Source organism: Paramisgurnus dabryanus, chromosome 7, assembly GCF_030506205.2.
Source record: "Paramisgurnus dabryanus chromosome 7, PD_genome_1.1, whole genome shotgun sequence".
Taxonomy (NCBI): Eukaryota; Metazoa; Chordata; class Actinopteri; order Cypriniformes; family Cobitidae; genus Paramisgurnus; species Paramisgurnus dabryanus.
In genome coordinates this window covers 8,215,339-8,488,629 of record NC_133343.1, presented here as the reverse complement: position 1 = coordinate 8,488,629, position 273,291 = coordinate 8,215,339, and the positions used below count along the sequence as shown (strand labels likewise).

General features: G+C 37.9%; 8 protein-coding genes and 2 long non-coding RNA genes across 22 annotated transcripts in view; 3 read left to right on the top strand and 7 right to left on the bottom strand.

The window, feature by feature from the left end:
- The window catches only part of zswim2 (zinc finger, SWIM-type containing 2), a 5,079-nt gene extending 831 nt beyond the window's left edge, over positions 1-4,248 (bottom strand). The window contains exons 1-10 of the mRNA XM_065240336.2: positions 3,989-4,248; positions 3,840-3,916; positions 3,716-3,756; positions 3,393-3,618; positions 2,119-2,257; positions 1,467-1,579; positions 1,282-1,366; positions 1,107-1,186; positions 818-989; positions 1-447 (exon numbers count right to left, since the gene is read on the bottom strand). Of these exons, the coding sequence (XP_065096408.1) occupies positions 1-447; positions 818-989; positions 1,107-1,186; positions 1,282-1,366; positions 1,467-1,579; positions 2,119-2,257; positions 3,393-3,618; positions 3,716-3,756; positions 3,840-3,916; positions 3,989-4,138 (1,530 nt within the window). The 5' untranslated portion in view covers positions 4,139-4,248. The remainder of the gene's footprint in view (positions 448-817; positions 990-1,106; positions 1,187-1,281; positions 1,367-1,466; positions 1,580-2,118; positions 2,258-3,392; positions 3,619-3,715; positions 3,757-3,839; positions 3,917-3,988) is intronic.
- A 41,350-nt stretch (positions 4,249-45,598) lies between these two features.
- calcrlb (calcitonin receptor-like b) lies at positions 45,599-72,034 on the bottom strand. Its single transcript, XM_065240215.2, has 13 exons — positions 71,765-72,034; positions 63,769-63,867; positions 60,165-60,309; positions 54,927-55,040; positions 54,715-54,827; positions 53,166-53,257; positions 52,719-52,845; positions 52,315-52,468; positions 52,164-52,224; positions 49,943-50,009; positions 48,949-49,167; positions 48,736-48,777; positions 45,599-48,086 (listed from the first exon to the last, which is right to left on the bottom strand). The coding sequence occupies exons 2-13, from the start codon at positions 63,841-63,843 to the stop codon at positions 47,868-47,870; spliced, it is 1,428 nt and encodes a 475-aa protein (XP_065096287.1). The 5' UTR covers positions 63,844-63,867; positions 71,765-72,034; the 3' UTR covers positions 45,599-47,867.
- A 23,952-nt stretch (positions 72,035-95,986) lies between these two features.
- On the top strand, positions 95,987-170,527 carry gulp1b (GULP PTB domain containing engulfment adaptor 1b). 7 transcript variants are annotated; one of them, XM_065240218.1, is made up of 13 exons: positions 95,987-96,120; positions 128,057-128,140; positions 152,069-152,130; positions 152,674-152,745; positions 159,918-160,016; positions 160,654-160,791; positions 160,871-160,987; positions 162,896-162,982; positions 163,578-163,763; positions 164,593-164,722; positions 166,329-166,423; positions 166,993-167,003; positions 169,837-170,527. In XM_065240218.1, the coding sequence occupies exons 1-13, from the start codon at positions 96,066-96,068 to the stop codon at positions 169,856-169,858; spliced, it is 1,158 nt and encodes a 385-aa protein (XP_065096290.1). In that variant the 5' UTR covers positions 95,987-96,065; the 3' UTR covers positions 169,859-170,527. The 7 variants fall into 7 exon arrangements, with proteins under 7 accessions (XP_065096290.1, XP_065096288.1, XP_065096292.1 ...); XM_065240216.1 differs by having other exon boundaries at positions 166,993-167,020; XM_065240220.1 differs by lacking the exon at positions 163,578-163,763 and having other exon boundaries at positions 166,993-167,020.
- LOC141282401 (uncharacterized) lies at positions 131,859-132,563 on the bottom strand. Its single transcript, XR_012337019.1, has 2 exons — positions 132,522-132,563; positions 131,859-132,362 (listed from the first exon to the last, which is right to left on the bottom strand). It is a non-coding gene; the product is annotated as an uncharacterized lncRNA (long non-coding RNA).
- On the bottom strand, positions 137,428-140,632 carry LOC135717898 (uncharacterized). Of its 2 annotated transcripts, XR_010520452.2 has the most exons (4): positions 140,260-140,632; positions 139,452-139,491; positions 139,178-139,325; positions 137,428-138,457 (listed from the first exon to the last, which is right to left on the bottom strand). It is a non-coding gene; the product is annotated as an uncharacterized lncRNA (long non-coding RNA). The 2 variants fall into 2 exon arrangements; XR_012337018.1 differs by having other exon boundaries at positions 139,452-140,632.
- Positions 170,528-173,517: 2,990 nt separating the features above from the next.
- On the bottom strand, positions 173,518-202,224 carry col5a2b (collagen, type V, alpha 2b). The gene is made up of 54 exons (XM_065240223.2): positions 201,959-202,224; positions 193,672-193,884; positions 193,495-193,520; positions 191,672-191,704; positions 191,522-191,554; positions 191,337-191,390; positions 190,957-191,046; positions 190,677-190,754; positions 190,499-190,543; positions 190,354-190,407; positions 190,162-190,215; positions 189,965-190,018; positions 189,640-189,693; positions 189,448-189,501; positions 189,295-189,339; positions 189,156-189,209; positions 189,004-189,048; positions 187,887-187,940; positions 187,610-187,708; positions 187,489-187,533; positions 187,279-187,377; positions 186,757-186,810; positions 186,565-186,672; positions 186,424-186,477; positions 186,196-186,294; positions 185,861-185,914; positions 185,577-185,675; positions 185,386-185,439; positions 185,051-185,104; positions 184,900-184,953; positions 184,654-184,707; positions 184,522-184,566; positions 184,341-184,439; positions 184,016-184,123; positions 183,022-183,075; positions 182,826-182,879; positions 182,626-182,679; positions 182,494-182,547; positions 182,255-182,362; positions 182,047-182,100; positions 181,884-181,937; positions 181,591-181,752; positions 180,679-180,786; positions 180,359-180,466; positions 179,738-179,791; positions 179,535-179,642; positions 179,386-179,439; positions 179,197-179,304; positions 179,061-179,114; positions 178,874-178,981; positions 178,253-178,577; positions 174,470-174,657; positions 174,149-174,391; positions 173,518-174,069 (listed from the first exon to the last, which is right to left on the bottom strand). The coding sequence occupies exons 1-54, from the start codon at positions 202,047-202,049 to the stop codon at positions 173,923-173,925; spliced, it is 4,509 nt and encodes a 1,502-aa protein (XP_065096295.1). The 5' UTR covers positions 202,050-202,224; the 3' UTR covers positions 173,518-173,922.
- A 2,274-nt stretch (positions 202,225-204,498) lies between these two features.
- Positions 204,499-207,085, top strand: pjvk (pejvakin). 2 transcript variants are annotated; one of them, XM_065240338.1, is made up of 6 exons: positions 204,499-204,709; positions 205,447-205,642; positions 205,738-205,879; positions 206,218-206,335; positions 206,454-206,597; positions 206,775-207,085. In XM_065240338.1, the coding sequence occupies exons 1-6, from the start codon at positions 204,499-204,501 to the stop codon at positions 207,083-207,085; spliced, it is 1,122 nt and encodes a 373-aa protein (XP_065096410.1). The 2 variants fall into 2 exon arrangements, with proteins under 2 accessions (XP_065096410.1, XP_065096412.1); XM_065240340.1 differs by lacking the exon at positions 206,454-206,597.
- A 4,176-nt stretch (positions 207,086-211,261) lies between these two features.
- senp2 (SUMO specific peptidase 2) lies at positions 211,262-221,200 on the bottom strand. Of its 2 annotated transcripts, none has more exons than XM_065240225.2 (17): positions 220,884-221,200; positions 220,355-220,410; positions 220,136-220,242; positions 219,947-220,025; positions 219,600-219,684; positions 219,336-219,498; positions 219,111-219,217; positions 218,919-218,998; positions 218,753-218,810; positions 216,888-216,966; positions 216,623-216,772; positions 216,209-216,340; positions 215,793-215,999; positions 215,031-215,110; positions 214,486-214,570; positions 214,308-214,403; positions 211,262-212,601 (listed from the first exon to the last, which is right to left on the bottom strand). In XM_065240225.2, exons 1-17 carry the CDS (start codon positions 221,048-221,050, stop codon positions 212,536-212,538), a joined length of 1,797 nt encoding a protein of 598 aa, XP_065096297.1. In that variant the 5' UTR covers positions 221,051-221,200; the 3' UTR covers positions 211,262-212,535. The 2 variants fall into 2 exon arrangements, with proteins under 2 accessions (XP_065096297.1, XP_065096296.1); XM_065240224.2 differs by having other exon boundaries at positions 219,336-219,501; positions 220,884-221,199.
- Positions 221,201-222,459: 1,259 nt separating this feature from the next.
- Positions 222,460-225,135, bottom strand: c7h21orf58 (chromosome 7 C21orf58 homolog). The gene is made up of 9 exons (XM_065240341.1): positions 224,835-225,135; positions 224,678-224,735; positions 224,262-224,335; positions 223,830-224,003; positions 223,612-223,723; positions 223,388-223,515; positions 223,122-223,303; positions 222,862-222,908; positions 222,460-222,768 (listed from the first exon to the last, which is right to left on the bottom strand). The coding sequence occupies exons 1-8, from the start codon at positions 224,889-224,891 to the stop codon at positions 222,863-222,865; spliced, it is 831 nt and encodes a 276-aa protein (XP_065096413.1). The 5' UTR covers positions 224,892-225,135; the 3' UTR covers positions 222,460-222,768; position 222,862.
- Positions 225,136-225,877: 742 nt separating this feature from the next.
- Positions 225,878-273,049, top strand: pcnt (pericentrin). 4 transcript variants are annotated; one of them, XM_065240226.2, is made up of 55 exons: positions 225,879-226,109; positions 227,834-228,007; positions 229,281-229,463; positions 230,880-231,029; positions 232,664-232,756; positions 232,870-234,831; positions 237,359-237,547; positions 237,704-237,799; positions 237,890-238,033; positions 238,276-238,531; positions 238,629-238,708; positions 238,802-239,024; positions 239,120-239,220; positions 239,311-239,422; positions 239,511-239,757; positions 239,957-240,026; positions 240,183-240,399; positions 240,946-241,124; positions 241,277-241,698; positions 241,886-242,501; positions 243,999-244,208; positions 244,368-244,520; positions 246,626-246,772; positions 250,462-250,622; positions 250,842-251,023; positions 251,125-251,342; positions 252,537-252,699; positions 252,984-253,175; positions 253,396-253,422; positions 253,760-253,992; positions 254,240-254,356; positions 254,512-254,532; positions 254,905-255,141; positions 255,595-255,762; positions 256,662-256,814; positions 256,899-257,060; positions 257,913-258,908; positions 259,635-259,805; positions 260,474-260,968; positions 262,273-262,375; positions 262,496-262,668; positions 262,745-262,939; positions 263,101-263,271; positions 263,355-263,550; positions 263,622-263,844; positions 263,923-264,073; positions 264,751-265,449; positions 266,115-266,264; positions 266,417-266,575; positions 266,741-266,905; positions 269,786-270,012; positions 271,195-271,289; positions 271,403-271,550; positions 271,866-271,996; positions 272,703-273,049. In XM_065240226.2, the coding sequence occupies exons 1-55, from the start codon at positions 226,062-226,064 to the stop codon at positions 272,744-272,746; spliced, it is 12,798 nt and encodes a 4,265-aa protein (XP_065096298.1). In that variant the 5' UTR covers positions 225,879-226,061; the 3' UTR covers positions 272,747-273,049. The 4 variants fall into 4 exon arrangements, with proteins under 4 accessions (XP_065096299.1, XP_065096298.1, XP_065096300.1 ...); XM_065240227.2 differs by lacking the exon at positions 254,512-254,532 and having other exon boundaries at positions 225,878-226,109; XM_065240228.2 differs by lacking the exon at positions 253,396-253,422.
- Positions 273,050-273,291: the final 242 nt, after the last annotated feature.

Below are 273,291 nucleotides of genomic sequence, written 5' to 3'. Positions count from 1 at the left end.
GTAGGATGCTCTCCTTTGACCTGGTGCGGAAATGGCCTGCCCGAAAGATAAGCCCCTGTTAAGTGATCTTGGTTCAAGTTTCTTGATAGGCTTTCTGGGGTATGGTTCTACGTGCGAACTGTTAATGCAAAGGTCCTGGAATCCCTGTGTGAGTGATTTAACAGAGGAAGGACCTTCACACCCGGTCACACATGGCCTGGGTCTCACAGATCTCAACAGAGATGGAGCACCACCTTTCTGTACCTGTAAACCGATACCTGGGAGAAAGAAGTCCGTTGAGATCAGTTGTTGATCTTTGCACTTGTTCTGAACAACACCAGGTGGAGCCAGAGAGCTTTCTGTTTTGCCAGCTTTGACGTTCCATGTAAGTGGATTGTAGATGACGTGCCAGTCTAATGGGCAGCAGTTAGACTTCTGGATTAATGGATCAATGCAGCCAGTATGAAACTACAGGGTCAGGAAGAAAAACAAATATATAGGAATTGCGTAGTGTTAAATTGGTTGAAGCCAGAACTTTACATGAAATAGATTAATGGTGTCACAAACACATGCTTTGTCTGAATATCCACGAGATCACATTAACATGATATCAATAGAGTAATGAGGGATGGTGCAAAAAACTGTCACGGGACAAAGGTAAGGGATGGCTATATATAGAGACCTCAGGTAGCTGTTCAGGTGGGCAACTAAATGCTTACATAATAAATTACATAGGACGATGCTGAAATTAAAATCTTATAAGACCACAGCTCACAGATCAACAAGCTTGATGTATATCTTCAATCTTGAATGTGTTGAACAGGAGACATGACGTTACCTTATGTTTGCAGGGAAGAAATCTGATGTTTTGTCCCAGTTGAAATCTTGAAAGGCACATTCTGCACTGCACACCTGGATGAAGCAGTTTGGACTCTTTTCGAACCCTCACCATCGGCAAAGTCTTCATTACATGGTTTGGGACTAGATCACATGTCACATTGGACATGCTGCTGAAGTTATGTATATGAAGTTAAGATATAGTTAACACCCAAAAGCATTTTAGAATTAATAACTGGGTTAGATTAAAATAATTATATTGGAAACATGTTGTGATATAGACTGAAAACCTTTGTTCCATTGAGTGATTTGTGATTTTTTGTGTTCCTTCCGAGGCGACTGGAGCTGCTTGCCATGACTGACCTCTCTTCTGCACAAATATACATTGAATATATATGTATATAGAAAAAAATTGTGCAGTTATCAAAAGCACTTGTAAAACACAAACCTTATTCGGAAACTCACCTTTCGAACTATAAAGCAATGCTGTGGATGGGCGATTCTCTTAAAGCACTCCTCACACAGGTGAAAATAACTGCATTCTGTGCACCTGTTACCATAGGACACAAGGTGTTGTATCAGTCACAAAATTGAGCATAAAAATAAATCTTTACAGAATTATTTGTTTGTGCTGGTTGATCATTGTCTACTTGAAACACTTTCCGACGATAGGAACGACCCGGCAACCGTTACACACAACTCCCAGATGTTTGTCCAGACACTCTTTTTCATAATAGGTGCACAGTTCACCAGCGTTCTTCACCTGCATAAAATGTAATGCCCGAATGAACTGTAAGTTGCTTTCGATAAAAATGTCAACTGAGTGCATCAATGTAAATAGAAATGTGACAATAGTACTGGAATAACCTACAGTGCATCACAATGACATGTTTAAAGTCCCTATGTAGGGAAACCTACATGTGCAGCGTGAGTGCTTTACACAGTTAACATCAGCGCTTAAATATTCATCAGCTCACGTACGCATTGTGTAAAACCAAACTTAGCAGTTATGTGTCTGAAACTACTGAATGTAGCATCTATGTACATATATATATCTATGGTCCGAGGTAATGCAAAAGAGTGTGTGCGGGGACTATTTCGCATATTCATTTGTATGGCCCCAGCTGTGCGAATGAGTAGAGGTGGGGACTAATTAGCATATTCATAGATTCACGTATACTAAATAAGGGCAAGGATGTACAGTTACATTCAAGCTGTTTTAAAGCATGAAGAAATTACTTTAAGGTAAATGAAAATAAATGGAAAAAAATGACTACAGGGAGCCTTTAATAGTCTACATACCTGTTCAGTTAGGTCCTTAAAAGTGCCAAAGTCCTCCCTGCACAGTGGACATTTAATCATGCCGTGCGGGTTCATCTTTGTTTGGTGATCAGCCCATACTTTCATACAAGAAATGTGAATGTTGTTGCCACAGCTGAACCTGAATAATAATAATAACACATTACAATCCAACTGGTTATTGCAAAGAAATTTTATACCACGTCAGTGAGATTCACTATTAGTTTATACCCACTTACTGTAGGTGACGGGCTGGTTTGGACTACAGCCCTCTACTTCCCGGATATATGACCTCAAAAAAAAGGGGATGTGCACAGCAAAACGTATAAACACGGCTAAAACGCCAGGCGGATGCCAATTGCCAGCTTTTTTCAGCCGACAGAGCGCTTTGGATGCTGTGATACTTTTGCTTTGTTTATCAGTCGTTGTACGATGCGGCGGTTGTTTGTTTATCCGTCCCTGCACTGTAATTGGATGGCCGGGTGAGAAATGACATTGGCGAGCTAAGCTTTTCACCCAAAGTTGAAAACTTTTTTTTCACATGAAACATGAACACATGTCATATTGAGCACCGTAAACACAACCAAAGCTTCAAAAACACAGAAAAAATCCAATTGCATGCATTTATATGAACCCTGACTGTTTTTTATGGTCCAGGGTCACATATGTAGAATGTACAGCGCGTGCCTCCAGTTCCTTAAAAATGCGTGTTGCCATTGCATGTTTTTGTGGTGAATATAAAGGTGATACATAAATAAGATGTGAATACTGTAAAAAACGTGAATAAAGGGATTTGCATGTTTACATAATTTCCCCTGTTGGTCGTATTACTTTAGGTCTACATCACCCCCTTTAAACTGATCAAATTTTTATTTGGAATTACCTAAATTGGATCACATAAAGACTTTTCAGTCATCAATCTGGTTGCAGATTATTTAGTTGCATGTAAATGTAGCTTAGCTAATGTAAAGGTTTGAACACACATTGGGTTGCTTTAAATTATGTGTCTGCTGAATGCATAAATGTAATTCAGCTTTTAAAGTATAGAAAGGATCATTTTAACACTTTTATAAGTAAAAAAAAAAACATACCAATAATACTAATATCTCATTTTAACCCCTTATTTATGGGGTTATATAAAAATGATGATCATAAATGTAGCATCAATCCATTGGTTTTGTTTAATTTCTGCTATTTCTTGGTTGATACGTTACAGCAAAATGTACATATTTGGAAAGACATTTCCCACTTTATTTGAAAGAAGCAAGTTCACTTACTTGCAATAAGTCACAGGGAGTTTTTTTAGAAAAAGTTCTTCCTGGCAGATTGGACATATATCATCTTCCTCAATTGCTTTTGGTCTGAGCCCTCCCTCTTCCTCACTGGGTTGAGATGTTGATGTCTCTGAACGGCCCCTGTCATTATGGGATGTGGTTTTGGCCACATGAAGACCTTGCAACAGCTCTAGGATTTGTCTCTCTGCAAGACCGTACTGAAAACAGTCTGAACAGAACAAATTTAAAAACATGCACTGGTCACGTGTGAATTGCGTGTTTATGACAGTTTGTAGTCTTATGAAGTCTCACATTGGAATACTCACATTCGTGATCTCTTGGCAGCCGAAATTTACGCATTAAAATCCTATGATGAAGCGGGAAAATGGGGTAAGGTGACGGGTAAACATGCAAAATGTGTCTAATGTTCAACCCGAACCATATATTTACCAGCAAATGTGTGTGCATAGGTCTTTCTCTTTCTGAAAGGTGGGACAGGTACACGTGTGTGGATCACCCAAACAGACCTTAAATATTAAAATATATAAGTCAGACTCCTTCAAAAAACAATAACTCAAAGGCAAACCATGTAAGCTTACTTTGTACTTTTTCGACTCCCCATCCTCTTGCAGGAGAAATCCAATCGGTCCAAACTCTTTGAGGATGAAAATGGTGGTATTCAGGGCTCGATGTTGATGTGAGTTGACCAGGTCGCTCACTGCTTTCCTCCAAACTGTTTTCCGCAACATTATTTGTTCCGTTTAGCAAGAAAAGTGAACTTTGTTACATTTATAACGCAAATAAATACTTTACATAATTGAAAACTCAGAGAGCAATACTAGTTGGTGCTGAAACTTTCTAAACGTTGCTACTTTGTATTGGATGTTTCTATAGCAACAAGCAGCACGCTCACTGAAGGAAACCGCTTTAAATCACCACTAGATGGCACTACTAGATAACTCAAACCCTTATTTATGCATACACTGAAACGCAAGTTAAAGGAAGAAATGAAAAGAATTTACTTAACTTGCCATCCTAGATGTATATGTCATCTTCTTATTGGGGGTCATTTGCGAAGCTCAAAACACATCCAAAAGACAGTGGGTTAATATAATATGTCGTCTAAAGCGATACATTACATGTGTGAAAAATATTAAAATGAAAGCTTATTTAGCTGAAAGGTAAACAAGCAGATCCAAGCCTTAAATTCATTTGGCAGCCCGTCAATCTCTTGTCTCGTGACGAAACACGCATATGCAAACATGACAACATTTTAATATAAAGTTATTCGTTTTGTTTTGCTGAGGAAAGTAATTAATTTAGGCTACAGTTGGGATGACATTATGGTGAGCATTCAAAGTCCGCCAAGAGAACTGAAATGAGACGGTCCAGCCTTCGGAGGACCCATAATTTGCGTCACCTGCTGCACGCGCCCACCGCGCCTTTCAGCGGGACACAGCGTTTCTGACTTATGAAAATAAATATGGAACCAAAACAAATATTAATTTTACTTTGGAAAATATGAAAAGTTGATGTAGATTAAACTAACCCAACAGTATGTCAAATTAATCAACCTTAGAAATATATGCAACATAAACTGAATAATAGCCTATTAATACAAAACATAACTTATAATACTAAAACAGTGACAAAAAAACTTGTTTCTGCTAAATACACATTTTTATTTAATAAAGGTTTTATTTTTTTATATCCAGCCATTATATTCAGCCGTTACCACCCTGCTGAAAAACCAGCATCAAACCAGCATGGGAATTATGCTGGTCTATGCTGGTTTGATGCTGGTTTAGCTGGTGGTCACCAGCATAACAGCACCAAAACACAACACATGCTGGTCTTGCTGATATGACCAGAATGGGATGCTGGTGCTAGTGCTGGTTTAGCTGGTGCTGGTTTGGTGCTGGTTTAGCTGGTGTTCACAACATATGCTGGTCTTGCTGGTATGCTGGTTTTTCGATCAGGGAGGCGGCGTGCAATGAATCTTGGGATAGCCTAGGCTGTGAAGGATCCATTCGTTCTATCTTTAACAGCGTAGAGAACGCATTTTGAGGCTTCATTTTAAGCATACTTCGAATTGGGACGTCCTTACCTTAAGTCGCGCTACTGTGACGGAATCGGCTTTAGAACACATCCTTAGGGTGTGTTCCACTCCAATTTTAGACACGCACTCGCAAACTTCCCTAAACACTTCCCCTCAGGGAATCCCTGTCGCCATTTTGAAGTGCGTTCCACTTCGTCAAGTGAACGAGGGAGCAAGGGTCTGTCCATACAAACTTCATATGTACACTTCAGGCAGCTCCATATCCCACAATGCAACACGATTGTGACGTCACTTCAGCAACTCGCGCTTTGCACAGTTCAAATGATGAAGGGGGCGGTCTCCACTTTCCATGTGATCAAGGGCTAAGGGCGATCCATCTGAACCTACTTCAAGTGTTTCAGCAGTAGTGGGCACTCGTACAACGTAAGCAATGACGTACATCTGAGTGAACAAGACTGAGGGAAGTTAGTGAGGGAAGGTCATAAAAAAACGAACTGGAACGCAGGGTCACAAGGTCGAAGCCTTCGAATTGGGACACACAAGTGTTTATAAGTCGATCGACGTTACTTCAATGTTGTGACGTATTTGTGAGTGAAACAGAGGATGCGTCTGAAACCTAAGGGGGCGTGCACACCAAAGCTTTTACGCATGTGGCCGGTGCATGTTTTCAATTTTTTAATGGAATCGGAGAGTTTTTCTTTCAAACAGAAGTTGAAAGAAATTCAACTTTGGGTGAAAAGCTCTGCTTGTGAATGTCAGTTCTCACACAGCCGTCCAATCACAGTGGAGGAAGGGCAAGACAAATATCACAACAACCAACCAGCTCACAGCTCAAGTATCACAGCTACCAAAGCGCTAAACTGAAGAAAGCTGGCGCTTAGCTGATAAAAGGGATTTGGCGTCCTCCAGGCGTTTTGGGCCATGTTAAAAAGTTTTGGTGTTGAAGCCCCTTAAGGCGGCTAACTTGTTGCCTCGCTGCTTCATGTGGCAATGACTAAGGCGATGGCATTAAGGCAGCTTCGGAAAATGCATTCCGACAGCCTTCATAGGCGCCATAATGGAATTCTGTTTGAAATATAAACAAAGAGTGCCTTTGTGACAACTTGTCCTATATTTGAACACTGAAATGCAATCAAAAGGTGTAAAAAGTGAAAATAGACCTTTATTTACATTAAATTTGTGATCCAACCACTTTCTTGGCCCCATTTTTTTTACACACTTAACCAGGCTCGACCAATCACATTTCCTGCGCACACACACGCACGCATAGAATTGTGGGACAAGACGATAAAGGTATCTCAGGATTCGGGGAGGAAACATTGGATTTGGACGTGCCTTGATGCCTTCCTGCCTTGGAATGCTGCCTCCTAAGTCAGCATTTCAGAGATTTCAGACACAGCCAGAGTAAGGAAAATAGTGGGCCTGACTTTTGCTTTCCACTGTGCTTTGATTGGATATAGAAAAGTAGGCATTTCAATCAGAAATGGAACTGTCAGCAGACTGTCAGATGCTCCCGCCCAAGCTGTTAAACTGGCTTCATCAGCTGCCTGTTGCATAAAACTGCTTAAAGGAAAACAACACAGTTTTTCAATATTTTACTATGTTCTTACCTCAACTTAGACAAATTAATATACCTATCTTTTTTCAATACATGCACTTAATCTTTGAACAGCGCGTTGTGAATGTGTTAGCATTTAGCCTAGCCCCATTCATTCCTTAGGATCCAAAAAGGGATGAATTTAGAAGCCACTAAACATGGCGATTTTTTTAATTGGATAAAAATGAGAACTATATTGTATGGCAGAAGAGCACTCAGTTTGCAGGACTTCGACCTCGGTGCGCAGTAACATTATGGCTGTTTCTCAATATGCGTTCTTCAGCGATCTTGCATCCTCTTGTTCTCGTTCCATGTCATCATTAACCGTCGAAGTTCAATTCCAGTTCTCAAGAACACAAGTACAGAGGACGTATGAAAATACCCAGATGTGTTCTTGAAATCGAGGATGCATCGAGTGCAGAATTGCGCACTGAAATCGCGTTACGCCCCAGAAGTCACTGCGGCAAAACAATGGCGGAGTTCAGGTGACCAACAGGAAGATCGTACACATCTCAATTCTTACAAGTGTGTTCTGTGTTCTCGCGACCTTCTGAGTTCATTTTTCCGAGGTCGACCGGCAAGACCGATCTCCGTGAGAACGCAAGTACGTTCTTTGCGTTCTTGGAATTGAGAAACAGCGCATCACTCCTGACTACTCCTCTCGCTCAAACTTCCGTCAATATTACTGCACCTGAGGTCGAAGTGCTGCAAGCTAAGTGCTCTTCACATTAATTTTTTTTAAATAATGAAGCTCACAGATAAGTAAATTGTAAAAAATACCACAATATTCCGGAAAAATTACAGTTTTTCTTTTAAAGTTCATTTCGACTTTAAGGATTTTCATGCAACTGGACACTGAGAATGTTCGCCACAAGATGTCAAAAGCACATTTTAGATTTTTATTTATGAGGGCACATGAATAAAAAAATACCTTTAAATATAAATTGTTTATAACAAACACTGCAATAATACATTTAAAAAATAAGAATTGTCAGTTTTGATTTCATTGGAACTTTGAAATTTGGCTCCCCTCGTGATGTCAGAAGGGGATAATACCGCCACTTAAACTCCACTGCCATTTAGTGCAGAGATCAGCTTATTTGCATTTAAAGGACTCACCCAAAAATGGCACATTTTTACTTACACCTACAAAGTGGCAATTATTAACACGTTATAATAAATTATCTTTATGGTATTTTGGGCTGGAACTTCACATATGTTTTCTGGGGACACCAAAGATTTATTTAACATATAAAATCCTTACCTTAGTCGCGTCCGCATTCAGGATGAGAGCTTAGGCAGCCTACGGAGGCTACTCTGCTGCTGCTCTGTGCCCCCGCCCTCCGAATTTTTCATACGTCACTAAGAAAAGTGCGTACACTACGCTAATACTCTCTCCTGAATACAGAGGAGTCTAAGATGGCGGCGCTACCAGAAGGTATTTATTTTCGTTAATAAAGTTTTAAATATGGATATTTCTACAACAACACCGCGTGGATTACCCTCAGAAGACCTTTGTTTATCATCCTGGAGCCGTTTGGATTTATTTTGTGAAGGATGGACGCACTTTTTTTGGACTTGAAGGTCGTGGACCCCGTAACATTACATTTAATTAACTGAAAGATCTAAAACATTTTCTAAAATATCCGAAAATGTGTTTGTCTGAAAAACGATGGACATATGCAACTCGGACAGCTTGGGGGTGAGTAAATCATGGGTTTAATATCATTTTTGGCCGAACTATCCCTTTAAAGGCTTGGTCACTTTTGCATAGGAGGCAAAGGAGGTTGGGGTGTATTAAAGCTCTGCCCACAGAGGTAATTTCCACCACCTTTTAAACTAAGGGCAAGTCACACCAAAAAAAAAAAAAACAACAGTTCGAATGAGTAGACATATTGTTATCCATATTGTATTGTTTGATATTTATTTTTTAATTGTATAAAAGCAGATGTTGCATATGTTTATGTGTCTCCGCTACTTACAAACCAGCTTTATGGTTTTTAAATACGGTTTAAATAAATTAAAACTATTTAGACCTAAGTTACTTAGTCTACCCATTTAAATATTAAGATTATACAAATTAAATATGAATTCTTACATTTCTATTTCATTAATCAAAAAAATCGTAATTGGCTCTGGTCTGGGGGGGCAGTGCCCCCCGGCCCCCCCAACTGTCCCTGTGTTACAATATATGTATAAAACCATAGTGTAAGTTCTGTAAAATAAACTCTACATCATTGCACTTCAAAATGTCACACTGCTGTCCGATCACACTACCGAATCCGCCCCTATGTAAAGTAGATCATAATGGATTACATCATCTAAACATCTGTTGACCCATTGCACGCTTCATAATTCACGTATCACTTCATGCATTTCGTCTTGACAACGCCTGTTTTTATTGCCCGCGTCCGTGAGATTCTGATCACGTATCCCTTTCTGCCTTCATCATATGTTTGCACTTATATAACATGGGATCTATTATATAGAAAATTAAATTTGACGCGGGAAGCTCGAATGTGTGCATGTGCCAGAGAAAGAGGGAGACGCCAATAGCTAGTATTCGTGCTGTAAATACCCAATGGCTACAGGATCGAATGTTTTTGGCATGTGTAAATGGATCCACTTTGATCTTTCAATCACGACAAAGCCGGCCTGAAAACAGGCTGTTCCCGGATAAGCTGACAACTGTATTGAGATTTGAAACATCACATCTGGGGACCAGATCAGGCTAAATGGGTTGGTCTTTTACTGTATATCAATCAATCTTACTACAAGATATAAACATAGATTATGAACTAGGCGCGCAACGAACGGTCTCATAAGAAATAACAGTAAAGAGGATTGGTTAAAGACCGACTGTCCCCCCCCCAAAAAAAACACAGTGCTTGTGATTATAATTATTGTGGAGTTTTTCATCACCCCTTAAATAAACAGTGTTGACATCACACTAAAATTGTTTAGATGACTTCTTTAACTATGAGGATCTATATTGGAGTGGGCTGTATTTAAATGCCTGTTTGGATCTGCTTGAAGAAGCACAGTGTGCAGGGTTAAGTGTTGTGTGAAAAACTTAGTAAGGTTTTGGCCCGGAGAGACCCACAACTCCACCGCAGAGCTTTTATCAACTAAGAGCACTTTTGGCTCTGTTACTTTTGCAGTTTATTTACTGAACGTCACTTTTCTGAAGCAACAAATATAATTTCCACCACATGTTAAATTCTGCATTCTGTTTGATAAAATGATGCGGTGGAAATTTGTTAATGTTTATGTTTCTAAATACACACAAATAAATAATATTTTCACTATTTTTTTTATAATTTATTTAGATTAAGATTCTGTTCATGTGATATTTAACCCTTATGGTTTGTTGGTGCAATTTTTGGCCATTTTCGTTATTTTTTAGTCTTAATTTGGCCACAACTTTCTCTGTGTTTCAGCAATTGGAATGATTTTTGGTGACAAATCTTATATTTACACATATTTTAAGAAAATGCTTTGAAAATTTTCAAAAACGTAGCAATATACCTTGGACAAATTTACTACCCTTACGTGTTGTTAGCGGCCAAAAATGGCCACTAAATTAAACGGCTGTAAAAATGTATCGGATGAAATTTTTTTGCATAGATCTGTTAATCAACCTCAGTTCTGATCAAAACTACCAAATTTTTAGTTTTTGTATGCATTTTTAGTTTTTGTGCCGCATCAGATTTTATTTTTTTCTCCCTCATTTATTGTTTGTTTGTGGCCTTTTTTCCCCCATTGACTTCCATAAATGAGGGAGAAAATAATTTAATCTGATGCTGCACAAAAACAAAAAATGCATCAAGTCCCATGTTTTAACCAATCTTTGGCATGCCCAACACTGTGAAAAAGGTGAAAAAAATCCAATCCACAATCACTTTTTATATTGAAAATCAGTGATTTTGTGTTTTTTTTTCTCAAATCAGTGGCATCACTTATGATCTTGGAAATTAAAGAGTTAAAATCAGGAAATTTTTAGAAACATTTGGTAGTTTTGATCAGTACTGAGGTTGATTAACAGATTTATTCAAAAAAATTGAAAAAAATATTAATCCAATACATTTTTACAGCCGTTTAATTTAGTGGCCATTTTTGGCCGCCAACAACACGAAAGGGTAGTGAATTGGAACAAGGCACAAGGGTTAACTAAGTTTGGAAGGAGCAGCATGGTCATGTAATTCATACAATCAGCACAAAGAGGTCTGCACATTTAGCCGTGCCTCACCTCTGTATTCTTGGGGCTTAAAAGGTTCCATACAAAAAGCTTTTTTGGTTCCTAAAAGAACCATTCATTTCTTTCTTACATTTTTATAATCTTAAGAACTTTTTAAGAACCTTTTGTGAAAGAAAAAGGTAAAGTTCTTTGGTTGTTAAAGGTCAACATTTAGCCAAAAACTGTTCTTCTGTGGCATCGTGAGGCACCTTTATTTTTAAGAGTGTGTCCAGTGAGCATTTTTGCAGCAACTCTCCTTCACCCCATCACCTCACCCTCGACTGGTACCTTTTCAAGTTAAGAAAAAGGAAATACGTTGGGTTCGGGCTATAATTTTGAGCTCAGATTCCTCCCTTCCCTATTTGATTACATGTTCAAGATCACATTCTTTCTGATTCAATATTTTTTAAACCCTAGTTAGTGTGTAATTTTGCTATAATAGCATAAATAATACCTGTAAAATGATTAAGCTCAAGTGCCAGGCGATATATTTTCTTTAACAGAATTCGCCTTTTAAAGCCTACAGCGAATGGCCGGTTTGGACTACAGCCCTCTACTTCCTGCTTTAATGACGTCACTAGAACAGTTTTTTTGACTAAACTCCGCCCACAGGAATACGTCAGTCGTCAGCTAATGTAACGGCAAGCTAAGCTTCTATCGAATCACAACACACTAAACAAGCTAGACAATCAGAACTCTTTACGTATTTCTGAAGGAGGGACTTCATAGAACAAGGAAGACATCAGAACGTTTTTAGGACACCCTGCTGAAAAAACAGCATACCAGCAAGACCAGCATATGTTGTGTTTTGGTGCTGGTTTGCTAGTGAACACCAGCTAAACCAGCATCAAACCAGCATCAGCACCAGCATTAGCACCAGCTAAACCAGCAACAAACCAGCATTAGCACCAGCTAAACCAGCATTAGCACCAGCATCCCATGCTGGTCATACCAGCATATGTTGTGTTTTGGTGCTGGTATGCTGTGACCACCAGCTAAACCAGCATAGACCAGCATAATTCCCATGCTGGTCCATGCTGGTTTGATGCTGTTTTTTTCAGCAGGGGCAGTGAAAACAGCGGTATAGAGATAAGTAATTGTGTGTAAAATACCGTGTTTTTTTACACGTGAAGCATGAACACATGTTATATTGCACACTGCACACAATCAAAGCTTCAAAAACAAGGAAAGAACAGGACCTTTAAAGGGACACTTCGCATTTTCCAGCTCTCCTAGAGTTAAACATTTGATTCTTACCGTTTTGGAATCCATTCAGCTGATCTCTGGGTCTGGCGCTAGCACTTTTAGCATAGCTTAGCACATCTATTGAATCTGATTAGCATTGCACTAAAAATAACCAAAGAGTTTATGCAAAGTCGTGAAATGTTATAAGTCTTTGTCATCTCACTTCACTTGCACTGTTATTATAGTAACCAAGTTTCTAAATCAACAATTTGCTAAATTTACGATTCATTAATGAAAATATGAAAAATACAAATTGTGATTATCTTACATTATCATAGCTTGTAATAGTTGTACAGTAAGTAAAAAATAACAATCTGTTAAAATATGTCTAAAAACTTTAAACCACTGGTACGCAAAACTGACAGTAATTGAAGAAACACCTAGTATGATTCTACAAGTTTGCAAAACACAGTTCGATAAGATCTATACTAAAGTAGAATTAGCTATGAACCATACAAAATCACCCCACTACATGAATGGTACAAGGTTATGAGCAGAAAAAACATAGAAAGAAATGAAAGTGGAGGAATAAAAGAGAGCCACGGAAAGAGTTCAGGAAAAGAGTTAAGGAAAAGAGCTCTGATCCCTAAGTCCTGTTTGTGTCACTGTGCTGTAAGCGAACACTCTAAATCAATGCCTCTAACTCAATGTAATACAATTTTTTAACGCAGGCACGCAAACACGCACGCACGCACACACACACACACACACACACACACACACACACAGTTTGCAGTGTTCTTTGATTTACATTCATGAAGTTTACTAATAATAAACGATAAATTATTCATTACCCATAATAATCAAATCACAATTTGATTAACACAAAATAAATAAGACTATACATGAATATCAGCTGACGTCACTCACTTTTCTTCCGCCATTTTGAGGACCTGAAGTGGTCGCAAAAGAACTAGAAGCTATGCCTTCAATATGCTGTGAGCATCAAAATCGCTATTTTTACAACACTAAGAAGGCTCAACACAACATGATATTTTGCTCGAAGTAACGCCTGTGTCTCTACACGTGAACACAACTGACTTTGGATGATTTGGCATCCGCTCGCCGCCTTCTTCCCAGTCAAGATGTATCGATCTCCAATTGCGACGTAAGGAGGGAGGAGAGTATAGATTGATAGCTCCTAAAGCATAGTTCCATAAAAATGCACGGATAATTCGTTGTTTTGTCGCAAGTGAAAAACAATATTGACCTTCTAGTTGAAAAAGGAGCCTCATATGAGATTCATTCATTCCCCTTCGGAAATCGATTATTTACGTCTGTCAGAGATGACGAGCGGACAACATAACAGCCAAAGTCAGTTGAACAAAACCTTTATTTTTAGTAAACTCCGTGTACACAAACAATGTTCTCAATGCTCGCGTTCATGTGTAAAGATTGAGGTGATACTTCGAGCAAAGTTTCATGTTGTGTCGCGCCTTCTTATGTTGTAAAATAGCGGTAGTTCGGTAGCAGCGGACAGCGGCTGGAAGAACGCATCAGGGATCGAGTAGGCATCACACCCTAACCAAGATATATTTTTTAAAGTAGCGTTTCATTTCATGACAGTCGAGATGCTACATGTTGTCTTTCGTAGCCCTTTACTGTATCCGTAAGAATCATAGACAGTAAAAGATAAGAAATCCGTAAATCGTAGCAAGCTAGCCAATGCTTGTCAGTGGTTTGGTGGTACTTGGTAGGTCCTCAAGATGGCGGCATGACGTAAAAGGTCACATGACTGATTTCCATCTATAGTGCAGTTGATAACCCAGCATGCTTTGCGGCAGAGTTAACTTGTGCGAAAGGGTTAAAGGGATAGTTCACCCAAAAATAATAATTCTGTCATCATTTACTCACGCTCACGTGGTTATAAATCTGTATACATTTCTTTGTTCTGATGAACACAAAGGAAGATATTTTGAGGAATGTTTGTAAGTAAACCAATCAGAAGCCCCACTGACTTCTATAGTATTCTTGATGTCAATCGAGCTTCTGAAATCTACAGTACCAGCCTGATCTCACGAAATTCGCATATATTTTACGAGTTGACCAATTCGTATGAATTCATATGTAGTGAATCAAGAAAAAAACGTAAGATTCTCAGAAAAAAACAACAACAATGAAACCAAACCTCTAACCCCGCACCTAACCCCAACGTCACAGGGGTCAAGGCAAATCGTACAAAATCGAATATGAATGTGGTCGTATGAATTAGCCAACTCAAATTCTCGTGAGATAGCATTGAATCTACACAGGTTCGTAACAAGAAGTTATTTCATTTTTGGGTGAACTACATGAGTAGTGAATTGTTACTTTTGACCCTGAGAGCAGGGACGAAATTAACACAGGTGGGTCAAAAGTAACACCACAAAACAAGATAGATTTTTGTGTTACACTTGTTTTTATTAAATATACATGACTATGACCTCATTAATATGTAACTGCATGTAAGGAGGACGCAGAAACAGCAGGATTCATTTTGCAGATGTTTATTACAACAAACCAATCTAGCAAACAAATACAAGGGGTAATCCAAAGGCGATAAACAGGCAGAAGTTCATAAACAGGCAGTCAGAATAACACTCAGAATAAATGCTTGGTATGCAGGGTAAACTGGCAATACTTTGCGCTTGGTCTAGGCCAGCTTGAAGCTTAAGTAAGGCAATAGACCTTTCTCACAACTTCCGTATTTATGACCGGAAATACGCAATCGTCGCGGAAATCTACTTCCTCCGCAGTCAAGGCAATGTAAAAAGCCGTATCTGTTCCATCAATTCCCTGTTGATGGTGAAGTTAGACAGAAGTGTATTCAGGCTATCCGGCGAGACTTATAATGTGTCGTTTTAGTTAACAGTTCAGTAACAGTTAGACTCGCTCTCTACTTACCTAGAAATTTATGGACAAATTCTTCATGGAAAAAGTTTTCCTCCATTAGTCGTGTCACATCAGCAAATGTAATATTTGGCAAATCCGTTAACGAAGTTTTGTAGACTCTTTGATCCATTTTAAACTTGCCCGGGTTTATGTTTTTCTAATGTGTTGACGCTTGACAGGAACTCCGCTTACACGACGATTATGTATTTCCGGTTACTGTGAGAAAGGTCTATACAGGAAAGGTTCAGAGAAGCAGAGGGGTGCGCAATGTCAGTACTCCGGAGAGGGCTCCCTCTGGTGGCACGGCGGTATGGACGTTACACTGCAAACTTTTTTGTCATTTATCTTTGTAAAAATAATGAAATTACATTTTTATTTTAAATTTCAGTTTTATCAAATTTTTCAAAAACAACCAACAGTACAAACTTGAATTGTTGAGAATAAAAAAATTCAACAGTTTGAACACTATAATAATGAAATTAAATCAAATTAGATTAATATACATTTTCAACATATACAACAGTATTAGCAGCAGGACAAAAGTAACAAGTGTTATTTACTTTTTTGAAAAACTCAGAGAGGTCAAACTTCAGGATGTGTTAGAGAACTTAGGCCCTGTCCCAAATGGCACACTCTGGACTTGTGGTCCTCCTCAGAGTACACACTTTGATGACATCACGTAGTCCGGACTTAAGGGACCCTTGATGCGAGTCCACGTGGGTGCACCGAAGTCGTATTTTGGGACAGACTCGAGCGTCACACCGGAAATAGGTTGAGAAGTTGCCCATCAGTGTGAACTCCTCCCTTCCGTCGTCTGATTGGTCTGACTGCTCTTTCGCAAGGACTTCTGGGTTGGTAAAGTGCGCGAAGCTCGCATCAAGGGGGCAAAGGAGGCGCTGATGAGCACACTTCAAAGCGTAAAAATGACGGGACACCCTATGGACTCGTAGACTAAGCGAGCACGCGCAATTTAAGGCCACGAGACCGAAAGTCCACATGAAATGCGCCATTTGGGACAGGGCCTAAATAACCTTTAGATTGATCAGTATTGTAACACATGAAACGAGAAACACAACGTGTTTTAAGAAAAAAATGACAGCTTTTGGAATTTACTTATCATGGTTGAAAACACCTTTCTGGATCTACACACGGAAACAAAATGGTGAGTAAACGCAATACTTATCAGCTCTGTCAAGGATTTGTGTGTGTTAAAGATGCTGTCATAGTTTGGGATGCAAATGTTATCAGGGCTGGGAGAAAATCGCTTTGTTACTTTTGTCCCACGTTACTTTTGCCCCGGTTCTCCCCTACATGATATAGTGACCTCAATTTCACCCCAAAACAACCAAAACAAATGTATGTAAAATTTCGATATTTCCTATGTGGTATACAGCTTAAAAGCCTGTGGTCAAATTGACCCCAAAGAACACCGATGGTACAAAATGTGTACAGGACACTGAAAAAATATCATCATGTAATTTTTGGTTTAACGATTTGTCCTCATTACATTAGGAAAAGTCATGAAATCTGAAGCAAAAAAAATAATGATGTCAATCATGTTTTTACAGACTTTAAACATTAAAAAGGGTCAAAGTGACCCCAAAGATAATAGGAGGGTTAACCAAATTTAGGGAATGCTGTATGGTGTAACTCTAAATATGTTATCCAAGAAATTTTATGACCCTACGTCCGGTTATCTTCATGTTCCACCGGAGATATTCGACAAGGAAGGAAAATTGTGCAAACCAGCCCCTGTCTCCAACACTCAAGTGGTTATTGATAATATGTCTGATAAGCGCAGCCTGCCAAAACACATACAGGCCCTTATAATACAGTTTATCCTATAAAACAGCACAGTTTAGACTCAACTGTTGGTTACGCCCAAAAAAATGACCTTTCAAGGGCCGTGTTTATTTCTTTGTCTCCTCCTTACCTTTCGCTTCTTATGTGGTGCAATCTGTGTTTTTTCAGAGGAAGAAGCAGCACAGGAAGTTAAAAGGGTTAAGGGTTCATTCAGCACATGTTGCGGGGTCAGAACCCCATTCAGCACCAACAAAACCTTTTTCTGCTTGCTTTCTCCTGTGCTTTCATGCACACACACATTTTTAGAATGGTCTGGTCTATTTTAAATATTGGCAATGGTGCATAGAGAGGCTTTTTATTATCAATTGGTGACGGGATCATTAGATGAATGCTTTATGCAATTCAGCAATAAAATATTATTATTCAATGATTCTAAACAGCATTTAAGTTTTTACTTTTTTAAGGGAAACACTATTATTTTTCTTTCTTAACCTATTTAACTAACTTAAACCATCTCCTAAGTATTTAACTTTGATGTGCATGTCATCTTGCAACATAAACACCTGAGTTATGTTGTTGGTCCAGATGAGGTGCTTTTACTTTTCCAAGCGTTTGACGATTTTTGCTTGGTAAGCAATAAAACGGGTGAAAAATTTTATGACTTACAGGAAGGAGCGACCTGTGATATATATAGAGACAAAAAACCAACAGGCATGAGATGGGATTTCATGCCTTTACCACCCATAACAATGTAGTCACTGAGGTTTTTGTACAGATGAAGCTCACATTATTGTTAGAAAATGTAAATATTCAAAGTGCCACTGTATGGAAAATCAGGTTTTTACTTTTGTTTATATGTCTATGTTTTTATGTCTATGGATTGTTATGTCTATGGATTGTTTTTAATCCATAAATTGGAGACAGTCTCATTCCCAAGGTTTAAAATCGCCTTGGTTTCCATCGTCAATGTAGCATCTATTTACATATATCTATGATCCGAGGTGGTGCGAGAGAGTGGAGGCGGGGACATTTCCGCATATTCATAGATAAGCGTATACTAAATGAGGCAAGGGATGTAGAATGTAGAGTAACATTCAAGCTGTTTTAAGCATGAAGAAATTACTGTGACAGGTAAAACTTTTATATATATACTATCAGAGCTGATCCTGGCCTTCTCGGGGCCCTAAGCAACTTTGTGAGGGGGCCCTGTCATCGCGTTCATAAAAAACATTCACGGTCTCTGCTTAAATGTAACTATAAACAAAATGTTAACTAAAACACGTATTATCTTATAGCTGTACATTTTTGCCACAAGTACATTACTGTGACAGCTGGTCTGTGCAGCGCTGCATGAAGTTAAGAACAAGGGGGCCCCCTAGTGGTGCGGGGCCCTATGCAGCTCGCGTAGCCTGCGTATAGGGCGGATCGGTTACAGGGAGACTTTAAATGCGTATTATGTTTATTCCCAATCAAATACATTTTTGTGGCCTTAAGTTTAACTCTTTCACCGCCATTGACGAGATATCTCGTCAATTAAGAGAAAACGCTTCCCCGCCAATGAAGGAAATTTTCAGTCTTTCCGCAATACTGCTATTATCCACCAGGTGGATTCCGCAACTTATACAACCCGGAAGTAGCGCTTCTCGTGAAAGAGAAAGAACTCCGTGTATGTTTTAAAGATCGCTCTGCATCTGATCTCTATCAAAAGTCCTTTGCAAAAATTGAATTATCTCAGGTTTTTGCTCAAAATTGGGTGTTTTTGAAGAAACCTACCCATGTTTGAGAGGTGATTACAAGAGAACTAATGAAGGTAGGATGAAACGTTTTTTTTTTTTTTTTTGAAAGCAGAGGGTCTGTTCTTTCATCTGATATATTGTTTGTTTATATATTTAAAGAAGAACATTTTCTGGAAGGCATTAAACTTTTGTGAAAATAATAAAAAATGCTGGCGCTGGCTGGCAATTTTTTTTTAAAATGCTGGCGGGAAAAGAGTTAATCAGACAAAGTGTTGAGTGTTTTATTTTAGCATGGCAAAGCCCTTTTTCAAACGGGCACATGGTCCAAGCGTCACATTTATCAGGGATCTCAAGAAAACGCCTGCTCGTGTTAATGTTTGACGCATGTTGATGGATCTTCGAGCGCTCACGGGTCCATCTGGAATGCTTGCTTCCTGAATGTTCCCTCAAGAGCTGGGGAGTGTGTGAACAACCTTTTGAACAAACGCCCTTTGCAAGGTGCCATTTCGCCCAGAACAAACAAGAGAATGATATCAGTAAATCAAAGGAAACGGTTCAGCCCTACAGTGCTGCTCTTGAGTTTTCAATTGCCTGTTTTCATTTTCTTTGGCCTCTTTCGAATGAAGCAGCGATCTAATGTAGATACAGTACGTGCCCAAAGATCCACAGAGAGCAGCTGAATCAATATAGCCAACCTACAGCACCAGAGCAGCACGACAGGCCGGACTGAAAGTTGAGATTCGTCAGAGAGACGTTTTTGCAAAAATGAAATCAAGATGGAAATTTCCACCCCTCACTTAAGTCCATCTACTGTAAGAAAAAGCCTAAGGGTGGATTATCAACTCATCTTTTTATTCTCCTATTGTTTTGTGGACACAAATGTTTTTAATGGACTTCCACAGTTTATGCGATTCACAAAAGAGATAATGATTTGAATAAATGACTCAAAAACCGAATTGTTAAATTTATGATTACATAGTTGACTTTTGTACAGTTTAGACTATATGTGACCCTGTCTGTGAATACCAGACGGATTCACATATACGTATATTATATACTGTAGATATATAATAAATCCTACGTACTTAAGTTCATCACCCTCTTGACTGAATCAAATGTCCATTCACATAGCAAAATTGCTTACAAAGCTTTCTCAGAGATGCTTGTTCTTATCTGAGGAGGTGAGAGAGGAGGACAAGCGAGAACATCTGGACATTTGGCTCGGACACTTGGAGTCATCTGGCTCTTATCCATCCTCTGAGATCCCAGAGCAGAGCGCAGGCTCCGCTCGGGTCACGTAAACCCGGCAGCCACACGCCCACTCAACCACCCAGTGACACAAACCTCAGCCTGACTCACTGGCTATGTGTGGCTTCTGTACGTGATATTTCATTTCATTAATGGATTTGGCAGATGCTTTATCCAAAGGTACTTTCTGTGCATTCAGGGTATACATTTTATCAGTTTCCTTGGGGATCAAAGCCATGATCTTGACAGTACCTAAGCTACAGGAACATTACGGTGATATAGACCCTATTGTCTTGGTAGATCTGGGTTGGCAGAACATTGAAAGTTCAATTACACTATGGTAATGATCAGTTGTTGCATCACACGGCTTTAGGGACTGTTTTTAATTTTTCAAATACACATTTCAAATTGATTTGAATAAAAATGTCTACTAATTTCCTACACGTTTTCTAGCGAGCAATTTTCCATTTAAAAGCTTATTTGTGTCCATGGCATGAAATTCAGCTTTATTAGTGCCTTGAGCATGAATGTCTTCTTCGTGACACTCGCACGAATTTCTATAAATAGTTTCTCGTGTCGATGGCACAACTTACTTTTTCGTTTCATTTTATGTATTGTTTTCTCATAGTTTTTCCCTATTTTCTTACCATTGTCGCTTGGGGTTAGAATCACTTTCTGTTACATTTTTAGACATCCTAACCCAAACCCCAACTCTAACCCCAACTCCAGGCGAGAATTGTTTTAAAAATAGGAAAAAAACTATGAGAAAAAGTATATAAAATGAAACAAAAAAGAAAGTTGTGCCATGGACACGAGGAACTATTTATAGAAGCTTGTGCAAGTGTCACAAAAAAACATTCGTGAATTGTGAATTTCGTGCCATTGATACGAATAAATTTATACAATTTTGCGTGACTATAACACAACTTTCTGTGAGATCATGTTGTCTAGAAAGTAACCAAATTTAAGTTTATTTTGGCTAGAAGTGTTTTACTCATACCCGGACTATATCAGGTAGTTAAAGTGTAACTAAACCCCTGGTCAGAGCCTGACTCCACCCACTGGCAATATTTGAAAAATGCAAGAAAAGTGGGCAGATCCCAACGGAAATAGAGGGGACGAACTAAGTGTGTGGTGAGATCGTAACAAGGGCGTGGTGATCTTGAACCTGCTTACGTCACAAGTCATTTTTTGGACCCACCATCCAATAGGAAAATTCAACTGCAGTAGCCACCGTTTAAACTGAAGAGGGCAGCACTCAGACATTTTTACCATATATTGTGGTATTGAAACACTTTATATCCAAATGTCAAAAAACTTATTAAAATCAATGAACAACACTAATAAAGCTCCATTCTTACAGATCATTAACTTAAAAAAGTTGGTTTAGGGTTTAGTTACGCTTTAACCTAGATAGTTAAATGATGGATATTGCTTTCTGGGTTAATAGTGCCGCAGGATGACGTATTTTTGTTGGCCAACCCAGAAGTTAGCGGGACACTATTCTCTCATCAAAAACCCCATTCATTTTTCCCAAAGACTTCTGGATTATCGCAAATAATAACCTCTGTGTTTAACAAAGGTTTACGACACTTACACATTTTGTCCAACAAGATAATCTTCACAGATGAAGTTTTAGGAATTTGAAGTTTAAATGCGTTTATTAAAAATAAAAAGCTAACCTTAATGTGGGTTCTCACACCAGCCCCGTTTGAGGCATCAAATTCGCGTCTACGGCATCTAGTTTGCCGCTTGAACATTTTGAGTTTGCACACTTCATTCACGCATGAAAGCCACATGTGAAATTGTAGTCAAGGCATTCACAAGCAAATTTGCGTCACAGGAGGGGCTTCTGCGACTCTAATTGGTTAAAGCGGCGCGTTTTTCAGCCAAAGTTCACATTTTTCAACTTGTTTCGCGTGGCAATGCTCATTTCACGCCATTTGCGCGAATTAGATGTGCGAACTCGCGTCTATTGTGCCGCGCTAAATGCCTCATTCGCGCCGCGAGACTTCCAGACGCGCGTCAACACGTCTTCACATTGACTTAACATTGAAATCACTCACGCTTGACGCCTCTACCGCGGCTGGGGTGAACGCAGCATTACTAGATCGCGTCTACCGCATCTAGTTTGCCGCTTGAATAAATTGGAATGCATTCGCGTATCTAGAGCGAAGTAGACGCGTGGAAAAAGCAAGCATTTGACGCGTGGAAAAAGCAAGCATTTGACGCGTGGAAAAAGCAAGCATTTGACGCTTGGAAAAAGCAAGCATTTGACGCTTGGAAAAAGCAAGCATTTGACGCGTAGAAAAAGCAAGCATTTGACACGTGTCAGTGGCGAAATCTGCTTCTTGTGGGAAGGGCAAGTGCTTTGCAGTTGTCTGTTTGTAAGATGGCTGATGTTTATCGTGCATTCATCGAGTGTTTAAGAATTTCCCATCCACGGGGCCAACCAAAGCGATCCCATCAGCTTCTTCTTTCATTTTCACTGTGGTTTGTTGTTGTTTGAAGTCATGAACGCTAGTTGGTGCTACAGTATAATCGGTCCGCGGAAACTCATCCTATGAGAAATGTTCCGCGGTGCAAAAATAAGTGCGATTAAAATGCGTTAAAAATGTTTAACGCGTTATTTTTTGTGTAATTAATTAATCTTAAAGTCCCGGCCCTAATACATATACACATATATATATATATATATATATATATATATATACATATATATATATATATATACATATATATACATATATATATATATATATATATATATATATATATATATATATATATATATACATATATATACATATATATATATATATATATATATATATATATATATATATATATATATTGTGTTTCTGTTGTTTTTATACCACGTGAGGTGGTGGATCGGCGCAAATAGGTACCGGAACACAGACAGTCAAAACCCGCAAGGTCCCGGATCCTGTTCCGGCTCAAATTAATCCCTGCCCCCATCGCTTGAGAGCAGAGAATGCTGCCTATTTTCCAAGATTTTGATAATTTATTTTATTTACTTGCCGTTTTTTTCCATCATTCAAATTTGATTGAGTGTTTAATAAGACATTTTTCTGTGGTGTGACAAACTCAAAACACATTTAATAACTGACTTTACAGGGACTTTACAAAAAAAAACAATAGCACAAAATGTAAAGTTTAATCCTTATACTGCATCCTAACCAAGCCAATGTGCAGAACGTCCTTGTTGAGGCCACAGCTGGTTAGAACAAACAATAAAAAATTTCATCATTTTAACAATTTATTGAATAACTCCCAAAAAGATACAACGTTCGTGTCGAGATATACAACAAACTTCATTCAGAAAATGTGAGAAATATTAATACATCACTGTTATGCAATAGCTATGATTAATAGTGAAGCAAATTTGATATACAAAGAGTCAATGGTGTTTGAAGTTTATTGTGAAGAAACCAACAAACTTACGTATGAACCAAAAGCAATGTGCAAATGCAATATTGCAACGTGGGAGTCTAAGCTTTCAGCTGTTTAGTTCAGTACGGTTCAGCCAGTGTTTCTCGTTAAATAAATCAAAGTTAAATGTGCTGCGGATAACAATGGCTGGTTTGATGCCATAAAAGTGCAGCAAGAAATGGCATGTGGTAAACATGACTTCTTTTTGAGGATAAAAACTTGGTTCGGGTTCTCCCAATGCACCAAAGCATTTACATGTAATGTGACAGATGCTTTTATCCAAAGTGACTTACATTGCATTCAAACCATGTAATTCATCAGTTTGTCTGTTCCCTTGGACCAAACCCATGATTTTTGCATTGCTAGTGCAATACACTACCTGAGGCCCCTTCAGACATGGGATGGAAAGATTTAGGTCATCAAGTCCGTCTTCAGTCAAAACTCCACCCGTAGCCTTCTCCACCCGCACCCCGCCCCTCTCAACTGCCCTTCAGGGAGGTAAATAATTCTCGTTTCCCGGGGAAGTGAATATAGCAGTGGCTAAATCTGTTCAATCTCCGCCCGATTCCCAGGGCAGACTTTACGGCCCATCCACCATGGACTAAGCAACTCCACCAGGCCCTTCCTTGAGCCTTACCTACATTGACGGCAACCTTGCCTTCACCGTGCCACTGCTTGTGTGCGTGTGTTTGCGTGCAAGCTTATGTGTGTGTCTTTTCCCAGTTACCCTCCTTATCCTTCCTGACTCTCAGTGCCCTGAAGAAGGATACTTTCCCACCCTCCCAAGGGGTTCACCTTTTGCTGCGTGTTTTGACGCTGTGCGGTCTGACTTGTGGTTTTGTGACTACAAAACATTTAATATGCGGCTGTGAAATAAGCCCTGAACAAACGCCAGCTCCAAACATCTGTCTTCCGTTAAATGATAAAAACAAACAATGCTTCAGGGTTGTAAAATCTTACGTAATTTGATGACTTATCACCACTTAATGTCTTGAAGGAGTGGGCGGCGGACATTAATTCTATCGTCTTTACGGCAAAACCCAACTGTCAAGGGAGGATGTTTAAGTGTGGCGCTCTTCTCCAAAGGCGGTGTGGTAAATTCTCAGACAATGAGTAACGCTTTCGATTAATTACAGAGAAACCTTTAATAGCTGGAATAACGAGGGTTTTCCCGAAATGAACCAACAATAAATGTGTACGTGTGTGTGTGTGTGTGTGTGTGTGTGTGTGTGTGTGTGTGAAAGAGTGGAAAGAAGAGAAAATCAAAGACATAAATCTTTTTTTCACCTCCACATCTGTTTTTAAACGCCCGCACACAACGCTGGCCGTTTGTATGTCTGATTCGAAAAGGAGACACAATTTTATTTACGTCCGCAACGTTTGCCATAATCGATATGAAACTAACTCGGTTTGACCTAAAAAGGATGCATCAGGCCCTCGAATGAATCCGTTGGCTTTCTCTCCCTTCTTCTTTCCTGGTAAAAAAATGATTATGAGAGCTGCGCCGTATTTCGGTCTGTAACACAACAGCATCAGCCTCATCTCCCGGGACTCCGGACCTTCATTACGAAGGTCAGAGTTCATGGGCGGCCCTGTCTATAGCTGTGGTGTTTGGCTGGGGTTCCCGCTGACAGACAGGAAAGACTGTGATTTAACATTCCACCTTTTTCCCAGATAACGCCACGGCCCTGGTGGGGCTTCGCAAGCCCAGCGCAGAACAATCGCAGGAAACCGCAAATGATGAAAACGTGCTCTCTCTTAAAGCCATACCGCGGGTGTACCTATGAGAGAGAGAGAGAGAGCATGGGAGGGAGAGACAGAGAGAAGAGCAAAGAGGGACGAGTGGAGAAAATGAGAGCATAGAGAGAGGAAAAGCACACTCTCATCAGTGCTGAAGGGAGGTGCATTATGGGTATCTGACAGCATGTGCTTAAACCGTCCTGTTCTCTCACCGGGATGAGGACTTCCTGCTCTGAAGATTCCATTTCCTGTGCTGGCATTCAGGAGAATGAGGATACAGAGCACACCACATGTTACACGCTTTTGTATGGTTCCACGAAGAACCTTTCTGTTTCACAAAAGGATCTTTGTAGTAGATGAAGGTTCTTCAGATTATTAAAAGGTAAAAATATGGTTCTTTATGAAACCCAAAATGGTTCTATGAGGCTTCACTGTAAACAACCTTTTGTGTTACTTTTATTTTTAAGACTTTACGTGTGGGAATTAAACCTATGACCTTTGTGTTGCATACATAATGTTCTACCAAGAACATGTTACATGCTTTTGTATGGTTCCACGAAGAACCTTTCTGTTTCACAAAAGGATCTTTGTAGTAGATGAAGGTTCTTCAGATTATTAAAAGGTAAATAAATGGTTCTTTGGGAAACCCAAAATGGTTCTATGAGGCTTCACTGTGAACAACCTTTTGTGTTACTTCTATTTTTAAGACAATATGTGGGAATTAAATCTATGACCTTTGTGTTGCATACATAATGTTCTACCAAGTAACCTAAAGAACCAATAGCTATCCTATTTAGTTATACTCAGTGAGACTCATGTTTCTTGTTATTATTGTTCCCTACGCATAAGCACACAAGCAGCAAATACCTAAGAAGCCAAAAGAATTCCTGGAAAGAATAGAAAGTCTCACAAGGATTGGAAAGCTCCATCAGGAACTGATCAAGACCGAGGTTCTGTATGGTTCACACCAGTCATTTGGGTCTTTGAGTTGTACTCATCCTTGCGCCAGATGTGGCCGGTCCCTGGCAGTGGAATTTGGTCCATTGTTCTTCAGGCTCGGAATCCCATTCCTTTCCTGCGTCTGCTTTTCCAGATGTTTGTTTGGTTGGTACAGTTCAGTGGCATTACAGTATTTCGGTTGTTTGTGGTTTATTCCAATAAATGTCTCTCAGGACTTTCTCAGAGTTTAAAAATGTTGAATATACACTCAGTCTACTTTCTTGGTTACTAAAAAACAATTCCAACTTTGTTGGATTTGTTGGAAAAATTGTTGGGTCATATAAACATTTTTGGGTTAACGGCTGTGTCTGTCTATTTTCTACCCAATGCTGGGTTGAAAATAACCCAGGATTTTATAGAGTAGGCTATACACATTTCTGTCAATGTGCTTATGAGTGCTTTAAGCGGCTTAAGAGGTCTCTTTGTTTAAGTGTCTCACTGAAGAAAGTTTATATATCAGGATTATACAAGACAGGAGATATGGGTTTCCTGAAACATTTCACATACTCAAAGGAAATTAAAGCTAAATCCTCTCAGCAAAGAGTTTAATTGGTGAACAAGATCATTTGGAGAAAGGACAAGCGGGCACACAGTACTAGAAAAGGTATGATCAGAGCAATTCATGTACTGTAATGTTATTGTGACGGTGTAAATTGGAAGTTATTTATAAGCTTTTCACCATGTTTATAGCTGTGAAAAGCATTTACAAAAATACATTTTAGAAGAAATAGTGCACTGGTGACATAAGAAAAACAACTACAGTATTCTAAGGATTATTGTGAATGGATGCCACATGTCCCTGTTGACTTGGGAATATTTAAATGGAAAGATGACTGAATTGGTGATAGGTATAACAATTTTAAGCTCAGATCAGAAATACCAGTTATTTTATCGTAGACCTTGTAATTAACACAATGTAGCAACTACTATTAAGAACAGTGTCTGGTCCAAACTTTACTTCCGGTTTCTGTTTGTTTAAGGGTCTGACTAGTTGCTGAAACTGATCTCTTGAACAAATACCTCGTGAAAAATAACAAATGTTTTGGGTAATTAACGTGTTGTTTTTTTGCTTGTTATATAAATAAACTACTTTAAAAGGACTTTGTTGTTATTTATTGTTCGCAGAGTTTACCGGAAGTTACGTGATGAGCACGAAAGATGCGTGTTTATGTTGTTATTGCTGAAACTGTCTATAAGATCACACTGTGCGACATGGATCATTTAAATTGGGTACGACGAGCATGTAGACTGTATGATGATGACACAGAGGCTTCGATATCTGCATCACACATTAGCGCAACGTCACCACTCACCAGCATGCGCTAGTGGTAAAAAAAACAGTACGCAGGTCGTAGCAGCAAACACACTGTGCGTAGATTATGCTGAATTTCTAACACTGTCAGAAAACTATCGTAGGCTATCTCTGGACGCAAGACCAGGAAAACGTCTGTCTTTAAACCTTTCTATGACATAGGACCACCGATGAAGAGCCACGATCACAGAAATCGCGACGATTGTTTCACGATGCTAATCACATGTCTGGGACAGCCAAAAATTGTGCAGTGTATTCCAGGCTTAAGGGGGTGTGCACGCCAAAGCTTTTAAATGCGGCTGAAGCGCCAGGTGAACGCCAAATACCAGCTTTTTTTCAACCGACTGCCAGCTTTCTTCAACTGAGCGCTTTGGTTGCTGTGATACTTCTGCTTTGTTTATCAGTCATTGTACATTGCTTTGGTTTATTGCTGTGATATTTGTCCCGCCCCTCCTCCACTGTGATTGGACGGCCGAAAACTGACATTGACAAGCAGAGCTTTTCACTCAAAATTGAATATTTTTCAACTCTCTGCAGCTTTTGGCTTTTTTGAAAAACAGCGCTTCCACTGAAAACAATTGAAAACATATGCTGGTCGCCGGTGTTACAGCTTTGGTGCGCACGCCCCCTTAGATCATGAGACTGATTGCTGATTTACGTATTTGGAAGATGCTTTTATCAAAGCAACTTACAGCGCATACATTTTTTTATAGTTTATTCCCTGGGTTTGAACCCATGACCTTTTGCACTGCTAACGCGATGCTCAACTACTGAGCTATACACAATGAGCACGAATGACTTATAATGCTATATCTCAGTAAAGCAAACTAGAGAATCTTGATTTGCTTCTGAAATAAAAAATATATTGTAAATAAATGCATCTCAACTGCAGTCCTGAGGAACCACACTTCACATTTTAGATTCCCTTTTTTTGTAATCCACCTGATTTAAATCATCAGCTCCATAGCAGAGAGCATCATCATGAATACGAACTGGGTGTGTCGGCTACACGAGACATAAATCTGCAGAACCATAATTGAAAACAAATACACTTTTTAGGACACGTCTAGAATTTGACAAAATTCTCTTTGTTGGAATCTTATAAAACAAGAGCTGGTTTCAGAGGGAGTTGAAAATTATGGGCAACCCATCCGCAATCATCCCTTCACTAAATTTTAAGAGAGGTGGGTGTGATAAATTCACACATTTCCTGCCCCTTTTTTCAGAAGAGGAACCTAATTCAACTCAGATGGATCAAAGAAGAACGTACAGTATGAGACCTGAAGCTCCTAATGAAAAAAAAGACCTTTTGTGTCAATAAAAATTCTGATGTATTGCTTAATTTGTTTGCTTTGTATGATATTCAGTTTTTAAACTGTTAAAATCAAACCATTGGTAGAGAAGACACACATTTGTGTTGGAGTTTTGATACAGTTACTGTGATATAGCCTTGTGACAACTATGTGACAACTTACCCCTAAGACCAAATTCAAATCCCTTGTCAGTCTTACAGTATATATGCTTTTATGTTGCAATTGTGCTCAAAAGTTTACCCATCCCTTGCAAAATCTGCAAAATGTTTCACAAAACAGATGCACACATTTAAACACAGAACAACTGCATTTATGAAAAAAAAGTTCAAAAGTTTACATCCCCATGATTTTTAAAACTGTATGCTGTTACTTGGTTGATCAATGATTGTTTTTATGTTTTGTGATCCTTATTCATGAGTCTCTTGTTTGATCTCACTGGTCTTCAGAAAGCTCCTTCAGGTCCCGCCCCTTTTTTGCTTTTCCAGCATTTTCTGCATGTTTAACCCCTTTCCAACATTGACTATATGATGTTCAGATTCATTTTTTCAATCAAAGAGAAATGCAATATAATATACAAATATATTATCAGGTATTATCAATATATAATAAACTATATTATCAGTGGTGTATAAAGACCTTACATAATGAACTGTATTGTTTTTATTACTCCAGAATAAACAATTTTTTATCTACATACAGCGGGGTCCCCTCACATGGAAGTCACCGCCATGTTTCTACAGTAGCACTAACTGTTATACAGAGCGCGTTTTCGTTCCTACGTTGTCACAGACAACAAGCCAGAGTCCTGCACGGGTCCATTTTTAGAGACCCGCTCCTGCCCATACCCACAAAGTTCCAGTAGCGCCTCACTGCAGAACACGACATCCAGGGGGCGGAGTTGGATACAAATCCAGAGATCTCTTCCCACTGCATTTTGATTGGTCGGCAGTTTTACCACAAGACACGTCATACACGTGTTGTTGCGTTACCATTTCGGCATTGAGTCGTAACTTAATTAAGTTATTTTTTTGACAGAAAAAGTAGTGACTTTAAGGTGAAATGTAAGTGTTTTTGCTATAATATTTTGGAGTAAAACATTTCCAACACTATGAGTAATCTTATCACATGCAGTATAAATTATGCATAATTATTAACATATATATGGCAAGTTATTTAGAAATTAATAAATTGAATGTTTATCGTGTAGGGACTTTGAACTTGTTTTAACGCGTCTTTGCTTACAGCCATTAGGAAACGGGTTTCCTAAACATGGTTTACGTTTTTTTTAAATGTGCTAATAAATAATATCAAATAAATTTGTGTTTTTATGTCTAATAAGTGGGATAACGTACAGCCAAGCGTGTCGCAAATATATCCCTTCAGTGATATCACCCTGTCGGGAACGTCTCCCTTACATTAACTGTGATCATCACTTTCTAAATTATGAATCATTTTCGACTATATTATTAATCAAACGTAATTGCGGGCTGCAACAACGCAAATATACTGGTTCATTTGGCGGAACAAAGTATATAAAGTGGGAGGAGTTGGATCTAGATCCAACCCCGCCCCCTGGATTTCATGTTCTGCAGTGAGGACCAGATCCGACCCGTCACCCCTGATAATATCAAAATTAAATCCGCACCCGCCCAGACCCGTTAATATTTGGCCTGTTACCCGACCCGTACCCGCATAAATCCCACACGCTAAAATCAATGCAATTTGTTTTTTATCTCGTACCTCTCTCAACATCACAACCGCGTCATGAATGGGCAGATGAAACAGGCTACAGTGCGCTTTATTTTGCGCCATTCAAGTAGCTTACCATCGACTTCTAAGTATGGAACCTGATAACTATGCACAAATAAACCTATTAATGAAAAAAAGAACAAGAAATTATTTGAAGACGTTCCCAGTTATCAACGGCAAAACTTTGCAACTCCTGCAACGCTCGCTCCAGAGAAGTATTTACAAAGGTCGCACTGTCCCAGTGGTGGTGACGTGATGGGTCAAATGTCATATGTTGCACGTTTAATGGTAATTTAGACATACAAATATTGCACATATTTTCATTCGTGCTACTACCCGCCCGCAAGGAGTTAATTATCCGCCCGCATCCCCGACCGTGAATTTCAGGAATGCCACAATCCACCCGTTTAAGACACTTTAATGCGGGTATACGACCCGTTGCAGGACTCTGCAATGAGCTTCCGTAGCTTCTCTTTGCGTTTCGAAATTCAGGTTGGTTGCAGTGTGCAATCTCACCACTAGATGCCACTAAAAACCCACAATGGACATTAAAGAGCCAGGGGTACAAGAACTTTCGAACAGGATGATCTATGTAAATTACTAATATTTTGTTTTCACAGAAATAATTTTGGTGGCTTCTGAAGGGCATCGCTTAATAAAAAACAAAATAATAACAATTAACACAGATCATCTTGTACAAAAAATTACGTACAGCCGTATGTAAACTTAGGAGTTTAACTCTATGTCATTAAACAAATAAACATATATTTCAGGTGTATCTTTGCCCTTTTATCCTGAAGCAAATTTATAGATGGAATTAATCAAAGCAGCCATTAGACTGGGAAACATTTGTTATACAGCTGTTTTACATCAGGAAGGTTATAAAAGATGAAAGCTGTGCGACTGCTGTGATCCCTACAGCAAGGGTTCATGGGAAATATTCAGTGCTTTAGTGCACACACATTAATTAATCAATACGGAGGATTTAGCAGGAAACTCGAGCACTTCTAAATCCTCTTTACTGAACAATGAGGTGGATGCTTACTAATCAGTGTTCTTGAAAACATCACGGTTTGCCAGTAAGTACACACAATCAGAGGAAGATCATTTCTCTAATACTTTTTTGGCTGTCTGATTTATTTTTGATGCTTTAGATAAGGGGCATAAATTAGTAGTTTACTCTGGACCCCTCATCTTTTAAATGACTGAGGCTTCCACTGCACGTATGGACCTGTAACGTGTCCCTGAATTGTGCTAGAAATGCAAAAGTCATGGGTTCGATCACAGCGAACACAAATAATGATTCAAGAAATGTATAGATTGAATGCACTGTAAGTTGCTTTGGATAAAAGCATCTGCCAAATGCGTTAAAGCAGGGGTGTCAAACATACGGCCCGCGGGCCGAACTTGGCCCACCAAGGTGTCCAATCCGGCCCATGTGATGATTTATTATTAATATTAAATACATATTTTAAAATCCTTTTTGGCTGGACATGACAGTCTTTCTGCCATAACAAGCCGTGATGGCGACATGCGACGAACAGCAGTGGGTTCTAGTTCAGAAATGGTTAAAACGTTATTTACCATCCGAACCTCAACCAAAAATGACACCCCTGCGTTAAAGGATACTCTACCAAAAATTATCACATTAACTCAAACCCAAGCCATACAAGATACAAATGAGCACATTCTTTAAGAAAACACTCTGAGTTATATTAGAAAATGGCTTTCCAAGCTTTCTAACAGAAAAGATTTTGGGTTGGAGGACAAAAAAGTGCATGCATCCTTCACAGAAGTAATCCACATGCATCTAGTGGGTTAATAAGGGCTTTCTGAGGGTAATAGATGTGATTTTGTATGAAAACTATGCATATTTAAAACTTTCTAAACTATAATGACTAGCTTCTGGTAACTTCCAATGCACATTCCGTATGGGACCGGGTCTATATTTCAAATGGTAAGTCGGGTTCGGGTCAGTCCCAGTTTTATAATTTCAGGTACTTGGTCTGATAAACATTGTGGGCCCTATCTTGCACCCAGCACAATTGACTTTGTCAGTGACGCATGTATCATTTGTATTTTGCACCGGCGCACAGCGGGTTTTTCCCTACACAGACGCACGTCGGCAAACTAGGGAATGAACTTGCGCTCCCTGGGCGGTTCAGCGCAAAAAAGGAGGCGTGTTGCGGCGCAAACCATCCCTGATGCTATTTTCCAGTTTCAAAAAACAATTGCGCCACTGACCAAAAAAAAACTAGTCTAAAGTCAGTGGCGCGTTGCGCGTTGTTCATTATGCTATTTTAAGGGCGCATGCTTGACCATAATATATAGCGTGCACAACACGCACACACTTTGCTTATCTAATCTACACAGATGCAACAGTTATTTTTGCAAATCATAAATTGTTACACTAAAAAATATTAACACATGAGATAAGGAAAATCATTGTGGTGAGCATTTTGGTGATTTTTATTTATTGTGTGGCTGCGTAAAAAAATTCTCATGCCAATAACGATTAAAATATTTTCATAAGTTTGTTGTGTGGCTGTATTATGTTAATTTTATGTAAATAATAATTAAAATGTTTTCATAAGAAACCTTAATGTATATGAACTGGATTTGTAAGAGTACTTTGGGGTTGGACTGCTTGCGTTTCTTGGGTCCGATTTCAAAGCCCCCAAACCGCCTTCAACATTTTCAGCGGTGAGGGTGGACGCAGCGATGTCCTCTGCTGGCGTCAGGTCATGTGTGGAGGCAGATCCACCTCCCGTTACACGGCGTGCGCGATTTATGCTGGCAAGCTTGGGATTCCCCCGTCTCCTGACTTCATTGTAGCGCTTGGCGCAACGTCCTGGGGATGCCAGCTGATGAGACAATTGTGGCTCTTTCCTCTCACGCCTGTTTAACCTACGCTGATTTGGGTGGGTTTCTCCCATCCCCATACAAAACAACTTCTCTGTCTTTGACTGCTCTTACAAGAACGTGGGTCTCCTCGGCTGTGAACAACTCCTGGCGTGCGCCTGGTAAATCCGTCATAATAATAGCAACCCGCCATGGAGCTTGCGCACTTGCGTTTAAAGGGAATGTTGGATGACGTTCTGATTGGTTTATTTGAGGTTACGCCCAAACCACACCTATGAATAATGAACCTACTTCAGACCAACCCCTTATTGATTTGCGCCTGGTGCAAGAGTTATTTCTCCCGCCGGCAAAATAGCAACAGCGCCCAAGATCCGCCCACAAAGTCACTTGCACGTTGCGCTTCGCACTTGCGTTTCAGATCGTTAAAATAGGGCCCTTTGTGTAAAACACGAGTCGATGTGAGAACACACGGATGTGAGAATCAGTCCGTGCTAACGCGCTACAGCTAATTTAAGTTGCATTCAGACTAACAGCGACTAGCAGTAGCAGAGCGAAGTGATCTCATTGATTTAAATGGAAGCTTGGCAAATTCAGGTGACACGAGCGACAGTGACCTTTGGCGTCTGGATGGGACGTGTCCAGACATGCAACAAAGTTGAGAAAAGTTTAACTTTATGCAAATTATAAGCGACTTTCTGGAGCGACTACGAAACAGGGGAGTTCACGTCATCCAACTCTCTTCAGTTACTAGTGGACAGTACTCATTTGTTTATGACAACCAGATTTAGACACGCCTCCTAACAAACTCATTGAAAAAGACACAGTCACTTATAATCCCTTACGAAAAAGAAGTATACTTCAAGTTCATTTTATTAAGTATACTTAAGTTATGTTGGAGTATAGTTTTAAGTATACTTTATGTAGTAAGTGTACTAACATTTATGTTCTAGTAGTATACTTGTAAGTGTACTGCTTGCATACCGCTTGGGACTAAATTGGCCCACTTTTAGTATATAGAAGTATACTTTCAAGTGTACTATAAGTGTAAGAGTAGTCAACTTTAAGTGTACAACTAGTGCACAATTAGTTTTTCATTTGTACTGCAAGTGAACTCATGAGTATACTAGTAGTTTTCTAGACTTATACTTCAAGTGTGCATGCAAATGTTCTGTTAGTGTACTCTTAGTAAACTAGTAGGTTACTTATTGTGTGCTGCAGGTATACTTCCAAGTGTTCTTTTAATATACTTTCAGTTAACTAGTAGTTTACTAGTCATATACTGAAAGTGTACATGCAAGTGTTCTGTTAGTGTACTCTTAGTAAACTAGTAGGTTACTTATTGTGTGCTGCAGGTATACTTCCAAATGTTCTTTTAATATACTTTCACTTAACTAGTAGTTTACTAGTCATATACTGAAAGTGTACATGCAAGTGTTCTGTTAGTGTACTCTTAGTAAACTAGTAGGTTACTTATTGTATACTGCTTGTGTAACAAAGCACTTTGACACTGAGGATCCATCTGCAGGTTTTTATTAAACACACTCATATTCCAACAGGCAAGGTCAAACAACAGCAAACACAGCAATGTAAGGCAGGCAAATCTCGTAGTCATGAAACAGGCAAAAGGGTCAGGGCAGGCAACAAACATACAGTACTCATAAACCAGATCAAGATTAATAAATACAGATAGATAAGCAGGCAGGCAAACCGCTCAGCAATGACAGCCAGTACAAATCAAGACTTTGCACTGACTGAATGTTTCCAGAGAGTTTATATAGGCTGTCCAATGAGTTTCAGGTGGCAGACTAATCAGTCCAGGCATGCAGGATTATGGGAAATGGAGTCCAGAACGAAAGTTAATATTCAGGGGGTTCAGCCATATATATAGATATATATACAACCTCAAATCAGAAAAAGTTGGGACACTGTAGAAATTGTGAGTAAAAAAGGAATGGAATAATTTACAAATCTCATAAACTTATATTTTATTCACAATAGAATATAGATAACATATCAAATGTTGAAAGTGAGACATTTTGAAATGTCATGCCAAATATTGGCTCATTTTGGATTTTATGAGAGCTACACATTCCCAAAAAGTTGGGACAGGTAGCAATAAGAGTATAAAAGTTAAATGTAAATATAAGGAACAACTAAAGGACCAATTTGCAACTTAATTGGCAACATGATTGGGTATAAAAAGTGCGCTTGTGTCTCTCAGAAGTCAAGATGGGCAGAGATAGTCTATATTCTATTGTGAATAAAATATAAGTTTATGAGATTTGTAAATTATTCCATTCCTTTTTTACTCACAATTTCTACAGTGTCCCACTGTAGTGTCCCATTATATTTTTATATATATATATATATATATATATATATATATATATATATATATATATATATATATATATATATATAATTTTTGTATTTATTATTTTTGTTTGATTAGCTCACTGATAGCATACGAAAGATTTAGCTTCAAACTGAAAGTACAATTAAAAGGTACAAGTAAAAAAATTAATACACAGGAACATTGTATTGTACTTTAAGTGCAATATATTTATATTTATAGTATGATGTTTAGTTCACTTAAAGTAAAGTTGAGTAGTAAACTACTAGTTAACTAAAAGTATAGTAAAAGAAAACTTGCAAGTATACCTGCAGCACACAATTAGTAACTTACTAGTTTACTAAAAGTACACCAACAGAACACTTGCATGTACACTTTCAGTATGAGTACACTAGTTAACTAAAAGTACAGTAAAAGAATACTTGCAAGTATACCTGCAGCACAAAATTAATAACTTACTACTTTACTAACACTAAAGAGTCTCCATAAAGATAATATACATTTGTACACTACATATACTTTCAAAATTTACTTAAAATATACTGTTTCTAAAGGATGCTAAATGATGTATTTTATAAATATGCTGTCAGTGCATTATTATAATGATAACTTTAACAGATAACGTATACCTAAAATAAACTTTGAAAATAAGTTCAGATTAGTATACTTTAAAAAATTGCACAGAACTTTAACTCCAAGTATATTTTTTAAAGTATACTTTTAGAAAATATACTAAATTATAATTATTTTGAAATATGTTAAAAGTTTAATTGTAAGCAAATATGTTGTAAGCATACTTTCAATATATTCAAAGATGGTACATTTCTTTCTAAGTATATTTGTAATGTACTATTGCAAAGTTAAATATACTTGAAATACAATAATGTATATTTATTTTTCACCAGGGCTATTCATATGGCTTTTTGCAGCTTTCTTGATGTAGCTTTCGTTGTTGCATTTTTACTTTATACTTTTAAGTATATGTCAGTAAACAAGTATAGGCCAAATATACTTAGACATTTCGGTCAGTATAGGTCAAGTATACTTTAGTACAATTTAAGTATATTTCTGAGAAGTACCTAAAGTACATTTTAGAGAAGTACATAAAAAGTAAACTAAAAGTATACTTTCTTATTTTAAGTTTAAAAGAAGAATACTTATAGCACACTTCAGTAAACTTCTTTTTCGTAAGGGATATGAATGTACCTTCACTCATAAGTCTCAAGCGCACCTCTGGTTTCTATGGCAACTGACAAATGGCTTTTGTTTAAGAGCCCTATATGGCAAAAAAAATTTTTTTTTAAATATATTTCAAAATAAACAACAAATTGAAAAAAATTATATCTGTTTAAAAATATTTGTATATTTTGAAATATATATCAAAATATAAATATAATATAATATAATATTATATACTATATTATATAAAGCATTTATATTCACATTGCATTGGAAGAAAAACTTTGAATGTTACAACAGTTTTGAAAAGATTAAAGTTAAATATATTTTCAACTGCAAAATCTATGTTTTATACATACTTTTACATTTCATACAAACTTTGATATTTTGTTAAGGAAACATAAATTTTTTTTTTGCCAAATGCATAAAATTTGAAATGTATTTGTTGCCCCTGAAGTACATTTAGAAATATATGTTAATATATGAAGGTTGAAACTATATATATTTTCAAATTCAAAAATAAATGTAATAAAGCTTTACTTAAAATGTATTTGGCATATATTTAAAACATATTTTTGGCCAAAACATTTAAAAGGACCTTGTTTAAAGGCACTGTTCCAGTGATAATAATTACAACTTAGTACCTTTTTCTGTGCAGAGAAGCACATAGACAATTATATTTTCTTAAAAAAACACTGTCCTGCTAATAAAATCCCGAGGGAAACGTCTTTCCACAGCATAGACATCCCAACAGCAAAGGTCAGGGAATGTAGATCAGCTGATGGAACGGCGAGCCAAGATGTTTTGATTTTGACGCCTGTGGTGTTTGGCGATAAGCTCATGACTGTTGGCCGAGTGAGACCAGGTCTTTCTCGAAGTGCAGAAGACTTCTGCGAATGTCGGATGGGTGCAGGAGTTCACGTAGGACAAATATAGAAAAGGAAGTCATGCAGTTCTCTGCCAGAAGATTTGATTAAAGAGAGGACTTAAAGGACAAGTTCGGTATTTTAGACTTAAAGCCCTGTTTTCAGATTGTTTATGGTGAAATAGAATGGTTTTGACTGAAATTTCGACATTTGCGGCTGCCCTGAGAATTTTCGCGTGTTTGTGTTTCACCTCACACCTCTACAATGGGTTTAATGGTGCACTGGAACAATCCTTCCTAAAATGCATTAAACTTTCGTTTACAAAGACGTGAAACTCACCGAGTGGTCAGGGGTGTTCACTGGTATGCTCACACAAAAATCGCTCCAAAAGACGCATTCCAACAGGTTTTATCGTAGTTTTTACCAACTCCATTGACTTGTATTAGATGTGAGGTACGGTATTACTCTGCGCCGGGAACTTTGTTTCTATTCTTGCAATTGGCAATGGCGGATTAGCGCCACCACCTGGGCTGGAGTGTCTATTATTCAAGCTCTCAACGGAAGAATATACGGGTGTGAGGCGTTTGGAAAAATAGGTCCACAAGTTAACAACGAATGCTAAAACAGCTGTTGGAAAGCATCTTTTGCAGCGATTTTTGTGTGAGCATACCAGTGAACACCCCTGACCACTCGGTGAGTTTCACGTCTTTGTAAACGAAAGTTTAATGCATTTTAGAAAGGATTGTTCCAGTGCACCATTAAACCCATTGTAGAGGTGTGAGGGGAAACACAAACGCGAAAATTCTCAGGGCAGCCGCAAATGTCGAAATTTCAGTCAAAACCGTTCCATTTCACCATAAACAATCTGAAAACGGGGCTTTAAGTCTAAAATACCGAACTTGTCCTTTAAATGTGTGCTGAGAGTGATTACTGTACTAGTTTCTGCCTAGAAAGAGGATTTTATATATATTTTGATCATGACATAATAAATATGGCTACAAATAATTGTTTTCTCAGCTTTGGGCTGCTTTATGTCCATGATGTTGATCATTTTTACTTTTTTTTGCTGGTAACGCTTTATGATAAGGTTGTATTTGTTAACACTTAATGCAACCACACTGAAAATTGTTCTTTCAACAAAAATAATTAAGTAAATTGGAAAAAATAACTTTGTGTAAGGGGTTCAATTTATTATTATGTGTTTACTGAATGAAATAAGCATAATCATCCAGCTAACAAATATTATTTTGTTAACTGGACTTAGATATGCACGTTTTTGTCCAGGAGACCTTTCCGTGTGGTTAGCTTACTAAATTGCCCTTTAACCAACTTGTGTGTGGATAACTTTATGGATAGATGCTGGAATGGTGTTGGTACAGTTGTAAAGATTACTTAAGTCACTACTTTGTACTAAGTTTAAGTTGGCATTACTCAGTAAATTTAGTTAGCTGAACTACATCATCTTCTTATTAGTTTGATAAACATAAATATTTATGTTGTAACAACTTGTGATGTTAACGCAATTTTTTAAGTTGGGTGGACTTTGGACCTTGTTAGTTAAGTTAACTCAAAAATGTGTATGCGATAAGTTGATTTAAAATTTTAATTTTACTCAACTTTTTTACAGTGTTACAGTTAGGGCTGTCAAAAGATTAATCGCAATTAATCGCATACAAGACAAAAGTTTGTTTTTGCATAATATATTTGTGTGTGTATTGTGTTTAATTATTTTGTATTATAAATACAAAATGTATTATTTATATATAAATACACACAAACATGTATAAATGTAAGAATTAAAAAAAAAATTTTATTTATTTATTTATATATAATAAAATAAATCAAAATGTAAATAAAAATATATTATATAAATATTTCAGAACATCATTGACTCTTTTGCTGTGTTACCCGCAGTGCCGGCCGGTGACTTATTTATTGAGGGCGCACGATGCGAAGCTCATCACAACATGTATGTAGCCCGTCATGTGTGTGGTTCGTCATTTCAACGTGTTCGGAACGTCAAGTGACCTATGTCCATCACGTGTCATGTCAAAATAAGTGCCTGCTGCAGACGCGTCTAAAGGGTTTATGATAAAAAAAAGACACTCGTGTTTTCCAGATACTCGCATAATCTCATGCGTAATCAGAGATTACTGTTAAGGGAGTGTCTTGCATGTATTTTGTGAACGTAAGCGTCTCTTTTATCATAAATGGTTTCGATACGTGCTCAGCAAGCACTTATTTTGACCAAACACATGATGCACATGGTTCACATGACGCAACAAACACATATTTTGAAAACACGAGCAACACACATGACACTCCCGACTCATATTTTGAATTTGGGTTCCTCAGAAAAGCAGTCACAAGCTGCCACTGGTCGCTCATCGTTTGCATAAATTTCAACTTTTCTTAACTTTCTTGCATTGCTGGACACACCCATACGACTGCCAACAGTTACTTTTGCTTACACAAGCTTCCATCGAAATGAATGAGATCCCGTCGCTTTGCTAGTGCCTGTCACTGTCTGTCTGAATGGGGCGTAATTCATCTGTTGAGAGGATGGCTGATGACAACAAGAGCCCTTCCCACATTTGGAAGCAATGCCGAACAGTCATAAATGCTCAGATGTGACATAATAAACTGCAATATTCACAAAACAACATGTCTCACGTCTACAGACAAGAGCAGCAAGACATCATAGTGTCCGGCATGTGTGGCAGCACCAAATCTGTAGCTTCTTCCTGTGCTGATCCCATATGGCAGAGACACATGTCAGCTGTCTGCTGTTTACTTCTGCACTTTATTTTTCACTGTGTGTGTGTGTGTGTGTGTGTGTGTGTGTGTGTGTGTGTTCATATGTGTATTAGCAAGGAAGCAGAACTTCCTGTTGGATCAGTTACAGGTCCTTTTGTGAAGTGACCTCCAACCGTATCTTTAGCAATCTGCTGCATTTAACAGAATATTTTCAAGGAAATGCGCTCAGTCCTGTACTAACTGGAACAATGCCATCTTTGCTTAATATCTCTATCATGGTGACAGGACCATTACAGTACAAACATACACATTTCAGGGACAAATTCAGATGCTTTCAACACTATAAATGTGACCCTGGAGCACAAAACCAATGCTTTGGTAGGATAGGACAATATTTGGCCGAGATACAACTATTTGAAAATCTGGAATCTGACAAATATTGAGAAAGTGAGATCGCCTTTAAAGTGGTCCAAATGAAGCCTTTAGCAACACTTATTACATTTCATCATTTAATTTTATCGTAAATTTTACAAAATATCTTCATGGAACATGATCTTTACTTAATATCCTAATGATTATTGGCATAAAAATTGATAATTTTGACCTTTACAATGTATCGTACAATGCAACTTAAAGCTATATGTCTGCGGTTATATAAAAAAACCTTTAAAAATGGTATTTCATTGCTTCAACAACAGACAGAAACACAATCTTGTAAGATGTTTAAAATCTGTATTTATCTTTCAAGTGCTTATACTTCCACCAACTCGCAACTACAGTGACACAAACATATACTTTACAATAAAATTAAAAATAAACAAAGAATTACAATTTTTACAGAATTGAATGGTGGTAGTGGTACATCTGAGTAGTTGTCATTTTGACTCACAATAATCAGTTTGTAGAAAATATAATGACATTTCCACATTAACACATGATGATCCGGAAGCTCAAAGTTAAAGATGCCCTACTGAATGAATTGGTAATACACATGAGAACGTTTATAAATATATTTATATACAACACAAACATTCATAGCACACTTATTAATACGTATGAATATATTTACATCTCAAAATATGAATGTATATTTATCCAGCATGTGCACATAAACAACAGTGATGAAGCGACAAACGCATCTGTATGTTCCAGACATAGAGACACCGTGGAATGAGACCAAATCTGTGTTTGTAGATCTGTTCCCCCAAAGAAAAACTGTAAACTCATACTATATGAGCTCTACACCTATATGCAATAGATAAATTAAAAAATAAGAATGAACATCTTTCCATTCTGGCCCAGACTTAGTACTGGTCTGAACCAGGATAACTATGAATTGTTTAAACCCCTAATGAATAAGAACCCAAAGGCAGATATTTTTAAAAAGTGTTGTTTGGGGTTTTCTGGTTCCTATGGGAGTGAATGGTGACCGAGGTGGCCACCATCCACTCCCATGGTAGCCAGAAAACCCTTCAAGCTTCAAAGTGACCCAAAAGTGTTAAATAAATAACATCACTCGACTTGTGTCATATATTTTTAAATGCCATGAAGACATTTACTGTAGGGGCGGTTCACATATCGCGTATTTTGCGTGCTCAAGTTCATTATTTCAAATGTAGGTGCACGGTATGCATGCTCATAATGGAAGCAATGCGGTTGAGATGCACACAGTGTGACGCGCTCATTTTTTCCAGGTGCGTCCGTACTGCATTGAGTTAAAAACATTTCAACTTTCTAGAATGCCGCAAGCAGGTTTTAGGCGCGAAATGTGAACCACTCCTCTACTTTTTTGCTGTGGATATTATTGTTGGTTCAGTTGTTACAATAGTTCAGTACACTAAAAGAGAAGCAACACTTTTTTAAAAATCTGCACTTGGGTTCACATTTAGACTCCTAAGACATGAGGGTGAATAAAATATAATGATTTTTCATTTTTGGGTGAACTATCCCTTTAAGTGGGTTGACCAATGGTGCTTCCAAAAAGCCGATTTTGCACTAACAATCTCTCAAAATGAAGAGTTTGGTTCCAAAACGCAATAAATCCATTTTGACTAATTTCTGTAAAAAAATTTGTCTATACCAAGAAAGTGACAAGATGAAAACCATTATTTTCTGTTACAAACTTTCACATAGCATCTTTAGGTTATAATAACATAAAAAAATTCAAGTCCATGATTTGATTTTCAAAGATTTATGATAAAAACAGATTATTTTTGTACTTTATCATATTAAGAACACTGTCATTGCTGCTGTCATCCTTGTGACGTCTTCGCTAAACTTTTTTGACAGCGATAAGCTGTTTTGGTTCTGCTCGATTTTAGTTGACTTTGAGTAAAATAATGGAAAGTTTTTCATAAGATCCCCTGGGGTCAATGTGTTAGCATGACAGAAGCTTGATGCTGTCGTGTGAAAACAAGCAACAGCCGGCATTTTTCTGTCACCCGAGTGCCTCTCACGTAAATTATTCGATTTTGGTGGCTTACGTTTCTTCTCCGCCACAGAAAACCACCACAGGTTATCAATGCCATCAAAAGTATTATTTTGTTTTTGTTTGTTTGTTTGTTGATCACGAAGTATAAAGTAGATGAGGAAAACTAGGATTCCGTGTGTATTCAACGCTCCGCCATTGTTGTTTACAGTGCGTGGAATGGTGCGCTGTGATTGGTTAAAGGGATAGTTCGGCCAAAAACGATATTAAACCCATGATTTATTCACCCCCAAGCTGTCCAAGTTGCATATGTCCATCGTTTTTCAGACAAACACATTTTCGGATAGTTTAGAAAATATTTTAGATCTTTCAATTGATTAAATGTAATGTTACGGGGTCCACCCATAGTCCACGACCTTCAAGTCCAAAAAAGTGCGTCCATCCTTCACAAATTAAATCCAAACGGCTCCAGGATGATAAACAAAGGTCTTCTGAGGGTAATCCGTGCGGTGTTGTTGTAGAAATATCCATATATAAAATTTTATTAACGTAATTAACTACCTTCCAGTAGCGCCACCATCTTAGACTCCTCTGTATTCAGGAGAGAGTATTAGCGTAGTGTACGCACTTTTCTTAGTGATGTGTGACAAATTCGGAGGGCGGGGGCACAGAGCAGCAGCAGAGAAACCTCCGTACGCTGCGTAAGCTCTCATCCTGAATGCGGACGCTACTAAGATGGCGGCGCTACCGGAAGGTAGTTAATTACGTTAATAAAATTTTAAATATGGATATTTTTACAACAACACCGCGCGGATTACCCTCAGAAGACCTTTGTTTATCATCCTGGAGCCGTTTGGATTTAATTTGTGAAGGATGGACGCACTTTTTTTGGACTTGAAGGTCGTGGACTATGGCTGGACCCCGTAACATTACATTTAATCAACTGAAAGATCTAAAACATTTTATAAAATATCCGAAAATGTGTTTGTCTGAAAAACGATGGACATATGCAACTCGGACAGCTTGGGGGTGAGTAAATCATGGGTTTAATATCGTTTTTGGCCGAACTATCCCTTTAAGCGGAATTTAAAGCATTCTGCAGAGAAGGAGGACTGGCGTTTGTCACAGTTTGGAAAAAAGGGAGAAAAGAATAACTCGGCGGAAATCGGATTTTGATACAATACTGATTTTGGCGGTAACAATAAAGAAAAAAAGGCGTTTATTGCGTTTTGGAACCAAACTCTTCAAATACAACATAGGCCTTTTAGCAGAGACATTTATGTCGACAGTGAATCATTTGTAGTTTCTTTAAATCAAACACGTGCACACAAAATACACAGACAAACCTACACACACTGGTTTTCATTTTATATAGGGACATGCCATGGACGTTATGACTTTTATTCTGTACAAACTGTATATATGGCCCTGAGATTATATTATCTGAAAGCTGAATAAATGAGCTTTCCGTTGATGTATGGTTTGTTAGGATAGGACAATATGAGATACAACTATTTAAAAATCTGGAAACTTGGGGTGCAAGCTATCAAAATATTTAAAAAATCGTCTATAAAGTCCTTAGCAACACATATTACTAATGATAAATACATTTTTGATATATTTATGGTAGGAAATGTACAACATTTGTTATCTTTACTTAAAGGACAAGTTCGGTATTTTAGACTTAAAGCCCTGTTTTCAGATTGTTTATGATGAAATAGAACGGTTTTGACAGAAATTTCGACATTTGCGGCTGCCCTGAGAATTTTCGCGTGTTTGTGTTTCACCTCACACCTCTACAATGGGTTTAATGGTGCACTGGAACAATCCTTCCTAAAATGCATTAAACTTTCGTTTACAAAGACGTGAAACTCACCGAGTGGTCAGGGGTGTTCATTGGTATGCTCACACAAAAATCGCTCCAAAAGACGCATTCCAACAGGTTTTATCGTAGTTTTTTCCAACTCCATTGACTTGTATTAGTTGTGCTGTGAGGTACGGTATTACTCCGCGCCGGGAACTTTGTTTCTATTCTTGCAATTGGCAAAGGCGGCTTAGCGCCACCACCTGGGCTGGAGTCTTTATTATTCAAGCTCTAAGCGGAAGAATGTACGGGTGTGAGGCGTTTGGAAAAATAGGTCCACAAGTTAACAACAAATGCTAAAACAGCTGTTGGAAAGCATCTTTTGCAGCGATTTTTGTGTGAGCATATCAGTGAACACCCCTGACCACTCGGTGAGTTTCACGTCTTTGTAAACGAAAGTTTAATGCATTTTAGGAAGGATTGTTCCAGTGCACCATTAAACCCATTGTAGAGGTCTGAGCTGAAACACAAACACGCGAAAATTCTCAGGGCAGCCGTAAATGTAGAAATTTCAGTCAAAACCGTTCTATTTCACCATAAACAATCTGAAAACAGGGCTTTAAGTCTAAAATACCGAACTTGTCCTTTAATATCCTAATGATTTATGGCATAAAAATCAATCATTTGACCCATACAATGTATTTTTGGCTATTGCTACAAATATACCTGTGTTACTTATGACTGGTTTGTGGTCCAGGGTCACATATTTTATCCCCTTCACTTACCCGACCCCTTAACCAACATTAACTCTTACAGGAAACTTTCTGCTATTTAAAATTTTCAAAAGGTATCATTCTGGTAGATTTATAAGCTTTTTTCCTCATGGGGACCAAAAAACCACAAGGTTAAAAAATTACTGGTATACCTATCTAAGCAGGAACAACACTGTAGGGATTTCCAGGTACGCACGCACACACGCACGCACGCACGCACGCACGCACACACACACACACACACACACACATTCTGGTTTCCATGTTTTTTGGGGACATTCAATAGACGTAATGCATTTTATACCATACAAACTGTATATATTCTATTCCCTTCCCCTAACCCAAACTCTAACTCCAACCATCACAGAAAACTTTCTGATACTTCAGATTTTCAAGAAACATCATTCTGTTTGGTTTATAAGTTTGTTTCCTCATGGGGATCTAAAAATGTCCCCACCAGGTCACAAAAAAACCAGGGCTTAAAAACGAAAAAAATTATCAATCGTTTCACTCCGAGCAGAATCGATATTTTAACGTTTCCGTTTTTGCGTTCCTCATTGAACATTTACGTTCCGAAAACGGTTTACTTAGAAAAAATACCGGTTAATAACGTTATTTTAATTCAGGCTATACTTTAACAAATGCATGCATCCAGACTAATTTTCACACAAAAATAATAACATAACACATGATATAACTAAACTTCAACATTTCATTAATTGTTAAAACCACAAAAGAAATATCTGCATTCATTTTAAGTATAAACAGCTGAAAAAACGACCCGTTTTCAACCATGTCTTTTTCTGGTTGAAACCGCAGCATACTCTGCTGGATGTTTATGTTAAATGTGCCTCTGTAAGTTACCTCAGTGATTCCCGGCTACTGTACTTCTCCCCCACATCCTTCAATATTGCAGACAGACTTGTTAAGACAGCTTGTCGTAAGAAAAATAATAACGAAAAGGAATTTCTTGGTGGCAACCCATCTAAAAAGTTATAAGTCCCCTGGCTTTTTTGAGTTACAGTTTGCATCTTCATATTTCCAAGCAAGTTTTAACTTAAACATACCTCTGAACATTTGATGGGTAGCTTTGTGGTTATTTAAGACAAATGCTATCGGGCCGGAGACTCGATGACTGCTGCGCGGGCATTTCACTCACGCTATGTGTCAAAGTCACTCACGCTTGATGCGTCAAAGTCACGTGTTGTACTGTTCAAATCATGATTGGTCACTGATAAGTACAATATTAAAGAAAACGATAAAATAACGTTATTAACCGGTTAATGGTAATTTTAAATAAACGTTTCTGTTCAGAACGATTAAAATTGATTTTGTTTTCGTTTTCGTTTTTGTTCCTGTTAAAATTTCGTTCGTTTCCGGTTTTCGTTTTCGTTCCTTGAACCGGTTCAGAGCCCTGAAAAAAACTGGTATTCCTATCTTTGTTGGGACAATTGGTCCCCACAACGTGATAATTAACAAACACACAGAGAGAGAGAGAGAGAGAGAGAGAGAGAGAGAGAGAGAGAGAGAGAGAGAGAGAGAGAGAGAGAGAGAGAGAGAATCAAACAAATAACGAAATGAACTTTCATGAAGTGCAGGACAATGTCATCAGTATCTCCTGGAATCAGATCATGCCATCCATTGTTTGAAAACATGTTAACTAAACCAGCATAATCCATAGACTCCGGGTTGGCTTTGGTGCTTTATCCTTCCCTGTTCAAGCTGGAAGCCATTTTTTTTTTAGCAGTGGCACAGAAACCTGCGTCGATGTCCCTTAAACAACACAGAATCAGTCTGAGTGCCCCGAAGAATAAGGAATAAATTTAAAGTCTTGAGGCGAGAAATTCCTGCACAGAGCTCCACTGCAATCCGGGAGGAAAATGCTCACACGATTTTAATATTCCTTAGAAAAACAGTACTTTCTCCAGTGAAAAACATAAACTGATAATCCCATCCGTAAAAGGAGCTGTTTAATATCAGGAATGAGTGTAATGCTCCTCAATGTCCATGTAGACGGCAGAAATTCAGATGTATTTCTAGTAGGCTTAAGCTCCATTCAGTACACATGTCGGTTGTCCTCATCCATAAGGTCTCTCACATGTACAGGTTGTCTGATCTGAGAATGGTGGTCTCCAGATTGTGAAAGCTCTTGCCGTTCAGCGTGTCCATGTGGCTGTCAATGCTGTAACAACGATGAACTTCCGTCATGGAGGAAGCGGTGTAGGATGCAGAACGCAACGCATCCGTGTTCGCAAAAGTGCTGCCAAACTGGATTCTGTACTGGTTCCAATGCCTTCTTAACACACTTTGCACCTACAGGATAAATCAATGAATGTACATTCAAACATTAGGTATAACTACTTGAAATGACACTTAAAAGGGCAAATATTATGCAAAATTCACGTTTGGACATAAATGTGTGTCCAAAGCAGTCTCAAGCTGTTTTAAATCTCTTGTTAATGTGACATCACACTGATAAAGCCTGAAAATAGTCCCCTTGGTAACTTTCAATAGCAGAGGACTATTTTCGGGCACGGCGTAATATCATTGCGCCCTTCTGCAACCATGTTACGGCAGCAAAGTCCTTGATTATGAGAGTATAGTGCTTAGCCATATCTGCTTAGAAAATTGCAACTTTTAATTTTCTGTCAGCCTTAGTACACAATGTAACCACAGAAGAGTCAAGTTTTAAATAGGAAAAATATCTAAACTCTTTGATTATTTTTTAGCACGATGCTAATGGTCTAATCAGATTAAATGGATTGTGCTAAGCTATGCTAAAAGTGGTACCGCCAGACCCAGAGATCGGCTGAATGGATTCCAAAACTGTAAAAATCAAATGTTTCATTCTAGGGGAGCTGGAAAATGAGCATATTTTCAAAAAAAGTGGAGTGTCCCTTTAACCTAGATTTTACAGACATGGTCACATACTATGAAATAAAGTTGGTCAAGCATTACTTACCTCACTATTAAAAAAGCAAAATATAGTGGCTACCAAGAGGCCCTGTAGAAAACAAACAGAGCATTTAATTAAAAAAAATGTTTTCATAAAACTGAGATTAAATACTGTCCTTTTTTAAAAATTATTAATTGCTCTTATTTCCTGAAGATTATCAGTATGTAGCACCAATGTAGCATTGCAACATCGCACTGTAACTGCCTTCAACATCAATACCTGGTAATGCATCAGTATGTTTATCGTGTGCATAAATATCTCATAGGCAAGCCGTCCTTCGGGTTTGTATGGCAGAAGTAAATGCTGAATGCCCAGCAGAGGTACCAGGATGAGGGTGGCCCTCACAGCCCTCATGTACAGACTGGATTCTGCCTGATGGGTCACCTTCAGCTTGGTGATCAGCACTCTCACAATGTTTAAAAGGAAGAAGAGATTGATCTAAAGACAGCGGACAGAAATAAACAAGAGTAAAATCTATTAACGCCATACTACATTTATTATGAATCAAGATAAAAGGGATCAAATTCTTTATCAAATCAGTTATGCATTTACATTACATTTGACATTTTTTTTTCATTTAGCAGACACTTTTGTCCAAAGCGACTTGAGGTAAACAATAGAAGCAATTATGGCAACACAAGAACAGCAATACATAAGTGCACTGGAAATAGTCTCATCAAGTCCAACACATTATACACAGCCAAGGGTTTGTTAGTAATTTTTTTTAAATTCATTTCTGAATCAGCAATGATTAATTTGTTTCCTATAGATCTTATAAGGCCACCCCAGGTAACTCCCTAAAATCCCCATTAGGAGGATGGCCTGGCTCTGGTTCAGAACCATTTTTAATAACGCCCCATGATGTATGTTGCCTGGATGGATTTACAGCCAAAGCCCACAGTAATGAATACATATTCTATCTGAAAAAAGTACAGATAAAGTTACTAATACACAAAACCTGACTTCAGAAGTCTGTCCAAGTGTGTGCTCGATAATGAGTATTTTACTAATGACATCTGATCAGATGTGACCCGCACCCATACAACAAAGGAAAATAATAAATTGATTATAACGACTGCTTGGTTGTTGTTAAAGAGAGAAATTGGGAACACATTGCCGACGAATGATTGATTGAAAGATATTATTTGAAATATATTATAGAAACAAAGAGAAAGAGAGGTGCGAGTACAAAAAACACACCGAACAGACTTACCAACAGTGCTGCACAAATGGGCCCGTGGATAATGTAGAGCAGAGCCGTGTTTGAACTTATCCAACAGCTGCGGAGCAAAAGTTTAAAAAGTAGTTGGTCTTTCCCCGTGTTTATACAATACAAAGAAAAAATTCACTCTTGTTGGTTGGGGGGGCAATAGGGTGGCTAGTGTCTTATTTGGGGGGGCAATGGCCCCCTGCCCAACCCCTTGGAGGTGCCACTGTACAGCACTAAACACACATTACCTACTTTTGTCATTAAAGAGCACCTATTTCATCGCTAAAAACAACGCTATTTTGTGTATTTGGTATAATACTATGGGCCCTATCTTGCACCCAGCGCAATTGACTTTGTCAGTGACGCATGTATCATTCGTATTTTGCACCGGCGCACAGCGGGTTTTTCCCTCCACAGACGCACGTCGGCAAACTAGGGAATGAACTTGCGCTCCCTGGGCGGTTCAGCGCAAAAAAGAGGCGTGTTCCGGCGCAAACCATCCCTGATGCTATTTTGCAGTTTCAAAAAACAATTGCGCCACTGACCAGAAAAAAAAAGTTAAAAGTCAGTGGCGCGTTGCGCGTTGTTCATTATGCTATTTTAAGGGCGCATGCTTGACCATAATGTATAACGTGCACAACGCGCATACACGTTGCATCTAATCTACACAGATGCAACAGTTATTTTTGCAAATCATAAATTGTTACACTAAAAAATATTAATACACGAGATGAGGGGAATCATAGTGGTGAGCATTGTGGTGATAGTTTTTATTCATTGTGTGGCTGCGTTAAAAAATTCTCATGCAAATAACGATTAAAATATTTTCATAAGTTTGTTGTGTGGCTGTATTTTGTTTATTTTATGTAAATAATAATTAAAATGTTTTCATAAGAAACCTTAATGTATATGAACTTGATTTGTAAGAGTACTTTGGGGTTGGACCTTGCTTGCGTTTCTTGGGTCCGATTTCAAAGCCCCCAAACCCTTTCAGCGATGTCCTCTGCTGGCGTCTGTGTAGAGGCAGATCCACCTCCTGTTCGTTACACGGCGTGCCCGATTTATGCTGGCAAGCTTGGGATTCCCCCGTCTCCTGACATCATTGTAGCGCTTGGCGCAACGATGGGGATGCCAGCTGATGAGACTGTGGCTATTTCCTCACGCCTGTTTAACCTACGCTGATTTGGGCGGGTTTCTCCCATCCCCATACAAAACAACTTCTCTGTCTTTGACTGCTCTTACAAGAACGTCGGTCTCCTCGGCTGTGAACCCCTCCTGGCGTGCGCCTGGTAAATCCGTCATAATAATAGCAACTCCCCATGGAACTTGCGCCCTTGCGTTTAAAGGGAATGTTGGATAGCGTTCTGATTGGTTTATTTGACGTTACGCCCAAACCGCACCTATGAATAATGAACCTACTTCAGACCAACCCCTTATTGAGTTATTTCTCACGCCGGGAAAATAGCAACAGCGCCCAAGATCCGCCCACAAACTCACTTGCGCGTTGCGCTTCACACTTGCGTTTCAGATCGTTAAAATAGGGCCCTATGTGTTTGTGTGGTTTATGGTTAAAAAAACACAGTATTTTCCACATACCATACATTTTTGTAGCTCCAGATTTTACTCTCTTCCTGAAACGCATGGATTTGAAAAGCTCTGTGTCCCTGATTGGCCAGCTAATTTGTACGTTGTGATTGGGCGGAAACGTGACGCTCCTTACCATGTTTGAAAGATTTGTTTGCTAACAGGAGTAAACTTAGAGGCTGCGAGTCCCAAGCGGGACGAATTATGATAATGTCGTTCTTGTTTATGTCACCAATCCCAGGAAGTAAACTGTTGCCTACAATCCGTGTGTTTGTTGTAGTCCTAGAAAAGAGATTTACGTTTGAGACGATAACTCGCGTCATCGTTTACTTTGGGGTTTGTACCTTTTGCATATCGTTAACATCTACTAATACACACTTACACACCAAAGGGAATAAAAAAACGTGAATTGGACAATAGGTGCTCTTTAATAATATAGCTATGACTACTTTGATGCTCCTAATCTCTAAATGAAATATTAGTCTTTAATGATTTAAGAATTTATGAGACCAACCAGACAGTATCACAGATGTTTAGTGACATCACATATATGATTTTACAAACTGTTCACCAAAGTTGGGGTCCTAACAGTCAAACAATGCAAACTTTTTATTTCAGTTATATGTTTTCTGTTACTCACTTGTCATTGTAGTAATAACTCCTGGCTATTGCATGAATAAATGCTGGTATTAATGGGAAACCTGAAAAACATTCAAACGGATTTACAAATTAACATCGGTCAAACCGTTTATAACATTTGGAGCTTTGTAGAAGTATTTTAAGAGACGTACCCCATCCTAAAAGGTAATACCACATGAGATGCTGTTTCTCAGCAAAGACTGCCACTACAATGAGTGTGTGCAGGTAAATGCCTTCACACAACATCCAGAAGTAGTTACAGCCCAGAAGATAATGATGGATGAACACAGACACCTTACAGCTGACCTAAAAGAAAACACATATTCATATATAAACTAAAAATAAACCTTATTTACTTTCTACATAATGTATTGCTAGCATCTTTTTAACTGGCATCTTATACTTCATCTCTTTTCGCAGTTGATTTTGCAATGAAACTCACACTTTTTACCACGTTTTAAATTTTGGATTCAAGTTAGTTTCTGTTTGGATTACAAAGCACAAAAAATACATCCTATGAAAGGGAACAGAGTCTCTTAATGTTTTATATACTCACTGGGTTTGCTTTTGATACTTCTTGGTTGTTGGCAACACACGACAGATAGACGATAGTTATTATGGAGTTCAGCACAAAGGAAAAGAAGAGATTCTTATGGAGAGTTATCCTTTGGCAACTTAAGCTTCTGTATAAGGAAACAATATGATACGTCAGATGACAAAAACAGTATGATACGAGAGATATTGTAGTGTTAATACACAATAACCTGGTTTCACAGACAAGGCTTAGCTAAAGGCCTTAGTTAAATTAAGATGTTTAAGCATCATTTTTCTTAGAAAAGACGTTGCAGGTTTTTATCTTGAGACAAATCAATTGCGCTGGCATTTTTTAGATTTTAAGATCTGCCACTGCGAGATATTTTCAGTTGAGACAACATGTGTTTAACCTAGGACTAGCCTTAAGCCATATCTGTAAAACCGGGGGAATATATTTAACATGACTTACTTAAAATAGAAAAATATCCCGAGAGAAATGAACAAAGATATCAGGGACAATCCATGACCGATCATAGCCAAGTAGTAGAGATTAATTGTTGTCTAGAAATAAAAAAAGATAAAAAAGAAATAAATTACATATTACAGTACATTTTTAAAACTATATAAACATTAACTATTGGTTAAGAATTACATTGATATTAGACTCATTTTTTCTTATATTTGTACAATATGTGTGTAAAGTTCAATTTATACTTCTGCGTTGAGTGTACCGCATAGCCTACACATAGACACGCAGCCCAAAGTATAATAAACGTAAGCACCCCTTTGAACGCACAGCCTTGCAAAGCATAGTATATTTGACTTGTACGTGTAAGCAGACGTTTGACGCATGCGCATTGTGACAAAATGCAATGCATCTCCTGGGCTACATACTACATTCCTCTGTACGCGCATGTGCTACTACACGTAAAAAGTTTGTGTGGTTACAAAAATACAGTGCAAGCTCACTCTACTTATGACCTAGTTTGTGCCATGTGCGCTGTACGTGGACTAGGGCTGCAACAAACGATTATTTTGATAGTCGATTAACCTAGCGATTATTAGAACGATTAATCGACTAATCATTGATTATTTCAACGACTAATCAGTATGTTTTGAACGATTATTTAGCTTTTTCAATTAGTTTAATTATTATCACTATCCCGACTCCTCAACTCGATCAGGAAATTCTATGAAAAATAAATCATCACATCACTGTAATTATATTGGTAACACTTTATGAAAAGGGTCCATAAACCATAATGAACTGATCTAAATTTATTCTTACTTAAATATAAGGTAATGCTGAGTTAAGTCATGTACAAATCATAAACTAATGAGAGTCATCATTAACTAGAACAAGAATCATGACTCAACACATCAATTCATTGTTTATTAATACATTAACTAACAACTAAATAAAATGACATGTTGAACTTAATGATGACTCTTCGTTAGTTTATGATTAGTAACTTACATGCATTAACTCATCATTATTTTTTTATTTTTATTTTAGTTCAGGCTGAAGTAAAAATAAGTTCATTATGATTAATGAACCCTTATTTTAAAGTGTAACCATTATATTATAACTGTTAATATTATTACTATTAGCAGTACTGCATTCTCATTTATCTAATAGAAATTTACCGTAGTTAACGTAGCTCCAGCAGGGGAACACTTAAGTAACCTCCACCGGATCCACTTGCGCCAGGATATTTCCTCTTTAAACATTGTGCAAGGCAAGTTATGTCTTTTATGTATTAAATACGACAGCATTCTTGGTTTGAAGTTTTGTGAAACTTTCTTCTGATTTGCTTGCATTCCGCCATAATTTGCGCTGTGTTTTCATCTATCTTCTTCTATCGCAAATTTGTAAGGGTTGCATTACACTCTAGCGCTGCAGCGTCATACCGGTCAAATCACGACATTGCAGGCCCCTACATTAGGTTAAGTGAAATCAAACGACTACTAAAGATATTTGTCGACCAATTTGTCCAATTTTTTAAAGTAGATCTTACCTTCTTGTGATCATTAGATATTTTTGTACATCCCGTATAATTTGTCCATGTCCTGTTACTATCCGGGTGAACAAACCATTTACTTGAATTGGTGCAAATCTTTGTTGCCATTTCTGGAAAAAAAACACAATTTGGAAATTAGTAATAATTAGTAATACCAGTTACATTTATTCACTGAAAGTTTGAAATGTTTAAACGTGTGTTGTTCTTACCTGAGGTGTCAAAGTTATCATAATAGTCTGGACAGTGCTGGGCTGATGTATACCCTCGTTCTATTTCTTCCCAACACATCCACCCATCCCAGGTCCGTTTACACATGGAACCATCTGCAATGAAGCTATTTACAGTTAGGAGCAAACCAAGAGTCTTATCTTATACTTCAACTGTTGGATTTGGAGTCTTAGGCCACTCTCTAGTCTACAAAATAAAACAATTCTTGCATCACAATGCCCGGGTGATTCTCATGAAACCATTGAAACACCACGGCACTAATGATTTTAGCTATAAAATGTGTAATATAGTAATATTAAAAAGCATCAGAATTAACACAATACTGTGTTCTACCTTGCACAATGTGTGATTTCAACATAAGAATTTATAATTTGTCAATTTAATCTCATTTTCTGCTGAAATTCTCATTACCGCAATGTGTCCGGCTGTGTTTGAACATGCGTTATGTTGTAATTTAATCAAATTAACACAAAAATATTTAGAAAAAAAATAAATGGATGTTTTGCTAGACTACTTTAGATGACAGAAAAAATATTTACTGAATATTCATGTATAATAATAATGAAGAAAAATTAGGAAAATGATGTGTCCATGCCTGATGTTCTCATCCTCCGCAACACTTTTTGAGAACAGTTTAAGCACACATACAGAATTTTAATAAAGTTTGATTTTAAGTGACCAAGCACATGGACCAGTTACTTCAAGATGGCTACCAGGTAAGATCATTTTTTTACAGTTAATTTGAAATATTGTCTTGTCAGAATGCTTACACGACATTTTGATTATCATTACCGCAACAGATGCTTAGTAAATGTTAATTTAATTAATAGAAGCATAATACTTTGATTTTAAATGCATGTGCAGAATCTCCAAATTATGTTCTTTCAGGTTTGTCAGGTCATCTTGAAAATATGACAGTGTTGATGTTTTCTGACTGTTGCGGTAATGAGATTTTTTAGGACAAATTTTTTAAATTATGTTACAAAAAGTGTTAAATGATAAGTAAAAGTGTTTAAATTAATGTTCCCATTTACTCCAGACTTTGTTTTTCAATGTCTGGTGGGAAAAAAGTAAATTTAGGCAATTTTTACATTTTCATGCTTGACATTTTTAAAACCAAGTTTTTGTGAGAATCACCCGCCCATTGCCATTACCAAATCACCTCAACGCCCAATGTAAAACGGATTGTGCCAAGATCGTGTAGTCTCAACCTGGCATTACATTGCAATACACTACATTTTACATTTTTCAGCTACTGTTATTGTTAAGCATTACAAAGAATTGACACAGTACCGTAACGGTTATAAAAATCTGTTTGCAACCCCTGGCCAACTGAGATTTGAGTCTCACACACAGCCATAAGTCTTAAATCAATGGCCAGACAGCTAAAGCTTGTTGAAATGGGACACACCCCATAGATTAGTTCCATTCGATCGTCAGCTGTCAAGAGTCTTCCCACAAGTAGCTGGATGATGTGGCGTCACCTTCACCTGTGGTTCCGGCCCTATGTCCTCTAATGCTCCCTTAAATCATGTTGAATATAAACTGCCCTTTAGGGTGCAATTTTGCAATTGTCATGACTATAAACCTCAAACAATAACAAAGCCCTAAAAGTTTGTCTACTAAAACAAGAAAAAGTAAGTTTGTCAAGATAAAACATACTGCATGCTGAAACAGCCCTTGTATGTGTTTAATATGAATGTACAAAAATCAAGCCAGACTCAGAACTCAATGTTATGTCACGGTCACAAAAGACTTGTCATTCCCCTTACTTTCCAGGGTTCCCACACTTTAGTTTACTTCAAATTCAAAGACCTTTCAAGGACTTTCCAGGTCCAATACTCTCAAATTCAAGGACTAAATGTGGGGACACATTTCAAGTTAGAGCAAGGTTACATCGTGTTACCTTTTAAGATACATTGTTACAGTTCCCTTTCGCGGGAACTCGCTCTGAGTGACACTTTGGGGACGCCTCCAGGGGTAAGTGCCTCTGAATGTGTATATCCAATTCAACCAATGGTGAGGCTTAACAACAAAGACAGGGTGACGCGGGAGCCAGGAAGTATATCACTATCTGAAATATTGCCAGAGACGGCGTGGGAAGTATGGCAAGGAAGACGCAGCGTCTCGTTCCCTTCTCAGGACAACAGTTACATACGTAACCCGAGACGTTTTCATGTGTCAAACACAACTATGCAAAAAAGCATTTTGGTAAGAATCAACATTTGCATACAGAAGATATAAGCATTTAAAGCGAACAGTTTAGCACATGTGCTTATAAAGTCAAGAATTTTTATGATATTATCCTATCCTACACTACACAGGGAACAATATGGATTTTTTTGCATAAAATAGATTCATGCACTTTCAATGACCTGTATCTATGTAAGTATATTTTCAAAAACTTTCCAGGACCTTGAATTCCCCCCCCCCAGATTCACAAACTTTCAAGCATTTCAAGGACCCGTGGGAACCCTGACTTTCATACTCAAACTCTGACCTGCGAATACATATCAAATGAGGACGTGTGACCAATTGGATATTGACACGTCTTTTTCAGGAAAAAAGATGGAGGAATCATTTATAGTAGCCTTGTCAAACAATTCGAAAAATCTGGTTATTGTTGTTGTCTATATGTTTATGTCTATATGTCTATGCGGTGTTTTAAATATGTTTTAAGACAAGCCATGTGGAAATTCATCATTCAACAATATTGTTAGGTATTTTCCCCATAAAATTGGAGACAGTCTCATTCCCAAGGTTTAAAATCGCCTTGGTTTCCAACTGCCGAATGCAGCATCTATTTACATATATATCTATGGCCCAAAGTGGTGTGAAAGAGTGGAGGCAGGGACTACTTTGCACATTCATATCTAGGGTCCTAATGTATATATGTAATATATTCATAGAATGAGGTTTTTTAACAAGTTTTAGGAAGAGTCAAAACATAGTTGGAATATAAAACATCATCATACACACAATATAGTTATTTGGGCATTTTAAAGGAATAGTCTACCCTTTTGCCATATTAAACTATGTTATTACCTCAACTTAGATGAATTAATACATATCTATCTTTTTTCAATGCGTGCACTGTACAGCTCGTCGTGAATGTGTTAGCATTTAGCCTAGACCCATACATTCCTATGGTACCAAACAGGGAAGCAACCAAACACTTCCGTGTTTTCCCTATTTAAAGGCACACCGCAGAACTTTTTGGCCACTAGGGGGCACTAGACATGTATTTTTCATGCCTAGCGCCCCTAGAGGCCACAAGCGCCGCAGCACTGTCGCAAAGGAAAAGAACTGGCCAACCTTAAAACTAAACTAAAAACTAAACCTTTAAAACGCTAAACGATCAACATTTTGAGGCATCAGGGAGAAACGCAGTCATGTTACAACTGTCTGATGAGGAACTCGTGGCAGAAGCCATTTCTCAATCTGAAGGTTGCAGCCTCCAGATGTCGTATTTCTAAGCTGCATACGTCATCAATACTGTCTTATTTCAGAATATTAACAATTATAAAGTTGACTATTATACTTAGTTAATCGTACATTGTTGCAGTATGCTTATGACTTGCGAATGTAATGCTCAGTTTACCTTAATAAACCAGGCTTGATGACGTATTTTTTTGACCTCCGGAGGCTGCAGCCTTCCAATTGAGAAACGACCAGAAGTATTTCCTTGCCTTTTTCGAAACAAATATTTTGTTGCATCGTCCCTCTCTCCCTCGCCACCAGGATTTTCCGCAATGGCGCTCGTTTTTTCTCTCTTTGTGTGAAAATTGTCGCTCCAAATCCAAGTAAACCGATGTGTTTAGGTCTGCCCCTTTGTAATACGTCACGCGAGTGACAGCTGAATGCAGCAAATGAGGAAGAGAGAAGAGAGAAACACTCGGATCTGATTGGTGAATGAATAGGGTTTGGTTTAACACTGTGTGAGTTTGAGCAAGTTTGACTGCTATAGCATCCTGGATTGTAATGTAAATACATAGACAGTAAAAGAAAGGTAAAACCGTGAACACGTGAATGTAGTATCTGAAAACAGGGAACTATATGCAAGATAATCGCCGTCATTTATAAATATGATCGCATTTATGTACGAATCAAGATCGTGAGTTTATATAAAAAATTGCCTTAAAGGGGAATCGAACCCAGGTCGCCCGTGTCACAGGTCCGTGACACTTACACAGTGTCACATAATAGAAGATGCTCTCTACACTCCTGAAGTAGCCTTCAGCAAAATTCACGTAAAAAAAAATTGTGTTGAGGAAGTGGAGGAAGTGACGTATGGCGTAAAGCGGTCGAATTTTGTAATTTTTTTTGTGCTTTGGTTACTACCCGAAACCCTAAGTTTTAAAGTATGAGTAAAAGCGATACAGACCCTGTCAGGCTATGGTAGACATGTCATTCAACCTATTTAAAGTCGATGTACTATCACAAGGGTCTTGAAAATGTATTATGAAGGTTGAAAACCTACATGGTGTCGCTTTAAAGACTGTTACATGAGGAGTTATACCAGTAAGTATGGTGCCACAAAATAAAACTTTTTTTTGGTACTATAGGAATGAATGTGGCTAGACTAAATGTTAAAACATTCAGAACGCGCTGTACAGTGCACGCATTGAAAAAATATAGGTATGTATTAATTCGTCTAGGTTGAGGTAATAACATAGTTTAATATGGCAAAAGGGTAGACTAATCCTTTAAGAATAATTCTAAACCAATGTAATTATTAGTGGTGGCTAATGACTTCTTTTTCAAGGGCGCACAATGCAAAGCTCATACAAACATGTATTAGCTCGTCATGTGTGTGGCTCCTCATGTCAAAATATGTGTTCGGCGCGTCATGTGAACCTATGTGCATCATGCGTCATGTCAAAATACATGCCTGCTGCAGACGCTTTGAAGGGGTTTATGATAAAAGAGATGCTCGTGTTTGCTAGATACTCACTTAATGTCATGTGTAATCAAAGTTTAGTGGTAAGTTATTATCTTGCGAGTATTTTGTGAACGTGAGCGTCTCTTTTATCATAAACCCTTTTCGATGCGTGTGTAGCAGGCACGTATTTTGACATGATGCATATATGTTCACATGATGCACCAAACAAATATTTTGACATGACGAGCCAAACACGACACTCTGAACACATTGAATTTGCGCCCCTTCGGAAGAGTGTTTAACTTAAACAGAAACTATGGAAATACAAGTCTCTTACCTGTTCTGTTGTGATTGGTGTCTTTCATAATCCTCTGGTAACATTCAAACTGAGCAGTCAAAATATTGTGACGAGTAAAATCTATATCATGATGGGCCTTTTGCGCCGTACCTTCAGTGCTATTCTCTGAGAGGACCACCACAAACTGTTCAAAAGTATCAAGAAAATAAAACTGGATCAATAAACACATTAGCATCGCTTTATAACATTTTACAATATTTTAAACATGACAAATTTATTCATTTGGCAAATGCTTTTATCCAAAACAATTCACGGCATTCAGGTTATACATGCAGGTATTCCCTGGAATTCAAACCCATGACCTTAGCAGTGCTAACGCTATGATCTGCCAGTTGAGTTACACCATTACATAATTGCATAAATGGTGTTAATAAACGTGTCACATGTAAAACTTCTATAAGAGTGCACAATTACGAGAGCCTTTAAATAGCAGTCCCTCACCTCTGTCCCATGACAGTTTTTGCAGCATCCCTCCACCACCCCATCACCTCACTCTCATCTAGTTTCATTTATCCCAGTTAAAGAAGGGGGAAGTAATCTGGGTTAGGGCTAAAATTCCGAGTTTGGAGCCCTCCCCTCGGACAGCACGGCAAATATTATTTTTTTCTCATTCCCTATCGATTACATGTTAATGTGAACTCGTGAATTGTGCATACGATGGACATTTTACTATCCTGTGAAGCTACGAGAGCTGAGGAGCCACCAAATAAAAAGGTTAATACAATAAAAATGTCAGAAATTAAATTTTAAAGTGATTTATGCAAATACATTTTTCCTGATTTAATTGTACTTGTTAAACAACACATTATGTTAAATGGTCGCAGTTGTTCTCTTAAAGGTATAGCGGAGGATTTTCTCGAATTTTAGAAAAGAACCGCCTTCTCCACTTTTTAAAAAAATGCAATTGCGCAACACTCCTGATTGACAAAAAGGAGGACCAATAGTCTTGATGATCCACCCGGAAAAAGAAAATCCTCCGCAATACCTTTAACGTCATACAGTAGGTCAAAGGACATACGGGTCATACATGACAATGAAAACATATGGATACAGTATGTACGAAAATGTATTTATACTGCACCCAAAAATACTATATAAACATACAAATATACTGTTGAAACAATAAAGCAGAAGGTATTTCATCTAATCCCCTAACAGAGTACACAAATTTTGCTTCGAAATAACTTATTTTTTAATTGTTATTTACTGAGTGGAATTAATTAAACCTTTTCATAACAATTACTTAAAGCGAGAACACTTTACAATAAGGTTGTATTTGTTAACATTAGTAAATGTATAAGCTAACAAAAACTAACAATATCTACTCTGGGCCGGATCCGCTCCGGATCTGTGCCGAAGTCAGCAGCTCTGGCGCTGATCCGGTGCGGATCCGGCCCAGAGTCGTCTGCTGTCTGGGTATGTTTCCATCCCACTGCTTTTATGACATCAGAAACGAGATGCCAAATTTCTAAATAAAAATCCCTTAATTCGCAAAAAAGTTTTTATGCTTGCTTGAAGTGATTTTGTTTTGTGCGAAAAGGAGTTAATGCAAATAATTGGAGATGAAAACTCATATGCCAAAAAAATTCTGATGTAGCAAACATTAAACACACATGACTGATCGTCTGCTTCAGCTGATGACATGACCTGGCATGTTTTATGAAGCAACTGTAAAAGTTTAAAACAATGGGTACATGAGTGAGAAACGAATGCGAAGCTCGTCACAACATGTATTTAGCCCGTCATGTGTGTTGTTGTCATTTCAAAATATGTGTTTGGCACGTCATGTGAACCATGTGCATCATGCGTCTTATCAAAATAAGTTCCTGCTGTAGAAGCATCTAAAGGGTTTATGATACGTTCTGGCTCGCGTTTGCTAGATACTCGCTTAATCTCCTGTGTAATCAGAGTTTAGTGTTAAGTGAGTGTCTTGCAAGTATTTTGTAAACATGAGCGGCTCTTTTATCATAAACCGCCTCGATGTATGTGCAGGAGGCTTTGCGATTTGCAGGCCCCGACGTGCTTCCGTACAGAGCCCTTTAGGGGACATGGTGGTGGACAATATTTGGGATGAGAGGGAAAAAAATTTTAACAGCTTTTGCGTTCCCCCGAGAAGCTTTTTGCGTTCTCTCGCAAAACTTTTGCGTTCCCCGAGAAACTTTGCGTTCTCTCTCAAAATTTTTGCGTTCCCCGAGAAAACTTTTGCGTTCGTTCGCAAAAAGAGCCTATGTTTTCGCGAGAAACCACGGCGCTTCACAGCATCACCTGAGGCAGTTAATTGATGTCAGCTGTTTAGATATGATATATAACTACTGTTTTTAAGAGTTATAAAAAGTTTCTCGGGGGAACGCAAAAAGTTTCTCAGGGGAACACAAAAGTTTTGCGAGAGAACGCAAAAAGCTTCTTGGGAGAACGCAAAAGCTATAAAAAAATATCCCTCTCATCCCAAATATTATCCACCACCATGTCCCCTCGCGGTCTCCGTACTTCCGAGCAGATTCAGAAGCTCTTAACGCACAACGCACCACAGGAAAATCTGTTAAGATAATCGGTGCAACAATGAAGACGATCAAGACTCTACCTAGGATTGTTGTAATTTGTGTAACAAATTATGATATCTGAATATAAAAAAAAACATTTTCATTCACATATATGTCTCCATTTGTGCAAATCAATACACATTCATTTAAATTCTGAATTTCACATCTCAAGACATTTGAAAGTGATAAGCACGCAATGCATACTCGAAATGTGACCTCTGCATTTAACCCATCCCAGTGAGTAGGGAACACACGCACTGCAAGTTGTGAACACACACACACACACCCGGAGCAGTGGGCAGCTAAACCAGCATCCAGGGAGCAATTAGGGTAAAGTACCTTGCCCAAGGGCACCATAGTGGCAAGCCGCCAGCTGGTTACAAGCCCGACTCTCTAACCACTTGGGTACAACTGCCCCTCTTGTTCACAGATAAATGTCTATGAGTCTAATTTTAAACCATATAACAACTTTTGATTTTAAAAATATATCAGTAAATGAACTAATATTAATAAATGCTGTAGACGTATTGTTCATTGTTAGTTCATGTAATCTAGGGATGCACCATACTGGTATCGGGTATCGGCCTCGATACCACATTTTCTAAAGTACTCGTACTCGCTAAAAGTCCCCCGATACCTGGAATCGATACCACGGTCTGAGAAATGTCTATGTTTGAGCGGCGTGTAAGGGGTTAATGCCTCTTGTGTTGTCCAAAGAGGCAGAGTTTACAACAAACTGGAAAAATAGTCCTTTGTTTTTTTGTTAAATTATATGACTAAAGCTGTTACCTGTAAATTTAAATCATGTTTTTTTATTAAGTACTCGGTATCGGTATCGGCAAGTACTTAAATGCAAGTAGTCGTACTCGTACTCGTATTCCAAAAAGTGGTATCGGTGCATCCCTAATGTAATCTAATGCAGTAACTTGTAAACAAATGCAACCTTATTTTAAAATGTTACCCTAAAAACATATTGAAAAGCTCAAAAAGTTGTAAGTCTGATATAAATGTTGTACAATAACAAACACAAACAACTAAAATACCTCAGAGGTGGTGGACAGTAAGAAAAACGAGGTAATCCAACATCTAAACATGGTTCCTTTTCTTGGTCTTTTCATATCCAAATAAAATGAATGTTTCACCTGAAAGAAAGCAGATATAATATGAAGTATTATTGTACATATTAAGAACAATCGTGATGAATTAACAGATAAACAGATCTTTATAAAGAAAGCAAGGACCCTTAGCTTGCATTTATGTTACATTTCATCCAAAGCATTATAAAGCGCACATTTTATCAGTATGTGTTATGTTTGTTATGTTTTCTTGGGGATCAAACTCATGAATCTTTTGCACTGTTAATGCATTGCTCTATCAGTCTAGCTATATGGTTTAGGTTTACTTGTTTAGCCAACCTAATCCATCAGACTAGTGTTGTTTTCAGGAGGGTGTAACAGCATAATTTGGAGACAAGTGGAAAGAAATCAAAGCCTCTTTTTCAGATAAACCACAAATATTACATTGTTCGCTGTGGTTGTTTTGGCTCAAGAATAACATCATCAGTTTCAAAGCTGAGGAAGCGCTAATATAGCCACAATAAAGTTGTTGGTAAAAAAAAAGAAATCACTATTTTTACATGCTAATGTTTAATGACATCCTGGACTACAGACTTATTATTCACAGCCCCGGTTTATTCTTTTTATGGCGTTCCATGTGGAACCATCAGAGCATTCCAAAACATCTTTAACATCTGCCTCGATTCTGTTGTTATTTCCTTTTTAAATCAATACCTGTCGGTACCGACCATGGCCAAGGGCTGAAACGACATGTGATTCTTTTGTTCGGCCTCCAAACATTTCCTGCTTGGATGGGGACAGAAACCACATGACTAGACTCATGTGTGGAAAATTATCCATTTGGTTTTGTCTTTAGTCTGGGAATCAACATGCTTCCAAGTCAATTAATGTACATGTGCTTTTATTTATAACTTCCATTTGGATAGGAAATATTTTCTCAAAGCAAAATGTCAATAATGCTTTTGAAGAAATTTTAGGAGCAACTTATAATAATGTCACATTTTGGTTTATAAACAATACTAAATGTACTGTATATTAGAAAGAGTGGCTAAGCATTCTTAAAAATCTCATTTAATTCACACTATCCCAGTCTGAAGCATCACAAAGTTTAGGTTTGGACAGATTAAATGTTTGTAGACATGAAAGAGACACAGTGATGTCATACAGGGTTCCCAAAAAACTAGTTATGAATAGAGATGCACCAATCGACAGGTGAGAGACCGGCATTGGCCGATTTTATACCCAGACTGGTAAACGTCTGGTCAGTCTCATGACTATGAGACTGTTTATCCCCTTGGAGGTGTTACTCATAATCAGAAGCTAACTGGACCAAGCTAACATGCGAAATCATCCAGATCAGGGGTGTGTTTCTACTACGATGATGTAATTCACTGCTTGACTACCATACTACAAAGCATCATTGGAAAATTTATGATGTGTTCACAACTGCTCCCCAAATTTGTAGCAGTTTTTTCCTACTTCCATTGGTTACACCACATTGTTCTGGGTTTAGCAATATCAGAACTTAAAAATAATAAACTTAGGATCAGGGGATCACTTTGGTATTTTTCCTCTGTTGTTTTGTACATGTGATGCCCTTGTACATCATGCACTCTTAGAACGAATGTGTTAAAATCAACACATCTGCGTTGTCCCAGAATCCACCCATCTCTGTGTTATTATTGAAACAACACAAAATCAACACAAAATGACACATAATGTGTTAAAATTACACATAATGTGTTAAAAGCTTAATGCACAACATGAACACATCCTTTCTGTATATTGTTTACTTTGAACAAGAGTATTAGCTATTTAGGTTCACTCATCATACTTTGTTTCTAACCAAGTGAAGAGAAAAGTTCCAATCACAACTTAGTGAAACTTTTCCTAAAGTCTTCTTTTCCTTCCTGGTTTAAGGAAAACACCACATCACAGAACAATGCTGATACGGTAACTGGAGCTTTTTGGAGCGATTGACTATTTTTGTCAGACCCTATAGACCAGTGGTTCTGAAACTGGGGGCCGGGGACCCCAGGGGGGCCGTGAGATGGTGCCAGGGGGGCCCCAGTTTTATGACATTTTATAAAATAAGTAAATGTATCATGAATTCTGTGCAATTAAACCTAAAAAAAATAAGGCTTCTAACCAACAGCACTACTTTCTATCATTTAATATGTTTTGTTTAATTAAAAGTTGAGTTTTAGAACAGTTTTTTGTCATACATTTTCTTTGGGGGGGCCGCGAAGGAATGTGCCGTACACAAGGGGGGCCGTACGCTAAAAAAGTTTGAGAACCACTGCTATAGACAATCCCTACACTTTAATCAAATTGGCTGTGCAAGTCATTTCAGCCTACTATTTTTGTTATTTCTTTATTCTTCACACAATTCCAGCATCTATGGTTAATAACCATTGGTTATATTTATGGCGAAAACTGGTTCAATTTACAGTATAGACAAGTTGATCCACACACAGGTTGGGGGAGGGCAATTTGGTATTGACCTAAGTTGGATGTTTTTGGCCTGTGGGAGAAAACCCATGCGGACAGGGAAAACACGAAAACTCAACACAGAAAGACCACCTGACCTAGCCGGGGCATTGAACTGGGGATGTTCTTGCATTGAGGCAACAGTGCTACCCACTGTGTCGCTGAGTTTCAAATGAAGTCATAAAAACAAGTTGAAATTGCTTAACTTAATCTAATAAATTAAAGTGTAGTGAAAGTTTAAAATACTCTGCCTTATTGTGTGTCCAATGTTTCTCCTATGTTCTTCCCTATTCAGTTGCAATGCTGGGTACAGAACCGATTACCCCAAATGGTGTAAACCACTATTCATTAATTTTTCTTTTGTTTTAGGTCATCAGCAGTCATGTTATCATCAAACCTTGATAGAATTCCAATAATTCTACATTCTACAACATACAGCCATGGAAACAAAACTAGCCCTTAAAGGAACAATATATAGGATTTCACCACTAGGGGTCAAATTTTCATAACAATAACAAAGGCGAAGTTTAATGACGTTATGAAGGAGAGTGGAATGATACTTCCGCATTTGTTCACACGTGGTGCCAGTTTCTGCAAGCGGAAACCAAGGATTGCATGGATATTACTTCATTGATAGGTAGGGTGGCCATTCGTGCCAGTTCCGCCGGACACCTCCCGAACATGTTTTCGGGTTCGTTCTCCGGAAGTCGCGTTGGTCGACCACACACGTCATCAAGGTTTATTATTTCGGGTTTAATTTCAGAAAAACAACCGTTACATTTCAAGGTAAGAATGAAACAACAATGATTCTATGTCTTAAAAGAAATAAATCTTCATTTTCTAATGTATTTTAACTGAAATGTGAGAACCTCGATGACGTATGCGGTCGAGCAACGCGACTTCCGGAGAACGAACCCGAAAACATGTTCGGGACGTGTCCGGCGGAACTGGCACGAATGGCCACCCTATTGAAAGGTGACAAGGGACGAAACACACAATTGGTTTGTTGAGCTCATTAAGCCTTTAACTTCATAGACCAGTGCATCCAACCATGAGAAAAGGTATTTAAGGTGGCCTAATGAAAGTTGTTGTTCTCTTTGACTCTCCTTTGAAGAGTGGCAACATGGAGGCCTCAAAAAACTCTCAAATGACATGAAAACAAAGACTGTTCAACATTATATTTTAGGCGATGGCTATGAAAAGTAATCTCAGAGAAATAAGCTGCCAACGTCTACTGTGAGGAACATAGTGAGGAAATTGAAGACCACAGGCACAGTTCTTGTTAAGGCCAGAACTGGCAGGCCACGTAAAATATTGGAGAGGCAAAGGCGAAGAATGGTGAGAACGGTCAAAAACTGCCTACAGACCACCTCATCAAAAACCAACAACATCCACTTGAGGCAGATGGTGTCACTGTGAATCGTTCAACAATTTAGCGCACTTTGATGCGAACAAAGCCTTTTCTGCACACACACCACAAACAGAGTCGCTTGAGGTATGCAAACGCACATTTGGACAAGACAGGTGCTGTGGACTGATGAAACAAAAATTGAGTTATTTGGTCATAACAAGGGGCGTTAAGCATGGCGACAAAAGAACACAACTTTCCAAAAAAAAAAAAACACTTGCTACCCACAGTAAAATTTGGTGGAGGTTCCATCATGCTGTGGTGCTGTGTGGCCAGTGGCGTTACTGGGAATCTGGTTAAAGTTAGGGGTTGCATGGATTCCACTCAATTTGAGCAGATTCTTGAGAATAATGTTGAGGAATCAGTCACAAAGTTGAACATTTCAACAAGACAACGACCCAAAACACTGCTCAAAATCTACTCAGACATTTATGCAGAGAACCAAATTCATTCTGATATGTCCTGGAATGGCCATCCCAGTCCCCAGACTTGAATATCATTGAACATCTGTAGTGTGATTTAAAGTGGGCTGTCTATGCTCAGCAACCATCAAACTTAACTGAACTGGAGATGTTTTGTAAGGAGGGATGGTCCAAAGTACATTCATCCAGAATCCAGACACTCATTGCAGGCTATAGGAAATGTCTAGAGGCTGTTATTTCTCTACTAAATATTGATGTGATTTTGGCGACTTCCATGAAAACGGAAACACAATGTATGTAGATAAAAACGGCTCATTCTAAGGTAATAAAAACATAACATGTCTTTATAAACCAATAAAAAATATAGTTATGCATATTATACTTTATTTCTGATCCTCATAAAAGTTATGCACCTTTAGGATATAAGCTATGGTTCTAATCTACTGTGTGTTAACACTACATTTCTAAATCTAAAAATACTATTATTCTTTCTACACATTGTATAATAATTAGTTTACATACTATTTTGCCCAATCATGTAACTGCACATTTATATTACCACCAAGATAGCAGGGTGGACTATAGCAAACATGACAAAGTGCTATCAAAGCTTAGGAGGAGGAAGTAAACTGTAAGTCAATCCAAGCTATGAAATATTAGCACCAAATAACACCATGAGCCAAACATTCTCTAAATATTTGCATGTCACAATGTAAAAATGTTCATCTTCTTTAGAAACTCCAATAACAGACCTTGAAAGCCCTTATTGTAACTTTAAAAGTGTATAAAACAGCTATAAATCTTTCACCATTTAGGTGTTGACAGCAGGCATAAATCATTTGATAAATGCAATTCTAATAGGAATGTGAACGCAAACTGTTTTCCTGGGCACTGGAAGATTGGACTATTCCCAGTACTTGGTGGAAAAACAGAGGGAGATGATAACATTTTGCCCTTCCTGTAAAAACTGAAGGAGTGGATATAGATGTTACATTCCTAGAGACCTCCTCTCATACTCAAAATCTACCCTGCCCCATGTCTCTCTTTTTCTCCACATTTCTCCTCTCTTGTCACTCAATTTCTTTTTTTTAACAAATATTTGTACATGCTGAAGCAATTGTAGAATAGCTGCATACAGACAGATCTGAATGAAAATATAAAACATCTTTAAAGAAAAGAATTACAAAAGTACAGAGTAAAGTCAAAAAGTAACTTTCTTTCTTTCTGGGATGGTCGCAAAATGCCCCGGTTCAGATCTTAAATCAAGAAGCCCCTGTCAGCCACTGAGGGTTACAGTAGTTTAACTCATGTCTGTTTAGGGAACACCCATGGATATCACACTAAATGTTTCCACTCTTTACTCATTAAAATTTATCTTAAAGAGACATCGCAATGCTCAGTTGTATACTGAAATCAACAGATATGAGAAAACTCAACTAAACAGACATTTTGTATCATTCAGTAAAATAGCTATAATCTTAATTGTCTGTCCTGCATGTTTCAAAGTTTGTCACAGTTTGTTTTTCAAATGCACATTAAACTGTATCACACAAGCGGGATTTCTAGCTATGGTCCTGATCGCAGTCATAGTAATATTCACTACAAAAGCATTACTGGAAAAAAAATTCACGAAAACCAACACAACCAACATCAACATCTGACTGACTATACTTTTAAAAATTAAGGTTCTATGATCCTTACAAAGGTTCCTGACAAAGGCTATGATTCAATAAAGAACCTGTTGCACAAAAAACAATTGTTACAATGCAGTTAAATAGTTCTTCTATGCCATCGCTGTGGGGAAACCTTTGTAGTACCCTTATTTTTAACAGACACAAGATGAGTGCTCCCAATGCTGTTATACTAAATATCAGCACTCTTAAAACACACATACTGTAAAAAAAGAAGATCTCAACTTAAAAAGGTATGTTACCTGGTTGCCTTAAAATTTTGAGTTAATTCGACTAAAAATTATTAGTTGACACAACATATTGTGCAATACTTTTTTAAGTTGAACCAACAAATCTTTTTTACAGTGCATCAACCAAAGCTGAAAAGTAAAAAAAATGAATAAAAAATCTTCTGCAATATACGGCATATATTTACTATTCTACGTCTAATTTGGTAAAAATAATACCTGAACTTTAAAAATATTTTATATTGTATAAACCTCAAACATTTCATTTAATGTTTCATTTAAACCAGCTAAAGTCATCTTTTTTGTAATTTACAGTTTTCTGCATAAAATCATTGTACATAATGTAAAGAACAGTTGAAATTTTTCAACTATATTTTGTACACAGTAAAAAAGCAGCATTTTTGTCAAATCAACATATATTTTAATGCTAGTTTAGTTAACTAGTTTTAATAAGTTATTTCAACTATTCACAGGTCAAAACTTAAAATAGTATATTGAATTGACTTGCAAAACCAAGTTGTTTTAACTTCATGCTGATTTTTTACAGTGAACAACTTATATGTAGTTATAATTACTCATCTCTAGCCAAGATAAATAATAGTAAGTTGAAATAACTTGTAAATCTGAGTTAATTCAACAAAAAATTAAAGGCAGCAAAGATTTTTTACAGTAATATTGACAAAGTGAAATCAATGATTGACAAATTTCATAATTGAATTATAAGAATTTCGCCTGGATTTCATAAACAGAGTCAAATTTCACCAGAAATTTCTAAAACCTGCGTTCTTAAAGGGATAGTTCACCCCAAAATGAAAATTCTGTCATAATTTTCTCATCCTCATGTTGTTTTAAACCTGTATGAATTTATTTTTTTCTGATGAACACAAAATAAGATATTTTGATAAATGAGGGTTAGCACACAGCTAATTGTAACCTTTGACTTACATAGTAGGAAAAACAAATATGATGGAATTCAGGGGGTAGAGTCAACTGTGTGGTTACCATCATTTATCAAAATATCTTCTTCATCATTTATCACAATACTTCCATAATATTTGTTTTCCTACTGTGGAAGTCATTTATCAAAATATCTTCTTCATCATTTATCACAATACTTCCATAATATTTGTTTTCCTACTGTGGAAGTCAATTATCAAAATATCTTCTTTTGTGTTTATCAGAAAAACGAAATTCATACAGGTTTAGAACAACGTGAGGATGTGAAAATTATGATAGACTTGTGAACTATCCCTTTAATATGTACTTCTTCATTTATAGGTTTCAAATCAATATCAAGACATATATAAAAATACTCAATATTAACAGAGCTTTTTATTAACTTTTTTGTTCAGTTACAAGATATCTCTGTTACTGTCTATTAAAGTAGCAAAACTTTTTTGAAATGAAGAAAAAAAAATCAGTTTACTATTAAGTTCAAGCAATTCTGATTAGAAATAGCCCTAAATGTGTAACTGAATCATTTTAAAACGACGTTTTAAAATCCTCACTGATAAAAAGGCAAAATACACACGACTTATGTATAATGCGAAGTGATACAAAGCATTGTCTTAACACATAAACTGTGAGCTATGACATGGCAGCATGAAGTTTGCTCAAGCTTTTTAATTCATTGCGCAATGAGTAAAAAGAAAATCTCAGGAAAACAAAAGTTTGTCGTAAAATAAAACCGACAAGTTGACATGTGTTGAATAATGTCTTCCTTACCTCGTTTGCTCGGTTCTCCGCTGTGTAAAGTGTAGTGTATACTGAGAGATGTGTTGTAGGATGAGCTGCTGGGGCCCCTAGCAGAGCGGTGTGCGCGTGTGTGTGTGGGGGGGGGTTTCCTGTGACATCACACAACACATCTCATGTGAGTGTCCCGTTACATATCTACGGAGAGTTTTATAGTCCTCGCGTACACGATAAAGTCTTGTGGTGTGTTCGACTGCATGTAGCGCTGCGCACACCGACCGGCTTATGATATCAAAATACCGCGAGAGCGAATCGAAAACACACCTCTCGCGGTACGTGATGTCATACACCGATCGGTCTGCGCAAAACGCATCTTTTGATTAGAGTTGATAATCATTTTTGTTTTTATACAGGCTATCTAATCTTGTGTATATTAAAAATTATAATAAAACACGCGCACTGAGACTGCTGTATGTCAATTTACCATACATAATAGAAATAAGAAAGAACAAATATCATTTATTCCAGTGTAAAGATGAGAAAATAGCGTTGAAGGTAAAACTAAGGCATTTAAGGTCATGTTTTAAGCGTGATATTTCATCCAAAATATATTAGCCTGCATTGTAGGCTTTACATGGACTAAACTACTCCTGTAGCGCCTCCTGGTGTATGTATTTGCTTTAAGTGGTAAGTAACTCATTGCCATTGGGTAAAAACATTTGCGCAGCATTTGGTAAAAGATTCAGGCTAGTTTGGATTCCATAAGCTCAGCAGTAGAGGTCATGGGTTGTTTGAACATAGGGAACACACACACAAATGTATGCACTGTAAATTGCTTTGGATGAAAGAGTTTGCCAAATACATTCATTTAAATGCAATAAAGATATACTCAAGGGTTAATAATTAAAAATAGTAGTAAACAGACTTGTGCTTCATTATTAAAATAAAGAAGAAAGCAACATACAGAACAATACAATCTGACCCTCACAATAATTTAAAATGTACTGTAATTTAATGTCTAAATTAAATTTCATGCTCTGACAAAGCCATTTTAGTGAGATGTTTTAGCAAAATAATTATTTATGCAATTCACTTTAAAGGAAATAATTTCAATTTGGCCTTGGAAATATGCTTACTTAGTTTATTCATTATATCAAAATCATAAGCAGGAAAGGAATGTGCATTTAACACTTTCATGTTAGTGTAGATGTGATCAATATGAGATGTGGCAAGATTTAAGTGAATGTACTGTAATTTGTAGGTTGACTGATCTCTATTCTCCAGTTCACCGGTCACACTGACACATATGGAAAACTCATTTTGCTGTCAAAGAGCAGTGTTTGGATGAGATTTGTGATGAGATTGGATGAGTGTCTTCACCTTCTGTAGGTTGTTTTTAAATATTCCTTACCCTGTGATCTGTCCTTTCTTTCTGTCCTAAAGAGAAAATGGATGTCAGTGTTAGGTTGTGTTTAAAGGAATCGTTGAAAAAATATCTATTTATTCAACAAACTAATTTGATTATCCATTTGATGAAAATGGTAAGGACTTCTAATTTACTTGAGTGAAATATTCATAGTATATTCAAACATGGGTTACAAAGGACAAAAAGAGTGCAACTGCATTAAAATTCTGTTATTTTACCATTTATAGATGAAAACTACAGACCGTTTCATCGGGCGCACGTGCGGTGACCATAGACTGCAATTCATCGACTGGCCACTTGAGGCTGGCTCCAAGGGAGTCAATTCCCAAATACCCCCATAAAATGGCCAACTTTACAGTAGAAAATAAAATGTTTACAGCCTGGTACAAAAGTGTTTTTGAACTGTATAGCTAATTTTGCCCTTCGTGACAACTGTGAGGGGGGTGAATTTTTTTGTAACTCCGTTTAAATTATAATTAATTAAGCCACTGCTGTCACTAGAATTGAGCTAGGCGGGCGTGGTTTCAGCAACCAGCCACCTCAGCCATAGATATGTATAAAGGCTAGATGGCTCAAGGCGGAGTCAGCTGTGTCGTCACTTGGCGGCCATCTTAGGTCAGTGCTGCCATAGTGCTGCTACCTGCTGCTGTGGACGGAAGGTGAGTGACATACGCCAACTAAAATGCTCGTAACTTGCTGAATTCTTGACGGATTTACAAACGGTTTGGTGTATTACAAACCTTATTAACGTGGCTATGATTTGTGCTGATGCCGATGTTTAAATTGTAATTTTACACAAGTATGCAGTTAAATAGCCGCATCCCTGACGTTTATGACACACCAAGCCGTTTGAAAATCGGTTGAAAATTGAGCAAAATATAGTTATTTCAGCACTACATGCACAATAGACTTTAATGTTATAACTGGACGAGCGGTCCTGTCCTAAGATGGCCGCCGTGTGACGTCGTCGGGTCCCATTGGCTCTCAGCGCCGGTAAGCCATCTAGCCTTTATACATATCTATGACCTCAGCTTCACCCTTGTTCCCATAGATATGATGTCTATGCTTGTTCTGCCTCTTTAACCATTTTCGGTTTTCCTCGAGTGATTTGCGGTGACGCGCGGCCAAGATGGTGACGGCAGGCAACGCCTACTTTAAGCTTCAAAAACAATCTTCACAAACCAATGGGTGACGTTACGGACACTACGTCCATATTTTTTTACAGTCTATGGCGGTGACGCGATAAGCGTCTGGTCTGAACTTTACTTCCATTTTCTGTTTGTTTAATGGTCTGACTAGTTGCTGAAACTGAACTCTTAAACAAATACCTCGTAGAAAATAACAAAACCCATTCCTATGGAATCTACGTGTTGTTTATTTTGCTTGTTATATAAATAAACTACTTTAAAAGGACTTTGTTGTTATTTATTCTTTCCAGAGTTTACCGGAAGTTACGTGATGACCACGAAAGCGGCTTGTTTAAGTTGTTACTGCTGAAACCGTCTGAAAGCATATCAGGTATGCAAAACACATTTAATATAGCTAATTAGATGAGAGTTTGAGTTAAATTTGAGCACATAGTTTTTCAAAATGAGCAAATCTAGTTTCTTATTTATCCATTTTAACATTACATAACCTCTATAAATGCAGCTATACATCCATTTTTAATATATAAAAGTATTTTAAAGGTACCTTTAAACATATTGGTGCAATTTATTGTTTTGGGAGACATAAAATGTAGAAAATGAATCAAGGAGTAACCTGTTGTAATAGGCTACTGTGGACAGGGCAAATGTAGGGGACTCTACAGAGTTTAATTTTTAAAACTATTAATGCAGAAAATCCCACTATATTCATAACATTTCCCTAGCATTTGCACATTTGCAGGTTATTACCAAAAGATGGAAATCTTTTGGAATCCACCACCCCCCTGCCCAAATTTACTCTATGGACTTAGTCACCTGAGCCCTCTCTGAAGAAACATGCACTCCATCCATTATGAAAAGCTTACAGAAATGCCAATCATTCTGACAGACAGGTGGGCACTTCCACACCAGTTTGCATTCCAAATAGGACAGGATATGCAAATAAAACGTGAAAACAGCTGCTTTTATTTTTTTATTTTTATTTTAAATTTTGTGAGAATGCCAACAGTTTCCTCATAATATTTATGTTTTAAGCGCTGAATTCTCTTAATAATGGAGGTGGTTTGGATAAAAAAAAGTGTTAAACTTTTGTCATTGAAGGTCTAGCATTACATTCTTACAATGTTCATCTTGACATAAATAGAATCAAGGACCTGAGCCATATGGAATTTAAGGTCTTTTCAGTTAGGGTTGGGGTTAAAACATTGCTGGATAGTGGTCCTCCACATGATGGGTTTCTTATTAGGCAACCACCTAGCAAACCCCAATTAATGTAATATCAACAACCAACAAAGGACATATTCCACAAAAAAATATAAAAATCATATGCATACACATAATAATCACAAGGGGGAGCTAAAGAGTTTGAACCTAAAAGTAAACTACAATAGTAGCCTAGTGGTTAAAGAGTCAGGCCAGAGAGTTGCTGGTTTGAGTCTCACAGCCGTGTGTTGCAATGGTGACTGTGGTACCCTTAAGCAAATAACCTTACCCTATTTGCTCCCCTGTTTCTGGGATAGCTGCTCACTGCTCTAGGTGTGTGTTCACTACTCCTGGGATGAGTTAATTGCAGAGGTCACATTTTGGATATACATTGCATACTTGGCAAGCTTGGCACTTACACTTTTCACTTTCCAATGTTGTTCCTGGAGGTCACCTGCCCTGCATATTTTATTTCCAACCCTACTCCAACACCTGCCTAATTTTTTTGCAGCCCTGAAAAATTTATTTGGATGTTTAAGTGTGTTTGTTTGGGGTTGGAACTGAAATCTGCAGGACAGGTGTCCTCCAGGAACAGGGTTGGAGACCCTTGAACTAGATCATATTAATTATATAATGCAATATGGAGTGTAAAATTCTTAAATTATTGCATTTGTTACCCCTATTTTATGTAAGTACATCCTTGGGCAGATACCAACGTCTATCTTAAAATTTCTCATATTAGCTATATCAGCTTATTCACTAGAGTGCATTGTGTTTGTTCCACGTGTAAAGCTCCTATACTGTATGTCTGCTGAAAACATTGTTCTTGTAGGTTAGTTGAGCATTGCATTAATAGCGCAGAAGGTTGTGGGTTCAATCCAGGGAACATATTCACAAAATGTGCACTATATATTAAATGCAATGTAGTCACTTTAGATTCAAATGCATAATGATGGTAAAGTTAAATATTTATTCACGTCTACTTTTTAATTTACTTTATAAAAGCTAAATAAAACGACTGTGATGGATTTCCATTATCCAATGCACTGTAAAAAAAATTACAATGTTATTGCAGCTGGGTTGCCGGTAATTTACCGTAGATTTAAATGTATGTTATTTACTGGCAAGAGTTTGTTCAAAGTTAAATACATTTTAAATATTAACAAGTCTTTATCTTTACAGAATAAAACTATACAATAACAGCCTCATGCAAAGCATTCTGGGAACCAGAAATCATCATCAACCTTTTTCTGTTTTTTGCTTCAGATTTTGTTTCCCAGAACATTTTGCTTATGCTGTTTTTTTAGTTTTACTCTGTAAAGACAAAGACTTGTAAATGTTAAATGTTCATTCAACTTTGAACAAAATGTTTCCAGTAAATAACATACATTTAAATCTACGGTAAATTACCGGCAACCCAGCTGCAATTTCTAAGGATTTTTTTTACAGTGTGTAAAATGTGTTTCATGATGCAGAACCGAACTAATGATGTATAGTGCTGTACAGCAATCACTGTAAGCAAACCATTTATTCACCTTTTTGTAGTAATATTTTTGTTATAAAGTATTCATGTTCTCATTTAAAGTTTAGAATGAATTCAAATGGATTTCTCAATGCTATTTGCTTTCTGCTTTTCCCTCCTATATATCAATCCCTCTTTAAAAGGCCGCTGTTGTACCGGTCTTAACCATCTTGAGTTTGTCACCCTATTCCATCAAAAGAATTGGCTGTATTACATTAAAGAAATTGGACCAAGTCTCAACTGAGCTTTAACAAGTAGCTTTAACAAGTACAACTTGAGACTTGAATCATTATTAGCACTTTTTTCAAAAGTATTTTTTGGATAAATATTAAAAAACCATGCGCAAAATTAAATAAATATTTTAATATATATATATTGAGAGATTTTGTGTAGCATTATTCTGTTCACAGAGAAAAAGAGATTCAATATGTCATTCATGTGGTGAGTCATGGTGAACTTTCATCAAAAAAGAAACAACTCTTGCTCTGTGCAAGAAACAGCGGCATGCCTGCAAATATTTCTATGTCGATATGAGATGACAATCAAAACCTCAAACAAACCCAGAAATAGATCCTAGATCCAATACTCCAAAGTCTCTGGGTACAGTGCTTATTCTTAGGGTCCCGGGCGATCAGCACACAGTATCGGTACAGAGATTTGGCAGAATTAACCCATTAAATTCACTGCAGTGGATCATATTTATCATCATCACAGCATATAATAAGCAAATTAACTTTCTTTGTTGGGGTGTTAAATTAATTAAAATCCCAGACTATTGCATTCATAAAATATTTAGACCCTTCAATTTTGCAAAGATCCTGATAATACACTTGTTCAAATTAATTTTATTTCTCATTAATCTACACTCATTACCTCATAAGGATAAAGTAAAGCAACATTTGAAAAATGTATACATTTTTAGCCATACATAGAGATAAGCTGAATCAAACTGGAGACCAATGAAAACCCCAAAATCCTTTTTTTATCAGGGAAGAAGAAACATATGGAACTAAATTATTTGAGAACATTTGTTATTGTTGTTTTTTGAACCGTGTGTTGCTTGTCTATAGTATGTTCGAGCCGGGAGAGACATGGGCCACCTCTCACCATATGCCGCGGTCCCAGATGTTTATTGATGCTCTACGGCTGCCGTATTCACAGGATATGAAGCAGCTGTTGTCAGGCACAATCAGCAAAGCATGTCAAGTCTCTGCAAACCCAGAATGAACACCACCGATCTGTCCAGCAGCAAAAAGTCATTTTAATGACTTCCCGAAAGCGTCGGAAAAGAGCTGGGATTTAGAGAGGCTTTAAAGGATTGTGGTACAGGAGGCCGTGTACGATAAAGATCACTGATTTATTAAATGCTCCGTGGTCATGACAACAACATATGGTAACAGCAGATCAAGATTTCGATTTCCAGTTAAGTAATTTAAGTAAAAAATTGACACTTATTGTAAAGTGTTACCCTTATATTTTTCTTTAAATTAAATACATTAATGGCACACTGCAGAACATTTTGGCCACTAGAGGGTGCTAGACATGTATTTTTCACTTCTAGCGCCTCTAGAGGCCACCACAAGTACTGTTGCAAAGGAAAAGAAGAGAACTCTTTAGGTCACAAAGTGTGCCTTCCAGCATGTCATATGAATATAATTTCATGGGTTTTATTTTTTTCAAACGCCAAAAGATCGCGTAGCTCACGTTTACAAGACAGTTGTAACGGTGGTCGCTTGGTTAAAGTTTATATAAAAACATTGCCTTAAAGGGGAATCAAACCCGGATCGCCGTGTCCTATAGGTCCATACGGCGCCAAAATGTTGCATAATATAAAAATCTCTCTCTACACTCTCAAAGTAGCTTCCAGTAAAATTCACGTTAAAAAAAAAAGTGTTTGGGCGCCAGACAGGACTTATATATGCAAGCAATATAACATTACTTAATAGTCCAAAATCATGACGACCAAGTCAGCATCAGTCAGGAACCCCTCCTACTCCTTTAGTTCACACCAGCGAGCGAACGCTGGCCCAATATTGATCCTCGTCCTTCTTTTTATTCTGTCACTCTCCCGTTTTCTCTTTCTGGTCTCCTACGATAAAACCTTGGGTTTCTTTTTCTTAGTTGCTGCTTCAGCCATAACAAAAACATCAGGAAAATAAATAGTTGCGCATAGTTCGAATTTGAGGAAGTGACGTATGCTGTAAAGCAGATTTTTGTAGTTCTTTTTGTGGTCGGGTTACTACCCGAAACCCCAAGGTTCAGCATGGTTGAGAATTTTGTTGTATTGTTTGGGAAAATGTATATGTTTAAATACTATAGTTCTTTTTATTGTAAACTTTAGACATATTTCAGAGTTTTGCGTTTGTGCTTGGGGGGGTACGGCAAGCTTTGAGATTAGTGAAAGAGTGCAGCTTTACACTTTTTTATATTGTTTAAATTAATAAAAATAATTTTAGCCTTAAGTTACTTGGTCTACACATTAAAATATTAGGATTAGAAAAATAAAATGTGAATATGTGAATTCTCATATTTCTTTTTCATTAATTCACTAATTGGCTCTGGGGGGGTGCAATGGGGGGCAGTGCCCCCTGTCCCTTTAAACTTCACCTATATGTTTAGACAATATCGAAATCAATTTAATGGCACAAAATTTGTATTGTACATTCACAGTTGCTCTGTTTCAGCTACGTTTTGTAAAAGAAAAGCACAACAAATCAACCCAAGCAAGTCTGCACCAGCATGCATGTTTGAATTAAAATGTGAGGAAGAGAAAAATCTAATTTTCCTCTGAACAGCCCGGGATCGTTGCCCTGTCTTAGCTTCGTGTGTCAGGTGTTGACGCTAGCTGAAAGGATTTTGCATGAGAATCATCGCAACAAGAACCGTGGGCCATCACAATAAAACCTCTGGAGACGCCGACTGTCAGAAGTGCAGCTTGCTGGGTATTTTTATCCACTTTCCCCGTTCCATGAATAATGGAATTTGGTAAAGTGCACTCTTATATCACGTACCAGGCCACCTCTTATAGCAGAACTAACCATGGCAACGAGGCAAGGCACTTTGCATGTGCTCTGTTGATTATCATAATGAGAAAACACGGCACATTCGTAATCGGATGATTGGTTGTTGTCTCTTGCACCCAAATGAATTATTTATGAATGTGCATAGTGATGTCTCATGCTTCATTATGGGTTCTCCATCTTATTTGCCTAAACAGTGTCTCTTGTCACGGTGCATCAGTTACATGGTTTAAAATCATGGCGGCATGTAATTGGCAATAGCGGAAATGATTTGAAAATTAAGATTATTACTTTACACAATTAACTGTTTGTTCGTTTTTTCGTTTGTTTGTATTATGCTGTCTGTCATGAATGTAATAAATATCAAGGCGTCTAAAATAAACATATCCTTCATTTACAGCTGGGTTGTCTGGATTTTTCAGGCCAGCAGCTGTATTGTTCTATGCAGCAACAGGGGCTGCCTGTTGTAAATGGATTCATGAATATTCATGTTTTGGAGATAACTAGGCGGAATGGGATTTGGGTATCCGAAGGCATGTGCTACAGAATTGATCTGTCTATCAGAAAGACATGAGGTGACATACACACTGACTGTTGTAAAAACACAGGCTTTTGCTGTGCTGTCAACAGGAAAAGCCTCCAATCCTCCGCACACCGTGCGACTGGTAATACTTTCTCAGTCTGCGTAAAGACTGTGAGGGATTTTTGAAAGCGAGTTAGAGAAAGTGTCATATCGCAAATAGGACAAGAGAATAAACATGACACAAATGAATATATGGATTTGGACCACCTTTCTTTGGTTTTATGTGAGTGTGGGGGTGGTGTCAATATTGGGGAAATGTGATATTTTTCTTAATCTCGAAACCTGCTTCTCTTGTTTTATAAATAACACAGCTAACTTACTTGTGAGTCTACCTTGAAAATGTGTATTTTATTTTCCAAATCCTCAGTTTAGTGTTGGGTATGATATCTGATCTTATATCTTGTTTTTGCAATGTGACCAGTGAAGGACAACTGGTCATCAAAGATTACACCGAGGTCTCTTGCAGTTTTAGATGGAGCAATGGTTGTGTTGAATAGAGAGGGCATGTTGTACCTTGGGTTGTGCCGGGAATACAAGCAGCTCCATCTTTGCATGGTTCATCTGGAGGTGGTGTTTCTTCATCCAAGCTGAGATGTATTCTTAACAGGCTGTAGGATCATGTGGGTGAAATTAGAAGTAGATCGGGGTGTAGGAGAAGCCATGGGCCTGTATGATAGATGGAGTTTAGAGGGAGAAAAGGAGTGGTCCAAGCACTGATCCCTGAGGGACCCCACTTTATTTTACAGTATACGTGCACTTATACAGTGTATTAACAGTGTATACCCAACAAAATTCTGGTAAATCTATGTACTTAATATGGGTTAGGTTCAGGGTTAGGTTCACAACTAGTAATTACACAGTTACACAAAAAGTTGGTAGTTTTACTAGTAGTTTTATCTTTAAGAATGTTACAATAAATGCATAAACTATTCCAATACCAACTACATCAATATGAACACAACACTCGGTCTGCACCAATTAATTTAGAGATACATGTGAAAACTGACTATTTTTGCTATGGTTTGGCCTTCTGTTGACACTTTTGGAAAGATTCTGGATGATAATAATGTCACAGGAAATCAGTCACAGAAAGTTATATTTTGTGTTGGCTCTATACTCTCTGAAAAAAATGTAACAAGCTATCACAACAGTGGCACTCTTTTAAAAAGTAAACCTTTGTGCCAACATATTGGTACTTACTCTAATGTATCTGTACGTAAATGGTACATAGTAGGACCTTTAGAACGGGCACTTTCCCAGTGACAGCTTTTTTACCTTTTTACTGAGAGTGTACTTTTTGAATTTCCGAACTGCTCCGAGTGGCAAAACCTGAAATCATGGTCATAGCCAGCTATGAAGTCATCAAGTTTTCGAAATGACTAATTAAGGGAGGGTCACACTACACTTTTAATCCATTGACTTTCATTCATACTCATGCAAATGTGTCAGACGGAAAACGCAAGTTTGTGCCAAGATATTTTGCTGTGTAACAAAGTTCAAGTCTGGTGAACTCTGACTTGCAAAGTTTTTTAAGGGTACTAAGCTTGGTACAATTTTTGAACCACTTTTTTTTGACAGTATAGGACAGTAGCACAGCTGGGTCAATATTCAGGGCATTAAAGTCAGAACCAACCATCATGTTGTTCATGTCCCCCTCTAAGTGGTTTTCAGCTCAGCATGTAAAATTTTATTTTCTATCCCAACTCCAGATTCATACATGGATCATAAATTAAACAGAAGAAGAAGATTTGAATCAGGTTGTGTGGTTGGTCACTGTAGGGAATATTTTATGAATATGCATTTTGTTATAATTCTGTGTTAACATAACCAGTGAGTCCATTGTTCTGATTTGATTATTCCAACACAGACAAGAACAAAGATACTCGAGTTGAAATGTTGCTGCTTGTGAAGAGAGGAGAAAGTCAGTTAATCTGAGATGCTGTACTGAGGTTTATGGTTTGATTATGGTTTGATTGTAAGAGCAGCTGAGCCAAATGAATGCATCTAGGGTTAAAATTGTATCTTGAATTAGATTCTTCGTTCTGGCAGCTCGAGATGGACTGGCGCTGAAAACCGCCTGGGATCTACGCCAGCCCATCACAACCCACTGCAGATTATCCCCATTTATATGTATAACATATGAATATAATATTGTTGCCTTCTGCAGGGTTTGCCAAACTGGGGTTTGTGAACTCACGAATGGCAGGGGGTTTGTAAGTTGATAACAATTAATGAATTATATCTAAATTCAATTAATTCTAAAAACACAAATGTATTTTCTTTCTAACTGAAAATGTTGGTAATGGTTGTTATTTGTTTGGTATCACCCTGTGGCACTGTGTCGAGCTCATATGCCAATCTACAGGTCAAGTGTCATTCTTTTCGCCTCTCTTCTTGAGTGCAAGGCACTTGAACCTCTGCTTTCAGAAGTTCAAGAAGGATTTTCATGAACCGACGCACGAACGCTGTCATCAAGATGACAGTGAACAACTGGATAAAGGCTACAATTTAGAAGTGATTACTCAGAAGAATCTGATGTATAATTGTAGTTTCAGGGCAATGGGAATGAATGGCAAAAGGTTAACACTACAGCGCTGATGTGGAAACCTGTGAAATTGTTCGAATAATTAGACTCTTTCAGTACTTACATAGACACTTCCATTACAAACCACACAAAGTGTTGCTTTTTACAAAGCCTTTCAGTGCTACCAATTATGCCTGTATAGCTGGAGTCAAAAAAGAAAGTGAACCCAATAGTTTACTCAATGTTAGACCATATCACTGTGCACACATTTGATTCGAAAGAGTTTGGTTAACAGCACCTACTTCATTTTGTTTTACACTAAACTAAAAGGTGAGCTTTATATGAATAAAACAAAAGGGTCTTTGGTGGTATATCAGAAAGGGTTGGCATGAGCAACCCTTTGGTGCATCCATTGTGTTGATTCACACTGTAAAAAGTTGTATCAACTTTAAATTTTGAGTGACATTTGAAACAACTTAAATATTGTTACATTTTTTTTTAGGTGATTCCATTTGAAGTATTTTTTTATGTTTTTAATTTTTTACAGTGCAGATGGCTCCGCCCCAACTGTAAATAGGATTGAAACTTTTTTGTCAGCCAAACCCCCTTGACCATTTGCATATTTAACTTCAAAAATATTTATTTTTCATCTGTTTTAAAGTTTTTGTCTTTGTTTTATTTAAAATATGTAAAAAAAGTAAGTAACCTGGTTGCATTAAAGTTTTGATTTAATTCAACTTCAAAATGTTAGTGAACACATTTTTTATTTTTTTGTAAAAATAATATTTGTATTAAATTAACTAAATTGTACTAAATTAACTCAAAATTTTAAAAGGAAACCAGGTAACTTTTTTAAGTAAAAAAAAAACCTTTTTTTACATTGTGGTTTAGGTAAACATGATAAAGATCTGGGCACTACTGACCAGTGAAAAAAATAGTTGAGGTGCTCATGAATCCTGTTGGAAATGGTCATTATTTTTGCATATTATTTTATGTTTTTTATTTTTTTATAGTGCAGATGGCTCCGCCCCAACTGTAAATAGGATTCAAACTATTTTTGTCAGCCAAACCGCCTTGACCATTTGCATGTTTAACTTCAAAAATATTTATTTTTCATCTGTTTTAAAGATTTTGTCTTTGTTTTATTTAAAATATGTAAAAAAAAGTAAGTAACCTGGTTGCATTAAAGTTTTGATTTAATTCAACTTCAAAATGTTAGTAAACACATTTTTTATCAATAATTTTTTTTTTAAATAAGTAACCTGGTTGCATTAAAGTTTTGATTTAATTCAACTTCAAAATGTTAGTGAACACATTTTTTATTTTTTTGTAAAAATAATATTTGTATTAAATTAACTAAATTGTACTAAATTAACTCAAAATTTTAAAGGAAACCAGGTAACTTTTTTAAGTAAAAAAAAAAAACTTTTGCTACATTGTGGTTAGGTAAACATGATGAAGTTCTGGGCACTAGTGACCAGTGAAAAAATTTGTTGAGGTGCTCATGAATCCTGTTGGAAATGGTCATTATTTTTGCATATTTTAAAACGTTAGTAGTTCTAAAATTATATCTCACTAAAATCTTCTCAGAACCGGCACAGGGCAACTGCATAATCTTTCCTCGGGAGGGCTGTGATTGACAAGAAGGTTTATTGGTGAAGTGGATGCAGAGGCACTAAAGCAGTAACTTTTCAAATAAAGACGACTTGTTGTGTTTTCAATGATGTGAACTTGCAACCTAAATGATAATTGGCAGAAATCTATTCAGACTAAAACTTCAGTGGCACATAGGACTTTCTAAGACACATTTAAACCCCACTGTGTCGGATTGGATTCCCTGCGCAGTCTAAAAACACCACAATCAATGAGAAGCACCCACCTGCATAGACAGAAGCAATTTTGCCTTCTAATGGCCAGATCACACTGTCTGCATGGAGACATTATTGTTAGGCGACATGCCACATGCGAAGTTGGGTAAATGGGAAAAACGATTGCCAGACCATAAATCTGCCTAGAGACTACCTAGAGATCATTTCAAGTACACTGTGTGGACACCCAACCACGGTGGCACTTGTAGAGGTTTCAACATCGCAACAACCAATAATATTAACTTTTTACGTTTTATAATAAAAATAGACTAAAGGAAGTATTCAGGTGCATTTTTATTCTGATTCTGATTCTTGTCCTCATTGCCTAGTGATCAAATAAAAGGGTCAGTTTTTAATAAGAAATTTAATATGAGGAAAATAATTTCATATAACATTATATTTTTTTTTATTTGACATCAAACAATAATTGATGGATCTACTGTGGTACCGCTATTAAAACCCCTGTTTGAAAGGTTTACAGAAGTACCATTCGCATGACAGGAAAAAAAATCACACATAATGCATCAAAACAATTGGCAACAGGACTCAAGCCTCCTGCTGTAGATCTGAATGATGTACGTTTGCTTTTGGTTTTGTTAAACGGCTGGCGACAGTGCAATGCAATCATATGGTTTATTGTTCACATGTGAATCTGAGAGAGGAACAGGACAGAAGGATAAATTCTTATCACTCCGCGTTCAGCTTCACTGAACCCATCTGTTATCACCACAGGGTGAGAAGACGACAAACAGACATTTTTTGGGACTGTGGCACCAGGAGAAGAAGAAAGAGAGAGGAAAGAAAGAGAAATTATTTATAACTGTTGCATTCAGTCTGTGAGCCATTATGGCTCTTTCAAAACAATTGCTAAGTGATTTTTGAATTGATTTTATTTTTGTAACAACGTTTTAGTGCAAGTTCATGGGTGTTACTACAAAAGCATGCTCAAAGCACTTACAGGTTTCTGAGGTACTAAAATTACAGGGTACATCTGCACAAAAAGCATTTACACAGATACATGAATAGAACATTGCCTGAACTTACTTTAGGTAAGACTAAACTTACTTTAGGATTTTGAGGTAAACGTCCACCCAACACAACTAAGAAATTGCTTATTGCATGCAGATAAAACTTCAACTTCATAATTGAGTGAAATAAAACGTTTGTTTGGTCACTTAAATTTTGATGTTTTATTGTCATCTTGAAAAGTTACAATAAAGGCTTTCAAAGCTAATAAAACAACATGTCCATGTTGGCATCTGAGCTTCTACCTCTTCATAAATAAGTTTGTGTAAATTGTGACAAAACCATTAAACACAGCCTTTGACACCAACAGCAAAGATGTGAGATATGTGAGAAATGATTGAGAAAAGGCCGTTGAGTTATTCGGAAATAAGATGTTCTTATGCACAAAGGGTCTCTATACACTTGCCCAAGTTGGCTCAGCCACATGTCTCTATATTATTCTGATGCCAAGATATGGCTGGCAGACTTTGGGCCCGATGGGGCCAGTGTACATTGTCTTAAGTCAAATCAGCACACACCCTTATGTTCTGGTGCCTACTTTATACATGACTGGAACTGCACACAGCCTTTAACTCTTTCCCAGCAATTGACGAGTTATTTTGTAAACATTTCCCTACCAATGACGGTTTCCTGTCAAGTTTTTACGGTAATCTGTAATTCCGCTATTATACACTATTACCCAATTTATAAAAAACTGAAGCAAAAACTAATTAAATACATTTTAAACACCGTGTATGTTTTGGTAATCATTCTGAACCTGATCTCTAACACATTTCCTATACAAAAATGTAATTATTTCAGCTTTTTGCTCAGAATTCGGTATTTTTGAAGAAAACTACCCATAGGTAGAGGTTATAAAAAATGATAAAAAATGAAGATAGGATGAAAGTTTTTTCCCCGTTTTGTTTGAAAGCAGAGGGTCTGTTCTTGAATTTGATATATTGTATGTTTATATAGTTATAAAAAAAAAAAAAAAAATGCTGGCGGGAAACTTCAAAAAAAAAAAAAACAGCTGGCGGGGAATGAGTTAAAGGGACAGTTTGCACAAAAAACAAACATAATTCATACAGGTTTGTAGCAAGTTAAAGAGTAAATTAAATTCTCCTTTTTAAGGGAACTATCCCTTTAAAGGTGGGGTGCATGATTTTTGAAAAACACTTTGGGAAAGGGAGTCGGGCCAACTACCAAAACACACTTGTACCCAATCAGCAATAAGGGGCGTGTCTACTAACCAACATCATTGCCTGGGTTACGTATGTGTGGGGCGGGTCTATCAAAAGAAGGTCCAGATTCTATCGGGGTAGGGGCGTGTTTGTTTAGGTGATTTCAAATATCAACATTGGCTTTCAGAGATCATGCACCCCGCCTTTAAAGGGCACCTATAATGCAAAACCCACTTTTACAAGGTGTTTGGAAAAAAATTTGTTTTGTTTTTAATCCTGATTAAAGCAAAATTGTCTTATTAGACATGCCATCATTTTTATTATCGTTAATGTGATGTCATACATGCCCCACCCACAGCCACTGACTGACAGTCCTGTATTACCATAGTTTTCGCCCTTGTTCACTGTCCGCCAGAGAGAGAGAGAGAGAGAGAGAGAGAGAAAGAGTTCTGTTGATTTAAAGAATCTCTCTCGCTCTCACACTCTTTCACTGTAGGGTTTACCAGGTTCACACAAAAACTGTAACATACAGTAATCCAGTGCGGTAAACAAGTGCAAAGAAATCCACATGCACCCTTATAGTAAATGACCACCCCTAATAAATTACAAACATTGCAGATTAAAGCCATAATTCAGTTCGGTTGGGGAACGGCAATTTTAAGGTGGTGGCAGGCAGAGAAAAGCTGTGGTTTTGTGAAACAAGTAAATTTTACAAAGTAAGCTGAGATAAACAAAGTAATCAATTATAAATTCCAGTGAAAACTAGATACAGCCCACCTAACAGAAATTAAATAAATCTTCTAATCTGGACATACTGTATAAACAATTTCTTGCACATATTTTTGCAATATTATTATAAGGAATTCATCATGAGCTATATGTTTTTCAAAGCTTATTAAAAATGCCTCTGACTGAGTGCTCCAATAGACCAGTAGTGTCGGTTTTCACCTCCTGTTTCAGAGCACACTTTCAGATAAGTGTAAATGAAATGCCAAGATTTGAAGGATGCTTTAGAACGCCGAAATTGTTCTTCCACAACTAGGACAGAGTCCAAGGGACAACTTTCTTCAAACAATAAATATGCACATGCACGTCAAAGAGATCAAATCTCAAATACGAAACAATTCATATGCAAAATAGTGCTGTGAGTTTATCTTCTTATTTTCTATGTGACATTCTTTCTTTTGAAAGGGCATCCCCGTCGAGAACAGGTCTCTTTTTTTTTTACAAAAGCTCAGCTATTTATAGGAGAATGTGATAAAAAGGCTCAGGGCAAAATATTTGATTGCACTAACTGCTATCTGACGGGAGCCCATGATTGTGATCTGTCTTCCTGTGTGGCACTATAAGGGACACGGGCCTGGATGCTTTATCATCCCTTTTGTCTCATATCATTTCCCAGAAGCTCCGCTGAAACCGATACGGAAAAAGGGAGGAAGAAGATCGAGGGAAACAGAACTGAAGCTAATGATGTTCCACAGAGTTTAAATGGCATCATTAGCCATGCAATGTGATGCAATTTTCCGACACCCTGCTGCCTGACTCCTCTGTGGAGAACGAATCGATTTTAACCTGCCAGACTAAAGCTTTTTGTACCGCACTGAGAGTTAGAGCCATAACAACTCAAAAAATAGATTGGAGTCGTGCTGTAATATGTCGTGGCTGGATTCAACCAACCTGCAATGGTGTAGTCAGCTATTCAATTCAGTTTTCAGCCCGACTGCTGTGTAGAGATAACTCCGAGCTAAAGAAACATTTTCAAGAATTCTTGTGATGCATATTAATAAGATTAAAATGTTTTTATATCAACTTGATGAATATATAGCCTAGGATTCATCAGGTTGCGTATACTGCCATATACTGATGTAGAAGGAAAATACAGTTTACATCAATTGCATTTTAAATTACATTTAGATTAAAGAGCACCTATTTTTTTTCTAAAAAACAATGTTATTTAATGTGTTTGTGTGATTTATGATTCAAAAAACACATTATTTTTCAAATACTGCTCCAGATTTCACTCTCTTCCTGAAAAGCATCGATTTTGTACAAAACTCATTGATCTGAAAAGCGCTGTGTTCCTGATTGGCCAGCTAATCTGTACGTTGTGATTGGCCTGAATGGCTCCGACGTCAGCCAGAAATGTGACGCACCTTGCCATGTTTAAAAGCTTCAGTCACAATGCAATGCTGACAGGAGTTAACTTACAGGCTGTGTCCAAAGCGGGAGGAATTATGGAAGAATTATGGAAGCAATCCGAGGAAGTAAACTGTTGCCTACAATCCGTGTGTTTGTTGTAGTCTAAGAAAAGGGATTTACGTTGGAGACGCTAACTTGCGTCATCGTTTACTTTGGGGACTTGTGTCATTGTTTACATTTTGCATATCATTAACATGTACTCATACACACTTACACACCAAAGGAAATGTAAAAACATGAATCGGACCATAGGTGCCCTTTAAAATGTTAACAAGGGATTCAGGTTGGAGTCTCATCTAAATATGACATTCACCAAAAAAAAAGATTCTGTGATTATTTACTTCCCCACACATTGTCAGGCCTGTATAAATTTATTTGTTCTGTTGAACACAAATGGAGATATTTTTTTAAATGTTAATAAACGAACAGGTCTGGGGCACTATTCACTTCCATAGTATTATTTTTTCCAACAATGGAAGTCATTGGTGCCCCAGATCTGCTTGGTTACAAAAATTCTTCAAAATATCTTCCTTTGTATTCAGCAGATAAAAAAGTTTGTAACAACTTAAGGATGAGTAAATGATGACAAAATTATACTTTTTCAGTGAACTATCCCTTAAGAGCAAAATTTTGTTTCACATTGATTTCAATCCTTGACATGGCTTTACTCAGTCAATATTAAAGATATTAAGGTTATATTTTCACCTTAATGTTCCTAACATTAATTTGGATGAATTTATATAGAAAACAGTAAAGCCCTGTGTCCACCAAAGTGTTTAAATGAGGCTAAAAGTGCAGGCACTCGTTTAAAGGGACACTCCACTTTTTAAAAAATATGTTCATTTTCCAGCTCTCCCAGAGTTAAACATCTTACCATTTTGGAATCCATTCAGCTAATCTCCAGGTCCGGCGCTAGCACTTTTAGCATTGCTTAGCACAATCCATTGAATGTGATTACACCATTAGCATCTCGCTAAAAAATAACCAAAGAGTTTCAATATTTTTCTGATTTAAAACTTGACTCTTCTGTAGTTACATCATGTACTAAAACTGACGGAAATTAAAAGTTGCAATTTTCTAGCCAGATTTGGTTAAAGTCGCAATGAAATTGAAATGAAAAACTATATATGTATTTTTAATAGTGTGGTATTATTAACAAATGACTTATCTGTGAGCTTCATTATTTTTTAAAAATTCGTGTGTGCTCATAATCTTTAATCAAAAATGCAAATCTCCTCCCCTCCTCAAAACGATCTCTCTTCACTTCCGGTCAAAAGTATGGCAGGTGGGTGGGGTCCGGGAGAAGATCGCAGTGATTAGCAATTAGCAACACGACCCAACTTCAAACGATCCAATCAGATCTCGATGGACAAATTCAAATCCAGCCCTGCCTTATTTCATCTCAAAAGCCGTTTCATTCGGATATACGTCACCACGGGGAAAATAAGGCAATCGCTACTTCCGTTTCATGGCGACTTTAAGGATATACTCTCATTCTGGCGTAATAATCAAGGACTTTGCTGATGCAACATGGCTGCAGCAGGCGTAGTGATATTACGCACAGCCCGAAAATAGTCCTCTGCCATTGAAAGTAACCAAGGGGACTATTTATTCGGGCGGTGCGTAATATCACTACGCCTGCTACACCTATTGAGAGTATAGTTCCTAGCCATATCTGCGAATATTTTTTTGCGCAACGCTAATGGTCTAATCAGATTCAATGGATTGTGCTAAGCTATACTAAAAGTGCTAGCGCCAGAGCTGGAGATTAACCGAATGGATTCCAAACGGTAAGAATTAAATGTTTAACTCTCGGGGAGCTGGAAAATGAGCATTTTTTTTTTCCAAAAAAATTGGAGTGTCCTTTTAAAAACAGCTGAGCGCTTTGATTGCTATAATTATTTGGTATGACTACATTGAACAGCTGAGTAAAAAGTCAAGCCCAGCAATTTTTTTTAACTTTTTCAACTCTTGGCGACCACATAAATACCCTAATGCTTGGCACTTAGAGCAGAATAAATTCACAGCACCTACGCTCGCCTTGGGGTGCACCCATACCCTCATAAAAATGCTGTTTTTTTTTAAATGTACAAACCCAGTAATTCAACCTATTGGTTGTTTCAACCCAAAATGCTGGGCTCGTCCCTTTTTACCCAACGCTGGGTTGAAAATAATCCAGCATTTTTTTGAGTGTAGCTAAAAAATATACTGGACACGAAGCCTAAAGCACAAAAAATGACTTTAGGTAGATTTTAGAATATTTATAAGGCTTTCTAATATCAATAGCAATAAATTATAGCTACGTTCATTAGGTTTTATCCATCCATAATGACTTCTGTCATTTATGTCGGTTCCAATGATTATCAGCCTGATGTGTTTTTAAATGACAAGCAGTGGCAGAAGAATGAACCAGACTCCTATTAGCGGACCGTTTTAATGGACTTCTTGTTTATGAGCTGTCTGATGCAAATGAATGAAGCTGGTAAATGGGGTTGCTCTAGGCGGATCTTTAAAGAGATCAGAGCGGAGAGAGACATTCCTTCTGAATAACTGCTGTCTTCCCATCGGCTAACATGAGCTCCTGTCGATTATTTACATCTGTGTTTAATGTGTGCTCATGTGAATCAATATGCAAGAGTGACGGCTAATGTATAGGCACATGTGGTGCTTGAATCCATTCTCACTTTAGACACCATACGATCTATTATAAACACGAGTATGTGATTATTATGAGCCACCATTCCATGTCAACATTCTTAAACATTTCTCAATGTGTTCCATTGTTACCGATCATTGTTCATTGTTACTGAGTTTCATTCAGAAGAGTCTTTGCCATGTTGTGTTCCTAATGCTAATTTGTATTTCAGAGTTAATAATGAATAATGATTACCCTTAATCTAAACAGTAGATTAGTTATTGTGCTTCATTAACAGTCGATGGGGAAAATACAAACACAAAGCAGCCAACACCTGATGCGTGCTAAAAAATCCAAAGAGATCGGAGAAGTAATGACAAATTTAAGCTTTGTGGGATGTTGAATACAAAATTATAAGTTATAATTTCAAGGCTTAAGATAGTATTATATGTTACATTAATATGCATACTGTAAATAGATAACTAGGCCTGCCTTTAAAATAATATAATGTAGCTGGTAAGTTTGTACACTGACAGAAGAAATGGTACAAAAGCTGTCAATGGGACATATGTATAATTTAGGTATAGTACACATACAGTGGCAATAAAAGGTATATGAACCTCTAGAAATAAGTGAACCCATATATTAATTTCTTTATTGCAAGCTAATTTGTGTCAGAAACTGGCAAACTGGAGTCCAATTAATAAAATGAGTTCAAAGGTGTGGTTTAGTTCTACTTTGATTGATATAAATACAACTAAACATTTTAAGATGGCTGTCCTTAAAGGGACAATAAGTAGGATTTACTCCCATCTAGTGGTGAAATTGTATTTTGCATTCAAACGAACAGTGCTCTCTAGCGCCTCGCTTTTACAAATGCATGTTGCAACTACGGTAGCCATTATGTACTCACTGATCTCCTCCGTTTCAGCTGGTTCAAGTGTTCTGAATGAAAACGCGTTGTGGAAATGCGTTGGTAGGCTAGTGCTTTTTGTCCCTCTCTGCTATTATAGTTTATCAGTATGGCGGAACGACATGGAAGCCTCCTTGGACTTACCCGTTCAATATAAGTAAAGGGAAGAAATTCTAAGCTTACAAAGAAAAGTCAGATCACTGGCAGAGGTCATTTGACACCAACGAGGTCAAACAAGGTATCTATGAAAACAAAATGAATCATTTGGAGTGGCCTAGTCAAATCCCAAACCTTAACCTCATAGAAATGACCTCAAGAGAGTGGTTCACACCAGACATCCTACAAATGTGTCTGAGTTAAACCGTTTGTGTAAAGTGGAATGGGTAAAAAATCCTTCTGAACGATGGATGTGCAGGTTTGATTCAGAACTACTAAAAGCACTTCTTTAAAGTAATTGCTGCCAAATGAGGTTCAACAAGTTATTAAATCCAAGGTTTCATTTCCTTTTTCCTCCAGCACTGTGAATCTTTAATACTGTCGGTGTTAATAACATTATTTGTGTGTTGTAAATGAGGATCAGATCTTATTTTATGGCAATCACTGTAGAAAACCAGTTCATTCCTAGGGGTTTACATACTTTGTCTTGCCACTGTATGTACCTTTGAGTTATCCATATGCACCCTTCAGGTACAAAGATGTACTTTTTGAAAGGGTAACGCCCCAGTGACACCCTTTGTACCTTTTCTTCTGACTCTGCATTGAATCAAACAAATCGACAGAAATCTGCTGTTTGCTGCATAAACATCACATTTACATAGTTCTTCAATTAGGCTGTCAATCATTAGTTTTCCAAACAGCATATTTTCTTCCATGCTGAATAAAGAAGCATTCTGAAACACAATCAATCGAACACTTGAGAATGCACTGCCTCAGTAAACATATGCTTTTCTTTTGGCACTGAGAGTTAATTGATTACAAATATGTTGTGGCTGACAAATGACAAATGGAGTCCAGGTTTTGTGCCATTCTGCCCAAATTGCAGACACCATTGATTAGGCACACAAGCTGTAATGGGGTTTGTAAAAGGAATAGGTTACCCAAAAAAGAAAATTGTTCTCATCATTTACTCACCCTTGTGCCATTCCAGATGTGTATAACTCATGCTTCAGCTGAACACACAAAATGTTTGTTTGTTTTTAAATCACTTTATGTTGATATACTGTATAGTAGGTCCTTAAATGCTAAAGCTTCAAAAAGTAAAAAATTTAGTACCCAGATGTGTTTGGACTCAATTGTGCAAAAACAATCTAAATATTTTCACTCACACACACACCTACAGTATGATCTTACTTCAAAAGACGTATATTAACCATAGACTGTATAAAAAATATGGACGCAGTGTCTGTGATGTCACCATGATCATTTGTGAAAATTAAAGTAGGCAGTGCCTGCCATCGCCATCTTGGCCACGCGTCACTGAGTATCACTCGCAGATAACCATAATGGGTAAAGAGGCAAGATATGGGGGAAGCTGAGGTGGCTGGTTGCTGAAACCACGCGTGCCTAGCTCGATTCTAGTGAGTGACAGCAATAGCATTTCACCCTCCCTCACTCAAGTACGAAAGGAAGTATCAATTGCCTAATTTTCCCCATGGTGACGTGTATCCGAGTAAAACCAGCCTCTGAAATGAAATAAGGCAGGGCTGGATTTGAATTTGTCCATCGAGATCTGATTGGATCATTTGAAGTTGGGTCTTGTTGCTAATTGCTAATCGCTAATCGCAGCGATATTCTCCCGGACCCCGCCCACATATAAATCATTTGTAAAAATACCACAATATTACAAAACAAATTACCGTTTTTTATTTTACTTTCATTGCAACTTTAAAGCAACACTAAAGAGTTTTTGCTCTTTGCTCCCCCTACAGGTTGGAAGCGGAATTGTCCATTACCACTAGTAAATAATTTAGCCTACTGCAGCAAAGCTGGCTCTGATTGGATTGTAGGTCTGCCTGCCGTAAAGCAAGTTTTTGTAGTTTTTACTCGAACTACAGGACCGCGACCCGACGGTTTGAAACTTTTTAGTGCGGTTTTGGCCGATAGAGGGCTGCAAAGCGAATGTGAAAGTGCCGTTCACCCTGTTTCGAGTGGATAAACGACTGAAACTTTTTTGGAAACGTTATTTTAAGGTAAAAAAAACTCTTTGGTGTTGCTTTAAGGCTTTTCATTTAAATGGATGAGTTTCAAAATATTTCACCCCACTCACAGTTGTCATGAAGGGTAAAATTAGCTATATAGACCAAAAACACTTGTTCGGTATTGGCCTCATCAGAGAGATCGGAAGGTTGCCCCTCGATATAATCCACTGGAGTAATTTGGATTTATTTAATGATGGACTGGTAAGCACACAGCTGCCATAACCATTGACTACCATAGTAGGACAACAAATATGTAAGTACTGTGTGATGATGAAAAAAATATTTTGATAAATGATGGTAAGTACACAGTTGATTGTACCCATTGAATTTTATATTGTTTTTGTTTTTCTTACTATGGTCAATGGTTACAATCAGCTGTGTGCTTACCATCATTTATCAAAATATCTTCGTTTGTGTTCCTCAGAAAAAAATTATTCATACAGGTTTAGAACAACATGAAGAGGAGAAAATTATGACAGAATTTTCATTTTTTTTGGTTAACTATCCGTTTAACGAGAGATTATGCAACCACTGATCTAGTTTCGGATTAGCATACATTCACATTACGTTTTAAAAATTGTGACAAGAGTTAGATTCCCTTTAACGAGTTACAATTCGTTTAATAGCCTGATATTGAGTCACAGAAATTAGGATAAATGATCAGTGACATTTCCAATACATTAAACTAGTTTAATTAAAGAGATACCTTAACAAGTGTATTCCTTTCAGGTGTGCAGAGATGAATATTTGCATTCCGCGGACCCTTTAAGACAGACAGCACGCCGTGCATTCTTGTGAAGAGAGCGGCGTTTTAAAAGCTCGGTGACGTCACTCAACTTTCAGAGCGGCTGGAGTGCGCGCGGAGGGGAAGGACACATTCACGCGCGCTCAACCCGCGAGGAGCTGCAGATGCGCCTGGACAAGCTCACGCTTACCGGGAATAACTACAAAACCATCCGTGCTTGTAAGAGAACTTACCTTTCTTTTCATATATGATTTTTGCTGCACACAAATAATCTCCTGTTTTACTTTTAGACATTCTGACGTGTAAGTTGTTTATCTTTAGTTGACACTTTTTAAGTGTTTTATGATCTGTTGCGCGTTGTTGGTGTGATATAATGTACATGTTATGCACTTCATATCATATAGCCTATATAAATACTCCCAAAATGTGTTATATATACTTTTTACATTAAATCATCCTACATAATGTAAAGAACATTCTGTAAGAATATTACCTTGATATATTGACCGAGAATGAGCCATGTCAGTAGATATATAGCATGTTTTAAGTTAGTTATGTTGTTCAGAGGTGAACTGTTGGTTTCTGCATTGTTCTGCTGTGAATTAGATAAATGCATTGACCCAAAGCTCAGCCACTGACCCCAGGTGTGACACAGACAAAGTAATGTTCATAATAATATTGCTGACGCCGTGTCCCTTGCCGTTTGCTGCCCTTCAAAGAGGGAGAGCAACACAGCCACATTCTGACATTGTCTGAGCAGCCCATGTTGTTATTGTTTTAACTGATGCTGGCAGATTCTTTCCTCAGACTTATAATTAAATGGCCTCTGGAAGTCATCTTGAAAATAATGTATGCACCTTTAAAATTCTGTCAGTGTTTACCTACTAGGTCATTCCAAACATAAAAACGTGTTTACGAATGAATGCTGATCTTTTTTGCATTGAAACATAGTGACCAGTGACTGTTCAGCTTTAAAATGGTCTAGTGCATATACAATTATATATAGGAAGTATTCTGAAACATATAATGGCTTTAAGTAACATAAAAATAAAACTTTGCAAAACCTATGATATTTTTTCACTACAGCAAGGTGAAAACTTTTTTGTGAGTAATGATTAAAAAATTGTGTTTGAAGTTTGTAAACTAGGCTGCAAGAGGTAGTGACTATTTTCCCAGTATAATGATTGGTCACTCTTTATTGCATCTTTAGCTGTCAAATAGAGCAAATAGAGATTTGTTTTCTGCTTACACCAGTGTTTATATCGTGCAAAATATCTCCTGTCGTGTTACACCGAAGAGAGAAAATAATTTGGATTTCATACAACAAGAGGGTGAGGAAGTGACCACCGAATTTTCATGCTTGGATGATCAATTTCTTAGATTTGCAAAGGTCCTTCGTGAGGGTGAATAAATTGTGGTCATATTCTTCAGGAGCCATGTTCCATTAGCATTGCCGAGACATTTGCATAAGGCTTTGATAGCATTTCAATTGCTTGATTATCAGAAGGAAAGTAGTTTTTAATGTCACTAATCTGTAGATGTCACTCTGTCAAATAGTTCATAAAATCATATTATTGCTTGAACAGGAGATTGTACAGTATTTGAATACCTTATAGTGTCACATAGTGTAACGCTAGTTTCCTCCTCGACAGCGGATATGTGATATCTGTTTCCAGATCTCAAAAATCTATACTGTAAAGACAACGTGATCCTCACCTTTCTCTACTGTAAGTACTTCCAAAGTAATTGAGCATAAAATAAAAATAGTATTATACTGGACATGAGTGATGTGGTAATAAAGATTTAAGATTTTGATTTTGGGTTAGTCATGTGCTGCGTCCGAAACCGCCTACTACATACTATATAGTACGCGAAAAGCAGTAGGCGAGGCGAGTAGTATGTCCGAATACATAGTATTCGAAAAACAGTATGCGAAAAGTACCCGGATGACCTACTACTTCCGGTTAGATTTTGCAGTGTGCATACGATGGACGCTTTACTATCCCATGATGCCCCGGACGAGGAGTTATCCAACGAAGAAGAGGCACGCGGTTGTTTTCGCGCTGAAATGACATGACGTGATGACGACGTATGTCACGTGATGTAGCAACATGGCGGATGTAGTACGTCCGAATCTCATTCATACTACCAGGATTCATACTGTACAGTGCCTACTGTTTTAACGCCAAGTAAGTAGGTACTTCATCTTATTCAGTACCTACTATACAGTATGCGGTTTCGGACGCAGCCATGGTCTAGTTTAGGATGGTGTTATGGATTCTCTGGCCTTTATAGATCCTCTTTGATTGGCACACTGTTTGCCTGTGTCTTAGGAGAGTTGACATGACCACAGGTTATTGATTATAGCCTGTAGATACAGACTAAAATGAAGCGATGATACTCTCTGGAAAGTGCAGACATTTCAGAGAACATATTATTCTTGTCTAAATAAGAGCCTTTTAAGCTTCTTATGGTGTTCCAATGATTTTATGAGGATAGTTATGGAGCCAGAAAAAAATGATATATTTTTATATTAATATATATATTTTTAGGAATATTTAGCGTTTTGGAAAAGTTTATGGAAATTGCTCAAAATACTTTTAAATTTAAGTTTAATATGCAGAAACAACTACAAGCAAAGTTATGCTTACAATGTAGCCATTTAGGACAAATTTAAAGGAACGAAAGTAATTTCATGCTGCAAAATCTTGTCAAAATCGCTTAGTGTGAAATGTTAAACAACTGTTTTTAGAGTGAATCACAGCTTCTGATACACTGTAAGAATTTTTGACCGTAAAGTATGTCTCAACATGATGACAAAATATGGCTGCATATGGTGACTGTGAAGTATCGCTCAATGTGACGATTGTGAAGTAAAGCTGAATATGACAACTGCAAAGTATAGTTCAATGTGACAACTGTAAAGTAGGGTTTAATATGAAGATTGTGAAGTATGGCTCCTTAAGATTATTGTGAAGTATGGTTCAGTGTGAAGACTGTAAAGTGTGGCTCACTATGATGACTGCAAAGTATGGTCCAATGTGAAGACCATGAAGTGTGGCTACCATGATGAATGTGAAGTTTGGTTCAGTTTAATGACTGTGAAGTATGGCCCAATATGCTGACTGCACAGTATGGCTCGATTTCACAAATGCAAAGTATGGCTTGATATGATGATTGTGATATATGGCTCAATATGATGAATGCAAAGCATGGCTTAATATGATGACTGAGGTATGACTCAATGTGACAACTGTAAAGCGTGTCTCAGTATGACGACTGTAAAGCGTGTCTCAATGTGACGACTGTAAAGCGTGTCTCAATGTGACGACTGTAAAGCGTGTCTCAATGTGACGACTGTAAAGCGTGTCTCAATGTGACGACTGTAAAGCGTGTCTCAATGTGACGACTGTAAAGCGTGTCTCAATGTGACGACTGTAAAGCGTGTCTCAATGTGACGACTGTAAAGCGTGTCTCAATGTGATGACTGTAAAGCGTGTCTCAATGTGATGACTGTAAAGCGTGTCTCAATGTGGCGACTGTAAAGTATGGTTCAATTTGCTGACTGTGAGGTGACTCAATGTGACGACTGTAGAACTTGTCTCAATGTGACAACTGTAAAGCGTGTCTCAATGTGACGACTGTAAAGCGTGTCTCAATGTGGCGACTGTAAAACTTTGTTTCAATGTGACGACTGTAAAGCGTGTCTCATTGTGACGACTGTAAAGCGTGTCTCATTGTGACGACTGTAAAACTTGTCTCAATGTGACGACTGTAAAGCGTGTCTCAATGTGACGACTGTAAAGCGTGTCTCAATGTGACGACTGTAAAGCGTGTCTCAATGTGACGACTGTAAAGCGTGTCTCAATGTGACGCCTGTAAAGCGTGTTTCAATGTGACGACTGTAAAGCGTGTCTCAATGTGACGACTGAAAAGCGTGTCTCAATGTGACGACTGTAAAGCGTGTCTCAATGTGACGACTGTAATGCGTGTCTCAATCTGATGACTGCAAAGCGTGTCTCAATGTGACGACTGTAAAGCGTGTCTCATTCTGATGACTGTAAAGCTTGTCTCAATGTGACGACTGTAAAGCGATTCTCAATGTGACGACTGAAAAGCGTGTCTCAATGTGACGACTGAAAAGCGTGTCTCAATGTGACGACTGTAAAGCGTGTCTCAATGTGACGACTGAAAAACTTGTTTCAATGTGACGACTGTAAAGCGTGTCTCAATGTGACGACTGTAAAGCGTGTCTCAATGTGACGACTGTAAAGCGTGTCTCAATGTGACGACTGTAAAGCGTGTCTCAATGTGACGACTGTAAAACTTGTTTCAATGTGACGACTGTAAAGCGTGTCTCAATGTGACGACTGTAAAGCGTGTCTCAATGTGACGACTGTAAAGCGTGTCTCAATGTGACGACTGTAAAGCGTGTCTCAATGTGACGACTGTAAAGCGTGTCTCAATGTGACGACTGTAAAGCGTGTCTCAATGTGACGACTGTAAAACTTGTTTCAATGTGACGACTGTAAAGCGTGTCTCAATGTGACGACTGTAAAGCGTGTCTCAATGTGACGACTGTAAAGCGTGTCTCAATGTGACGACTGTAAAGCGTGTCTCAATGTGACGACTGTAAAGCGTGTCTCAATGTGACGACTGTAAAGCGTGTCTCAATGTGACGCCTTTAAAGCGTGTCTCAATGTGACGACTGTAAAGCGTGTCTCAATGTGACGACTGTAAAGCGTGTCTCAATGTGACGACTGTAAAGCGTGTCTCAATGTGACGACTGTAAAGCGTGTCTCAATGTGACGACTGTAAAGCGTGTCTCAATGTGACGACTGTAAAGCGTGTCTCAATGTGACGACTGTAAAGCGTGTCTCAATGTGACGACTGTAAAGCGTGTCTCATTGTGACGACTGTAAAACTTGTCTCAATGTGACGACTGTAAAGCGTGTCTCAATGTGACGACTGTAAAGCGTGTCTCAATGTGACGACTGTAAAACTTGTTTCAATGTGACGACTGTAAAGTGTGTCTCAATGTGACGACTGTAAAGCGTGTCTCAATGTGACGACTGTAGAGCGTGTCTCAATGTGAAGACTGTAAAACATGACTCAATCTGACAATGTATGTATGTAAAGCATGGCTCAGTATGACAATATTATGCCTGTAAAGCATGCCTCAGGCATGGATAAGTATGGCTAAATGAAGTTCTACATGTAGGTTCGGGAGGTTCAGGCTTGTCAATCTTCATTAAGAGCGTATATAAGGCAGCATCCATGCCTCTGCGCCCAGCGGTCTTTTTCCGAAATCCCTCCTCCTTCCCATCTTCTACTTCACTGCTCTCTTTCTTCCTCTGTGGCTGTGCAGTTTCATTGCAGGGGGGTTGAACTGGGGGCCTCAGCCCTGCCTCAGGTTCGCTCTCTCTAAAGGTTCAGAGCTCCCTCCGAGGACCGCAAGCCAAGTTTATTTACCATAAATTATTAAGACTGAATGAGCAGGCGAACTAGTGAAGTGTGATTAGGATATAATCACTAACGATGTTCTCTGGCATAAATACTGTTGTTGAGTCACAATGTCCCATTGCTTTTACCCAAGATCTCGTGTCATAAAGTCTGACGAAAAGACAAATAAAAAAACACTACAATTGTACAGTGAGTTCCAGTCTATTTATTTCTTGATTTCCCCGAAAGATTTAAACACTTTGGCTCTATTAAAGCATAACTATCTCGACCATCTCGATCTAAAACTTGAACTTTGCCTCAACCGATGATATTGTGTTCCGGGTGAGTTTGTCTGCTTGGCAGACAAATGGAGGAAAGCTTCAGGCAAACTGTTTGAATACATCAATCATTTTTGCAATAATATTTCTTGATAAATCACATTTCAGACAATAATGGAAAGTATTTGAATAGAAAATAAGATACAATGTTTTGTTTAGAGTAAGCTGAACCACAGAATTTAGGTAATGTTACTTTCCTTTTCTTTCACATGATGTCCTTACAAGCAAGTTTTACCATGAGCAACTTACTGATATGTCCTCATTTGCCCGATAAAAACCTCCTAATTTTAGTAAAAGTTGAGTGTTCTTCCTCTGCTGATGTGTAGCTTTTATTGCCACACGTTTTGCAACTTGCATGCAAATTAAAGCTATGAAAATTTTTTTGAAGCAATGACAGACGTATTTAATCTAAACAGACGTTTCTGGCTACATGATGTCTAAGAAATATACAAATTACCTATTTCAAAGTCCTGCTTATTGCAAGACAATGATTAGTAAATATCTAGCTATCTGCTAGTTGGAGTAAATAATATTTTCTCAACCAGACCGCATCTGATTCTTTGTTTCCTATCAGTGAATCTGTGTCTGACTGTGTCTGTATTTTATCACTTCCAAATGAGATTTCTGTTTTTTCACTATATTTGTAATTGACTGGAGCAGGTGCGTTGTGAGTCTAATGGGTTGTTTATTTGATTTCACTGAAGCATAGAAACCAACAGGCTTCCCTTTTTGCTGACAGTATGAATTTCTTAGCAACAGTTTTAAAGATTCAATGTGAAGAACAGTCCCTTACCTATTAGATAAACACAGAAGTCCTTTTATCTGTTACAAAGTTGGTTGCTCTGTTGAAATCAATCCGAATATAATTTGGCAATAAAATTGGCCACTTATTTGCCAGCTAAATACCGTTTTGTTATGCAAAGTGTTTTAGTAATTCATCAGGGAAGTGCAGTGTGAAGTATGCAGCACATTTGTTTGTCTGATGCGTGCACCATTAATTGTGTATTTAGGTTGTGGAGAGGATGAGCTCAGGTTGAGAGCAAACAACCTGTGAAATAATTTGTATAGTGATGTTTGCATGGTAGGCCATTAAGGGAATGTACAGGGTTAGACACAAATGAAGCTACACCGACACCATCTGTGGCATGCTACCGATTACCACAGAACATAGTTTCGACAAGCACTTACTTCTTGCTCCAACAGACTTCCATTATAAGTGATTTTCTGTACACATTTTTCTTTTTCTGTGCAAGCCACAGATTTACTTTGCTACTGCAAATCGGTGGATAGTGGTATTAGGAGAGAGATATGCCCATTTTAGATAGCGTTTTATTGGATAAAGCTTTGTATGTGCCTCTATTTACAAGATGAGTCATTATTATTTTTGGTCTGTTTATGTGGATAAGTATTTTTCATTATTAAGCTTTCAGAAAATACTGTTGTACACAAGCCGAATAGACCAGTTTTATTTATTTAGTGGTATTTTGGGGATATTTAAGGATAAAGGTTACCATTGTGTTCTACATAAAAATATAGGTTAAACAACAACAAACAAGTTTAGAATGGCATGACTGTATACATACTGAGAAAAGTTTCATTTTTAGGTGTATATTTTTTATTCAAACCTTAAAGGGGCAATACGTAAATTTTTGTTACTTTTTGGGCTGCAACAACTAATCAAGTATTCAATAATAAAAATAGTGTTTAACAAATGTCATTATCGATTAGTTTGGTCTGTGATGTCACATGCCCACTGCACCATTGCAACAACCCAAGCTGCGGTTATAAAGTCAGGTCCATCTACTGCAACAAAAACGTCAAAAATCGCATACTGTGACACATGAAGTACCTACTCATCGACCATTAAATGGGACATTTCACAAGACTTTTTTAAGATGTAAAATAAATCTTTGGTGTGCCCAGAGTATGCATGTGAAGTTTTAGCTCAAAATACCATCTAGGTAATGTATTATGTTATGCATAATGTTTAGCATGTTAAAATTGCCATTTTGTAGTGTTTTTGGGTGTGTACTTTTAAATGTGAATGAGCTGATCTCCGCAATAAATGGCAGTGCCGTGGTTGGATAGTGCAGGTTAAGGGGCAGTATTATCCCCCTTTCTGACATCACAAGGGGAGCCAAATGTCAATGACCTATTTTTACACATGCTTGCAGAGAACGGTTTACCAAAACTAAGTTCCTGGGTTGTTCTTTTATATATTTTCTAGGTTGATAAAAGCAATGGGGACCACAATCATAGCACTTAAACATGGAAAAGTCAGATTTTCATTATATGTCCCCTTGAAAACAGTACATTCTATATAGAATAAATATGAATAGTATAAATAAAAATCGTCCGTACTACATCCCCGCCATGTGACCTGAGTTGTCATTAAAGATCGACCGTTACCGATTTTTGTTTCATTAGCCTTAGCCGATGACCGATACAGGCTGCCGATTTTCTTGAGTTGATATTTGGAGCCGATACTGCTTTTGCTCACTCAATTTACATTATAAAAATGACACAATGATGCCAAATGTTACAAGTCTCAATTTAACAAAGTAACATTTATTGAACTTAAAAAAAAACTATATTTGACAAATAGTAAAAACAGGTGAGGATGCTATGGAACCATGAACTGCACTCTCCACAATGACGAGGAACTATCAGCAAAGGATATTGATTTCTAGCACTTTACTACTACAAATATATAGAGAGATGAGAAATAAAAACTCGCATTGTGCAGCTATGATCAGCTGTTAGGCCGAGCTTTCGATGTTGTCATGGAAAGCTTGGTTGTTTTTAGTCACATGACCTGCAATCGCTTGCGGCTGTCTGTAAATAATGCCGGAAAAAATTGGCAAACACAGCAGCCACATATCGCCCGATGCTGATACACATAAAACTCGCAAATATCGGCCCAATATATCAGGCGGACGATACATCGGTCTATCGCTAGTTGTCATAACAAGAAGTGAGTAGCTACTTTAAATGACGTTAAACAAGTGCAATTTAATCACAAGGGACAGCAGTTTTCTATATTTATTTGCATTTTAAAGAGCCTCATAACTGCTTTGCGACTGTCCTTTTTTTCGTTGGCTGACTCCTCTCTCGTAGCCTGGCTCTGCCCTCCTACGTGCTTCCGCTTAATTTTCATTTCGCTTCAGCAGTATGTCTGGGATTGCTCTATAGAGTTTCGTTTTCTCCTGCAAAAATCTGCAGGACCAATCAGCGAACAGATGGGGGTGGCTAAGAACGATGACGTTGAGGTCGTGCGTCAGTTTGACTTGTACTTCAGTAATGGCAGCCGAGAAAGACGTGAGAAAAGCTTTTCGGTCCGTTGTTGCAAAACTGCCGAATATACAGAAGTTAAAGCCGGAGCAAGAACCAGGTTTGCTAAGTTTTGTTTGTCTGATTATTCTGACTTGGTGTTTCCGGATGGCTTCGGTGCATGATATACGTCACAACCACAAGTTAGCGATTGGCTTTGGCAGATCCTGAGTGACTCTGGGCAGATCCAATAGTTTTAAACTTCAACAGAGGACCCTCCTTAACGGAAGTAACGCTTTGCAATGGAGCCTGGCCAGACTCTCTGTACAAATGAAATGAATGTACGAGAGTCTGGTTGGACCAGGCTACCTATCTCGGGGACTCACGGGAGAGTAAAGCCCAACGAATGCACACTAGAAAATCTTGCCAAACTTAGTAGGTTATCCGGGTCCGCTTACTGTTTTTCAAATATTATGAATTCGGACTTATTTCTTGTCTCGCCTACTGATTTTCGCCTACTTTATAGTATTTCGGATACGCCTCTGCACAGCTTGCACTGTTGTGATGGGACAGAGGGCATGTGACTTATGACATATGACATTCATTGAACACTATTTTCAATTATACCACGGTGCTGTTGAATGCTTTATTCGGATTGGTTGAGAAATGTTTCACGGGTATGCATTATTTTTCAATAACCGCACACAAGACATGTCAAGTGTCTTTAAATAACCACCAGAGCCATGTCTGTGGTTACCGTATTATAAGCAAAATAATTGTCTACGGGCCGTTGAATTATTAAAAAATAATGCACTCCCAAGGTTGGTAACTCTGTTGTGCAGTTACATGGCAGGTGTGCATTGTTTTCAAATATTTCAAAACTAATCAAATTCACAACTAATCAAACAACGAATTGAAAATTCCTTACATATCCTATTAGTTGTTGCATTCCTAGTTATTTAACATAATTATTTTTATGTGGACTGCAGTAAAATGACGCCAAACTGACATTTTCTGTGAATTCGTAACCCACAGCTCAAAATCATTGTTATAAGCTTACTGTTGTGGTGTAATGTAATGGAACAGTTTTGATCATTGATTTTTTTACTTATTTACTTAGATTTTTGTTTATTTACAACCAAAAAAGTTACAGATTGCAGCTTTAATGTGTTACTACACATACGACATATTAATGTTTTTTTGTATTATCTCAAATATTGGAAATTCTACTTACTGTTAATTGCTTTATATCATTTTGTTGAAGAGACAGAGTCTGTTATGGGCATGAAATGATTCATTACTGCTTGTATTCACACATCATTTAGCAAGTGATTTAGGATTTGTATATGCTAATTAAAAGCCTTATAGCTCCTGCTAGTTCAACTGAAGTGAGAGAGAGACTGAAGGGATTAATTGGATGTAAGCCATACGATTTATGGAAGTAGAACTGAGAGAGATTTCGCTGCATCTCATTGTGTGATTGGTCTTGGTGTTTTTTCCGTTGTCAGTGTTCGGTTTCCCTGTGACCTCTCGCATGGCAGTGAAGTGAACATCTGCTCTGGGTTGAATCTCATGCATTTTTTCTTGAAGAGAAAGTGCTATGCCCCGCTGTGAATTAACCTGATTTTTTCAGTCATGCAACTATATATTGACTGCGGTCCTGAATTGTCACCAGTTTCATCATAGACCTGTCATTATAACTTCATAATTCTGTCACAGACAACCTCAAAGTGAGCTACAGTATGAAGCCTTGATTTTCATGGTCACAGCAAAATATATGTAATTTCTATACTCCGTCAGTGCTAATAAAGCATTTTTATGCTTGCTAAAAACCTCAGAAAATTGTTGTGTTCACCTACTGTAGTGATGGATAAATGTTAGCAAAATAACCAGCGGGAAGTGCTAGTTTACAGCATCAGGGTCCATTGTGAAAGACTTTTAGGTTAGATGATGGAACTGTAAAATCTGAATAAAAGCAGAAAACCGTTCCTGATAAGCTCTGAATCATGTCCATCATATATGTATTTTGTTTGTATTTTTGTTATGTATCTGTAAAGCCTGGAGTATAGTATGTTTTATACGTGTACGCAAACGTACACGCACAGTCGTATAGTTTATTTGACTACACAGATGTTTGACACATGCGCATTGCGACAAAATGCAATGCATCTCCTGGGCTACATACTACAATCTCCTGTAGGCGCATGCACAACCTACACATACAATGTACACAGGATTTGAAAAATCTGGCGTTGTATGTACAGTACGCGCGCACACTTCTAATGACGAAAATTGCACCATGCGCACTGTACACGGATCATTGTGTATGCGTAAAAACGGGACTATACTTTGGCCTTAAAGGGCAACTATGGCCCTATTCATGATTTTACATTTCCTTTGGTGTGTAAGTGTGTATTAGTACATGTTAACGTATGCAAAAAGTACATACCCCAAAGTAAACGATGACGCGAGTTATCATCTCCAACGTAAATCTCTTTTCTTGGACTACAACAAACACACGGATTGTAGGCAACAGTTTACTTCCTTGGCCTGTTGACGTAGACAAGAGCGACATTATCATAATTCATAATTACAGCCTGTAATTTAACTCCTGTCAGCATTGCATTGTGACTGAATCTTTCAAACATGGTAATGAGTGTCAGAGGTATTCAGGCCAATCACAACGTACAGATTAGCTGGCCAGTCAAGGACAGTTTTGTACAAAATCTTTGAAGAAAGGGAAATCTGATGCTACAAAAATGTATGGTATGTGAAAAATAACGTGTTTTTTAACCATAAACCACGCAAAAACATTGTAATTTACCAAATACTCAAATAACGTTGTTTTTAGCAATGAAATAGGTGCACTTTAACATTTCCTCGTGATCACAAACATTCGTCTTTGGGTTAATAAAGTCATGTCAGCATTACCAACTAGGTCTATGTAGAAAATACTTTCTGTGGAAGTTTCTGTATGCATTTGCATGTTTCGAGTAGCATCTCAGGTCATCAGATGGTGATGAGTTAGTGGATTTTTAAGACCTCAGAAAGAGGAAATATCAAAATCCATAAACTTGCGTATCCCATGTCATGTTTTCAAAACATCCTAGTCTAAAATGGAGCCACGCAATGGGTGTGAGGTGCTTTAGAGGAACATAAGTTACAAGAGATGAAAGACGTATGGTATTTTCGTCTAAGGACCTGCACAGGAAGAGATTCATGGTGTTTTTTGAGGTGTCCGCCCTTAGACTTCCTGGGAGTGACCGTCTGGGTGCGGTCCAAATACAGTTGTCTCCTAGCCAAAGTCTATTTTGCTCCTGGAGACGCCCACCGTCTCCTTTAGAATGCACTCATTTCACCATTTCCTCTCCAGGGGAAAACAGGAAGAAGTAAGGGAATGAAGCTGAGATGAACAAATCTTTTATTCCTGCTGTGACAGTCATTTTGCATGACTACAATTATCACATGACTTTAAAGGGTCAATGCACAGTTTCTTTTGATCACAGCAGGATAATATTCATTTGTAGAGGCAATGCAGTGTGGCCGATTTGCACTTAACACTTGAACTCATACTGAACTCTATTTGTTCCAAGAGAAACCATGCCTGACCTCATCTGTGCTGTTGCACTGAGATATTATTACACAGTTTATTTTATGGATGAAGACTCTGGGGATGGATGATAAATCTATGGATATGCAAATGGTTATGTTTGTGGCAAGCTGGGGCAATAGAGTATTGATTTATATTGACTTTTAGGAATATTTTATTTGACTGTAGGCAAATAAAGTCTATCTGCCCGACATGTAAAAAACACAGTCACTGGAATTAATGAATTTGAAAACATGCAACATGGTCAGGTTACTGTTTATACAGTTGACAAGACGGGGTTCAGTACAGATAAACCTATAGTTCTTTATTGAAATCATTAATAATACATATGAAATGTATTGTGTTTTGCCTTTACATTCCTAATTTTTAGATGCTGCAGTTGGCTTGTCAGCGTATTAAATTAGGATGTAAATTCTGGGCCAGCAGAGCAGTTTTAACGTCTTACGGGATTTCCCCTTCTCCATTTATTCATTTTTTTCTGGCTCTGAGTTTTCATTTTATGAGTAATCAATATTTAGACTGAGTGTTATCTGATTATGCTATAATAGGAAGTTGAGAGAATGAATGAACACTGTGAAGCAGTACACGTATGAGCGAAAAGCCAAGTGCAACAACAAATGTGATAATCTGCATCCATCATATAATTCACTGTTGAACAATTTCAACATTGCAGATATGTTGATTGTTTCCATGAAAATTAATTTCAGCCCTGCCACAAAAGCAACAGCAGGATCGTCTCCTAAAGTTGATTAAAGGGACACTCCACTTTTTTTAAATAAAAAATGCTCATTTTTCAGCTCCCCTTGAGTTAAACATTTGATTTTTACCGTTTTGGAATCCATTCAGCCGATTTCTGGGTCTGGCGGTACCACTTTTAGCATAGCTTAGCATAATCCATTGAATTTGATTAGACCATTAGCATCGTGCTCAAAAATAGCGAAAGAGTTTCAATATTTTCCTATTTAAAACTTGACTCTTCTGTAGTTACATCGTGTACTAAGACTGACAGAAAATTAAAAGTTGTGATTTTCTAGGCCGATATGGGTAGGAACTATACTCTCATTCTGGCGTAATAATCAAGGACTTTGCTGCCATAACATGGCTGCAGCACGCGCAATGATATTACACAGCACCCGAAAATAGTCCCCTTGGTAACTTTTAATAGCAGGGGACTATTTTTGGGCACTGCATTGCAAAGTCCTTGATTATTACACCGGAATAAGAGTATAGTTCCTACCTATATCGGCCTTTTAATGTTCTGTCAGTCTTTGTACACAATGGAACTAAAGGAAAAATATGGAAACTTTGGTTATTTTTGAGCGCGATGCTAATGGTCTAATCAGATTCAATGGATTATGCTAAGCTATGCTAAAAGTGTTACCGCCAGACGCGGAGATCGGCTGAATTGATTCCAAAACGGTAAAAATCAAATGTTTAACTCTAGAGAAGCTGGAAAATTAGCATGTTTTAAAAAAAAAGTGGAGTGTCCCTTTAAAGGACGAGTTTGGTATTTTACACTTAAAGCCCTGTTTTCAGATTGTTTTGGATGAAATAGAACGGTTTTGACTGAAATTTCGACATATGAGGCTGCTCTGAGAATTTTCCGGGTATTTGTTGTTTCACCTCCAACCTCTACAATGGGTGTGTAGGTGCACTGGAACAATCCTTCCTCAAATGCATTAAACTTTCTTTTACAAAGACGTGAAACTCACCGAGTGGTCAGGGGTGTTCACTGATATGCCCACACAAAAATTGCTGCAAACGATGCTTTCCAACAGCTGTTTTAGCATTCATTGTAAACTTGTGGACCTATTTTTCCAAACGCCTCACACCCGTATATTCTTCCATTGAGAGCTTGGATTATAGACACTCCAGTCCAGGTGGTGCGATAATCCACCTTTGCCAATTGCAAGAATACAAACAAGGTCCCTGGCGCGGTGTAATACCGTACCTCACAGCACATCTAATACAAGTCAATGGAGTTGGCAAAAACTATGATGAAACCTGTTGGAATGCGTATTTTCAGCGATCTTTGTGTGAGCATATCAGTGAACACCCCTGACCACTCCGTAAGTTTTACGTCTTTGTAAACGAAAGTTTAATGCATTTAATGAAGGATTGTTCCATTGCACCTATACACCCATTGTAGAGGTGGGAGGTGAAACAACAAACACCCGAAAATTCTCGGGGCAGCCGCATATGTGGAAATTTTCAAAAACGTTCTATTTCATCATAAACAACCTGAAAACAGGACTTTAAGTTTATAATACCAAACTTGTCCTTTAAATTGGGGGATCAGGGCACCACCAGTGCAGAGCTTGTTCAGGAATGGCAGCAAGCAGGTGTGAGTGCATGAGACGAAGACTTGTAGGATGGCCTGGTGTCAAGAAGGGCAGCAAAAAAGCCACTTCTCTCCAGGAAAAAACATCAGGGACAGAGTGATAATCTGCTAAGGTACAGAGCATTTGTGTCAAAATTGCATTTTAATTATGCTGTCCTTGAATGCAGCTGCCTATGTAGACAATAGACACTATCTTTTGAAACACAGCCAACAGTACGCTTTTTACAGATACAGTCTTTTTACAGTAACCTGAAGATAAAACCTTTCTTAGAGGGCGCAGTGTTGACAGCTTATCGATCAGCCTGGAGTCTTCCGTTAAAGTATCAGCCCGTATCTGAACCCCCATACCATCACCTTAATGATCCTACCTACAGTAACTAATGATCCAGGTATAAAGCAGCCAGGTAAAGACCATCCTTTCTGTGGATTCAATCCAGTGCATGCTGCGTTTGTTTGTGTAACCACCAGCGTCTTTAGCTAGACAGATTGTTGCCCTCACTTTTTATGCAACCACAATCCATAGAAACAGATCACAGGGTGTCTTTACAGGTTTTTTGTGTTACCTGTGCAAGAGGGGAAAAGGCTTATCTCCCCTGTACCAGACCAGCACCAGAAAGAAAGGGCCATAAATATGTCAAGCATCTCCTGTTTAGTTGCTCCATTCGCTGTTTTCTATCAGTACTTCTCAGCTGGTTTACTCATGGTCTATAGGACTTTATTGTCTATAATGATGATCTAAAGGCAGTGTGATCTTTAGTATAGTAATGTGTGCTTATTAATACAGTTTTTTTTTTATAACTGCAATGTTTTCCCTTGCAGTTCTTCTTTGAATTAAAGCCAAAGATTATATGGTAGGCTAGACTTTATAATTGACATAGTTACATTCTCCATTAAGAAGTGCTCTAGTATATATTTGTATTAGGCAGTGCTGAAGAAAATAATGTATAGAACTGGTGCTTTTGATGTATAGAGCTCACACAATAGTCATACAGTATGTGTGTGCATGCATTAGACAGCCCTATCTGCAGCTGGAGATGCTCTGGTTTGTCTTTGGCATTGACTGCAGCCTGCTATTGTTCCACACCGAGAGGTTTGCAAATGCAGACACAAATCTATTGATTTGACAGAATCTTAAACCATTGTTGTATCCATTTTTTATTATTTTAGCTGAACAATAACCCAAATGAAATGGAAAAACCTGCATCGTTCGTAAACATTTATTTTTGGAATAAAAAACAGTACACAGCATCATTTGCAGGGGAACTATTAGTTTCCCTTTCTAAATGTTTTTTTTTTCTAAAAAAAGTTGGCAATATCCATTATACACAGTTCATAAAAAATGCATATTTTTTGGGCAAATTTCTGCTGCGCCGTATTAGACATACATGACCGAGAATCAGACTTCATTTTCTTATTAAATCTTCTAAGTTCACATCATTCATTTTTAAAATGGCATTTAAAGCTGTGCACAGTACTGTGCTGTGCTTTACCCTTTATGTTGGTTATTTGCATAACTCAAAATGCTTTGCGAGGTGTTAACATGGTCTTTATTCCCGACGGCTTTATATTTTCAGATATAGCTCTATCTCTATCTATTTCATTATTCAAAAAGATGAATCATAAATGGTTGCCATTTGCTTTTTGACATTACGTAGATTTTGCTGCAAAGGGGATGTCGGCATGCACATGATCGTCTGATGTTGTTTGTTTAAGTCACGGCGTTGTGACATTGTTAGTTTAAACCGGTGGTGGATAAAACATGCTCATTAATGATGTGTTTGTCTCTTTGTTCATGCCCTCGCCTCATCAAAAGAAGCATCAACACGACTGACTAAAATACAAACTAAAAACACATTAGGACCAGGGATTAAAGTAAAGCAGCACAATATTCTGCCTACAGGCTGTGGCTTGTTAGCAAATGAGAGAAACTCATTTACTGGAGCTAAACACACAGGGATAATGTGACAATTCATTTTAAGGGATTTAGTATATTGTATATTCAGTATATGTTTGAAGGCTTTATGGCTTTGTGGTTTAGTTTAGGAAATAAATATATACTGTATTTTCTGAAAAGTCCAACCTGAATATTAATTGCACCAGGTCAAGGAAAAACACAGGGTGCATTTGTATATGCAAGTCGCAGAAGTTGAAATGTAAACACACAGATTGGAGTGATTTTTTTTAAATATGGCAACCAAATTTAACACTCATTATTGGCGTCATTACCGGAAGCTAGTTGTTTTTGTTTGTAAAGTTTTAAACATTGTTATTTTTCTTACAAAATCACATCGATTACCAGCAGAAAGTCTTTATTAACCCCTTGAAGCCGTGTGGATTATTTTTTTGAGGGATGGATGCATTTTTTTTTTGCCTTCAAAGTCAGAAGTTGTTCCCTGGCCCCTACTACATTTATAAATCTTGCAGAGCAAGGAAATTTTTTAAAATAACTCAAATTGTTTTCGTCTGAAAGATGATGGACATGTGTATCTCTGATGGCTTGTGGGAGAGTAAATCATGGGGTCATTCTAATTTTTCACTGAACTATCCCTTCAAGGTTGGTTCAAAATATCTACAATGCAAATACATTACCTTAGATGTGCATGTTTTGTGTTCAGCAGTCTGATGTTAAAGGCAAATTGGAAATGCCCTGATATTCAATTCAGACAATATTACCTATATGGGCTGGTCATGCTAGACTCACTTTTTCTCTTAGCTCTCTATAAACTTGTTTGTGAATTTAGGTATAAGTTTATGCATTTGCCAGACTATTTTATTCAGAGAACATTTAAGTGCATTCCATATACAGTACATTTATCTATTAGTATACATGTTCCAGTGGCGGTCCTGGCTAGATTTACGCCCTGGGCGAACCATCCCTTGACCGGCCCAGAAAAAAAAGAATTACCCCCAAACCCCGCCACCAACATGTATTATTTTATTATATATAATCTTAAAGACAAAAAGGTAACAAGAACAGAGAAAAACATGTAATACAGTATAAACACCCACTCATGCACACACACACACATGCGCGCACACAGACACACATCTGTGAAATCCTGCAAGGATCATGTGGCTGAGGAGGTAGGTTTGCATTTTAAAACATTTAAAAATAGATGCATTTGTTTAAAGCAAAGCATTTATTTATTTACCAGTCTACAGGTGAAGGAGCTCTTTACGCCTTCTAACGTCTCATAATTGGTCCTCATTTCTGTCCAAGAGACTCAATAATAATCTTTTACATTCAATCCTTTAATCTTTCATATTTAAAAGCATTTTTGTGCTGCTGCGCATTCATGTATGTGATAAGCAAACCTGCGTGTTGTGTTTATAGGCGCATATTAGTAACGCTCACATTAAATAACAAAAACACTATTGCGCCATGACCAGGGTTTAGTTGGTCAATGGCGTAGTCTATTTTAGTTGCCTCAAAATAGCAACGCGCCAACAATGCGCCTGAACACACCACGTTTTCAGACCAGAACGCCCATGGGCGCAAATGCATTTGCTATTTAAACAACTTGGCGCTAAACACTTGCGTCGCGCATTGCGCTGCATTGCGCCGGGTATAAGATAGAGCCCATAAGGGTTAAATCAATCAATCAATCAATGTTTATTCATAAAGCACATTTAGAAACCGCCGAAGCAGACCAAAGTACTGTACAAAGCATAAAAAGTTAACACCAATAAAAACATCCATAAAAATAAAGAAAATTCAAAAATAAAAACCAATCACAAGATCAGGGAATATTAAAGGCCATAGAAAATAAGAAAGTTTTAAGTTTAGTTTTAAAAACTGAGATATAGGGTGCAGCCCAGATATCGGGGGGTTGTTCCACAGTTTCGGGCCAGCAATGGTAAACGAGCAATCCCCTCGGTTTAGGAACAGTGAGTAACCCTAGATCACAGGATCTTAAAGATCTAGTAGTGAAGTATATGGTGTCAGTAGATCAGTTAAGTATTGGAGAGCATAAAAGTTAAGAGCTTTGTAAACAAACAGTAAAACTTTCAAATCAATCCTGTATTTGACAGGAAGGCAGTGTAGAGATAATAAAATGTGCGTAACATAGTCATACTAGCGCTTTTCTTTGGGCACTCTAGCAGCAGCATCCTAATAGACCTCTAGGAGTATAAAAAGGAAAAGAACAATGGATTAGACTGTCTACACCAGTTACTGTTTAATGTATTAATGTGAACTCCAATACGGTCATTGTTTATTTCAAGTAAACATTTGTTTCTTTAAGAGAACTTCAATAAGTCTCATTATCCGACATTCCTTTGGAAATAAGAACAAGCTGTTATACCATTGGTGGTAGTGTTTAGCTCGATCAGCCTTGACAGGAGCACTTGAATATCAGATGCAGACAGAGTTTGCCTTGGCTGCTCCTGCCTCTTACTCATTTAGATTCACTTGCAGAAAACCAAGCCTAATGATTGAAATTAGTTTAGTCCGCCCTTGAGCTGCTGTACTGCTTCACATATGGGACATGAGGAAATGGCCGCTCAGAAATCAATCCCTACTAACAGTAAAATATGGACATATTTTAAGCAACTGGAGTAGTTGCAGCATTTTACCAGGGGAAGTCCTTATCATGCAGACACAGCCGTGAAGATTAGAGCAAAATTATAAAAACTGGTTTAACTCAAACTCTTAGTCACAGCCTAGGATTTTTGAAGCTGCCTCATTATTCCAAGTGCTTTGTCTTGTCAAAGTAGGCACTGCCCACGAGACCAGTGCTATGCTGCTGTGCTGCCTATCATGTGTTCGGTTTGATGTTGAACCCAATAAATGTGCCAGTGAAGTTCATTGATACACTGTACTGTAGATCTACCGGGCTGCTGACTAATTCATTTTCCAATTAATTTACATTTATGCATTTGGCAGACACTTTTTTTCAAAAGCCATTTTCAAGTTACATTTATCATGATGTGTTTCCTGTGGTAAGAATATGCTAAATCTTTTAATATTTTTCATATTTAGGATAGGACAGCACAATTCTGACAAAAAATGTTTTCATAATTATACAAATTTACATAATTAAATGTTATAATTGGACATTTCATCACAATAGACCTTAATTAGCTGCTGCAATGTTGATTCCAAAACGAGGCTGTGAGGGATAGAAGTTCAATGTGCACTTTAAAACATAGACAGTAAAAGAAATGGACACAGCGACCCCATTGGATTCAACAGAGACAAGTGAAGTCAATTAGAAGCACGCACTTCCTGGGTGTCGAGCGTACTGCGCAGACTCAAACTGAGCTCAATGACGTGGATGTCACGTGAGCAACCTGTCTGACAATTGTAAGTCTTCTAATAGCCGTGCCACGGGAAATCTGAATCACCTACTGAATCTTGCAGAGACGGCGAGCGTGAACAGGAGCACATTTTGGTTAGTATTCTGATTAATAATCTCCCTTGACTTTATGCCTTCACGTCCACCCGATTGCTTCATAGTCAGTAAAAGATTGCCTGTGAGCTTCCCTCCCAGTCCATACGGTAATTTCTCTACTGTGCGACAGAAAGTCGCAGGTTATGATGCAATCGTTAGCCTATTTTTACAAAAACTGCTTCTACTGGGACATAACGTAAGATACAAGGTAATGGAGCCTTTTATACATTTTCGTGTTTCTTTAGAAATAATTAATGGACAAATGGAGTCTTTAAACGCCTCAGATGTAAAGTTCGCTGTCAAAGTGACGCCAAAATGAATGGGAGTCAATGGGATGCTAACAGCAGATGGGTGTTCGCTAAGCAATGGCGGCGTCCAGGGAAGCTTCAATAAAATATGAAACCCTGCCCCCCTGCTTTAAACATGATGGGCCCTATTTGAACGATCTAAGCGCATGGCACAAGTGCACTTAGGGCGTGTCCGAATCCACTTTTGCTTGTTTAACAATGGTTTGTGTGCCTGGCGCACAGTTTGAAAGGGTTGTTCTTAATCTCGTAATGAGTAATAGGTGTTTCTTGGGCGTAACGTGCAATAAACCGATCTCCCATCCCCTTTAAAAGCCAGTTGCACTTGCGCAATGTCGATTCCCTGTTAGGTGGTGGAATTAGCGGAGGAAGAAGACCACTGGTTTAAGATTGCATTGTTTTTTGTATTGAAATTGTTATCTTTTGTATTAAAACATTTGGTTCATTTTAAAAGTAATTTTCTTTCAGTCATGGAAGTAAAAATAGCAGGCTTTTAAGTGCTGTAAATGTATGTTTAGCCTACATGGCCACTGTAATCTGAAAGAATAATTTAACAATATGCAAGAAAATGTTTGTACTCTAAAAATACTTTATTTTTAACAAACAGGAGATAAAGAATTTACAAGCGTGTGGAGGAGAGTTAAAACGCTTCAGCACTCGGATAGCGCAGAGTGTTTTGTAGTGCATTTTGAGTGCATTACTTAAAAAAAGGTTCTCATCTCACTATATCCAGAGGTACAAAGTCATCATATACAATACATTTGTGGGGTAGCAATTAAAAAAAACATTTAGAAATAAATGCAATATTTGCATTTGTTTTAGGCAAAACATTCAATTACTTACCAGGCTACAGGTGAAACGTCTCATAATCAGTCCTCATTTATGTCCAAGAGACACAATAATAATCTTTTACATTGTAATCCTTTAATTTTTCGTATTTAAAAATGTTTGTGTTCTGCTGTGTGTGTAATATTCAAAGTGCACAAGCATTATCATCCTATTTATAGATGCATATTACGCGCTCTTTAAATAACAAAAAAAATATTGCTTTGAATGACAGCAAATGATCTAGTCAATTTTAGAACAATCCAAACTCACTAACGTTAGAACGAGTTTACGTTAAACAAATTCCAGTATGCTCTTGTGAATTAAGCAGAAATCTTTCTTGAGAGGTACGTATACAATTGTGTGTATAAAAAGGAAAAACTAGTATTAGTGAATTGTTCTAAAAAAACAAGAAACAAAAAACCCACGAGGAGAGAACTAAACACTAACTGGACTAGACTATACTATATAACACTTAACAAAAACACATGACTAAACTAGACTTATCTTAACAGGAATATACAGGAGCAAAACACAGGAACTCTACAGGTGAACACAATAACAAGCAGACACTGGAAATACATGGTTTAGTATACACAATACAAACCACGCATTCCCCACACAAACATTGTACAGTCAGAACCCTGCCATACTGGACTAAATATTAAAACAAGACAAGGTTTCGGCAGATCCTGACAGTACCCTCCCTCAAGGGACGCCACCTGGCATCCCTCAAGGAGAGACACAAGACAAGACAGACTGCATACTAGACAAATACCAAGAAAACATTAACAAAACAATTACAAACATTAACAGAGGCAAACAGGCAATGACAATAAATGGATTGGGGTGGGACAATAAAAATAACAAGGGAGGGGGGAGGGGTAATAACAAAGTTCATAGGGGGTGGTCCAGGTTGGGTGGGATACGAGTCTTGGGTCCACATGGTGTAGCTTAGGACTTGGTCCGTGTAGGCTGGGAAAGTTTGACAGAGTTCTTGGGAGGAGCAACAAAGGGTGGCAGGACAGAATGGAACAGGGCAGGGTTTAAGGGGTGAGGGGGATACGAAATTGGGAAAGGTGAGGATGAGCCGAGACAGGGGAGGCTGCGGCTGGCTGGAGCGCCGAGACAGAGGAGGCTGCGGCTGGCTGGTGCGCCGAGGCAGGGGAGGCTGCGGATGGCTGGAGCGAAGAGACAGGGGAGGCAGTGGCTGGCTGGAGTGCCGAGACAGGGGAGGCTGTGGCTGGCTCTGCCCTTCTGGCGCAAAGCAAATAACACATGAGCCTGGTGGGCTCTTCTGAAAGACAGGTTAGAGTCCATATCGTCTGCTGGGTTCTATAGTGCTACGTTCGTTCTGTCAAGAATTTTCAAGTGAACGAACCCAAGCGCAGACACAGATAGAAAAAACACATTTTTATTAAACAACAAGAAACAAAAACCCCAGAAAGGGGCAAACAACAAGAAAACTAAACACTAACAGGACTAGACTATACTATATAACACTAAACAAACACACAGGACTAAACTAGACTTATCTTAACGGGAATATACAGGAGCAAAAACAGGAACTCTACATGACAGGAACAAAGCAAAACGAACGTAGACAGAACACGGAGCATAAGGACTTTTAATAGGGAAAACTAACAAGGACAACAGGTGAACACAATAACAAGCAAGGGAGCGGGTAAAAAGTAACGAGACACGGGAAATACGTGGTTTAGTATACACAATACAAACCACGCATTTCCCACACAAAACATTGTACTGTCAGAACCCTGCCATACTGGACTAAATATTAAAACAAGACAAGGTTTCGGCAGGATCCTGACAGAAATTAGTAATTAGCCAACAGGCTAATAGCCAAAATTGATTTTGGTACACAAATTTATTTAAAAATCTAATCAAATGTCTCTTGTAATTTTAACAAAGCCCTTTTTTTAGGGATGCACCGATACCGATACTGGTATCGGGTATCGGCCTCGATACCACATTTTCTAAAGTACTCGTACTCGTTAAAAGTCCCCCGATACCTGGAATCGATACCACGATCTGAGAAATGTCTATGTTTGAGCGGCGTGTAAGGGGTTAATGCCTCGTGTTGTCCAAAGAGGCAGAGTTTACAACAAACTGGAAAACTAGTCCTTTGTTTTTTTGTTAAATTATATGACTAAAGCTGTTACCTGTAAATTTAAATCATGTTTTTTTATTAAAGCAACACCAAAAAGTTTTTTTTACCTTAAAATAACGCTTCCAAAACAGTTTCAGTCGTTCATCCACTCTAAACAGGGTGAACAGCACTTTCACATTCGCTTTGAAGCCCTCTATCGGCCAAAACCGCACTAAAGAAGTTTCCAAACGTCGGGTAGTGGTCCTGTAGTCCGAGTGAATACTACAAAAACTTGCTTTAGCCAGCTATGCCTCAGTATTTATGACAGTGGGTAATGGACAATTACGCTTCTAACCTGTAGGGGGAGCAAAGAGCCAAAACTCTTTGGTGTTGCTTTACAGTAAGTACTCGGTATCGGTATCGGCAAGTACTAAAATGCAAGTACTCGTACTCGTATTCCAAAAAAGTGGTATCGGTGCATCCCTACCTTTTTTTAAATTTTTTGTCTTTTGGAAATTTAAGAACTAATATTTTTATGTTATTTTTGTCTATTTTCACAGGCTTAAAGTTTTGCTGAGACTTTGTTGCGATTATCTTGCAGTACGTCATGCTTCATGTTCAATTTAATCTGTCTGCTGATTTACGGCTTAATTGGCTTTCTTAACTTTCCTGATAATGAGATTATATGCTTCACAGAACATCATGTCCCTTTTGGTCCCCATATCTCTAATGCAAAACTTGTTGGGCTTATTAATAGCTCTGTAGCGGCATTGATGAATCTGAATATTGGAACCAGCAAAGACTGCTGATAACTGTTTACTCTTTAGAAGACATAAAATTGATGTAAGCCGTTTTTTTATTGTAAAAATATTGAAATTAAACTAACTATGTTTACTGGCTACAGGGCTTTTTATGGTGGCCCATGATTTTTCATGCTGGTCTATAGTTAGTGCAATGGCGTTTTAACAGGTATACAAGTATTTACGAAGCTCATCGGCCAGCTTTGTGTTCATGTTGTTCAAAGCCCAGTGAAGTCCTGCTGATTAAGCTACTTAAAAAAACATTCGCATACCATTGTCCCAAACTAAGGAAGTGTAAACAGAACACATGCTGGTTATTTATTTTCAAAAATCACATTTTTATCTTGACCAGCTTTTTCTTCAGTGGTGTTCTGACCTTCCCCCAGGTACTATGAATGACCTTCAATCCACCAGGAGCCTGCAGTGTATCTGTCATTTTTTTAATAATGCATTTGTGGCTGATTGATTAAATAACCTCCAGTAAAATCAGTCTATGTCTTTCAAAAAATGGAAGTGGTATAGGGGTTATTAATTTTTTCTGATAAGAAATTAATAGGAAAATGTCCACAGATGAATTTGTGCACAGTAAGATTGATAATGTGTATTGGAAAGCCAATAATATCAGTTTTGATATCACAGACTGCCTGTCTATTAGTGCCAGAAAATGTAGTTTTGTTTGCTTTGATAGTTTCAAGTAGTGGTCGCATTTCCCAGTACACAGGTGGTAAGATGCAAGGATTTGAAGCATGTTTGACTCTTTCCCTATCAGACAAATGTCAATAAAAAATGAAAACATTTCAAAGAACAAGTTATTACATTTTGATTAAAGATTAAAAGACAAACAGTTTTGATGTTTGGAAAAACATGCACCGATCAAGAGCATCGGCACAGCTTTGAGAGTACGGACCATTACAACTTCATAAAGATTCAGAAGATCGAAATCTGATCCCTGTGACAAATACTTGCATGCAGGTGTGTGCGAACACATTGCACTTTGATCCTTGGGAGTCACTGAACTTATTTCCAGCACCGTTTAATATCTGCAGCTAAATGCGATTTGATGTGTATCCTGAAATGGAAGATGACTGGAATGAGATTGGTTTCGGTGCTCTCTCTCTCCTGGTTTGCACCTCAACTTTAAATGAGTTAGTCAAAAATGTTTCTCAGATTCAGGCCACTGAGCCGTTTCTCATTTTAGGAATATAATTAAAGCCATTATTTCACCTTTTGTCAAAACTGTGCTTTCATTTAAATATATTAAAACACCTTACTGCTCTCTCCGTCATTGGTAACGTGATCTTTCACCTTTCTTAAGAAGCTAGCGTGAAGCTGAATGGCTTGAGAAGCTCATTTGAAGGCGGAAACGGAAAGTAAAAATTAATGGCCCTGAATTGGTTATGGCTGGTGGGTCTATGGGTCTTGTCATGAATGGTAATGCTCCTTAAAAGAAAAAAGTCATGATTTTATCTGAATAATCTCTTTTGTTAGCTTGTCACCCTTTGGGTGAAAGCACTGCATTTAGTAGGCTGTCTGAACAGATCTTTAATGGCATTTACTACACATATATCTTCATCGCAAAATATAACGTCTTATTGCTGATCATCTTGGAATACCGTTTGTCTTCAGTGAGTTCAGTTAAAACCGAACTGTTATGCATTAATGTCATATTTATACTCATTTTGAAGGTCATGCTTTGAGACTTTTAGAGTGATCTTTTGTCTTGTACTGTAGGTTGACCTTTTAGCATTCAAAACATAAACATCAGTCTACTAAGACATTCAGCTTATCTTTCTTGATCTGGATTTCGCATACAGTGGCCCCACAAAGTGTTTGGACCCCGCTAAATATATAAATATCATTGTATACTCTAAAAAATGCAGGGATGTTTATTTTATTTATTTTGAGGTCAAAAAGGGATGAGCACAGCCCCTTGTGTTGAAATTTAACTGGGTTGTTTTAACCCATTGTTGGTTCAAATGTAAACATTTTCTGGGTTAATTCAACCCAATGGCTGGTCTGTCCCATTTTAATCTAATTTTGTGACTGTGTTTAACTGGAAAAAATAAATCAATGTCAAATACATTTGGCTCGTATTGATAAGGTAGTAAAGACTGGCCAATCGGGGACATAGGACTTTTCAGATTGATGAGCTTTGTAACAAATCAGAGGGTTTTAGGAAGACAGGGATATATGAAGCAACAAAAATGTACAGTATGTGGAGAATAATGGCCTTCAAGGCTCCCCTACTGCCTACAACATTCTTTAAAGGCCCCTCAACTCTAGTATACCAAGTAAAATAAACTAGAGCTTGGCATAACTATAGATATATATTTGTTACAAAAATAACAAGATATCACTACGAAATATCTGGATATTTGTAGTTTTATCTTATTTTATGCTTGTTTTTAGTGATAGACCGATATATCGGCCGGCCTATATATATCGGGCCGTTTTTTGCGAGTTTTATGTGTATCGGCATTATTTACAGACAGAGTGCTGGAAGCCGCAAGCAATTGCAGGTCATGTGACTAAAAACAACCAACCTTTCCATGACAACATCAAAAGCTCGGCCTTACAGCTGATCATAGCTGGATAAAGCGGGTTTTTATTTCTCATCTCTATGGGGCGGTTTGTTAAATATATTTACTATTTGTTAAATATAGTTTTTTTAAGTTCAATAAATGTTACTTTTTTAAATTGAGACTTGTTACATTTGGCATCATCGTGTCATTTTTATGATGTCAATTGAGTAAGCAAAAGCAGTATCGGCTTCAAATATCGGCTCAAGCAAATTGGCAGCCGTTATCGGCATCGACACAAAAAATCCATATCGTCGATCCCTACTTGTTTTGTCTTATTTTGAAGTCCTTTTGAGACCCCCTAAGCCCCTTTTCCACCAAGGCAGGCTGAGTGCTGGTTCAGAACCAAATTTCAATTATTTCTTTTTTAACGCCAGGTTTTTAGGTAGCACCAAAACATTGCTGGTCTAGAAGTAAGAACCAATTGCGTATGGGCTGGGGGCAGGTTACTGTGACACAATACTAAGGGGTTGTGCACACCACATTTTTTAAACGCGGCTGAAAACGCCTGGAGGACATCAAATGGCAGCTGTTTTTTCAGCTGAGCGCCAGCTTTCTTCAGCCAACCGCTTTGGTAGCTGTGAAACTTGAGCTGTGAGCCGGTTGGTTGTTGTGATACTTGTCCTGCCCCTCCTTCACTGTGATTGGACGGCCGTGTGAAAACTGACATTGACGAGTTAAATCTCTTTCAACTCTTTCAAAAAAACGCTAGCTGCCGGCTTATTTGAAAAATGCAGAGCTTCCACTGGAAACAATTGACAACATGCGCCGGCCGCGGGCGTAAAAGCTTTGGTGTGCACGCCACCTAAGAGTGTAGCTGCATGCTAAGGCTAACATTCTTAGTTGTTTATATAAATTACTTGTTGGATTCACTGCGTTCAGATGCCAGTGTAGGTACGCAAGTCCTTGACTATTGATAATTATGCAGCATCCAACATCGTTGATGGTGTGTGTGTGTGTGTTTTCCGCTGCTGCGCTAACGTTACTGGGAAAGATGAGACGTATACAGTGACGTCAAACTTGGCTCTGTGGTGGCTCTCTAGCACATGGAAAGGCAAACCGATTCTTAAGGCTCGCCAGTCGAACCAACGCCAAACTAGCAAAAGCACTAGCTCTGAACTAGCACCTTGTTCTTGCTGGTGGGTTGAGAAGCTCCCTGGTTGAGAATCACTGCTATTGACACTTTCTGGTTGTTGCAATCTAACAATTTTCAACCCAGTGCTGGGTCAAAAAGGCACAAACTGATCCTGTTTGGTTTACAATTTTGACACACGCTTGGTTATTTCAACTAAAGATGCTTGGTTGTTTTTTAATCATCGTTGGGTCAGATACTGTAAAATTGGCCTGGCATCGTCTATTTTGTGCTCTCTCTCTATTTCTAATATAATCTGTTTCTTATTCTTCATATACCCCTCATGTAAGTGACTCACATATTAAGTGGAGAGAGGATCACTCAGCCAACTCTCTCTTTCTCTCTGCTTTTCACATTCACAACTTCTTTTGTTGTAAGTGATTTAAGATTTATGATGTTCAGTTCCACATCCTGTCAGTGTGATCCTGCATATATACTGATATCCTTGATATAAGCTCTGCATTTGACACCGTCTGCCATGAAATACTTATCTTTCACCTTTCTTATGTCAGCATCACTGGGTCTGCTCTCTCCTGGCTCATTTCCTACATCAGCAACAGAAATGATTACATACAGCATATAATAGCAGACTATGCATACAGTACTGTACTTGCGTATATTTGACCCCAAAGTATTTAATATATACTTTAACTAATGCTGGCTTTATGTGACCTCATGTAATGTATGTTCTGTTCAAATGTATTATGGAAATAACTACGTAAAGCAACCTTGAGCTGCGGATAGGCGCTATATAAATAAAACTTCTTCTTCCATTTCTTTCTCTGAGGACAATTCTTGATTGACAGACTGAAGTTCTGGCAAAGCATGCAAAAGTGTTTCATGCACTCAGATCAGTCTGAGAGCAAGGCTTTGACTCGGAGAAGAGTCGTGCTTCCCTGTTGTTCTGTGCTTTTTAGAAGCCACTTGACTCTTGCTCCCATCATCGAGCTATTGAGACAAATATGGCACAGCGCCAGCAGGACGATTTGGAAACTCAGTATCAAAAAATCAAGTGCAAAAATCTCAGTAAAAGCTGACATCGGATTAAATGAATTCCACCAATTGTATTGAACACTATATATGCCTCTACTGTTTAAGACTATATGTATATCTATATGGGCTTATATACAGTGAGGAAAATAGGTATTTGAACACCCTGCTATTTTGCAAGTTCTCCCACTTAGAAATCATGGAGGGGTCTGAAATTGTCATCACAGTGGTGCATGTCCACTGTGAGAGACATAATCTTAAAAAACTCCATTTGTTTAACTATTTATTTGTATGATACAGCTGCAAATAAGTATTTGAACACCTGTCTATCAGCTAGAATTCTGACCCTCAAAGACCTGTTAGTCTGCCTATAAAATGTCCACCTCCACTCCATTTATTATACTAAATTAGATGCCCCTGTTTGAGGTTGTTAGCTGCATAAAGACACCTGTCCACCCCATACAATCAGTTAGAATCCAACTACTAACATGGCCAAGACCAAAGAGCTGCCCAAAGACACTAGAGACAAAATTGTACACCTCCACAAGGCTGGAAAGGTCTACAGGGAAATTGCCAAGCAGCTTGGTGAAAAAAGGTCCACTGTTGGAGCAATCATTAGAAAATGGAAGAAGCTAAACATGCCTGTCAATCTCCCTTGGACTGGGGCTCCATGCAAGTTCTCACCTCGTAGGGTCTCAGTGATCCTAAGAAAGGTGGGAAATCAGCCCGGCACTACACGGGAGGAGCTGGTCCCCTGCTTAAACCAGCACATGTTCAGGCCCGTCTTAAGTTTGCCAATGACCATTTGGATGATCCAGATGAGTCATGGGAGAAAGTCATGTGGTCAGATGAGACCAAAATATAACTTTTTGGTCATAATTCCACTAAATGTGTTTGGAGGAAGAAGAATGATGAGTACCATCCCAAGAACACCATCCCTACTGTGAAGCATGGAGGTGGTAGCATCATGCTTTGGGGCTGTTTTTCTGCACATGGGACAGGGCGACTGCACTGTATTAAGGAGAGGATGACCGGGGCCATGTATTGCGAGATATTGGGGAACAACCTCCTTCCCTCAGTTAGAGCATTGAATAAGGGTCGAGGCTGGGTCTTCCAACATGACAATGACCTGGAGCACACAGCCAGGATAACCAAGGAGTGGCTCTGTAAGAAGCATATCAAGGTTCTGGCGTGGCCTAGCCAGTCTCCAGACCTAAACCCAATAGAGAATCTTTCGAGGGAGCTCAAACTCCATGTTGCTCAGCGACAGGCCAGAAACCTGACTGATCTAGAGAAGATCTGTGTGGAGGAGTGGGCCAAAATCCCTCATGCAGTGTGTGCAAACCTGGTCAAAAACTAGAGGAAACAAAGGCTACTGTTACAAATATTAGCATTGACTTTCTCAGGTGTTTAAATACTTATTTGCAGCTGTATCATACAAATAAATAGTTAAAAAATCATACATTGTGATTTCTGGATTTTTTTTTTTTTTTTATTATGTCTCTCACAGTGGACGAGGACAATTTCAGACCCCTATATGATTTCTAAGTGGGCGAACTTGCAAAAAAGCAGGGTGTTCAAATACTTATTTTCCTCACTGTACATGTACGTATTTATATATATTTTCATACTTATCTAATATGTATTTACACATTTGCAATTGGCTAATTTAGTATTGTGTACGTTTCGTGTTACATTTTCACATTTTCGGCTGCTAGAGGATTCACAGAGAATTTCATTGTATAGTGCAATAAAGTGTTTTCTGTAGGCTAAATATGATAATAAACTCTTTAATCTTGAAAATATAAAACAGGAGACAATGTGCTTTGCATGACAAGGAGGTGAAATTATCATGAATTATTAACTCTTTCACCGCCAGCGTTTTTAAAAAAAGTTGCCAGCCAGCGCCAGCGTTTTTCATTATTTTCACCAAAGTTTAATGCCTTCCAGAAAATGTTCTTCTTTAAATATATAAACATACAATATACCAAAGGAAAGAACAGACCCTCTGCTTTCAAACAAAAAAAAAACCGTTTCATCCTACCTTTAGTGGTTCTTTTGCAATCAGCTTTTGAATATGGGTAGGTTTTTGCAAAAACACCATATTTTGAGCAAAAAGCAGAGATAATTCCATTTTTATGACAAACTTTTCATAGAGATCCCATTCAGAGCGATCTTTAAAACAGACACGGACATGCAGCAGCTTGCCATAGAGCAATACTTCCGGTTTTAAAAAGTTGCGGAAGGGCGCCACCTGGTGGATAATAGCGGTATTGCGGAAAGACTCGTCATTGGCGGGGAAGCGTTTTCTCTTAATTGACGAGATATCTCGTCAATGGCGGGGAAAGAGTTAAACACAAAAAAATTATTTGTTGTGTTGGTGTCAAACTTGTTCATGTGCAAGAGGATCGACCCCTAAATAAGTTAATTTTTGTTCTTGAAAATACCGGGTTTAGTTCAATTTGGCAGTCAGTCCTTCTTAAAGTCTTTGATCCCTCTTACTTGTGTGTCATCTCACTCACCCTGTTCAACATCTACCGAACACTTCACAGCAAAAGTGCCGAATGACGTCACCTCATTGTCTGAGGAGGGATATGTTTTGATCCACAGAAATCCTGATTCTACATAGTACATACCGATAAATCTGTACAAGGATATACTTTTAAGTGGCTATAAAATATTAGTCGGCTTTGCACCAAATTTTCTTTCACAACAAAAGTGAAACTGACATATACTGCACAAATTGGCTGCACAGTCAATCTGTAGCAAACTCCATACGGAGTCAAGCATCATGCTCAGGGGTGCGATTCTGACTCTAGGACTAGATTGTAAACGTAGTAACTTTGGTCTTTCAGCACACGTCTACATAAGGTTAAATCTGTAACCACCTTCACAGTAATCTGACTCATGTTTCTCCAAAGGAAGATCTATAGTTATCCATTTTGGATTACATTTTATGGCACTTGGTAAATAAATTGTTTGGCCCTTTCACAACAATTCTAATCCTCTGTGATATTTTTCAGGTGGTGTCTCATCTGACTCTGTGTGCGCATCACAGGCACATCCTGAAAACTGCAGAATGAACAGAGCTTTTAATAGGAGAAAGGGTAAGATGTTACCTTGGCAATATTCCAATAATGTGTTTTGACTGATGGGGATGAGAGACCAGCAGGTGGGACAACATAGCTATACTGTACTGTTCACAGCGCTGGTTAAGCTAGTTAAAAAGTCTGTTTGCGACAGTCGTACATGTAACATCCAATACATAAAGTAATCCAAAAGTAAAAAGTATGTAAATACTTTTACCTCAAAAGGAAGATTAATAATGTTAATTCTGATATTTCTCAATACAACGGTTGTGTTTGTCCTTATTTTACTCAACTGTTTGAAACAACCTAGCAATTTAAAAGTAATGTGAACGTCACAGATCAGTATTCACACTGTAGGTGACATAGTTCCAGTTCGCGGTAAACCTCCTACTTCCACTAGAAGTTTGCCTTCCAGGCTAATCCTTTATTAATGACGATGACCAAAGTGCTTCTGGACCCGCCGGTCCGGTCACAGCGCATGTTTGTCGAGTTTATCTCTGCCAGCAGATGCAGCAGTAAGTTGGCTTGAATATTTCATAGTCCTCAAGTGGAATTTACTCGTTGGCTTAAATTATTGCTAAGCTCAAACACACTCTTTTACACATGAGAGCTCTTCTTCAGACGGCGATTGTGCTGTTTAATGAACTAGAAGTTACACAGGACTTCTCGTTCATTGACCTTTACGACTGCCGAGGGACACTTATCTCTGTGTAAACAGTATTTTTGCTAAATACATTGTGTTGATGGCAAATGATTCAGGGGGAATATTAAGGATATGAGGCATGAATAGATCAATGAGTTTGAATGATTCATGGGTCCCCATTTAAAAGGGGACATTTCACAAAACTTTTTTAAGATGTCAAATAAATCTTTGGTGTCCCCAGAGTACGTATGTGAAGTTTTAGCTCAAAATACCATATAGATAATTTATTTAACACTTTGTAGGTGTGAGCAAAAATGTGCAGTTTTGCGTGTGTCCTTTTAAATGCAAATGAGCTGATCTCTGCACTTAATGACAAATTAAGGGGCGGTATTATACCCTTCTGACATCACAAGGAGAGACAAATTTCAATGATCTATTTTTTACATGCTTGCAGAGAATGGTTTACCAAAACTAAGTTACTCGGTTGATCTTTTTCACACTTTCTAGGTTGCTAGAAGCACTGGGGACCCAATTACACTGCAAAAAATTACTTTCTTACTTAGTATTTTTGTCTTGTTTTCAGTAGAAATTTCTAAAAATTCTTAAATCAACATGTATTATCTTGAGCAAAATGTTATTTTAGACAAAAAATATACAATTTAAGTGAATTTGTGCTTAAAACATGCTAAAATATCTGCCAAATTCAAGCAACATTTTCTCACCCCATTGGCCGATATTTTTGCTTGTTTAAAGCACAATTTCACTTAAATTGTAAAGTTTTTGTCTAAAAACTAGAATTATTTTCTTCGGTCATTTTGCTCAAGATAATACATGTTGATTTAAGAATTTTTAGATATTTATATTGAAAACCAGACAAAAATACAAAGTAAGATTTTTACTCTTTGGGTCCTCATCCGAGATTTATACTGTAAATCTGCGCATGATGTACAATCAGAGCCAATCAGTGAGCTTGTTACATCCACCTGGCCATAGCTAATTTGCATTTCTCATTTGACCATTTGCAAGGACCCAAAGAGTCACGGAAAAGCTAAATAGAGAGGCTAAAACAAAAAGCAAATCGAATAGCGAAAAGAATAAAGAGAACCATCGGGGAATGAAAACAGAAATGTTAAACAGAAATGCCATTTTAAATGCCTAATTTAAACCAGTATTTGTAGTTCAATTTATAAATCCAGTTATTTATTTCTCTTATTAAATCGCTTTTTGAAAAACATTTTGAAATTCCATTATTTAATTAAGAATTTATAAATGCAATTTAAAATGATGAACTTATTGAGTGTTTTATGTTATTTTTGTAAATTGTAATATTACTTTGAACTATTTATTAATGGATTAATATTTCATTTCTACGTTATTTTTATAATCTCACTTTTTATTGCCTTATAAAATGTTACATAATGATTTTTTTTGTAACTTTGTCTATTTATTTATAGATTAATTAATGAAATGTATTAATTGCTATTTTTATTGTCCAGGTAGTTATTAAATATTAAAGTTCTTTATTACATTTTGCATGACTCTTGTGGTCCTCCATAGTCTCCAACATGGTGCCCGCAGGCACCAGGTTGCCCACACAGAGTCTATGAGTTGCTCGCCAAAGCACATTCTATTAATAGCCTCAATTTTAATATTTATTTATTACATATTTTTAAATTAGCTTAGCTTCTTTTATGTATGTAAAAAAACATTTCAACAAGTAAAATAAATGCATTTTAAGAAGACTATATCAAAAAAGGTAGCCCTCTGGATTGTTTTATCTATTGTGGTAGCCCTTGCTCACAAAAAAGTTGGAGACCCCTGCTCTAGAACATTTAGTTGGTACAAGTAGAGTGTGTGGGGGGGTCTTCATATGTTGTATTTGGGAATGGGGGGCATGGAAGTAAAAAAGGTTTAGAACCACAGGTGTAGTGTAATGTTAGTGTAAGGGCTAAGATGTAAAAGCAATGTCTCTACGGATGATAAAATCATAAAATTGACTGAAAAATAGACTTTATGTGAACTACATTGTTCCCAGTCTACTCCCATCCTGCTGCATTGTAGCAAAAGGAGAAATGCTGTGTTTGAGGACTAAATTAAACTGTACTGTGAAGCATGGTAATAATAATCACCTTGACAGAGGTTGTTTTACCACCTAATTTAATACATATTAAGTGACCTTGCCTGTGGTCTTGTTTTCTGGATGTTTACCCTTTATGACTGTTAGCGTATAAACTGACAGCCAATGGGTCGAAGCATAACAAAATGACCTTTTCTCCTAAACTGTGGACGAAGACTTCCAGCGGTGCCGTAACCTTTTTGTAACTCAGTGAGGTAAAGGGTAATACTAAAGATGGATCTGTTTCCTCTTTGTCACCTTTATTATTTTATAGTTCAAAGACCAATGAGCTATATGAATCTGTTAAATTGGAGCGTTTTAATATTTCAAAAGTTGAATGACCTACAGTAGTAGTTAATCACATTTATTTATTGCACGAGTCTGCATTTCCTGTTAGGGACTGCAAGCTCATCTGTATTTTGTGAAGTATTGCTTCCTTTCAACAGTCGCATACAGTAACATTAGATTACAAACTCCTAAGCATTACCTCATATTTTGCAGATTGTTGAGCATACTTGTATTTAACACTTTAACACTTTAAGACTTATGTGTTTGGTCTGCTGGTCAAAAAAGTCCCACAGAATTAAAAGATGCAATATATGTCTCAGGTGTGCCCACACTGTTAACGATTTCCCTGTATTTTTACAGTACGGTACTGGCAGCACGGTTGCCAGTAAGTTACTGTATTTTGGTTTTACAGTACTGTACTGTAATACCATTTTACAGTACACAAACTAGTACTGTATAGTTACAAAGCAGTACTGTACTGTAATTTTACAATATTTTATTACAGTAGTCTATTTTTACAGTAATTTACTGTAATGTCTATATTGACCCATAAATACTATTTATTACTTATTACAGTTAATACAATAATATTATATAAAATAGCTAGAGACTTAGGTTTAAATCTATAGTTATTAATATGGTAAAAATGCTCAATTAAAACATAATGAATTAAAAGGCAATCCAAGCAATGTATGTATCAAATTTTTATTTAAAAAAACATTTAATTGAAACAAAACATATTTAAAACAAGATTTTAAACAATAATAAACATATAATCAAGTAACATAAAATAAAATCAACAAGTATAAACAAGTTTGGAGACCCCTGCTGTAACATATTTAACTCTGGCAAATAGAACACTGTTCCATAGTTTGAAGTTTTCAGTTTAAAGTCCATCATCGACTAAAAGGTAACATTTCACTGTGGTAAAAAGAACACTGGCCCATAGTTTTAAATATTCTACTTAAATTTCATTTAACACTAAAAATAAATGCATTAAACTGTGGCAGACAGACCACAGTGGCCTTTACTTTGAAGTCGTCCATTCGAACTCAATCAGGGACTGCATGAAGCTGTTCACATGGGGGTTAATGGCCACAGCTTTTCTCTGCACCAAGTTCCTTGTCTTTTTGCTTGCTCCTTGTCTGGATGTGCACTTTTTCCCATCTTTGGAATTAATTCTATCCAGAAACCTGTTAGAAATATCATAAACATTAAGTCAACAAATATAAGATAGAAAAAGATTCTTAAAAAATAAAACTCAGCCTTGAATTTACTCCTATTCTGAAACCTTTTGCTCTTATTCTACTGTTCCACACCTAATTTCACTAAAATACAGAAGATTCACTTACCGCTGAACAAACTCTTTCATCAATGGACAGCATCCACCTGGAACCTGTCATGATTGAATGTCCTGAACAGAAAGTACAATTGTTACTGATTTGGACACAACTTTTTATTCTGAAAACAAAATCTTTTGTCAATAAAGTCCAGGGACACCTCTGCTAAATAAATACAATTATTAAATTAAATTTCTTATAACCAAAGTCTGAATATTTCTGTTTGTATATTTCTACATGGCAAACTAAGACAATTGTGTACATGTTGTGTATGGTCGTGTTACAGTGTTGTGTGTGAATGAGTGAATGAGTGTATACATGGGTATTTAAAGAAACTGTAGTGGTAAAGTGCAAACTTACCGAACATAATGTGCTTGGTGTGTCTCTGGTATCACACGTTGTGCCTCCACATCTGCCTTAACTCCTGAAAAGTGCAATGACACTCAGGTAAACTACAAATAAAAAGTCAGCCACATTCCTGTGTAATTTTGCATGTGACGTGAAAGCATTTAATATTGCACACTCTAAAAAAACAAACGGTGCTATATAGCACCAAAACAATTGCTTTGGATCGTAACGATAGAAGAACCATTTTAGTGCCATATAGCACCGGTGAAGAACCAGTGAAGCACCAGTGAAGCACCAGTGAAGCACCAGTGAAGCACCAGTGTAGAACCATATAGGGGCCATATAGCACCACATATGGTTCTACATAGCACTATATGGTTCTACACAGGTGCTTCACTGGTGCTTCACTGGTTCTTCACCGGTGCTATATGGCACTAAAAATGGTTCTTCTATCGTTACGATCCAAAGCAACTGTTTTGGTGCTATATAGCACCGTTTGTTTTTTAGAGTGAAGTCGAAAAAATACATGACTTGTAACTGTACATCATGTACTTGCCTGGTGCCTTTAAAGATGATCCATCTTACCCAATCCAGCTTACAAGCAATGGTAAGACTGTAAAAAATACAAATGTTACAAAATCTGTTAGCCATAGAAATAAGTAGACATTGTGAAGGAAATGGTAAAAGAAAATTTAGTAACACTTTACTATAAGAGTTTATTCCTTAACATTTGGTAATGCCTTAGCTAATATGAACTAACAATGAACAATATATTTTACAACATTAATAATATTTGATTTTGATTTGATATTTATTTTTGTTATATTATATATTATATCTAAATATCTAAATAAGTCTTTTTTAATTATAACATCTGGTCTACAGAAAATCTCTGAAAATGTCTCGTTTAGTGCAGAAAATACACTCTAAAAAAACAAACGGTGCTATATAGCACCAAAACAATTGCTTTGGATCGTAACGATAGAAGAACCATTTTAGTGCCATATAGCACCGGTGAAGAACCAGTGAAGCACCAGTGAAGCACCAGTGAAGCACCAGTGTAGAACCATATAGGGGCCATATAGCACCACATATGGTTCTACATAGCACTATATGGTTCTACACAGGTGCTTCACTGGTGCTTCACTGGTGCTTCACTGGTGCTTCACTGGTTCTTCACCGGTGCTATATGGCACTAAAAATGGTTCTTCTATCGTTACGATCCAAAGCAACTGTTTTGGTGCTATATAGCACCGTTTGTTTTTTAGAGTGTAGCGATTTATAGTGATAAGGTAAAAAGACTGTCCCTTTAATGTTTTACCCGGACCGGCTGCGGTGTAACACGCTATTTCACGCAAAGTTTTTTAACAAGTTAGTAGCTAGCTGCTCACTTTAAAGATAAACATGATCGCCTAAATCTGAGCAATCCTGGTGATGCCAGTTTCCTACACGATGTTATTATGGACTATTTTACATCCAGAGATGAAGGATCAGATGACAGAGACGAGAAGACAAAGGTACGTAAATGCGGAGCCCATTCTCTTTTCGTGCATTGATTTGATGTGTTTTGGAAACTTATATACAGCGTGTAATGCATCTGAAGTGGTGGAAACAATATGCCATAAAAATGTATTGGACAACTTACTGGACGTGTAAAACGCTTTAGAGAAGATATTCTCTGCTTTTGCTGATATACCGTAATATAATAACAACAACAATACGCGCGGCAATCCCTTTTCGTCTGAATGATATTTGGTCGAAGTTAAAGCTGCGATGAGTTCGATGCATGTATCCAGTTAAATATGAGGTTTCTTGTTTTCACTTCTGTGGAGGAGTTCGGTATGCTGTGTACGGCGTGTCAAGTCCTGTCTGTTTACAACCACAGCCTTACCAAACAGTCTAACTTAATACTTTTCTCTGACGCTAACTGAACGGATGAAACGCCGAGATAAACGACCGTTATGCTGGGACCGCAAGACCGCGCTGGCGGGTTGTCTTTGTCCATTTCGTTAAAAATAGTTTCATTGTCACCACACTTTCATCACAATATAAACTCACCAAAACCCTCATAATTTAGTTAAAACAACCCTATATTCATTAAAAAAAGGTGTAAAGCGAGTTAAAGCAGCGGTAGACATCTGTGTGTAACGTTAGCTTACTTTCTGAGGGAGATTGAAACTTTGTTGGCGACCGTTTTTTTCTCTCATTGCACGTTTAAAACAATATTGTGACAAACTATTGACAACATTCTTAAACTAAAAATTAAGTTTTCATGAAACAGAAATATTTCAAACTTACCGAACTGCCAGAAATCAATCGTCCTCCTTCAGCTGCAGCCAGGAGTTGTGCTCTCTCCCTCTGTGTGATTTGACTCTGGCGCACTTTCTCTGATTATTGCAAGTACACCTGGCACATTACAGCAATGGCTACAGCAAGGTTACATCAAGACCAAAATATACTGTAAAATTTTCCCGCTCAAACAAATTTACCCAGAATGCATTATGAACTGCAGTACTGTACTGTAATGTATACATACAGTATAGTACTGTGGATTTTTACAGTAATGTACTGCTAAATCTACAGTGACATCTAACAGTGCAGAATGTGTCTGTGCAGTTTCAGCTCAAAATACCAAACACATAATATATTATAGCATGTCCAAAATGCACCTATTTGGGTGGGAGCAAAAACGTGTTGTTTTCATGTGTGTACCATTAAATGCAAATGAAGTACAGCTCCTCACTCCCTAACTAAAAGAGACAGTGAGCGCTTTTAGTTAAAAAAGATCGGATTCCTTTGAAAACAGTCTGAGACAGTAGTATCTGACAGACAGCGTACAACTCACTGAGGGTGGAAACTATGGTAATGTAGGACTGTCAGTCAGGGGTCGTGGGCGGGACTTTATCAGTATGACATCACAGTATGACAAAAATGGGTGGATTTTTTTTACTGTAGGAGGTTTGTAACACGCTGCAAACACATATTTTTGTCCAAACATCTTGCAAAAGTGGATTTTACAATGTAGGTGCCCTTTAAAGGAATAGTTCACAGAAAAATTTAAAGTCTGTCATTATTTACTCTTTCAGTTGCTACAAACCTGTATGAAATTTTGGCCCAAAGTCTGCCAGCCATATCTTGACATCAGAATAATTTAGAGACATGTGGCCAACTTGGGCAAGTGTATAGAGACCCTTTGTGCACAAGAACATTTTGGGAATAAGGGGTTAAATTTTCAAACCAACTCCAGCATTGTGCGGCGGTAAGTTTAGTGTTTTATGCTAAAAACGTAAAAAATACAGTAGTTTCACATTTAAAGAACTTTGTGACATTCAAAACTAAAACTAGCTCACTTTGAATGTTCGCGAACCATTATTGCGGCAGGGTCTCTCTCTCTCTCTCTCTCTCTCTCTCTCTCTCTCTCTCTCTCTCTCTCTCTCTCTCTCTCTCTCTCTCTCTCTCTCTCTCTCTCTCTCTCTCTCTCTCTCTCTCTGTCGTCATGCATTAATTGGTGTGCAGTCGGAGTGTCTGGCTGATTAAAGTGTGTGCGTGTGTGTGTGTGTGTGTGTGTGTGTGTGTGTGTGTGTGTGTGCATGTGTGCGTGTGTGTACCTGTGTACGACACTGAATGCTGAAGAGCCCGTGTTATGGAGGTGCTGAGATGAAGGTGTCAAATAAACATTGGGAGAGCTGTCTCCTACTTGGCAATGGATTGGAAGGCTTGTCAGCTTCATTATGTTATTGGTTTTTGTTCTTATATTCTAAGGACCATCTCTCTTACTCGCTGTCTCTTGGGCCCTTCATCTTCTTTTATTCTCTCACTTTCTCTGTCACTCATTCTCTCACCATTGTTTTTCCCTGTTCTCTTTCATTTTTGGTGTACGCTTGACCTGCTGAGTCAGATCTACATCAGCGTGCCCTGACTACAGAGGTCTCCTCCTGCCAATTCATCAACACACAATATCACCCTCAGTCTGCACATAACAATACAGAGGAGCTGTTCATCAACACCTACACGGCCAACGGCAAATAAAGTACCGCCAACACAATCTCACGGCAATACGTGACTATTTTACGAGGTGGCTAATGCGTATGAAATTGCTCAATCTCATTTTAGTACGATTTGCTTCGCCCTAGTGATTTTTGGGTTAGGGGTGGGGTTTCATTTCTGCTTATTTCGGGTCATTGTATGATCCATATTATGCAAATTCATACAAAATCACCACTATTGGTACACTGAAAAAAAAAATCCTTTCAATTTACGTAATTTTAATGTGTACATCGGTCCCACATAATCCGATTGTGTTAAACCAACATAATTTTCCTCATTTAATTTTTATGTGTCAGACCAAAACATTTTAATTGTTTCAAGTAGTCTAATATAAATATGTTGACTCAAAGTGCTATTTCTCTTTACTATAACACATTTATTTTGTAATGTTTAAGTAATTTTATTATGTAAGGGGACTAGATTTTCATCTGTAATTCCAACATGCTTTTTTAATGCTTATATTATGGGATTATGTAACTCTAAAGCAATTTCATTATGTCTCTGGCACCAGAATAATCATCCATAATTATCCAAATGTTATTTATTTCTTTTTTAAATACAAAATACATTTGCATTGGCATAAAAAGCAAAGAGTTTTAAACAAAAGTTTAGTGATATTGAGGCAAACCACTGCTTTCAGATCATCAATTCATTTAAATCACTACACATTAATTCAATAACAGTCACTTACTATTACAACAATCAGCACATGCAGTACATACAAAGGGGCAATTTCCCAAACAGGTTGTAGATTAATCCATGACTAGGCCCTAGTTATATTAGGATATTTTTTACAAAAAAGTTTACAAACAAACCTACTGTACCTTACAAAAACAACACTGGAGTACATCTTGAGACAAAACAATGGCACTGATATATGTCAAGATATGTCAGTGCAATATGTTTTCAAATTAAGGCATTGCAAAAGTCTGGGACTAGAAAAAGCCCCATCTGTAAAACTGACCCAAATGTTTAAAATAGTTACTATCACAGTAGATTTAGAAGTGCTAAAGCACAAACACTGCATTCCAAAGAGACATGCAAAACAGTAAGTACTATTATTTTTTAAATGGATTTACAAACTGGAAAATATCAATCCTTCAGAAAGTCAGAGCTACAGCATTTGTATAAACTGATAATCAAAGATTCAACAAAAACAAAATACAACAACCATTTCCAAAATCAACTCTGAGCAGCAAACTGTTAATGTTTTAATAAGAAAAAACACTTAAAACAGATAAATAAAAAGAACATAAATGAGCAGCACAGTCTTTCTGATCCTTTCACTGAAAGAAACTGTTCGTTAAAGTTACGCTCAATGCAGTTCCATTAAAATCTTTTGGATTTCTTCAAAAATAAAGCAGAGATCAGGATAGCTCAGGTTTAAGGCATACATCAGCTCAAACAACATGGCACGATGTTGCAACACCTTCATGCCTTCCAGGACTATACAAAGATCCTCTTCTTCATCACAAGAAGCATGTTGTTTGAGAGCACAAATCCCAACAGTGGTGTCTTCAAATGACCACACTGATGCTGACTTCATCCATGCCCTGTACAAAACAGACAAATGTAGTTAAAGAAACAGAAAAAAAGTTACTGTTACAATAAAAGTGTCATTGGAAATTAGTACAATGCAAACAAATATAAATGTAAGTATACAGACCCATGTGCATTGCCACAGCATATTACAATTGGTTACAAATATATGGGTTACAAAGCAAGGCAGCTGCACTGTCCACTGCTCCAGGTGTGTGTGCGCGTTTACTAGACTGGAATGAGTTAAATAAAGAGGCCACATTTCGAGTGTGTGCTACCATACCTGACAATCACAGCAAAAGTGAATTATCTCATTTTCTCACTGTCATGTTGTTATAAACCTGTATAAATGTCTTTGTTCTGATGAACACGAAGGAAGACATTTATTTTGAGGAATGTTTGCAACCAAACTGTTCATGAGCCCCATTCACTTCCATAGTATTATATTTCCCCACTATGGAAGTGAATGGGGCTTATGATTGGTTTGGGAACAAACATTCCTCAAAATATCTTCCTTAGTGTTCATCAGAACAAAGACATTTATAAAGGTTTGTAACAACAACATGATAGGGAGTAAGTGATGAGAATTTTTATTTTTGGGTGAACTACCCCTTTAAATCTTCCCAGGTGTTTTAATGACCCTTGTGCCAAAAGATGTAACTAAAACATACTACATTTTCTGTACTTCCAACAATGTTTACACATTTTTATGTCTATGAATCTATATTACTTACTTCTGTCATTTGATCATTCATTGTTTGAAGTCTTTTTGCTAGCTGTCCTCCTTTCTGATAGAAGAGTTTCGTCAGGTTTTTGGATTGGAGGTCCAGGTGACACGCAGGAACATAAGACAGTAGTGATTCTTTTAAATTCAGCATTTATCTGAAAACAAATTAACCAACCATTGTATATTTGAGTACTGCGAGTCAAAGAATAATACATGTATATTAGTTACAAAAATAAGATTTAGCTCCTAACAGCAGTAAAACAGTGATAGGAATTACTTACCAATGCTTTTGAGTGTGTAGTGCATGCAAGGATGATGGACCTATAAGAGGAAATATTCAGAGGTGAAATCAACACACAACCTCAAATGATTAAGGTCACACATACACAGAGCAATAATGAAATAAGTATTATATCTGTCATAGGACGCAATTTTGGACAAAATGAGATCTTAAAACAAGGTGCTCTTCTGAAAACGTCAGCTTTAAGGTGTGGCACTTCAAAGCAATTTTTCAGTTAATATACCAGACGTCACGCGAGGCATTTAAAAAAAGCTTTTTCTAATTGAATCAAGTGTTGCTCGTGGCGTAGTGAAGTCACGAATAACTGACGCGGGTCTGTTCATCTGATTAAGCAGACAGTTTGTTTAATACGCAATGTCATTATTAAGGTAGTCAATTGATATCATCTGGTAAATTACTTACATGGATAACGTTAGTCTGGACAGAATAACGTTTGGTTAGCGTTTTATTTGTCCTGAACCGTTTCCATAGAACAACTGCGAAAAAGTGCCTCAAAAGTCAACTCAAATCTGACAGTTTTCAACTCGGATAAAACTACCAAACGTGAAATAACTTTAAACAGCTGACATTTTTAAAACGCTGTTTTTCTTTATGAGCCTTACACTTAAGTTACTGACTGACTGACTGACTGACTGACTGACTGACTGTAACGTTAACTTACTCCACCAACATCCTCCAAACTCATTTTTACTACAAGTCATTGCAATGGCTACATATTGTAAAAAAACTGTCTATCTAGTGAAGATGTATCACGTATAAAGTGAACATAAATAAATAATAGAACTTACTTTAATAACGTGGTGTCCGTCTGAGAGAGTTCTTCTGACTGACTGCTGCTGCTGAGTCTTCATTTTGGCGCCCAAAACAAACGATGTTTATTCTTCTTTTATGGCGATTGACGTCCTTTTTATTGAGCGTTACTGCCACCTTCTGCTCAGGAGGTGCCATTTTGTGTGCAAACTCAATTTTATTGCTTTAAGTATTCAATTCAATCAATTTTAATCAATGTGAGAATAATGTGTTCATTTTACATTCAAACAAAACATTTTCATCCTAATCAATTAAATTATGTTTACACAAGGAATATAAATATTTTGTGTTGCATATACATGTTTATTTTATTTAAATTCAAAGACCCACCAAGTCCATTTTTTTCAGTGTACATTTTCCTGTAAGATCATCACATGTAGTCAATCTGCTGGGAGAAATTGCTGCTGATATTTAAAGAAGTTGAACTGTTTAAAAATTAAACAAACTTTTGTGTTTTATTTAATGTTTAAAATGTGAAATTTAAAAACTATATAAGTTAAACTTAATATGTGGCTTTTGCACTTTTTGAAATACAGTATCACACATAAATACTCTGATTTAGGGTTTTATTTAGTTATAATAAGCAAAAAATGTAAAAGATTGTTTAGCTTTTTATGCAATTAAAGGTGCATTGTATAACTTTTAGAAGGATCTCTTGAAAGAAATTCAATATAATATATAACTATATTATCAGTGGTGTATAAAGACTTTATATTATGATCTGTATTGTTTATATTACCTTAAAATGAGTTGTTTTTATCCATATACACTGTGGGCCCCCTTAAATGGAAGTCGTCATTTCATGCCGTCATGTTTCTACTAACACAGTCTCACCCCATTTCGTCAATATTTGACGACACTTGACCATTCGTCATATGTTGACGTGAAGGCTATACCTTTCGCGTCATTTTTTGACGAACTGGGGACTTCAATACTATTACGTCCGTTGCATTCTCTTTCCTATTTTATTACCATTTGCGCGTCGGTTTAGGGTTAGATTACGCAAAATTAAACAGTGTACGCGAAATTAAACAGTGTACGCGAAATTAAACAGTTGTCACCTGGCGTTGGGGTTAGAAACAGTTGTCACCTGGCGTTGGGGTTAGAGTTAGGTTTGGGTAGGGATGTCATTACAGATGTGGCCTTTAAAAATGCGCGTCTCTGAGACCAGAATGCCGCGGAGACTTCCGAAATTCTGCGAGATCCCGCAAAAGGGGGGTTCGGTGGGGGACGCAGGAAATATAAAAACCTGTAGAGGGCAGGCGTGTTTCTTGTAGGCCATACTGACGACAATGTGTGTGCTCGACTTCATGCTGAGCGTATACTGTATGATATTGAAGTAACATGACACGGATTATCGATAGACTTTGCTGTCATACAAATGCATGCTTTTTGGCAAACATTTTGTTGGCGAAGTTTTCTTTTGCCAGTTACATAAACAGTCACATATTCTTCATAAAAATCCGACTCAAACGCGCATCATTTGTCTTATTTTTTTCCGTGTACTTACAGTGAAGAGACGTGATGTATGATAATCGAGTCTTATAACAAAATAATTCGCAAAGACCTTTGAAGAGACCGAGCGCATTTACGCAATATCATTAACTAGTTTATCTAATTTTACATTTAGTTCATTTTTGCATCTGAACGTTTTAATAGCTTTAACATGGTTGTGGTGCGCTTTTCTGCATTACTGAACAGTAGGCTACTTTTTATATTATCATGTTTCCCTTTACATGTTATGAAACACGATAAAAAGTATGCATTGGTGTTTAATACATTTCACTGAGAATTTGTATAATATGTTATACTTGTACTAAGGAAATAAAATCATATTGTGAGTGTAAATATTCATAAATTCGATGAGTTTCTGAGGTGTTTGTCATCGGCAAAATGCGCAGTTTCTTTGTTGCCGATTAAAAACCGTTGGCTATGTGATTGTTTAAAATTGACATTTTTTCTACTTATTATTAATTAATGTTTTGCCTACATTTACTCAAATAATATCAATGTGAAAATATAAGTAAATCATACTTCAAGTTAGGCGTAAAACTAACACATTTTTTATGTCAAATAGAAATAATAATAATTTGAAATATGCAATTATTACAGTTTTAAAAACTTAAATATAGGCTATTACTCTGACCTTTTTAAATATATTGACTAAAATAATCTGTAAATGTAATACTTATATTATTAAGGCGTATACATCAAATAATATATGTACATTTTACACAAAATATCTGTTCTATTTTTAGTAATTTATTTTCCAACTAAAAAAATCGCATTACTGCATTAAGAGATTTTATTAAGTTACTTTAATCATTTATTTTAGAGATATTTACAAAGCCACTGAATCAATTTTAACAGTGTGTACATTATGACCTTACGGTAGACTATTATTAAATGCATATAAATAAAAATATGTAAAACTAAATAAAAAAGATATCATACACGGACTGTATGTAAGCATACGTTTTCTTGTTCGGTGCACGTGGGTTTAAATGCCGTTTTTCTAAAGAAGAATTTTAAAACTTTATTGGTGGTAGTTGAGAAGAATTCCTTTTTCCATTTCTAAATCATTTTGAGCGCAATATAAATATATCATATTGTTATTCTTATTATATAAGAATACGCAATTTTTACAACATTTTTAACATATATAAAATATACGTTAAGTATGTTGTGTGTATTTCCTAATTACAAGCTTTTGATGAAATTGCACCAAAACTGAACGTGCATAAAAACATAAAAAAGTCATTTAAATAAGCGAAAAATCTTTTTTATGAGCTCAAAATTTTGAATATAATGTGCTATTGCTGAAAATTGCCCATCTCTAAAGGAGAATATTCATCTTTAAAGTTTAAGAAACAAAAAAGTACTGATAAGCATTCTCAAACATATATATTCTGCAAGCACTCATTTATCCATAATGATGTAATTTATTTTTTAATAACATATTGTCGCTGTCGGGCAAAGATACTCTCTGGACACCAAGACCATGTCTATGGGTTCAAGAATAACAAAATATTGGCCATTTGAAACTCGAAAGTCATCACTTTATTTTGTCCCATTGTTTTCCATTTTGCGTGTGGTAAAACTCCTGTGCGCGTCGTTCAAATTCATTGAAATTTCGTTCACTTGTAGTTTAGCAAGTATGTGTAATACAATTTCAATAATGTTTTTACACTGCACATCGTCTGAGGAAATCCGAAGTTGCGTCGAGGGGAACCAAGCTGACAGCCGCGACAGCAGAGATTGTCACGTACCTACAAAAGGGTACTGGAAAAAGTTTGCATCTGACCTGCAGCGATATCATTCTGGCTTGGTGGGATGTCAGCCAGCGAGAGTCCTCTGATTCTGACCTTGTTCTTTTACTCCTCAGAGTCTAAAACCAGGAGGCCATATTAAGTATTAGAGCAGCTATGGTTGCGCGTTTCACACACCTCTCCAAACCACGTTGTTAACACCATGCTTGTTCGACTTCATGCGGCGCCGCAAGAACCGACAGCCGGATGACGTCAGAGTACCGCGAGAATGATTCAAGAAATCATATTTCGCCTCGCTCTCGCGATACTGTGACGTCTTCCGGCTGTCGATTCTCGGGGCGCCGCATGAAGTCGAACAAGCCTATTGACAGCAGCAAAAGCTACGCATGCGCTTTTAACTTGTAAAACTCAATGGTGTATGGGTAATGTAGTCTCTGCTCTCGGTGGGACGAATTAGGTAGCTATTGTGAAGGGCGCTTTGAAAAGCGGCAGCGCAGCCAAATAATTAAATTAAGCCTCTGATTTAAACAGATGTGCAAATGAGCGTTCTGGTACGCTAGAAGTACGTTCTGGACGCAGGGAGAGTGGTACGCTCAAGAGCTATATTTGGAAGTGGCGGTACTGAGTACTGGCGCCTACCGGCCCACATTAAAGCACTGGTGGTAGCAAAGGTAGACGGCCCTTTAAAAAGCAAAAGAAAGCTGATAAAAATGAGAAACCTACACTGAAATAAATTGGAGTAGGATTTAGGCTACTTAACAAAATCTAAACATTTTTCACTCAGAAAATGCTAGTAAATATAAACAAAATTATCAGCAGCTTTAACTTTATTACTTTTTTAATTTTAATTCACTCTTTGTTTCAGCGATGTTTATAAATATACTATATTTTTGCATTTTGATGACAAACTGTTCAACACTGAAAAGAAACTAATGTAATCTTCCTGATTTAATCACGTAAAACACAAGTCTAAACACAAGCACCACTTTTCTGAATGATGATAATCACAAACATCCCAGAGTTTGTAAACCAATTGTTTGTAAAACATATTTAATGCTAACTTTACTTAAAAATTCAGAAAATATTTTTTACAGTGTATAAATAAAAAGACATGAAGGAAGATAATTCCAAAATGTAATTAATTGTACATGGTTTAGCTGCTTGTTTTAGCAGCTACCAGTGACACAGAGTCAAGAAATTAAAAACCACCCACCCCTAGGTCTGCCAATTCTTTGCCAACCCCCAATGCTAATCGATCACCTCATCAAAGAAAACCGGTTTATCCAGTTTTCAGCAGCGTGTTGGGTTTTAATATCAACCCTTGAAGTTTCTTTGTTAAAATGTAATTTAAGCAAATAGGCCTAATACATACGCTGTATGTTATTTTAAATGAATGTTTATAACTTATAAAATTAAGTGGATATCAGGTAACTTAATTTGACATATGTTGATATAACCTACACTGTAAAAAATCCAATTAATGAAATGTTGGACGGGCAAAAATATATAAGTTAAACCAATTTTTTTGTTTGAGCTAGTTGAGAAGACATATTATTTTAAGTCTAGATAAATCTGTGTTTAAAACATTAAATGAATGGTTATTTTCAAATCCAGTCAACATTCAGAATGGCTAATGTTGACTGAACTAATTAAGACAAATCAGGTAAATATGTGGAGTTATGACAGCTATGTTTTCTGACAGCAAAATGCTCCTAATATTACTGTTATTTGGTCACAACATGTAATTGTAAGAGTTGTTCAGGCGTGAATGTATGTGCTTAAAGTTTAAATATGCGGTCGGTTAATAAAGATAGCGTCTATTTAAACGTGTGCTCTGACACTTTCGGACGGAGATGAGCTCCATATGAGCTCCAGAAAATCACCAGCGCTTAAGCGCTCACACCCCGCCCAGCGCAGCCTCGCCTCGGCAAGCGCATCAGAAATCGACTGCTGGCTCTGATATCTCTGTGGCGTTTAAACGTGATTTAATTCATTTTAATTTCTCATACTTAACAATGAAAGGGTTATGTTTTAACCCTTGTTGCTCATGTTGCTGGTACTTTGCCTTAAAGAGTCAAAGGGCGTTTCTATGTGGCGCTGCGCAGACAGTTCGGCAACGAAGACATCAAAGTACCGCGAGAGCAAGTCGAAATGTTACAAATGGTCCGACTTTACCTTTGCTCTCGCGGTACTCTGATGTCATACGCCGACAAGTCAGCGCCGCACCATTTAAAGTCGAACACACAAAGCGTCAAGGCAGGGCCGCTGGAAGTCATTTTGAACAGGGGGTGCTGTGAATTTTTTTACCAAAAAACCTATGAGCCTATAGGCCTATTTAAAATACATTTTAAAAATAAATATATTGAGATTTACTACTTTATTGTCATATACACTTCAGGGCACACAGCCAGGGTCTGAAACACACAGACATCATCAGTTCTCAGATGAATATGCGCTATTAATCAGAAGCAAAAATACTTATCCCAGGGGGAATTACTTTCGTTACAATTTACATACAACATATAATATTATAACAACATATAATATTAATTAAACTTCACAATTTTCAATGTCCATGCGGACGAACATATTTTACTTTCGTTTTTAAGTTAGAATCACACGACAGATGTAAAACATTCTCACATTAACATACCTAGTATATTTTTATATAGATCTTTTTTTTACTAAATAGTACTATTACTGTCTTTTTTAAACTTATAAATAATTCATAATTTGAACAAAAATAATGATGGGTTTAGTTCTGATATTGTATACTTTTATAAAGAAATACATGGTGTATAATTACATTTTTAGAATAGGCTTTATATAAGGTTTGTACTGTAAAAATACTCTATTTGTTACAAACAAAAGATAAAGAATTTACAAACGTGTGGAGAGCCATTTCAGCACTTGGACAGCGAAATGTTTTTTTTTAAAGAATTACTTAAAATGTTTTCTCATCTCACCATATCTACAGGTGCAGAGTCATTATATACAATAAATCCGTTGGGTAGCATTTAAAAAAAAAACATTTAAAAGTAGATGCATTTGTTTAAAGCAAAGCATTTATTTACTTAGCTTACAGATGAACTTACAGATGAAGCAGCTATTTAAGCCTTCTAACCTCTCATAATTGGTCATCATTTATGTCCAAGAGACTCAATAATAATCTGTTACATTTTAATCCTTTAATTTTTCATATTAAAAAGCGTTTTTGTGCTGCTGCGCATCCATGTATGTAATAAACAAACCCGCGTTGTCATTCCGTTAATACGCATATTATCAATGCGCTCTTTACTCGCGCAGAAAAAACTCGCGTTTTCATGAGCTAGGGGACGAATGTCCAGGAAGTTCAGTATTTCTGTATGGGCATGCATCAGGGGAAGGTGTGTGAGTCTTTTCTGGGTCATGGTGCTGCTTACCAATGTCTTCAAAAGACGCAAGGCAAAGAAAGTGCGCTCGGATGAGGCCACGGATAGGCACAGACAGTAATGAAATTAAAATCCAAAATACACGTAATAACCTACGTGTGTCAAAAATAATTTCCTAAAATATTCATAAGTAATATATCAATTGTGCAAAATATTTGTACTTAAAAAAAATATATTTCTCGCTTTCCCGCGACCATGCTTCAAGGTCTGAAGGAAAGGATACCTGCCCGGATCCCACGCACGCATCTGCAGTTATATACATTTTACAAAACCAGTATTCATTAGATTTTAAGAACTTTTTTGCCACTTTTAAAACTGTAAAACTAAATAAAAACGATATCATATGCCGATTGAGCATGTAAGCATATGTTTTCTTGTTCGCTCCACGCAACACGGGTTTAAACGCCGTTTTTTTTCTAAAGAATAATGTTTAAACTTTATTGGTGGTGGTTGAGAATAATTTATATTGCAGAATAATGTATATTGCATTTTAGCGCAATATAAATGTATCATATTGTTATTCTTAATATAAAAGAATACTAATATATTTTTTACAACATTTTTAACTTTAAAACATACATATAAAGATGCTTTGTACAATAGCTTTGCTTCTGACAACAATTTTCTGTAATAAATCAGTAAATCAACCACAAAATGTGTTGAAAGTGGCGAATAAAATGCTTGTCAATTCAAACAAAGGTGTATAAAACCGCTTTAATTAACAATAACTAAACTGTGCTCTTTTGCATACCTCTACTTTTCTCATGTCTTTCTTTATACCACCTTTATCTTTTTAAAATCTTGCCGCTTTTAGAAATAATTTGTTTGCATTTATTGTATACTGCACACTTTATTTGCATCAACTATACCCATAATAACATTTTCTACGTTTTTCTTTCAATAAAAATAAACATATTTATTATTGTCTTAACTTAAAACTTTGTTTTTTAATATATATATTAGATTTTATATAAATATGTTTTAAAAGTGTTGACTGCGAACGTCTGAGATAAGATATCTGGAAGGACCTATAATATACGCCTATAATATATGTACGTTTTAAATTAAAATGTCTGTTCTATTTCTAGCCATTTATTTTGTTTTGACCAACTAAAAAATACATAAGTGACATTAAGAGATTTTATAAAGTTACTTTAATCCATTATTTTAGTAATATATTTACAAAGCCACTGAATATTTTTACTGTTATGAATAACGGCTAAAAGGATTAAAAAAAATCATAACACTGACTGCCTATATGCGCAAGAAAGGTATTATTAAAGTTTTAAATATGTCAAACTAAATAAAGATATCATATGCCCACTGTACAGTATGTAAGCATAGGCCCATGTTTTCTTGTTCGCTCTGCGTGGGTTTAAACGCCGTTTTTAAAGAATATTTTTTAAACTTTATTGGTGGTGGTTGAGAAGAATTCCTCTTTCCATATGTAAAGCAATTTAGCGCAATATACATGTGTCATATTATTGTTCTTAATATATTAAGAACAATAATACTAATATATTTTTACAACATTTTTAACTTTAAAACATGTATTTTTATACCACATGAATCTCTTTAAAATATTAATACTTTTAGAAAAACTGACATAATTATTAATATTATGAACAAACAATGAAACGGTGTCAAAATTCGACAACACAAATAATTAAGATATTCATTGTAAATAGAGTTAAGTGTATTAGGCTCACACTAAATTCTTTGTTGCACTTAGTATAAATGCCCATTGCACGTACAGTCATCTTAATATATGTATGCGCTGTTATGCTGGCAAGAAGTGGTTGACGTCACTTTGCTGTTTTAATAGAAATGTTAAATATTCAGCAATGCCCTTATTAACTTCTGGAAACAACCGCAATGACAACGCATATAAAAATGTAGTTTTTTATGCGCCACCTGGCGGATTTTCTGTGAAGCGAAACACATTAAGGGAAAAGGGAAAGTAGCCCCCCCGAAAACACTTGCAGAATTCTGCGTGACTCCGCGAGACGATTTGGCGAATGCCGCGGGAGAAAACGCGCGTTTTTAAAGGCCACATCTGTATGTAAATCTAACCCTAAACCGACGCGCAAATGGTAATAAAATAGGAAAGAGAATGCAACGGACGTAATAGTATTGAAGTCCCCAGTTCGTCAAAAAATGACGCGATAGGTATACCCTTCACGTCAACATATGACGAATGGTCAAGTGTCGTCAAATATTGACGAAATGGGGTGAGACTGGGTTGTTTCTACAGTAACCCTAAATGGATAAACTGTTCTATAATAAAGCAATAAGTCCCAAGAAACAGTGGGTTACCAGTGCATTTTATAACAGCTAAGGGGCATTGTTAGCCACGACGCGAAGCGGAGTGCCTAAAACCCTTTAGCTGTTATAAAATGCACTGTAACCCCACTGCTTTGCGGGACTTATTGCTTTTATAAAACGATTACTTCATATACATAGATACATACACACAAATAAGCTGTAATTATATTAGTACAAATATTAGTCTTCCGCCAAACAAAGTAGGGGAGAGCGGGGTATGTTGTCACACTTTTCACACTGTCTAACATTTACTGAGCACCATACATCAAAATGGTATAAATCTCATACCAAATGAAAGAAGGAAGGCACATATGTTGTATTCATAACATCTTTATATCTTATCTCATTACAGAGTTGTAGACTGTTGAATAGTGACTGTGCACTTGTGACAATTTGCCCCATCGGAGGGTAAGTTGTCACACTAGGGCGGGTAAGTTGTCACACTAGATTATCTAAAAATAAGAACACAACTACTTAATTGTGAATATTGATTTTAATTTTTAAACTCAAACCAAACTGGAAATATAAACATCCGTGCCTGGAGAATCTGGAAAAACAATTATTTCAATCCAAATAATGCACATTTCAATTAAGTGGCAAGACCACTTTACTTTGAACTTTGGTTCAAATGTTCTATGGCTTTCACATAAAACCAGATAACTGAATGGAACGCTGCAGATAACTTGCTTAACTTAACATGTTTAACCTCTGAACAAAACAGATGCCCTGTATGACTAATAGGACTCATCTCCAGAATCACAATTCTGACACACATAAATTGCCTTGCCTGAGGTGCAAGCATCATGGGCCCAATTGTTGCATTTTACACATTTTACCCAGGTCTCCTTTGGACGACTCTTTGAAAATGGCTCTACACAGACGAGGCAGAAGCACTCTTCATCATCTGATGATGACTCTTGCATGATTTTTCTTCCTTCCTTCCTTCCTTCCTTCCTTCCTTCAAACAACTTATTGCAATTACAAAGAAATTACAATATCACAATTTATCATGTTTTCTGAGCATGTTCGATGTGTTTGTTTGTACAGGGGCAAGTTGTCACATGTGACGACTTGCCCCAAAGTCATTGAGACAACTTGCCCCATACTTACTTGTGTGCTAATGTTGTCTAAATCTCAAGTTTAGCTCATCATATCACTTTAGCTAAAGTATCAAAAGACACTTTACGGTCTCCTCTATTTTGTGCAAAATAATCATTTTAAACATTCACACCTAACAAAGTTGTATTGCATAAAATGTAAAGTGATTTTTTTTTACTTTTTAAGCAGAAAAATAAGAAAATTGTGCTAACCTCAGATTACAGTGATCTTGACCACATGTGAACAGGAAGTTGACTATAGAAGAAGAAGTCACATAAAGTGGCTATTTGATTTTTGAGATAGAGCCTCTACTGTTGGAGTTATGAACAGTGTGACAACTTACCCGTGTGACAACTTACCCCGCTCTCCCCTAGTTCCTCAGAATCAATAGTGGCTGCAACAGAGCGCAGTTCACAACCAACACAGACGTAGCGAAGACACAATGAAAATATGATTTAAGACTGTGGTGTTTATTTTATAAATCAACATTCATCTAATTTAATTTATACATTAACATTTATATCGTGCAACTGTTGAAGTGATGATCAAATATGCTTGGAAGCATGCTGAACTCTTTCCCCGTCAGCGGGTTTTTTTTAAGTTGCCACCCAGTTTTAGTTTAATGCCTTCAGAAAAATTATCTTCTTTAAATAAACATAAAATATCAAATGAAAGAACAGACCATCCGCTTTCAAACAACAACAACAAAAAGAATCGTTTCATCCTACCTTCATTTGTTCTCTTATCAGTTATCACCTCTCAACTTTTCAGCTAAAAGCGGAGATAATTTCATTTTTGTGAAGAACTTTTGTAAGAGATCAGATTCAGAGCCATCAAAACTTACACATCATGCTAAATCCACCACAACGCTGTTGTGTCGAGTGAATGCGTCAGTGTTTAAGTTGGGTAAGATTGCCATCTAGTAGATAATAGCGGAAATATCAATTGAAGACAAAAACAACTCGGAGAACGTTTTCTCTCTATTGACGAAATGTACAGACAATATCTATGACATTTATCTGGATATCGCCATAATTGTGCAAATGTAGAAAAATAAAAAAATGATTAAAGACTGTGGTGTTTATCTTCATAATTTAGTACGCAGCAACAGTGGCGCAGTGATACTTATGTAATACGGTCTGAACCGTGGGTTTACCGGGGTATTTTATCACGGCTTAGAATGCGTTTCAACCAATCAGAATGAAGAACCAGAACGAGCCGTTTTATAAACCGCATTTTGTCACTTTGTGTCTCAAACGATGACATATTTGTACTATAGTGGCTATGGTAGCTTCTCGGTGCACTTTAAAAGTGAGGGCTGAGCTGCGGACTGAGCCGTTGGTTGCAATTCACAATCTCACTGCTAGATGTCGCTAAAACACCTTTAATCAATTAATTAAAAATATTGTCAGATTAATTGATTATCAAAATGACGTTAGTTGCAAAATTTGCATATGCATTTGAAAATACAATGCTTATTACATTTACACTTTACTAAGTAAATACAATATAGTACTGTGTAACGTGATGCTCTCAACACTGCAGGAAAGACACGAAAATAAGTCTGAAAAGGATCTGAAACATTATCACTTTTACTGGAAGCACACCTATCAGCTGTCTGTTACCTGAATTCGTCAGCTTTTCCTCTGTTTTTTTTTTTTCAGATAAACCGAGCCTGCACACACCTGAGGCCTTGGTGCGAAGTCACGTTGTGTATAATGCAAAGGTACAGATACAGTTTGTTCCTTTGGTCATCTAATCCACCCTTCAGGTAGACATATACTGCAAATTCATACCACTCCAGCCTGGGGCGAGCATTACAAACAGTGAAGCATGCCTTGACTTTGAGGTGTGAGAGATAACCTGCCCCACTGCTGGAATGATGGATGTGCATGAGTTGTACATAATGTCCTTGGGAGTGTTTGACTGTGTGTGTGTGTGTGTGTGTGTGTGTGTGTGTGTGTGCGTGCGTGCGTGCGTGCGTGCGTGTGTGCGTGTGTGTGTGTGTGTGTGTGTGCGTGCGTGTGTGTACCTGGTAATTATCACGTTGTTGGGACCAATTGTCCTTACAAAGATAGAAAGACCAGTATTTTTGTGACCTTGTGGGGACATTTTGAGGTCCCCATGAGGAAAGAAGCTTATAAATCAAACATTACATTATTTGGGATAAAAGCACCAAGAACCTAAATGTAAATATTATGTTAATAAAATTGATAATAGAATTGTAAAACTGAAAATAAGACTTTGTGTCCATTGTTTGCTTATGTAGTTCTTGGGAATCACAGAAGTGGATCAGCCTAAAGGGACAGACATGGTCCGTGTGGCCGTCAGGAAGCTGAAGGTATTTGTCTCCGCAGCGTTCCGCTATTCTTAGCATTAATGGGCTATAAAATGTGCTCACAGTCCCCTCATTCCCTGTTTATGGACCAGAAACGACTTGTGTTAATTAAATGTCAATCTACTGACATTTTAATAGGGAACGTTTCCTTTCGAAGTCTATATAAGAGACTCCAGTTGCATATAAATTTTATGAGATTGCCAAACACGGGTAGGATAAACAACTATGTAATTCAAACAAATCATCTGTATTTTATCCTTGTAATTTATGAGAAAAAAATAGATTTTTATAAATATTAATAGACTTTCTTTTGTCAATGCACTCATGCTGTTATTCATATTATGGATTTAAACTGGATATAAATAATATTTTTTACAGCCCAACTCACTTAAATTGTGACCCTATTTGGCTGGAGGTGTACTTTAATAAGTAATTGGAATTATGATTTTCACTTAATGAAAAATCGCATAGATGTTGAAGAAGGGTCTCAAGACCACAATATTATATTTGAGGGTGACCAACCAATTTCTGTAGAATAGCACAGTAACCACACAGCAATGAGTTAAAAACCATAGAAGCTACATACACTGTCAGTAAAAATTGTCAAAATATGTACCCTAGCTGTCACTGGTATTGTCACACATATTGGTACTAAAGAGTGAGTGGTAGTACCTTAGAGGTACATATTGGTACTAAAGAGTGCCTGGTAGTACCTCAGAGGCACATTTTGGTACCAAAGAGTGCATATTAGTACCTCAGATGTACATATTGGTACCAAAGAGTGCATGGTAGTACCTCAGAGGTACATTTTGGTACCAAAGAGTGCCTATTAGTACCTCAGATGTACATATTGGTACCAAAGAGTGCATGGTAGTACCTCAGAGGTACATATTAGTACCAAAGAGTGCATATTACTGTAGTACCTCAGAGGTACATATTAGTACCAAAGAGTGCATATTACTGTAGTACCTCAGAGGTACATATTAGTACCAAAGAGTGCATATTACTGTAGTACCTCAGAGGTACATATTAGTACCAAATAGTGTTGTTTTTGGCGGCCTGTTTTAATTTTAGTTTTAGTCTAGTCTTTGTGTCAAGCTGACATTTTAGTTTTTATTAGTTTTAGTCAGTTCATACTCTTTTTAGTCTAGTCAAGTTTAAGTCGACTAAAAGTCTGGGCATTTTAGTCTTATTTTAGTCAGAATTATCCTTGACTATTTTTGTCTAGTTTTAGTCGACGAAAACTGGTGACATTTTTAGTCTAGTTTTAGTCAATGAAAATTGTATTTTAGTCTCTTTTTAGTAATGCAATTCTATTTAACCCAGACCCAGTCAATATAATATAAGTACCTAGCAGTAGTATAGACAAAACCAAAATTTTCTTTTAGCCAAACCCATTAAAAAAAGTTATTTTGTTATATTATACCTTATAGATATAAGAATACATCCATTTCAGACCTGGAAGATGCTCTGATTGGAATTTACTTGATTTGAAGATATATATTTTACTTAATTTTATTTAACCTCTGAGTGAGTGACTTGACTGTCGGTAAAGAGTCTACATTAAAGTCTACAATACATAATCAAAACATAGTAGTCTAAGCAGAAACACACACACAGGGCCACTGCTGGTCAGATGGGTGCCATAAGCTAACTTTTACGGTGGTGCCACCTTTAGTTAAAAAACAACAACAAAATCACAACTATAGTAGGCTATGTGTGAGAATAGCACTTTATTAAAATGCTATAGCACTTTATTAAAATGCTATTGTTATCATTTATAATTGTATTTTGACAGCAACACAAACTACAATTATACAAATATGCAATATAGTATATCTGTATTTGTGTAGCTAATGGCACTATAATGTGACAAAGCTAATTTTACGTGTCAGTATAAATCCAAGCAGTTTTGGAGAATTACTAAATATCTTTCTTGTAAATTAATTAAAAGCCAGCTTTAAGAAACATCAGATGTCTATTAACAAAAGCAAAAGTTTGTATGTATGGTTATGTTCTAAATAATACAGCTGTTTGATTGATTTAACACTCAAGCATTCAGTTAAGCAAGTTTAGTTAATTCAAATAATAAATAAGGACACAGACCCTTGTTGTTAGCATATAAGTTATAAAACAACGTCTTTAGCATATATATATATTTACCATGCTTCAAAACACAACGCAGCACATGTCATTTAAACGATTGAAGATGCAAACTGGTACATTGTTATATTATTTAAATCACACAGATAAGTTCGCGGTGCCAGCAGTCAACGCTATACATATTAACAGGCTTGTGAACTCACCTGAAAACGATGCACAGGTTTCATTTTGGACTTTTCATTTCCATTTGAAGACTTGATGCGGCGGTGTATTCGCGGGCGCAGCTGCCCATCAAACGTGACGTGTCGCGTGTTATTGCGCAACGCATTGCGTATGATATCAAAGCATCGCGAGAATAGACTGCTCTGCATGCTTTCTAATCGCTCTCGCGGTACGTTTACGTATTTTTGCGGATCGATTTGCAGAGCGCCATTGAACACACATGATAATTTGCAGTCAGGTGGCACCGTGGCGGGGTGCCAGGAGATGGCTAGATGAAATAACGTTATAACATTTCGTCTCGTCTCGTTTTGGTCAACGAAAATGAAGACACATTTTAACATAGTTTTTATTTAGTAAACCACTTTTAGTCTCGTTTTTATTCGTCAACAATATTGTATTATACATTTTATTATAGTTTTCGTCACATGACCAGCATTTACGTTACGTCTCGTCTCGTTTTCGTCACGTGATAAAGGTTCGTTGACGAGGATATTTCGTCATACTTTTCGTTGACGAAAGCAACACTAGTACCAAAGAGTGCATATTAGTACCTCAGATGTACATATTAGTACCAAAGAGTGCATAATACTGTAGTACCTCAGAGGTACATATTAGTACCAAAGAGTGCATATTACTGTAGTACCTCAGAGGTACATATTTGTACCAAAGAGTGCATATAAGTACCTCAGATGTACATATTGGTACCAAAGAGTGCATGGTAGTACCTCAGAGGTACATATTAGTACCAAAGAGTGCATCTTACTGTAGTAACTCAGATGTACATATTGATACCAAAGAGAGCATATTAGTACCTCAGATGTACATATTGGTACCAAAGAGTGCATGGTAGTACCTCAGAGGTACATTTTGGTAACAAAGAGTGCATGGTAGTACCTCAGAGGTACATATTAGTACCTCAGAGGTACATATTTGTACCAAAGAGTGCATACAGTATTAGTACCTCAGCGGGACATATTGGTACCAAAAAGTGCATATTAGTACTTCAGAGGGACATATTGGTACCAAAGAGTGCATGGTAGTACCTCAGAGGTACATATTAGTACCAGAGAGTGCATATTAGTACCTCAGAGGTACATATTTGTACCAAAGAGTGCATATTAGTAGCTCAGATGTACATATTTGTATCAAAGAGTGCATACAGTATTAGTACTTCAGAGGGACATATTGGTACCAAAGAGTGCATGGTAGTACCTAGGGTTGCATGATAAATCGCATGTGTTTGTCACGCGCATCTCGTCAGTAATGCCGGTTCCTTGATTAGTATTAAATCGCCATCAGCTGTTTTCAGATGGAGCAGCTTTAACTACACAGAGCCGTAGTTCACTGACAATCGGGGCAATTTCACATTAATTATCGCGGACGTATCACCTGCGATATGTATGCGATATGGCTCAGCTTGTCAGGGAACTACAGCTCTATGCAGTTAATGTCGGGCCATCTGATAGCAGCTGTTGGCGATTTAATACTAATCAAGGAACCGGCATTACTGACAAGATGCGCGTGACAAACACATGCGATTTATCGTGCAGCCCTAGTAGTACCTCAGGGGTATTATATTTTGATACCAAAGAGTTCATGGTATTACCTCAGAGGTACATTTTGCTACCAAAGACTGCGTGGTAGTACCGCAGAGGTACATTTTGTTACCAAAGAGTACATATTAGTACCTCAGAGGTACATTTTGGTGCCAAAACTGCATGGTACTACCTCAAAGGTACATTTTGGTACCAAAGAGTGCATGGCAGTACCTCAGAGGTACATTTTGGTACCAAAGAATGCATGGTAGTACCTCAGAGGCACATTTTGGTACCAAAGAGTGCATATTAGTACCTCAGCGGGACATATTGGTACCAAAGAGTGCATACAGTATTAGTACCTCAGAGGGACATATTTGTACCAAAGAGTGCATATTAGTACCTCAGAGGGACATATTTGTACCAAAGAGTGCATACAGTATTAGTACCTCAGCGGGACATATTGGTACCAAAGAGTGCATATTAGTACCTCAGAGGGACATATTTGTACCAAAGAGTGCATACAGTATTAGTACCTCAGCGGGACATATTGGTACCAAAGAGTGCATATGAGTACCTCAGAGGGACATACAGTATTTGTATAAAGAGTGCATGGTAGTACCGCAGCGGAACATTTTGGTAGCAAAGAGTGCATGGTAGCAGAGGCGTCATGCCCATTGAAACTGAGGGGGCACGTGCCCCCTTGGTTTTTTGAGCCAAATGGATTTTGCATTCAACCTGAAAATCAAACAAGCGTGCATCAATCGGTAACTTGTCTTTTAATCTGATTAATCTGCACAATATTATGAATTCTGTGCTGCATCCTTGTCACTTTTCAGAGATTTTTGCCGTTTTGATAGTGTTTTGAACATGTTACATTACTTTCTGGCGGCAGGCGCTGCAGTCTGAGCAGCCGCAGACGTCATCAGCGTCTGAGCGCGCTCACGAGCTTTCATGTTGCCGCTGCATTTGGCTATCTGAAGAATTAAAACGTGCAAGAAACGCTCACAACATTTTCAAACCCCAGTACAGTAATGTGCAGTTAACCTCCTCTGTGTAGAAAATGTATGGTTTAAAATGTGACCGTCTCAACATTATATTAGTGGAAATTTTTAGATTCATCTTCTTGGCACAACGGCAAAGTTCGCCAGAGTTCACGGGGGCGCGGAATCACACATGCTCATATATGAGGTAAAATTTAATGCAAAAATACGTTCCTCCAATCATTTTATCTAAACATATTTTTTAAAATCATTATTGAACAGTAAAATCAATCACGTTGCTATAGCTTATGTCATTTTCGTTGTTTATATATGGATTTAAAATGACATTAATTTCATAGGATAATGCAGTTGTTGTGTCATTAAAAAAAACTTAAATAAAACATGTCGTTTCAGATGTAAATATGATACCAATATCATGTCATTATTCCGATTGAATAGTATTCGATATGAAAGTGAGTCAACACTTTTATTTTGGAGTTTTTTGCATGAAGGCAGGGCCGCTCATATTGTTAGAAATGTAAGTGCCAAGGAAAATACTGAAAGCTCCATAATATAATTCGTTTGATGTATGTGTATGCACAAATTTCTGTGAACTGTGCACACTCTGCCCCCTTAAAAAAATGGTGCATGACGCCCCTGCATAGTACCTCAGAGGCACATTTTGGTATCAAAGAGTGCATATTAGTACCTTAGAAGTACATATTTGAACCAAAGAGTGCATATAGTATTAGTACATCAGCGGGACATATTGTACCAAAGAGTGCATATTAGTACCTCAAAGGGACATATTGTTACCAAAGAGTGCATGGTGTTACCGCAGAGGTACATTTTGGTACCAAAGTGTGCTTGGCAGTACCTCAGAGGTACATTTTGGTACCAAAGAGTGCATGGTTGTACCTCAGAGGTACATTTTGGTACCAAAGTGTGCATGGCAGTACCTCAGAGGTACATTTTGGTACCAAAGAGTTCATGGTAGTACCTCAGAGGTACATTTTGGTACCAAAAAGTGCATGGCAGTACCTCAGAGGTACATTTTGATACCAAAGAGTGCATGGTAGTACCTCAGAGGTACATTTTGGTACCAAAGAGTTCATGGTAGTACCTCAGAGGTACATTTTGGTACCAAAAAGTGCATGGCAGTACCTCAGAGGTACATTTTGGTTACCAAAGAGTACATATTAGTACCTTAGAGGTACATATTTGTACCAAAGAGTGCATACAATATAAGTACCGCAGCGGTACATTTTGGTACCAAAGTGTGCATGGTAGTACCTCAACAGTACGCTTTGGTACCAAAGAGTGCATGGCAGTACCTCAGAGGTACATTTCGGTACCAAAGAGTGCATGGTAGTACCTCAATGTCACATTTTGGTACCAAAGAGTGCATATTAGTACCTCAGCGGGACATATTGGTACCAAAGAGTGCATGGTAATACCTCAGACTTACATATTGCTACCAAAGAGTACATATTAGTACCTCAGAGGGACATATTGGTACCTTAGAGGGATATATTAGTACCAAAGGGTGCATATTAGTACCTTAGAAGGACATATTAGTACCAAAGAGTGCATATTAGTACCTCAAATGTACATATCGTTGCTGTCCTTCCGAAAGCATGTATGTCCAAATTCACTCTTTTTTAACAAACAGAATAAACACTGTATTTTCTTTATTAATTACACACTGTGTTGTCTAAGTTGACAAGCACTTTTAAAACTTTTTATTGATGTAATATTTGCCAAACCCACTGACAAACATAAAGAGTGACCAATAATCATGAGTAATGATGACAAAAAATGAAATTCACAAAATATGGAGATGGAGGTTTCGGAAGGACAGCGACAATATGTACCTCATGGCACATTCAGTATTAGGAACATTTTAAGGGGTTCTGCCCCAGTGACAGTTGGGGTACATATTTTGATTTTTTTTCGTATAGTGTAGCAACTGGCAACCAATGACCACATCCTGCATCAGGCAGAGAGATTTGCAAAGGCTTTGAGTTAATAACTAAACCAGACACTAATTTTAAAAGTTGACAAAGAACTGTGCTTAGTAAGTGAAACTGTTTGTGAGGATTTTTAGAAGAAAGATTAAGGTAGCAATGTTCCATTCCTGAGCGATTTTCTCTTGCCCAATTTCTGTTCAGTTTTTCGACTTTCCACAGGTGAATTGCTCTTGAGGCGTGTTTGGTAACATCTCATTTGATCCGAAGCACTACCGTTCTCAGCGTTTTTCAAAAATCAACACCTCTGCCTGCAATTCCCTTAATAGTGTGTACTTGTGGTGAATCATCTTTGCTGTTCTCAGTTTCAAAGGCACATCAAAAAGTCAGAAGGACAGAAAACACCTAAAGTGGAACTTCACATCTCTATATACGGCGTAAAGATACTGGACCCAAAAACTAAGGTGCTCTTAAAGTCTTTTGTTTAGTCGTAGAAAGTTTTATTTAAAAATAAAAGACACTGATGAGATTTCATGCATGGCAAACGTAATTTAGACTCTAAATATGCAGCCTGTGAAGTACCCCATTATTCACCTTACACCTGGTCTGACAGAATAATGAAATGCAATTTAGGAGAAAATTAAATGTGTTGCCTTATCTTTCATTTACTGTGTAATGGCGTACCAATTAAGTGTTTCTAGCACGACTGACAGAGTAAGTTCATTCTAATACTGAGCTAATTGAACTAATTTACAGTTAAAGTAACCAGTTAGGACTTGATTAATTCCATTAGATGTGTTTGTTCAAAACAAAACAGTCCTGTCAATAGTTCTGCCTTGAGCTGAATAGATTGTTTGTGAGCCATAATTGATCAATTTCCATAACAAAGAAAAATCATTTTTGTAGTGTAGACAGAAATGTAATTAAAATCAGATGCAGACTTTTATTTTCCAGATTTTCCACCTGATAAAAAATTAGACTGGGTCACAAATTTACTACAGTTTTTTTATTTGGTTTTCTAAAGTTTGCTTCACATAAAACAGGTCAGTCAAAGCAGTGAACTTTTTATCTCAGACCTGCTGTCCCCTTTCTTGTTTCTAGGAGATGCAACATAACTGCCAGCTCCATCGAATGTCCTTCTGCGCTGACGACAAAACGGATAAAAGGATATTTACGTTTATTTGTACAGAACCCGAGACAAAGAAACACCTGTGTTATGTGTTTGACAGTGAAAAATGTGTAAGTTGCATTGACTACAGTAATATTCGAAAGATGTCACAATGAGCCCTGGTCCGCAACATGTGCCAATTTCTTCCAGGCAGAAGAGATCACTCTTGCTATCGGACAAGCCTTTGATCTGGCCTACAAAAAATTCCTGGAGTCCGGTGGAAAAGATGTGGAGACGAGGAGGCAGATTGGAAATCTTCAGAAACGAGTAGGTCATGACCATGGGATGCTATAAATGATAAATGATGTGGACTGTTTTTTGATTTGATGCCAACCTAAGTTGCACTCACAGGAAGTGATGTCAGATAAAAGCAGTGGTGCTGAAGGAAATTGTGTTTTCTTGGTCGATCTCACCCTCTCTTTGATGTTTTCTTTTTGTAATGCTTTTTCATTCTCTCATGAGATGTATTATTATCTGTCATTTAAAAAGTTTTATTATTCAGTACTCTGGAGTGCTTGATTCTTATTGGCCAGTGCAGACATTTTGAGGTTTGGATAAAAACCCTTAAACTAGACAGCCTCTACTGCGAGTCATCCTGACAGATGAAATTTAAAAATTTCAAATAAATATAGATTTTATTTACAAACGATTAAACCAAATGGATGTTAGTCTTGTTTTGAACTTGTTTAATCGCGTCTTGTTTTAAAGCCGCAAGGAAGCGTTTTTCTTCGTGGACGGTATTCAAGGTTTACAAATAAGCTCATAAAATATATCAAATCAATATTTTGTGTACGTATATTTACATATATGAGAAGTAGAAGTGTAATATTCGGGGGTCCTGATCACCCTGTTTAAGGCAAATAGCGCGTGTTCGCGGCAATCACGCCACCCAATTTGCATTATCCGCATCACCCCAGGCGGATTTGTGTTTTAGCATTGACTTTGTATGTAATCTACTCACGTAAATTGTTAAATTCACTTGGGGCTTACACACCAAACACAAATCTAGTATTCGCATTGTGTTTCTCGCTGGGTTTAACATTGGAGCAGGCAAATTTTTTGCTCAAGTAAAAATTTTTTAACTTGCGCCAAAGATGAATTTAAGGCATGTAGGAAGTGTTCGCAGCAATCGTGCTGCCTAATTTACATCATTCAAATTTGCATTTATTCACACCTTGCATTGACTTTGTATGGAATTTACTCATGCAAATTGTTGAATTTTGAATTTGCCGAATTATGCTGCGTACACACCAAGCACGAAGCATTGCATATCTTGCTCTAGGTTACTTGTAGGATATAACTTTGTGTCATGCAATTTTTGTGCTTGAGTTGAATTTTCATTGCATGAAAATGCATTTTAAGTGAATAGCACGTGTTTGCTGCAATCACGCCACCCCATTTTTATAATTTGCATTGCCCCGTGCAAGTTTGCGTCTACTCGAAATATTAAATAGTAAAATTCACTTGGGGCGTACACACCAAACACAAATTTTTCAACTTGTGCAGAAGATGTGTTTGAAGCGAATAGTGAGTGTTGGCACAATCGCGCTGCCCAATTTGCGTCATTTGCATAACCCCTTGCGAATTTGCATCCATTCACATTTTTGCATTGACTTTGTATATAATCTACTTTTGCAAATTGTTGAATTTGCGTTTGGTATGTACACCCCATTATGCTGCGTACACACCCATACACATGTCACGTGACTTTTTTTAAGTGAATAGCACACATGTTCACGGAAATCATCCCGCCCAATTCACGTCATTTGCATCACCCCGCGCGAGTTTGCGTCTATTCACATCTTGTTCCTCACTTAATATTACTTGCTGGATTTAGTGTTGGGTCAGGCAATTTTATTACTTGAGTTGAATTTTTTTAACTTGCATAGAAGACACGTTTGAGACAAATACCACATGTTTGCGGCAATAGCGGTGCTCAATTGGAGTCATTTACATTGCCTCGCCCAAATTCGCATCTATTCACTTCGTTGCATTGACTTTGTATGTAATATACTCGCACAAATTGTTAAATTCGTTTTTGGTCCCATAAGACTTTTACCATTATTGCTTACCCTCATATAATTCTAGAAAAATGCCATCTAATAAACCTTAACACATACTAATTCTATATTATTTAATTAAAGTGTTTTCATTGGATCTGTTTTTCAATAAAAGATTCAGGATTTGGAGTTGGAGAACTCAAAACTGAAGAAGAAACTTAAAGAACTGGAAAATCAGCTGATGGATTCTAGCTGTTCATCGGTATGTTAAGTATAGGAAGTGAGATTTTTGGGCTAGGCAAGTTATAGTGATCATGTTTGCTTTACTCTTAAATGGATTCTTTCAATAATTCTTCTCTGAAAAATAAAGGGTTCTTAAAAGTGCTTATCACAGTGATGCTATAGACAAACCCCAAAAACCTATACTGTGTATATATATTGGGTTGGGGAGCAAAGATTTGAAATATTCTAGATATTTATATGAAACATTTAACATAAAAGATCGTTTTAAGTACCTTATCTTGGCACTGTAAGCATATGATTTTTAAGAAACTTATTTATATATATATATATATAATTATTAGCAGAATGTTTTGGTCATCTTTATTTGACCTTGAAGCATATCAGGACCCCCTGACCTAGGAACTTTTATCCACTACAGAGACATTTTCTGCAACAGAAAGGTTTTGTGGATGTTAAAGTTTCCTTATAGAACCATACAGCATGACAAAGAACCTTTTGGGAACCTATATTTTTAAGAGTAAACCTACCTAACAACTTATCTGTTTGTCCCCTACAAAGCCACTTTATTTCAGCACTCACATATTAATGTCTCTAACAAGCTGTGCACTTTGCAGAGAGAGTCTGTGTTGTCCTGGTGTGGTGATGATGTCACATCACTGTCCAGCCTTGAGATCTCCTCTGTCACTCTAACACCTGACAGCTCACCCGATTCCAGCCAATCAGCGAGCCTCCTCACTCCGCCTCCTGATAAGCCCACCCACTCACTGCCCACAAGTGGCTACATCGTCCCACAACCTAGTGTAAACATCTCAACACAAAATATAATAATGTGCACTTTGCATGTGATTCAGTTACAGCTATTAACCTAATTTAACACCATAACATTGGAATTTCTTATACTTTTTCATCCTTTACAAAGATGTTAGACAGAATTTAGCTGCTCTTTTCTACAAAAATGGGTAAAACCCTATAAATAACAAACAGAAACATGTTTGCTATATTGTAAAAAATTTTGATAGTTGTGTGAGAGTATGCCCAAAAAAGTTACAGCATGCTGGGTCGTCTCAAGTCCTAACATGAGCCACATACAAAATGGTAAAAGTTTCAAGCCTTTTCATGTTATTACTGAAAATATTGTCTTTGTATGAAATTTTCATTTGCACATGTTTAAAAAAGTCACATTGAGAAACGCCACACCAACTTTGACATCTCTGATCCTGAACAGCACGTGTTTAACCAATAATGACTCCCCAAATGTGAATATGCAGATGTGTGAATGACATTTTAAAGCACTCTCAGAAATAAAGGTTCAAAAGCAGTCACCAGGGACATACCCTTTCAAAAAGTTCACTTAAGGGTGCAAATTAGTACTCCAATGTTACGTATTGGTACTTCACAGGTACCTGTACTTAAATGGTACATATGGTACTGTGACAGCTTTTGTACCTTTATTATAGACATTGTGGAGAATAAAACAACATAAACAGGTTTGAAACAACTTAAATAATGAAAGTATTTGAATAGTCAAATGCAAAGGTATGACTTTATTGGGTGCTTTATTAATAACTTCTTCATTTTGGTCCGGACCGGTTCTCACCACTCACTGACTGATTTGTGTCCATTTATCAGGCTGGAAGCTTACAAGCTAAAGCGCCCTCTACTGACATATTTGACATGGTTCCCTTCACCCCTCAGTCTCCAATATCAAGACGAGTGAACTGTAATGGGAACTCTTCTCGATACCACAGAAACGAAAAAGGTGAGAAATTTTTCTTTCTGCCGTCTCGCTCAAATAAATTTCATACAAAATTTTAAAAAGGAAATATCATGAAATACATATAATATACATATCACAGACATATCTGACTTTTTTCATGTTTAAGTGCTATAATTGGGTCCCCTGTGCTTCCATCAACCTAGAAAATGTGATAAAAACAACCCAATAACTTGAAATTTGGCTCCCCTTGTGATGTCAGTATGGGATAATACCACCCCTTAATCTGCACTATCCAACCACAGCAATGCCATAGAGACAGAGCGCAGCGCGTCATAACCTGAAAACCCAGAAATATGTTTTTATAAGCTGTAGACCTCAAAAAACGAGCGTTTAAAGACACAAAACTGGAAACAGGCAAACTGCGCTCTGTCTCTATTTAGTGCAGAGATCAGCTCATTTGCATGTTAAAAGACACACCCAAAAATAGCACATTTTTGCTCACACCTACAAAGTAGCAATAAATCTAATTATCTGTGGGGTATTTTGAGCTAAAACTTCACATACATACTCTGGGGACACCAAGTCTTGTGAAATGTCCCCTTTAAAAACAAATGAACCTCAATGTGTGAAAGCAGTGCTGGCATTTGTTGGTTTTACATGTAAGTCTATTTCACAGTTGTGACCCTTGACCAAAAAAACAGTCATAAGGATACATTTTCTGAAATTGAGATTTATAATTAAGCTTTACATTGATTAGTAAATATTTAGGCGAGATACAACTTTTTGAAAATCCTTAACTGGATATCTAGGAGATTGCAGATTCAAACCTTGTTTTGAACAGAACACAGAAGAACACTTTAATTAAATATATTATGTCAACAGGTTCCACACAATTTGTTTAAGTAATTTAACAAACAATAATTTAGTTCATTTTACTAAAGAAGTTAAAGTAAACTCAAAAAACCTTAGTAGAGTCAGCAAACAGCAATTGAGTTAATTGAACATGTAATTAATGATGACAAAAATTTTGAAAAAAGCCATTTTATAAACTTAACCCACTTGATTTTATAAGTCCATAACAGCAAAGCAATTAATCAGAGTGCAGCTGCTCAATACAACTCATCATATAAACCGTTTTTAATCACAGTTTATAAAATATATCAAAAATATATCTGAAATGCAATGTTACATTTCAAACCGTTTGTTTGTTTGGTTTGTTCTAAGAAACATCAGAAACAGGTTAACTGACTCATACTTGGCCACTTATTACTTACGTACCTATCTAATGGTGCTACACTTTTGCAAGAGGGTGCCAGAACAAAAATTGCCAATAATACACTGCAAAATCCTCAGCCAATGACATGCAAGTCTGTATTGGTTACTTTTATGCAACAATGTTATGTTGGCTAAATAAATAATTTTTAAGTAAAGCTGACAAAGCACACTTTTATGTTGATTTAACTAGATTCAATTAAGTTCACATTGTTAAATTGATTTTTTTAAGTAATCACAACATGAAAGGAATAAGTAAAACTGGCAAAAGTGAAAGTTCATTTTTTTGAGTGCAGGTAATTTTTTCCAATAATAAGATATGGGTAAAGTGTCTGCCAAAAGACAAATAAGTATTTCATTTGTTTGGCTGTTGTAGATATAGACTTGTTTGGAGCAGAACCATTCGATCCATTCATCTGTGGACCTGCAGTCTTCACCCCAGACATCCAGTCCAAATTAGATGAGATGCAGGTGAGCCCATCATACATTTTCTAAATTTTTGTATAATTAAGTTTGTCGTGAAGCTGCTGAAATCTATTTTTGTTTTTAATGCCACACACAAAATGTCTTATCAATATCATAGATATCACTGTCAGACTCATGTTAAAAATTTAAAGTTTGCATGAAGCATTAGTTGCAATTGTGAATTTTAATGTGACTTTAAATGGTACAACAAAGAAAGATGTTATAAATACTATATAATGTTTCTGGATGCTGTTCACATGCTTCAAATATGGGAAAAACAAATACTGTATTTTGTGTGTGTCATTAACATACAGCAGAGACTGCCAACATGACTGTCAGACAGTATTATTAGATCAAAGAAATTGTACATGCATGCAGCACATGGCTGGTAGGATTTGTCTCAATGCGTCTTAATTCTGACTTCAATCATTTCAAAAGTTTTAATTTCGGAGAACATTTAACCTCGGGCACGTGTATAAAGTATTATACTTTTGTGTCTATAAAACCTGTAATCCTGGATAATTCAATTATCTCGATCTCTCCTTTTATCCTCAATGCCTCCCTCAACCTTTCAGCGACAGCGATGGTTTGTAATTTTCATTGGTGATTCACCTCACATATAAATTCTTTAGTATTTTCAAATGCTTTTTCAGATTTGTGTGCATGAATTGTGTACTTGTTGCTCTATGACTTTCTTTGTTCTGTGGAACATAAAATATGTTGGCTGGATGTTCATGCTGGTCTTTACTATAGTAAACAGTGAAATGTTAGTTTATTGAAAATCCTGTAGTGTAGCTATCTAATGTCATTTGTGTTATTGAAATATGCTCGAAATCAAATTCAGCACATTGCAATAAGTTATGATTCAATTGGTATTATTGATGTCAAACCCTAAGTGGCACATTTTGCCTCACCATATAGAAAAGTGAATGATATTTGAGAGCTATGACTTTTTGTGGGTTTAAAATCTTGACAGTCCCATGTCACCATTCAGTTTAATTGTATTAAAATGATCCGCATGTATTTGTTTTACTATTATTTGCTCCCCACGTCACAGTTTAGCCCATTTGTCATGTCTGTTTGTTATTATTGCATGCATTTACATTAAAGCTGCAATCTGTAACTTTTTGGGTTGAAATTAAATAAAAATAATTAAATAAAATATTTAAAATAAAGAAACGTCACGCAAATACATACAAATTCAAAAATCATTTTTAAAACTGTCTCCTTGCCTTACTTTAATCCTCAACTGTAAGCTCATTATAATTGTGAGTTTGACTTCATTTGACTTTGAAATAGGTGTTTGACTTTCAGCGCCACAAGAGCCGATAGGCGGATGACATCTTAGTACTGCGAGAGCGAAAGACTCCTCCGTATTATTTATCGAATCGTTCTCGCAGGTTCTTGCGGTGCCTCACAAAACCGAAAACACATAATGGGCCCTATTTTAACGATCTGAAATGCAAGTACGAAGCTCAAAGCGCAAGTGAGTTTGTGGGCGGATCTTGGGCGCTGTTGCTATTTTCCCGGCGTGAGAAATAACTCTTGCGCCGGGCGCAAATCAATAAGGGGTTGGTCTGAAGTAGGTTCATTATTCATAGGTGTGGTTTGGGCGTAACGTCAAATAAACCAATCAGAACGTTATAAAACATTCCCTTTAAACGCAAGGGCGCAAGTTCCATGGCGGGTTGCTATTATTATGACGGATTTACCAGGCATACGCCAGGAGCGGTTTACAGCCGAGGAGACCCCCGTTCTTGTAAGAGCAGTCAAAGACAGAGGAGTTGTTTTGTATGGGGATAGGAGAAACCCGCCCAAATCAGCGTAGGTTAAACAGGCGTGAGAGGAAATAGCCACAGTCTCATCAGCTGGCATCCCCATCGTTGCACAAAGCGCTACAATGATGTCAGGAGATGGGGGAATCCCAAGCTTGCCAGCATAAATCGGGCACGCCGTGTAACGGGAGGTGGATCTGCCTCTACACAGACGCCAGCAGAGGACATCGCTGCGTCCACCCTCACCGCTGAAAGGGTTTGGGGGCTTTGAAATCGGACCCAAGAAACGCAAGCAAGGTCCAACCCCAAAGTACACTTACAAATCAAGTTCACATACATTAAGGTTTCTTATGAAAACATTTTAATTATTATTTACATAAAATAAACGTAATACAGCCACACAACAAACTTATGAAAATATTTTAATCGTTATTTGCATGAGAATTTTTTAACGCAGCCACACAATAAATAAAAACTATCACCACAATGCTCACCATTATGATTTCCCTTATCTCGTGTATTAATATTTTTTAGTGTAACAATTTATGATTTGCAAAAATAACTGTTGCATCTGTGTAGATTAGATAAGCAAAGTGTATGCGCGTTGTGCACGCTATACATTATGGTCAAGCATGCGCCCTTAAAATAGCATAATGAACAACGCGCAACGCGCCACTGACTTTAGACTTTTTTTTTCTGGTCAGTGGCGCAATTGTTTTTTGAAACTGCAAAATAGCATCAGGGATGGTTTGCGCCGGAACACGTCTCTTTTTTTGCGCTGAACCGCCCAGGGAGCGCAAGTTCATTCCCTAGTTTGCCGACGTGCGTCTGTGGAGGGAAAAACCCGCTGTGCGCCGGTGCAAAATACGAATGATACATGCGTCACTGACAAAGTCAATTGCGCTGGGTGCAGGATAGGGCCCAATATCTCTTTAAGTATATTGACATTTTATGGCCAAAGTATTTTCAATTTTTTCACATACCTGAGGGTCCACATACAGAGCGCATGGCACAATTTTCGTAATCAAAAGAGTGCGCTTGTACTGTACACACACTGCCGGATTTTTGAAACCTTGCATACATTGTATGCATAGGTCACGCCCGCGCTAACAGTATGAAATATATAGGCCACGAGAGGTATTGCAATTCGTCAAACGTCAGCATACATTTATGAGTCAAATGATCTATGCTTTGCAAGGCTGTGTTTTCGACTGTGCACGTACGCTCGCGCCTGCGTAAAAATAAATTATACCCAGGGTCTTTGTTTCAAACAGAGATGGCGCTAGAGAGGCAAAAGTTACCGATTGCAGCTTTGAAGGATCTCATTTTGTGTTTGAAAAAGGTGTGCAATGACATGACAGAGTTTTTACATTTACTTATTTAGCAGATGTTGTTACATTAAGCTACCTACAAATGAGGAAACATCAAAAGGCTTTGTTGTAAGAGTAAACAATAAATGTACTTCACATTGCCAATACAAGCTGGAATAATACACAGTCATGCACAAGTATAAAAGCAAAAAGAAATCTCATTTTTTTTGGGAGATGACTTATAAAGTGCTTATGTTTATGGATTAGTCAAGTTTAGACAAAAGTGTTTTTTTTTTCTCACATTTTCAAGGTTTTATTTTGCTGTTTTTGGCAGGAGGGGTTCCAAATGGGACTGACTCTAGAGGGAGCAGCGTTCACTATGGATCAGACGGATAGCCGGTGCTGACTCTGGATCAGACGGAGAGCGTGTTCTCACTCTGGAAAGACATTTTTGTACATACTGCGATTGTTGACTTTAAATGAAATGATCAAAATTTGTATTCATGTTTTGGATTGAATTTGAAGGAATGACAAAAGGCCACTTCTATTTTTGTATAACAAAGCATACGTTTGATTTATGTATTTTAACTTCTAAATCTTACTTCTTTGAAATTGTTCAAACTTTTCTAGACGTTTGCTAGAATTTAGACCAAATTTTTCAAATCAAAAAAATGTATTTATTCACAGCTGAAAGTTATAGTTTGAATCCTTTGATACTGATGTTTAGACTAAAGGAAGAGCTCATGTTCAATACTGATGTAAATGTTGTCTTATAATATTCAAGATATTTTACACCTCGACCTTAAATGATATATACAGTGATAAGTGACTACAGTACATTACAAACAGGCTTTAGATAATCTACTGTACACATTGTGGGTCTCTCACATGGTTAGAAAGAAATTTCCTTTTCTGACATTCCCATCCACATTACTGTCATTGATGGATGTTTTGTTTTCATGTTAAATGCTCTGTTAAATCACTGTCGCTCTTTAATGATAAATAAATGAAACAATAGCACACTACATTAGCTTTGTGCTTCTTCACTCAAAAGCAATACATTTGAAAATGTTTCATTTAAAATATTTCAGACGGCTCATTGTCAGATATCTGTGGTAGGGTTTGTTGAAATACTTCTTTTTGATTCATAACCAACATGCTTTTTCTGTCAAACCTTAGATAAAAGGGCTTTTCACAATTAAATGGTTAACCCTGGGTTATTCTTAATGGAATCCTGGGTTATCTGTTTTACACTGTTCATACTAAATCAGGGTTACCCTGGGACATTTCACACTGTGCATTTTTTAAACCCTGGGTTAAAGGAAAACACCACCATTTTTCAATATTTTACTATGTTCATACCTCAAGTTAGAAGAATGAATACATACCTATCTTTTTCAATTCGTGCACTTTATCTATGTACAGCGCATTGTGAATGTGTTAGCATTTAGCCTATATTCATTCCTTAGGATACATAAATGAAAGCCACCAAACACTTCCATGTTTTCCCTATTTAAAGACTGTTACAAGAATAGGTATGGTGGCACAAAATAAAAAGCAATTTTTAAACAGATAAAAATGAGAACTATATTTTATGGTGGAATAGAACTTAATTTGCAGAACTTTGACCTCAGGCACCGTAACATTAGCCTCTTTCACACAGTAGTTCTGGTAAATTACCATAAATTTACCAGAATGAATTTACCAGTAAATACAAAAATGTGCTGTTCACACATGCAGTGACGTTCCGTCTTTTTACCAGTAAGACATCATTCACATATCAGTTTTAAAATACCAGTAAACTCAGAGAGAAAGCGGAAGTTACCTGTGGCGCACGGCCGGCGAGCTCCGTCCGTGTCGTATTTGTAAACAATGGCGGGTTATGACTTAATATCCACAGCCGTATTTTGTTGTTTTCACATCTGTGGCAAACGGTCGCGAAGTTGCTCGTGACAAAACAAATTGCGTTAGGCGGCTTCAAACGGAACCTGCGTTTGGACATTAGGCTTCACAGATGGTGTGCTAAGGACGTCGGCAATATGGCTAATAGATGGTAAGCTGTTTTATACAACTTTGGTGAAGAAATGTGGATGTTAACTTCAGGTGTGCTCGAATTTTAAGCAGCATGTCTGTGGAAACGAATGTAAACAGTGCGGGGGTAAACGCGTCATCTGTATAAAAAACTTTCTGATTGGCCCGAGCTGTCAGCGCGGTCTGACGTCGTCCGTTCTAAATGCCGGTAATCCTATATTTTTCGTTCACACATAGCGCTTACCGGTAAATTACTGGTAATCTTACAACCTGTCTCACTGGTAAATTGGGAGCACTGATTTACCGGAAAGGTTCTGTTCACACATGACATGTTAACTGCAATTTACCAGTAAATTACCAGTAAAGACTGTATGTGTGAAAGGGACTATTGACTGAAGTGAGAGTGGGAGTAGTCAGGAGTGATTATGTTACTGCGTGCTGAGTTTGAAGTGTAACTACTCATGTAATACTCTTTAAATAGGGAAAACATGGAAGTGATTGGTGGCTTCTAAATTTATTCCTGTTTGGATCCTAAGGAATGAATGGGGCTAGGCTAAAAGCTAACACATTCACGATGCGCTAATAAAAACTGTTTCTAAAATAGAAATGTCGTGACATTTTGATTAGGACAAAAACTCTGATTAACATTGATTAACTTTTATCTTATGTTGCGGCTTTGCGTCTTTTATACTACTATAAAGTTAGGAAGAGCAAGGACATTTACTAAAATAACTCCAAATGTGTTTCTCTGAAAGATAATGAATGTATCTCTTATTGCTTGAGGTTGAGTAAATCATGGGGTAATTTTGACATTTGGCTGGAGTATCCCTTTAAAGGGATAGTTCGGCCAAAAATGATATTAAACCCATGATTTACTCACCCCCAAGCTGTCCGAGTTGCATATGTCCATCATTTTTCAGACAAACACATTTTCGAATATTTTAGAAAATGTTTTAGATCTTTCAGTTGATTAAATTTAATGTTACGGGGTCCACGAACTTCAAGTCCAAAAAAAGTGCGTCCATACTTCACAAAATAAATCCAAACGGCTCCAGGATGATAAACAAAGGTCTTCTGAGGGTAATACGCGCGTTGTTGTTGTAGAAATATCCATATTTAAAACTTTATTAACGAAAATAAATACCTTCCGGTAGCACCGCCATCTTAGTCGCGTCCGCATTCAGGATGAGAGCTTACGCAGCCTACGGAGGCTACTCTGCTGCTGCTCTGTGCCCTCGCCCTCCGAATTTGTCATACGTCAATAAGAAAAGTGTGTACACTACGCTAATACTCTCTCCTGAATACAGAGGAGTCTAAGATGGCGGCGTTATTTTCGTTAATAACGTTTTAAATATGGATATTTCTACAACAACACCGCGCGGATGTGTTGGGTATGTGTCATGTATTTTTCGGCCTTTAAATGGCTCATTAAAGGAGCATTTCACCCGTAGAAACATTCATCTTTATTAAAAGTGTGTCATATTTGTAGTCGAAATGTAACATACATTTAGAATTTGGTGCCTATTTGACCGAGAAAACGGGGGTTTGTAGTCTCACTCCCTGATGATCAATGATGATTTTTACATCATTGAAAGAAGGAAGTGCAACACTGAAATCTGTATTTCTCCTGTCTCAGCGACAACTGAGAAAATGATGCATGATCATTCAAAAACATGACTGGGGTTCTAACTATACAAAGCTTTATGCAAATGTGTGAAGTGTCCCTTTAATGATTAAAGGAATATTCCATTTTCTTGAAAAGAAAAATCCACATAATTTACGCACACATTTTTGCTCACACCTACAAAGTGTCAATTTTAACATGCTATAATAAATTATCCATATGATATTTTGAGCTAAAACTTTACATATGTACTCTGGAGACACCAAAGATTTATTTAACATCTTAAAGTCTTGTGAAATGTCCCCTTTAAAATCAAACCACAGGGGGACAGTTTGGGAATTGAACGCCAAGTCGCCAACATTTTCCCACAATGAGATCCCACTTTAATACAACACAAACCTTCATCGCTGGCACCCAGATCCACTTAACCTTTAAAATCCATTTCATATTACAATAAGACTTGAGGGGAAATGTGACAAAACGAACAACATCGACAAAACATCATACAGATTAGACAGGAAGGGCACAGTCAAAAGTTATAAAACTTTTTCAATTAAAAAAACAACATTTCCCATTCTTTTAATAACATGTGGCGTATTAAGTATAAATTAAAGGGTCCGTACAGCGTCTCTCATGCACTCAAACCAACTCCTTCATTATGAAACAAAGGTCAGAGATTCCCCAAGGCCCTTATAAACCGTCTTGAACAATAAATACTGCATTGGCAAAGCGCTGAAGTCCCAATGGTGATGTTTCAACCTGGTTTCATGAGAAGCACACTGGGCCGATATCAATGCCAAACTCTTGATCTTTGCCGCCGACGTCCACCGGAGCCAAATCCACAATCGGCAGTCGTGACAGTGTCTGCGTGCGGTACTCCAAGACGGCCTTACCCCATTCACCGGTATGTTTCTGGAGAAAGAGGAACAACGAGTTTAACATCCCAAGGTTTCTATTTCATGCATATAACACAGAAAGAAACTGAACATACAGAGCAGCTGTCCTCTGTCACGGTGTACTTGAGACGGTTGCTGCTGTACGCTTTGATCTCCTGTCCATCGGAAGCCTTCAGGACCAAAGCTTTCTTCAGATTGCTGCTCTTCTCATCTTTATAGGCCACGCTGTTTTTGCAGTGGTACGTGATGTTCTGTGCCGCTTCTTTCGACAGGAGGCGGAGGAACCTCAGCTGCACCGATACGGTGTTAACAGATGCCTCATTGCTTCCGTAGGTAAACTGAATTGGAGAATTAAAAGATCAATGTTTTGTTTATTTATTTTGACAGAAGTGTCGTTTATTTATACTGATAATAACCTTGGATCCTCGGTTAATCGTTGTTCCGAACCAAACTGGTTTGGGCATGCTGGAACGTGAACTCCACCAGTTCTTGCGTGGGATGCTGGCAGGGTTGCCGTGTATACAGGTCTCTCCCATTTCCATGTTACAGTAAACCTGAATGGCATCTCTAATGCTTCCCTCGTTCGGATCTATCCAGTACTCACCTGCAAAACATCAAATGAGTGACATCCTTGCAAATCTATTCAGTCTTTAGTTGCCCAGGGATAAAGAGTGAGATGAGAAAGCAAGTTTGCCCTTCACCACATCCTCTTTTATTGCATATATATCACGATGGATTATTCGGAGTCTCGTCTAGTTTTATTTGTTTTGCATTATAGATTTCAGATTTTGCAATCTTCCCATACTCCTCTTCATCGGAGCTGTGGATGTCTTCCAGACAGCATCTTACACAGCCCATTCCTTTTTATTACTTTTCTCAAACAGTACAAACACTTTTACAGTGGCACGCTTGGTTTGTTTTATGCCAGACTTGAGATCTTGTTTGGCGTGTCTGTCTGACACCTATTCTGAGAGGTTGGCAGGAGATGACTATTTCCTCTCGGCTAGTAGTGATTTCTGCCTCCCTGCTCTCCAATTGAGCCGAATTTAGTTTGTTTTCTGGTCGTGAAACATTGAGTTTAATGGGTTGAATCTCTCTTGTCGATTCAAACCAATTTAAAGAGGTAATTACTTACATGATGCCAGCTGGTGTCGCATAAGTTTGTCAATGAAGTCGCTTAAAAGGACTTGTTTTCGTAAAAATCTTTTTTGGTTGAAGCATTCGGCATTCGGTTTTGTTCATAAAAATGCAAAAATGTAAATGTCACCCTGACGGTAAAATCCTCCACCTCTCGCTCTTTCGCATGCACCTCTCTCACTCGATGAGGTGAGTGTACATTCGCGCAGGAGACTGTATAAGTTAAGCCCGATCACAAGTTCTTTGTGATCCGCCCGTAGGTGGGTTTCCATCGGAACATTAAAGGCGCTCTAAGCGAATTGAAGCGTTTTAGACCATAAAACATTTTTTGTTACATACCGGAAACATCTCCTCACTATCTGCTTGCTGCCTGTCCGCTGATCAAACTGTAAAAAAACGAGATCTCTGTAGACAGCCCAGGCTTCACAAACGTCAATATCAACAAGTGGCCAAACATGGCATCACAAAACAAAACAAAGTATTCCAGCCAATAAACGACAAAAAGGATTTGGGGGTGGGGGTTGGGCACGTTCATGAAAGCACGGAAGGGAGGGGGAGGAGTTAGCTACGCTCCGTCTGTTTGAAAACAGTTTCAAACGTCAACAATAACTAACGTCTCGCAGATTCGCTTAGAGAGCCTTTAAGTGAATCTTTTTAAAATTCCCCCCAACTTTTGTTGCAGGCACAAGCAGCAAGAACATTGCGATGATGTCGAGCCCCATATATGGAAAAGCCAATGTCAGCTGATAAAATTAGATTGCAAGGATTTAATGGGTCTCATTCACTAGGGATGTAATGATTTAATCGCGCGTCCCATTGAAAATGCCTGTGTGGAATCGATTCTGAATCGCAAGGCTGTGATTCTTTGTTTAATGCACAGCTTGTGCGTGTACTACGCCATTTGGTCAGTAGGAAGTCCTTATGAATTTAAAATCATTATGAGTCGGAGTCGTTTATGACGTGCATTTAAAAAAGCAACACTTGTTAAATAAAAATCATTCAAAATATTATTTATTATCACGAAAATATCTGAAACAATTTGAAAAACAGCGTATAAATATTCATGTCGACATTTCCTGGAATAGCGTTTGTAATGCTACTTCTTCTGTGGCACAAAGGAGGTTTCTGCATGAGAGCGCTCCCTGGCTTTGGAATGTGCTGGGATTTCACCGTAATTCATTCAAATTCATTCCTTGAGAAAACGCGCATTTGCACGGTTAATCGTTACACCCCTATCATTGACTAATAATTGCATACGTTTTTCGTATTCATATGCACATTGAACTTCTCTTGAAAACTTTCCCCCTATTCACAACACGTGCGTACGCCATGAGTTTGTTCTTATACCTGTTCTAACGTTAGTGAATTTGAAATGTTCTACATGAGCGACTGTTAGTTGGAGGTTGATAATTTGCATAAAACACGCCCAAACCAACTCCATATAACAGCGTTAATAGCTATATAGCATTGGTCCACAAGAAATTTTAGAGCAGTTTGTTATAGATGCAAAAGAGCTCAAAAAGAAATCCATGATCATATTTATTATTGGTAAAGTTCTGTTTTGCTTTGCATTTTTTATTTGGGAGGTTTTGCTGTCACTGGATAAAGCCACCATGAAGTGTCCACCAACCGGAATAACATTAAATAAGTAGCCTACTGGATGCGTTAACAAATATGATTTGATTAAAATGTCAGAGACGCACACCTGTATCTAAAATAAAACAGACAGCAGATCAAGTGATTGATGTTTAGACTTCTCATTACATTTACATGACGTTTACATTAGGCATTAAGCAGATGCTTTTATAGAGAGATTTAAAAAGTGAGGAAGGAAAGCGTGAACATTTGTCATTACGTGCAGCTATATATATATATAATATCAAATATAATTATGTTAATATTACAGATCAACATTATTATAAACATTATAATTATAGCCTAATATTTGATTATCATGATTATTGCGTACAAGTGGTTTTAGGTTTTCTTAAATTTTTACATACATTTAGAAGAAATTTTGATACAAAATATTTTGTTGAATCTCGATTTGTTCATGAAAACATCTGTAAGCACATCTCATGCACAAATTCGTGCATACACATGCTTAGAATTAGACCCAATGTTCGCTACGTACGAATTTTTTGGCAAATGCATTTACATCTCCCATTATTCGCATTTACTATTTAAAAAAAAACACTTAAAATGACTTCGTAAAAGTAAAAACTTTTTTGCTTATTTTTTATTCAAAATTTGCAGTTTCCATCACACGTATGTGATAATTCAAAATGTGCATAAAATTAATGTGATGGAAGTCCAGCTACTGAAGAGCATTTCATATTTTTTAACTTGGACCGCTGTTAAAAGTTCTTTAGTATGTAAAGCGCTCAATCAACACATTAAAGATGCCACATTGCTTTTTAAAGTGATAGTCAAAGGGATACTAAAACTCTGAAGCAGAGTTTTAATGCAGGGCTTTGAAAAGAAAGACAACAAAGAGACGCAACAGTAAAAGTGTGAGGGAGACAGACTTGTGTAGTAATATTAAAAATTGAGGATGCATGCCTTGGGATATTGGATTGAACTGTAACCTAATCAAATCGTGAGACTGACGGTTCACACCCCCACCGTTAACTTTTTACACTAGCCAGTCATGGCTGCAATTTTGACAATAACTTCTCTAAAATGGGACAAAATTAAACCAAGAGACAGAAGAGGTCTTTTTCAAGCCTTAACTCAATTTTGACCAAATATGTAGTTACTGTGGTTTGCCTTTGGGGGTAGTATAGATGTCCAGTGATCCTAAAGTGATTCAAATTTGAGTGATATCACAACAAATAGGTTCCTGTAAGCTTGCTTGTTTTCTGTAAGTTATCATGGCATATTTCCAAAATTGCAGCTGGCCGCTATAACGGCATTATTATATGAATATGACTGCACCTCCATCATTTGTTTGGACTTGACCTGATTCTGTCCGCTCACTTTTAAAATGGCTGTTACGTCCCTGATCTTTATTTAATTACTGAGTAACTTTTGAGCTTATTGTGTCTACTCATCTCACTTACCGCTCTTTTTGAGAGGATAGCACTGTTTCAGGTCCTGACAGTTGCGAGCAGGATATTGGCGACTGCCATCCGGACTACGCATGTTGTCTAACTGACTTCCCAAGTTCTTGAGAGACAAATGAACCTCGCTGTCAGCCTGCGCCACATCAGAAACTTTATTGGGCTTTGCCTCATCCTCGTTGAACTCAGGTGGGGGAGGCGGGGGGGCCTCAGGCTCCGATTCGCCATCAGATTCGAAGTTTGCACCGAAAAGGTCATCGACAGCAGCGACAGGTGGCCCAGGGGGTCCGGGCGGTCCAGGTGGGCCGGGTTCCCCTTGGGGTCCCTGTAGACGAAACACTGATTGAATGCTGTTTATCTGAGCGTGTAATCTTTGTAGGTTTAATCACGTTAGCAGCATCTGGTAATTAATCATCGTTATGAGTAATAAAGGACAAATTTATCATCCGATTAAGATTGGAAAATTGGCATTTGATAAGTGAAGAAAACACATTGGGGTTAATTGAGCATGAATTACTGCATGCTAGCATGTTACTGCAATTTATTTTTCTTGTGTTGACTGCATGGTACAATTCCCACTCCACAATGAAGTGACCTTTAAACCATGACCTCATGCCTCACCTCAGGTCCAAAATCTCCATTAGCGCCTCGAGCTCCAGGAGCTCCAATTGCTCCAGGTGGACCCATATCACCTTCTTTTCCAGGCGGTCCAACGGGTCCAGGAGGTCCCTAGAAATGGCATGCTTGGTATTACATTCAAGTATGCATGTTTGTCACCACTAGCGCTTTAAAATATTGATTAACTTACTCTTTGACCGCTGGGACCAACAATTCCTACTGCACCATCATCTCCTGGAGCTCCCTAAAAAACAATGACATGTTATTAAAAAGTCTGAAGGAACAGTGTATTGTGTAACGGGTGACTCGTGACGGGTTACACTTACTGACGCTCCAGGCAGCCCATGAAGTCCAGTGAAGCCACGGTGACCCTTCTGACCTCTCTCACCTGTGTCGCCTTTGTCACCTTGGTCTCCCAAAGGTCCTTGTGGTCCCTAAGATTAATTTGGAGATGTCTGGTAACCTTAACTATTACTTTACGTGCTGTGTACTAATATGGGAATATGCAGACTTACTTTTTTCCCTCTGATTCCTGCTTGACCATCAGGACCAGGTTGCCCTCTTCCACCCTGTGAGAAAAATCAACCGAAGAGGAAATAATTATTATTTTTTAACAAGAATGAATTAGAAATTTATTAATGTCACTGTAAAATGGAGAACAAACCTGATCTCCTCGCTGTCCTGGATCTCCTGGAGCTCCGACGGGTCCTGGTGTTCCTGGTGATCCTTGGCCACCTGCCAGACCCTCTGGTCCTGGGTTTCCTCTTTCACCCTGAGAAAAAACACATACAAATGAATGATTATTATCCATAATGGAAAAATAATTTTTCATTAAAAAAAATTAAATGCGGCCTTGTGGGTCCTTACTCTGACTCCAATGATGCCATCGGCTCCTGATATGCCATCAGCTCCAGGCAAACCCTAATTTGAAAAGAAATCAAGATAAATGTTTTAATAAATGAATATTTAACATCAGTAAATATGAAAATCACATACTACCATTGAAAAATGTAGGGTTACTTATTCTTAATCATTTTTTTATATTACTGAATAATAATGAACTCATCAACTATGGACTAACACATATGTAACTATGAGTCATGTTGTGAGTGATGATCTTTTATATGTTGTGATAAAAAGTAATAAATCAAAAACGTTTTTCAAAAATTTTGTCCTCTTCAAAGTAGCCATCTTTCACCTTGAATTTGCAAAATTGTTCTTCTTGAGGCCTGTTTTTTAACAGTATTAGTGTTACTATCTATTCAAGGCTCCTATTCGCTACTTTCTATTCGCCTTTTTTTCCAAGTCATTAATTTAAAAACAAATTGATTAATACAATTAATATATTGGAGCAGTTATACTCTTCTCCACATAACAAAATTTAAATATTTGGACATACGCCTTCAGATCGAAAGGTTTTTAAGATCATACAGTCAAATAACCTTAAACTTTTCAACAGTCCATTTATTTCCAGAATAAAATTCATACCTCTGGACCAGCATCTCCTCGGGGTCCGGGTGCTCCTGGTAAACCAACAGCTCCGGCAGCACCTTTGGTTCCCTGGAAACCTGGTGTGCCATCCTTCCCTGGTGGACCCTAGAGAAACAAAACATTTATATGTTTTCTACATGAAATAATGCTACATAATGTAAAGAATATGTCAAAGATTGAAATCAATATGAAATCAAACATTGATGCTTTTAATCTCATTATTAGATTATGAGACTTTAGCCTGGAGTTCCCAGACAGGGTCACATATATTTTATAATATTGACTTTCGAGATAAGAGGGTAGAAGTGTTTATTTACCGCAGGTCCAGGAACACCACCCATACCACGTTCTCCTCTCATTCCAGGAAGACCCACAAGCCCCCTCTGTCCTGGAGTTCCAGCAGGGCCTGGTGGTCCATCTGGGCCCTGAGAAATTTTTAAAAAGTTACGGGATGAGGCATTGAGGTGGGAGCATTAAAAGGGAAACCACCACCATTTTTCTATATTTTACTATGATCTCGGGCGCAGTTATATTGATGGAAGTTTGACCGAGAGGGGGAGTAGTCAGAAGTGATGATGTTACTGCAAACGACGTCGAAGTGCTGCAAACTAAGTACTCTTCCACCATACAATATAGTACTCATTTTTTATCCGCTTAAAAAATCGCCACGTTTTATTTTGTGCCACCATACTTACTCGTGTAACTACTCATGTAACAGTCTTTTAAAAAGGGAAAACATGGAAGTGTTTGGTGGCTTCTAAATTCATCCCTTTTTGGATCCTAAGGAATGAATGGGGCTAGGCTAAATGCTAACACATTCACAACGCGCTGTACAAAGATTAAGTGAATAGGTATAGTAAAATAGGTATAGTAAGAACATAGTAAAATATTGAAAAATGGTGGTGTTTTCCTTTAAACTTTAAATTGTATTATTAAATGGATAGTGGACACCAAAATGAAAATTCATCATTTACTCACCCTCATGTTGTTACAAACCTGTATAAATTACTTTGTTCTGCTGAACACAATGGAAAAATAGAAGCACCATTGACTTCTACAGTAGGAAAAATACTCCTATGGAAGTCAATGGTGCTCTAAAATGGTTTGGTTACAAACATTTTCCTTTGTGTTCATCAGAACAAAAAAATTAATACACGTTTATAACAACATGGGGGTGAGATAATGATGACAGAATTTATCTATCCCTTTAAGTGTAAGGCCTAACTTACTGGTAGTCCATCCTCTCCAGGTTCGGCTTTGTCTCCAGGACTACCAGCAGGTCCAGGGTTTCCACGCTCCCCTTGTCGCCCAGGGCCCCCAGGTTCTCCACGAATCCCAGGTGGGCCCCGTTTACCCGGGGCGCCTATAGGACCTGCCTCGCCAACAGGACCCTGGAAAAATATTAATGTAAACCAAATAATTTATTAAAATCCAATTGCTCAAAAAACACATTAACAATTTAAATACTTCTTGAAGGTTTAGCTGTTAAGCTGTGATAAACCCTGATTAAGAAATTACTCACAGCGGAGCCTGCTGGGCCGACACCTCCTGGTAAACCTGGGAATCCGCTGGCTCCCTTTTAGCAGGAAGATAAAACCAAAGAGGATTCAGCACAAGTAATTGAGCTTTTCTGGGCATTTCATTTTAGATGAGGTTGAGATGGTATAATTTTAGATATCACTTACGGCAGCTCCCTGACTTCCTCTTGCACCTTTAAGACCAGTAATTCCAGCTAATCCCTGAAAAGAAGTACTATGCCATGTTTATACACATTTCAAAAGGACTCCATATGCTAAAGTCACATTAGGGTCAATAAAGTCTACCTATACATACATGTATATTCATGTAAATACTTTTTCTTACTTTCGTCTCTCTCTGTGTCCTCTAACTCACCTGAGAACCAGGTTTTCCTGCCGTTCCCTGAGGTCCTGGAGACCCCCCCTCTCCCTTCACACCTTCTTCTCCAGTTTCACCTTTAACTCCAGGTTGACCATCAGGACCCTAAAAATATGACCATATGTACTTTCATATGAAACATATTAGAGCAAAAAGATGCTCTTGATGCGAATGCGAAAAGGATTTGTGGATAGATGAATGGACCGTTTGGTAGATAAATGGATGGAAGGACTTACAGGAGGTCCAGCAAATCCAACAGGACCAGTTGGACCTGGCTCACCAGGTGATCCCTGAAAGATTATACAGTATGTATCATATTATGTCATATTCCTGCTTAATTGTATACAGAATGCAGATGCTGTACTCACAGCCATTGCTCTTGATCCTGGAGATCCAGGTGGACCCCTTGGGCCTTGTTCTCCCTGCCAATAAACAATCATTTTAGAGATACCTTTACAATTTACTGAAAATTAAAAACATCTAAGCATTGCTAAATAAGCCATCATGAGGCAAATCACTCAGAGGATCAAAATTAGCAATTTTGAACAATTTGGAAACATCATCTAACCTTCTCCCCAGACGGCCCAGCTGGTCCGTGGGGTCCAATAGGACCAGGCAATCCCTACAACACAGCAGAAAAACCTATCTTAGTTGTCTTCAGTGTTCAGAAATGCATCAAAGCATGAAAACAAATATAAAAACATCAAAACAGAAATGTAGACTGTTTCAGATTCAGTTAGACCTGTTGAGTATGTGTTACTCACTCGAGCTCCATCGCTGCCAGCTGCTCCTTCAGCCCCTCTGTCACCCACCGCACCCTGGGAAAATAAAAAGCATCTAAAACATCCGCATAAAGGTTTTGTCAAGATCGACAAAAACATTTATCTAGCCTTTTTTTTATATAAAAATGTATTTTTTATGCATTTGGCAGACACTTTTATGTAATTTACTGTATACATTGTGTACATGTGTGTTCCCAGGGATCGAAACTATGACATTTGTAATGCTTTGCCAGCATAGGCGGAGTTGACGTTTTGCATGGGGTGCACCCACCAACAAATAAGGGTACTTTTTTTTTTTTTTAAAGATCAGTGAGAGTTTCAGTTTCATATTTTTTTTAAATATGGTTTAAATAAATTAAAACTATTTTAGCCTTAAGTTAATCAGACTACCTAATAAATATTAAGATTAGACAAATAAAATATAAATTCTCATATTTCTATTTCATTAATAGCTCAGACAAAATCATAATTGGGTCTGGTGTGGGGGCAGTGCCCCCCCTGCCCCCCCAAACTCCACCTATGTCTGCCAGCTAAGCATACATGAACATTTTTCATTCGTTTATTATGACAAATCAAGTGTTTTATTCTTTTAAATGATTTATTAGTTTCTATAGAGAAAATTAATTGGTAATATCGTGGATGTTTGTCCATTCATTGATCTTTGCCCGTGTGTTCAAATGTGTCTCTCTTTGTTGCGCACTGACACAATTTTTTGGCTGATAATCTCTTGCGTCTTTTATCAAAGAATTTTAACTCTCTGCCTGAAAATATTAGCAAGTCGTCTAGATTATGAAAGCCATCGTGCCTCGCGGGACCTGAGCCACAAGGCATTTAATATATGCAATATTGTTGCAAGGACGGCAATAGCATGAAAGTAAAATTTCAACTGCACTTTTTATGAAAAGTTTTAACAAATTATGCCAAAGTCTTTGATCAAGCAGACCCATTTTCTCTTATCTCGCACAAGCACACGTACACTTTCTCCTTTAGGCCCGACCACTCCAGTTATTCCTCTCTCTCCTGGCATGCCCTGCAGACCTGGCGGTCCTGGTTCTCCTACGCTTCCAGCTGGACCTGCTTTTCCCTGCACAGAAAAAAACATATTAAATAAACTGCCATCAATAATATTTCATTCAAACTGGGCGTGACATTACAAGTTTTCTGCGACAAAGAGGACATGCTTATTATTTAAAAAATGAATACACAATAATGCGCTAAGTCAGTAAAACTCTTTACAAGAAAAGATTGTTTCCTTTCTATCATCAAGACGCTGTGTAAGTGAGTAAATCTCAGCTTCTAACCTTGGGACCATCAGGTCCAGGGCTTCCTGGGCTTCCTTTGGCTCCTGGCAACCCGTTGGGTCCTGATTCACCTCTCTCTCCAGGGGTTCCACGGTCACCCTACAAGAATAAAACAATATTGAGTTACTGTTTATGTGCACATCAGACATGTGCTGCATTATAAGTTAAGTAATAAACTCACCCTTGGTCCAGTTAGCCCAGGGCCACCAGCCTCACCATGGACACCCTGAGGTGATCAGATAAAATTCATGAATTCCCATACTTGTTCTATGTGTTAACGACACGTAAATGAGCTCAAATAGATTCGACTTACCTCATCACCTGGTTTCCCTGACTCACCTGGTGGTCCTGGTGGTCCAGGCAAACCCTATTAGTTTATCACAAAGAATAATGCATTTAAGCCTTATAGGGATAAATCATCAAACGCAGCTATTAAAGGATTAGTTTGTCTAAAAATAAATTTTGTGACATCATGTGCTTGGCTATGTTGTTATTTTTTGAACATTAATCAATGAACAACTATACTGTCAATGTGATTGAAAGCAGAACTTCAACATACTTGAAAGCCATTAAGTCCAGGAGGTCCCTGCTCTCCCCTCTTTCCAGCTATTCCCTAAAAATACATAAAATAATTATTTTATTATATATATATATATTTAATGTCTGTGTAACACAAATTACTAGATGGCAAAATAGTTTATAAAACATACAGGTGGTCCTGTTGTTCCTGCAGGACCTTCTTCTCCATCTTTTCCATTGGGTCCCTAAAAATGTGATATCCATCACAACAAATTATTATCATGTTGTCTTTAAATCACAATGCTACACATAACACAGACACGCATTTTTCAGTCCTATATAAATCATAACTACAACACATTGCACAGAATTTTGCTTAGACAAAAATGAATGCACTGGGAAATTTCTTTTTAACTTAATGATAAATACAGGAAGCTTTCTAAGTGAATCCCACCATGTCTTTATTGTGTCATAAAAATTATCAGGCTGAAATTAAGTTGAACACAAGTTGAATTGCAGGACTCACTCTTTGTCCTGGACCCCCTGATGATCCAATTTCTCCGGGTTTTCCTGGATCACCCTGGATGTTGAAAAGAAAAGAAAGTCAGTATAAAACATATTTTTAATATACACTACAATATTCATACACTCATCAGTACAATATGACACACATTATATTCTTGCTCTTTTATAAATATGTATATATAGGTAAATTACACTGAAGCCTTTAGGTCCAGGCAGACCCATAGGTCCTGATCCTCCTCTGGTACCAGTTGACCCAGCCTGACCTGGATTACCGTCATCTCCTGGTGCTCCCTAGAGAAAAGTTTAGTGGACACCAAGAATTAAAATTTTTTAACCATTGCTATTAGTGACAAATGTCTTTTGAAGGTGATTGCTTGTTTTTTAACAACCAAAAACATGGGTTCATCATGTCTGCCAAAAGACATAAGGGTGCTATGGCATGTAAACCACTGTGTTCTTGATCCCTAGTATTTTACCTGTGGTCCAAGCTTTCCTTCTGCTCCTTGCATTCCCAGCACACCAGTCAGACCCTAAAGGGGCATGACATATAACAAACAGGCCTCAATATTATGAGATGTCCCCATTTTGATAAATGAACTTTAACCTATGTTTGCAAATTAAGCATGGATAGCGTATCAGCAAAATATTTACTACTCATGGAACCACAACATAAAATTGCTTTATACTTTTACAGCTGTTATACTAACTGCACCATGTACTGTGTGATACGTAATGTCATATGACTATTGAAAAAGAATATAGATAACCTACAGTATTTAAATATATATAAAATAAAATAAAATATTCTAACCCTGGCTCCTGGAATTCCTGCTTCCCCGGTTCGACCAGGATCTCCAATTGCACCTTTAGGCCCTGGTGTTCCTGGGCCACCACGTTCACCTTGAGCTCCCTGGATGCATTAGGGATTAGAGACAAAAAAATATGAGGAATGTGTATATCTACACTACATTGTCACTGTAAATATCAGCACCGCACTGTACAAAGCGAATTGGTTGATCCCAATTTGTATGTTTCGTACCTTTTGACCTGGCAAGCCATCAGCCCCTGGAAAGCCGCGGTTACCTGGAGCTCCCTTGTGAAAGTGTAAAGAATAAAAAAAGTAAAGCAGACACAAAACACACATCTAAAAACAAGGCCTCAATAATGAAATGGCACTCACGCGTTCTCCAGGTGGGCCCTGGGATCCAAGTGCCCCTGCGTCTCCTCTTGGACCTCGCTTTCCTTCCTCTCCCATCGGCCCCATTTCTCCCTGAGCTCCAGGTGGGCCCTAATAATAACAACAGATATACCACAATATCTGGCTCATATGTTTTAACTGCTAACAAAAATAAAATATTTTCTGGTAACTTACAGGCTCTCCTTTAATTCCAGATTCTCCTTTAAATCCAGGGGACCCCAAATCTCCCTGTGAGGTACAAATAAATTACAGTATTTACATTGACACATCTGGCAGACATCATTCCTGATTTACATTTTATCACTGTAAGGATTCTCTAGCAATCAAACCAATTACTTTAATTATGTCATTGCAATTTTAAAGGTCCACTGTGTAGATTTTTAGCGACTTCCATGTAAGGCATATGTAGATAAAAACGACTCATTCTAAGGTAATAAAAACAATACAGTTCATTATGTAACGTCTTTATACACCACTGATAATATGGTTATGTATATAATATTGCATTTCTGTCAAGAGATCCTTCTAAAAGTTACACAATGCACCTTTAAAGTTTTACATTTCTGTATGATGATAAAATGCAATATATAAATCACAGATTGTAACGTTGGCAGTAGCCAAATATTGACAAATCAGCATCCAGGATTTTATCTGTTTTTAAATAATATAGAATTCGTCACTTTAACATTTCAGTACCAATTGGCCTTTAGGCCCTGGAAGTCCAGTTGATCCTTGAGGTCCAGGCGGACCAGGCTGTCCAATCTGTCCAACAGGTCCCTGGACACCTGGAATGCCCTATAAAAAATTACAAATGATAATATTACCCATAACTAATACCCAAATAAACAATACCTGGCTTTTCACATCAGAAAAATACAATCTTGGATAAGGGTATTAAAAACGTACAGATGGTCCTTTGGATCCGGGAGCACCATCTGTTCCTGGTGGTCCCTGAAAATGACATCAACATTAAAAAAATAAACAATAATATTGTAAAGATCAAAGCACAAACTTTATAAGCCTGTACCTGGTTGCCCTGTGCTCCTTGAGAGCCCTGTCGGCCTGATTCTCCTCTAGGGCCTTGGGGACCACTGGTACCTCGGGGGCCCGTGGCTCCTGCTTGGCCCTACACAATGTTGATAAAAATAGTAAATTTCATCCCTAATTCCTGGTTGCCATTAACGACCTATTCTATAATATATCCGATGACACAAATTACTGTTTGTACACTCTGGGCTATTTTTAACCCAGCATTAAAAATGACCCAACGTAGAGTGTATACAGTCACTATGAAGCAGGCTTACCTTCATGCCTGGGCCACCAGGAAATCCGGGGGCTCCATGAATTCCCATTGGTCCCTGTGAAGAATATAAGTTTCCTATTAGATAATACATCAGTGTTTACTACTAATACAAAAGTGCTCCACATCTTTGACCTTAATGGCTAACATCAATCTATTATAATTTTTTCTAAGAAGCAACCCAGCAAGCAATAACCGAGACAGTTAAATGACGGCTAACTATAGACCCAATATAGTCCGGCTATGCATAACCCACTTCTACACTAAATAACCTTAAATTTGGTTGCATTTGTTTGTTTTGTTGGTTTTTTTTTTGATACTTTGCAAGATGAATGATGTTTCATCATGTAAGGAAAGTCAACAGCCCAAATTTTGCCTTGATTGAGCCAAGATTGCTTGCTGGGAATACTTTCACACAAGCAGAATACAAAATAGGGGCTAAAACTATTTCTCGTCAACACACGCTTGATAAAAGTGTCATTTTGTGAATCAAATTCAATTTTATTTCAATTTTCTAGGGTTTGGAGTTGTAAGTGTTATGAAATACAGTTTAGAAATAAAATAACCTTGTATAATTTTAAGATTAAATTGGAAAAAATGTATAAAGGCCTTACTAAAAAATAATACTAAACAAAAAACTATGCCAGAATGGGTCAAAAAAAGTTACAAGTAACAGGGTTGCACAGAAGCTTACACCTAGTAAGGGCTAGCTAGTTTGGGACCTAATGCTGGTTTGTAGTTTTGGTTTTTGTAAACTGGTTTGTCTGCTTAGTTTTTTTTTGTTCAACTTGGGTTACAGGGTTGAAGAACTGAGCTGGAGCAAAACAACTCCACAAAAATGTGTGTTAAAAAATTAGACTATTTACTTCCCTTGACCCTGTGATAGTTTAGAAACAAAAAATGAATTTTACGGATAACATTATTATTATAACTATTTTTACTTAAACAGATTTCAGGATAACATCACTTTAATGAAAATTAACAATGACAGTCTTATTAAGCAGTAATTAATTTGTGAAGAAAATCCATTTATTCCTTCTCCAAAAGCCTTTCTGGGAATATAGGGACCACATGTTTCATTGTCATGGAATGTGATGCTGGAAGTAGTTTTATTTACTTACCAATGGACCTGGTTTTCCCACATTTCCTGGAATACCACGTTTTCCCTACAAGCAAAAAACAAATACTACTAATCAAAATTTATTTTTTTGAAAAAAAAATCCTTTTAAACAAGTAAAATTTAAACAAAAAACACAGAGGTCTGTAATCTTACCACAGGTCCTCCTGAACCAATGCGTCCTCTCTCTCCAGGCATGCCGATAGGACCCTACCACCCCAAAAAAATATTATTAGTAAAAAGTATCGCAATCAGAATGAAACGTCAATATTTAAAACCAGAAAATGCACCATACCGGTGGACCCATTGGCCCCATGATACCAGGAGATCCTGATCCTCCCTTTGAAAACAAAAAATAACATTTACCAAAAGAATCTAACCACAGATATGGTTATATATTTGCAAGAACTATCATGTGATTTTGTTGGCCTGAAATGTGACCTCTGACCTTTAATCCCACAGCACCCATCTCTCCTTTCGCACCCAGCACACCTGAATGACCCTACAATAGATATGGGATTCATTAAGAGTTTTTTTTACAGTTTGTATACATTTCAAAGATAAGCAGTGGTAAACAAATGAATGTAGGTGTGTGTATAATTTTTTAGCATCAGTTATCAGATGACTTCATCTAACTTACCTTTTCTCCTTTCATTCCAGGCTGACCTGGTAACCCTGGAAACCCTCTGGAACCCTAGAAACAAAAAAAAGGATGCGGATAAATACATATACATCTTATATACATTGAATGTGCAGAAAAAATGGTTGATATCTTTAACAATTTGTCAGTTTTTTTGCCTACGAAAGAATCAGATAATACCTGATTAATAATGCAATGTAAAAATAACAAAGAAAACTGCAGCACTTTTTAGGAGCTACAAATGCATGTATGCACCTGCAAGTACATTTTTTGTTTATTATCAGCTGTTCTGCAATCTTGTCAGGTAAAAATAACTTTGACTTACCGGAGAGCCGGGGAATCCTTTTTCTCCCATATTTCCAGGGGCTCCTGGCTCACCCTGTTACAGAGATAAGAGGAACAGGCTTGGGTTAACATAAGCTCAGGAAAATATCTGATCTTATTTTTTCATAACTCATGAACGACTGTTTAATGTGTAAATCATGAAATGCGAGTCACTGGGTGAATTTTTGGTGAACGTACATCAGGGCCTGATTTCCCTGGAGGTCCATCTGGTCCCCTCGGACCATAAGAGCCCTACAGAGAAGAAAAGACAAAGAGTACTCTTTAATGCACTGTAAGTGATACTTTTAGCTTTCACAACCAAAGTGTACATTTATCTTTAATGGATTTTTTTATCAAGCACTTAATATGTTTCTACATTTTTGGTCCTACCATAGGTCCAGGTTCACCCATGTCTCCTGGGGCACCCTGTGCTCCTGTTGGACCCTGAGTGGTGAAGATTTAAATATATACTTAAAATAGTTTTTGAAAGTACCAGTTGTTATTAAATAGTATAGGCATAATAAAGTGAACTTACAGATGGACCTGGTGGACCTTGAGGACCTCTTGATCCTGCTTCACCCTGATCACAAAATAAAAACAGTTGATCTATTTCTTATATTTCTTAATCAATGGCGTTGATGTCTGTTATTCAATACGGCTATGCAGCTAAATAAACATAATAAAGTAATTTCTGGGCATGAAAAGATCCTTACTGGTGCTCCACTGAGCATCCCCGACGGTCCATGTTTTCCATCCTGGAATCCAGATGCCATCTGAGATGCAAACTGACTCTGTAAAATATTGATGTAGTTGCATCTAACAATTAAAAACATTTCTAGGTTCATGACTGATGAACATATTTTTTTTATCTAATTTTTCACGAATGCATGTATTTATTTATTTTTTTCCCATGAACACACATTACCCTTTTAAGTACTATTTCATTATTGGTGTATTAAAATAAGAATACTACATAAAGGTAATATTACTCACCCCTGGAAGTCCAGTGCCTAGAGGACCAGGGTCACCTGGCATGCCTGGGACACCTGGTTCCCCATCAAAACCTGGTGGACCTGAAACACCCTTCACACAAAAAAGCTTGCGTCACTGTTTCAATTTTACTTGATTCCCAAATTATAAGATGCATTAGCTCAGATTAACAAACCAATTGGCAATGATGAGACATAATTTGTATTCCATAAATAAAAACGGCCTCTATTTATACATAACTTTGGTCTGTTGCTACGGTCAGATAGCCATGTAACAAAATTTAAACTACTATCATATATTATTATTTAGCTTTCACATGTAACAAAATTTAAACTACTATCATATATTATTATTTTGATGGTTAAAGTTATTTTTTCAAATACTTTTCTTCCTTTGCTTCCTTGATATCCTGCTCGGCCATCTGCTCCTGGGGGACCCTGTATGATATGACGTGAAATGTAATGGATCCACTTTCATTTGTATTAAAATGTTATTAGGAATATAAATATTACAACTGCATCCATGCTGTTTGTATATGCATGTGACACAAAAAAAAATGTTTTTTTACCGTTGGTCCAGGACGTCCAGGTAGTCCCACAATCTGGATATAAAACAGCACATAAAATATTAAAATATTTTCTGTATAAGTTAAAGTATAGCACAATTACTACTACTGGTATATATCTAATATCAGGAATAATTCATTTTATAGACTCACGTAAGGAATGTCACCAGGTTCCCCTTTTTGTCCCTGAAAAAACAAGCAAACTTAAACTAAACAATGAAATGTTATAATGCAATCCATATGAATATATAATTTATATACCAGGCACGTGCACACATAGACATCAAAGGGGGATTGAGCACCTGCCCTTTTTATTCCTGGAGAGAAAGTTCCCTTTTTTTCTGGGGTGCTTTTTAAAAAAAAAAAAAAATATGATCTTTATTCATATAACAACTGATGTCTATCTGTTTCTTGTGTTTTTTACTTGTTGCTTATTTAATTTAACATGAATTTATTCAGGAATCATTTAAATGAGATTTAAACTCTTATATAAAGAAAAATAGCGCTATTTGTGGCACACAAACGGTTAACAGATGAGTCCCGCCTCCAAAATTCACATCGCTAATATGATTGGCTTTACCTTTCCTTAGTCCTGCCTCTCTAACGTACTTCGCTTTATGATTGGCTTGTCTACACTCGTGCTGCATCATTCGCGCTTCAAGCGCCAAAGCTCAGCCTGAATACGAGACGCGATGTCCATGATTATGCAGGCAGCTACCGGTAAGTGTGTGAGGAAGAAAGCATTCTTATATTAACAGTTTTATGCACAAAATATGGGACACGTTGTTACACACAACGATTCAGGGACATTGTTTTCCACGACAATCCCATATTAACCTGAAGAGTTGCAAACGTGTAACAGTGTAGTGTATGTAGTTTAAACAGACTGCTCATAAAATAATAAAGCACAAACAATAAAATAATTGCTAACTGCAGTAGTAAGCTTTTTTGTTTGCGTTTTTGTAATGTCTGTTAAATAAGTATAATGTGTTACACTGGAGTGCTGGAGTAGATTGGGAAGAAATCTGATGGTTCAGTATTTTACTTGCCCAGTCTGAATTTTCACTGACATCACAAAAAAGTAAAATATAAAATACAAATAAAATAGGCCTAATCTATATTTGTTGTTTCTGACATGTGTAACCCTAATAAATATGAAACCTAAGATTAAAGGTGCCATAGGATGTGTTGTCATAATATGTTAAATTATTCTTTGATAATTACATAGAAGGTGTGTTGCTTTATTAAGTGCAAAAATGATCCAGAAACGTTTTTACATGTCTATTTACAACCCTAGAATTTGTAATTTTAATGAAATGGTCTATTTTTGCCCTATTTGAAAGGGATATGAATAATAATGTTGAGCTCTGCTCTGATTGCTCTGCTCTGAGGCTCATGCCAGAAGCTCAAATAAGTAAACAGACCTTATATTTTGAGCCCTTATCAGACAAAAATACATTTTGAGTAACAACTAATCAGCTAAACGCTAGCATATGATATAGCATTTATTGGCATGTAGCGCTAACTCAGCAGTCACAACTTTGTTTTTAGCATTTTAACAAATTTGTAATTAATGTGTAATTTAATGTTTTCAAAACATGCACATTGTGTAATGGCTTCCTTTGCTGCTCAATAAACCTAGACTACTAAGGAGACCTGTGTGAACTGATTATTTTGTAGACATCTTTTTAAAATTAAACAATTGCGTGAGTTTGAGGAAGATAAAATGAATTAACTTTTTTAATAATTTTTTTAAAAAGGAAGTCAGAATTGTGTTAATATATATACTTTTTGTTTTTAAAAAAAGAAAAAATATATACATAATTATGAAAGGTGCCCTTTATTTCACTTGAGCCCCTGCCCCTCAAAATGTCTGTGCACGTCCCTGTTATATACTGCATTGCATATGCATGTTAATTTTTATGCCATAATAAATAACATAACATTATTTTAGTTTTAAAATAGCATTCACATACCTTTAATGCAAGGTAATGCAATGATTCTGAAAACACAAAAGAATCACAAAATTGAGTTGAAATTATTTCTTATTCCTACTACATTCCAGTTTATATGATAAACCTGACCGTGACAATCTTTTAATATTGAGGCTTATTCACGTCTGCCCTCTAGCGGTCAGTGTCTGTATTACTCACCGGTTTCCCCTCGGGCACTGGCGAATGTTTGACACACGGGACAGCACTCTCCTTCTGGGATCACAAACTCCTCGCATGCTTTCAGGTCCTCACAGCGGATCTCCTCACAGATCACTCGTCCATTGTCACATACACACATTCTGCATGGCTCTGGCTTCCAGATCTCATTTTCTGAATAAACCTGATCACCATCTTTACAGTCTTTCGTGTCCACTGTTCAGAGATGGGCAAAGACAAAACACATTTCTTGTAAGTTAATGATTTGTTTTGTTGCTTTCTATAATGATTATATTCCCTGCCTATAAAAAAACATTGCAAAGTAGAAATGTGTAGCTTCCTTAAATATTTATGGTCAAACAAAAATTATACAAAACAAATCCCACACGAAAAAAGTTTGTACTAGTATACTTCAGTATTTACTGTAGTAAACTACAATACAATTACTAGACGCTATAGTGTTTTTGAACCTTAACACAGTAAATACTGAGGTATACTTCAGCTTAATACAGTTTAACAATTTATTATAGTTAAAGTATAGTAAACACTATTGTATACAATACTATACATTAACCCGTGTAGTAAATACTATAATACACTACAAAGTATACTACAATTTTCTATAGTAGCTAAATACCATACTCATTCAAACGCCATGTAAGAAACTCGCCAGCAGAGGTCAGTCTCTAGTAAGAGAAATTTAACATGTTACCAGTAAACAATCTAGTTTAAAATAGTTTTACTTTAAAATAAGTTTACTACCAGGATCACGTTAACCTTTTACCACAGTAACCATCTAAAATATTTACTACATACATTGTGTAACATTGGTATTAAACACAAAACCTGAAATCTTACAGTATTTGTAGGAGATGTCATATTAACGTTCCGAAGCGATGTATCAGGCATTCAAGTTAAATGGAAGAAATTATTATGATGATGATGACCGTTTAACGTTTAACACACTTCACCAGTTTTGTTCCGCCCCAAACGCATGCCATTGGATGAAAGGTTATTCAGAGTTTTCTGATTGGTTACTCTGTCAGCAGGCGCTTCTCGAAGGAATGTGTGATACTTTCAGGTTTCCTCCAAATATTGTTTTTAAAATGTTTTTAATAATGCATTAATGGGATAATAATAAAATTAAAGTTAAAATAAAATAAAATAAAGATTACAACATTAAAATCTATTTAGAAAATGTAAAATGTTAAATAGTATCAAAATGTATGTGACTGTGTATACAAAAATTATTATTTTAATATCTATGTAATGTAACCATCCTAACAAAATATGTAAATTCAGTCTTAATTTGTCCGCGCTCTTCTATATCCAAAAGACCTGAAGACCTCTCCAAAACGTGCATAAAAATAGGTGTATAGAAACATACATGGCTATTGCTAAAGCAGAGCCTAAGCCTGTAGTTATATGGTATGTTAAACTATAATTAACTATTTAACTTTATTTTACCTTTTCTACAATGGATTTTTATAAGTGAACTGGCTCCATATAGAGCGACAGGACCTTAAAGCTGAAGGCCCCTGGTACATTCTGTTTGCCTTCGATTGACTGGTAATTACATCATACGCCACACCCTATAATTGAGGTCTGCAGCTAGAGACCTTCAGCCATTTTTCTCTCAGCCCATTAAGGATGCACCCTCAGTCCAACATTTATGTACTGTACCACATCAAGGCTTCTTTCAAAAGTACTAATCTAAGAAAATGGGAAGGTCTCAGTCTCAAACAGTTTTTTAATGTTGTTTTTAAAGTTACAGCTTATTTATGCGTGAAACAAAAAAGATATGCAACATACGTCTTTGTACATGAGATCTCTGCCGATGTATTAGTAGGTACTACGCAAGTTCACTCCAGCAGATTTATTTTAATTTATGTACATTTCTGTATTGGCCCATAAAGTTTTGGCCATTTTTGTCCAAAATGATGGTAATAAACGCATTAATATGTTATTGGGGCATGTTGTCACATTTTATAAGGTTCTCATAATTAAACAGCCCATCAGGCTAATATTATGCAATACAAACAAATGTATATAACAACTAAAAATTTAAAAGGTAACATTAAAAAGGGTTCTTAAAAGGCGGGGACAACCCTGGAACATTGCTGGGGTGATCAGGGGAGCCCATTAACTCTTTTCCCACCAGCGTTTATTAAAAAAGTTGCAAGCCAGTGCCAACATTTTTTTTTATTTTCAGAAATGTTTAATGCGGTCCAGAAAATGTTCTTCTTTAAATATGAAAACATACAACATATCAAATGAAAGAACAGACCCACTAAAACTGAAAAAGTTTTATCCTATCTTCATTTGTTCTCTTTTTATAACCTCTCAAAAAAGGTAGGTTTCTTCAAAAATACCAAATTTTGAGCAAAAAGTTGAGATAATTGCACTTTTGTAAAGGCCTGCTCATAGAGATCAGATTCAGAGCAAAACTTACAATGAGTTTGAACAGTTTGGCCTTACTGGTTGCTTCTGGGTTTTATAAGTTAAGAGCGCCACCTGGTAGATAATAGCGGAAATTAGAGCTGTAATCAGCCTTAAAAGTTAGGCCCGAAATGACCGGAGCGCGACAGAATGCATCCCGAACCGAAAGTACATTTAGATTGATAGCTTTTTAAAAGCCCGAATCCGTTTACAGCCCAACATTATTTAAATGTGCGCACCCACACAGCTTTTGTCAAGAATGAGTAATTTACAGAAGTTTTAACATTATTTATTAATGACTAACTAGGCTACACGTCAGTTGGAAGTTGAAACAAAGAAAAAAAATAAGTAATCTGTAACATCGTAACATCTCGTTCTAAATAGGCCTATGCAATACACTATAAATAGCCCAACATGCCGATAAAAACAATTATTTCTTAACGAATTAAATAAAGATAATACATTCTGAATAAGATGGGTATTTGGGAATAACGAATTTAAGATAAAGGTTCTGCGGGATTTGCTTCGGCACTTTCTTTACATTAATGCCAACATTAGTCTATATCCTTTGTCTAAATTATGTAAGACTAAGTCATATTTAGTTATACATTGAAAAACCTTTACTCACCAAGATTAGGCTACATGTTTTTGTTGAGGAAAATCATTAATTCCACTGTAAATGGCTTCAGCGTGGTCCTGCGCTTACTGATAGTGCATCCAGAAGCACTTGAACTTGACTGCTCATTTACTGCGCAAAGGCGGAGCGCAAGCCCGAGCCCGGCACAAGCCCGTGTAAAATGTTAGAAATGAAGCCCGAACCCTTCGGGTCCCGACGGTCCCGTCGGGTTCGGCCAAAGATCTTCAGCTCTAGCGGAAATACGTATTGCCGGAAAACTTCTCTGAATTGACGAGATGATTCGTCAATGGCAGGGAAAGAGTTAAAGGACACATATTATGCGAAATCTACTTTTACAAAGTGTTTGAACATAAATGTGTGTTGGCATTGTGTGAACACAACAACCCTACAATGAAATTCTCTTTTTAATGTGACGTCACGCAAACAAAGCTCCGCCCACGGCCACTGACTGACTGGTTAATCTTACCCAAAAGCTTTTCTATATAACCCTATTTACACAGCACTTTGGTCCCAGAAAATTTCTGTAAAATTGGCATAGAGGCTTCTGTGTGAACACAAACGCGTCCCGTAAATGTTCTGGGATCGTTCCCGTAAAGGGGACCTAGTAACATTGCCGTAACATACACGGAAAGCATTATGTGTGAACAAGATGCAAAAACGATGCAGTGAGGGGGCACGTGCCTTAGTGAGGACGAGCGTGTCATCGCAACCAGAAGTTAGGGTTCAGCTCTTTGACACAGGGATTTAAACGCAGATTAACATTTACAACTATAGAAATGTCGGCAAATAGGACTGAAGGAGAGATAAGGTAGCTTGTTATCTGCGCTGAAGTTCGGCGCATTACATGCTACTTATGATCTTGTCATAAACTGAAATGGACGCGTGTGGTTTCTCTCGAGAGAAATCACAGATAATAAGCAAACTTCAGACGCTGTGAAAAAAAGGCATCCCGTGTCTTTATAGGATCTTTATGGTATGTGTGTGAATCATCAAATCACCAAAAATCAAACAATCCCGGACAAATCCCAGACACATTTTACCTGAATATTCCGTAATCTCTGTGAAAAGGGCTAATGTGTTTGTTAGCACGCGGTTGCGCTAATGTGGCTTAAGATTCTACTGTCTCAGACTGTATTCAAAAGAATCACATCTATTTTTAACCAAAAGCGCTCACTGTCTATGTTGCTAAGGGAGTAAGGAGCTGTGGCTTATTTGCATTTAAAGGTACACATGAACAAAGCACTTTTTGCTACCCAATAGGTGGATTTTGGACATGCTACTGTATAACAAATGACACTTTTAAAAATGATGAATTTTGCTCATGGCCTCACAAATATTATCATTCATACAGCCCTGTGTTACATCTAGCCTCCGTTTCCCTTCACTGTTGACAGTAAAAAAAAACTGTTTCAAGGTATAGTTTCAACAGTAGGAGGAAATGTCATAAAAGGCTGACCCTGTGACTTAAGCGACATACTGTGAGATAAGCAGTGAGTCTATAGCTCACATTTTTATGACAAACACACCCAGATCAACATTCTGCTTTCCTTCATGTCTCGTTCAGGCAGTGATAATACTTGATTAGATGCTGTAGCTTGACAGACAGAATAAATGTTGGTTTTTATGCTCAAAGCCTTTCGCATCAAAGACTAGGTGTCTGGATGCTGCTATTATAACATCAAGTGATAATGTGCATGACTCTGTAAAAGACCTTTAATGTTGTGTTATATAGAGATATGAGAGACCGCTTTATACAAGGTAACTATTTTTGGAGACATTTTTAACCCATCTTAAATCAAAGTGGCTGTAATTATTTGAAAAAGCCTAAAATAATGTCAAGAAGACATTCCAAGCGCTTAGGATGTCTAGGTGAAATTCCTCTATACTTATAAGTTTTGACTAAAAATATACATGTTTAAAACATATTTTAAAATGTTTCAATTTGTCTCAGAGTGACAAAAAATGAAAATAAAGTAAAATGTGTTCCATGCATGTGGCCCTTTTTTCTAGGTTTTGATCCCAGAAAACACTATTAAACAAATAACTGTATATATAATTATATAATGCACTATAAGACTCTTTAAATTAATGCATTTGCCAAATGCAAAAATGTAATGTAAAAAATGGTATTATTAATAAAAAAATGTGATTTTTTATAACTTTAAGGTCCAAAAGTACATATAGCAAAATAAGATAGGTAGAGGTGTATCACTAACAATTGATGGATAACTACTGAGCCCCTAAGGTGACATTGGAGTAAAAAAAATCTAAAGTTTAGTTTCATGTGCGCACGTGAAACTATGGCGTGCGCGCGTGAAATCGATAGTTTCACGTGCGCACGTGAAACTAAACTTTATTTAAATTTTGCTCCATGTCCCCTTAGGGGCTCCGTATAACTAACTGATTGCTAAACAAAGATTGTAAATGGACACAAATATTTAGTGATACACCGATGTATCGGCCGCCGATATTTATCGGCCGATTTTTGAACATGACCGATTGTTTATTAATTAACCACATAAAGGAAATGAGTTGCATGTCTGTTGTTCAATTAAAATGATTGGTGTGCACTATACTTAAGCACCGACTGAAAACCTTTGTTGAGTTGTCTCAAATGTCCTGGACAATAAAAGAAACAAACTGCACTGTAGTGGGGGAAAAGAAGTCCAACTTTTTTTGAAGTGGCAATATTTATACTCTGTTTAACCCTTGTGTGGTGTTCATATTTCTGTTACTTATACAATGTTTGTGGGTCTAGTGGACCCAGAGCATTATTAGTATCTTAAACCAATGCAGTCACACAAATAATATTATGTATATCGGTGCATCCCTACAAATATTATCTGTAAATGGACATTGAAAATCCAGCTCATAGCATGGCCTAAGTGGATTGTGAATTATGAGACTCGTTATGTAAACTCTCAAAAAAAAGAAACAAGGAGAGTAAACAAGCTGTCACTGATAGGCGGTACCTTTTCAAAAACACATTTACACATTTGTACTAAAAGAGTGTATGTTAGTAGAGGTAATATGGATTAATAAAGGTAATATAATAATAAAGGTCCATATTGGTACCTCACATGTAACTATTTGTACCGGGTACAGTCCCAGTGACAGCTTTTGCGACATGTTCTCACTCCCAAAACATACTGATGTTTGTTCAGCACCCTTCGGCATTACTTCTAAACGCACAGGGTACCCTCTGGCATCCTTTTTATAAAGGCTTATCCGTCAGATCAACACACCAACACTTTGTACCTTTGTAAATTTCAAGTAGTAATTCATCAGAAGTGATCTTTCAACAGTTAATGTTGTAAACAATCTCTTTCAATCATGACAAAAACCTAAAATTTTAAATTTTTTCTAAATTGACTATGGCATTTGAGCAGTAAGTCTACAACCAGCAGTACAACCACCTGCTGCAATTGGCTTTTTAAAGCACAGTTCAGAAAAGCAAGTAAGTACCAATTTAGTGAAAAAGCACATACAGTATTTTAAGGAAACCACAGCCGCCTCTATTATAGGTTTAGCTTAACTTTAGCCTGCGGGCAATTTTATTTCTGCCAAAGCGTACACAGGCACGCCATCTGTCTGAAGTTTTAAACAAGAAAAAAATCCTTTGCAATGTAGAGTTATTTCTTTGTCATATATTAGAGGAAAGCCTATGTATAGAATGAACTTTGCATTTGTCATATTGGTACAGACAATGTTTCTCTGCAAGTAGTCATGTTCAGAAATGCAGATTCTATTTACTTTTTGACAAATCATCGAACCCCTCATAAAACATTACACATTCTAATAAGTGTCATGGCGTGTTGCCATATGAGATAATTACTGGGATGAGGTCACACAATGCAAAATTCTCAAATTCTAGATTCTACAATGTAAAACAGTGGTTCTCCACCTTTTTCAGCCTGCGGCCCCCTTGTGTAAGGTGTATCCCTTTGTGCCCCCCCCCCAAAAAAAATATGGCATAAAACATTTTAAAACATAAAATTTGAATTAAACAAAACATATTCAATTATACCATGTAGTGCTGTTAGTTAGTAGCCTTATTTCTCTGAGGTTTAATGACACAGAATTTATGATACATTTAAATATTTAATAAAATGACACAAAATTGGACACCCTGGTCCCCAGATTGAGAACCGCTGCTGTAAAAGTGAAAGTTGGATTAACTTAAAACATTACTTATTATTTTTTCAACAAAAAATTTCTCACTTTAAGTTAAAAACTTTTTTAGATGTGACCAAATTTTTTTCACCACACATTTTTCACTTAAAATGAGAACATTTAAGTTTGTCAAGATAACATTTTTTTTTAAGTCAATCCCCCTTTAATTTTTTGTGTAAAACTCTAAATAAATTATTGTTGAACTATACTGAACAATATCATTGGGTGATGATTACCAAATAATTGTGATTTATTTTTTATTTTTTTCGGTATTCTAAAGAAACCGCATTTGGCATAGGGTGTGCCTAAGCGTTTGGGAAGAGTTTTAACCACAATTGGTGGCCTGCTTTGGTCCATGACAACCTCATATCATTACATGCAAGGCCATGAAAATATGTACCCAGCTCAGACAGAGCTGACAAAGCAGCAAGATAAATTCGAAATCCATAATTCATGATATTACATAACTAATAGGATACATTTACATTTACGCATTTGGCTTTTTACTAAAAGCGATATTTAGTGCATTCAGGTTATACATTTTTCATACATTTTTTTTATGTTTCTTGAGAATCGAACCCACAACCTTAGCATTTCTAATAAAATACAACTATCAATTGAGGTTCAGGAACACCATTTAAAAAGGTCCTATTATAAACCATTGGTTTATACCTTTGAGGTATAAATATGCATTCTTTAGGTACAAAAGTGTGAACTTTTTAAAAGGATACCGCCCCAGCTTTTGTACCATATATAACAATGTATATATTACACAATTTTCTTTATATGAATGCATGTATATACATCATTATGGATTTATGTCTAGATGAGCCACCATTAGACAACAGCTTACACACATCTGTCGAACAATGTTTTTAGTTTAAATCAATTTTTTTCTAAAAATCATCCAGAGCTTAAGATGAACTCATAGGTAACTACAATAATTTCACTCATCGCAAGTATTTATGCGTAGTTTCACAAACAGATAGACTGTCACTCTGCACCTGTCCTGGCAGTTTAGTAAGTAAGCAGGTTACTCACCGGTCTTTACATCTTGGCACGTGATCAGTAACACCTGGGCCAAACAGATTCCCAGCCATACAGATATCCTGAGGTGAGGAACCACAGTCATTTCTTCAACAGGCAGCTCGGGCCTTGCCCGTGCCTTCCAGAGGAGGTAGAGAGTTTAAAAATCACAGCTTAGCATTCACTCCACAAGATGCCCACTCTACCCAAGAGCGCTGCTGCCAACCTCTGCACAGGCCGTATGAAAACTCAAGGGAGCATGTGAACCTCCGCCCTGTGGTTCTTCCTTCCAGCCTCTCATCTAGCTACACCAAAAATAACTATAGTCTCTAGTCTTCTTTAACATGATGATGGACGTGAAGGTGAATGTTTCATGAATCACTGGAATAACAAAGATTAATAAAAGAAATCATGTACTTAAATAACAGTAATAAAACTTGATTTAAGGCCTTTTTTACTAATATTTCCAAAAAGTTCTTTTCAGCAATAATTAAAACAGTTAAACTGTTATTAAAGCCAAAACAGCTGACATGACAAATGTCAAGTAAAAATAGAGCAGGTCAAATTGGCTAACAGAATTTCTGCCATATGCCTGTGCTTCTAGTGACAGCTACAACAATATAGCATTTTTGAATTTTTACCTTAGAAATAAAAATATGACAAGATTCTGGGATTCTGACTGCTTGGAAGATGAAACTCACAAAAAATAAATCCAGTTCAGGTTTATATTGTGTTTAAGACAGATAACAAAACATTCAATTCAGATATTATGAGATTTAGCCCTTCATTGTTTGACAACTACCCCTCTTTACCTCTCTTTTAAAATGTTCACCACCTGATATGTACACAGAGTATACGTTACTAATGAATGCATAAATTGACATGGCCATTTGTTAAGCTGGAAAACATAAATTAGTCATCACCCTCATTAAAATTCATGAGTTGAAAACGCATTATCGGATAATCCTAATGTTTTTTTTCATGTAATGAAATAAATGAAGGTCATTATCACAGTAATATTAAAGTCTGTGTAAAGTCATTTCAGAAATTTGTTTCTGAACAATTATAAATGCTAGAAATGTATTGACGAAACACATTACAAAGACACATTTTTTCTCCATTTCTGAGTTTAGGATTATTTGGGCGGGGCTAAAGCGGTTGCTTGATGATGCACTTGAGCCACCGAACATGGCCCCGCCCCTAATACAATCGCGAGCATCGATGTTTCAAAAGTTGAGAGAGACGGCGGCTTTCCCGCGAGTGGGCGTGGTTTCAGTGCTGACAGCGGACACGCCCCCAGCGTTTGAGAGCACAGAATGCTGATATTTTTCCCAGATTTTGATAACTTATTTTATTTACATGTCGTTTTTTTACCTTTAAATTCGGCTGTGGTGTGACAATCGGAGAAAATCGTTTTTCACTCACAGACTATAAATGTGTCAAAGTAAATTACTAAAAATGTTAACTGTACAGTAGGCTATAATGCAAAAATTTATTCATAAAAGAAATAGTATGTATACTATAAAGGAACCTGCAAAGCATCTGACCGGTCACTCATAATCTCATAATCTTTCGACAATCCAAATCGAAAAGGCAAATTACTTAAACACATAGGCTAAAGGCTGTAAGTCTTGTTTTCCTCTTATTCATGTTCACCTCTCTTACAGTAGTTTCTTCTGTTCTAAATAAGCAAACAATTTCCCACCTTATCGTCATAATTGCCTGACTAACACAGTTTCCTCAGGGATGTTTTTGGCTCGCATCACAATGTATGACTATGTGTACAGACTGTGTTTTTCTCACTTAAAACAACTTTTCACAAAAGCTCTTTTTTACTATTAATGTTTTACCGATGTGTCTTCAACAGTAGCCAACTGACTTCAGTTCTCTCCACCCTTCAGTGAACATAAGAGGCTACATGAGGTCATGACTGAGTTAGTCGTTCCGTAAATATATTTAGTCAAAAGAACCTTGTAGACTGAAGAATAAACTAATTCTTAGTAAATGGTACCGTGGCATGGGCTTTGTTAGTGTGACCCTCTTGGTTTGGTTATAAAGTCAGAAATAACTTTAATAGTAATAATAAAAATGATAATAACAACAATAAGTATTATTATATTAAAAATATTAGTTAACACATAATTTTCACAAAACTTTTTTTACTTAACTATATTTTTTTACTTGAATTAACTCTTAAAAATTTTAAGGCAGGTAACTTAAAATTTTAAGTTGAACTAGCAAATCTTTTTTTACACTGTATAAACTTGTGACTATTATAGGTCAATATTACAACTTGGCCAGAATAATTCTAATAACATATATGTAATGGTGTCAGTCCTGAACTCGAAAAGAAACAGCACCACTACAACAACAACATTACCCGTAGAGAACACCCTGATCAACTTACAGCCTCTTCATTATTTATGAACAGCATGGACAAACCTGAGCAGGTAGCACCTCTGCAATCTCATTTGGCTTGGAATAGGCCAGGATGTTACCATGGCCAAAAGCGTCTGGAATTTAAACAAACCGTGAGGTTGAATTAATCTGCAGTAATGTTTGCAGCAGCAACTAAGAATTTTGTGAAGCAGGTGGGGGACACGGGTCGACTAATCCCTGTTCCGAGCTTGAGTGAGGCGGACCGATACCAACCCCTCAGTCTGGTGACGAGAAAGAAAAGACGACATTTTTGGAAAAAGACAAAATATGCCTCGACCCCATTCTCACTTAAAGACATCCTCGTGGGAGAAAAGGAGATCACCGCAGGTGAGTTCGAAACTTGACAAAAGGGCACTTTAAGGGACGTTAACATTATATTGGGAAATTAGGGATGCACCAATATATCGGCCAAGGGGCTGTTAAATGCTTTATTCTGATTGGGTGTTGATAATTTTTTCTTTATACCACGTGTCTGTTCAATGCTGTATTCTGATAGGTTGAGAAATGTTCCACGGGTATGCATTATTTTTTAATAACCACACACCTAACTTGTCAAATGTATTAAAAATATGGCACCAGAGCAATGTTTGTGGTAACCGTGGTATAAGCGGAATAATTGACTCCGGTTCGAGTCGTGCCGCATTACCACCTTGGGTGTGCATTATTTTCTTATAATTCAATGGCCCGTCATCAATTATTCCTTATGTAAAACACATCGAACCTGTCAAATGTTTTCAAATAACCACCAGAGCAATTTCTTTGGTAACCGTGGCATAAGCTGAATAATGGCATTTAAGGGATATTGTATTCATATAAACTTATTAGACAGATTTATTTATTTTTTACCACAGAAATAATTTCAGGGACATGAAATATTAAATTATGATTTTCAAATGTTTTCAGTGTGTATCAGTTCTTTTTGAAAATGTTCATCTCATTTTAACAAAACCATGATAATACTGATAACCGTGATAACTTTGGTCACTATAATCATGATATGAAATCTTCATACCGTCCCATCCCTAAGTGCATCCCTATTTTATTACCCTTTCCTTTTTTGACAGGGGTCTCCTCTTATCAGCTCCTTAACTATGAAGACAAGTCTGATGTGGCACTAAATGGTCGTCTGGGTAACCATTTGATGCACGACGTGGGCGTCAACGTGAGTGGTTCAGATTCAGTGGCAGTAAAAGCTTCCTTTGGAATCGTGACCAAGCATGAGGTCGAGGTTCCCACTTTATTGAGGGAACTCAACTCAAGGTGAAGAAAACTGAGTATATGGTTGGATGTAGAGAGAAACAAATCTTATGAATGTCTGTTAAGTCTTTTGAATACTTTCCTCTTACTTCTATCAGGAAAGTTGACCTGGATCACTGCTTGATCCGTCAATCCAGAGAAAGTGGGCGGACTGTCCTGTGTGTTGTCATGGAGAGCATCCGCACTACACGACAATGCTCTCTCACGGTCCACGCTGGAATGCGTGGAACCACCATGAGGGTAAACAAACAGGCTATTTGTGACCCTATAGCTACTGTAAAAAAAGATTTGTTGGTTCAACTAAAAAAAACTAAGTTACCTGGTTGCCTTAATTTTTTCAGCTTTGACAACTTTTTTGAATCTACTAATATTTAAATTGACTGAACTAAACATTTTAAGGCAACCAGGTAACTTTTTTAAGTTGGACCAACAAATCTTTTTTTACGGTGTGTGGCTTAATAAGCTTTCATTTTAATCGTAAACATGGTCTTGCTTCTTTACGTAGGATTTGTTTATATAACAGTAAATTAGACTGTGGTTTTTTGCAGTTATCTTATACTCTCTATTATACCACTCAGTTTCAGATAGATGACGGTCGAAATCCTAAGGGTCGAGATAAAGCCATTGTTATTCCAGCCCACACAACCATAGCATTCAGTGTGTTTGAGCTCTATGTTCGTCTAGATGGACGACTTGGTATGTACTATGTTGTTACTTGTATATATTGATCATTTCAATCATAATTGTCTTATTTACATTATACTAAACTGCCTTTATTGCTTTACCCATTGGGCTTTGCTACATGTTGAACCAGACATATGTGTAGCACCAGAGTCAGTGGGAGGGTTCGAGAGGGAACAAATACGTGAGCAGCTGGGAGGATTCATTGGGCGCTTTTCCGTGGGAAGACTCCGGAGATTCCTGTCAGGAATCATCTATGGGAATCCTTTCAGAGCAGGTGAGATTATGATCCTACACCTGCTCTTTAGTTTCATTTAAATCAACTAAAAACAATGAACAATTGTGAAAATTAAAAAAAAAATGTATTAAACCGTCTGGTGTTTTGCTGTTTAGTCATTGTGTATGTTATAATGGTCAAATTCTTGACATTGCTCTTGATTTTTGTACTTGCTAGATGACAGAACATTTGAGGAGCTCACACATTCTGACATGTACATGGATGACGTCATGACCCTACGAGACGACTACTACGAGAAGGCCGCCAGCATGACTGACCTGTCCACCTCTTACCTGAGGGAGGAAAAGCACACGCGTGTGAATCTTCTCAACCATAACATACCAAAAGGGCCATGCGCCCTGTGCGGCATGGGGCAACAGAGGCGTGAAACTGTCTATGGCTGTCTTGAGTGTTCCTCAGGGGGAAATAAATACGTCCGTCTACACGCCGTACCATGTTTTGACCTCTGGCACAAAACCGTGAGGTGATGAATGGCTTGAAGGAACTCCTAGAGAAATATTATGAGGGGGACTTGCTCATGTTACATCCTGCCATCTAGGAAAGCAAGAATGTGATACGTTAATATGGAATTTGGTTGCAAATTATTATTTTTTAAATGATTTGTTTGATTGATTTAGATTTACTTTGGCATTATGAGAGTTCAGCTTGTTTGCTGACTATAGTAGTTGGAAAATGGCAATAATGCACATAATATAGGCTAGTAAGATACATACATGCAGGGATTAACCTCAGACGCTAAACATGACTATCAATGGTGCTAAACTGTACAATGTTTACATGTTATCCACATCTTTACATTTTAATCCTAAAGTCAATTTATTTAAGTTTTTAGAAGGACTCATGCACATAGATGGGCAAGATAGATAAAATAGCAAGGAGTGATACTCTTTTACATTATACGAGGACCAGCTGCTAAGTTCTCGAACACACACAACCTGAATAATTCAGGGATATCAATAAATTATCCTGTAGGTCACATGATGACACAACAGAAATTGCAGAATGTACAGGTGTCCACTGTGAAACACCACGTTTCTGTTTTCAAGATTACAATTGTGCACTTATTTGAGACCAGTAGTCAGAGCCGTGTAATAGATGGAAAAGTACATTACTTGAATGTAGGCCTATCGCATTTGGGTCAATAGTACAGATTAAATGATGTCTCTGCAAATGTGTGATATCTGCTATGGTTTGTCTGGTCTACCATCAGTTTTTTATTTACATTTTACGTTTCTAATAAAAAAGACTGTGAAAATTGTGATTACTGATACAAAAAAGTGCAGGTTTTAAAAGTATATGAGATGTTGTAATCGTAAACTGTGAGCATTACTTTACAATCTTTATCTTTTATATATCGACTTCATTATGATAATGTCGGTCTTCTCTACTTCACCAATCCCAGGAAGCAAACTGTTGCCTACAATCTGTTTGTTTGTTGTAGGCCAAGAAAACCGATTTACGATTTACCTCGGAAGGCTTTTCTTGTTTCATTGGCAGGTGTTGTTTGAGTGATATTTACTGCCACCTGCAGACTTTAGGGACCCTTGATGCGAGTCCACAAGGGTGCACCGGAGTCATATTATGGGACAGACTTGAGCACTAAGCCGGAAATAGGAAGAGAAATTGCACATCAGTGTGAACTCCTCCCTTCCGTCTTTTGATTGCTCTTTCGTAAGGACTTCTGGGTTGATAAAGTGCAAGAAGCCTGCATCAGTGTGGGCTTCGCCGAAGACGCTGATGAGGGGTGCTGATGAGCACACTTCGGAGAGTAAAGATGACAGATGGTACACCCTACAGCAGCGTTCCCCAAATCTTACCCTTGAGGGCTGGAGCACTACAGAGTTTAGGTCCAACCCTAATCAAACTTACCCACCTGTGATTGTCTAGTGAACATGAAGACTTTGGCTGTTTCTCAATATGCGTTCTTCAGCGATCTTGCGTCCTTGCTCTACGTCATCATCGCACACATCTCAATTCTCACAGGTGCGTTCTGTGTTCTCGCGGCCTTCTGAGTTCGTTCTTCCAAGGTCGCCTGGCAAGACCAGTCTCCACGAGAACGCAAGTCCGTTCTTTGCTTTCTTAGAATTGAGAAACAGCCTATGATTAGCTTGCTCAGGTGTGTTTAATCAGGGTTGGAACTAAACTCTGCAATGCACCGGCCCTCCAGGGTAAGATTTGGGGAACCCTGCCCTACAGTCTCACAGAATAAGCAAGCATGTGAGGCCACCAGACCGAAAGTCCACATGAAGTGCGCCATTTGGGACAGAGCTAACGATGATGGGATACGCATAGCCTTGAATTCTGCTTCGAAACGCTATTCAAGAGTTTGGCCCTGTCTTAAACGGCACACTCCGGACTAAGGGTGTCACGATTTCGATTTTAAATTGATCGAAATTAAGTCACAACCTTGAACTTCGAATTAAAAAATGGGATCGTCGATGTTTCCAAGCGGGGGGGGGGGGGGGGACCTCTCAGAGATTTATATTTTAAACACAAGGGATGTATTGCTACAATTTCTTGAAATGCATATGATAAACAGGATTACTACCTAGTGGTCTGACTTCGGACAGAGCACAGCTCTCTGCACGTGCGCGAGAGTGGCGCCAAGATGCAGCAGGTAATATTTTTAACAAAAGGGATAGTTTGCCTCAGCTCACAGGAACCGAATAAAACTGAACAAATACATAAGGATTACTATTTTAGTTTGTTTAGGGTTCGGACAGATGCGAGAGCATGTGCACGTGAGACAGAGAGAAGCGCAGCAGCTTATGACATGCTTGATTTATCTTTAGATGCTAGGAGTCCAAGACGCACGCATTAAGTGCAAGTGCGTTCCAAGAAGCACGCCTCTCTCTACAAGCTCTCTCGCATAAAGTGAAGCCCACAAACCCCCATGCGAGGAAAAGCACGCAATGTGCATGTTAATGTGAAACTATGAAAGTAATAAATAATAATGGCATAAAATTTTTTGTCTTTCAAAAAAAAGTAAAAACCGAGAATTGAGTCGAATCGTGACCTTAGATTCTCCAAATGGATTTGAAGAATCGTGACACCCTTACTCTGGACTAGTGGGAATGAAGTGAGGGCAAGCTTTTGCGGTGCATTGTGGGGTTGAATGGGTGTACTCAATAAAGTCCACTATAATTAAAATTGTCGATGCTTCCTCAAATAGTATTAACTGAAAATCCAGCTTAGACCAGTATATAAACTGGTCTTCCAGCCAGACCAGCTAAGTTCAGTCTGAGGATACGTTCACATACCAACACTTGCGGTCTTGGCCATTCGAGACGGCTTGCATAACAGGAAGTAAGTGTGCAAGGCTGCGTCCAAAACCTGTACAGTAGGTAATAAATAAGATGAAGTACCTACTTGCCGTTAAAACTGTAGGTACTGTATAGTATGAATCCTAGTAGTATGAATGAGATTCGGACATACTACATCCGCCATGTTGCTACATCACGTGACATACGTCGTCATCACGTCATGTCATTCCAGCGTGAAAACACCCATTCCGCATGCCTCTTCTTCTTCGTTGGATAACTCCTCTCCCGGGGGATCATGGGATAGTGAAGTGTCCATCGTATGCACACTGCAAAATCTAACCGGAAGTAGTAGGTCATCTGGGTACTTTTTGCATACTGTTTTTCAAATACTATGTTTTCGGACATACTTCTCGCCTACTGCTTTTGTGTACTATATAGTATAAAGTAGGCAGTTTCGGACGCAGCAGAAGACTGGCAAAGTGTGGTGCCCTTAACCCACACTAGGCTAAGCATATCCCATCGTGCATCATGTTCTGGATGCTAAATCTGTTTAATCAAAGTTAAATCATGAGATTTTTGCCCAAACCTTGCGCGATGTCCCAGAAACTTGTATTTTTAAGTTAAAAATCATGGTACATACTTTGGTAATAAACCAGAAAATGTTGTTCTGCATTTTGTAAAATATCTGCAACTGAAGAGTTTTGTTGCAAAACGAGGTAACTCTTCAACTGCAACAATAAATGTTTCATTTATTCAGGGACTAATTCTGCTTGTGAAAGTTTCAGATAAGCTTAGATAATATTCTTTTAGTTCAGCAAATGTGCATTTCACAGTGTCTATTTATTTAAAGAAAAACTTACAGAAAATATATATTTTAAGTAGCCTAAATAAAAATGAATTTATTTTGGTTTTGGTGCAAATTGCTGCCACTACCTGTACTGACATTTTTACACTTGCCAAGTGTGTCCCATCGGGTCTATAATTCTACATGCACGCTTGGGATCTTCACGCCCACTAAAACACTTGGTCCAAACACAGGAAATATGACATGTTAGTAGTCAGGAGGTTAAATGCAAAGACCGCAAGTGTGAGCATCTTGACGAAGCCCGAGTACCTTACAAAGTGACAAAAACACAACTAAACCAGCCAAAACCAAGTTGGGAGACCAGCAAAAAAAACGCTCACCATCTTATGCTGTTTTTTCAGTAGAATATTTAGGGGGATATTTTAGACACAACCCCAGTTTACATTATTTTAACTTCCCTAGGATAGGATTTGCAGATTTTAATAAAACGGCGCCATCTATTGGAGATGTTTGTTAATTACATGCTAAAATATATCTGCAGGGATGTTTTCTCACTGGAAAAAATAACAGAGATGTTTCTTTTTGCATCTTTATTACTTACAAAAATAAGGACCATAAACATTCTGCATTAATGACAAAAACGGCACGTATGCAGTAGGCCTTTTCATTTCAATATTAAAGCTCACATCAGTTCCTCTCATCCACTCCCAGTTACATAACACTCTTCACACTCACATTTCCCACTCTCCACATCTCACATGAACTCCAACAAAATAAAGCCACATACAAACAAATAAATAAATATAGACCCTCAACTTCTCTTCACTTCAAGTTAGAATTTAAGCACTTTTTGATCCTATATTACTGGATTAGAGGAATTTTGCAGAAATGAACAACTGAAATGTCTGTTTGGCACAACATCACTGCTTTCCAAGTTCAATTAAAAGTACATCTAATACAGCCACTGGGATTTTAAATAATATAGCATTTAGTATCTAAATGAAGACAGACCAATGCATTCTGTTACCGGTTCTCCAAATACGGTTTTACTTGCAGTTAGCTCTGTTGAACTATAAAACAAGCATGCTGGATGCGGCAGTAACATTAGGTTTGAAGCCGTAAAATCGTCGACAATGAACTTCTCACGGCTTTTAAAACAAACAAGCTGTTCCAAGATCAAGGCACTTGCGGCCAGGTCTATATATAGATAGACACAAAAGAGTAATTAGCTTTACCAAATACTGTTGCTGTCAATGCAAGTACCTTCAACGCCATGCACATTTAACCATGCCTTTGTTCAAGAGGTGCTGGGAGAGAGAGTTACGGGCAAAATAGGTGCTTGTAAAACACACCTGAAATACCAAGTTCACACATCACTGCATCTTATTCAAGCTAAATATTGTCATTCTTCAAATACAATGTAAAAAGAATTAATGCTAAAAACACAGCAATGTTTACTGTAAATTAGGTCCATCTTGCAACTTAACAAGGTAATATCTTCAGCTACTTCCGTGAACTGGGAACTGTTCACAGTATAACCAATAGGGAGCGATAAGACTACATTCTTGGAATGAATGATGCCAACCTCACATAAAATACCAATGAGGGTTCCACTTGTGGCATCTATTCACACCTCAGTCCAGTGTTCCACTTACAGCCTCATATTTGCATTCGTAGTGTTTGGATTTGTGCCGCAGGGGCGAGTAACTTGTGCAAAAATTAGCAATCCATTGTCCTGTTTAAAGAATTGGGCGAAAGAGGCAAAAAATTAAGCCAAATGTCTCTGGAGCAGGTTGTGGTCCTGTGCTTTGGTCAGTCAGATTCAGTTAGTACGACACGGTCAATACTCCTACTGCAGCAGCTTCTGGTTGAGAATCTCCCAGATCATAGCTTTTCTGAAATATGGCATGTGATTCTAAGGACAAACAAAAAAATTATTCAGTAATTCAGATGTTGACCTGTAATATTTATACACACACACGCATGTGGATGATTGTATTATTGCAGGTACAGTTGGGTGTCCAAAGTCATTTTTCTGCTTTTACAAATGATTACATTTTGCATTATTTTAATAAATTGGTACTCATTGTCATGGATCACAAAATGTTACAGGCCATAACAATATAATTTTTTCTGTGTAAAAGCCACACATCGAGTTCTACTAATAAAATCTTTCATTTTTATATTTTATACCTTGAATAGAAAGTTTCACCAGCACGTTGTCAGAAAACCACGGCGCACGGTCTAAACGGACGTGTCGGATTCCACTTTTGCTAATTTAACGACGAAAAAAAAGGTTTTGCGTCAAACGCACAGCCTAAAAAGGGTTGTTCCTATTCTCGTAATGGGTGTGTTTTTTGGTGTAACGTGCAATAAACCAATGAGTCTCAGCTCTCATCACCTTTAAAAGCCAGTTGCGCTGGCGCCATGCCGATTCCCTTTTTAGATGGCGGAATTTGTAAACTGAAAAACTAAGCGGAGGAAGACGACCACCAGTTTAAGATTGATATTAAACAATTGTGTCGTTTTCATTTGTAGTGAAACTGTTGTTTTTTGGATTAAAACCTTTAAAAGTCGTTTTCTTTTAGTCATGGAAGTAAAATTAGCAGGCTTTTAATTGCTGTAAATGAATGGATAGCCTACATGATCTGTATTATCTCAAAAAATAATTTACAAATATGTAAGAGAAGGTCTGTACTTTAAAAAAAAAAACTTTATTTGTAACAAACAGGAGAAAGAATTTACAAATGTGCGGAGAGCCTTCAGCACTCAGACAGCGCCGTGAATGCTTTGAAAAGCATTACTTAAAAACGGTTCTTATATCCACAGGTACAAATTCATAATTTACAATAAATCTGTGGGGTAGCATAAATTTTTTTTTTTAAATATATGCAATATTTGCATTTGTTTAAAGCAAAACATTTAATTACTTACCAGGCTACAGGTGAAGCAGCTCTTTACGCCTTCTAACGTCTCATAAACGATCCTCATTTATGTCCAAGAGACTTAATAATAATAATGATAATAATAATCTTTTACATTTTAATCCTTTAATTTTTCATATTTTAAAATGTTTATGTGCTGCAACGCATCCATGCGATACGCAAACGTGCGTTGTCATTCCGTTTATAGGCGCATATTACTAACGCACTCATAAAATAACAAACAATACTGCGCCATTGACTTTAGACCAGGTTTTTGATGGTCAATGGCGTAGTCTATTTTAGTTGCATCAAAATAGCAACGCGCCAACAATGCGCCTGAACACACCTTGTTTTCAATCCAGAACGCCCATGGGCGCAAAAATGCATTTGCCATTTAAACAACATGGCGCTTCACGTGAAAATGATAATTGCGCTGGGTTGAAACTAGCAATAGACACTTGCGTCGCGCATTGCACCGGTATGTATAATAGAGCCCTATAAGCGCACAGTTCACGCTGTATGAAGCAGATAGTGGTACTGGATAATGACATTCGTTGACTATTTTCATAATCTATTATTAGCAATTAATCGTTGTAGCCCTAACCAAAATGTTACAATATAACCATTTGAAAAAAAAGCACTGGACACCCAATGTACCTGCAATTATTTAATCACCCATACTTAGATAAAGCAGTACCTGTAAGAATGTGAGGCTGTGCCCTCGGGCAATATAATCGGCATATTTGCATACAAACACACCACAGTCACTCCCGTTCTTCTGCTGAGGAATCTCCTGCAAACGTTGAGATGATTAGAGCTTAACAAATTGATAACCCAAACTTATAAAAGTTAGCAAACGTTAAGCAGCTGCTTACAGTGGGTCGTAAACTGCATGCTGTCCATTTTGAGACATCCAGATCTTTGCCCTTCTTTATCTTGAACTCCTCTTTTAAATAAAGCCTATTAAACAAATTCATCCAGCAAATGAGAGATGTGAGGGTGCAGTATCTTGTGATCAAACTATGATTTCACATTAATCTATCAAAACAATGATTGCTATTTATCTTGGCACTCAGTAATTGTTTACAGCTTTGGATCTAGTATACGGACGCCAAGAAGTGTGGATATAGCATCATAAAAAGTAACAGTTTGAGTTACTCATTTTATAAATGGACAGGTACAGATATAAAGTAAGAAATATTTGGCTGGTCTCATGATCTTAGCCTGTTAGGCTACTGATAAAACAGATGTAAGTTTTTATCTCCTGCATATGTACATTATTTAAAACACATTATACTTAAATTATGTTTTCATTATTAATTTCTTGCATAATTACACCAAACCTATATTTTCTTTGCTAAATGTTTCTTACAGTATTTACAATCAGTATGTACAGTAAAGTTAGTACAATCGTACTTACAGTATCATGTTGCATATGTCATCATGCCTTTGTCCCATGGAGTCGTATGATCGTACAGACTTTGATTTAAAGTCAACAACCTAGGACAAAGAAAATCAAGACAATTTACACAAGCTATACTTTCTAAGGCAGAAAGAAAAACAATTATAGACCATCCCCTCAAAGTAATCAGGACAGATGCAGTCATAAGTGGACAAAAGTGACGGATTAACACCAGGTGTGAATGGCCATCCGTCTCTGTTGTCCACTTGTGATCCAATTGACCAAAAATGTTCTTGATACCAGGTGTAAACAGGACCTAGTGATTTCCTTTTATATAAATATTCCAACATAAAGTAAAGAACATTCTGTGACAATAGAATCTTGATATCTTTAAAGGCGGGGTGTACAATCTAAGAAACGCTTTCGGGTCGAGTACCAAAACACACTTGTAGCCAATCAGCAGGAAGGGGCATGTCTACTAACCAACATCGTTGCCTGGGTGTTGTATGTGTGGGGCGGGTCTATCAAAATAAGGTCCAGATTTTATTGGGGTAGGGGTGTTTTTGTTAAGGTGATTTCAAATGTCAACATTGGCTTTCAGAGATCATGCACCCTGCCTTTAATATTGACTGGGTAAGGTTGTGTCAAAGACTGATATCAATGTGAAAACTATAATTGAAATCAAATTTGATGCTCCTAATCTCATAGTTACATTACAAGACTTAAGCCTAAATTTCACAGAGAGGTTCACAAATATTATAATAAAAGCGGATTACTCACAGCAAGGGCCCAATGAACACCCAGGTGAAGGGGGACCAGAATCATGTCATAGAGGAAAAGGTCTACAGCCTTAGTCCAGCGCCTTACTGCAGCATGTCCACCACTGTGCAACTTAGGAAAGAGGAAGGTACTGAAAGAAAAGACCTTTCTGCCCCCTACTTCCTGTTCACTGCGTGACATCACGAGATTCATGTAGAAATTGATCACCTGAGAACGACAAGATTAAAATGTTAAAAATAGCTTAAAAGGGATGTTTCTGCAGAAGATTTAGATCATCACGATTGACTAAACTATCTGGGATTTTTTTTACAACGTTGTTTGTCAGTTTAAGAAAGATTAGAATGAACATCTCACCTACACACTAATGTATGAAATACAACACAAATCTTTTGTGAAATGAAACTTTTAGGCATTGCCTCATCATTCAGCCAGTTGCTCTCTTGCAGGGTTGCCAGATCCCTCTGTGTTATTCGCAGTTTGAAAGCACTACACAGGACCAGGTTTGGATCCCTCTGGGAAAGAGCAGCACTCACTTCCTGCATCATCTCCTGTTACAAAACATTTCAACAAAATTTTGACTTGAATACCAGACAAAAAGGGACAGACGTTAGACCGTAAATAGGTAGACTTGTAACACGGACTGTTTACATTGTTGCACAAGGCTGAGGGTTTTGTTTTTCCCGGTATTTTTTTCGTATACAGGTTTGGAATAAATGATGACAGAGTTTTCATTTTTGGTTGTACTAGTCATTCTTGTACTAGTCTTTTGTTTGATTCATGATGGCAAGCTCTGGTAATTCAGGGTTTAGATTTCATCATGTGAAACTAACCTTGCTGAGTCTTGGAAACTCCTCTCCGGCATGCCTTACTATCTCAGTAAGAGGTTCAGGTCTGGAGGGTAACAAAGGTCCTGCTGCTACATCTTTCTCCTTAAGATTTAATCTGGCTTCAACCTCAGCTGACAGATCCACATCTACAGGCTGACACGACAGCAAGGAAGAAAAATCCAGAGCAAAAATAAATAATTACAGCCTGGTTTCAATTATTTCCAATAATAAAGTATATAGTATATATCAAGGGTCAGTCAGCACTTACGATTTTTCTTAAAGTTTGCCCATCCAGGGCTGCATCCCTCATATTACATCCCGATGTGCTCCGACTGATCTCTATTGTTCTGTAATAGAGCAAGATAAATAAATAAACAAACAACTTAAAGTGCCCGTATTATGAAAAACTCACTTTTTCTGGGTTTTGGGGTGTTATTTTGTGTCTCTGATGCTCCCACACGCATACAAACTTGGAAAAAAATCCATCCATGCTGTTTTGAGTGAGATACAGGTTTCTGAATGTCCTCTGCCTTGACTCTCAGATTGCGGGAGTTCAAACTCAGCTCCGTTGTGACGTAACAAAAAGTTTCGTCACATTCAGTTTGAATTTTCCCGCCCACCACCCCACTCGCAGGTCTCCACCCACCAGGTAGCTAGAGAGCATAGAGCAGTCACTTGAATGAGACCCTCTGTGCTGTTATCATGTCTCACGGAAATAACAGCGCTATTTGGATATTATGGATTATACTCCCACCTACTTTTAAAAACAAAGTTTTAACGTGTGGTTATTGGAACCCGGAGTAATCTTATATACAGTGTGTTACGACGCAAACAGTCCTCAGATTGTAGGCGATAAGACCTTCATGCGAAATCTGATGTAAACAACAGACTATGTATCTATATTTCACGGATTATAAGCATTTGTGGACAAAATGGTAATTGGATGTATTTTATTGGACTTTCATGGATCATTCACACATCTGAAACAGACTGGATTCGATTCGCGATCTTTGTATATCAACAAAAAAAGGTAAGAAGTCACGTTATATTTTGCATGTTGTCATCTTCTGTCACAAAATACTACATTTATGATGCTAGAGCTAAAAGCTTTTTGCCAAACTAACCGAGACCGTAACTGTTACCCCCCGGCTTTTCTGACGAGGTGAGCTTCTAATAACTTTACGGTCCGCATAGATATATACACGGTCCGGACCTCCCGCTAGCTTCTAGCAATTAGCATGCGGTCCACAAGCAGTATACATCCCCCGCCAGGTCTTAATTTCTGTAATTTGCGAAAATAATGCGTTTGAAAATGTTTATAACGGGAATATGTTAGTATTGTCCAGGGAAAATGAGTGTATTGTTCAGACTGCTACATCACAATTTACGCTGGAATCTTTGTGTGTCATGATGAGTTTGACACACCGAGACCGGGCCTTACAGCCCCGGCTTTTCTGACGATGCTAACCCCCGAACGGTCCGGACCTCCCGCTAGCTTCTAGCAATTAGCACGCGGTCCACAAGCAGTATACATCCCCCGCCGGGTCTTAATTTATGTAATTTGCGAAAATAATGCGTTTGAAAGTGTTTTATAATGGGAATATGTTAGCATTGTCCAGGGAAAACGAGTTTGTTGTTGTGACTACTAACGTAACATCACAATTTACTCAGGAATCATTGTGTGTCATGAGTTTCTTCTCCTGTAGTGTACTTATTAGTGATACTTTTCTGTATGATTTGTCTGTTGGCAACATAAACCGTTAATAATAATAATAATAATATATAAAATAATAACACAGGATGGTCTGTACTGCTCACGAGACCACTGAGCATGCGCACGGGCACATGACGTTAGTAGTGGGGCGTGATCAAAGGAGCAGTAGCTCATAAATATGTAAGACTAGCTCAAAACGGCACAATCTGAAATGCCCTGAAACAGAGGCTACTAGAGATGGATAACAATCTTTTCCTACAAGCTATTTCGAGCAAACAACTTTTGAAACATGCTTCATGGAACTCATACACCTATATAACTTGTGGAAAAGCAGTCATAAGATGGGCACTTTAAAAGTATACAAATGCAGATGGGCTGATAAACAGTCACGACCACAAACGAAAAAAATTAAGTGTTACCTGTCTTTATTATGTGCCAATGATTTTGGACCCCTCCACACAGATATGTTAGGGATAGCTGATGTCGACCAAACACAAAATGTGATTTTAAAAAAAATCGGAGCTTTTCATCAAGGATTCAAACAATGCTAGGAAGGTATGAGAAATAAAAACATCTGTAACTCACCCCTCAATGGGACAGGTCTACTTATGTCAGTAGTCCGACTAAAGGAGGTGGACTTCGGCCCATCAAGGGGAAACGCTGAGCTGAAGAATATGGAAATATTATAATGTCCTCGTTTATAATTGAATCCACCATGCAATTATACAAAAAAATGTTCATGTTATTTTAGCATTTATAAAACCTGCATCTACATACATTGGAGACTTCGTCCGTCCAAACGGCAAAGGTTTACTATTCGAGTATTTCTCCGAGGCCATTTCTACAAGTCTCCTGTAATGCTCTCGATCCCTTTCTCTCAATGCCTAAATCAAACAACACAGAGACATCACAAGGACATCAGTCTCACAAGCCTTTGTGTTTATACAAAACAAACTAAATCAACATTGATGATACGATACAATTCAATTACACTTTTCCTACCTCCTCCACAGTCAGGCACGGTTTGTGCGTGCGGCTGGTGTGCTCCATCTCAGACGGCCTTGTGCTCAGGCCTTGGGTGGCGCAAGATGGCACCAGTTTTAAGGATCTGCGCTGGGGCAGCTCCCTGCCCCTGTCCTGGCTGCCTTTGTACAGCATTGTTCCACTGCTTAGCAGATCAACACAGACAATGTTAAGTGAAACTAAACTTCCTTTAAACAGTGTTTCTGTTCAAGTGCCTTAAAGCATAAAATAAATATTACTTACTCAAGCTTTCTTAAAGCCTGTGGGATATGGTGGACATTGGGTGCAGTTCTCTCTTTATTCTTGACCCCAATATCTATATGTTGATCTGAGTGAAAACAAAATATACTAGTCAACATTTGAAGTGGATCAAAAACTCTCATCCAAGTTGTCCTAAGACAAGAACGGATATTGGGTATTGGTTTTAAGGCAACTTTTAGGAAAGGTTTTTGATCCACTTCAAATGTTGGCTAGTGTATTATTGACACCGCAAAGGTGACATTCAGACATATTTACAGACACTTTTATCCAAAGCGACTTAGAGTGAACTACGATGAATACATCGATTTGGGAACTGAACGATCACTCACCCATTCCGCCGTTTTCCATCCATGTACTTAGGCTGTTGCTGTTTATGTCATCAATACCCATAAAGGTAACTCTGCTAACCTGAGCCAACAGAAAGCAAAACAAGACAACATGCAAAATGCGTAAACCCAAAGCTGACGTGAACAATGAAGCATTTGTAATCGAATTGCTGGTGGATTATACATTCACACCTGTGTGAAGGATCTCTGCTTTGCATGTTCGCCATTTCTGTGGTGTCTCGAACGAAACAACCCAGCGATCCCAGCGAAGGTCTTCTTTACAACCCTGATGATCACATCTGCAGAGAAAGACAACAGAGGCACAAATTGTAAACAGGTTTTTGACCTCGCTGGAATCGCACAAATGATGTAAATGTTACACAAAACAGATATTTAGATCTACATATTTACCGTGTCTTGCTCTTTTGGTCTCTGGATATTCAGGAACACCATCAGCAGAGTCCACACTGTACACACATAATAAACACAAATCACTATGAATTCATTTGATAGTAAATCAGATAAATTAAATAAAAGGTCTGCAATAAAATCCAAAATAGTACTAGGCGGTAGCAATTATGATTTAATAAAGATCCACTTTTAGTATTTTTAAAAGTCTTCAAGAGTTTGCTACACATCACTAATGAATACACAACAGGATTTTGTAGTAAAGATTATGTCGTAAAATGACAAAAAAAAAATGTCTTTGGCTGGGTTTTCACAGACTGTGTCAAAAATATTACGAATGTATAATAACGGTAAACAGAGTATATTTATTAACTCTTAGCTGTCCACAATGTAAACATTGAACTACCCTGCGAATCTAATGACAGATACAGTTGAAACCCATCAAAATAAAGAATTTGTACTTCATTAATATCAAAACAAATATCTGAGGAAATACACGAAGAGACGAAAAAACAAAATACTAATACGTCACCTTTGATAGTTCCGTTTGGCGGGCCTGCTGCTTTCCTGCCTCTGCGCGTCTGTGCCCGCGGCTCGCGCTTCTTTATCGTTACCGTGCTCGCTAGGCCACGCTGCGGGTTTTCCACCAGAAAAAGGGACGAAGAGCGACGATAATCCGTCAACTATCCATTCATACATCACAAACCACCACGATGAATAAGACCCCTTCTCGTTTGTTAGTGCCAGGTCTATACTAAAACGTCTGTAATCAAAAAACGGATCACTTCGTGGTGTCAATAGCCTTCCGTAGCTAACCGAAAGTGCGCTTACTGCGTCATTGATTTGTCATCTGCTTCATCTCTTATGATCTGCTAGCCCGCCCACTCTCCACTGTTGTGCTGAGGTCTCAAAGCACAAACAGTAAAGTTAAAGAAGATAAAAGCAGCAGTAGTGTTTTTTCTGAAAGAACAACACCACTTACGTTACGAATTATTTTTGTATGAGTTCCGTCTGTTGTTTAAACAGTTTAATGAGGAGTTAAAGGAAAGTGATTTATGCTATGTATCTAGTGGGCTGAATCAACTACCCAATCAGAAGTGCCACTAAACATCACATGTCTCAAAGTGGAAGTAAACTCGTGTGGATGTGCTTGTTGCTTTTTAAATGTTCCACATTCGTTTACAGACAGCAGAGAAGGCGTGCGCAGTATTTAAACATCGTTAACATGATGACTAGACTATTTTCACAAATGTCAGCACATTGTGTTGTCATGCTTAACGTTTTAAATTTAGCTTGAAAACAACTAGTCGAATACATTGTTCTTTTTTATATTAACATGATCATAAATCATGTTTTGGCTGGCCATAGGTCTCAGACAATGTTCCGTTTTGAGTAGGCTATCAGTTTAGTCATCTTTTTATGCATATAAAATTAACGCTCCGAGTACAATCGTATAACTTAGACACCTATTTTTACTCTTTAGTAGGCTACTCCAAAACATAGGCTAGCCTATCTAAAATGATACATCTCATACAGCAGCCTAATGATATGGCTGTGCTTTTGTTTTGCAGTAATACCATTTATTCTATACTTTAATTATTTGAATAGATTTTTTTACCTCACTTCCTAATATAGGACTTACTATATTTCTCTATTTTTCCTTTATCTGTATTCTTAAAAAAAAAGAATTACTAACCGACCCTTGGCCATGTATACTTTGTTTGACTTGATGAGACTATTTCCATTCCACTTATGTATTGCTGTTCTTGTGTTGCTATAATTGCTTCTATTGTTTACCTTATTTGTAAGTCTCTTTGGACAAAAGCATCTGCTAAACATCTAAATATACATTTTACATTGTATTTATATATGCCTGTACTAAAATGCATTTACTGTAAAGCTGCTGTGTAACAATGCAAAATTGCAAAAGGCGCTATAGAAACATAGAAGGGGTAGGCTACATGAATATGATATAAATCTAAACCTATATGTTTATTGCTGTTTGATAGTAGAACACATACCAAGTTAAACACTAGTCACTTTATTAACAATTGAGCAAGACAATTAATATAACAAAACTGTCATATAAACTATCTATGAATACCACATTGTAAAGAGTTAATTCAACTTAGCCTATTGACATCGACATCGTTATTTTTTTAAGTTGAATTAACTCAAAATTTTAAGGCAACCAGGTAACTTTATTTTTTTACAGTGCCATGTAACGATTAAATTAGTACAACTGAGTAATGTATTTAACAACATATAAAATCAAAACTACAATAACATAATTTTTTAACTTATTGTACATTTATTACAGTAAATTAAAGTACCAGATAATACAAAAACATTTAATATCGAATTTGTCTTTGAAGGTGAAGAAGGATTTGTCCGCTCGATTTGCACTTTCAATTTGGCTATATAGACAAAGTAACGTGGGAAAGCAGAAATTAGGATATTGCTTGAATAAAATTGGATAAAATGACAGAAATGTTAAATATTTAAAGAACCTTAGAGGCCAAGTGGAGCCCTGGAGTTCACATCATTAACCGTCATCCTAGAAGGTCAACATGGAAAATAGTTCAAATGACTATGAAACATAACAGTCAGGCAATGTTTCAAACCACTATACATTTGCATAATTAAAAATCTTTTAAAACATTTGAATTTTATCTCTTGCTTTATTTTAGAGACAAGAATAAGTAAGCACCTCACATAAGTAAGTTTCAATATTGAGTTATATCTAAATTAATACACTGTTAACACTTACGTGTTTAAAGGAGGCAGAGTTACTGGACTAATTACATGCTGCACCGATGGCTGATAAGCCCCGCCTTGCCCACCTAGCATCATAGGGGGCCAAACAGAGCAACCAATTGGAGGAAGAGGTGGTCCATGGGAACCGTAGTGATGGTGGTGATGGACGGCCCCTCTTACATTTGAATGAAGTTGCTATATAACATCAACAATATTGTAACTTACGGTTCATCTTTTAGAAATCACAATAAGTTGTAGACAACATCCCTAGATGAATACCTGCCCTGAAAGGTGTGAAGGTGTGACCTGGCTGGCACCCCATCCTGATGGAATGGCCTTCAGCATCATATTGTGCATGATGATCTGGTGCATTTGAGCATTCTGCATGAGCATTAACTCCACCATGTCTGTTATCATAAGTGAATATCTCTTTATTAACCTAATAAGATTTATCAGATAGATACAGCTGTTCTGTATTGTTATACGTTTCTGTATTTTAATACCTTCTTTTATACTTCCTGATCTGTAAGGGGAGGTCTGTGGGGGCGGGATTTGAGCTATGAGAGGCTGTTGCTGTGGTAACTGCTGAATTATGGTAGCTGGCTGTTGTGGAACCTTAGGAAGGGATAAATCTGTTTTGATTTTAGCAATACATTCATGTCTTAACATTCTTTAAGTTTACAGAAGTAAGAAAAAACAGCTGAAAGGTGAGTTTTCATACAGTGTGTTGAATGATTCTAGGCGCTTGAGGGCCAGGAGGAAGGGGTGCAGGAATCTGGTGAATGTGAATAGGAGGTACTTGCTGGGGAGGCCAAGGCTGAGGTTTATAATTATAAGGCCTGTGGGCTCCACCCCACGTGTGTGGCCTTTCTAGATCTTCCATCATATGTTGTTCCTGTTGAATGCACACAAAGATTTATTTTTGTATCTTATATTGTTTTTATATTGAACTGATGTTATTTTTATCCCTAAAACCCACAGAAAACATTTTTAGATATTAATTTAGTTTTGTTTGTATCTTTTTTAATAATATTTATGATTTACATGATTAAAAATTTTCATTTTACTATTTATAAGACACAAACAAACCTATACATATCAATAAACTAAACTTTAGCCAAACAAAATATTTTGTTGTTGAAATTATCAATACCCTCAGTCTCTGCAGTAGGTTCCTCTTGCGCCTCATAGCACTGTGTAATGCATATCCCTGCCCATCATAACTTCCTGTGATTAAATAAACAAGGAATCACTCATTGACCATTTGTTTTATGTGTAATGCTTAAAACTTTTAGCATCCTCATCTGCTTTTGTTTTCAGTACCTTTGGCGAAGTGAACAATAAACAAACCTGCTATAATGCGTGCTGCTCATTATAAGTGGTGATATGTTACAAAGGAAAGCTCCTTTTTATCTTAAGAAATTGGCAACTAAATGCTAAAAAGATTAGATTAGAATCTGAGCCTTGAACTTTCCAGGAACTAAAATTTCTTTAAAAATTCTTAGCTAAGTACTGCATAAAAACATTATAACCCCATATCTGAAATTACTTAAAAAATAACTTTCTTACTTGTGGAAAATGCTGAACCTTCCCGTTCACTGTTATCATTTCTCTCATTTTCCAGTCTCTAAAGATAAACAAACAAATCATATAATACAATTTCATAGTCTCTTCATTGACGAGCAGCATGCATGATAATTTTAAATTTTAGGTTAAGTCAGCTCACCTTTTCCAGCATTTTCAGTCTCAGTCTTGTCATGTGGTCAACCATTGGATCTGCCATTTTATAGGCACCTTTTTGTTGCGCTTGGTCAGTTGGTATAACAGCTGCTAATGTTCTTGTTAAAAAGTTATTCTTGAGGTACTAGCCACATTCTTATCTCTATGTCATTTATCATTTCTATGTCTATTCTCTACACATTGTTACAATTCCTTCTTGTCCATGTGTGATGACTGAAAGTGTCTTTGTTACCAAAAACATATCTGTGTTCACAAGTTGCTAAGTTACATGTCCAGATCAAGGCTGTTTTGTTTATTTGTAACATGGCAGACCCATCTTTTGTACACTTATTAAAGAACATAAACACAGAGGCATATGGAAGACATATGGTGTATATTTCACAGAGAGCATTTTTCTCAACTTATTCTTCTTATTTAATATTTTGTTAGTATACATCATATATTATTTTATACATATTATTTTTTATTATTAAAATTAAAATCATATATTATATATTATAAAATGCATTTTCCTTGAGCATCAGCAAATTATATTTCATTATACTGGTTCCATAATAATTATTTACTAATTGTTTACCACGTTATACAATTTCAACTCAATTTTATATAAATAACAACAAACTGTAATATTACAAAAAGCTAATATTACTCAAACGTTGCTAAGGAGGACAAATATGAGTAGTTAAGTTTTTACACATCGAATCTTATTCACCCGGGCTTTTACCCGCGTCTTTCATGAATCATTTGTCAATCACAACAACTCAAACTATCGGAAACAAGAGTGCCACAACAAAATACACACTCCGCAGAGGATGTCCTTTCTTTCTATCTGCGCCATAATAGGTTCAAACAGTTGTCAATCAAAGTTTCACAGTTGAAACGTTTCGTAATTGGCCAGTCCATCCAGTTGCGTCTAAAAGAGGGAGTTTCCAAGAACAGGTGCTTCTTTGCCACTGGAAATCTCATTGGCTGAAAAATTCCCGTACTTTGTTCTAATAGGTTCTCACAGACTGTCAATCCGATAAGGGCGGGGATTACAGACTTCGCGGCCATGTTGAAATTTCAGTGACAGTTACTCCTTAGGAAATCTCTAAACTTAAAAAAACATTGCGAAAAATATTCTTTCAGGAGTATCTACAAAAGCGTAGCTTTCTTCTACGCGGCGCCCACTCGATATTTTTCCTCCCTCACATGAAAATCCTTGATCCGGGAGATGGATCAGGATGAAAGGCAGAGGAAATTAGCGGCCGGACGAGCAAAGGTGGGCGCTAACATTAGCACCATTACTTTACATAGGCTAGTTGAGGATTTGAACATGTATTTGGAATTCGTTTGAGTTTGTATTTGTTTCGGCCATTTTATTTAACTTGGTGTTTTCCAGGCTTTAATTTCACAGCCACTTCAGCTGGGCACAGATTTCAGTCACTCCTATTGTTCATGGTGCAGGTCTCAAACTTATTTAAATGGCTCACTTTTGAATTCAAAATAAAAAATGTTTACCTTCTCACTGTCCAATTATATATCTTACAAACATTTTTAGTATATTAACAAGTTGCGAAAGTCAATAGCATGCCGTTAGCAGGCATTGTTATCTGATTATAGACAAAGTTAGAAGCTGGGTGAACTAACGTTACGTTCGTTTGCAATGGGTCACCAACGTCTGAATGATCTTTCACATTTGGATTATTCTCTGTTTTTAATATATAATTTTGTAAATGTATTTGGATTTTACCAGCCGTCTGTGGCATAACAGTTAAAGAGTGGTATGGAAAAGTACTTGGCCTTGCAGAGAATAACGTTGATTTAAAATGTAACTGCCAATAGTAATGATGTGGACAACAGTGTTGTACATGATACGACCTGAAGGAGGCACACCATGATTAAAATGCAAACTGATAGCATAAATACAATCATTTTCATGATACACAAAAATCCAACCTCACGTTATGTTTCAGATTTGAATATATATATACATTTAAAAAAATATTTCAGTGTAGCCAAATTCATCAGACATTAGTTGCATAACACAGTTTTAATATTTTATTGTAGTAAATCTTTTGCAGATACAAACACTTTATTTATAATGCACTCCATAAAAGCATTTACTTGCCAATGTGAATTATGGAGGCAGAGGTCTTGGTAAATATTGTATTTAAATGTCCTGTTGCAGTAGCTGCTTATGCCTTCTCTTCACATCACCATCTTGTGAGATTTGACACTCAGTTAGGCAAACACGCTTTTAAATCCACAAATGTTCCTGAAAGCAGGACAAGTGTAATCCAGTCGAATTGTCTGTTTGTGTATTTTCAACTCTTTTATATTTGAATCTGGGTTAAAGGATTAGTCCAGGGGGCAGCTCCAGTTTGGTCACAGTGCTGTACTGTGTATGTTTGCCAAATGGTCTGCTTCCATTTGCTCCTCCTTTCTGCTTGTTCCTCCTTTGGTTCTGATTGGGTTTCTGGGATATTGGTTTTAGATCTGCTCAGGAATCACGTGGCATTCTGATTGTTGTCACGTGATAGCTTATAAAACGGTCTCATTTAACAGCTGCTGCTTTTATGCTTATGTTTGCTTATTGATGCAGCGCTGTCAAATTTTTCGAGCAAGGCTCTTTTGAGCTTGTATTAAGCTTCATAAAGCAGCTGTGTTTTTAAAGTCATCATCATGCTTATCAAGATGAAGAACCTGTCATGAGATTTGTTTTTCATCTTTTGAGATGCATCATCTTTTTATTTTGGGTTTCGTTCATGTTATGGACTAAACATTCATCTATTGTTTGCCTTGTTCTCTGTTGGACATTGCATTTTTCTTTATGTGAATTTGTTATACCGTGTCAGGCCATGCTGGATTTTCTTTATAATGCTGTTTAGAGGAGTTGTTTAACATTTGCTCATCTTTAATGCCAAGTAGCATGTTCATTCTATGTTCTTGCTACCTCATCCTGACGTATGTTTCCCTCTACCTGTCTCTCAACCTGTGGCGCAGCTTGCTCACTTCAGACAGCGTCGGGCGAAAAGCGAAAGTTCGGGGACGCAGAAAAAGACGCAGAAGAGGAAGGGCCAGACTGTCCAGACGAATGACCAGTCAGCACAAGAGCGCCACCTAGAGGAACTACACACTGACCACCATCATGTAGAGATTAGCAAGGGGCTCTCGGAGGTTTGTACTTTTTTAATTAAAATGAACTTTCTTACATTCGTAGTTGTGCCAATAATATGTGACCCTGGACCACAAAACCAGTTTACATTAAATAAGCTTTTTAATTGATGAATGGTTTGTTAGAATAGGACATATTCGAGATATAGCTATTTGAAAGTCAACACATGTTACGAATGATAAATACATTTTTGATATTTATGGTAGGAAATGTATAAAATATCTTCATGGGACATATCTAAACTTAATATCCTAATGATTTTTGACATTAAAGGGACACTCCACTTTTTTGAAAATATGCTCATTTTCCAGCTCCCTAAAGTTAAACATTTGTTTTTTACCATTTTGGAATCTATGTAGCCGATCTACGGGTTTGTCGTTTTCACTTTTAGCATAGCTTAGCATAATCCATTGAATCCAATAAGACCATTAGCATTGTGCTCAAAAATAACCAAAGAGTTTCGATATTGGTAACTTTCAATAGCAGGGGACTATTTTCGTGCCCTGTGTAATATCATTGCGCCTCCTGCAGCCATGTTAAGTCCTTGATTATTACAACGGAATGAGAGTGTAGTTCCTAGCCATATCGGCCTAGAAAATCACAACTTTTAATTTTACGTCGGTCTTAGTTACAGTGTAACTACAGAAGAGTCAAGTTTTAATAAAGGGAAAATATCGAAACTCTTTGGTTATATTTGAGCGTGATGCTAATGGTCTAATTAGATTCTATGTATTCCAAAACTGTAAAAATCAAATGTTTAATGAGCATATTAAATGGATAATGAGCATATTTTCAAAAATAGTACTGTACCCTTTTTAAAAATCTCTTATTTTGACCCATAGAATGTTTTGTTGGATATTGCCACAAATATACTTGTGCAACTTTATGACTGGTTTTGTTAATCACTAGGTTTGTATAGTCTTAATTTAATCTGAGCAAGAGTATTAATGCTATAAATCCTTTACTGTATAGTCCCTGCATATTGCATAGTTTGGGGATTGAGGAGCTTGGATGCAAAAGCCACTAAATGCCACCTTCACAAAAATGTTATAATGATAACTGAATGGTCTCAGCACTTATTACAAGAAATTTACAAGAAAGCATTTAGAGGGTTTTGCATCTGAGATCTTTAATTTTACATCTAGCGTTTGTAAACTGCATTTGTTCTCCCTCCCCATTGGAAAAGAAATGGGTCAGCTGGCATAACATTGCCAGGGGCAGTGTAGTCATGGTAACATGAACTGGAATTAAATGCATATTTGTCTAAATCTTTAGGCATCACTCACACATTATGATGCAGACGGCAGTATTACCGAGATCCATCAGTTCAGCATGGAGACCATTGAAGTTAATGCCCAGGAATTCAGCTCTTCCTCTTGGTCAGAGCTGCCTGATCAAACAGACGGTGCACTTGCTGAAGTAACTGAAGTTGCACACAGTGGCAAAGATCAACTGAAGGTAAAAACTTAGCTCAGACTGTCAACGTAACCCTGTAAGGTGCATTACTACTGTAGCTTTATTTTCTTGGGATGTAACAAGGTTACATCTGTCCGTCTGAATGGATTAATGTGTGGTCATGGTTGCACATAGATCTAAAAACCTGTGGCATAATTTTTTCTTTTTGGAGCATATTATTTACCAAAATTAGTTAGCTAAATTCATTTTAATGTGTAAGGGGAAAAAGAAGCAGAAATTTGATTTAATTTGTGGATATAATTTAATAGGTGCATCCTCATTTTACATAAGCAGTACACTCATGGGATCATGATTTCTCCTTAAAGGATTAGTCCATTTTCTAAAAAAAATCCAGATAATTTACTCACCACCATGTTATCCAAAATGTTGATGTATTTTTTTGTTCAGTCGAGAAGAAATTATGTTTTTTGAGGAAACATTCCAGTGTTTTTCTCATTTTAATGGACTTTAATGGACCCCAACACTTAACATTTAACTCAACACTTAACAGTTTTTTTCAACGGAGTTTCAAAGGACTCCCAAACGAGGCATAAGGGTCTTATCTAGTGAAACGATTGTCATTTTTGACAAGAAAAATAAAAAATTTGTACTTTTAAACCACAACTTCTCATCTTCCTCCGGCTGTGTGACGAGCCAGCGCGACCTCACGTAATTGCGTAGGAGTGACGTAAAAAGGTCACGTGTTGCATATATGAAACGCACATTTGCGGACCTTTTTAAACAATAAACTGACACAAAGACATTAATTAATATCATTCGACGTACAACAACTTAAGAACGGTCCTCTCTCTCCACACTTGTAATCACTGGGGCGTAGTTTCGCATACATCTTCTGTGACCTCTTGACGTAAAGACGTATTGCGTGAGGTCGCGCTGGCTCGTCACACAGCCGGAGGAAGAAGAGAAGTTGTGGTTTAAAAGTACATATTTTTAATTTTTCTTGTCAAAAATGACAACCGTTTCACTGGGTAAGACCCCTTAAGCGTTTGGGATCATTTAGAGTCCTTTGAAACTCTGTTGAAAAAACTGTTAAGTGTTGGGGTCCATTAAAGTCCATTTAAATGAGAAAAATCCTGGAATATTTTCCTCAAAAAACATAATTTCTTCTCGACTGAACAAAGAAAGACATCAACATATTGGATGACATGGTGGTGAGTAAATATTCTGGATTTTTTTTTTAAGAAAATTTACTAATCCTTTAAGTGTTGACTTATGAGTGAGAAAGCCCAGTTTTTCCATTAAACTGATCTAAACAACTGAAGTAATGCCAGACCTTTTAATGACATCAAAAATATCTTTGCTTTGAAAGATATTTGGCCAGTCTTGTCGAACAAGGAGATTAATTGAGATGTATGAGATTAATTTTATTGTGTAGTGACCTGAGTATGCTTTACACAGCAATTACAGACAGCGGTGGAAAAGCGTAATGAGATCATTTCCCAGCTGAGTACGAACCTGCAGGTGGCACTGCAAAGCAGAGACCAGGTACAGCTAGAGGCACAGCAGCTCACGAGTCAGATTCAGGCCCTACAACAGCAGCTGCAGCAGGTGAAGTTCATATGTTAAAGGCATTGACACATCACAATGACAATGTCACAATGTTACCATGTGCACCAACAATGTGAATATTTCCAGTAATCAGAGTAAGGACTTAATCGCAATAAGATGTGCGTGACTTCAGCATACCTCTTTATGCCCGTTACATACTACATTTTTATTTTTATTATTATTTGCTAACAATTGGGTTGTTTATTATTCACATACCCTAATTCACAGCACATATGATGCCGTAGGTGTGTTAATAGTGGCCACTGTAATATTTATGTCAAATGCCAAACACATTACTGTTGGCACATTTTCTTTTTCGGCACTGTGATGATGAATGATGATGTTGCGGTCTCGTTTTTTTGCATGCAAAAAATGCCTGCACCTTTATCTAGTGCAGAATAGATGAAATTGAAGTGTTTACAAGCATGTTTATTGCAATTACAATCTGCATACCCCACATGTCTCATCCTGTATACTGCTGGGGAAAATTCCAAAAACTCGATTTACCGCCCTGCCCTAATGTGTATATTAGGGACTTTAAGCAACAGCTGGGAATGGAACGGCTACGGCGACCGGAAGTATGCTGTCACACCGCCGTAGCCAAGAACGTAAAAATAAAAACTAAGCAATCGTAAACAGGACAGCGCAACGCGGCTAATTCATTCATTTACTGAGATACAAAAAAAATAATTTAAAAATCAAGAGAAGGATTGCTTTTGGCATTAAATGACAATTTTTTTTTTGTCAGAAGAGGAGTTTTTACTATTGTATGATGTAAATAAGTCTAAAAACCTAGATTTAAGCAATACTTGAAAACGTTGAATACTTAAAAATCGTTTAAGTTAGCTTAAATTTAAAACATTTTACCACATATTATATAAAAGACTTGTGGTACAATCATAAACTGATGCAATTACAATGTCATATGCCATAAAACATAACATTTATTTACATAATCTCTCACGTTGTAGAGACTACGGCAAATCAGCTGTTCTCCCGTAGTAGACCGTTACAGTAGAACGTCGCAAAGTAGCAGTTAAATTCGTGCATGCGCAATACAACGTCAGAATGCCGTTGCCATTCCACCAGAGGCTGTTGCTTAAAGTCCCTTGTATGAATCCTTAAGACTTGACGAAGGCATTTATTAAGAAAATTATTTCACAAAATCTAAGCCGAAGAACAGACGTTTAATCTGGAAAGGCAAGTTATTCAACTAAACAATAGCACACAGAACAGAAGGCTGAAGGTGTCCGTACGTTAACGTAATACAAACAGTTATTTACGTGATAAACAATAGCATACTGAACATACCTGGAAGGCTGAATAAGCTAAATGAACAGGACAAGCCAACGCGCATTAAGTTTGCAGGCTCATCATTCCACATCACAGAATTCTTGATTAAAATAAATACAAGAGCAGACTCTCGCAGATGTACACTGTAATGTTGTCTCTTGGTTCATATGTCAAAATTAATTCATACTGACTTACAAGTCTCACCTGACTAAGTCGCAGGACCAGCCAAACTATGAAAAAAAAAAGTGTGATTTATACTCTGGAAAATACGGTATATGAACAAAATATTTTATAATTTCCTCAAGTGTGCATAAATAAATATGAATGTGTTGCTTCTACAGACTAAAGAATATCTGCGTAGTAAAAGTCTAGGAAGTGTGGATTTGACCCAGACCCAGAGTCATCTGCATCTACAGTTGGAGGAGTCACAACAGGTCAGGCCACCACTTTCTCATACCCAATAAATATGTTACTGAACCATTACAAATCAGTTTATTTAGAAAAGACGTGAAAATTATTTTTTGCAACATTGTTTCTTCTTTTACAGACGACTAAAGAGCAACAGTGTCTCCTGGCCCAAAAGGAAACTGAGATTACAGACCTACTGCAGAAACTTGCTGTCATGGAGAGGTCCCTCTCTCACCTTCAACATGCTTTTACTCAGAGAAATATTGATCAATCAGAACCAACCAATGACCAACATAGTGGTTTAGATGTAAGCAGTGTGTTTCCAGAGAACAGTATTCATTTGAACTCTGATGCTCTTTTGCAAAAGCTGAGAGCTGAACTGGAAGAAGAGCGCAACAACACCCGACAAGCTCAAGAACAAGTGGATGCTTTTCAGGAGAGGATACACGGTATGGAGAACCAGAGGATGGAGTTGGAAGCCAATCTGGCTGAGGTTCAAGTACAGCTTAAGATTGCTGAAGCTCAAGCCAGTGAGGCCCAGCAATATAAAGCAGAGAAAGATCACCTGAACCAAGAGATGGCCAAACTGGGCAACCTTGTTAAAGAGCTTCAGAATCGCCTTCAGGAGGAAGAGGAAGCGGAGCACAATTTACGCTCTAAATATGAAGCTGATATTTCCAATTACGATCTCAGGCTTCGGGCTCTGGAGGAGGAAAGGGAGTTAAATGTTGCTCAGCTTATTGAAGCTCACGAGACTGCCCTCAAGCGTCTACAGGAGGAGCACTTGGAAGAAATCGGACGCGTTCAGGAGCTTCTACACCGGGTCCAACAGCAGCACGACTCTCCTCAACAAAGCCTATCTGAGGTTGTCCAAATAAACTGGAATGAAATCTGCAAAAAGCACTCCAATGACGACCATGCTGTCAAGAAAGACTATAGTTTTGACATTTCTACAAGTGGCTTTCAGGATGTGCTTATGGAGCGCTACTTGGCCTCTGATGGGCCTCAAGAAAGCTCATTATTTGAAGAGAGTCTGGTCGATGACTCTGAGACATCTAAGTTTGAACTAGACAGTGAGGTCATATTTCATGGATCAGATCTTCATATCGATGTGACATGCAATGGTGACACATCAGAGCCAGGACTGTCTGTTGTTCCTGATACTGAAGAGAACAAACATGGGGAAATGTCCTTCACCGATGCCCATTGGGAAAACTCAACTTCAGTCATTGAAGAGCTGAATGAGAGCGCAGATAATGTGGATTTGGCTAAAGAGCTTCTGATTCAGCAATGCAGAGACCTCTCTGAACAACTAGAAGAACAGGAACGACAGCTTGACGTACTTAAAGAAGAGGTTAAACATTCTGCAGAAGAGGTCGAGGAGGCACGGGACCGCTGGAGCAAAGCGTCGGAGGAGCTTGAGGAAGCCAAATGGGAGCTTGAGGTGGAACGGGAGAAAAGGATTAATTGCGAGGAGATTATCAGTCAGAAAGTGCATGAGGAAGACAACCTCAAGAACCTACTGAGCCACATACGAAGCCAACAACAGGTGCTGGTTCAGGACAATGAACGGATTATAACTGACAATGCGGATGATAAGAACTCTATCGCTGCATCTGTGGAGGAATTGCTAAAGGAAATGAGAGTGGAAAATGCCCAACTGGTCCAAAAGCTTAAACATCAGGAGGAGCTAGTGAAGGATATCCACATACAGAAAGCAGCGGGTGACTCTGTGAGTAATGATGTTCAAACAGTGTTTGACAGGCAGCTGTCCACTCAAAGAGATGAATTTGTTTCTCAGCTAGAGGAACAAAAAGAAAATAATCAGTCTACCTCAGTGCTCCTTGGTCAAAAGAGCTTGCAGTTGGAGCAAGCAAATAAGGAGCTTCAGCAGCTCAAAGCCGATGTAGAGGAGAAGGTTGAAAAGTTGCAGGAATCGGAAAAAGACAAGACAGATCTTGAATCTAAACTTGCGTGCCTTAAAGAGAACCTCTCGAACATGGAGGAGGAGAAAGCTGCCCTGGAGAGAAGTCTTCAAGCTTTAGAGAATCAAGCAAAGAGTATGGAGAAGATTTTGGAATCAGAACTGAAGGACTTTGAGGTTTGAATTTTGCTCCTACACAATTTGCCCTAATAACTAATATAGATATCAATAGTGGGTTTTAGGGCCGATGTCGATACCGATTATTACAGCTTGAGTAGACCAATAACTGATATTTTGAACCCATATACAGGTCTGGTGTAAAAAAAAATTCAAAATTAAAAAACAACACAGGCTCTGACAAAAACTTTTAAAGGGGACATATCATGAAAATCTGACTGTTTATGTTTACGTGCTATAATTGGGTCCCCAGTGCTTCTATCAACCTAGAAAATGTAAAAAAAAGGACAACTCAGTAACTTAGTTTTAGGAAAACCATTTTCTGCAAGAATGTGAAAAAATAGGTCATTGATATTTGGCTCCCCTTGTGGTGTCAGAAGGGGATTATACTGCCCCTTAAACTTCACTTCACTGCCTCTTTCTGTTTTCATTTCTTGTGTAAAGATGCTTGGAAACAATACACATAGTAAAAATGTATTATGTTCTTATGACTTAAATGTTGCATACAATAGTAGAACTATTCAATTAATCAAATTGCACATCAATGGATTAACTAGCACAATTTGAATTTATACAATAAGTGGAAATAATTGAGTTGCCTTCATAGCTTCATTGTTGTTGAAAAGACTGCAAACTGCATGAAACATTAATATATTACAACCATATTATAGGCACACTTAGTTATTTTAATAGCCTGTTTCTTAAGTATATTGTCACCAATACAGGCATTTAAGCATACCAGTGTGTATATCTGAACATTTGTGTTTAATAAGTCATGTAAAATGACTCCATCTGATACTTCTTGTGAGCATGTTAAGAGGCAGTGTGCGCGTGGATGAGAGCGCACCACTGACTAAAGACTGAAGTGCTCAAGTTGTTAATGCTTGAAAAAAGCTTGTATTTTTGAAATGGCATGACTTGATGTGACGTGCAAATGCCAGCTCAGTCAACTGTCCGAAACGCGTGCTGAAGTCTTGTGTTGAAGTGTCCAGCTCGCTTGCAGAGTGAAGACGCTTGCATTGTGTACTATTGAAGTGAACTGGTTTCAGTGTACATGCTAATAATGCATAAATCCAGCAAAACCTGCAGGAAGCCCTCAAAGCTGCGGCGTAATTCAGGCTGTTAAATTAAGGTGATTTGTTAGGATCCTAACAAATCCATCTGATTTGTTAGGATCCACAATTCAGTTTGGCAATACATGACATCACTCATTAAAAGTAAATGAGAAGCATTAACACTTTCGCCACATGTGAAATGAACGGTAAATCCTTGGCTGCGTCAGAGCCAAATTGCGCATTTCAAAATGAAATGTATCTGCAAATCTGCTTTTGAAATGGCCGATGTCAATAATCAGAAAACCGTAATATCAACAACAGTAATCGGCCAGGTCGATTATCGGTCGACCCCTAGCCAATATAGACCATTTCAAAAGATGTAAACAACACTGGTCCAGAAGCACTTCCTGTTTCATTTTTTTAACACTATATAAACGTTGAGATAAAATAAACCAACAGAACATATAAACCTGAATTAACTGAAGTTAACTCTTTCCCCGCCATTGACGAGAGATCTCGTCAATTAAGAGAAAACGCTTCCCCGCCAATGACGAGATTTTCCGTCTTTCCGCAATACCGCTATTATCCACCAGGTATTGCCCTATGGCAAGCTGCTGCATGTCCGTGTCTGTTTTAAAGATCGCTCTGCATCTGATCTCTATCAAAAGTCTGTCATAAAAATGGAATTATCTCTGCTTTTTGCTCAAAATATGGTGTTTTTGCAAAAACCTACCCATATTCAAAAGCTGATTGCAAAAGAACCACTAAAGGTAGGATGAAACGGTTTTTTTTTTGTTTTAAAGCAGAGGGTCTGTTCTTTCATTTGGTATATTGTATGTTTAAATATTTAAAGAAGAACATTTTCTGGAAGACATTAAACTTTGGTGAAAATCATGAAAAACGCTGGCGCTGGCTGGCAACTTTTTTTAAAAACGCTGGCGGTGAAAGAGTTAAACATCTTCAAGATAATGATATATGTGAAAAATAAAAAAAAATTCAAACTGTAACAGGAAGTGTTTCTGGACCAGTGTTGTTTACATCTTTTGAAATGGTCTATATCCTGTCAATCAAAAGAGAACAGAAAAGTGCAATGAATTTAAGCTCTGTGTGTGTATAGGAAATACAAAAAAAATCATAGTTTAATGTTCAATATTAATGCTCATTATATGAACGAATAACATTCATGTAATCTTCAGAATTTAGTCAATGCAAGTTACTGTAATATAACCACCACTATTGGTATCGGCAGATATCAGTGAAAATATCTGGCTATCAGTATCGGTGGAATTTTTATTTAATTAAAACGTATGGTAAAGTTATTTTCTTGCTTTTGTAATGCTGTATTGAACAAATTAAGTTGATACTTGGAGAAATACGGCAAATTTAAGTGTATTATAGTATAAATATGAAAATAGTTTTTATCAATCATTTAAATGATTTTATTTTCTATTAATGCACAACTTTCTCTTTAGCACCATCTTGAGGCTAAGGATGCAGAGCTTAAAGAAGTCAAGGAAGCACATGAGAAGGCAGAGGAAGAGTACATGGAAAAGGAGCGTGCCTTACAGGAAGAGCTCCTAGCAGTCAAACACAATCTGGAGGATTGTCAGAAACAACATGAGGACCAGCAGAAAAAACTGGAGGAGAAACACAACAGAGAAGTGAGTAGGAAATCCATTAAAAAACAAGATCCTTGATCAAAGAGTTATCATATATTAAATGTACCACTTGTAAAAGTTGTTTGTGTAAATGACCGATACATCAATTGTCCTACAAAATTACCTTTTTTTTTAATCACTTCATCACCCAACCTCCAGATTGAAGAGTTGAATTTGCGCTCTGAAAGGGAACTTACCAAGCTGCGTTCTCACCTTGAAGAAGAACAGAAGAAACAGATCAGCTTGATCAAACAGGTTAAACAACCTGTTGTTTATACTACCTATTGTGTATCTTAAATTCTTTGCACCAGCCATATGCGTTTGTGTATCTCTCTACTGTACCAGGTGCATGAGCGAGAAAACGAGAGGGAGTTGACCCAGCTGGCAGATCAACAGAGTGAGGAAATCGAGAGACTCAAGGATGAGATCTCCAGAGAGCTGCGAGATGGCCTGGAGGCTGCACATCAGGCTGAGCTCCTTCAAACACAAGTACATACTTGTCCTTAATTGGCTTTTTGAAGTATCGGGGTTCATTTGGCATGTAATGCTAACAAACTGCATAGTACACAACATATAGAATTTAAATCTATGGTGACCAAGTTTTATCAATTTTGGTATAATGTCACAAAACGCAAACATCTTGTTGTATGCCGAAAGTTTGGCATCTACTTTCCATAACAATTGCATTTAAATGAATTTGATTAAGTGTTGTCTTATATTTGTGTGCTCAGAGCCACCACAATCTGGAGTTTGAAGCCTTGCGACTGAGCCTGACTAACTTGCATGAAGCTCAGCTGGAGCATGTACAAGACAACATGCAAAAAGAGAAGGAGGCGGCCCTCATTGAGCTGCAGACCGCGTTGCGGGAGAAATGGTCGCAGGAGAGCGCCATGCTGCAGACGCGGCAGCAGTTTGAGCTGGAAAGACTCTGGGAGCAGAGTCGAGAGCAGGAGGAACGAATCCAGCGGCTGCACCAGCAGGAGATCGGTGAGTAGAGCGAACAGGGCTGCAGTTATAGTATAAAGTTGGAGTTGATGACTTAGTATGTATGTTATGTATACATGTATATGCTGTCCTTGTATAGGTAATCTAAATGAGGAGTGGGAGAGGAGAGTTTTGAAAGAGAGGAATTCTGTGGACCAGTTGCAGGCCAGTAAACTGGAGGTGAAAATTCTCAGCAGATCTTGACACATCAAATACCTGCCAATCGATGTGCATGCCTTAATTTGCCCAAGTTTTATTTTATTCTCCCTGAAGGATCTAAAAGCTGAGGCTGAAAAAGCTAAAACTGATCTCCAGGGTCAGTTAAGTAATGCCTATCAGAACCTAAGCAAGACCCAAATGGACCTCAGTGAGGCTCAGGCTTTACTGGCTGAGACGCAACATAGACTAGAAGAGCTGAAGCGTTCCAGAGACGAGGACGTGAAGAATCTAGAGGAAGAACTCAAGCAAGCCTTGGCTGACAGAGATGCTGCTGCTCGTGAGTATCACAACACCAAACCACGGTGTGAACACAGTGCACACCTAAAATTTAAATGTTGATACGTTTGCCTTTTTGTTTCTTTGTCTATCCAGGTGCAGTTGAGGAGCTGGTGGCATGTCACAAGGTGGCGCTCCAAGAGCAAAAGGACCGTGCCCGAGCCTTAGAAGAGAGAGAAAAAGAGCTAAAGCAAGAGGTACTTAGCATGCCACCGTGCATATGGGCTGCACAAACAGTTAAAATCCAAATACTGTCGATTTTATAAGAAGCAAATTCTTTACGTAAGGTTGAGCGTCTTCAGTCGGAAAGGGATGAACAGAAGGCCAGCTTAGAACAGGAGATCTCAAACCTCTGGTCGCAGCTGGAGTGCATGCGAACCAACAGACAAGAGCTTGGAGGTAAGTTTAACTATATCTCATGAAAAGCCGTTTACTGCCTTTTGCTGGGCTTGGAGTCCAGTTTTAATACTTACATTTGTTTGTATAGAGCTGAAGGAGCAGTTGCTAGCACGGTCATCGCGAGTTGATGACATTGAGCGGTTAAAACAGGAGTTTGCTCAGCAGCGGCAGGAAATCAAAGAACAAAACGAATCCGAGCTCGAAAACCTGCGCACCTACTTCGAACAGAGACTCCGGGCCACTGAAGAGAGCCATCGTGAGGAGATCGCACTGCTGCAGCTCCGCCTCGTACAGGAAGCTCTGGAGGACTCGGTGCTCAAGACTGGGGATGCAAGGTTTGGATTGGAATTTCTTATCATTTTATTCAAAGCTACTTTTAAGTTAACAATAGCACATCGAAAGTGGCACTTTGAAATGATGGTCTTTTAAAAAAATCAAAGTCAGATGGAAGTGTTCAGTGTGGTAAGGACAACAACAATAAACTGACTTTAAACTATATAGTAGGAAAGCATAATAATATGTTGTGTTTTGTAGCCTCTCTGAAGATAATGATGAGAGGAGTGATGCTATGGCAGAAATCACACAACAGCTGGAGAAACACAAGGTGAATTTATTCCATATTTTGAGTATTATGCACAAACATGTTTAAAGTCAACATTTTATACATTTTCGTGCTCTAGATGTTCGTGATTCATTGCTTCACTTTTTTCCAAAAAGAAGGTGATTGTACTGTAACTGTATGTGTGTGTGTCTGGTACAGGAGGAGCTGGACTCTCTACGGCTAAAGTTGGAGGATAGACACCAGCAGGAACTCCAGCATCTGAGGTCCACCATGGCCCTTGCTTACAAGGAAGACTTGTTGCAGGCTCGCACGGAGCTCACTGACCGATACTACAAAGACATCGACCAGCTCAACACTAAACACGCACATGAACTGGAGCAGCTCCGAGCCAAACTCTCAGATAATCACATCAAAGGTGAAGCTTTGTTTATTGGCCAAAGAGGGCAATGTTTAATTGCTTGATGAAGCTGGACCAGCCCTAATAGGGGACCCTGTCTGTAAAATCCAGGCTAAAGTTTTACAATCTAATTTTGAGATTAGAGCATCAAAGTTTGATTTGTTTCTTTGGTTTCACATTGATTTCAATCTTTAATACTGACAAAGCCATAGAAGACCATATCAAAGACATCAGGAAAATATTTTTAAAGGATGTATTTTAAAGGATGATTATCATAATTCCCCCTCTTGGACTCACAGCCTGAAGGTTAACTCCTGTTAGCATTGCAATGTGCTTGAATCTTTTAAACATGGTAATGAGCATCACATTTCCTGCTGATGTCAGAGGTATTCAGACAAATCACAATGTACAGATTAGCTGGCCAATCAGGGACACAGAGCTTTTTAAATTTGTACGTATCAGGAAGAGCGTGAAATCTGGAGCTACAAAAATGTATGGTGTATTTGTTTGGAAGAACTTGGTAAAAAAACCTTAAAACAACCAAATTTCTCTTTCTCTCATCAGAAATAACCAAGTTACGACTACAGTCAACACACGAAGTGGCTAAACAGGTGGAGGAGAGGACTCAACAGCATCAGGTCACTGTGATCCAGCTGGAGAGCCAGCTGTCTCTAAAGCACTTGCAGGATCTGGAAACAACCTCTGAACAACACCGAGAGAGGCTCAGACAGATGGAGGAGACCGTAAGTGTGCACACAAAAGCAGGTCTTTATTATTTGGCTATTTTAGCCTAAAACCTTTTTTGTACATGGTTTGTACTTTGTTTAATCACCTCAAGCAATCTTTGAATACACACAGTTTTTGTTGAGTGCTTTTTTTATTTTCCTGTTCAAAGCATCAGAAAGATCTTGAGAAGGCACAAACAGCAGAGAGGAGTCTTGTGACTGAGGAATTCACCCAAAAGAGCGCTGCAGAGCAGGCCCGGCTTAAGGAGCAGCTCCAGGCCCAAGCTGATGAGCATCTGGCTGTCCAGACGGAAGAGCTTAGGAGAGCCGCCCAGGAAGAAAGAATAAAGCTGGAGCAAAAGCTTGAAGAGGTACAGAAGCTCCTTGAATCAGAAAGGGAGAGGCTTCAAGCACTGCAGATGAGTCTAGATTGTGAGGAAAACCCTCAGCTGATGGCACTGAAGCAGAAACTTCAGGCGCAGTACGACAGAGAGATGAGCACTGCAAAGATCGCCATGGCAGCAGAGGTGAAGGAGTTAAACGCGCTACTTCAGGATCAGACAGAGAGCAAGCTACAGGATGCCCTCTGCAGGTCAGCGACACTTATTACACCACAAATGCATAACACATTAGTGATACCTTGTGTAGTTTGTTGAAGAGACATTTAAACTTAAAGTACCATAGCAATATTTTTTAAGCAAACGCAGCTCATTTTGTTTCAGAAAATGCAAATTCTTTTGTAAAGAAGGTATATGCTTATCCATATGTCATGTGTTTAGGCACCTAGAAGAGAAAAAGCAACTGGAAGAGAAGTTGAGCCATCAAAGAGATGCAATGCTGGATCAACAGAAAGAAAAGCATGCCGTGGAGATACAGGCCCAGAAGGCTCTTTTGGACCAGTATGCTTCTCAGTTAGAGCATCTAAAAGTGGAGTGTCAGGAACTTAAAGTACACCACCAAGAGGAACTGGAATCCCTAAGGATCAATCACAAAAAATCCCTGGAGAACATAGAGATGGAGCTTACAAAGAAACACAAGGCGGAGCTCGACAAACTGGATGCTGTATTTCAGGAGACCAACCTGGCACAGCTCGAAGCTCAAGAGGCGGAGCTTAAGGCACAACACAAACAAGAGAAGGAGGAGCTTGAGGAACGATTGTTGTCAAACATGGATACACTAGAGAACACTTACCTGAAAGAGATCCAGGCCGTACGGGATGAGAAGGAGGGAGAACTGCGTGAACTTCGGGCCTTGCTAGAACAACGCTTTACTGGAGAGATTGAAAGGGTGAGGAGAGAAGAGCAAACCATCAGAGAGGAGCTCAGAAGTGAGCTAGCAAAGGTCCATATGGATAAGTTCACGGCAATGGCGATGGAACTACGGCAAGCTCATCAGGTGAGTGCCATGATGGATACATTTTGTTTGGATTTTGGGTGTTTTGGTTGCCATGCAGAGTTTAGTCCAGAGAGACGTGTACCACTCTATTTGTAGGTGCAACATTGTATTGTAGGTCAAGTGATTAATAATAAAACATAATTTGTTTTAAGTTCTTTATGTATTCTCCCCTCCCGATCATTGCATAGGAGCAAAATGCTAGTGCTGCAAAATGTGCATATTATTTCAAAACAGACTTAGTTGGTCTTAAACGGACACTCATTTTTTTGGAAAATATGCTCATTTTCCAGCTCCCCTAGAGTTAAGCATATTTAATTTTTACTGTTTTGGAATCCATTCAACTGATCTCCGGGTCTGGTGGTACCACTTTTAGCATAAATAAGCATAATTCATTGAATCCAGGGCTCCAGACTAGGGATGGGCATGATTAATCGACGATCGATAATTCATCGTTAAGAATTTAGTCGATGACGTTAATTTGTTATTGATTAATCGAATCCTTTTTTTATCTAATGCAGGTTGCGTTGCCTAGCGTAGCGTGTGTCTTGAAGCAATTAAATGAATTTCACTGTGTGGCAGCAGTTCAACATTTTACCACCAGGGTGCAATTTTTGACGCCATACTCCGTTATCTGTGACCTTCCGTTTTTATTTCAGTTCCGTTTGTCTAACTAAATGTAGTTTAACTGTTTGCCACAAGTTGATCTTGTAATAAAGGTTTTACGGAGGAAAACGCGCTGTATTTTTGTATGCAACAAATTTTGAATTATAAAAGTTAAATAATTATTTTTTATGATAAAAATATTAATGATTAATCGATAGTCAATCGTTAATTCTCCCGACAATCGACTAAAACAATTTAATCAAATGCCCATCCCTACTCCAGACTAACTTTTTACTAGGAGCACAGTGGCCCCCAACTGAAAATTTTAGGGGCACAACCAGACAATTTAGGGGCACACACCGTAAATCAACATGCTAACCAAATATTCACATTTACTAATTTCCACTGTATTACTAATAAATACTTGATGATAGATGCCGAAATTACAATGTGCTGTTTCAAATTCAGTGTCACATTTTATTGTGCACTTTTGGAAATAAAGGTCAAATTTACTGGTTGTACATGTGCGACTGGATGTAAAATTCAGTGGCACACTCTCAAATTTTAGGGGCAAAATGCCACCATTTGGGGGCAGTCTGGAGCCCTGGAATCTGATGATTAGACCATTAGCATCGTGGTAAAAAATGGTACCGCCAGACCTGGAGATCGGCTGAATGGGTTCCAAAGTGGTAAAATTAAATGTTTAACTCTAAAGGAGCTGGAAAATAAGCATATTTTCAAAAAAGTGGAGTGTCTCTTTAAATAAACCCCACTACATTTCAGTCAGATACATTTCTAAAACATATTTACACAGGATGCATGCAAAAATATAGTTTGCATCTTTTGTCTTTGTCTTCTAACATAGATTTACAACATGTTTATTTGCCCATGCAGGAGGAGATGTCCGAAGTGCTCTCTTCCCAGAGGTCAGCTCTGGAGAATGAGCATCATTGTGCTCTGGAAACCCTTCAGCAGCAGGTAGTTGCTCTTGAGAATCAACATAGCGCCGCCCTGTTGGAGATTACTAATATTGCCACTGAAGAAAAACTAAGGCAACAGCAACAAATGGACGCGCTGGTCACTCAGCATCAGCAACAGCTTCAGGTATGTGTTGCATAAAAGTTACAATAAATTCACAAAATGGCTCAAATACCGTGTTTTTTACATTTTAGATGTTTTCAGCATGGATTGCTTGTCTTATGCCTTATATTATAGGTTATTTCATGAAATAACCCCCTTCTTTATTTGCCTCTCATACCTCAGGAGTTGAGGGAAGTATCCACCAGGGAGCTGGAAGCTCTGCGGAGGGAGTTGGAGGAACAGGCGTCAAGGCAACGACTCCAATCTCAGGATGAGGCAGAGCTTCTTAAGTGTCAATCTGTAGCACAGCTACAACAGAAAATTGCCCAGTTAAAGGTGAGCTCAGGGGTGTGGTGAGAGCCATATTCTGCACAACCATTTTCTTCCCAAAACTGGACACATAAATTGTCGTTTGCAGAAAAACTGATTATAATATGGTGACGTTTACATCAAAGATAGGCTAAAAATATGTAATTTCAAGCCTATGTTTCAAGCTCTCTAGTTTGCATTACTGATATACATTTAAAGCTGCCGTCGGCAACTCTGGAGGATTGAGCAGTTTCCAAATGTTTACAATTTCATGTACCTCCCCCACTACCATCGAGCAACCTCCCTTCTCGAGCTCGTCCTCGTCAGCGCGTGTGCACCAGTATTATTGTGAATGCATACTTGGCAAGAATACTTAGATTACTTGCATAACACTCCGAAATACAATAAATGGTTGATAAAGCACAATTACCTGTAGAGAAGAAATGTGGCAAGCTCTACATCCAGCTTGAACCCTTTAAAATCTCATAGATTCCTCCACCTTTCAAATGCTGGTCCGATATTGATCCTAGTTTTATTACGGCCAAGGTCGCTTTCTATCTTTGTTTCCTTCTTTTCATTGGTTGTTTTCCTAGCTTTGGTTGTTAACCGAGGAATCAGAAGTTTATTAGTGAAAGTTCTCTTCGCCATTACGCTGCGTTTAATCCAACACGCTTGTGAACTTCAGACGGATGCACGTGATATTGTAACGCGCATAAGGGGGATCTGTGGCGCGTGCAGGTACTGTGATTGACAGGCAGATTTTACACAGCCCTGCGCTGATTGGACCAAATGAACCGGCCTGCGCTGATTGGACCAAATGAACTGGGAGCGGTGGATTTTTGCAAAACAAATAACAGGCTCTAGGTGGAGCTAGAAGCGCGGGTTTTTTTCTTAAACAGTCTAATTTATGTTGTTCTATCGGAGCATAGTGTTGGTTTCAGTGAATATGGTAAAAAAATATGATCAAAATAGTTGCCGACCGCAGCTTTAACATATTTGGTCACTTTTTGCTTGTTTTTGACCACATAATATTCTTGCTTTAAGCCAATTGATTTTTTTCCGATTTGACGTTTGTGCACGTTGTTCAAATTCAAATAACACAACACTCTTTCTTCTAATCTCATGTTAATCTTAAGTATCTATAGAGTTGTATTGCATCCTTCATATCTCGGACGAGTTTTTAGTTTTATCTGATTTACAAAAAACAGATCAGCTGAACTGGTAAGGTATTAGGAAGCTGAACAAGCTTAAATTTTCCTCAAAAACACACTTTGGTGTTGTTGATTTCATGTCATCTCCTCTTGGTTGGTGTGTTGGTGCGCTATTCTGGGTGAAGTGCCCATATAAGGACTTTCACTGTACTTCCAGCACTGTTCCGAAAACACACTTTGGCCCAGTTGTTGATTCTTTGTCTTAACCCAAATGACGCTATATTTCAAGTGCAACGCTGTTGACGACTTCTACTCGATTGAGGTGCGCTAATGGGCATTCTCTCTGGGTGTGCTTTTCTGGGGAAATGGCCCATAAAAGTAACAAAGCAAAGTTATGATGTATGAATCTCTGATGTTTTAAAAAAAAACGTCCCGAAAATTGGGTCGTGGAAAGTGTGTGTTTGTGCATCACACAGTAATCAACAATTGCTAAGCCTATTGCAGTGTTGGGGGAGGAAACATTTGCACTGGGGGGACGGTCTGCTCTAAGATTAAATTAATCTAACTAATCTCACCCTTCCATTGGCTTCCATTATTCATGGTAAACCAAAGGGATATTTTGGAATGCTTTAAAAAACGAGCTTAAAGAGAAGACTTTTTCAGACAGGTTAAAAACATAGTATTTCTGGCATTACACCCTGCTTGTTTTGATAGCTGGCCACTTTCCCATTGGAGAATTAGAGCAGTCCTCTCTGTATTAATCCTACAGATGGGAGGAAATGTAGGGACATGTGAGAGATGACTGAGGATTTAAGATCTGTGTGGGTTTTTTGTGCATGTTACAGTTCATGGGATTGTGAATGATTTTGTTTTTGTTCTGTCTAGAGAACATTTGGGGAGCATGAGGTAAAGACATGGCAGTAAAAAAAGCTTTTGTTGCAACTACATGTTTTTTTTATTAATTTTGTGTGTGTGTTTCAGGGTGAGTTGGAAAAAGAGAAGGCTGTTGCTATTGAGGAGCTGAACAAAACTTTAAAACAGCAGCATGAACAAACTGAACTCGCCTACAGAGAGAAGATGAGTGAACTCACAGCACAACTACAGCAACTGGAAACTGTAGTGTCACAGGTACAGCAGACACGTGTACAGTGAAAGGTGCATTGTGTAACTTTTAGAAGGATCTGTTGACCGAAATGCAATATAATATACATAACTATTACTTTACAAAATGCACTATATTGTGTTTAGTACCTTTTTATAATGAGCCGTTTTTGTCTACATACACTGCGGGTCCCCTTACATGGAAGTCGTCGCCATGTTTGGACAAACTGTTCTATAGAGCACATTTTTGTAATTACGTCGTCTCAAGCAGTGACATGTTTGTTTTGTGGGGTCTACTGTAGCTCGTCAATGCAATGAAAATGAGGGGTTAGCTGTGGACTGAGCCTTTGGTTGCAATTCTCACTGCTAGATGCTGCTAAAATCTACTCAGTGGATCTTGTGGCACAACTACAGCAATTAAACACTGCTGGAAAATTTGAGTAACCAAGCCAACATTGAGACACTGATTTCTGATTAATTGTCAGATAGTTGATAAAAAAATAGTTTTTTGTTCTTAAAGGATCTTTGGACAGTTTGACGGATGCCAAGGAGGATTAGGGCCAAGCTAAAATAAAAAATTTTGAGATTAAAGTCATATGCGTAATCACTAGGGGTGGGAATCGCTTGGACCCTCATGAATCGATTCAGAATCGATTCTTAGGGTCCCGATTCGATTCAGAATCGATTCTTGACGTACTAATTTGCATATCTGTGACGTCATTACGTCGCATTTGCTTTCAAAGCCAGGTTAATGTTTGCGCTTTTGCTAGTCTCTGAACTGTCATATACTGTACTTTAATGCAACTAGGGATAAATAATGTCATTCTTATATACATACATGTCCTGTTTCTGTTGTAAGACATTAAAACCAGTAAAAATATTAATTAAACGTGACATATTAATTCTATATGTTAACCGGCATTAACTTCCACGAACGTTAAGCGTCTAATCATCATCATTATACACAGTGATTGGCAGTATTACTGTATTTATATAATGCAGCGCACCCAGCGACTGAATAACAAACTATGTGCATATTTTTACAGAAGTATATTCATGTTATATCTAAACAGTCTGCGGATGGTTTAGGGCAGGGGTGTACAATACGTCGATCGCAAAGGCAATGCCGGTAGATCGCACAACTGCTGCTCCACGTGCAAAATTGTCATTATGGTCTTTTGGAGTAATTGTGAAACATGCAGGTCTTTTTGAGTTGCTGCACCTTTCTTCTCAAATGTGTTTTGCCATGCCACTGCAGCTCAGTCGTCTTTAACTTCCAAAATTCACATGGATGCGCATTCTTGCCTCACGCAGTTGCTGATTCACACGCAAGGTGTGTGTGAGCGAGCAAACGAGAGTGAGAGAGAGGCCGCGTAGCGCTGATTTGTATGCTTCTGATACTGTTTGTTTCACTAAACCGCATCTCCGCTATTTTAAGGAGTACTCAACATGTACTCAAGGATTTTTTTTTAAAACTCCTCAAAAAGAATAGAGTAATGGTGACAGCCCTAAATTCAATGTAGAGATATATGCAGTATAGTCCTACAAGCATTTAAAGTGTTCTTTCTCTTCTGCTCTTGTAAGCTCGGCTATGCGCTCTTGCAGGGCGCGCTCTCTTAAGTTGTCCGTGTGCATCACCGCTCACCGCTTCTGATAACGTGACGTTATTTTGTAAACTAACATTTAAGAATCGATTCTTGACATTTGTGAATCGATTCAGAATCGGCCCACGTCCGAATCGCGATTCATCTAAGAATCAATTTTTTTGCCCACCCCTAGTAATCACTGTGTAAATGCATTAAACCACATTAAGTGTTTTCTTTCATGGTTTTCTAAGGGAATGCGCTTAACTTAAAACTTTCTTTTAATGAGAACACGTCTAAGTGAAACTTACTCATAAAAATTACATTATTCTCAAATTATTAAAGCAATAAACCCCAAGAAGCAGTGGGTTACCAGTGCATTTATATAACAGCTGAGGGGCGTTTTCAAATTGTGCCTAAAACCCCCTTAGCTGTTATAAAATGCACTGTAACCCCACTGCTTCGAGGGGTTTATTGCGTTTATAAAACGGTTACTTCATATGCATAATGTTAGCGGGATTTTATCAAATAAAACACAAATATGTTGCAATTATATTAGTACAAATATTACTCTTCCGCCAAAGTAGTTCCTCAGAATCAAGTGTGACTGAAACAGAGCGCAGTTCCCAACTAACAGAGATGCAGCAAAGATACAATGAAAATATGATTTAAGACTGTGGTATTTATTTTATAAATCACCATTCATCTAATTTATACATTAATATTTATAGTGTGCAACTGTTGAAGTGATGATCAAATATGTTTGGAAGCATGCTGAACTCTTTCCCTGTCAGCGTTTTTTTTTTTAAGTTGCCACCCAGTTTTAGTTTAATGCCTTGCAGAAAAATTATCTTCTTTAAATAAACATAAAATATCAAATGAAAGAACAGACCATCCGCTTTCAAAAAAACATCCTACCTTCATTTGTTCTCTTATCACCTCTCAATTTTTTTTTGCTAAAAGTGGAGATAATTCCATTTTTGTGAAGAACTTATGTAAGAGATCAGATTCAGAGCCATCAAAACGTACACACTGTGTTTTCAGTGTTGAGTGAATGCGTCAGTGTTTAGGTTGGGTAAGATCGCCATCTAGTGGATAATAGCGGACGTATGAAGTTCAGTTAGAAACGGCCTGATCTCACAAAATACGTGAAATAGTCACGCATTAAACTCCTCAGACAACGTTTTCTCTTTATCGACGAGATGACTCCACAATATTTATTGACAGTTATCTGGATATCGCCATTAATTGTGCAATTGTAGATAAATTAAAAATATGAATAAAGACTGTGGTGTTTATTTTCATAAATCAGTACGCAGCAACAGTGGCGCAGTGATACTTATGTAATACGGTCTGAACCGTGGGGTTACTGGTGTATTTTATCACGGCTTAGAACGCGTTTCAACCAATCAGAATGAAGAACCAGAACTGCCCGTTTTATAATATGACTTTAACACTGTATATCTGAGTTAAATCTCATTATTTAATTTTTTTCAGAAACCTCACAACTTTATTCTCACAGTTGACTTTATTCTCAAAATATTATGTCTTTATTCTCATAATTTTATTTATTTTGATTTTTGACAAAAAAAACAGACAACTCTCATTATAATGACTTCAATCTCAAGATGTTTTATTTATTTTAGCTTGGTCCTAATCCTCATTGGTAGACGTGAAATCGCAGACAGTTGTATTGATATTTTATGGGGGTGTTAGGGATTCTGCTAAACAACTTACAATGAATGCATCAGAAGTAGTGGGTGGAAAATTATACCAGAGGGTTTAGTTAAGCTCTGGTAGAGGTGGTTGTTATAGTTACATGTTCTAAAGCTTTTGTTTTGGCTTGTGTAACACACCACACACCCTTATAGCAGCCTTATTTAAATGCATGCTACATTCGCAGTTGCTGCTGTTGTTTCTTCTTTTTGGCTTTGTCCAGTTTGAGCCTAAAGTGTCCTAACTTTGTTCGACAACTACTGGAATATGCCAAAAGATAAAAAATCATTCTAAATGTTTTCAGGTTGCATAACCGCTTCCTCAAACGTTAGCGATTGGTTTACACCTCTCTGACAAACGCTTACGCAGTTCCTGTCTGGTTTCCTGTCTCTGACGTCTCTTCTACCTTTTACTCAGCTGCGTGCGGAGGTCAGTGGGCTGCAGGTGGAGCTGGAGGGCAAGCGTGCAGAGATGGACACGCTGGAAACGCTTCTGCAGCGCAGAGACCGGGAGAACCAGGAGGGAGACAATCTGCTGGCCATGCTTCGAACAGATCTTAACACAGCCACACAGCAAAGGTCAGCTGACCCGCAGGGATGTTGAAGGAAGGGGGGAACTGTAATGTTTGTTCGGGTGATTTATATTGAAGTAATGGTTATTCCAAGAGTTGAAAGCTTGCAGTTTTACCAATCTCCTATGTTTGCTAGATTGTAGGTGTGCACTTGCCTAGATATTTTTTTTATTTTACAATAAAAGTTATGAGTTTTAGTAAAACATTGCTGTTATGTTATCATCAGACAAGACCTGCAAACAGCACGTGACAAACTCCAAAGGATGCTGATCGAGATGCTTCGAATAACTATTGCAACCGAGGAGCATGTCAACCGCAAGTTAGGGGTTTGTGTATCACATGGCCGCTCTGGTGATGATACGCCCAACTCTAGGACAGCCAAGACTAGCAGTAATCCACATGAATCTGGTGCGTTACTTATGCTTCATCTCAAAATACTCTTCTTTTGCAGTTTTGATTGTTTATCACCACCAGCAATGGAAGCGTCTTACCATCTGCCTTTCTTTCAGGAGATGTGACTGGTGTGGAGGGAGATCCTGATTGCAGTGTGTGGTCTTCAGCAGTGGATGAAGGTCTGGAGTTATCTCAGAGGCTTTGTGAGAGTATGTTCTCCGGGCCCGAGGGAGAGATGGAGGCAGAAGGTGAAGAGCTCATGCTAGGAGCCTGCACACGATTGCGCACCGCTGTGGATAAACTACTGGAGCTGGTATCCGAATCTTCACAGCAGGTGCCTCAGACCCTGAACCATGTTGTATTTGTGATGGGGAAAGAGTTTTAATGAGAGATTATAATGTTAAATAATCATTCCCTCCAGGGTTTTGCAATTTATTTTTGTGATTTTCCAGAAATTTGGGCAAAATTCTTTTTTCCATCTAATTAGGATTCCAATGCTTATCTAATATTAAATTATTATTAAGACGTTCTCAAGTAATTTAATAATTAAGTGAACAGTCTTACTTAAAATAGACAGCTGTCACACAGTGGTTTTAAAAATTGGGTTGCCAGAATGATTTAAGGAAAATTTTATTAAAATAAATAATCACTTCAGCTGCATAAATGTTTTATATTAATAAGAACAAAAACTAATCCTTATCGCCAACACTAAGAGAGGTGTGTCACATAATCTTATTTTCTTGGGGTCGCTTTTTAAAAAGTCTGAAAACTACTTTATTAAGTCCAAAAGTACCTTTTTCTTTTTTTTCCTTTTTTTTCTTAAACTGTGTGTTTGCATGTGTTCAAACATTGTTATTATGCATGTATATGACCGTTCAAGTGCAAAGCCTGAAAGGTGAACTGTTCGGTCGTCACGCCCTGACAGGCGGCATGAGCACATGTTTGCTAACGCTGAGATGAGGTTATAGTGGACCGATGCCTTTCTTTTGTGTCCCAAGTTCCCAACAACTTGATGCATTTCAATTTGTTTTATAGTCCTTATATTATGACATTGCTTCACCCAGCTTTTGGCATTTATTTGAGACCACAGGTGCGCCACACTGGGTTCACACAGACCTTTAACCTATGTATCCTCATGAAAATATTGTATTATACTACCTTGCAATTCAAAAATGTAGAATTAAAGAAGAGTTAATGTAGTGATAATATGCTCAGAAGATTGCGATTGGCTGTTAATTGTGGGGCGCGAGGTTTCTGGTAGTGGGGTGCAGCGTACTGGGAAGAGAGATTGTTCATGTGCGTTAGTAAAAAAAAAAACAGAAATATTCACGTTGTCTACTCTGCATATTAGACTTTTTAATTTTTGTTGATTATTTTGTGATGAAATAACAAATTATGTAAGATCGCAAAATATCGTAACATTTTATTGATTTTGCCTGTTGATTTTGAGCCTTAAAGCTGGTAATCTGAATAAAAAAAATGGCCAAATCGTATGCACCTATCTAATACACACGTTTCTCTGGTCTAGTTGGAGCAGATGTGTGGTCTGCAGGCTGCGCTGGATGAGCGATTCAGAGACGGAGGTGAGGCCAGAGAATCTCTTCTTCTCCAGAACACTCAGCTCCTGGAGCAGCTTGACCATGAGTCCAGTTTAAAGAGCCAACTCCAGCTGGAGCTCCACAAGGCAGAAGGTCAGCACTACACTGATCAGCTTCAGTCAACTACATTGGTGTCATTTGTAGTTTTTTTTTTTTTTTTTTTAAAGAAGTATTAGCTGTTTTGTAAGTATGTTTGCTTTGTTGTTCTCCTATTGGTTCTTAACACGTAAATATCTGCTGAAAATACTTGCCGTTATGTTTCCTTTAGGTTGTCATTTGTACCATTGCAAAATCAAACTTCTCAGACCATTCTCTGTATGGCCTGTTTAACGATTCACTTCTCATATGCTCACCGTGTGCATTTTGCGTTTCTCCAGGTTTGATGGAAGGTTATGTAGCAGAGAAGGCCATTCTGGAGGAGGCACTTCAGCAGAAGGAGACGCAGCAGCAACGCCTAGCAGAGGAGCTGGAGGGTACCAGGATCCAGCTGGAACAGCTCAGCGAGAATCACTCCCTCTTATTGCGTCAGAGAGAAGCCCTTGCGGCCGGCCTCGGAGATACAGAGAAGGGTGAGAGGGCAGTGATGTTATTAATGGAAATCTGTGTTTGGATTACATAGGAAATTGTTACATAACCACAAGTTTTTTTCATTGCACAGTTGCAGTTACAGTTTGAAGATGCATCTGTTATATTACACACACACACACACACACACACACACACACACACACACGGTGTACTTGTGATGAAGTGTTTGGTTATATCCTCCAAATTCTTTTTGCTTTGTAGGCTTCCTCGATGCAGAGGAAGAGCCAGGTTTGTGCTTACATTCCGAGACTGAGTTTTTAAGGAAAAACTTTGGATACTAAATGCATTTTTTGCACTTTTTGGACGGTCTGGCTTTTTATGTGATCTGTTTGTTTGCAGTGTACCTTTAAAATTTTGGTTTGAGAGTATACCGCATACATTTTTATCACTAAATAATTCTTCCTTTGCCAGTTTCTCTCCATTTGCTGTGCTTTGTATTTGTGCATCAATGATGCACAAATGATTTGCAGCTGCCGTGCATGTTTGCATCCTAATTTGCGGCTTGGGAGCTTTTCGTCTTCGCTGTTACGCATGTTATTTACTAGTCCTGCTGGTTTTGGTGCAGCTCTGCTGGCAGAGGCCGAACGTCTGGGGCAGGAGTGCGTGGAGGTGCAGCGTCAGGCGGAGAAGGACTGCGGTGGGATGTCGTCCCGTCTGAGGATGCTTGAGCAAGCCCTGGAGGAGCAGGAGAGCCACACTCACCAGCTGGAGGAGCAGCACCGCTTGCAGACCGAAGACCTGCAGCAGCATATTGATGCTCTGGAGAAACAAATCAAACATAACCGCCAGTTCATAGATGTAAGTGTTTTCTACGGTGGTCTTTGTTCAAGATTATTCGAATATGTTTTTACCGTTTAAGTCTCATAATCTAAAGTTGGGAGCATCAAAGTTTAATGTCACTCTTTGTCTTCGACATGGACTTACTTAGTCAATATTAAAGATATCAAGGTTATATTTTCACTGAATGTACTTATGTTGGATAATAAATCACAAAAATTACTTGACCTGTGTTTTTACACTAACAAGTACATATTTGGTGTTTTAGGAACAAGCGGTAGAACGGGAGCATGAGAGAGATGAATTTCAGCAGGAAATCAAGAATCTGGAGGCTCAGCTGAGACAGCCATCTAAAGGTCATGCTGGAGACCGCAAAGGTCAAAGGGTGAGAGTCAACATCTGGAACTATAGCTGTGTGAATGTCTTAACTTGAGAATTTTGAATAATCTTTGGTGAGTGAAATTTGTCAGAATTAACCAGAATGGCTTTAATATATCAATAATATATGATCTGGCTTTATTTCCTAACTGAATGTTATAGATTGAGGACTTGGTACTTCAGGTATGTTATTCTGCTGTATATTTAGGTGCTGGTCCAGTAGCAGCTTGTGCATGGCTTATGCGACATCCTCTGCATTTGTAGTCTCCCTCCATTTTTCCAAACACACAAAATGTCTTTGCTTACTATTGTAGTAGCTGCATGATGAAATTATTCGTAGCCTAGAACAGCGCTTCTCCAATTATCTGTGTCTATTCTTTTGAGATGTCATGTGTACTATTAGATTTCTTGTCTTTCTTTGTTGCATTCATACTATTAAATCAGCTATGATTCTGTTAGGCCCACGTGCATGTTGATTTTGCTCACGCACTTGCTTTCCTTAGACCCGTTGTGCGCTCTTGTTCTGGACGCATGTGATTCTTGGTGTTTTTGCAGGTGGAGAGTCTTCAGGCTCTTATCAGAGATAAGATGGAAGACTACAGCGTGCTTCTGGCGGCTAAGGAGCAGTGTCAGCTCGACGTAGAGGAGCGCAACGAGGAAATCGAAAAACTGGCGACTCATATCCGTGAGCTGGAGCAGGCTTTGCTGAGCAGTGCAGAGGCCAGCCGGACCGTCACGCAGCTGGAACAAGAACTCCAGAAAGCACGCAAGAGCATTCAGGAGCTCACAGAGGTAAACCCACAAGCATTGGGTGAACCCATCTCTGCACATGCATGCAATTAGGTTTAATTATTATGTTTTTATTACTATTGGTAAGATTTGAATAATGGCCCGAATATATCTTCTTGCAACGCTTATACAGTCGGCATAAAATGAAAGTAGCGATTTGTCTCATTTTCCCTGTCGTGATGTATATCTGAGTGAAGCTTTTGAAATAAGGAAAAAGGTTGGGTGGGACTTGATTTCGTCCATTGAGAACTAATTGGATCATTTAAATTTGGGAAATAAGGCACATAATAAAAAAAATTAAGCTCACAGATAAGTAATATTTGTAAAAAAAAAAAAAACACAATATTCTAATTCAAATATTTTTTCATTTCATGCCGACTTCAACAATGTCATAACTATGCTTAAAAACTGAACTAAGTTTTAAGGTGTGTGTGTGTCTTTGTCTCTATCTTTTAGGATAAAGAAGCTTTGCAGCAGCAACAGTATGCTTATAAGCTGCAGATCTCTGCCCTGCAGTCTAAACTGGATGAGACCAGACACCGCTTCCCTGATGTGACCCATGACTCTAACCTCCAAGAGCAGCTGGAAGCCACACAGCAAGATCTGCAGACCAAAGAACAACAGGTGCCTGGGTATCAAGAATATGAGAAAACTTAGATATGTTTACAAAAGCATGTTTTAAAGGGACACAGGACACTCCACTTTTTTGAAAATATTCTCATTTTCCAGCTCCCCTAGAGTTAAACATTTGAGTTTTACTGTTTTGGAATCCATTCAGCTGATCTCTGGGTCTGGCGGGACCACTTTTAGCATAGCTTGAATCTGATTAGATCTTCCTTGATATGGCTAGGAACTATACTCTCATTCTAGCGTAAAAATTAAGGACTATGCTGCCGTACCATGGGTGCAGCAGGCGTAGTGATGTTACGCACTGCCAGAAAATAGTCCCCTAGGTTACTTTCAATAGCAGGGGACTATTTTAAGGCACTGCGTAATATCATTGCGCCTGTTGCAGCCATGTTATAGCAGCAAAGTCCTTGATTATTACGCCAGAATGTGTGTGTAGTTCCTAGCCATATCTGCCTAGAAAATCGCAGCTTAATTTTCGGTCAGTCTTGGTACACAATTTAACTACAGAAGAGTCAAGTTTTAAATGGGGAAAAATATCGAAACTCTGCTTATTTTTTTGTGCGATGCTAATGGTCTAATCAAAATCAAGTACAATGGATTATGCTAAGCTATGGAAAAAGTTTTAGCGCTAGACCCGGAGATCAGCTGAATGGATTCCAAAACATTAAAAATAAAATGTTAACTCTAGAGAAGCTGAAAAATTGGCATATAAAGTGGAGTATCCCTTTAAGTACATTTATTTAAAATGCTGTTTGGAGCGATGGTTCAAGTCCGCACACTTTTGGTCAAAATCCTACCACATATAGATAAGCTATTTTTTTTTTTTTTTGCTTGGTTGCTTTACTTTGTAACACATCTGTAAAACACTTCAATTAAGGCTTTGTCTGTTCTAGCTGGAATTGCTGTCAGATCGTGTAGGGGAGCTTGAGAAAGATGTAGATGTGAGAGTGGAAGAAATCAGACAGCTCACACTACAACTTGAGCTGAAAAGCAGAGAGAGCAGAGCTACAGAAGATCAACTTCACGCTCGCATTACACAATTGCAGGTAAGTGTTTAGTGATGCATGCCCAGTTGTTCATGAAGGATGTGAATGGAGGGTGTGGTGAATGTGTCTTCATTGTGTCTCTAGGAGACGGTGGAAGCACTGACTAGACGGCTAGAGGAGGGCAGCGATGACTCGATCCTTCAGCTGCCTTCAGCCCTCCTGGAGGAGAAAAATCTGGAGATCGACAACTTAAACCAGCAGATCCTCCAGCTACAGCAGGAGCTCGACTTGACCAGCGATAATAAGGTAATGCATTCTGAGATATAGGGGAGAGTGGGGCACAACCTAACGCTTTTTGGCATATTTATTTTGTTGGCAGCCAGCAATCATTAGTGTGTAGCCTATTTAAAACAACGGCAAGAATTAAGCTAACAGCTGTTTTCATATCGTAAGTGCTGAGGGGTTAGTTGTAAAACAGCGTTACAATTAACCCCACTGGGTCAAAATATTTTCAAGCCCACCAAAAAAAGTTGCTAAGAGCTGCAGATATATTTCAAAACGATGCTATGTTTTATTCAACAAGACACTGATTAATATAACAGCATTGGATTTGATATTTTACACACCCAACTTAGAAACAGGAAAAAACGTATGATGAAAAATTTACTTACATGCCATCAAAACACTCGTTCATCAATAACTTTCTGGAAAAACATTATATATTTCCAATAATTTGCGGGAGATCGTCTTTTTAGCAGCGTGAAAAAAAAAAAGGAAAAACAAAACGCTCATCCTTGTGCAACAATGTAAACAGTCCATGTAAGTTTTTGCCCCATGTACCCCTACCTGTTTCTCGCAGAATGCTTTTTACAGTATACTACTAAAGTCTACTAAAAATTCAAGTTCCTGTGAATACAGTCTTAGACAATATCATAAGCCACACAAAAGCTTTTGGGTGAAAGTAACCAGTCAGTCAGTGGCTGTGGGTGGAGCTTTGTTTGTGTGAGGTCACATTAGCAAGAAAATCAAAACGGCATGTGTAATTAAACTGCTATAGTTTAAAAGGAGGAGAGGGTGAATTTTTTTATCATGTAGGGTTGTTATAATCCACCTTTTGAAAGTGGATTTTGCATAATATGTGCCCTTTAACATTCCCAGATTCTAGAGGAAAAACAGACCGAGATCGACGAGCTGCGCTCTCTGGTTGAACGTCTTCGCTGCGACCAGGAGCGTTTGCGACATGGCAAGGAAGAGGAGGTGGAGCAGCTCCACGAGGTCATCAACAAGCTTCAAGAGGAGTTAAGCCAGCTTGATCCTAACCACCATGAAGTCAGCGACCCCAACACCGATAGCCCAGAGTCCTCCGATTTCCCATGGTCCCCTCATCCTTGCCAGCAGAGGGCGTCAGAAGAAAGCCTATGTCAGGAACTTAACAGCCAAACTCTGCAGTCATCTCGTGCTCGCTTGAAGGAGTTACAGATCGAGCTTGAGCATGCTGCTGGAGAGAGGGAGGCTCTTCAGAGACTACTGCTTTCACAGGAGGAACAATATGGAGGTCAAGTGGAGGCACTCGGCCGGAGTCTCGGAGAGGAAAGGGAGAAGGTGACCATGCTGGAACAGGAGGCTGAAAACCTGAAACTCCAACTAGAGGAGAAACTTGCAGAAGTTGAGAGGTTGACCGGCCGTGTGGCAGAGTTGGAAAATAAAGAGCAGTCTCACCAGACCAGTCTAAAACAGTCTGAGCTCCAGCTAAGAACGGCAGAGGAGAAAATGGAGGAGGTGCAGAGGGAGCTTAGCATGCTTCAGGAGGAGGTGGAGAGACAGAGAGTCGAAAAGGAGCAGCTGGAAAGCCACTTCTCCAAGCTCCAGTACGAAGAGGAGGAGCGGCAGAATGAGCTCACTGCTTTACAGTCAAAACATGAAGAACTTGAGGAGCAGGTCCAAGCAGGCAGAGCTGACATCATTGCATTGGAGGCAGGGAAAAGAGAACTGTCCATGGAAAGAGAGGCTTTGAGGAAAAGGGAGAGATGTCTTCAGGAGGAAATAGAGCTTATGAAGCAGGAAGTGACATTAAAGACAAACTTCATAGCACAGCTGCAAGAGCAACAAGAGGAGACTGTGGCAAGACAAGGGGAAGCTCAGAAAGAAGTGCTGGTGAGATATTCAGACTTAAAAAATTATTTTCATGAGCATTTTATTGTTACTTGATCACAAACAATGTCAATATGCATGATTTTCCTCACAGTTCTCTATTGATGAATACAACAAACAAATCATCATTTATATGGACATAGAGTTTAGACTTCACTCTTGTCTTGTTTTGCAATGTAAACCGTTAGTTTTAGGGAAGTCGCCACACATTGGTAGCTTTGCAGCCTGTTTAATTGGTCACAGATTCATCACATGCACAGTCTGGGTAACGCCTGAAAATGCAGCAAAAGATGGGTGGAGCAAGACCAGACAGATTTAGTCCAACCTCAGCTGTCTCACATGGGAAGTACATATACAGAAAGAGGAAGTCTGAGTCTTTAAACTTTTTTTTAAGCTTGCTTTAGATTTCAGTTCAGTAAGCCATACGGCAGTAAATCGAATTCAACTGTTTGTTTTAAATGTGCTTTGCGAATAGGAATAGGAATATATTTTGAGTAGGAAACTAGTATGCAAAGACATCATTGCTCCTAACAACTTGCAAAAATTGGATGTTTTGCTTTGGATTGTTTCATGTTTGACAGCTAAGGAATAGTTTGCAGGTACAGTCATTTATCTTTGCTTCACACATGCAGCAAATCTTAAAAGGATTGCAAAACAGGACACACCCATCCAAAAATAACTTCAGCTGTGACATTTGAAAACAATTATGGTTTGTGTTTATATATGCAGACATGTGCTGAAGAGACCCTGGCCAAGGCGGAGACTGCTCTGCGTGAGAGAGAACAACAGCTGATCCACCTGAGGGCGGAGCATGATGCTCTGAGGGCGGAGCTAGCTGCCGTAAAGGAAGGCCTTAGCACCAGCACAGAGAGGGCAGAGAAGCTACGGGAAGAGGGACAGGTATGTGTGACCTCATTAATGCATGTTGTCGTCTTCTGGTTAACTTCTTAGTCGTTTAATTAGTTAAAGGCGGGGTGCACGATTTTTGAAAAGCACTTTGGAAAAGGAGTAGGGCACGACACACTTGTAGCCAATCAGCAGTAAGGGGCGTGTCTACTCACCAACACCATTGCTTGGGTTGCATATGTGTGGGGTGGGTCTGTCCAAAGAAGATCCAGATCCTATTGGGGTAGTGGTGTGTTTGTTTAGGTGATTTCAGTGATCGTGCACCCCGCCTTTTAGGAACCAACTCCCAAAAGTATTGGAAACCTACATTTTAACCATTGTTACTTATGCATGAATCAGATATTTTGTGCTTGAACACCTTACCTTAAGTATATTGACTGAAGATATAAAGATTTAAGCACAATCCACACAAACTTTAAGGAATAAAACACAATCCATAGCTTTAACTTTGATCATAAATTGTTTGACTTGTGTGATCAGACCTAAGATTTTTTTTTTTGTAGGTGGGTGGAGAAAGTATCTTACCAGCATGCATTGAATGATCTCAGCTATATCTAGGAACCAATTAGTCATAGAGACTAAGTTAGTAAGCATCATTGTGGGGCAAGCAAACACCATTTCTGTTAACATAAAAAATGTAATTCTCGCTCTTTTGTAATTAGACCAAAGATCGTGCTTTGGCTGATCTGGAGGTCCATAACCAACATCTGAAGGCAGAGCTGCGAAATCTGCAGGACGACCTGGCCGTGCAGGAGGAGGAGTTAGCCTACCAGCAGAGGGAGCTAGAGCAGCTCCAACAGCGCTGTAGTTTGCAGGACCACCATCCCAAACAAGACCACCAGTTCCTGGACGGCCTTTCCCGTGACCCATCTGCCTCCCTCTTCTCCCCAGAGGTGTTGCGGAGACTGGAATACAGCGAAGAGCATCCCTCTCGTCTGCATGTGTCTCACCTTTCGGAGCTCAGCACGCTACGCAACGCCAGCCTGGAGATCCACAGCAAACATTCACCCATGGAACGGGACCGAGAGATGCCACACGGCAGACAATCATTTGTCCCACCTGCAAAGATGGACCCACCCAGCACACACTCTCCATCCCCGTGCTCGCTCACGGGGTCTGAACACCTGTCTGCGCTTGACTCGATAGATGCAGATAAGGTAAATAAATCATAAATTTGTGAAAAGTGGTCACTTATTATTGAAGCTGAAAGTTTACTGCACATTTGTGGATCAAAACCATAGCTTTGTGTAAGGCACAGAATGAAACTTAAACCCTGGATAAACAAACTATTGACGCTTTTCTATTGCATAGTACCCCACGGTTTGGTTTGGGTCGGGTCAGCTTACTTTTGGGGGCTTTTCCACTGGGTGCAAAAACACTGTAGATCACTGATTGGTCTTAGAGAATCGTCACTACCAGCATCATCACTACAATATAAAAGATTAGCTTTACTTTCATGCTAGCTTGCGCTGTCTCAAGCAAAAATGTTGTCATCTGTGCCCTGCTGTAAGTTCCCAAACTCCCTTTTGGCGATGAAAAACATCCACAGGTTGATGAGAATCAGAAACACCACACAAGTATTTTTCCAGACTTGCAGTTTGTGGCGGCACATTTGCAAGGCACACGTCCGCATATATGCTTAAATGCAACTTAAATGAGGCTCAGCGGAGCGCGTAGACTGACGCCACCGGTGTTTGCACAGAAACTGTTATGTGAGACAGAGGTAGTGATAAACGCGATGTGTGAACATCTATTTGTGGTGGCCAATTTTAATTTAGTGGTAACTGAGAAATAAATGAATGTATAGGGATTTATTCCAACAACGCTCTCACTTGTATGATGTCACAGCAGTAGGCAGGGCAAATATAACAATATGCCTATAATCCCTCCCACTCCGAAGTGATCCTAAACTCAATGGAAAAGCTAACCAAGCCAAAGTGAGGTGAGCTCACCCGACCTGACCCAAACCAAGGGGGGACTTTTCAATGGAAAAGAGCCATATATCCATTGTTTTCATAAGGTTGGGTTCTTTGGGAAGCTGAACAAGCGTAAATTTCCATCACAAACAACAACAACACACTTCTTGGTGACGTTGATTTTGTGTCAGCTCTTGGTTAATGTGTGAATGTTATACTGGTTAAATTGCCCATATAAGGACTTCCACTGTACTTCCTGCCGGGAAATGGCCCATGAAAGAAATAAAGCTAAATTCTTACTTGTTCGAAACAAACTTTCCATTAACTTGTACGGACCCTGGTGAAGTCCATTTGCCACAGAAATACTACATCAGACGTCCAACTGCCTTTTTGACCCTTTGCTTATGTTTAGCAATGGCTTTTAACCTCGAAGTTGTCATTCATTAATAATCTTTAATATGCTGCTGAATGAAGAACCCCCTTTTCTAATTTTTTGCCTAATTCTATTATGTTCGTGTCATGTAATATTATGTATTACTATTCAGGTTGATGATTTGGAGAATTTGGATGGTACTCTTTCACGGTCTCCAGTTTGTTCCACATCTCCTGTGTCTGTGCCGGAGTGGGTCAGCGATGGATACGGCAGCAGTGAGTCATGTTTGTGTGTCACGCATGCACACGTAGTCTTTCACTAATGCACACAAAAAGTTTAAGTTGTTAAATCATGCCTTCGTCTTCGAGTTGTCTGAAGTGTGTGTTTGTGTGTAGATGTGAGCTCCGAGTTGGAGGCCATGCTGAAGCATGAGTTGGAGAATACTGAGCGTTTGGATGCTCATTTCGTGGAGTATCTGCGCTGTAGAGGAATGTCACCTGCCGACATGACTGATAGCGCTGCGGGAAGCATGCATGAGAGTCATGAGCGCCTCGCACCTGAGCTGCAGGTAAAATTACAATTCTGTAATTTCTCAAGTGTAAAAGGCCACATTAAGTGTACTTAATTATCTGCTTGTCGTACAGGCCATGTTAAAGCGTGTCTACCAGGAGAGCTGCAGAATCTTGTCCTTGTCACATCGCCCCACCCCATCTGGACAGTCCCGCCCAGATTCTGAACCTGCCCCACCCCCCTCCTGGCAGAGGGAGAGGCGGGCTTTACAGGAGACCATCCTGTCACTCAGAGAACTGCTGTGCAGGATGGCTGACAGGGAACCTATAGTGAGTCTTATGCATTAATAATCTTTAATTGGCTCACCTATAAGATCGATCATTGTGTAGCATAACCATAGACATAGGGTTGTGTCTTATGGCAATTGATAAATGCTTACTAGGTTAAGATTGTTGTGGTATTCATCAGTTTTGTATGTTCATTCATTTAGCCTGACAGTGGAGACGTGGACTGGAAGCGTGAGCTGTTGCAGGCGGTCCGTAGCGTGTTCGACAGCGAAAGGGAATGGCTTCACTTGGAGCTTCAGGCTGTCATGGCTACCATGACTCAGATAGACCACACCCCTTTGCTTGACCAGTTACAGAAACTGTTTCAGAAACAGGTACCAAGCAGCCAGCTATATATACTATGCATGTACCCGCCTGTAAAAATGACTTTATTCAAGAGCTGTTTTCACAATTTCAGGAGGAGCAGCAAAAGAGGTCTCTAGAGCAGTTGTTCAGTGCAGACCGCCACAGTCTATTGGCTGAGGTGCGCAGCCTGCATGAGCAGCTGCATGCGAGCACCCATCACAGCAAAGAACAGCTGCAGAGGCTGCAGGATTCCCTGCACAGTGCAAAAGAACAGGGCACGCAAACACAACGGCAGCTGCATATAGAAAGTAAGTTCTGCATATGGTGATTTTTCTGTCTGTACAAAGGATGGTGTTTAACTATATGCATATCTGTTTAGTTGAAGAGCTGGAGATGCAGCTGCAGAAGGAACGAATGATGTCACATGAGCTGCGCTCCTCTCTAGATGCGGAGAAGAGTCGGGCGGTGGAGCAGCTGAGGCAGCTAGAGGCGGAGCTTAAGATGTTCTCAGAGCTGAAGGCGGAGCTTGAGGAGACTAGACAGCAGTTGCAGTCAGCATCCATAAATCAAGAGGAACTAAAGAGCCAGATTAACAAACTCGGGTAATGTGGAGCATGCATACGTGTGACGCATTTAGTGAATTAAGTATTTACTCCAAATAAACATGTTTGTGTCTTCAGGATGAAGCTGGAAAGCGTGGAGGCTGAACGTCAGGGCTGTTTAAAGGCAGTGGAAAAGGAGCAGATCAAAGTTCAGGAACTGCAGGAGGAACTTCAACAGCAAAGACTCAATGACCAGCAGACAATTGAGCGAAACCACCAAACACAGGAGGTGAACTGTTTTTTTTTTATCTTTTGATATTTACATTCTGTTATTCTGTAATACATGTCTATGTTGTTGCACATCCTTTATCTTATATATTAAACCCAAATTAAACAATATCCTACCTGCTCTTTGCTACAAAATTAATAAAGACTTTGGCTTAAGCTTCAATTTATGCCCAAAGTACTATTAAAGTAGCTCTATGGTTATTAAGGGTGTCACGATTTCGATTTTAAATCGATCGAAATTAAGTCAACCTCGAACTTCGAATTAAAAAATGGAATCATCGATGCTGCCACGCCCCCTTGTCACATCCTGTCGGCTTGCCAAGCCGGAAAAAAAACATGCGTTGAGTGCATATTTTTCCACTGGCAGCATGACTAACATGGCAGGGCATCTCCCGGTTTAAAGTCAGATATTATATTTCAAAAGTCTAATCTAAAAATGGCATAGCAACCTGTTCTTTCAAAAAAAGAAGGAAAAATCGGGAATCGAATCGAACCTTGGCCTTAGAATCGAAAATGTAATCGAAACGAGGATTTGAAGAATCGTGACACCCCTTATGGTGATCCATACATCTTCTATAGTCATTAGGTAATTTTGTTTAAGAAACTGAATACAAAAATTATAGTCTGGATGGGAATATGTTTGATGGAAAATCTATAATACTTTTTTGCTTTAAACAGTCTTTGCGTCTGACTTTGAACGAACAAGCATCACAGCTCAGTCAGCTTAACTCCGCTCTGGACCAGGAGCATGTCACAGTCAGCAACCTGCGCTCGGAGCTCCAGATTGAGCAGTCTCGATGTGAGGCCTTGATAGCCCAGGAGCGCGAACGCACCGAACTCGCCCTCTCCCGTCTGGAGGAAGAACGTTCTCGGTCGTCCGAGCTCTCTGATACGCTTTCCCGTCAAGCCCAGGAGCATGTGCGCCGTTTAGAGGAGGAAGCCCGCCGGCAAGAAGCAGTCAGTGCCCATGACAGAAAGTTCATTCAGGACCTACGTATGCAGTTGGAACAGGAGAGGCGTCAGGGTGAGGACCTGGCGGCCATGTTGGAACGTCTGCAAGGCCAGGTTCTGGAGGGGAAGCGCAGGCAAGCGGAGGAGGTGGAGCAGGAGGCGCGCAAGGAGCAGGAAGATGCAACAAGGCTCCGCGCTGCTCTGGAGGGCCTACAAGCTCAGAAAACTGAGGTTGGGCGTACCCTGGAGGCGGAGCGGGAAAGAGCAAGACGTTTACAAATGGAGTTAGATGGGATGAAGGAGAAAATGAAAGCAGTGAAGGAGAGGGAGAGGGTGAGGGAGGAGCAGATGGAGCGGCAAAGGAGGAAGGAGAAGCAGGAGCAGGTGGAACAGGAGCGACGACATGAACACACAAACGAGAAAATGGTGAGAGACAAAAAAGGTTTTCTTTGATATAGAATCAAAGTTAGCATTTGACCCAATGGGCACCCTCTCACTATAAAGGAAAACACCACAATTTTTCAATATTTTACTATGTTCTTACCTCAACTTAGATGAATAAATACACATCTATCTTTTTTCAATGCGTGCACTTTTAATCTTTTTACAGCGCCTCGTAAATGTGTTAGCATTTAGCCTAGCCCCATTCATTACTTAGGATCCAAACAGGGATTAATTTAGAAGCCACCAAACACTTAGATGTTTTCACTATTTAAAGACTGTTACATGAGTAGTTGCATGAGTAAGTATGGTGCCACAAAATAAAACTTTTGTTTGGAGCCATAGGAATAAATGGGGCTTGGCTAAATGCAAACACATTCAAGAAGCGCTGTACAATTCATCTAAGTTGAAGTAAGAACATAGTAAAATACATAGTACACATTTTGTCACTACATTGTTTCAGACAATGACATGTTTTTCCTGTGGCAGCTACTGTAGGTTCTTTATGCGTTTTAGGGAGGGTTGATCTGTGGACTGAACCATTGCTTGCAATTCACAATCTTACAATAAATGTGCTAAAAATCTACATGGGGACCTTTAAAACCGATTTAATATAAAGTCTGGTGGGTTTTTATCACCTCTCCCCACAGTTGCAGCTTGAACTGTTGCGTCAGAAAGATCAGCAGAAATTGAAGCAGCTCCAGCAAACGCTGGCTGACCTGAAGCAGGAGGAGAAACAGCTCACATCAGAACGCTTAAAGAGAGACACACTGCAGAGTAACACGCACACAAACACACAGGTAACACTCACTCATTGTTTAGGCAAAGCTTATTTGCTTAATATTGAATGTCTTTGAAGAAGCTGTATTGCAGTGTGACCGTTAAAGTTGTAAAGAAGCGTAACGTAGTAGAATCAGATGTGTTAAGCACTAAACACATTTGTGTTTTGTAGGACTCTACCTCATCATCTTCCTCTCTAATTGAACGATTGCTGAAGGAGAACTCTGAGTTTTCTGAGTGTCTCGCTGGTCTCAGCGAGGAGAAGATCTCTCTCAAGCACACTATCTCCTGTCTGGAGAAAGAACTGCTAAACTTGAAACGCTCTGAGCAGGTAATAAACTCTCATCTTGCTCTCCTTTCCTATCTGATCTAAAGATTATTTTAAAGCTTCTTATGGTGCAATAAGTACCAATGTGGACAAAAAGTCTAAATGTTTAGTTATGAACATGTTATATGTTTTTACATTTATGAGTCTCCCTGTCTGTGTTTCTTTCAGGAGAGGTCTGCTGCTCACACAGAGCAGTGTATTGTAACCGAGAAAATGGCCTGGCAGAAGGAGAAAGCAGCTCTCCAGACTGCATTACGAAAGGCAGAAGCTGATTTGTCAAGGATCACCGCAGGCAATGAAAACCGACCTGTTTTGGATCTCTCGAACAGCAAGGTAAAAACACTCAACAGGGTTTCACAACATTAAATTGTACCTGTGTAAAGCATTGCTCGACAGTCACTAGCTGCATTTCCATTACCCTTCAAGTTGCACCAATCGAAATGGTAAATTGAAAGTGCACCCAATGGAAACAGCAATTTTGCATAAATTCCCATATGAGTGCTTAAAAGTTACATGATCGTTCTTTAAATATGGTGCGATATGTTTGGTTGGAGGACAAGTCAGAAGAGGTTTGTTAGACTTCACAATAACCGACAAGCGTATGGCATCGAAATACTGCAAGAGCGATTTGGGAGTCGACTGCTTTGTATGCTTTCGAGTATTGCTTGCGGTATTTTGATGTCATCGACATGTCAGTCTGTGCGGCACCATTATGAAGTCGAACACACCTGATGGCATGTTTTTTAATTATTGCGAGACAACATTATTACGTTTTATGTGCATAACATCGGTTAATGGAAAGGCCGTCATTTCGCAATACTTCATCAACATTTAGGGGCTGTGTACACCAAAGTGTTTAAAAACAGCTGAAACGGCCAGGCGGAGGCCATGCGTGGGCGCTTCCCAGCATTTTTTCAGAGTGGCAAACTTCTGATCTCTCTGATGAAGCCAATATGGAAGTGATTTAAAAAACTGCAATTAATCGACTTGCCGCTAGAGGCTTGGTTTTTTTCAGCTAAGTGCTTTGGTTGCTATGAACCTTCTGTTTGTTTATCAGTCATTGAACAATGCACCAGTTGGTTTTTGTAATATTTGTCCCACCCTTTCTTCACTGTGATTGGACAACCGGGTGTAAAATGATATTGACGAAAATGTTTCAACACTGCGTAAAAAACACTGAGTGCTGGCGCTTAAGACTGAGTGCTGTTTTTGAAAAGCACTTCCATTGGAAACGATTACAAACAACGCTTTGGTGTACACACCTCCTTAATAACACTACTGTTTTGTTTAAATCTAGGGGTGTCCTCGACTAAGGATTTACATATTCGAATCAGAATTTTCGAATCTTTCCATAGTCGACCGATAGTCGAATCATCTATGTTTGTGTGCATGGGTTGGGAAGGGGCCAGGTAACTTTTATTTTCTTTCACAAGCAGCACACATAAACAACTTTCTGATAAAGTGACCAAAACTGTCTTTCAAGTATATATATATATATATATATATATATATTTTTTTTTTTAAGGTAAAATGTAAGGCAACATTTGTTTAATTATTCCTCATAACATTTTAAAGCCACGATCTACAGACCATCACACAAAAATACATTTTGATAAATAAACCTAAAAAAAATAACAAAGGTGTTCCTGCTTTGGAAACTCCGACTACAATTAAGTGTTTTTATTTAATTTGGAGATTTAGCGCGTCAAAGCAGTCATGACAAAAAAAACCGACAAATGAGAAATGACAAATAATTTGTGATTGTGACTGTAAATGATAAAAACTAATCTTTATGTACAATTCGTTGTATATAACCATATATACAAAACGTTAATTTATAACAAGAAAAACACTGAAATTAATGATTTATAGACACTACGCGTTATTATTTAGCACAGAAATACCTGCTTGCTTGCTTTGACTTTGATCATCTCTGTATTCACTTTAGATACAGAAAGACCGGATGATATTATTTATTTCAGGAATCTCTTTGCTATCATTTGAAAGTGAACACCGACCGACAATAATATTAAATCACAAGAAAGACATTCGTGTCAGGCAGAAATAGGTTCGGTGCAGATACTAGTTTCCGTTTCATCACCGAAAAAAAAACGGCTTACCTGTTTTGTAGTTTAACTTTTGACTTTTGAAGATAACCACTCTGTTTTCAATACATTTTAAAAACTTTTACTCGTCGAAAAACATCCGTTTTTTAATGTTTAGTTTGATAAACTCCTAAATATGAGACGCAGAGCACCTAGCCTGTTCGGCTAAATTGCATGCGCAAGCATGGCCAGCACGCAATAGCGCAACATCGATACAACGAAAAGCTATCCAAAATTTACATACTTAAATCAGATCAGAATTTACGTTTATAATAAATACAATTTTGTTAATAAAATAAGGTCAAAAGTAACAAAGTGCAGAACAAATATGCAAAATGCCTCAAGTGCACGGAAAAAAAACACAAGCCAAATAGTTAAATCAGATAACCCAAAGTGATTTATAAATAAAATAAAATATAGAAATTATTAAAAGAACGAAAGGCATAATATAATTTGCCAGCTTTTTCTTTTAAATGTAGAAACAAAGAGGCAATGGTTTATTAACATATAAACCTCTTATGGACATGTAGCCCAGTCACAGGGGTTGATGGATTTATTAACTCATTTTAAAAATATTTATTGAAAGCTGCTACTTCACATATTATTTGCAGCATTATCATAATATGCAGTATATTAATATATTATGAGAAAGCTGTTATATGTGAAATCAGATAATTTGTGCACATATACGGCCAAAATTGAATGATCCTCATTTCGTAACACATCTGCGACGATTCGACTGTGAGATTGGTAGTCGAATCAGGCTTATCCTATCGATGCATCGAATCTTCGACTATTCGGGGTCACCCCTATTTAAATCTTTAATTGAAACGCAGCTAGTGGCTTTCATTGGTCCAGCTAAAGGTCACAGACCTTAACTACTTCATATACTTATTAGTTTAGTTAGTCATGTATTTAGTTTAGTTTATTTTCGGTCCATATTAGCAAGTGTCCGAAATGCTCCTGTAGATATAGTAAACATGCATATTTTTTTACATGTGGCGTTTTTATATTAGCACGTGCTCTTGAAAAGTTTAGCCTGACAATGTTTCCTGCTTATTTGTGAAGGGTTTGGTTGAGTCTAAGTTCTATCATTGTTTTTCTGCAGGTTCAGCGGCTCTATGAGAGATACCTGCGAGCAGAGAGTTACAGGAAGTCGCTGGTGTATCAGAAGCGTTATCTGCTCCTGCTGCTGGGAGGATTCCAAGACTGCGAGCAGGCTACACTCGCGCTGATCGCTCGTATGGGCGCGCAACCGTCACTGAGCCAAACACAGGTCTCCAGACCCCTAAACCGCTTTAGAACATCCGTCAGAGTCGTCATCGCTATCTCAAGGTAGGAAAAAATGCTATACAGATCTTCCCCACTGTGTGTCTGATTTTTGTACAGAGTCTTGTCAAATGCTTTAGCTGTTTTAAATGTGACCCTGGACCACAAAACCAAGTAGCACAGACAGCAATAGCCAAAAATACATGTATGTGTCTGATATTAAGTAAAGATCTTGTTCCTTTAAGATGTTTTGTAAATTTCCTACCATAAATATAAAAAAATGTATTTTGAAATGCGTTTGTACACCGATAGTGTAGTGGGCCGTGCTCTGACATACAGGTGCTGGTCATATAATTTGAATATCATCAAAAAGTTGATTTATGTCACTAATTCCATTAAATAAAGTGAAACTTGTATATTTTATTCATTCATTACACACAGACTGATATATTTCAAATGTTTAAATTTTGACTATAACTGACGACTAAGGAAGATCCCACATTCAGTATCTCAGAGACTTAGAATATTGTGAAAAGGTTACATTTTGAAGACACCTGGTGCCACACTCTAATCAGCTAATTAACTCAAAACACCTGCAAAGGCCTTTAAATAGACTCTCAGTCTAGTTCTGTAGGCTAGACTTGACAGTTGTCCAAAAGACGACCTTTGACATCTTGCACAAGGAGGGCAAGACACAAAAGGTAATTGCAAAAGAGGTTGGCTGTTCACATAGCTCTGTGTCCAAGCACATTAATAGAGAGGCGAAGGGAAGGAAAAGATGTGGTAGAAAAAAGTGTACAAGCAATGGGGATAACCACACCCTGGAGAGGATTGTGAAACAAAACCCATTCAAAAATGGCCAAAAAATTATAAAGCATTTATAATTAGTTATTTGTGTGCTAGGGACTTTAAAGGTGATTTTCTTTCTCTTTGTTTTTTTTTTTTGCACCCTCAGATTTCAGATTTTCAAATAGTTATATATCGGTCAAATATTGTCCTATCCTAACAAACTATACACCAATGTCCAGCTAATTTTTCAGCTTTCAGATAATGTATAAATCTCAATTTTAAAAAATTCACCCTTATGACTGGTTTTGTGGCCTAGGGTCACATATGATTGTCAATTGCAAGTGTAAATTTCTCTTGTGTATATAGTCTGGGGATTAAATATTCCGTTTTGTGCCTTTTTTTTAAATCGCATGCCTATGAGTCTAAATGTATTTACTGTTGTTTTCTGTCCTTTTGTAGACTAAAGTTCCTTACCAGGAAATGGCAGAAAGCTACAAGAAAAGTCTCAATAGGCACTACTACAGTTAATGGACATGGAGCAAGACAGAGCACAGGTGAGTCTTGGTTTACAGTGTCACAATTACACCTGAAATACATGAGACCGTAATCTGCCATTCACTTCAGCATGCAATTAATCAAATTCATGTTTTTGTTACCATTTTCAAAGCTCCTGTTTTGAGGACTGAAGTGCTGAAACCACAGCAGACTGCAGCCGCATTTAAATCTCCTCCCACCCGTGATCATGCTTTCACCCAACGGGGTGTGGTCTCATCTCTGGTTCCACCAATCAAATCACCCTTCAGATTGAATAATAGGTGAATTGTCTTGGGGTTTATTGACACCATTGGTCAAGAACCAAATGTAACCCTGTCTGTGAAATCCAGGATTGTCTCAATCTTATTATTTGTAATTTATATATCTTTGACATGACCTCACTCAGTCAATATTAAAGAGATCAAGGTTATATTTTCACAGAATGTTCGTTACATTATGTTTTAAATCACAAACATCCCTTTAACTTGGTTTTCACAAAATGGGTCACATCTTTTGCACTAGACTAACAAGGTGTATGTTGATCATCTTTCTCTTAAACATCAAAAGTTTAAATTATATTTTCTTCACCATCCAAGAATGTACCCAGGTCCTGTACTGGGACCGTCTGACCGCTCCTTCGGTTCGTCGCAAGATCAGGAACGCTCTCTGACCGAGTATATCCATCATCTGGAGAATGTACAGCAGCGTCTGGGAGCTGTTTGTCCAGGTAAGACGAGGACAGGGGGAGATTAAAAAAAAAAACTGGCCTTTTAATAAAATGCAGAGAGGCTAATGACTTCTTATGAGGTCTACATTTAAAGCACTATATAATCACTCCTTGCATTTAACTACTTCACATTTTCACCTTTCTTTTAAGAGTATGAAATGCACACTACTTCACTAGGGAACTTGTTTGTGTAATCATGCACCAGTTTTGCTTAATTCAAGATCTACTACAAAAGAAACTGTAGTTTTTTCAACAATTAAATTAAAACGTATGTAACTGATTACACAAGATGTCTCTTCAGGCTACAAGGATCCCTATTAACACAAGGGGTTAAAGGTGAAATTTTAGTTATGGCCATTTATGACCTCTGACCTTACCGTCTTACAGTCCCCAGACAGAACAGGAGGTATAGCCTTCCTGATACGATGAGCAATCAACAGAAGTGGTTTCTAGAAAATAAAACCTGGCTGTATTTGAGTTGTTTGGCACCTGGTGGGCTAGGTGAGTGAAGGTCTGGCCTTGTCTCAATGTTAAGCAGTCACAGACGAATATAATGAGGAATCTTGTGTGATCGGTCACATTCTGTTTGGTATTGTTTCACAAAGGTGTTTTCGAGATGAGTTGATGAGCAAGTATGTGTGTTTGCCTCCATCTGCAGTTCTGATTAAGTTATTGTGATGGATTTTTTTATTTTATTTTTTTCCAGGTGCACCATCGGCTCTCCCTTATTCCAGGAAGTCTGACAGATGAATCAACCATATCATTGGTGCCAGTTGATTTTAAATTATTTTGAGTGTTGTCATGCTTTGTCATTTTAGTTGAAACGACTGAAATAACGCCTATTTTTTGTAACAAACGTGTTTCATTTTGAATGATCTGTAAATGTTCACAGTGTATATTTTTACATATGTTGTCCACATTTTATTAAGACATTTGCACTTTGATTAATGTCACTGTTTAAATGCACATGTTTGGACAAGTTTTGTAAAGGGTTTTATATTCGGATTTTTATGATCAGTATTTCTATAGAAGTCAATAAATATTTTAATCTAGGTTCTTTTAATTGTGGTCATTTTTCAGTACACAACTCTACAACAATAGACCAATTTCGAGTAGACGTCACAGTTACGTCACTGCAATGCTGCGTGCGCAATGCGGTTGCAGAAAAACAGTGAAAATGAATTAGACATGAGTGAAACGAACAAGATAACTGTCCTGTTGTGCTGTTTAGTGTCAGAATAGGAATGACAAAAAAGATGGCTTTGATTTTTATGGAATACCATCGTCGAAGACAC

Coding starts and splice junctions, on each gene's coding strand:
- calcrlb (XM_065240215.2), bottom strand. CDS start 63,843: ATGAAAAGACCAAGAAAAGGAACCATGTTTAGATGTTGGATTACCTCG. Junction 60,310..63,768: donor TACTGTCCACCACCTCTGAG/GTATTTTAGTTG, acceptor ACTTTTGAACAG/TTTGTGGTGGTCCTCTCAGA. Junction 53,258..54,714: donor TATCTAATGATCACAAGAAG/GTAAGATCTACT, acceptor TTTTATTTCTAG/ACAACAATTAATCTCTACTA.
- gulp1b (XM_065240216.1), top strand. CDS start 96,066: ATGCGCCTGGACAAGCTCACGCTTACCGGGAATAACTACAAAACCATC. Junction 152,131..152,673: donor ACGTTGTGTATAATGCAAAG/GTACAGATACAG, acceptor TTGCTTATGTAG/TTCTTGGGAATCACAGAAGT. Junction 160,017..160,653: donor TACTGGACCCAAAAACTAAG/GTGCTCTTAAAG, acceptor TCTTGTTTCTAG/GAGATGCAACATAACTGCCA.
- col5a2b (XM_065240223.2), bottom strand. CDS start 202,049: ATGACTGTGGTTCCTCACCTCAGGATATCTGTATGGCTGGGAATCTGT. Junction 182,101..182,254: donor CAGGAAAACCTGGTTCTCAG/GTGAGTTAGAGG, acceptor ACTTCTTTTCAG/GGATTAGCTGGAATTACTGG. Junction 174,392..174,469: donor CGATTAACCGAGGATCCAAG/GTTATTATCAGT, acceptor TCTCCAATTCAG/TTTACCTACGGAAGCAATGA.
- pjvk (XM_065240338.1), top strand. CDS start 204,499: ATGTTTGCAGCAGCAACTAAGAATTTTGTGAAGCAGGTGGGGGACACG. Junction 205,643..205,737: donor TTGAGGGAACTCAACTCAAG/GTGAAGAAAACT, acceptor TACTTCTATCAG/GAAAGTTGACCTGGATCACT. Junction 206,336..206,453: donor TCGTCTAGATGGACGACTTG/GTATGTACTATG, acceptor ATGTTGAACCAG/ACATATGTGTAGCACCAGAG.
- senp2 (XM_065240224.2), bottom strand. CDS start 221,050: ATGTATGAATGGATAGTTGACGGATTATCGTCGCTCTTCGTCCCTTTT. Junction 220,411..220,883: donor GCCAAACGGAACTATCAAAG/GTGACGTATTAG, acceptor ATGTGTGTACAG/TGTGGACTCTGCTGATGGTG. Junction 216,773..216,887: donor GGCAAACTTTAAGAAAAATC/GTAAGTGCTGAC, acceptor CTGTCGTGTCAG/CCTGTAGATGTGGATCTGTC.
- c7h21orf58 (XM_065240341.1), bottom strand. CDS start 224,891: ATGGCAGATCCAATGGTTGACCACATGACAAGACTGAGACTGAAAATG. Junction 224,004..224,261: donor ACCTACTGCAGAGACTGAGG/GTATTGATAATT, acceptor TGCATTCAACAG/GAACAACATATGATGGAAGA. Junction 222,909..223,121: donor ACTCTGCCTCCTTTAAACAC/GTAAGTGTTAAC, acceptor TTGACCTTCTAG/GATGACGGTTAATGATGTGA.
- pcnt (XM_065240226.2), top strand. CDS start 226,062: ATGGATCAGGATGAAAGGCAGAGGAAATTAGCGGCCGGACGAGCAAAG. Junction 251,024..251,124: donor CAGTAATCCACATGAATCTG/GTGCGTTACTTA, acceptor CCTTTCTTTCAG/GAGATGTGACTGGTGTGGAG. Junction 262,940..263,100: donor TGGCTGACAGGGAACCTATA/GTGAGTCTTATG, acceptor TCATTCATTTAG/CCTGACAGTGGAGACGTGGA.